This window comes from Balaenoptera acutorostrata, chromosome 12 (genome assembly GCF_949987535.1).
Source record: "Balaenoptera acutorostrata chromosome 12, mBalAcu1.1, whole genome shotgun sequence".
Classification (NCBI taxonomy): Eukaryota; Metazoa; Chordata; class Mammalia; order Artiodactyla; family Balaenopteridae; genus Balaenoptera; species Balaenoptera acutorostrata.
Genome location: NC_080075.1, coordinates 33083475 through 33346214, shown reverse-complemented (window position 1 = coordinate 33346214; position 262740 = coordinate 33083475). Strand labels below are relative to the sequence as shown.

Sequence of the window (262740 nt, the reverse complement as noted above, 5' to 3'; positions counted from 1 at the left end):
TGGCGTCTGTCACTTGCGCCAACGGCAGCTGCCGGGGGCTCTCCCGGGCAAGGCACTGGGACTCGACCCGGAACGGGACCTGCGAGCTTCACCTGACCCTGCCAAGACTTGACCCAAGGAAAGTGCTCCCCAGAATCGAGCGAAGAATTTGTTCAACCAGATTTCCCACCTGCGCCCCCATCCGAGAGAACACTGGATTTTCGGGACGCCTGCCGCGGGAGCACAGCCACCCCACGTTCTCAGGCGGCACGTTGTTAAGATCATCGGGCCTTCGTGCATCTGGTCGGATGCTGATAATGAAGATGGGTCTTTGCTGTGGGGCACCTGGTTATCCATCACCACCGGTACCCCCAGCCCACTCCACCCCATCTCGCCACAGGCAGTTGAGGCCGAGAACAAGGTAGCATGCAGCCATATGTCCCTGAGAGAGGATGTGTATGGGCGGGAGCTACCTGAGTGGTTCTTTCAAGGATTTGTGGCCTTGAGCTGGCCCCTGGTGCTGGAATTTGGGGAAGTAGAGGGGACAGAGGGAAGACATTCTGGGCAGAGAATGGAAGAATCATAGGTTCCCTGGGGACCATCCATAGGGGACAGTGTGCCCTTGAGAGGCTGTGACTGGTGTATTCTCCAGATGCCCCGAGCTCAAGGATTAAGTCTTCTGATCCCTGTAGCCTACCTGCTCAGGGTAGACCCACTCTCCTTGAAGGGGCAGGGAGCAAAATCTCTTGCTGTTTCCTTGGCGCAATGCTCAGACTCTCAGAGTTGATGTTTGTTAAGTTTATTTCCTAGGAGCTGAGTTTCAAAAAGGAAGCACCAGGCCATTGGCCTCAACATTTGAGCAGGAAACACCAGTGTAGAAAGGGATTTTGAAAACAGTGTAAATTTACTCTGAGAAACCATTCTTTGCAATACATTTGTCAGAGGATACTTTGCTGCTCTTTGAACCATTAATGATTGGTAGTGAGGGTTTCATGATAAGTCCTTGGGTACATCTTTTCCTAAGTCCACACCCATGCATGTACAGAGCACACACACACTCTCTTTAGTGAGTGGTCCCTTACTCCCTTCAGCATCTGTGTCTTCATCCTTCAGACTGGTCTTGACCTGTTCAGTGGCTCTTCTGTCTCCTTCCTAGACTAGCCTGCCTTGTCTATAGGAGGAAAGAAATCAGGAGTTCTCCACACCCTTCTCCTGTTCTCCAGGACCCCCAACTAGGACTGGAGAATTGACCTGTCACCTTGTTTCCTGCTGGGACACACACATCAAGTTCACTGTGGCTGAGGGCTGACTGTCCAAACTGGCAAGAGTCAGGTTCAGCAGTTTCCCCTCCTCTGCCCCCTGCCTGCGCACAAAGTCGTGGGTGGAGGGAAGTAGCAGCAGAATCAAGACAACGAGCTTGTCCCCTTCAGGGTTGTAAAATCTTTGTAATCAAGATATAATTTGATATCTTGCAGGCTAAAGAGTACTCACATCAGAGGACATTCTGATGCTTGGAAATCATTCATTCTTCCCTCAAATTGTCAATAGCCAGTCCATATCTGTAGTTTTATCAACCTTCCAAATCATTCAAGTCAAAGAGACAATCAGGTGTTGAAGTTTTTTTCTAAACATCTACAACATTTTTTTGTAAACTGAAAAATAATTTTTGGACATTTATAGAACTAGGAGGAAACCCAATCTCCTAAAATGTTAACACTCTGACTTTGGCATCTTGTATCTCTCATTGAATCCTCACAACAACCCTATGAGATAGATTCCATCCTCCTTTTATATGAAAACAATAGAGACCTAGAGAATTTAGTAACTTACCCAGAGAAACAAAGCCTGCAATTGGCAGAGCCCGATTTTGAAAGCAAAATGAGCTGGTTCGAAAGCCTCTGTATTGGCTTCTATACCCTGCTGCCTCAGTTCCCATGGTTTTAATAAGGATAATACTGAACTCACTGGGTTGACGTGAGGACTAAATGGAAGAATTTATTTGCATGCTTAGCACATTATTTAATATCAACAAATATAACTATTGCTTAAAGAAAAACTCTCTCAGTGGACATAAATTTCCCACTCTCTCAATTTCCTACCAATGTCTTTTTTTTTAACATTTCCATATCAGTTCTTGGCTTGTGCGTGTGTTCACCTTCCTACAGGGGATAGTTTCACAGGTAAGTCCGGAGCTATGAATTTGTGTCTTAGCCTGTGGTGTAAGAAGAATGAGGGAAAAAATTACAGAATGCGATTTAGAGGGAAGAAATCATTTTTCCTACAGGACGCTGTGAGGTTTTTGTATTTTAGCAGTATGGAATAAGGGCACCCCAAGCTGAGTGAAATTCCAGCTGTAGCCCCCGGGTGCTGCATAGAGAACGCCGCTGCGTTCCTTTACCTACAGGCACGGTAGCTGTCTCGCGTGGCCACTGAAAGTCCTGTTTCTGTGTGCGTGGAGACTGACCAACGTGTGGCCTTCCTCCTAAGAACATGCCTGGGTTACCTCTGCACACGCTTGATTCAGCTGCCCTTGAGCTCAAGGATAATACCTTCTGTAAAGAGCCGAGCACAGCCTTTTCTCCCCGTGCAAACAGGAGAACTACTCTATCTTCTGCTCAGAGGCCAGCAAAGTCCCACTGTCAGTTTTCCCTTTCCTTTCTTCTACATGCTTATTACAGAGTGTATGTTTAAAGAGTCTCCTTCTCCACTGTAATCAGCCTCCCCCTCCTTCCTGATTCATTTGAGGAAGTGATTGTGGGACCACTAGCATCAGAGTCTTCCCTGAATGATTCAGGCCAGCAGAACTCGCTGTTTAGATTGGCAATTAACCCAGATATTAGTGAGTAAACAGCCCAGACATTCTTAGGGAGGAAGAACTGCCATGGGCCACTGCACTGAAGGAATTACAATTCCTGCAGACAAGCCTTGGAGGGCAGTGAGCAGAGAAGGCTTCTGGTGGCTGCAGGACCTTCCTCGGTGGCAGCAGTAGACAGGGGGACTCAGAGGAAAAACAGGAAAGGGTGCCTGACTCAGTAAGATGTCAAAGGTCAGATGTCATCTGTGTATGAGAGAGGGAGAGAGGTTTTATAAAGGACTCTGGAGAACTGTGTTCAGGCAGAGTGAGGTTTTAATGTGTTAAGGGATTTAGGAAAAGAAATCTAATCCAAAGTAAGGTATTGTTCGAGTATCAGCCCCCTGCAAAGCCTCAGCTATTAGTGTATTCCTTATCTCTAGCCAAAAGAAAAAGTAGGAAACCTTATGCTGAGTCCACTTTCACAGTTTTCATCACCAGCATAATGGGTGAGGTAAGAAGCCATCAGAGGCGTTTGCTTTGTCCTCAGCTACCTAGGTGGTTTTCCTGCCAGAATTGTCCGAAGACTGGTCTGACCTTCCGCTTAACATCTTCCATCTCCCAGCTCTCAGGTCTACCTTGGGAATGCACATTCACATTGTGTATTCAGCTTGAATCCTTCCTTCGCAAGGGATATTACAGGATGGCTCTAAAGCCCAGTATTGAAGTCTGGAGGTTGATGGTTCCACAGGTGGTCCAAGCGGCTCCAAGATGTCAAGGTATTAGTCAGAGTCTCTAAGACTCAGAGTTACCAGATGGCTGCTACAACTAAAATCATTATCTTCTCATATAGCTTGTGAACTGCCTAGTTGACCAGCATGCAGGAGAGGTACCCAGAGGATTCAGCACAGCTGATGTCAAACCATTCCATTAAGCACACTTGGAGACGGAAGAGCTATGCATTCAATTCTGTCCTTGCTGCTGTCCCCCCACCTCCTGCAGCATCAGCCGTACAGCCAGAGCATTCTGAAGACTGGGAAGATTGCCCCCCAAATTCTCAGGAGTGCCGGGGTAAAGTCCTAAATCAAATGCCTAGCTATCCTTATGCAGGTGAAATTAATGGTATTGATGGGAAAGGGTAGTGATGATCAAGAGAAGCAAAAGAGAGACAGGAAAAAAAATATAAAGAATTGAGGAAGGAAAAATCAAAGAAAGGTAGCTGCAAAACGGACTTAAATATTTTTTAGTGATGGGTCAATCTGCCTGATTGATAAACTCAAAAAATTCTCCCCAAACTCAGAGGAAAAGGAAAAAAATTATGAGAGATAAGATATGAGACAGAGGGACTTCCCTGGTGGTCCAGTGGTTAAGAATCCACCTTCCAATGCAGGGGACATGGGTTCTATCCCTGGTCGAGCAACTAAGATCCCACATACCACGGGGCAACTAAGCCTGCACACCACAACTACTGAGCTGGTGCGCCCTAGAGCCGTGCCCCACCACTAGAGAGAAACCCACATGCTGCAACTAGAGAAGACCGCGCGCCGCAGCTAAGACCGGACGCAGCCAAATAAATTAATTAATTAAATATTTTAAAAAATATATGAGACAGAGAAGGACAAAGCCAGGATATCCAAAATATTTTTAACAGAGAGCCAAAAAGGGAGCATATTGCTGATAGAGGAGAAACTTCTTGTGTCCCAAGACAGGAGGGGTCAGCGATAAGAGGAGGGGGATATACATCCCACAGATCTATAAGGGGGAGGGGATTTTGAGATAATAAAAAGTGCAAGGACAGACTTCTATTCCGTGACATACATTTAAACCATCACATTGAACTTCTCCTCCTGCCTCTCTTTCAAACTCCCATTGCAACAGGCAAAGGAAAATAATGACGGGGGAAATCTGCCATTGTTCAAAACTGAAAAAGGATTCCACCCACATAACAGACATTTTAAGGAATTTCTCTAAGACAACGCAGATGAGACCAGTTTGAGAGAAGGCTTTGACAACCTTCAATTTACCTAACAGAAAAGAAAGATATCTCTAGGGAGCCGCCCCCATCAGAACCCAGCAATGTTCCTGAGGTTGGTTGTAACAAAGGCTGTAGGCAGAAATGAATCACAGAAAAGTCAGGAGGGGCAAATCTCCATCCTCTTGAAGAATCCAGGAAGTGTCCAGGTACCGGGGTGCACACAGGGCAGGGATCCCTTGGCGGGGGCGCTCACATTTGATGCCTGGCACAGAGAGAACATTGCCGAGGGGGCCGTGGTGAGGGCAGCTGCACTGGCTCCCAGCTAGCGTTCTGTGGTTATACGTGCAGGGGAAAGAAACTCTTCAACGTGCAGGTGAAATGCAGGGGCTCTTTCGGGAGTCTCCCACAGACAACTGGCTCTTTTTTCTTTCATCCATTCACTCCACACATGTCCGTGACAAGCCTGTTATGTTCCAGGCACTAGGGATTCAACAATGGACAAGTAAAGTGCTCTCTTTTTTGTGAAGCCACACAGGCAGAAGAATCAGGTAACCTCTGAAGGAAACACATCATCTTCATGTTTGCTGCATAAATGCCAAAACCAACAAAGCAATATGTATGGAAAATACATTTTGGGGGGAAATGATTGTAACACAAAATTCTGTTTCTTACCAAGCTATTTCAGACAAGCAGCTATAAAAAAAAGTAAATCATTCATGTACCACCCCAATGGAAAAATAAATAAATAAAAAGACTCCACAGAAAATATTCCAGCCAAGCAAATAAACTCAGTAATGTAGGGCTTCCCTGGTGGTGCAGTGGTTGAGAGTCTGCCTGCCGGTGCGGGGGACGCGGGTTCGAGCCCTGGTCTGGGAGGATCCCGCATGCTGCGGAGCGGCTGGGCCCGTGCGCCACAACTGCTGAGCCTGTGCGTCTGGAGGCTGTGCCCCGCAGCAGGAGAGGCCGTGACAGTGGGGGGCCCGCGCACTGCAATGAGGAGTGGCCCACGCTTGCCGCAACTGGAGAAAGCCCTCGCACAGAAATGAAGACCCAGCGCAGCCAAAAATAAATAAATAAATTAAAAAAAAAAAAAAAACTCAGTAATGTAAAAGAAATAGTGTAACAGAAATGGCAGTGAATGATAAAGCAGTAAAACTGTTGAGCCTTACTCCTGATTTTTAATATATTGTGGCACTCACTGTTGGATGCCAATAGAATGAACATTTTCCTCTTCTTCCTGCTAACAGAATCCCAGTTTTGTGTGATTGACAGCGTGTGCTGACCCAGGGGATGAAACAAGAGGATTCCTTGCCCATTGTTGATGATTGGCTTAGGGCTGGGCATGTGACTAAGTTCTGGCCAATAAAATGTCAGGAAAGTCTCCTGTTAGGCTTCTTGGGTAGAAATTTGCTTCTTCTTCTTTTTCCTTTTAATTGAAGTATAGTTGATTTATAATATTATATTAGTTTCAGGTGTACAGCATAATGATTCAGTATTTTTGCAGATTATACTCCATTATAGGTTATTATAAGATAAAGGCTATAATTCCCTGTGCTATACAGTATATCCTTGTTGCTTATCTATTTTATACATAGTAGTTTGTATTTGTTAATCTCATACCCCTAATTTGTCCCTCCCCCCCTTCCCTCTCCCCTTTGGTAACCACGTTTGTTTCTGTATCTGTGAATCTGTTTCTGTTTTGCGTATACATTCATTTGTATTTTTTCAAGATTCCACATATAAGTGATATCACACAGTATTTGTCTTTCTCTGTCTGACTTTTTTCACTAAGTATAATATTCTCTAGGTCCATCCACGTTGCTGCAAACAGAATTTCGTTCTTTTTATAGATGAATAATATTACATATTGTGTGTGTGTGTGTGTGTGTGTGTATACCACATCTTGTATACACACACACACACACACACACACACCACATCTTCTTAACCCAATTTGAACATTGAGGTGCAGATTATCTTTTCAAATTAGTGTTTTAGTTTTTTAGCAGGTATATACCCAGGAGTGAAATTGCTGGATTATTTTAGTTTTTTGAGAACCTCCATACTGTTTTTCATAATGGCTGCACAAATTTACATTTCAACCAACAGAGTACAAGGATAGCCTTATGAGAGTTCCCTTGTATGTTATTTGTTGTAGCTTTCAGACTTATTATAGTCTGAAGTCTGGGAGGTATAACCTCCTGGCTTTGTTCTTTTTCTCAAGATTGCTTGGGCAATTTGAGGCCTTTTTTGGTTCCATATGAATTTTAGGATTATTTGTCCTAGTTCTGTGAAAAATGTCATGGATATTTTGATAGGGATTGCATTAAATCTGTAGATTGCTTTGGGTAGTATGGCCATTTTAACAATATTAATTCTTCTAATCCGAGAGCATGGGATATCTTTCCATTTCTTTTATTATCTTCAATTTCCTTCATCAGTGTCGTATAGTTTTCAGCGTATAGGTCCTTCACCTCCTTGGTTAAGTTTATTAGGAATTTTCTTTTTGAAGCCAGGCAATGAGGTAGCCTGACCTTTCTTCCTGTCTTGAAGATGGTTGTCTTAGGATGAAGTATCTGGAGTGTGACATCCATCTTGTGACCATGAGGAGAAGGCCAAGAGAATCTGAGAGTACCCTGGCATTTTAGAGCTGCTGAACCAACCATAGACCTGCTTCCATTCACTCTCCTTTCTATGTGGTATAATTAAATGTCCTTAATGTCTGAGCCACTGTTAGGTGAAACTGAAGGTATGGTTGGAAATTTAATAAAACTATTGAAGATAATTCTTAAAAGAAAACATATATACATGGATTGGTAGTCAGGATTAAATCATAGTAATAATCTAAATCTAAAGGCCCAGATTATTGTTATAGAAACTGGGGGGACAGGGTGGCATAGAAGGGAAAATAAAAATGTGCTTATTTTATTATCACTCACTGAAGAGAATTAATAACTGCTATAAAATTATTTTCTTGGATAGATATATAAATTCATCCAAAGATCTAAAGGTAGCTAGTAATAGAATAAAAATACAACATTTAACATCTAAATTTCTAGAGGAAAAAAGGGAGCAGAGAGAGATATATTGAGTTAGCAGGAAAAGGGAATGAGGAAAAAGTCCAAGAAATGTAAAAAAATGATACATATGATCAGATGGTAGAAGTAAGCACAAATGTATCTGTATTCCAATTAAACATGAATAGTTTTAATTCCCCTTTTAAAATCCAAAATCCAACTAGAGGCTTTTAAAAAACTCACCTGTCATTGATAATAAAATCAAAAACTGTAAATACAAAGCCAAAAGAACTGTGGTAGGGTAACATAATTATGAGAAAACTAAAATTCGTAGCCAAAAAATGAATTCATATGTAAACAAGATTATTTTGGTCAAAACTATTAGAAATGTAAGGAGAACTACAAGAACAAATTGTCATCCTTTTGTGTGCTAGACTCTCACATCAATGGTCCCCAATGACGCATACTTCCCAATACCCATGCTCTTGGATTGTCCCGTCCCACACTGAGTCTGGGTTTGACCATGTGTCTTTCTTAGTTCAATGGGACTTCAGTTAATGGGAGGATACAAGCAGAGACTTGAAAAACTCCTGTGCATTAGGGCTTGCTGTCTTAGAATGGTTCCACCACCATGTGCAGAAGCTCAATCTGGTCTACTGGAGGATGATAGGCCATGTGGAGCAGAGACAAGCCACCAGTCCTGAACACAGCCCCTGTCTGATCCACCAGTTGAATTCAGCTGTAAGAGTGAACCCAGCCCACTCAGAATCCTGAGAAATAATAAAATGTCATTGTGTTAAACCACTACATTTTGGGGTGGTTTGTTATGCAACAATAGATAAGAGAGGGCTTCCCTGGTGGCGCAGTGGCTGAGAATCTGCCTGCCAATGCAGGGGACACGGGTTCGAGCCCTGGTCTGGGAAGATCCCACATGCCACGGAGCAACTGGGCCCGTGAGCCACAACTACTGAGCCTGCGCGTCTGGAGCCTGTGCCCCGCAACGGGAGGGGCCGCGATAGTGAAAAGGCCCGCGCACCGCGATGAAGAGCGGCCCCCGCACCGCGATGAAGAGTGGCCCCCACTTGCCGCAACTAGAGAAAGCCCTCACACGAAAACTAAGAGACCCAACACAGTCATAAATAAATAAATAAAATAAATAAATAAAGTATTAAAAGACTACCTTTATAAAAAAAAAAAAAAAAAATAGATAAGGGATACCCTTTGTGAAACTGGAGCATCTCTGTGGCACCTCAAAAGGAAAAAAAACTTAGTAAATTTACAATGAATTTGGATAATTTATCTAATGTAATTAATTTAATATGTACAAATTAAGATTTTTTTATTCTACAAATATAAATACATTCCTTTCAAAAATCCTTAGAAGATTTTTAAGAAATTAACATATGCTGACCTTCAAATGAAACATTAAATTCCAGGAAGAAAAACATTTCTTAGGCTACAGTCATTAACTATAATTCAATTAGATTAGAATTTAATAACAAAGGACAACTTAAACATACAATAAAAACATTTTTTCCTAAATTACTATTGGATCTAAGAGAAAATTAAAATTATACTTCAAAATAGTGATGAGAACAAAGTCAAAACATTTGGGATTTGGCTGAAGCTGAAATTTGTAGCCGCAGATTTTCTTTTATTATTAAAAAATAATTAAACTAAATGAAGTAACAACTTTACTGAAATAGAAATTAAAAAATTAAAATAAATCTAAGGAAAGCAGAAATGTGGGGTCACAATTAAAGCAAAAATTAGTGAATTAGAAAAGGCAAAAATCAAGGAGTTCCCTGGCAGTCCAGTGGTTAGGACTTAGTGCTTTCACTACTGTTGCCTGGGTTCAATCCCTGGTTGAGGAACTATGATCCACCTGGCGCAGCCAAAAAAAAAAAAAGGCAAAAATCAGAATAAATGAAAGAGCATCTTTGAAAAGAATAATAAAAGTATGGCAAGATTAATCATGAGTGAAGAGAAAATAAAAAATTTATAGTGTTGGGAATGAGATGTGAAATAGAACATATGTAGAAAAGATTTTTTAATTATAAGAAAATAGTAATGTATAACTCAATGTTAATGAATTTGAATAGTTTTGTTAAAATAAATACATTTTTTAGGAAAAATATAATTGCCCTATCAACTCAAGAAGAAGTAGAAACTAGAAACGACTAATAATCAGAAAAGAAATGGAAAGGTTGTTAAAAAAATTACTCCATAAAAGATGCCGTTTCCACAGAGTTATAAAGTATATTTCTTTTAGCCTTCAAGGAATTTAATGTCTTTGCTGTTTAAGTGTTCCAGAACATAAAAGAGGCTGGAAAGTGTCACAATTCAGTTTTTCAAACTAAAGCAACCCTGATATCCCAAACTAACAGAAGTAGCAAAAACAAACAAAAAAGAAAAAAAAAGCTGTAACGACCGATCTGACTTAAGAGGAAAGATGAAAAAAAGTAAATAAAATGCTAGCAAATCAAATCCAAAATGTCATTAAAAACAATATACTAGGACCAAGTAGAATTTGTTCTGGTAATTCAGGTAATATTTTATTAATAAGTAATTACATTTAAAAATTGACATATAATTGACATATATTAGTTGCTGGTGTACAACATAATGGTTAGATATTTGCATATATTTTGAATTATCACTGCAATAAATCTAGTTAACATCCATTCTACACATGGTTACAAATTCTTTTTTTTACATTTTAACATCAAAGATAAAATGTAATTATCTCTATAGTTACAGGAAAAATATCTTAGATATGGGCTACCTCATTAACATTAGGAATACCTACATCAAATCAGCATGTGTAAAATTCTTCATATGAAAACATTAGAGGCAGGAACCAAACAAGGATGCTAATCTAACCACTATTCTATAACATTCTCCATACAATTTGATTCGGTGAAGAATCTTAAGGTTTTTGATACCCATTAGCTTTATCCATTCTTTCCCTACTGATCTGAAATAATACCTTTATCATACCACAGATCTGTTATATTCTTGATCCTGCCCATCCCCCAAGCTTTGTATTCTGTATTAATAATTTGTCAATCTCTGCTCTCCAATTTACACTGCTTTGCACTATTTTAACTTCATAATATGTTCTTATGTATATTTTAAATCATACACACACACACACACACACACACACACACACACACACATACATACACACAGGATTACCCAAATTGTTTAACCAATTCACGTTCCTACCAGCTGTGTGGTAGATGGTCTCCTACATTGGGAATTTTCCCCCAAGCCAAGTTAATATAAGTCATTGGTTTTTGGAGTCACATATATCTTGGAGAATCTGGTGAAAACTATGAACCATCTTCCCTGCTGCCCCCGTATAGCTAAGTCTTTATCTATGTCCTTATCTATATCTATATTTGTGTACCAAATTGTGCATATGATTACATGCATTTATAGACTCTCTGAAGCTTATGCATGGACCCCAGGTTAACAACTGAAATAAATATTCATCTGTATTTATTCCACCACCTTTTACAATTAATTCTTTATTCCAATTGACATTTCTTTGGGTGATGATTTACAGTACATCCCTAAGCAATGTACAGTATGATCCAAATGTTGCTCCTCCCCCCCATAAATATGTTGCTATACATGCATCACGAAACAGATAAAGGCTATAAATACAACAAAATGGTTAGCACTTATGTCTGGGTATTTAAGTTGAGTGATTCTTTGTCTATTCTTCTCTCTTCGTCTTCTGATTTAAATATTCCACAATGAATTTGTTTCACTTTTGCAATAAGCAACAAACTGCTTTCTCTCAGCAAGAAAAGCAGTGAGCACAGTTGGACGGGTTTCAGAGTCCCCGAGAGTGAGCCATGAGAGGGTTTCTCTTTTTTCGTTGAGGTAGAGATGATCACGGGGGTCGGGGAGAGATGAAGCTTGAACACCAACTGTGTGCACTGCTGCACAGCGTGGGGGAATCAGGGCCCGTCCCACTGGCCCGGACACAGGGCCTCAGTGTGCACGGGGGCCTGTGATGGGCAGACACTGTGCTCCCGGAACAAGGGCCCTGTGTCTACCACCATCCAACACAAAGGACAGAGGTCTCCTGTTTACTTTGGATTCGAAACGTTCAAATGAGGGAGAGCAGAAACATTTGAGTTTTCCCTCTTTTCAGTTTCTTACAAAAAAACAAATTGTAGTGAGTCGGGGATTTTTTGGCATCTTCCCTGAATAAAAATCAAGCAGACTAGATTGCTGAGGGAGTCTTAAAGAGCTTCCCTTGTTTATTATTTGTTTTAGATTTATGGCTTAAAGGCTGAGAAGTAGCAGTGACTGACTAGGCCCCGAATTGTCCATTCATTTCCCAGGAAATGGGGCATACCCAGTGCCTCGGTCAGCTGGAACAAGTGACCTCTGACCTTTGGCAATAAGCTCATTCTAGGCTGGAAGCACCCATGTCTTCATGGCCGTGCCTCCTCCTCCCTCCCTTCCACCCAACCTCTCACACACTGGAATACTCTTTTCCTTTGAGGCACTCATTCAAACCCCCACCTGTTAGAAAATCAGACCTATAAGAGGATAGAAGTTTTATCATACAAAGGAGTCTTTAAATCATAAAAGTCAAGGTGGTTCTACAGGGAAAGACCGTGCCTGGGACTTTGTGGAACAGGCTCTCGAGTTTCTGAGTTCAAATCCTAGCTCTGGCACTAAGGACCCAAGGACAACTTTCTGAACCTTTCCAATAGGCAATTTTCTTACCTATAAAGTGGGGCTAGTCATAACACTCAGCACACAGAGTCAATGAGGAAGATTAAATGAGATGACGTGTGTTAAGGGTGTAATCAGAGCCGGATGCATGGAAGCCCTTCAGTGCACGGTGGATGTCACTGCTGTGACTCACAACTGTTGTCACCTCACAGGGCATAGGCAGGTGCAGTGTCTGCCCAATTTGGGAAGGTGAGGCTAAAACGGTACAACTGCAGGACTGACAAAGCACAGTTTGCAGCGACAGTGACTTTCTGTCTGATGCTGGCTTGTTCTCGAGCATAATATCAGTACTAGCAAAGGGGGTGGACATAGAAACCTTGGGGAGGGGCTTTTACATTTCACGTCTGACCTGCCCTCAGAGTCTGATGTGCTCTTCTAGCAGTGAGAGATTGAGAACGGCCACCTGTAATGAGAGATGTCCCCAGCAGGGGTGTGGTGTGCAGATGAATGGTATGGAAAGGGGAAAGGTGAGACCACTAATTTATATCCATGTTATCATCCGCTGGCCTGTTAAATCCAACCTGTTACTAGCATCATCAGGGGCAGATATCCGAACTGACATGTACTTGTCACATTTCAGATCCTAAGGATTCTTCAGTCAGATCTTCTAGGGATGCTATTCCAAGTTGAATCTCTGGGGATCTGGCACAAAGCAGTGGAATAGCTGTCCAGTAAGGCAGGGCATGCCCACTTCTTTCTCTCTGCTCAGTTTTTATTGGCCACCAGCAGGAACATAGGAAAAAAAAGTAAACCAACAGATTTGAAGCTACAACTAAGATCACACAAAGAAAATTCCTAAAACTTAAGCCATTCCTTCACAGCAAGCATTTCTTCCTAAAACAGGTAGATGAGCCATTTCTAGGCTCTGAGAAATAATCAGAAAACCAGTCAGTAATAACTTACTTTGGGATCTGTGCTTCAAGTGACAAGAGCAGTTTCTTTGGCTCTATTTCAGCTTGCCCTCCTTGCTGCCTCCTGGGACCACTTACCCTGCCTCGCTCTCCAGTCAGCTTTTCCTGTTCTTTTCCTTTCTCTGCCCATCTCTCACTTTTTCCTTCTCTTTACCAGCAGTATAAGAAACTGAGCATTCAAATGACTTTTAAAAATTATTTTATTGAAGTATAGTTGATGTACAATGTTGTGTTAATTTCTGCTATACACAAAGTGATTCAGTCACACACACACACACATATATATATACAGTCTTTTTCATATTCTTTTCCATTATGGTTTATCACAGGATATTGAATATAGTTCCCTGTGCTATACAGTAGGACCTTGTTGTTTATCCATCCTATGTATAATAGTTTGCATCTGCTAATCCCAAACTCCCAAACCATCCCTCCCCCACCTCCCCTCCCCCTTGGCAACCAGTCTGTTTCTCTATGTCTGTGAGTCTGTTTCTGTTTCATTAAGTTCATTTGTGTTATATTTTAGAAAAATATGTAAGTGATATCATATGGTATCAAATGATTTTTTATTTAATTTTAATGAGTGAGAGTTTATATTTTACCCTTAGTTTTAAGAGAGTGTGTTGACCTTTTATCTTTTTTTTTTTTAATTAATTAATTTGTTTATTTATTTTTGGCTGTGTTGGGTCTTCGTTTCTGGCGAGGGTTCTCTCTAGTTGGGGCAAGCGGGGGCCACTCTTCATTGCGGTGCGCGGGCCTCTCACTATCGCGGCCTCTCTTGTTGCGGAGCACAGGCTCCAGACACGCAGGCTCAGTAGTTGTGGCTCACGGGCCCAGTTGCTCCGCGGCATGTGGGATCTTCCCAGGCCAGGGCTCGAACCCGTGTCCCCTGCATTGGCAGGCAGATTCCCAACCACTGCGCCACCAGGGAAGCCCCAACCTTTTATCTTTTTTTAATTAAAAAAACCTGAGTTTAGTGGCCTTTATTCAGTGAGTCACATGATTCACTTAATTTTTTGCCCTTTTAGCGTGTATATAATTCTAAATCAACAACAGCAACAAAAATCCTTTGACTTCTATCCTGGTCTGAAAGATACTTGATGCTGTCATTTTATTTCTTACTCTCGTATGACTGGACCTCTGGTATTTTTTAATTTCTTTTTTCCTGTGAGCAATCGTATAAACCTTCAGGTGCACGTTTGCAAATATAGCAATAAACAGTTCAGCATCATCTGGTTGCTGCCCACAACCCAGCCTTTGCCTATGCCTGAAATGGCACCCCAGATCTAAGAGCAGATATGCCTGCCCACAGAGTCTCTTGCCTGGTCCTTTACTTACATATCACTAGAGATCTGGCCTGCCAGTTCTCATGGGTCTCCGGATGCCAGACAGGGATCTGCCAGGTGACCTGCTTCTCCAGTTGGGCAAGAGCTTGGAATTCCCCAGGACGAGACCTCCAGGTGGGGCAGGTTCTATGATATTGTGGTCGGATCACACTGAGTAAGATAACCAGCAATTCCTTCTCATGGCAACACTTACAAAGAACTTCTGAATAATTCTCTCATTTGATCCTTACATCAACCACGTGTGATGAAGCTACCAATGTATCCCCATTTTACAAATGTGTAAGCTGAGACTCAGAGAAATTAAATGATTCTTCTGGGGTCACACAGCCAGGAAACATCAGAGCAAGAATCTGAACTCTGGCCTGCGAACTTCAAATCCAGGGCCTGGCACAGAGTGGGCTCAGTAAACACTCATCCCCCTCATTATAGCTGCCACAAGCTAAACAAAGGTCATTGCTTCTCTCTTGCAGGGTCATCTCTCCGAGAAAGGACATTATCACCACCAGGACCCTTGGCAAAGAGGCAATGAAGACACAGTCCTGCCGTGATAGTAACTATTCAGATCTCAGAGCTCTCTTGGACTCTTTGGATTCTCCCTGACAGCTCAGCTGATGAGATCGCTGTTTTATGTACTAGCTGCATCAAAAAGAAAAGAATTCCCCCCACCATTTCTCTCAGAAAATAACAGTCAGTAGTCATTGTCACAATATAATAGAAATGTTAACAACCAGATTCATGGAAGAACTAAGTGACCCTGGTGAATCGCCTCTGACTCTGTCCTGCCCACCTTCCTCTCCATCCTCTTTTCCTGGGTGCTGGTGGGGGTAAGCTATACAGCAGTTTCTGACAATAACCAAGAAGGCTTTTTCCTTTTAAATGACAATAGGATTGGCATAATTGAAAATGAGGATAGAACTTGGAGCCAAGTCAGAGAAGACAGATTGTATGTAGAAGGGCTGTTGAAAATATAAAAGTTGGTTGCATTATTCTTGGGGGCTCAAACTTGGGAAGGTTAAATACCATCATTTTCTCATTTGTTCTGCATTTTGATTCTGAAAAGAGAGCTGGCTTCGCCCCTTTCTTTTTAAAACTTGTGAAAAAAAAAAAAAAAGAAAGAGAACGATTGAAAACATTACAGCCAAAAGAATACAGCCAAAAGAAGCTACAAAGGCTCTAGATAGTGAACCCAGTGACTAAGAGAATGAGGAATGATGAGTATGCCTCCTTTGGGAGGGGTTCTCCCTGTGCAGATCTTCACGTACAGGAATCTTAACACCAAACGTGTTCTCACATGTGTGGTGGTGGTGAACAATTTGAAAGAAATCAAAATCAGAACAAAGGAGAGTCTGGTACATGTTTAATGATTTACCTCTATAGATCATTCTACACAACCTAAAATTTGGGAGACATATCCAAATTCCCTGGCTCTTACAGAATTCAGCTGGGAAGTAAGAACCAATACCTGTTCCTCTGGGAATGTCTCCAAAAGTCCCAAGAAGGTAAGAAATATCTAAATGTGAGATTTAGTTGAAGTAGCCCTACTCACCAAGGTATACTCACAATCAAAATGTCATCCTTCTAATTCTAGTAATAAACTTCTCTTCCTTACTAACATTCTCAGGAAACACACAACACACGCACACACACAAAACCTTCCACACCACCAAGACTAAAACTTTCCTAGTTCACTCCTACTCTCCTTCATGGCTCAGCTTAAATATCACTTCTTCCAGGCAGCCTCCTCTGATTCCTCAGATGTGGTCAGGGCCACCCATGAAGTCTGATAGTATCCTGCAGGCTTCTCAAGGGCACTCATAGCATCTCCTTTGTTCCCATCTCAGGGTGTTTTGTCTGACCTCAAAATGCAGATATGGATGCCCTTCCACCCCACCCCACCCCTCGCTAGGTTCTCTTGGGCTTACAAGGATCCTGGGATGTTAAGTGGAAGGACCCCCAGAAGGATGTAAAGACCATGGGCCTCCTGGGTGGGAGTGGGTGGCAGGGTGAATGTTGGAACCATGAGGGATCATGGCTGGAGGAGAAGGTTGCTGATTCTGTGAGCCTGACCACACAGCACTATCTTCTCTGGAGTGGCAAGGCTTCTGGTAGATCACTGCTAAGGTGCCTATGGAATCCAGGCACTAAGTCTGTACACTTGAGCCCTTGGTGGGGGCTCTCATTGGTCAAGCTTGGATAGAGAGAATGGAGCCTCCAGAAGAATGGGCTACCGCTGCAGGGCAACATGGGCTAAGGTAAGAGTCAGCCAAACTGGGAGCCACTGAGCCTGAGGAATGGGCCCTATGCTATTTTCCTGCATGACATCAGCCCAACGGTAACAGGGGTCACCAGGGTGAACTTCATCAACCTGGGCAATCTCTCCAGAGAGATTTAATTTGACTTAGGAGAAGTAAAAGATCTCTTCCTTCATCTAAATTCATAACTATTATGCCCATACCACAATTAGACTACATAAGGACTTCCAAAATTGTTGGTTTTATGTCTATCTTTCCCCATTAGAAGTTTATGTACCTAGTGCAGTCTAGAACATAGTCGATTCTCAATAACTATTCATTCAATGAATGAGTGAATTAATCTTTGAAAATTCTTTAAATCTTTCAATAAGCCCCAACCCCTCTTTTGGAAACTTTTACCAAAATGAAATTGTAAAACTATCATCATCCAATATGTTTTTGAGAAATCTATGTTAACGCTGCAAGTTTGAAATCACAATTTTTGAAAAACAAGGTTTTTTTTAAAGGTAAGAATAAAGTTAAGAATAACTTTCACCAGGAGTGGGCCTCAAGCCCCTGTGAATGACATACCTTAATTACGTGCTGACCCTCTACCTCTGGTGGATCCTACTGGACCACACTGTTCTCTCGCATTTCTCCAGCCTTAACTGCCTGATCAAACGTTTTGAAAGAATAAACCCAGGAAGGAGACTTGAGAAATAAGCAGCTGAGACTGGAGTTTTCACTTTGCAGAGAACACATTGAGTGGAGGTTTCAACTGATGGGAAAGACAGTGGCCCAGTGGTTAGAAAATGTGACTTGTCGAGAGGGGTTCAGGGGAGGAGAGACAGGAAAGAGGGTCTCTTTGTGCTGAAGTCAGTGCAGTAACATCTGATGTGTATACAGAAAAACAGGTCCTGTGTAAATAGCTCACTACAAGTCACAAAATAATCGCATTCTCTGAGGTCTGGCCTCTGCAGTGTATTTCTTTACACCATTCATGCACAACCCAAACCGGGCAGTGCTATTTCACAGATTGCTGACACTTCGCCTCTCTTCCTAGTGACAGATCTAAACACATATATAAAAAAATGGTAGCCACAAGGAAATGACTTCTGGCTTTAACGCCATTTGACTAGAAGTGTATGAGGCAGCCTCTCCCAACTTGCCTTATGTTATTCATGAAAACAAAGAAAAAGACAAGAACTCAAAAGAACACTGGAAATGTCAACCCAATCAGTGGCTTGACCAGATTCTGGTAGGCATTTTCATTAATCATAAAGTGGGACACAGTGGACTGGTACAAATTTATCCAGGTTATGGCTCATGTAATTGAGCTCAGTGGGAAACCAGCTGCCCCTACTTTTTGTTACAGACACAGAGATCCAAGGTCTGTACCAACTAGAACACAAAGTGCTTACCCATATGCTATGGAAGTGCTGCTTTTTGAGGATGCTAGTAATACATCTATTTGGAGGTAGCACTTCCCAGGAAATAACTGGTCAGGAAGTGTGTGTATATGGGAGGGAGGGGGAGGAGGAAGAACAATTTTGTGCTGTATTCTGGGAGGTGCAATATTTACAAGTTAAACACTAAAGGCAAGGGCGGAGACAGGAAGATCCCTATTAGCAGTACACAATATCAGTTGCAGTTTTGCAGGTGACTCCGTGGGTCAGAGGAATAGGGAACCGTGTGGAAGAATGTGCTATCTCAGTAGAATGAAGCCATGGTAGGTGCATGCCTGCTAGAAACTGAAAATTGCTCTGGACACACTCTGCATGTCAAACTGTACTCCAGATCTGAAAAGGAGATGCTCATCACACAGTGGATTGGCAGTGTGGTCAAGGACAACACAATTATACTCACTAGATGCTGATGACCAGCATCTAGTCTGGAAAGACTTGATCTTAGTTGGAGGTGAGGGAAAAAAAGAAAACAAATCCTGCTGTTTATACCTCAAAACTGGGCATGTGTAAAAAATCCTACAGAACAAGGAAAAGGGAATATAATTCAGAAGACTGTTTGAAATGACCTATCGTAGAACTAGAAGAAAAACTCAGGAAGGTTGCAACTTAATAATAAAATGTAAATAATAAAATAAAATAATGTAAATAATAAAATGCAAGAAGATGTAGTATTTACCAGGGTGATCATTTAATTTAACCTATTTAAAGTGAAAGGAGGCACTATTAATAATTATGCCAGTTATGGGCCAATATCTCTCATAAAAATAAAAAATTCTAAATAAAATTTTAGCAAATAGAATGCAGTGTATTTTAAAAGATAATGCATCCTGGCCAAATGGGATTTAGTCCAAGAATGTAAATTTGTTTTAACATTGCAAACATCGATGTAATTCATGTATTAACAGAACAGGGAAAAAATAAATTTCAATAGATGAAGAAAAAGCATTTGATAAAATTGAACATAGATTCATGGTAAAGCTCTCAGCAAACTAGGAATAGAAGGGAACTTCGTTTATCTGATAAAAGTGTATTTCAGAAAACCTACAGTTTATAATTACTGGTGAAATAATGAATGCTTTCTCTCTGAGATTGAGAACAAGGCCATGATGGCCACTGTCACCGTTTCTATTCATCATAGCACTGAAAGTCTTGGGGGGAGGGGTGGAGTATAAAGCTTGGAGTAAAACTTTCATTATTTGTAGATGACATGATTGTGTATGTATAAAATTCAATAAAATGTATAATAAATTAGAATTAATAAGTGACTTTAGCACAGATGTAGAATACAAGGTCAATATAAAAATCAGTTAATTTCTATGTACTGGCAATAAACAATTTAAAATGAAGCAAAAGTGCTATGTATAAGAGCATCAAAATCATCAGATTAAAAAAAAAATCATCAGATACATAGATGGAAATAAATACATAGATGGAAATAAATATGACAGAAGATACATACAAGATCTATACATTGAAAACTACAAAATATTGAAGAGAAAAAAATACTAAGACCAAAACAAATGGAGAAATATACCATGTTCATGGATCAAAACACGTAACATTGTTTAGATATCAATTCTCTCCAAAATGGAGTGCGTTCCCAATCCAAATCCCACGTGTTCTTCTATAATGTGACTTTGCTGCTGCCCCATCAGTATATGGAGTCAAATTTTCCTTTCTTTGAATCTAGATTGGCTGCATGACCTCCTGGACAGGTGATAAATGGCAATGCAGCTTCAACCTGGTTTACTAGAATACTTACTCTTTGAGACTCCAGTTGCCATGGGGAGCCATGCTGTGAGGAAGCCCAAGCTAGCCTATGTGGAGAGATGACATAGAGAGGCCCCATAACTATATGAAGAGAAGACTTTATGAATGCCCAGCTACTTTAGTTCCCTGATGTTCCAGCTTTAGCCATCATCCAACTACAATTGCATGAGACCCCAGAAACATGGAGGTAAGCCCTTTCTGCATTTCTGACCCACAGGCACCAAGGGAGATAATGAAATGATTGTTGTTCTTCTAAGTCACTACATTGTTTTAAAATTTTTTACTGAGGTCTGATTCACTTGTAAAAAGCTATACATATTTAATGTACACAATTCGAGTTTGAGGATTAGTATACACCCATGAAACCATCCCAACATCAAGGCCATAAACATATTCATCACCTCCCAAAGTTTCCTCCCACACCCTTTATTATTATCTTGTGTGTGTGTGTGTGTGTGTGGTAAGAATACAACATAGATCTACTCTTTTAGCAAATTTTAAGTATACAATATTTAGCTATAGGCACAATGCTGTGCAGTAAATCTCCAGAACTTATTTATCTTGTGTTGACTGAAAAAATGCACAATCTAAAAGTTGAGAATAATTTTTGTTTGGGGCATTACTGAGGACTTAAGTCCAGGATACAGCCTCTCATATAGCTCTGAGGGACTGTTCTGAAGAGGTAAGGAAAGAGACAGGATATTTTGGAGTTTTTGCAAAAACATGTACCAGGTAGTCGAACATCAAAATATTACTGCTGATTAAGGAAAACCCAGACATCTCAGGTTAATAAATTTAGTGCTTTTCTATGTATGGTATGATGCAAGAGTCTGGGCTCATTGAAATTATTCCTTTGATATGCGCCTTAACTATCTAGGGCCAGTATCCTGTTTATTTTCATCCTGAGTTCCCTTAGAGTACACCATTGGGGGTGGCTGCAGTAGCTGAAGGTTTGATGGCCACAACATCCTTTATTTACTGAAATAGCAGGTGACATTCTTTGACCACACTTGCACAACTGAAGCTTCGTACCCTTGACCCTCAACTCCCCATTTCTCTACCCCACACCCCTGGAAACCACCATTCTATTTTCTGCTTCTGTGAGGTTGATTATTCCACATATAAGTGAGATCATTCAGTATTTGTCTTTCTGTGTCTGGCTTATTTCACTTAGCATAATGTCCTCCAGGTCCATCCATGTTGTCACAAATGGCAAGATTTCCTTTTTTTTTTTTGAAGACTGAATAATATTCCATTGTATGTATCTTAGTCTGTTTGGGCTGCTATAACAAAATACCAGAGACTGGTAGCTTATAAACAACAGAAATTTATTTCTCACACTGTGGAGCCTGGAAAGTCCACAATCAAGATGCTGACAGATCCAGTGTCTTGTTAGGATCCACTTCTTGTCAGAGATGGCATATTTTCACTGTGTCCTCACATGGTGGAGGGGGAAAGGGAGCTTTCTTGGGTCTCTTTTATAAGAACACTAATCCCACTTATGAGGGCTCTGCTCTGATAACCTAATCACCTCCCAAAGGCTATGTTTCCTAATACCATCACCTTGGGGGTTAGAATTTCAATAGATGAGTGGGCGGTGGGTGGGAGGGGCACAAACATTCAATCTGTAGCAGTATGTATATACCACATTTTCTTTACTATTCATCTGTCTTTGGACATTTAGGTCATTTCCATATCTTGGCTATTGTAAATAGTGCTGTAATGAACATGGGAGTATAGGTATTTCTGCAAGATCTGGATTTCAATTCCTTCAGATAAATACCCAGAACTGAGATTGTTGGATCATCTGATAGTTCTATTTTTAATTTTTTCAGGAAACTCCAAATGTTTTTCATAATGGCTCTACCAATTTGCAGTCCCACCCTCAGTGTATAAGCGTTCCCTTTCTCCATATCCTTGACAACACTTACCTTAAAAAAAAAATAAAGACATCATAGCAGAGTGAGGTGATATCTCATTATGGTCTTGATTTGCATTTCTCTGATGATTAGTGATGTTGAGCACCTTTTTATATACTCGTTGACCATTTGTATGTCTTCTTTGGAAATGTCTATTCAGGTCCTTTGCCCATTTTAAAATCTGGGGTTTTTTTGTTGTTGTTAAGGAGTTAAAGGAGTTTGTTATACATTTTGAATATCAGATATATGGTTTGCAAATATTTTGTTCCTTTGTGTAGGCTGTCTTTTCATTTTGTTGATGGCTTCCTTTGCTCTGCAGAAGCATTTTAGTTTCATGTATCCCACATGTTTATTTTTGTTTTTGTTTCCTGTGCTTCTGGTGTCATATCCAAAAAGATCATTGCAAATTGTCAACTGAAAAAAAAATCACAACCTAAAAGTTGAGAATTATGTTTTATTTGGGGCATTACTGAGGCCTAAAGTCTGGGATACCGCCTCTCATATAGCTCTGAGGGACTGTTCCAAAGAGGTATGGGAGGAGCCAGGATATATTGGAATTTTTGTAAAAAACAAAACAAAACAGGTAGTTGAACATCAGAAGATTCCTGCTAATTAAAGAAAAAACAGACGTCTCAAGTTAATGAATTTAGTGCTGTTCTATGTATGGGAAGATGAGAGGCTGGGCTCATTGAAATCATTCCTTTGATATGCACCTTAACTATCTGGGGCCAGTATTCTGTTTTTCTCCATCCTGAATCCCCTCGGTGTGCACCATTGGGGGTGGCTGCACTGGCTGATGGCTTGATGACCACAACATCCTTTGTTTATTGATATGGCAGGCAACACTTTTGTCCATGCAAGACATATGTCAAGGAGCTTCCTCCTGAAGGTTCCAGTCCAAGATGGTGACATAGAGGGCTCCTGAACTCACTTCCTCCCATGGACACACCAGATCTATATCTACACGTGGATCAATTCCCTTTGAAAGAAATCTAAAAACTAGTTGAGTGACTTCTACACATTGGGCAAATGAGAAAATGCTCACATCAAAACAGGTAGAAAAGGCTGAGATATACTCTTGCCATAAACCTTATATCCAGCTACAGCAACATACAGTTGGGAGGGAAACCCTGAGGAGCAAAAGGTTTTGACTCAGAATCTAGCACCACAACTTTTAAGACTTCCACCTGAGGAATGGGCCACCAAAACAATTATTTCTAAAGGCCCCTGGGGCTTGTGTCTACAAAACCCACTAGACGATAGCAAACAAGAAACAGTTCTTAATGGGCTCATGAGGACTCACTGTGGCTCTCCCCTCCAGGGATCAGCACAGAGGGAGCAAACAGAAATGCCCATCTCCCAGTCTTTCTCAAAAGAGATCTATTTGCAAAAGCTGCTGTCTGGGGGCCAGGATTCTAATTTAGCATACAATTTGTGATTCTACCCAGAGACAGGGAGGCTGGCAGGTGTTGTCTCCACATACTCCCTCTGGCCTGCTCTGGGTCATTGGTTTCTCCCTGGAAAGAGCTTGTGCATACATCTGATGCATTGGCTTTTGTATCTGATGCATTGGTTTTTGTTGCTGCTGTTGTTTTGACACCCCTCTTGACTACTTGGCTCTGGTGTCCAATTTAGCTTGCATTTGTGGGTCCTACAGGACTGTAGCAAACAAAACAAACAGTTTTTAACCAGCTAGCACCCCAGGGCTCAGCACAGAAAGACCAGATGGAAAAGCCCATCTCCCAGCCTTTCCCTGAAAGAGACCTATTTGAATACTTTAGAGGCTGCTCCCTGAGAGTCAGGCTTCTAGTTTAGTACACATCTAGAGGCTGACTGCAAACCTCTCCCAAGACCAGAGAAACCAGCAGACATCATATCTGCATTCTCCCTGAAGCCCATTCCAAATCACTAGTATCTCCCTGGAAGGAGTTTGTACGCACAACTGATGTCCCTGTTTTGTGGCTGCTGCCCAGGGTAAGCAACCCTTGATTGCTTGGCTCTGGTGCCACGTTACACTGTGTTAGACCACATGAACTTAGCAGATAGTTACAGAACATTCCATCCCAAAGAAGCCGAACACACATTCTTCTCAAGTGCACGTGGAACATTCTCCAGTATAGATCATATGTTAGGCCACAAAAGAAGTCTTAATAAATTTAAGAAGATTGGATTCAGATCAAGCAGCTTTTCCAACCACAATGGTATGAAATCAGAAATCAGTTACAAGAAGGAAACTGGAAAATTCACAAATGTGAGTAGATTAAACAGTATGGCACTGAAAAACCAATGGGTCAAAGAAGAAATCACAAACAAAATAAAAAAGTATCTTGAGACAAATGAAAATGGAAATACAACATACCAAAACTTACGGGATGCAGCAAAAGCAGTTCTACGAGGAAAGTTCATTGCAATAAATGCCTACATTAAGAAAAAAGAAAGATCTCCAATAAACAACCTAACTTTATAGCAACTAAAAACAGAACAAATAAATCCCAACATTAATAAAAGGAAGGTGATAACAGAGATCAGAGTAGAAATTAATGGAATAGAGACTAGAAAGACAATAGAAAAGAGCAATGAAACTAAGAGCCAGTTTTTAAAAAAGAAACAAAATACATGAAACCTTAGGTAGACTTAGAGAGAGAGAGAGGGAAGGAGGGAGAGAGAGAGAGAGAGAGAGAGAGGTATTGCACATAAATAAAATTAGAAACTAAAGAGAAGACATTATAGTTGATACCACCGAAATGCAAAGGATCAAAGGAGACTACTATGAACAATTATATGCCAACAAATTGGACAACCTAGAAGAAATGGATAAATTCCTAGCAACATACAACCTACCAGGACTGAATCATGACTCAATAGAAAATCTGAACAGACCAATTACCAGTAAGTGAAACTGAGTTCCCTTAATATTGTTCCTCTGCAGAGTTTATGATTAATCTCTCTATCCAAAACATTATTCCCTTTCTTATCTCACACCTCTTTCTCTCAATATTGAGGAGTATCAAAGAAAAGGAGTGATTGAAACTGAGCAGGACCCTGCATGGCCCCTCCATGTCCCCTGTTTCTTGTTGGTAGGAAAAAAAAAACAGGCTTTAGTCTCCTAGGCCTTCCCCTATTTCCAAAGAGAAGGCTCAAGCAGTTAAGAGGGCAATAGAGTTACAGGATTCCTAGTTCCTCCTGAAGGAATATAAGTAACAATATGATGCATATCTTTGAGTTGTTCTACAGAAACTAAGGCCCTCACCCAGGTGGAGGATGGTGACTATGTGCTGACCACAAGCACATAGACCCCAGATTGGTTGGAACCAGAAGGTTGAGATTCCAGAAACATCACCCTGTTACCTTACCACCAACCAATCAGAAGAAAGTCACACACTCTGTAGCCCTCACCCCAAGTTTCGTCTTTAAAAACTCTTCCCTGAAATCCATAGGGGAGTTCAGACCTTTTGAGCACAGCTACCTGTTCTCCTTTCTTGACCCTTGCAATAGGCTCTTCTCTACTCCAGACTGATGTTTCAGTTTGTTTGGCCTTACTGTACGTTGGGCACATGAACTTGGGTTTGACAACATGAGGAGATTAATTAGTAATTAAAAACCTCCCAACAAAGTCCAGGACCAGATGGCCTCACAGGTGAATTCTACCAAACATAGAAAGAATTAATACCAATCCTTCTCAAACTCTTTCTCAAAGAAATCAGAGGAGGGAGCACTTCCCAAATCATATTATGAGGCCAGCATTACCCCGATATGAAAGCCAAACAAAGACACTACAAAAAAAGAAATTACAGGCCAATATCCCCAGTGAACAAAGATGTAAAAATGTCCACAAACTATTAGCAAACTGACTCAACAATACATTAAAAGAATTGTACACCAAGATCAAACACAACTTATTCCAGGATGGTTCAATATTTGTAAATCAAACAATGTGATATAACATGTTAACAAAATGAAGGATAAAAATCACATAATTATCTCAATAGGTACAGAAAAAGCATATGACAAAATTCAATATCCATTCATGATTAAAAACTCTCAATGAACTGGTTATAGAGGGAACATACCTCAACATAATAAAAGCCATGTATTACACACCTACAGCCAACATCATACTCAATGATGAAAAGCTGAAAGCATTTCCTCTAAGATAAGGAGCAAAATAAGGATACCTATTCACACTGTTCAACACAGTATTGAAAGTCCTAGCCACAGTAATCAGGCAAGAAAAAGAAATAAAAGGAATTCAAATTGTAAAGGAAGACGTAAAACTGTCATTATCAACACAGATGACATGATACTATATATAGAAAATTCTAAAGACACCACCAAAAAGCTATTAGAACTCATCAATGAATTCAGTAACGTTGCAAGATACAAAGTTAATATACAGAAATCTCTTGTGTTTCTATATACCATAACAACAAACTATCAGATACAGAAATCAAGAAAACAATTTCATTTACAATAGCACAAAATGAATAAAATACTTAGGAATAAATTTAACCAAGGAGATGAAATATGTATACACTGAAAACTATAAGACATTGATGAAAGAAATTGAAAAAGACACAAATAAATGGAAAGATATTCTGTGTTCATGGACTGGAAGAATTAATATTGTTAAAATGTCCATATGACCAAAAGTGATCTACAGTCAATGCAATCCCTATCAAAATTCCAATGGCATTTTTGACAGAAATAGAAAAAACAATCTTAAAATTTGTATGGAACCACAAAAGACCCTGAATAGCCAAAGCAATCTTGAGAAAGAACAAACTGGAGACATCAAACATCCTGATTTCAAACTATATTACAAAGTTATAGTAAGTAGGGTATTAGAATAAAAACAGACACATGGAACAGAATAGAGCCTGTAAGTAAATCTATGTGTATACGGTCAACTGATTTTCAACAAAGGAGACAAGATTATACAAGGGGGAAAGGACAGCCTCTTCAATACATGGTGTAGAGAAAACTAGACAGCCACATGAAGAATGAAACTGGACCTGTATCTTACACCATATACAAAAATCACCTCAAAATTTATTAAAAACTTGAATGTAAGACCTGAAACCATAAAACTCCTAGAAGAAAACATAGCAGGTGAGCTCTTCATCATTGATTTTGGCAATGATTTTTTGGATTTGACATCAAAAGCAAAGGCAACAAAAGCAAAAATAAACAAGTGGGACTACATCAAACTCAAAAGCTTCTGCTCAGCAAAGGAAACCATCAACAAAATGAAAAAGCAACCTTTGGAATAGTAGAAAATAAAAGTAATAACAATATGTTAATATCCAAAATATGTGAGGAACTTGTACAACTCAATAGCAAAAATCAAATAACCCAATTAAAAATGGGTTATTTTTTCTGTATCTGAATAGACATTTTTCCAAAGAAGACATACAAATGGTCAACAGGTACACAAAAAAGGTGCTCAACATCACTAATCATTAGGGAAATGATAAACTATAATGAGATATCACTTCATACCTGTTAGGATGGCTATTATCAAAAACACAAGAAGTAACAAATGATGGTGTTGAGAAAAGAAAACCCTGTACCCTGTTGTGGGAATGTAAACTGGGAAAACAGTATGGCGGTTCCTCACAAAAAATAAAAATGTAACTACCATATGATCCAACAATCCCACTTCTGGGTATATATCTAAAGGAAATGAAACCATTATCTTGAAGAAATATCTGTACTCCCATGTTCATTCACTATAGTCAAGATATGGAAACAACCTAAGTATCCATCAACGAACAAATGAATGGATCAAGAAAATATAAAACACACACACACACACACACACACACACAAACACACAGAGAGAGAGAGAAGGAAAAGTTTATTGAGCATTAAGAAAGAAAGAAATCCTGTCATTTGCAACAACATAAATGACCCTGGAGGTCATTATGCTAAGTGAAACAAGTCAGACAGAGAAAGAAAAATACTGCATGGTATCACTTACATATGGAATAAAAAATAATGTTGACCTCATAGAAACAGAGAGTAGAAAAGTGGTTGCCAGGGGCTGGGTGGGGGGGTGGTGGGTGGTAAGGGAAATTAGAAGAGGTTGTTACAAAGGTAAACTTTCAGTTATAAGATAAATAAGGTCTGAGGGTCTGATGAAAACATGGTGACTATAGTTGATAACACTGAATTGTATAGTATTGAAATTTGCTAAGAGAGTAGAACTTAAATGTTCTCACCAAAAACAAACAAACAAAAAAAATGATGAAGAAGATAAATATGTGAGGTGATGGGTATGTTAATTAACTCAATTGAGAGGGAATCATTTTACATACACACACACACACACACACACACACGCACGCACACGCACACACACACACACACACACACAGAGAACAAGAAAAGACAAAATGTTTCCCAATGCATTTCTCAAAGCTGGCATAACCCTTTTACAAAACCTGACAAAGACTGCACAATACTAAATAAACAAAAAAAGTACCTCAAGTTTGTCCCATCTCTGAATATAGATTTTTTTAAAAATCATAAATAAAATACTAGCAAATTGAAATCTGCTGTAAATTGACCAAGTAGACCTTGTTGAAGTAATATAAGAATGATATAATTATGAAGGATAAAAGCTTAATTTATCATGTTCTTAGGTCAGAGAGAAAAAAAGAACAATGATATTAATAGAGGTCAAAAGTAATTTGATGGGATTTCCCTGGTGGTCCAGTGGTTAAGACTCTACTCCCCATGAAGAGGGCAAGGGTTCGATCCCTGGTCAGGAACTAAGATCCCACATACTGCACAGCACAGAAAAAAGAAATTTTGATAAAAGTCAATATCTATTTTTGATTAATCCTCTAGTTAATTGGGAATAAGAGATTCTTTTTTAATATGATGGAATATGTTTAAATAAAACCAACTGCCAATATTATTTTTAATGATGAACACTAGAGCTATTCCATTAAAAGCAGGAAAAAGACAGTGCTCACTCTATCACCCACTTTTACCATTTTTCTGGAAGTTCTAATGAATGAATTAGATTTTTCATAAAATAAGAAGCGTGAATTGGAAAGGAAGAGGGGAAATGATCATTTTTAATATAAGAGCAAGTTTTCTAACTGGAAAAGTATTAGACTGATGGGGTGAGAATTCCTCCCTGTGTGTAGGCAATAAGAGAGTATATTGCCTATTTATAATTTTAAAACGATAATAAATTGACTAAAAGACTATATCCTTTTTATTACCACTTTACACTGGAAACTCTAAACAATGTCAGTGATAAAATATTCTTCTGTACAATGAAGTGAATCAGCTATATGTATACATATGTCTCCTCCCCCTTGGACCTCTCTCCCCGCCCCCCATCCCACCCATCTAGGTCATCACAGAGCACTGAGCTGAGCTTCCTGTGCTTTATAGCATGTTCCCACTAGCTATTTTATGCATGGTAGTGTATATATGTCATTCCTAACCTCCCAATTCATCCCACCCTCTCCTTCCCCACCATGTCCTGCCCTGCAAATAGGTTCATCTGTACCATTTTTCTAGATTCCACATAAATGTGTATCATATAACAAATATACAATATTTGTTTTTCTCTTTCTGGCTTACTTCAATCTGTGTGACAGTCTCTAGGTCCATCCACATCTCAACAAATGACCCAATTTTGTTCCTTTTTATGGCTGAGTAATATTCCATGGTATATATGTGCCACATCCTCTTTATCCATTCATCTGTCACTGGACATTTAGGTTGTTTCCATGTCCTGGTTATTGTAAATAGTGCTGCAATGAACACTGGCGTACATGTGTTCTTTTGAATTATGGTTTTCTCAGGGTATATGCCCAGTAGTGGGATTGCTGGGTCGTATGGTAGTTCTATTTTTAGTTTTTTAAGGAACCTCCATATTGTTCTCCATAGTGGCTGTATCAATTTACATTCCCACCAACAGTGCAAGAGGGTTCCCTTTTCTCCATACCCTCTCCAGCATTCACTGTTTGTAGATTTTTTGATGATGGCCATTCTGACAAGTGTGAAGCGATACCTCATTGTAGTTTTGATTTGCATTTCTCTAATGATTAGTGATGTTGAGCATCCTTTCATGTGTCCCTTGGCCATCTGTATGTCCTCCTTGGAGAGATGTCTATTTAGGTCTTCTGACCATTTTTTGATTGGGTTGTTTGTTTTTTTGATATTGAGCTCCATGAACTATTTGTATATTTTGGAGATTAATCCTTTGTCTGTTGCTTTGTTGGCAAATATTCTCTCCCATTCTGAGGCTTGTCTTTTCATCTTGTTTATGGTTTCCTTTGCTGTACAAAAGCTTTTAAGTTTAATTAGGTCCCATTTGTTTATTTTTGTTTTTATCTTCATTACTCTAGGAGGTGGGTCAAAAAAGATCTTGCTGTGGTTTATGTCAAAGAGTGTTTTTCCTATGTTTTCCTCCAAGAGTTTTATAGTGTCTGGTCTTATGTTTAGGTCTTTAATCCATTTTGAGTTTATTTTTGTGTATGGTGTTAGGCAGTGTTCTAATTTCACTCTTTTAGATGTAACTGTCCAGTTTTCCCAGCACTACTTATTGAAGAGGGTCTCTTTTCTCCATTGTATGTTCTTGCCTTCTTTATCATAAATTAGGTGACCATATGTGCATGGGTTTATCTCTGGGCTTTCTATCCTGTACCATTTATCTATATTTCTGTTTTTGTGCCAGTACCATACTGCCTTGATTACTGTAGATTTGTAGTATAGTTTGAAATCTGGTCCTAGCTCAGCTCAGTGCTCTGTGATCATCTAGATGGGTGGGATGGGGGTGGGGTGGGAGGGGAGTCCAAGAGGGAGGGGATATATGTATACATATAGCTGATTCACTTCATTGTACAGCAGAAACTAACACAACATTGTAAAGCAATTTATCTCCTTTTTATTACCACTTTACATTGGAAACTCTAAACAATGTCAGTGATAAAATATTCTTCCCTGAAGAAAATACTCTCTTAAGTTCTAAACAATTGTTGCAGTTATCGTTGAGTATATATAAAATTATGCATATGTATTATATGTCATATATAGTAAGTATACATAGATACAAATATGCTTCAAACTAGCTGAAAATGAGCAGGAAAAGACAAATTATCACCTGTGTAACTAAAGCTTTTAGGATTAGATAGTTTGATTTCAATCACACAGCTGTAAATAACAGATTGCATCCATCTGGGGCTCCACCCATGCTTCAGACCACAATTGTGTTAACCTCAACAACCATAGGAATTGGTCTATTGCTCTGTAGTATATTGAAATGTGATCTAGAGACACATCAGTTTTTAACTAATGTGATATCAGTGAGTTGTTTAAGTCAAAGTGATGCAGCTGAAGCTAAAAAATATCCCAAGACCAATGTATTCCTAAAAGTCACCTGTAGATGCTAGAGGCCTTTGTTATAGGACCTGGGCTCAACAAATAAACAAACTGAAAAAATTTTAATATTATTCATCCATTCTAAAATTATTTCTGTGCCTTTCTCAGACTTTTTCCTTTTTAAGAAAAAAAGGTGAAGGTCAAGGTCAAGGTCAGAAGCTTTCCAGCAGTCTGCAGTGGTTATCATGTATATGCATGTGGGTGTCTCCAATCTCAGCCTGGCTGTCTCTGGCTTCTAAAGCCTGGTTTGGTTACCAAGGGCAATACTGGGGTTTCCTAAACACTATTGTAGCTTATAATTAACGCAATGACAATTTTGGCAGCCATGGAGGCTGTGCTGCCACCTGAAACCTATGAATAATCATTTTTCACATTCCTAGCAGCACTCTGCAGACAACTTTTTCACTATCTTTTTTCACCTTTGCTGACTTTCAATTTGCATTTCTTTGTATACTGGTGTAGTTGACCATTTTCTCAATATCTTCATTGTCTCTTCTTATTACCTCTTTATATCCTGTCACTTTCAACCAAGGCACCCTGAAGCCATAATTTAGGTAGTGCCATAAATGAATTAATGGATACATGTAACTTTCTTTATAAGCTCTCTGGGATGTTGTCTATAGCTTGCTGATGGCATGCAAGGGGGCAACAGAACAATAAAGAAATCCAGCTTTGGTCACCACAGTGGAAAGGATGGAGTATTAGAATCTCTAACTGAGAATAGTTCTGCATTAAACTGTCAGTCTGACTACCTGGTGCTAAGAGAGGAAAAAAAAGTGGTTGACAATTTAAATTTATGAAGCCAGTTTTCAGTTTGAGGGCTGATGCTTAGAGATGCCCTGATAGGACATCAAGGCATCCAGGGAAGCTCCCAGTGAGTCCCATGATGAAGTCTCTCCCAATATCCCCTCATTCTGTTGCTTAAAGCCACTTAATTCAACTGCATAAAGTTGATCTTTATCCTAATGTGCATATTGAAAACAAGTCTCCTGCTACTTCTCTATGCATTCCTGCCAACAAAAGTAAATATATATATATATACACATATATATTTGTAAATATATGTATATGCTTACAATATTATGCTTGTAATAATATATAAATATATATAAATTATATATAAATATATAATATGCATAAATATATCATTATAAATATATATGTTGATATATGTTATATATATTTATATACAAACATAAATTCCCCCTTAACCAGCTTACAGAATAATAAAAATATGTTTCCTGCTAAACTTTAAGCCAGTGTTTAAAATCTCAGGATAGTTTTATCTCCAAACATCACCCAAGCATTGCAGTCCAATGGGAAGCATAAAACTCATAATTTCCCCTTCCTGTGATCAAACCTGACCTAGGAATGCTGGATGTAGAGCTCTCACTGAAGAGAGGAGAATATGAAAACTTCAAGTCAGAAGATAGAGCTAGAGCTTCTTAAAAGCTTCCTGGGTTTGTGTGCATCTCTAGATATCTTTGGCCATAAGCCTAACATTTTAAACCCTGGGATATCATAAGTGGTTTGATTTTTTTTAAGTGGGCTATGGTGTCATGGAGACTTGTCATATGGCAAGTCTATGAATTATAATGAGGTGCTACATGGTGTCTAAGGGGCTTTTCTAACTGCTTTCCTCAAGCAGAAGGCCACTTTTCCTCTCTCTCTTCCTTCTTCCTCCTCATTGCTCACATCTTCCAAACATTGACTCTGTGGTTAATTGGTTTCCCATAAGTTGACCCCTCTCAGTGGCAGAACCACACTGAATGTGCTTTCTGCAAACCACAGAAGACCTACTTGTATTCCTCAAACCTTTCTTTGTGCTTCATTCTTCTTACCTTCACTTAATGCTTCTCTGATGCTCTTCCTTTCTTTATGTAGATCTGACTTTCTGACCTATATTATCTTCTTTCTCTCTAAAGAGCTTCTTTTAACATTTATTGCCAGGCAGGTCTACTGGCAACAAATTCTCTCCATTTTTGTTTGTCTGAGAAAGTCTTTATTTCTCCTTCACTTTTGAAGGATAATTTTGCAGGGTACAGAATTCTAGGTTGGTAGCATTTTTCTGTCAACACTTTAAATGTTCCATTCCACTCTTTTCTTGCTTGCTTGGTTTCTGAAGAGAAGTTTTTCTATAGCTAAGTTGTTTTTCCCCCTCTGGTTTCTTTCAGGACTTTTGCTTCATCTTTGATTTTCTGTAGTTTGCAAATGATATGCCTAGGTGTAGGGTTTTGTTGTTGTTGTTATTTATGTTTTTTTGCATTTATCCTGCTTGGTGTTCTCTGAGCTATCTGCATCTGTGGATTAATCTGACATTAATTTGGGGAAATTCTCAGTCATTATTATTTTAAATGTTTCCTCTGTTCCTTTCTCTCTCTCTTTTCCTTCTGGTATTCTCATTATGTGTATGTTATACCTTCTGTAATTGTCCCACAGCCCTTGGATATTGTGTTTTTTTTTTTCAGTCTTTATTCTCTTTGCTTTTCAGTTTTGGAAGTTTCTATTGAGATATCCTCAAGCTCAGTAATTCTTTCCTCTACTGTGTCCAGTCTGCTAATAAGCCTGTCAAAGGCATTCTTCGTTTCTGTTACAGTGGTTTTGATTTCTAGCATTTCTTTTTGATTCTTTTGTAGGATTTCCATTTCTCTTCTTACATTGCCCATCTGTTCTTGCATGCTGTCTACTTTATCCATTAGAATCCTTAGCATATTAAACATAGTTGTTTTAAATTCCTGCTAGGATAACAACATCCTTGCTATGTCGGATTCTGATGCTTGCTCTGTCTCTTCCAATTGTGTTTTTTGCCTTTTGGTATGCCTTATTGCATACCAATTTTTCCAGATAGCTGGACATAAGGTATCAGGTAAATGAAACAGCTGTAAATAATCTTTTAATGATGTGGTAATGTGGGGAAAGGAGAAGAGTTCTGTGCTAGGATTAGGTCTCGGTCTTTTAGTGAGCCTGTGCCTCTGGACTATGTTTTTAAAAGCTAGTGTTTTTAAAATTTTTACTCCTCCCTTAGGTGGGAAAGGATGGCTAGAGTGGGCTGGAGTTGGATAATTCCCTTCCCCCAGGTTAATTTTGCTCTAATGGTACCCTGGGCTCGGATTAACTAGTTTCCCCTGAGGGTAGGCCTTGTTAAGAAAAACAGAGGGCTCTGGCCATTTCAGAATAAGTCCTGTTGTCCTAAACACCCACCACCCCCACCTCCCACCAGAAACACAAGAGGATTTTTCTCCAATATTCACTCCAGGAGCCTGGACGAGCTCTTGGAGGTAAATCTCCAAGACTGTGGGGCTCCCCCTATGACTGGATGCTCCTGGAGTTTTTAAATCTCAGAGTTGTCTACACTGAGCCTCCAGCAATTCACCAACTATAGTTCAGGTTTCCCTACTGGGCACTGGTTCCCGTGGTGGTTCCCACTTGTGGGTCTCTGCTCCGGGCAGCCAAGACTCCCTGTATGGCTGGTCTGTCTCTCCAATCTGGGGGCAGCAATTTGCCTTGTGTCCTCCCCTTTCTTATGGGTCCAAGAAGAGCTGTTGATTTTTTCATTCTGTTCGGCTTCTTTTTCTTTTTTTTTTTTTTAATTTATTTTTGGCTCTGTTGGGTCTTTGTTTCTGTGCGAGGGCTTTCTCTAGTTGCGGCAAGTGGGGGCCACTCTTCATCGCGGTGCGCGGGCCTCTCACTATCGTGGCCTCTCTTGTTGCGGAGCACAGGCTCCAGACGCGCAGGCTCAGTAGTTGTGGCTCACGGGCCTAGTTGCTCCGTGGCATGTGGGGTCTTCCCAGACCAGGGCTCGAACCCATGTCCCCTGCATTGGCAGGCAGATTCTCAACCACCGCGCCACCAGGGAAGCCCTCTCTTCAGCTTTTTACTTGTTTGGAGGGAATGGCTACTTCCCAGCTTCCTACATGTGCAACTGAAAACTGCAAGTCCCCCTGCTTCATTCTTAAAAACCTGTACAATGAAGAAGCTACAGCAGGAGATACATATGGACATGTGGGGAGTGTGGGGTAGGTGCTGTTGCATGTACACCTCTGTGTGGGTGTGTGTGTGCACATGCACGTGTGTGCTGGGGCACCTGCCAGGGATGGCCCAACTGGGTAAGACCTTGCAGTAGGATCCTAATGGTTTAAAAATCCTTGAGGGGGACTAGTAAAATTGCCCTTATTTCTAATTTTCTGAGCAATTAAAAAAAAACGGAATCCGTGGTTTCACATTAGGAGTGTGAAGTGGTTTTCTCATCTCTTTGGGAAAAAGTGATGGCCCTAAGGGGCGTACATGGGAGGGGGTGGTGCAGAAAAGGAAGGGGTGCTGAGTCTGAGCGTTTACACTTCGTTTGGAAATCAGTCTCACGTTTGGTATCCCACGTTTTCTGAGAGTTGTGATCCACCATTTCCTATTTATCAAGTCTATTAGAAGTCTCTTTATTTTATTTTTGTTAAAAAAAAAAAAAAAGTCCTCGAACAGCTGAGAGAGAGACAGGAAGGGAAGGTGGTTTGAGGCTGGTGGAACTTTAGATTCAGATGTAAACCCTAGAGGAATTTCAAACCTTTTCCTGAGGTTTATTTTCACTTTCCGCAGGGTTTCCTCAACACTCACCTCCACTATACCCCCAGAAATAATCATTTTAGGCTGGGGGAGGGGTTGAAGCATTTTCTGAGAAATAGATTGGGTAATGGCAGTTTTTCGTAAAATCTTTCAACATGTTAGGAAGGTAAGACACCTTAGACATCTTGGTTTAATTTAAACGTTATGGCTGCAGGCTTATTTGTGGAAAAAGGATTAAAAAACATAACCAAAAGACATGTGTGGAGGTGGGGTGAAGTGGGTGGCTGATTACAGGATTAGTTTGATGGCATTAACATGGAAGTTGGTGGGTGGGGGGACGACAAAATTAATTTACAACGTATGGCCAGTGTAGCATTTTCACAGTTTAAGACTTCTGGTCCTGGTTAAAGACTCAACGTGAAAATAACTTCTCAGGATGTAGTCATTCCTTCGGAGGTTCTGTGTTTGTTGTGCAAACAGAATGCAAGCCTCATTCCCTGAAAGACTGTGGGGGGAAGTGAGTACTGGCCATGCTACGCACCTCCATTTCAGGACCCACCCAAACGGCTGCATCTTTACAAAACTCTCCTGCTTCCGCCGCTTCCCCAGATGCCCTGGATATGGATTTGGGAAAGCTTTCACTGGCCTGCAATCGCTGCACAAAGGGCTTCTGCCTAAGACACCCAGCATCCCTTACAATTCAGTGTGATCTGGGGCTGACATTATTCTTGAATCATCCTCGCTTATCACAGTGAGGTGAGCAAGAGGGAGGGGCTTCTTTTTAAAAAACAAAATCTAGGGCTTCCCTGGTGGCGCAGTGGTTGAGAGTCTGCCTGCCAATGCAGGGGACCGGGATCGAGCCCTGGTCTGGGAAGATCCCACATGCCGCGGAGCAACTAGACCCGTGAGCCACAGCTACTGAGCCTGCGCGTCTGGAGCCTGTGCTCCACAACAAGAGAGGCCGCGATAGTGAGAGGCCCGTGCACCGCGATGAAGAGTGGCCACAGCTTGCCGCAACTAGAGAAAGCCCTCGCATAGAAACAAAGACCCAACACAGCCAAAAATAAATAAATAAATAAATAAATTTAAACAAACAAACAAGCAAAAAAACCCCCAAAATCTATCTGCAGTGTTCGCAGGTGGATCATAGATTCCACCCCCTCCTAGGCATTGATGATCCCTGGTAAACTGAACTATATAAAGCACATCAAATGCTCATTCAGGAGCACATTGGATAGCTTATTCAAAAGATGCTTGGAAAGTGTGTGGTTGGAGATTGGCCTAGCACAGAAACATCCAGTGTAATGAGGGCATGTTAACCTCTTTGACCTTCGGCCCTCTGCAGTCTCTAAACCTAGGTTAGCCTGGATTCTTTAGAATTGGGCCCAAAGGAACAGGGAACGCTGCTTTAAACAGTTAAAAAAAAAAAAAGGTATGGGGGCAATGTTAGTCTCAAAAATGGTCAAGAGACTCACCTTAGCTGTAGGCCCCTGTATAAAACAGAAATTTAGGGAGCGGGTAGGAAGGGGAGAGAGGGGGTGAGTCACTGCAAAAGGATGCAGGATTTCTTTTTGCGGGTGATGGGAATGCTCTAAAATTAGATTGTGGTAATGGTTGCACAACTTTTTACACTTACTAACAATCATTGAGTTGTACCCTTACAGTAAGTGAACTTTACCACAGTGAAGCTTTTAAATAAAAAAAGAAAGAAAAAAGGCAGATTATGGAGAGCTATTATAGATGCAAAGAGTGATCACTCTCATTTCTCCTTCAGGATGAACAACTGCTGATGACCCAGCAGAACCCAGAGCCCATCAGAACATCTCAAGAAATTCCACTTTCTCTAAACAAGACCTGTGAGTGGAAATTCCAAAGATGCAGATTCTGTCTTGATATCAGGAAAGAACTTTTGACTGTTACAAAGGCCCCTAAAAGCAAAAAGAATGCTCTATAGGAGGGCACTCCCTGGCCCTGTGTTCAAGCACAGGGCTCTACCAGGGACTCTCTAAGATTATTTCCAGCTCAGAGGTTCAGGGATTCCACTATTGAGAACACCTTTACCCTCTGAGGCTGTCTTTGTCCATCCAGAAGCCAGATGGTCTTTGCCACATTTCAAATTCACCCGGAATGGGATGTTTGTGTGCTGCTCTGAGATTTGCTGATGAAAGACACCAGAGAGGCACAAAGACTCCCTGAAGACTTAGACTCAGGTAATAACAGGAACTCGGCAGCCCACAGACTGCAATTGTGCCTCCATAATAATAGTAATTAATGCAAGAATAATAATTTCATTTTCAATTTCCTATTGCCACTTCTGTCCTGGGCAGCTCAGAAGCCCAACAGAAAGAACTTTAGCCACTTCTGGGGTGTGGCCTTATAGCAGAATTTTTATGTTTGTTTGTTTTAGCATTTACTGATTTTCCTAAATTACAAAAGTACTATGTTGCCTGTAAGAAACTGAGAAAGGCAGAAAGCAATGAAAGATAATATAAATTAAATGGGAATCCCACAAGCTAGCGCTAACCACTATTGACATATATCTTTGTATATATTGTTTTGCAAAAATAAAAATGTGGTATGTGTTTAGTAAACTGATTTCTAATTTAACAATATATTTCAGTCTTTCCAAGCCACTAAATAAAATAAATACAATAAATAAAATAAAACATTATTTTTAATGATTGCATAGGATTGTATTATACAAAGGATATATACATATTAATATACTTAATCCATTCTCTATTTTTGTAGATTTAGATTGCTTCTAATTATTTTTGCTATTGGCAAGGAATTTTTTTAGGTCAAAGCCTTTTTTTGAGGCCAAAGTGCTTATTTTTAACAAATGCTCTGGACATGGCCCCTATGTGTAGAATTTCTGGTTCAAAAATACATAATTCAGGCTTTTTATATTTGTTTCCAAATTATCCTTCAAAGAATTTCTGTCTGGTTATGCTCAAACCAGCAGGGTATGAGTGAACTTATTTCCACATATCTTCTTTAATTCTAGGTATTATTGTCATTAGTAAATATTTGTCAAATGGGTAGGTTTACAAGGGTATCTCATTCTTTAAAATTTGCATTTTCCTAGTCATTGTTGACCTTGACCACCCTTTTGTTTGTATTTCTTCTTTTACGGATTGCCTGCTCATTACTTTTGTTCATTTTTCTGTCGGACTATTCATCTATTTTATAAATATCAAGTCTTTGCTTTCCTTACAACTTGCAAAAATCCCCCCCCCCCAATTTGTCATTTGCCTGTTAATCTTATTAAAGATTTGTTTTGATATACATATTTTTAAAATATTGTCAAAATTTAATAATCTAGTTCCTTTATGATTTGTGTCTTTGGTATTATTCTTAGAAAGTACTTCTTCCATCCAAAATATATATGTGTGTGTATATATATATATATATATATATATATATATATATATATATATATATTAGTTTTATATATATATATATATATATATATATATATATATATATATATATATATGTAACTATTTCTTTATTATCCTTGAGGGTTTTTATAGTTTCTCTTTTTACATTTGCATCTTTAATCTGTCTGGTGGTGATGTTAATTTATTGTGTGAAGTAGGAACTTCTTTTTTTTCCAAATTGTTAGTCATTGGACCAATTATTGAAAATTTTATCTTTTATTTAACTGCTTTGAAGAGTCAACTATATCATGTATTAAAATTTTATGTATATTTTTTTCTGCTCCTGGACTTTGTAATTTTTTTCATCAATCTGTCAGTCTTAGCTTTTGTTGCTCCCAGACTATCTCAACTAATATTTTTATTGTAATATATATTGTTTTGTTGTATATTGTATTATGTAGCTGGGAAAATTGTTGCATATTTCATATGAAGTTTATGCTTGGATATTTTACAATTTCTATAACTATGGTCATTGGGAACTTTTTCCATGAGATATTTTGAAGTAGATATTGCTGATATATGGTAAAACCCTTGACTTTTTAATATATGTTTTAGAACAGCACGCTAACTACTCTCTTATTAGTTCAAGTATTCTTTCACAGAAAGCAGAAAAATAATTTATTCCAAAAGATGAAAGGGACTTCTCTGGTGGCGCAGTGGTTAAGAATCTGCCTGTCAATGCAGGGGACACGGGTTCGAGCCCTGGTCCAGGAAGACCCCACATGCTGCGGAGCAACTAAGCCCATGTGCCACAACTACTGAGCCTGTGCTCTAGAACCTGTGAGCCACAACTTCTGAGCCCACATGCCACAACTACTGAAGCCCGTGTGCCTAGAGCCTGTGCTCTGCAACAAGAGAAGCCACCACAATGAGAAGCCTGCGCACCGCAACGAAGAGTAGCCCCTGCTCGCCGCAACTAGAGAAAGCCCACATGCAGCAATGAAGACCCAATGCAGCCAAAAAAAGAAGAACAAAAGATGACAGATCAATCCTGAAGACGGAGTTTGGTATGATTCCATCACATTGGGATGGATTTTCCCTCTGGACGTATTCTCTTTCTGATTGTCCCACTGGAGTCTGGAACAAACCCTTACCTGAACACTGTGTGGTATATTTAAAAATATATACTGTTCAAAAAGTTTACCACAATTTATTTAGAAAATTTCCCCTTGTGTTGATAAAAGAAGTCTGTAATTTTTTTGGTCATTTTTGCCTACAGGGCTATTTTAGCTTTATTTTATAAATTGAGCTTTATTTTATAAGTCAGAAAGACTTTTACTGTTCTGGAGCAATTTTTTTTAAACTTCAAAAAAAATTTTTTTTCTTAAAGGCTTGAAATAACTCTCCAGTAAGTTGTTTGAATCTGTCCTTTCAGAATGTTACATCCAAGTCACTGTGAATGTCCCTCACCAATGTATTCTCTCTCCCATCCTTATATTTTGCATCCCCAGCTCTAATATCTTCAGGGCTCACTCCCAGATGTGCTCCCTGGTTGCTGCCGATGCCTAGGAGTCAGGTCCTCCAATTCCTCTGGGAGCAAGAAGAAAATTCCTATTTTCAGGCTGGTCTGAGACAGTGATGAGGGTTGATACTACAAGGTACCCACCTCAGGTGAAGTCCTTGCAGGATCTTTAGGCAAGAGGAGACTGCTCTCCCTGCTAAGGGGGAGGCAACCCTTCTCCTGGTGCAGACAATTCAGTGGAAACTAGGGGTTCAAGATTATTAGAGTCATACGTACAAATGTCCTCATCCCGTGTCTCACAGATACACTCTTTTTGTACCAGGGCCCTGACTCTAACACATGACACCTACTGTGGGTACAACTTGTCTCTTTCTCTATTTTGCTACCTTTACAATTAGATCCTGGGCCTGATTTTTGACATGGTCTGCCCTATAGCTCCTGGAAATGAGGGATTTCACTAACTGCTACTATAGAAGCGATCTACCTTACACAGCATGCTTTGTGTGTTGAGAGTTGTCTCTCCTGATTCCATCATTTTCTTTTTTAAGACTTTCAATGTAGTTAACAAAAGCTAGACAAAGAATTGACAAAAAAAAAAAGAACAAAACCCCCCCACACAAACAACAACAACAACAAAAACCCCACCCCTCCTGGAACTAATAAGTGATTATAGCAAGGTTGCAGGATACAAAAGTCAAGCACTTTCCTATATGCCAGCAATAAATATGTGGAATTTGAAACAAAGAGCACAATACCATTTACATTAGGACCCCCCAAAATGAAATACTTAGGTATAAATCTAAGAAAATATGTACATGGTCTGTATGAGGAAAACTATAAAACTCTGATGAATAAAATCAAAGAATTAAATAAATGGAGAGATATTCCATATTCATGGATAGGAAGACTCAATATTGTCAAGATGTCAGTTCTTCCCAACTTTGTCTATACATTCAATGCAATCCCAATCAAAATTCCAGAAAGTTATTTTACACAAACTGATTCTAAACTGATTTTAAAGTTTAGAATATATGGAGAGGCAAAATACCCAGAATAGCCAGCACAATATTGAAGGAGAAGAACAAAGTTGGAAGACTAATACCATCTGACATTAAGAATTAGTATAAAGCTACAGTAATTAAGACATGGTATTGGCAAAAGAATAGGCAAAGAGATCAATAAAACAGAATGAGAGTGCAGAAATAGGCCCACAAAAATATAGTCGACTGATCTTCCACAAAGGAACAAAGGCAATACAAAGATAATCTTTCAGCAAATGGTGCTGGAACAACTGGACAGCCATATAAGAAAAAATAAATTTGGACACAGAAGTTACATCTTTCACAAATATTAACTCAAAATGGATCACAGACCTAAATGTAAAATGCAAAGCTATGAAACACCTAGAAAATAACATAGGAGAAAACCTGGGTGACCTTGGGAATGGTGATGACTTTTTGTATACAACACCAAAGGCATGATTCATGAAATAAATTCTTGATAAACTGAATTTCCTTAAAATTAAAAGCTTCTCCAAACAACAATGTCAAGAGACTAGAAGACAGCCACAGACTGAGAGAAAACATTTGCAAAGACACATCTGATTAGGGACTCTGCTATCCAAAATATACAAAGAACTCTTAGCACTCAACAATGAGGAAACAAACAACCCAATTAAAAAATGAGCCAGGGGCTTCCCTGGTGGCGCAGTGGTTGAGAATCTGCCTGCCAATGCAGGGGACACGGGTTCAAGCCCTGGTCTGGGAAGATCCCACATGCCACGGAGCAACTGGGCCCGTGAGCCACAATTACTGAGCCTGCGCGTCTGGAGCCTGTGCTCCGCAACAAGAGAGGCCGCGACAGTGAGAGGCCCGCACACCGCGATGAAGAGTGGTCCCCACTTGCCGCAACTAGAGAAAGCCCTCGCACAGAAACGAAGACTCAACACAGTCATAAATAAATAAATAAATAAATAAATAAAAGAACGTGAATTTCTTTAAAAAAAAAAAAAAATGAGCCAAAGATCTTAACAGACACCTCACCAAAGAAGATATACAGATGGCAAATAAGCATATGAAAAGATACTCCACATCATATGACATCAGGGAAATGCAAATTAAAACAACAGTAGATACCAGTACACACCTTTAGAATAGCTACAGTATGGAACACTGACACCACCAAATGCTGGCAAGGATGTGGAAGCAATAGGAACTCTCATTCATTGTTGGTAGGAATGCAAAAATGTACAGCCACTTTGGAAGATGGTTTGGCAGTTTCTTACAAAATATACATGTTCTTACCATATGATCCAGCAATTGCACTCCTTGGTATTTACCCAAAGGAGTTGAAAACTTATGTCCACACAAAAACCTGCACACAGATATGTATGTCAGCTACATTCATAATTGCCAAAATTGGAAGCAACCAAGATGACTTTCAGTAGGTGAATGGATAAACTATGGTACATCTAGGCATGGAATATTATTCAGCTCTAAAACTAAATGCGATAACAAGCCATGAAAAGACATGGAGGAAACTTAAATGCATATTACTAAGTGAAAGAAGCCAATTGGAAAAGGCTACACACTCTTTGATTCCAACTATATGACATTCTGGAAAAGGCAAAACTATGGATACAGTAAAAAGATCGGTGGTTGGCGGGGGTGGGAGTTGGGGGGAGGAAGAATAGGCAGAGCACAGAAAATTTTCAGAGTACTGAAATATCATACTCTGTAGAATATTGTTATGATGAATCCATGTCATTAAGCATTTGTTCAAACCCATAAAATGTACAATACCAAGAGTGAACCTTAAGATAAACTATGGGCTTTGAGTGATTATGATGTGTCAATATAGGTTAATCATTTGTAAAAACTGTACCATGCTGGTGATTGATGTTGATAATAGGGGAGGCTATGCATGTGTTGAGGCAGAGGCTATATGGGAAATACCTATACCTTCCTCTTGATTTTGCTGTGAACTTAAAACTACTGTATAAAAAATAAAATCAAATCTTTAAATAAACCCCCACCAAAACAGGTGGGACAAATATTAAGTTGATATAAACCCAAACATATTAGTAATTTCATTAAACATAAATGAATTAAATACTCCAATGTAAAAACTGAGATTTTCAGACTGAAAGTAAAATCCAAAGCCAACTGGGGGAAAAAAAAGCAGAGCCTGAGACTAAGGCTTAGGTATGATTGTTAAGGAATGTAGCTCTAGGGGTTGGGATAGGAATGAGGGAAGGATAGGGAAAAGAAACAGGGAAAGAGGGAGAGTCAAAACAAAGATGTGTTAACAAGTTGACTAACTGCTACAGAGTTCTCCATCCCAATGGATGATCTAAGAAGCTTTGCGACATGCAGCTCAGGTCCTTGCTCCTGGGGAGAGAAACAGGGAAGCATTTATCCACTGGGTCCCCCCACACTTCATTGAGATTGCTCCAAATGACATTAACTGCTTCTTACCCAGATTGAGCAGGCAGGGTCCCACTGGCATCCTACACTGAGGGAAGAGCTGAGGCCCAGAAGATTCCAAGTAACGTCCAATAGACCATCCAAACACCGTGACTGGAAGTTTTCTTCCAAAACTTTAAAATTTTCTTTAAGGATTAGTAATCAGATTTCTACCTCCCATTTCATTCATTTTGGTAATTTACATGTTTGAGGATCATCCCATTTCATCGAGATCCTCAAATAGGCTAGCATAGTCTTTTTCCCTCTTTTTTTTACTATACTTTTAGGAGGTTGTCTAATTTGTTATTTTTGTTTTTATTTTACAGAAAGGAGCTTAGATTGAATTATTATCGCTACTTTTCTGCTTTTCAAATAATTATTTCTGCTTTCATTATGTTAATACCTTTTAACAGCTTTACTTTACATTTCTTTTACATTAAAAATCTTTCCTTCTTAGTCTAAAATAGTCACCATAGAAACAAAGAATAGAATGGGGGTCGGGTGGGGGGAGAGGGAAATGGGGAGATGTTGGTCAAAGGGTACAAAGTTTTAGTTATGCAAGACGAATAAGTTCTGGAGATCTAACGTATGGCATTAGGTAATAATACCGCATTGTATACTTGAAATTTGCTAAGAGCGTAGATCTTGTGTCCTCCCCCTCCCCCCCACACACACACAAAAGAAAAAGAAAATGGGAACTATGTGAAGCGATGGATATGTTAACTAGTTTGATTGTGCTGACCATTTCACAACGTATACATATATCAAAATATCAAGTTGTACACCTTAAATGTGTACAATTATTACTTGTTAATTATACTTCAGTAAAGCTGGGAAAAAAAGAATATACAGACACTGAAGGCTGTTGGATAGAGGCAGATGAATAAAAGAGATGAAATCACCCTAATACACAGTAAACAAACCAAAACTTTCCTTCTTGAAATAAATGCTTAATTCATTTATTTTCATTATTCCTTTAAAAAATAATAATACAGTAATAGCATTTTAGAATATGATTTCTTTTCTGAGTACAGCTTTGTCACATGCCAGAAGTTTTGAAACCCGGTATTATTATCACTGTTATTTTCAAAACAGTATGTAATTACATGTTTTATTTCCTTTGTTGCCCAAGAGTTATTTACAAGAATATTGCTTAATTTCCTGGTATGTAATATTTTTCTTACTAATTCGTTGTTTTGCTGGATTATGGTCAAAGAGAGTCTAAATCTAAGAATTTACTGAAATTTCTTTTATGACCTAATATATGACCTTATAACCCATGGCTATTCTAAAGGAATATGAACTAGGTATTTGTGGACTATAAATGTTGAAAAGCTCATTGATTATATTATTTAATTCCTTTGTTTGTGTGTCCACCTGATTCATCAAAGTGCATAAAGAAATAATAAAGTTTACTATTACAATTATAGCCCTAATAGTTTCTTCTTGATTTCTCAGTTTTCATTTTTAATATTAGACACTATTTTATGCAGAACATAAACATTCATGAGTCTTATATCTTTGTGATTTACATCACATATTGGTAGAATATTCTACATAATGTTTTTCTTGAATTCTTTTTTTGATATTAATATTACCATCTGTATTTTACTTTTGGCTTTGTTTTCATTAATGCACTATGTCTTTGTCATCTTTTTAAAAAAGAGCTTTATGGGTCACTTTATTTTAGGCTTGCCCTTTGTCAATAACATATATTACTCAGATTTCTGTGGAGAAAATAGAAACCACCTTATGTGTTTCAAGTGGAAAAGGACTTAATACAGGGAATTCTGTGCTTATGGAGGCCTTCGGGGCATCTGGAGGAGTGGAGGCTGGGGGCCTCCACTGGATTATTGATTCCAAGTTACTGCAAGGGGATCAGGAAGCTATTGCTGCTGCTGTCAGCACAACTGCCTCTCATCCCTCCAAGTTAGTGACCAGCTGCTGGAACATGGTCCAGTCCGGCTGCTTAAATGTGTTTCTTGTTACCCAGCCGTAGGAAAATGGCCTCCACCTCACCTCCACCTATCAAAGCAGCACGTCTTTGTCGAGGGCATCTTAATGGCCCAACCGACTTAGACCCAGTACCCTCATTCTGAAGGCCTTAGAAAAAGGTAATTTTTAGTTTTACAACCTCTCCAAATGGAAAGAGGCTGGAATGGAAGTTAGGAGAGCCAATCCAAGAATCTGCCACACAATAACAGAGTGTTGGATTTATCTTTTGGAATTATGAGAGCCCTTTGTCTCAAATGGGGAGTAAGGTGGCCCAGTCACATTTATTATAACTGATAATATCGCTCTAATCTTATGCTAACTTGCATTTCTGCGCTTATTTGCCTACCTTTTGTTTGTTTTTCTTACTAAACAGTAATTTTAAAGTTTTATATTCTACTTCATTCTACTACTGATTATCTTCAGATTAAATATACATGAAGGAATATATATTTAGATTATATATATATTCAGGTTAAATATATATCTATATATCCATACACATATATGTATATAGATATCTTTTTTCAAGATCAAGCATAAATTAGCATCTATTGACAAGTGTACTAGTCGGGACCCTTACTGGTAAATAAGAGAAGCCCTCTGCTAAGTTTTAGGATTTTAGTGGAAGGCTCTTTGGTAGATTACAGAATTGGTGGGAGGCCTGGAGAGTGAGGCTGGGCAAGTAGGCAAGAGGCCAGAGACCTAGAACCGGGTCATACCCAGGACCAGCCTGTTTAGTGTGCTGCCTCTGCCACCACAGCCCCAGGGCACAAGCCTCCTGACTCCTCCTCTAGGTTAAATCCTGGGGGGGCTTCCTGTCTGCTGAATTTAGGCCGCCTACCTGGGCTCTAATCACCTGGGGTCTGGAAGAACTGTATTTGGCGTTTTTAACGTCAGTGGAGAAAGGCTGGTCTTTGGACCTAGGAAGGTGTGAGACACTGGCATCCCCCAGAATGACTGCACACACCTTCATTGTGAAAGATGAGAGATGTAGTCTGTTTCCCTTCTTTCTTCTCCATCTCATCAATAAGCACTTATTGACTGTCTTCTATGAATCAGAAGCTGTTGTAGGCACAACATATAGAATCAAGAAACCAATTTCTGGGAATTCGCTGGCGGTCCAGTGGTTAGGACTCCACACTTCCACTACAGGGGGCCCGGGTTCTATCCCTGGTCGGGGAAGTAAGATCCCACAAACCTCGTGGTGCGGCAAAACAAAAAAACAAACAAAACCTCCCCCCCGCCATTTCTGTCTTCAAGGAATGTATAGCGCAGCATGGGAGAGTTAGATACTTAAAGGTATGTTTTAATATCATGAGATACAAGCTAGAAACATATATTTTCAAAGAGTGGGAGTAGAGCAGGGGAAAGGGATGCTTAGTCCAGTCTGAGTGAGAGAAGACTAACTGATTTCTAAAGAGGAGCATTTCCAGGTGTCCAGGGAGCAGAAAGACACGGGACCCAGCAACATGGGACCCCACGGTGCACAGAAAATAGACATGCTTTTCTGTGCCCGGGATTGAAATGCAAGGGCAGCTGAGGCAGGAGAGGTAGGCGGAGCACCTCACGCCAGAGGAAGGAGACCCAAGGGAACATGGATCCGCCCCACCTCCACCAAGTTGGGGCCTGGTGACTCTCTGTCTCTGAGATTTGCTGAGTCTTTGGACCCACAGAGCTTCTAACCCTGCTGGAGCCTGGAGAAAAACGTGCCTGAGAGATGGCAGAGCTGCTAGAAGGGTACCCGCAGGACACCGCACCTCTGCCATTTGCCTCAGCAAAACTGTGAAGGTTTCCCACAGCTCAGCAGACCCCAGAGAGGGTGGCTAGGCTAGAGCATCTTTCAGGTGAGGGGACCCCAGTGGCATTTTCTCAGTGGGGGACCACCTGAGTCAGGGAACTTGCCTGGGGGGGAGGACTTGCCCAAGAGAGGACAGTATTTGGGTGTCTGACCCTCAGAAGCCACCAGGGGCCCATCGGTTGCTACTTTTCTAGTAGCAACATCCACAGAGGGACCACAGGAGGGACTCTCCCCTGCGTCTCCTAAGAGCTTGGGCTCAGAATGGGAGGGGATGGGAAGTACTTGATAGGTGACCCCCACTGGATGGACAGGCCACTCAAGATGGCTGTTCTCTTGCTCTCTGTACATCCCCAGTTAGACCAGTGCCTACTTCACCTACACCCTGCTTACATGACTGACCTTCCTACTTAGCTGTCCTGGTCCCAGCTAGTGATTGTTCTTATCGAAGGAGTGGTGAGGGGCGCACCCCTCTGTCAGCTTCCCTGGTAATCCGTGAGCCAACCTGACGTCTACTCCCCCTATAACTGGAAATCTCCCCCCTCCCCTGGGAACGAAGGCTGCCGCCATGTCGTGACTGCTGCACACGATGGGGTGTCACTCCAGGACCTTGCTTCAAACATGTAAGCTCCCCCGTCCATTAAACCACTGATGTCTCTGTTGCTGACTCCAGGGCTCTTTCTTCTGTCTTGAAGCTGGGCAAGCACAGGGCTTGCAGGTCTGTGGGGTGCAGCCCAACACCCAGCCCCACCTCAGCCCACCCTCATCTCCAAGCTGCTGCGGCCACAACTTTAGTTTGCCCTGGAGTTTTCAGTACTGGAGTGAGACTGTTTCAGTCATGAAAAGTGGTGGGAAAAAAAGGGTCTGGAGTCTTGACAAGCTGTTGATAGGGGAGCTGGCTTCCCTTCCCCAGTGGGGAAGGGAAGTGTGACAGTACACGGCTGGAGAGCAGTTATTGAGAAAAATAAAAACACTTCATGTCTGCACCCTGGTGAGCTGAGCCTTCTAAATAAACGAGCTTGGTGGGCATTTGCTGGTGGCTAATTGAGGATGATGATGAGAGAGCTGGTTACACAGCATGGACCCTGCAGGGCTTCCTAAAAGTCCTCCCAAGAATCTCTTCTCTCAGTAGCTGCTCAAACCCCCCCATCCTCTTCCACCACTCCCTAAACCTTTTTCCTCCCTGTGTTTTCTCATGTAAAGCAATCTCCCTCGGCCATCGGCTCATCTCCACCCACCAAACCTGTCTTGTGGGGACCTGACCTCAGCAGGGTGAGTCACACCTGCATCATTGCTGGCGCCCAGGTCTGCATCCCACTTCCGGCCGCAACCCCACGGTGAGCTCCATCAGATTCCCGGAGGGGGGCTGCTTTCTCTTCCGCCTTCTGAATTAGTTTCCCCAACAGCAAGAAATCAGGCTTCCTGGGGAAACTGAAGTTTGCTCATGAACTTGACCATTAATTGTTGCTCGGTTATCTGGGCCAGCTGCCTTTGCAAACAGCACTCGGCTGTGCCCTGGAATGAACTGCTGCAGAAGCCCTGAGGTCCTGACCACGGACCCTGTTCCCGTTCCCCTTCCCCTTGACACACAGCGGTGAACTCTGAATTCCAGCACGTCTCCACTCTACTGTAGAGCCTTTCTAGGGCTGGCAGGCATTCGGCCAGAACTGGTCTCTGTGGCTTTGTGCCCATAGGTAATTATTAGGGCCAGGCTCCACACATCCTCTTAACCTCCTTGACTTTCGGCCTCTGGGGTCCGCCACCCCTGCAGCGTTTGGAGGCATGTCTAACCACAGAATGGACGTGTGTGGTACAGCAGGGGGTCTGATGGATGGATGGTCCCTCCATGACCTTCTGCTCTCCAGCAGCCAGACCGGGGTTCTGAACATGTCCGGTCATGTCTGCTACTGACCTCTTTACCCATGAAAGAGTCTAATATCTGTAGAAATTGTGCATTTATATATGCAATACTGAGCAAAATACTAATTCTCAGCCTAAACTTTCTGAAGACTTAGACTCTCAGCCTTGCCTACATAAAGCCACAGAAATGTGGTTCTCCATTTCACAGACCTGCGTCCTTAAAGTTCATGCCTCCACAGTCCTAATTCTGAATGTAGAATAGTCCCCATTTCCTTCTTTTTGAAGGAGACTTTCCAAGGATGGCACAACTCCTATTGGGCCAACCTCTGCTCCCTGGTACCATGAGCAGAACAACTGGATAGTCATCGTGAAAGCTCATTCTCGTCACAGTTCTAGGGACGTAATTTAAACCCAGACAAACCATCACATACGACCTGAATGTTCCAGGCTTCCTTGCAGACCATTGCCATGGCGTCACATCCAAGTAAACACAGATCCCACCTTTAAAAAAATTGACAAGTAATGCAGGTCTTTAATGAAGTATTCTTCTAGACCTGGAAGAGAGGGTTACATAGGACAAAAATATCTCCTAAAATCCCTAAACAAGTCTTCTTATGCCCAAACTGATTTCTCATTGTTTCCTATGGCAAGTGCTCTAAGTCTAAATGTCTCCAGTTTTTCCTCCTTTCTCTGTCTCTCCATCCCTTTCTTTCTCTCTGCTTTTCTCTTTCTCTCTCTCCCTCTGTTCTGCATGATTACATCTCCTTAGCATTTCATCACAACAGGTTGTCTGGTCAACAAAACCGAACCATCTACCCTGAGGCTCCTTACAAAAAGCACAAGGGACAATTTTTCTTTTCTGCAGTTATTCTTCAGTGAAACTTTTTATTTTGAGATAAATGTAGATTCACATGCAGTTGTAAGAAATAACACAGACAGAGCCCCTGTACGTTTACCCAGTTTCTTCAACGTTAACTTCTTGCCAAACTACATAGCGTAATTTCACAACCATGATATTGTCATCGATATAGTCAAGATACAGAACATTTCCATCACCACAAGGAGGCGTCATGTTCCCCTTTTGTAACCACACCTGTTTCCTCCCTATCCTCTCCTTAGCTCCCGGCAACCACTAATCTCTTCTCCATTTCTGTAATTGTGTCATTTCAGGGCTGTTGTATAAATGGAATCATACAGTATGTAACTTCGGGGGATTGGTTTTTTTCACTTAGCAAAATTCTCTGGAGATTCATCCATGTTGGTGCATGTGTCTGTATTAATAATTCCTTTTTATCGTTGAGTACTTATCTTTGTTCATTTGGGCTGCAATAACAAAGTACCACAGACTGTGTAGCTTATAAACAACAGAAATTTACTTCTCACAGCTCTGGAAGCTGGAAGTCCAAGGTCAAGACAGCAGCATGGTCATGCTCTTGTGAGGGCCCACTTCCTGGTTCATAGCCAGTGCCTTCTTCTGTATCCTCACCTGATGGAAGGGGTTAGGGGTCCCTCTGGAGCCTCTTTTATAGGGTTCTACCCTCATGACTTAAGCATCTCCCAAAGGTCCCACCTACTAATACCATCATATTTGGGGGTTAAGATTTCAACATATGAAATGTGGGCAGAGGCACAAACATTTAGACCATAGCACTAGTGTTCCATGGAAAAGATGTACCACAGTTTGTTTAACCATTCACCCCTTAAAAGACATCTGGGTTATTTCCACTTTTTGCCTATTAAAATAAAACCGCTATAAATATTTGGGTACAAGGTTTTGTGTGAACTTAAGTCATCACTTCTCTGGGATAAATACCCAAGAGTGCCATTCCTGGAGCGTATGGTATTTGCAGGTTTAATTTTTAAAGAAACTGCCAAATATTTTTGCAGATTTTTACCATTTTCCATTCTTATCAGCAATGTATCCAGTTTCTCTGCATCCTCACCAAATTTTATAGTGACATTATTTTTTGTTTTAGCCATTCTGATAGGTGTAGAGTGATATCTCATTGTGGTTTTAATTTGCATTTCCTTGATGGCTAATGATGTTGAACAACTCTTCATGTGCTTATTTACCATGTGTACATCCCCTTGAATGAAATGTTTCTCTGTGTCTTTTGTTCATTTCATTTTTTTTTTAAGATTTTTTTGATGTGGACCATTTTTAAAGCCTTTATTGAATTTGTTACAATACTGTTTCTGTTTTATGTTTTTCTTTTTTTCTTTTGGCCCTGAGCCATGTAGGGTCTTCGCTCCCTGACCAGGGATCGAACCCACACTCCCTGCATTGGAAGGCACAGTCTTAACCACTGGGCCACCAAGGAAATCCCTCTTTTGTTCATTTCTAATTGGATTGTTTGCTTTTTTTCTCTTGGGTTTTGAGAGTTCTTTATCTATTCTAGATACCTGTCCTTTTTCATATATGTGGTTTGAAAATATTTACTCCTGTCCTATAGCTTATCTTTTCATCCATTTAACTTTGCTCTATGAAAATAAATTTGATATCAAACTTATCAATTTTTCCTTTAATGGATTGTGCTTTTGGGGTAAAGTCTAAGAACTCTTTGCCTAGGTCTAGATCGCAAAGATTTTCTCCTGTGTTTTTCTTTCCTAAAAGTTTTATAGTTTTGTATTTTATGTATAAGTCCATAATCCAGTTTTGAGTTAATTTTTGTACATGTGAGACTTAGGTACAGGATCTTTTTCTTTTTCTTTGATGTTTATGTCTAATTGTTCCAACATTTGTTTAAAAGGCTATCTTTCCTCTATTAAACTGCTTTTGCATCTTTGTAAAAAATGAGCTGGGCAAGGGGACCTCCCTGGTGATGCAGTGGTTAAGACTCCGTGCTCCCAAAGCAGAGAGCTGGGGTTCGATCCCTAGTCAGGGAACTAGATCCCACATGCATGCTGTAGCTAAGAGTTCACATGACACAACTAAGGAGCCTGCCTGCTGCAACTAAGACCCGGCACAACCAAATAAATAAATAAATAAATAAAAATAAATATTTTTTAAAAATAAGCTGGGCAAATTTGTAAGGGTCTATTTCTGTATTCTCTGTTCCATTGATCTATGTGTCTATCCCTTCATCAATTCTGATGCAGTCTTTTTTTTTCTTACATGTATAGGTATTTTTCAATGTGGTTACTTTTTAAATTTTTTTAATTTTAATATTTATTTTATATTGGAGTACAGTTGACTTACAATGTTGTGTTAGTTTCAGGTGTATGGCAAAGAGATTCAAGTATACATATATATATATCCATTCTTTTTCAGATCCAATCCTGTCTTGATTCCTGTAGCTATGTGAGTCTTGAAATTGGGTAGACATTCCTCCTACTTTGTTCTTTTTTCAAAATTGTTTGAGCTTTTTAAAGTTCCTTTGCCTGTTCATATAAATTTTAGAATAATCTATATCTTTAAAATTCCTGCTGATATTTTAATAGAAATCATGTTAAACTTACGTACCAATTTGGGGAGAATTGACATCTTTATTGTGTTGAGTCTTCCAATCTGTAAACGTATTATATCTTTCCTATTACTTAGGCTTTCCTCGATTTCTTTCATCAGCGTTATGTAGTATTCAGCATAGAAGTTCCGTACATGTTTTGTTCAATTTATATCTAAGTATTCTTTTCTTTTTAGTTTGTAAATGGTATTGTATTTTTAATTTCAATGTCCATGTGTTCATTGCTAGTATATAGAAATAATTTTTATATGTTTATAAAGAAACCTTGCTGAATTCACTTATTAGTTCTAGGAGGGTTTAAAAAAAAAATTCCTTGGGATTTTCTATGTAGACAATCATGTTATCTGCAAACAGAGACAGTTTTATTTTTTCCTTCCCAATCTGTATGATTATATTATTTTATGTTATGTTATATTATTTTTTTAATTTTATTTTTGCCCTATTCTACCTGCTAGAACTTTGAGAAGTTTTTAAACAAGAGTGAAGACATTCTTGCCCTGTTCCTAATCTAAGGGAGGAAGCGTTTGGTCTTTCCCCATGAAGAATAATGTTAGCTGTAGGTTTTTGTAGATGCTCTTTGTCAGGTTGAGGGTGTTCTCCTCTATTCTTATTTTTTTCTGAGAATTTTTATCAAGAATGGGTATTGAATTTTGTCAAAAATATTTCCTGCACCATTTGATATGATCATGTGATTTTTTTCTTCTTTAGCCTATTAATTTGAGGGATTATATTGATTGATTTCAAATATTGAACTAGTCTTGCTTGCATTGCATCTATAGTCATGAGGGATATCAGTCTGTATTTTTCTTTTTTTATACTGTCTTTGGTTTTGGTATCAGAGTAATATTAGCTTCATAAGAGGAATTGGGAAATGTTCCTTCTCTTTTGTTTTCTGGAAGACATTGTGTAGAATGGTGTTAAATCTTCTTAAATGTTTGGTAGAATTCTCTAGTGAAATCATCTGGTCTTGGAGATCTTTTTTGGGAGTTTAAAAATTATAGATCCGATTTTCCTAATAGTTACAGGACTATTCAAATCTATTTTTTATTTGTAAGTTGGTAGTTTGTGTTTTTTGAGGAATAGTCTGTTTTATCTAACTGGTCAGATTTGTGTGTGTAGAGTTATTTGTAGTATTCCCTTATTTTTTTATGTCTGCAGGGTCTGTAGTGATATCTATTTCACTCCTGATACCGATAATTTGTGTCTTCTCTCTTTTTTTTATTTGCCAGTCTTGCTAGAAGTTTGTCAATATTATTGATCTCTTCAAAGAACCAGCTCTTTGTTTCATTAATTTTATTTATTGTTTTCCAGTTTTCCAGTTTATTTCTTTCTTTCCCCTTGCTTGCTGTGGGGGAAGGGTTGTCTCTGAAACCAAGTACAGAACCTGGTCCTCTGAGTCTGGAGAGATGGAGGTAAAGATGGGGGCAGAGTGAATGCAGATGAGGAACAGGAAAGGAAGTATATAGTTTACAGGTGCCACCTTGATCATCTTGATAAAGTGGGTAGTAGGTCCTCTGCTCGTGTAATGGCTAAAGGGTTGATTGAATAGGGAGATTGGAGACAGTGCTGAGGACTTGGAAAGGGAGAAGGTGCTTGACCATGATGAGGTAAAGGGTCATCAGTTGAGTGTGAGGACTCAGCTCAGGTTGGATACATGGCAGCCCCACTGTTAAGAATCAACTGGCTTTCCGGCTGAACTAACAGGTCAGTCTCAGCCATATTGTAATTTGTGACATGTGGGCCAAGGCAGATATAAGCTCTTGGTGAAAGAAAGAAAGAAGAAGGAAGGAAGGAAGGAAGGAAGGAAGGAAGGAAGGAAGGGAGGGAGGAAGGAAACAAGAAAGAAAGACATTTTAGTGATGATCTTTCAATACAGAGAAAAAACATTAATGTGGAGTTTGGTCTGTAAGACACTGATATGCAAATACCACTGGCAGCAGGCTTGTATAGCTTGTGTTGTGTAATTATTGTGAAAGAAAGAAAAGAATTCCATGAATTGCCTATATTTCACTGGGCACAGAATCAGCTGAGGTCAGGTAATAATAAGCAGTCCTGCTCCCAGCCTTATTCATTTAATCATCTCTAATGCTGCTGAGACAATGCTCCTCTTTATGTCACGTGGAGGCCCAGATGCTGTGATTGTAGGAACTCCCGCCAACTCAGCGCTTGGCTTGGTGAACCGAGGGTTCTCAGGTCACATCATCAGAGACGGCTAGTGCCAGAGACACATCCACTGTCTTGCTCCCTCACGTGATGGCCATTGAAAACCCCAGGGTGGGGACTCGCTGCAGAAACCCTATTCAGTTCATGCATAGCTCCAAGGAGGGCAGGACTGACGTCAGCCTGGGAGGTGAAAGGCCCAGACCCAGAGAAGGCAGTCTGTGTTCCAGGACGTGACAGTTTCTGTGGAGACAAGATGTATGGCCTCCCTCAGTTGTAGCGTGGCTGAGCTGGAGGATCAGTGAAGATAAGCCTTCTGAGGAGTTCATGCATTATTCAGGAGGGTTGCCGTCCCTTTGTGACGGCAGAGGGAGAGGGAAACAAATCATATATTTTCAAACCAAAGGCTCCATTGTGCAACCAAATTCTATTTAGATGGAACCCTGAGCCTGGGCACCCAAATGAATCCAAGAGCAAGGGAAGTCGCAGTGATCCGTCTGTCCCCAGGCAGTGCGGAGTCCTCTATTGGTCCCAAATTAGCTTGGATCATCTCTTCCTTCCACTGTAGGAAGGAACAAGAACAGACATTTATTTAACACCTGCTGTGGACACACTTTTGAATAGACCTTCCCTAATCTTCCCAACAACATGTGAAGCAGATCTGAGCATCCCCTTTCACAGAAAGGAAAGTGGGGAGTCAAGTGGGTTAAGGAGCTTCCTTACGGACGCACTAGTCTCAGTGGTGGGGCTGGGATTAGAACCTAGGCTATGTGACACAGAAACCTATTCATACTCTTCCCATTATATCCAAATAAATCCATAAGTGATGTGCTTTGTGTTTCTTTCTGCTCTGAGTGCCTATTTAGACATCATAAAAATTTGCAGCTCAAGACCGAATGACCTCAGAGGGCAAGTGGGTATTTGCCCAGTGGCCTAGGGGGTGGGAGGAACGGTTTTCACCTTTATAGGTTTTGGACCAGGTGCAGCTGGTTGTCTTTGAACTTACAGTGCTCCCTGCCTATAGCACCCATTTTTACACTTGTTCCTGCCCTGACTCCGGTGAGACCTGGGAGACTGAACCTTGGTCACTACATTATTCATACAGCAGGGAGTTGAAGTATTGGTCTTTTCTGAGTCAAAAATCAGGACACATGATCCGACCAAGACCTTTTTCTGATTTATAAATACATATGAACAAAAGCAATAACAAGTAAACCCACTTATTTGCACATTTAATCAATGATTTTTATGGAAGGGCTCACAATTATGAAACAGTGATAGCATCATGCTGAGAATAAGGGAGAAGTCGAGGCATCTGTGCTGAGTAAAACTGATTTGAATTGAGCTGCACAACTGCTTGGCCCATGGGAATGCCCTTGCCAGCTTTTCCAGTGGATTTCTTGCTCCTGTTGCAGGTGAAAGATGGAGGTCTGAAACCAGTTTCTATGAAGAACCATGAGTAAGTGACATATTTGGAAGTTGTTCATCAGAAATGTTGCCCTTTCTCTCACAAAGTGAACCTCTTTGGAGCTACTGAACCTCTTTCCCCAAACCCCAGGGCCTGGTGCTGGTCCCATTGGCACCCGGTCTCCAGGTATAGCTCTTTGGGCACTACTCTGTCTATAACCCTGAGCAAAGACTTCAGGCTGCTGACCGGGCCCACAGCCCGTGTGCCTCATCAGGCCTCTACTACCTGGGCTCATCACAGCTGGGAGGCGCCTGCACCATTCTCCTCCCTGCCATGGTCCATCCAGTCCCCGCTGCCAATGAAACCTTTCATACCCTCCCCTCCCACACCATGCTGTGATTTCTTCTGATTCTTTCCTCCACAGATGCTGTTCTTCCCAAATGTTTCCAATAATGGGAATTATCCCTTAGAATATTGATGCATTATAAATCAGTGCTCCATATCACCGTGTCTTCAGCCTCCTCACAGAAATGTCTTTCCACATCCCAACTCAAAAAGCTCACTCTCTCTGGGAAAGCTGGGGCCTCGAACCCCCAGGGGTAGACTGGGAGGTTAAAAGATCTACCTCCGACATGGCACCTGGGTAGTGCTGTATACATGGCTGAGTGAGGCATCTTGGTGGATGGACCTGAGGACAGCTTCACAGAGGCATGTGCCCCCAGTGTGCTGCAGGGGGCTGGGCAAGAGGGTCAGCAGACCCAAAGAGGCCCTGTCCTTGGGACAAGGAGGAGAAAGATAGTGTGAACCTGACAACTGGCAGCCTCATCTCAGTAGCAGATGCTGCCAGGGAGCAAGAGGATGCCAAGGCCTCATGGAGGGACTTCCCTGGCGGTCCATTGGTTAAGACTTCGCCTCCCAATGCAGGGAGTGCAGGTTCGATCCCTGGTCAGGGAGGTAAGATCCCACATGCCTCAAGGCCAAAAAAACCAAAACATAAAAAAAAAGAAGCAATATTGTAACAAATTCTATAAAGACTTTAAAAATGGTTCACATCGAAAAAAAAAAGACCCAGTGAGGCTAGAAGATGGCCAGGGACCATTCCAGCACCTGCCTTTCAAGGCATCATGTCACCTGCAAATAGAGATAGTTTTAGTTCCTCCTTGCCATTCTGAATGCCTTTTATTTCTTTTTCTCATCTAATTGCCCTTTCTAGAGCTTCCAGTGCAATGTTAACTAGAAATGGTGAGAGCGGACATCCTTGTCTTATTCCCAATCTTAGCAGGACAGCTTTCAGTCTTTCCCCATTTAGGTATTGGGTTGGCCAAAAAGTTCGTTTGGGCTCTTCCATAAGATGTTACGGAAAAACCCGAACGAACTTTTGGGCCAACTCAATATGTTGTAAGCTGTGGAATTTTCATAGATGCCCTTTATCAGGTTGAGAAAGTTCCTTTCTATTTCTAGTTTATTGAACGTTGTCATGAAGGGTATTAGGTTTTGTCAAATGCTTTGTCTGTGTCTATTGAGATGATCTATGGATTTTTCCTCCTTTAGTCTATTAATCTGGTGTATTACATTGGCTCATTTCTCTATATTGAATCAAATTTTAATTCCTAGAATAAATCCTTTTTATTTGCTGCTGGATTTGGTTTGCTAGTACTCGGTTGAAGATTTTTGCTTCTATATTCGTAAGAGATATTGGTCTGTAGTTTTCTTTTCTTGGGATGTCTTTGTCTGATTTTGGTATCAGGGTAATACTGACCTCATAGAATGAGTTAGGAGGTATTCTCTCCTCTTCTATTTTTTTGGAAGAGATTGTGATGAATTGGTGTTAATTCATCTTTAAAAATTTGGTAGAATTCACTGGTGAAACCATCTGGTCTTGGGATTTCCTTTGTAGGAATTTTTTGATTGCTGGTTCAATCTTTTTCTTCTTATAGGCCTATGCAGATTTTCTACTTATTCTTGAATAATTTTTGGTAGTTTGTATCTTTGTAGGAATTTGTCCAATTCATCTAGGTTTTCTAGTTTGTTGGCATACAATTGTTTATAATATTCTCCTATAATCCTTTTTTATTTCTGTAAGGTTAGTAATAACATCCCCTCTTTCTTTCCTGATTTTAGTAATTTGAATCATCTCTCTTTTAACTTGGTTAGTCTAGCTAAAAGTTTGTCAATTTTGTTGATCTTTTCAAAGAACCAACTTTTGATTTCATTTATTTTCTATATTGTTTTTCTATTCTCTACTTTGTTTATTTCCATTCTAATTTTTATTATTTCCTTCACTTTTCTTGCTCTGGGTGTGGTTTGGTCTTTTTTCTGGTTTCTTAAGGTACAAGGTTAGGTTTTGTATTTGAGATCCTCCTTTTTTAGTGTAGGTATTTGCAGCTATAAATAGCTTTCTGAGCACAGCTTTCACAACATCTCATAATGTATACTGTATTTTCATTTTCATTCATCTCAAGGTGTTTTCTAATTCCTCTTGTGATTTCTTTGACCCACTGCTTATTACTTAATTTCCACACATTGTGAATTTCCCAAGTTTCCTTCTGTTATTAATTTCTAATTTAGTTCCACTGTGGACAGAGAACATACCTTGTTTGATTCGAATCCTTTTAAATTTACTGAGCCTTGTTTTATGGCCTGACATATGGTCCACCCTAGAGAGTGTTCCATGTGCATTGAGAAGAATGTGTATTCTGCTGTTGTTGGGTGGTGTGCTTTACAGATGTCTGTTAGGTCAATTTGGTTAGTAGTATTATTCAAGTCTTCTTTTTCCTTCATGATCTCTTGTCTAGTTGTTCTATCCATTTCTTGAATGCTTTCCAACACCACCAAGCAATTCTCCAATTCTCAGTGGACACTGACTGAGTGTCCCACAAATTTAACTCAGTTCTGACACTATCAACCTGGAGATAGTGTCTGGTTCCACAAGTTAAGGGCTCAGTCTCATAAGACTGCTCCCACTTCAGATGCCAATCACAAGGCCAGGTTGTTACCTGTGCCTCTGATTGACCAGCTATGAATCAGAGGTTCCCATAGACCTCTCCTTGAGTTCAATTAATTTGCTAGACTGGCTCACAGAATTCAGAGAAACATTTACTTACACCAACAAGTTTATTATAAAGGATATTGAGGAACAGCCAGATGAAGAAGTACCCAGGGCAAGGTCTGGAACTGTCCCAAGTGCAGGAGCTTCATTCTCCATGGATCTGAGATGTGCTGCTCTCCCACCATGTGGATGCACTCACCAACCCAGAAGCTCATCAGATCTTGTCAGTCAAGAGGTTTTATAGAACTTTAATCTCCAGCACCCACCCCCTTCCCTGGGGTCAGTGAGTGTGGCTGAAAGTTCCAACCCTATAATTACTTGGTCTTTCTGGCAACCAGCCCCAACCTGAGGCTGTGTGGGAACCGCACCCTAAGTGACCTCATTAGCATAAACTCAGGTGTTCTCAAATGAAGCTCCTTATGAGTAACAAAAGACACTCCTTTCAGGAAATTCCAAGGGTTTTTCTAGCTTTGTGCCAAGAACTGGGGAAAAAGATCAAATCTATTTCTTATTGTACCACACCATAATTGAAAATGGGGTATTGAAGTCTCCAGGTTCTTGAGAATTGTCTATTTCTCCCTTCCATTCTGTCAATTTTTACTTCATGTGTTTTGGGGTTCTGTTATTAGGATCATATATAAGTGTTATTTCTTCTTGATGGATTAGCCCTTTTATCACTATAAAATGTCCTTCTTTGTCTTTAATAACAATTTTTGTCTTAAAGTCTATTTTGTCTGTTTTAGTAGAGCCACTCTGGCTCTCTTTTTGTTGCTATTTGCATGATATGCCTTTTCCCATCCTTGTACTTTCACACTATATGTCTCTTTAAATCTAGCCAGCATCTAGTTACATCCCCATCTTTTTTCTAAATAAATTTATTTATTTATTTTTTGGCTGCGTTGGGTCTTCACTGCCGTGCACGGGCTTTTCTCTAGTTGCGGTGAGTGGGGGCTACTCTTCGTTGTGTTGCGTGGGCTCTTACTATGGTGGCTTCTCTTCGTTGCAGAGCATGGGCTCTAGGCATGCGAGCTTCAGTAGTTGTGGCTCACGGGCTCTAGAGCACAGACTCAGTAGCTGTGGTACATGGGCTTAGTTGCTCCAAAGCATGTGGGATCTTCCTGGAGCAGGGCTCAAACCAGTGTCCCCTGTATTGGCAGGCGGATTCTTAACCACTGTGCCACCAGGAAGTCCACATCCCCATCTTTTAACAGAAGAGTTTACTCCATCGACACTTAATGTAGTACTGATAAGGTACGATTTATGTCTGTCATTTTACTATTTCTTTTCTACATATCTTAAGTCATTTTTGTCCTTCTATTCCTCTATTACTGCCTTCTTTTGTGTTAGATACTTTCTAGTGTATGATTTTAATTCCTTTGTCATTTCTTTTACTATATATTTTTGCATTATTTTCTTAGTGGTTGCCTTGGGAATTACAATTAACATCTTAATTTATAACAATCTAGTTCAGATCAACACCAGTTTAATTTCAACAGCATCTAAAATAGTTGCTCTTATATAGCTCCAATCCTACATTTCCTTTGTATTATTATCATCACAAATTACATCTTTATACATATTGTGTCTATCAATATAGACTTATAAGTATTGCTTTATGCAGTTGTCTTTTAAATAAGATAAGGAAAAAAGAGTTACAAACTAAAAATACATATTTACTGTCTGTTATGCTTACATAGTTATGTTACCGAGTCCAAGCTCACTCTGCATGCCGCACGAAAGGCCAATAGATCGGAGACAAGGTGTTGAGTCAAGGAATATGACTTTATTCAGAAGGCCAGCCGACCGAGAAGATGACAGACTAAAGTCTCAAAATAACCATCTTATTAGGGTTTGGATGCCAGCTTCTTTTATAGCACAGAGAGGGGGAGGAGATGAGGAAATAAAGTAAAAAGGCCATAAGTTTTGCAATTATCACCTGGAATGGCCAGTCTGGGGGAGGGGATGTGTTCATTTCTTCTTTCTTGTAGCCATCCACAGGTGGAACAGGGTCCTGATGTTTCCCTGAACAAAGGCATTTTGGTTTAACATTCAGACAGAGGGGCAGGGTTCCCCGAGGCAGGCCACTATGCATAGATAGTATCCTTTCAGTGAACAAAAGCAGTGGAAAGCAAAGGTTAAAGTAAAAGGAGCAGATCCAACATGTAGTCCAATTTGGCTCTTCCCTGTTACAGTTACTTTTACTGATGATCTTTATTTCTTCTTGTTGATTTGAATTACTACCTAGTGTCCTTTATTGGCTGAAGAACTTCCTTTAGTATTTCCTCTAGGGCAGGTATGTTAGTGACAAACTCATAGTTCTTGTTTATCTTGGAATGTCTTAATTTCTCCTTCTTTAAAATTGTTTTTAAAAATTCTAATTTAAATTTTAAATATTTGAAATATTAAACTTTTTAAATATTAAAAATTTTTATTGTAGTAAGAACACAACATGAAATCTAATCTCAACAATTTTTTTTTTTTTTGGTCTTTGGCTTTGACAGTTCAATTTTATGCTTAGATGTGGATCTCTTTGAATTTCCTCTACTTTGCGGTCATTGAGCTTCTCAGATGTGTAATCAATGTTTTTCATTAAATTTGGGAAGCTTTCACCCATTATCTGTTCAAATAGTCTGTCGTAGTCAGTCAGTCAGCCCATCTGTCTATTTGCAGGAAAACACTGTTGACAGGGAACCCACTAATATATTCGTTGCAATTATCTTCAGCCTGAAGAGATACAAGCACTTTTTCTTTATTCTTTTTTTTTTTGAAACTGTGTCTTAATCTTTATTTCTTTTCAGATACTACATCAGAGTCAGACAACACATTAATATCAAGTTGCAATCATTGTTTCATAGTAAATGTTTACAAAAAGTGTTTGACATAGTTTCATAATTGAGATTGAGCATCTTTTCATATATTTGAGAGTACTTTGTGTTTCCTTTACTGTGAAATGTCTGGACAAATATATTTTAAAAATAAACAAATCTGAGTGCCATTATTGAAAGAGGAGTAAGGACCTTGGAAAATTCACCCCTTCATAAAAGCAACAATGAAAAGGGCAAAAAGTATTAGAATAAACATTTTTAGAACTCTGGAAATTAACTAAGGGCTTTTGGGAACTCTGGATGCATTTATGCAAGAAAAACTGGCTGAATCTCAGTAAGAACAGTAAGCTTTGTGGCATTTAAACTTACCCTGATTGTCTTTGTTTTTGAGATGTTAGCAGTCATTCATAACTAATACCCAGATCCATTAATTCACTGGGGACTATGAAATGATGATATTCTAATTCCATCATGCCGTCTTCACTTATTAGCCAGACTATTAAGAATTACTGTAGGGGCTTCCCTGGTGGCGCAGTGGTTGGGAGTCTGCCTGCTAATGCAGGGGACACGGGTTCGAGCCCTGGCCTGGGAGGATCCCACATGCCGCGGAGCGGCTGGGCCCGTGAGCCACAACTGCTGAGCCTGCGCATCTGGAGCCTGTGCTCCGCAACGAGAGAGGCCGCGACGGTGAGAGGCCCGCGCATCGCGATGAAGAGTGGCCCCCGCTTGCCGCAACTGGAGAAAGCCCTCGCACAGAAACGAAGACCCAACACAGCCAAAATCAATCAATCAATCAATCAATCAAACATACGCATCTGATTCAAGATCCTCATTAAAAAAAAAAAAAAAAAAAAAGAATTACTGTAAAGAGAAACTTCTCTTTATCAACTGTTTAGTTACTTGTACAGGAAAGGAAAGACAAATGATTGAATTTTTTCTTTTCATTTACTAGATTTTAGAGTAATGAGTTGATTCCCTAGTATCCTCCAAAAATGAACAATGAAGTTTTGTTTAAGTATCATCAAATGAACTCATGGATTTACAGTTTTACTCAGCTTTTCTCATTGTCCTCAGTGGGAGGTTTGGTCTGAATTACACCAATTTGCTCTTACCCAAATTGGAAGTCCTGTTTGTTTTTTTAACTGAAAACACATCTGGGTTTAATAACTCTTGTTTGCCAGAAACTTGCACCCTTTGACATGAAAGTAGGTTTAGAGGTGATGTGGGATTGGAAGAAAGATCTAGAGTGGCGAAACAATGGAGAGCTCTTATGATTTGAATAGTACTTTAAATTCCAGCCCTGACAATTTTACTCCCCCATGTAATCCCACCTGAGAATCAGCAGAGCTGCAGACACGGCTGGTCCCACACGGTGTTCCCAGGCTGTGTCTCAATACACCACACACCAGTGGGCAGAGTGGTGGGGAGTGCCAGACTCTGCAGGTGGGAAGACAGACCCAGATTAGAGACCCTGAGTGAGGCACCTAACCTCACCAGTCCTCGGTGACATCTGTAAAAACAATGGCACCTGCCTTGTGGTAGTGAGATTATAATTCCAGTGCCTGTCACATAATAACTTTTACATTATTTTTTGCAGTTATTACTTGTTACTTGTTACATTGTTATAACTCTCCATGGTTCTTTAGGTTTTACTTCAAGGCGGTCTGCTTGATCCTATGATATTTTAGCCACTTTTGCCTTGTTTCCACATGCCTAACCTTTTCCAGCTTGGTGAGAGAAAGGGCATGGGCTTTGGAGCCCAAATCCTTGTTTCTGATTAGCCAAGTGATCTTGGGAAGGTTTAGAACATTATTTTACACTTCTGTAAAAATCAAACACCTTGTACATTTGTTTTTCAGGTTAAATTAAATGAGGTAAGTTGGTCAAAGGTTTTATAATTTGTGATATGAGATATATTAGGTAGTCTCTAAATGCTAGTTTATTTTCTTGAACCAGATCCTTTGTTTTCAACTCCAAAATCACAAATTCTTTTCAAACCAGCAAGACTAATTGCAATGATGAATTCTATTGGCAAGTGTAAATAGAACTGTGCACGCAGAAAGGGAAGAGTCTGCTGGTGAGAAGTGGCTGCTCAAGGTAAGGGTATTGTGGCATGGAGGACTAGCAGATGTACTGACAGCTTAACTTTCGGGCAAGATCGACGGGAACCTCCTGATCAAAGTCTTGAGAGGACTGAGATTCCTGGAATCCTAGCAAACCTTAGACAATAGAACACAGAGGAAATAGATTATACCAGTTATACCAGGTTGGGCTTTGGAAGTTACACTAAGCCTCAAAGCATCATATGTGGTACACAGAACCCTATGCATGTTAAAAAGAAGACCGAGAGAAGAGAACAAAACTTATCCCAAAGAAATAAAACAGAATGGTGGATTATCAGGTCCCATGGCTCCATGGTAAGTGCCCACTTATTTTGCTCACACATAATGCTACTCTATAATATCTAATCTTGTCTTGAGGACTCCAGCATTCCCAGGGGTTTCTGTTGGGGTATCACGGAAGGAGGGAAGGTCCTCCTGGCAGTGGGCATTGTGTGATGCGTAGGAATGGAAGACAGGAAAGAGCAAACGGTGCAGTCATCATCATTTCCAAGAACACAACACAGGATGACGGCACACAAATGCATGCTGGGGAAAGAGGATATAATCTATCATAGAGAACAAAGGAATTCCAAAGTATTTTCTAATTAGGGAAGATTAGAAGGAAAAGGGAGAAGGGAACCTACAAATATTGAAAAATTCTCCCTTCTAGTCCTTCTGGGCAATTTGGGTTTGCTTTTTGCTATGAGCAGTTAAAATGGATCTGTGAACTCTATGTCATAATCTGCTGAAAGGAACAATTGCCATTAATTTTAATTTCCCTTCATGGTGAATTTCAATTACTTGTCTGAGCGATGATCTACTAACTAGACAGCTTCCAGATATGAACAGCATTATCTGATTTTCCTAGGTAACAGAAATTAATAGGTTTAAAATGTGCCTTTGTAAAATCAAGGCTAATTAAGATCTAAATCTAAGCCCACCCCCCAAAAAATTGTTGTTTTCTTTATTAGGATTTCCTGTCTCTGACAAATATACCAAAGACAATAGAAATATAACTATTTTCTCTTGGATCCTGTCATTTACATAGCAAGCAGGTGGTCTGTGAATTACAAAATGCCTACTCTTCTCCCACGAGACTCACTCCTCACTCGCAAAGCTCTGAGAGTAGGGGGAAAAAACCCTAAGGTTATGCTAGAGTAATTTCCTTTAATAGATTTGGAGAAAGAAAACTTTAACTAGAAATACTGTTAAAAAAATCAAAATACCGATGAAAATGCTTTAAAATGTAGATATAGAATACTTGTTTCATATGGTAAAGATAATAGCAACATAAAACCAACAGCTACTGTAATAATCAACAGAAAAACTTATAAGACATCCCTGCTAAGATCAGAACAAAACAAGGTGTTTCTCTGTTAAGATTCTTAGAGGCCTTAGCTGCTTTCCAAAGCAGATCAAATTTACCAAAAATTAATTTGCATGGTGATCAATTACCTAATTTTTGGAAGTTTCAAGTGTTGCCTTGGCTTCTTCCAAGCTGTTTGCTGTTGGGTAGGCAGAGGGTGGGCAGGCCATGATACTGGGCCACTATGATTCCCCAACACCTTTTTTCTATCAAAAACAAGTTTATAATGATCCGTGCTGTGTGAAACTGTCTAAATTGCTTGTGAGGATTTTCCTGTGAGTCTTCGTTTTTCCTCTAGCTTTGCACCCCGCCTCCTTTGAGGTCTGGTGGGGTGAGGGAGACACTCAGAATGGACATCCATAACCATCTCTAAAGGCTGGAAGATGCTCCCGGATCTCTGTCCAGGGCCCCCTGTGGCCACACCCCTAGGGACGGCCCAGGGAATCCAACAAGCAGGGATCCCGCCCAAGCCCCTGTCCCCAGCATGTGAGCAGAGGGGCATAGCCTTCCTCAGCTGCTGCAAACCATCGAATAGTTGGAGGGACTGGTTTGTTGATTCTTTGTGACTTTATCTGGGGCTGCCTCTTTCTCCCTCATGAAACTCAGGGAGGGAAAGCTGACCCATTCCTGCCAGAACAGGATAAAACGGAGGAGGTGGGGTGAGGTGAGAGTGCAGAGATCTGGCTTGCCTCCAGTGCCAGGTGCCACCGGAAGCTGCGAAGCCCACGCCTTGGCAACGGCTCATGACTGACTGTGAGAGAAGCACGGAGACGATGTGGGGAGAAGGAGGGGCTCCAGAAGTTCTGACCCCCTTGCCACGTGTGCCCGCGGAAGATGAGAGCTGAGGAGGGACCACTGCGCCCAGAAGAAGTTGCTGACTCTGATCCCGCCGAGTGGGAGGAAAGTGAAATCCTACAGGCCGAGCCTAAATGAGCAGAATAAGGGTGCGGTTCTGGTGGAAATTGATAGTGTTTGTCCAGAAGATCCAAGGGAAGCCTGAATCCCATCTCACCAATCCCTTCTCCTGCTGTGAGGCTCCTGAGAGAGCTCATCCAAACACGGAGAAGAGCAGAAGGGCACTCGTGCCGTGTGATAGCTGGACCAGAGCCTAATGACCTGTGTAGGCCTTTCTAATCAAAGCCCAGTTGGAGCAGGCAGCTTAGATGCTCCCTCAGCCTGAGTCTCGGTCTTGGGGTCTTGTCCCCTTCTGGTGAGTTCCATGGCACAGGAAGCAATGAACAGCTTGCTCAGGCCAGTCCTCAGTGTGGGGCAGGGCAGAGTGCAGCCGAAGATTCTGGGGCATCAAGTGAAAGAGACAGAGCATGGCTGCCTGTACCTTTAATAGACAGTGACCCCGCCCACTACCGGTTTCCTGGGGTTTGGCCAATCAAATTAGCACCTTCTCCTTTCTGGAAGAATTAGGAAGGGAGTGGGCAGACAGGTGGATGGAGAAGTAGGCGGGATTGCATATAACAATTGTAATTGTTTAACCTGGAGCTGGACGTTCAAAAACAATGCCATAAACATGAACTAGACGTGGGGCATGGATATTTGAATGGTGGAGAGAAAACCATTATTCCTATCTGTGGCTAGAATATCCAAGAGAATGGACTAAAAAGCTATGTCCACATTTCAGTTATTTTCTTAAGGTAAATTTCAGAGACTTGGAGTGTGTTAATCACAGAAACAGAACTGCTGACTCAAGGTGTGGGTGCAAGGTTTTCCAGAGGGCTTGGGCTCATGATTACCCGTGGCTGCCCCTTTCATAGTCACTTTTTTTTTTTAATTTACTAAATATGGTAGCTAAAAACAAAACAACAAGCACCTCCCCCCCCAAAAAAACCCTGCATTTTGTTGTTTTTGCTTTTTTTTTTTTTTTTTTTTGTCTGAACAAGTGAAGTGAACAGGACCTGGATTAAGAGCAAGGGATTCTCAGATGAATGGATAAAGAAGATGTGGTATATATATACATACATACAATGGACTATTACTCAGCCATAAAGAGGAATAATGCCATTTGCAGCAATATGGGTGGACCTAGAGATTATCATACTAAGTGAAGTAAATCAGAGAAAGATAAATATCATACGATATCACTTATATGTGGAATCTTAAAAATGATACAAAAGAACTTATTTACAAACCAGAAATAGACTCACAGACATAGGAAACAAATTTATGGTTACCAAAGGGGAAAGGGGGGAGGGAAAGGGATAAATTAGGAGTTTGGGATTAGCAGATACAAACTACTATATGCAAAATAAATAAACAACAAGGACCTACTGTATAGCACAGGGAACTATATGCAATATCTTGTAATAACCTATAATGGAAAAGACTGAAAAAGAATATATATATTCTTTTCACATATATGTAAAACTGAATCACTTTGCTGTACACCTGAAACATTGTAAATCAACTATACTTCAATAAAAAATTAAAAAACCCAACAACCATAAGGATAAATAAGGGACACATCTTAAAAAAAAAAAAAAAAAGCAAGGACTTCTGAGCTATAGCTGACCCAAGGCCTGGTTGCCAACCTTCTGCCCTTACTCAGCTTTTCCCCAGGAGTAACCCAGGGCCATCCTTACAGGACTGTGTACAATAAAGGGGATGACACCTGAAAAGCACCGAGCAGGGCTCTGGAGCCATCAGCCACTGCTGGGCACCGGGATGGTTGTGATGAACACTCCTTTCCCAGCCTCTGGAAAATGCAGCATCTCCTGGGCCATCCCAGGCTTTCAGCTTGACATCACCTCTGAAAGCTGCTGTTAGGTGTCTTGCCCCCATACTCCTGCCCCACTTGTGTAGGCACCGTGACCATGGGAAGTCTTACCCTGACCAGAGGGAGTTTGGCTGCTCTCTCTGAGGACTGGTTCTGTGGCCCTTCACTTCCGGCCATGGCTGAGCAGTAACCCTGTGCACTCTGGCCACCAGTGAGGCCGTGGACACTACTTGTGCCTTAGTCCATCAGTGTTAACACTCAGTGTCCTCCCCTTTCAGATGATCCAAGCACAGATGACATCACTACAATCCATGCTCCTGGACTCCCTCCACTGGAACAAGTTTCTCCCTGGGCTCTTACCCTCTTTCCTTTAGATGTACTGGTGCCCAGAGCCATTCCTCCTGAGGGCAAGGCAAACGAGACTGCACAAACTGCCCAGAAATGGATCTGGAATTGAGTCAGCCTTCAGTATCTCCGACAATATCCATCCTATCCATGCAGGATTATTTAAGACAGTGTAACCCAGCATACACTCACATTGGACCATTACGTTCTGACATGACTGTCTGGTTAGGGCCCACTGCACTAGGCCACATCCCTTTGGTTATCAGATAAGGTTTCCCCCTAAAGGGGGCAGTATTTCCCATGGTCAACCATTTTGAGAAAACTTTTACCTTCAGATAGGAAATGAGGAATAGGGAGGCAGAAGATTCAAAACCCCGTTCCTCGCTCTGGGTCTTGTGAGAGCTGGTTTGGAGTTGAAGGCTTAAGAGGAGGACTACGGTGGGGAGAAGCTGGCTCCTGCCTCCCAGAGGCACAATTCTGGGCCTGGGTCATACTGGGGGCAGTTGTCCATCACTCACTATGTTGTCCCCCTATGTGCCACCTCTGTAATCTTGAACCTTTAGTTCCTGGCTTAGCCACTACTCAAGGAATTCAAGGATGGCTATACTTTCACACTTGGGAAGAGGTAAATTACCAGCCAGGGAGCAGCATCCTCTTGAAGACTTGCTGTGAGTTAGCTGACTGCGGTGAGACCCAGGCTTGCAGCAAGCAGCACCCAGGAGAGATCTGTGGAACCTATAATCATCTCTGCTTGAGCCTCAGGAGTCCTTGGTGGGAGGGAGACAACCAGATAAACCCTGGATTCCTGCAGTAAAGCATCACGGGGATGGAGGGCCATTTTAATGTTGAGCAGCAATAGAAATATAATCTCCCAGGCTGAGAAGGTCTGGGACATACCAGTTACAATTATAAAAGGGATAATAAGTTAGAAAATGGATTTTTTAAAGTGGCATATTCAAACATAGGTAAAACATGTTTCCAGCCAACTCTTTGAAGCAAAGTTCAAAACCTCAAAAATTAATTTCTGGTCACATAAAACTAGATATCTTGAAAAATCCTCATGGTACATTCACATTTAATAATACTAAGTCCCTAGGAATAAATCCAACAAAAGATAAGTAAGATATCTATGGAGAAAATTTTTTATTACATTTTTCCCTTAAAAAAAATTTATTGAAGTATAGTTGGGTTACAATGTTGTGTTAATTTCTGCTGTACAGCAAAGTGATTCAGTTATACATATATATATATTCTTTTTCATATTCTTTTCCATTACGGTTTATCACAAGATAGTGAATATAGTTCCCTGTGCTATATGGTAGGACTTTGTTATTTATCCATTCTATATATAATAGTTTGCATCTGCTAATCCCAAATTCCCAATACTCCCTCCCCACCCTCCTCCCCCTTGGCAACCACAAGTCTGTTCTCTGTCTGTGAGTCTGTTTCTGTTTCGTAGATATGTTCATTTGTGTCGTATTTTACATTCCACATATAAGTGATATCATATGGTATTTATCTTTCTCTTTCTGACTTACTTCGCTTAGTATGATAATCTCCAGGTCCATTCATGTTGCTGCAAATGGCATTATTTTGTTCTTTTTATGGCTAATATTCCATTATATATATATACCACATCTTTATTCATTCATCTGTCGATAGACTTCTAGGTTGTTTCCATGTCTTGGCTATTGTAAATAGAGCTGCTATGAACATAAAGGTGCATGTATATTTTAGAATTATAGTTTTGTCTGGGTATATGCCCAGGAGTGGGATTTCTGGATCATATGGTAACTCTATTTTTAGTTTTTTAAGGAACCTCCATACTGTTTTCCATAGTGGCTACACCAATTTACATTCCCAACAACTGTATAAGAGGGTCTCCTTTTGTGGAGATTATTAAACTTTATAGAAAGACGTGAAGAAAGACCTAAAGAAATGGGGACTTCAGGCATATTTGTGAATGAGAAAACTCAAAATCGTAGAGATGTCACACATCCACCACCTAGATTCTACTCCTGACATTTTGTTATATCTGCTTCGTCACTTGTCTAGCCATCTATACGTCTCAGTATCCATCCATCAGTCCATCTTAATTTTTGGATGCACTGCAAAGTTTCAAGCATCAGTATACTTTCCTCTAAATACTTCTGCATATCATTAATTAGGGAGGCTTGAGGATCTTTGAACAACCTGGATAGTATGATTTCAGGTCCCAAACTGTATACAAGCTGGCTTTTATTTATAAATTCTTAAGGAAGAGAGACTTTTTTCTTTTTTTCCCCTTTCCTTCTACCTGGAGCTACAGCTGATAGACATGTATTCGAGCTGTCTTCTTTGTTGTGAAATCAAAATTTTCTCTGGTTCCTCCTATAACTGATGGTGTGGCCCTTGGGAGCTTTATTTGGGTCTCCAACATGACGTTCCAGCCTGGGGACATTCTGTCCTGTGTGTGATCACATGGAGTTCCAGTCATGGGGGGTTGTCATAAGCCTCTAGGGCCACCGCTGACTATTTCTCACCTCTCAGGAGTCCTGCTCCTGTTTGCATGGGGCCTTTAGAGACTTTCCTGACTCTCTTGACAGCACGTATTTGAAAATATTGTTTAATCCAGCATTTAGCGGTGATTTGTATTGTGCACTGTGTTGCACAGTAGGTTTGACTATAAATCAATACACACTACTCATACAGCTGGGTGTATCCTAGGGATTCCTCTAAATCTGTCCTTATCTCTGTCTGTTGCCTGAGTGAGACTGGCAACCTCAGGATCTCAACTTGCTGATTTAACCAAATTCTAGGAGCCTCTCTTCTTCTCTTTCTCTTCCCTCCCTCCTCCTTTTGGCTCAACACACATTAGCAGAATGAATGGGACACATTCCAACCCTCTGTATAACACTCACAGAACCCTTGGCTCCAGAAGTAATTATGGGGCCCAATTAAGTGGAACAATGTCACCAAAACTCGCTCCTAGCTTGCACAGAAGGAAGGTGTCTGGCCATTGAGCTGGGGTCCCATGACCTTCATGAATGGGTCCCCCTCAGTCATTCACACTGTCAACTCCAGTCCTGTCCATAGAGACATTCACAGCATGTGCCAGCTACCTCACGACTCTGGCAAGGTTCGGGTCTCCAGAGGCTGGAGAGACCCCAAGAATCTTTAACCTACTGCCATGTCCTGCTGCTGATTCAGGAAATTCATAGTGGGTATTGCCGAAGGCTCCAGAAACCCATAAAATACTTACAGACATGAGCTTTTTCAGCTAAACGCTCTAATCCTGTATTAGCCAAAGTCTGGTGACTCAGCTTGTGAAGGGTCAATTACTATGGGGTTCAGCTCTGCCTTAGGAAAGTAAGGAAAGCAATGAAACGGGTGAAAGGAAGCGAACAGCAAGCACAGGTGACATCTCTTATCCCAGTTAGGCAGCCCTTGCTGAGTATCCAGCCGGTGGGGAGGGGTGCTGGGGGGGGGGGTGTCAGGATTCCCCTGAGACTCCTACTTAGTTACCTAAAGGTGGAGGGATCCTCATGAGGCACTTTCCGGGGGGAGGAGCCAGGTGTGAGCTATACATGGCTAGCCATGTCCTGAGTTCATGCTACTCATCTGGTATGAAGCCCCTTTGAGAATATTTTAATAACTCAGGCGAACGGAGTCATTAACCTGCTCTCAGACGCCGGACCCAGCTGGACAGGTCAGCCTGACATCACACCCGGAAGCAGGCAGTAAAACCCAGGGTGTGTTACAGCCTCCGGGTTTGCAACTCCAGCACGTGTCTAGGAGTAGACAGACCGGAAGTGCTGAGCCCGATCCTCTGCAGGGCTCACTCCCAACAGCCAGGCTGGCGTCCGGGCCTGGGAGGTAATTCACCCCCTCATCTGTGAGACTGGCCCCGCCTGCCTGTGAGCCACAGACTCCCAGGCTGGGCACAGCATAAACAGTTTGCCTTGGGCACAGGGTCATGGAATGCCTTGGGGGGAAGGCCTATTTTTTTGAAAATAGAAGACTCAGGGAAGGAGCCCTTTACTCCTCACAGAACCTGAGCATTTCCCATGCTCGAGCCCACTAAGCCCCATGGGCCAGAACCTGGGTCCCACCATTATAGAAAGACAAAGCCTCCCTTTTCAGAGAGGACATTAAATGACAGTGGGGACTGTGCTTACAGCATCATAGTTACTCAGAAATGTCCAGGCTAAGTCTGTGCATCAATGAAGATCCTGAAGATCACATTTTCTGAAACAAATATTAGGAGATAGGGAGCTGACAGGTTAAAAGGTATCAACGGGGACCAGCAGGCATGACACAGCAGCGCCATCCTGGAACATTTTGATGCTGTAGCTGCTGGCGAAGGAAGAGGTGTCCGTGTCTGCTGAAAGGTGATGTCTTGCTGGGGAGGTCTGAGGATATGGGTACAGGGTCTTGGAAGTATTTGCAGAATTCTAAATCCAGCCCCAGCTTGATGCTAACCTTAGATACGTCAGAGACTGGCTTAGGGCATCTGTTTTCCACATCTTGGAGAAGGGCTTGATGATACCTACTACTTGGATGTGCATTGAAGTATTTAATTAATGTTTGCAAATCACCTTCAGGTACAGTTGTAGGGCCCACAGCCAAAAACAAAGCCAGCTTGTTTAGGTTGGCATTAAAAAAGTTAAGCGCTCTTTACTAATTAACACCCTATTAGTATAACAGCAAAGTCCATGTAGAGCTACTCAAGATCATGTTTATTTTCATCTCTCTGCTTAGGTTGGTTTCCAAGCTAAGGAAATCGGAACTTACCTGATGGTGCGAAGCAATGATTTACTGAAACCTCCCCTTCAAGCCAAACTCAACCGACAAAGGAATATGCTAAGATGTGTGCGTGTCAGGAAATGCCAGTCAAACAGGTGTCTGTTGGGGAAATATGATAACCAGAAACACCAGGCAAATGTTTCCTGCACCAAAGCTCCCCTGGACTCCAGAACGCACTTCCTGGGAAGAGTGCGGGCTCAATGAGGGCGCCCTCTGCTGGCAGTATAAAGAGTATTTTCAGTGATTTGTAGGCGGACATTCCTATAGGAGGAGCCTATAGGAATAGAATTTGAATTAGAAAAGTTTAAAGGAACTTTATTAGGCCCGCCTTCATTTTTATAAATGGCAATAAAGTCCAACATAACCATTATGAGAAAGTAAAATACACAAATATAGGCCTCTGTTATATAGCATACCTGGAGAAGTGTAGAAGGGAGCGGAGGTTGCTGTTTGAGGCAGAGAGGGAAAGTTGATGATGAAAGAGGGAGGGGGAAAGGCTGGAGTGATACCCTAGAGTAAATGAGAGAGGGTGGGATCTGATGGACAAAGAAGGGTATGGGTCTCTGCTAGGGTCATGGGCTTTCATCCTGTAACAGGAGGGAGGGCAGAATAGAGACGGGTGTGTGGGTATCCTAGTGGGAGTTGGTAGAAGAATTCTTTTGATTTTATCAGTGAAATGGGAAGCAAATTCATCAGTGGGGAGTGAGCTGCAGGAGGAGAGAGGGAAAAGGTTGAAATAGTCATCCAGGAGAATGAGAGAATGAATCCACCAGGGAGACGCAGAAGGATTGCCCACCAGCGGTAAAGAGTGTGCTGTTATGAGTTTAAAGGACAGTCAGTGGAGAGGCCACTTCTGCTTACAATGCAGAAAGCTACAAATGTCACCCACCCTAACCTGCTACACAATCACAATTTTTCTTGAAACCTTCAGAAATCTGAGGTCACAAGGCAGCAAACTACAGGAATTCCAAGGGGCAATATAAGGCCTTTTGAGGAGAGATGGCACTCACTAACTGTGTCACCCAAGGTAGGGCATGGGAGCAGAGGTCCAGCAGGTACCAGTGGGGAAGAAGAATTGAGCTTAAATTTTCACTAGCAGCTGATTGTGGGTTAGAGTGTCAGTCCAAAATGAGTGTCTGTGTTGCAGACACAAGGGGAGTCTGCACTCACTCACAAGCTTTCCCCACAGGCCTCCACTGGGTGAGAGAGATGGAAGGCAGATGGGAGATGGGACAGAGCCTCTCTCCGTGGTGCAGGCATGCAGAGGATCACCGGTGGCTGTGTGGGGACAGGTATCCACACCCCTCTTTTGGACAAGAAAATGAGTCAGAGAACAGAGCAGAAGAAAAATTTTAAGAGATAGTAAAGAATTGCGTAAAAATGAAACACATCAAACCATAGGTCTAAAAAACTCAGAGAACCGAGGAGGATAAACAACAAACAAACAAAAAAACCAGTATCACCAGGCCACCTCATAGTTTAATTGCTGAAAACCAGTGTTAAAGAGAGAAGCTTGAAGGTAGTCGGTGGGGCGGGGGAGGGGGAGAGGAAGGCACATGATATTCAAAGAACAAAGGGAAGAATTATAATAGAATTTCACCGGAAACTATGAAAGCAGAAAACAGTGGAGTGGCATCTTTAAAATACTGAAAGAAGGAGCCGTTGATCTAGAACTCTACACCTAGTGAAAATGTCTTTCAAAGGTGAAGGCAAAATAAACACTCCCCCAGAAAAACAACAGCTGAGAGAAATCAATGCCAACAGACCTGAAGAAATGTTAAGAGGAAGTTCTTCAGGCAGAAGGAAGATGGTATCACACAGAAACTTGGATCCACAAAGAGAAATAAAGAAGCTCCAGAGATGCTCCAAAGGAAGCTAATTTAATACTTCTTAATTGCTCTAAAAATAACTTCCTAAAGCAAGGGCCAGCCAACATTTAATTAAAGGGCTGGAGAGTAAATATTTTAGGGTCACAGGCCATGTGTCCCTGTTGCAACTACTCAACTCTGCAGCTGTAGCATGAAAGTAGCCATAGACAATATGTAAACAATGGGCATGGCTGTGTTCCAATAAAACTTTATTTGTAAAAATGTGGACTGACATGAGAGTCATAGTTTGTTAACCTCTGGTCTAAAGCACATATGATTAAAAAAAATGTATTGTGGGGTTTACAAAATATGTAAGAGTAAAATGTAAGACAAAAATAGCACAAAGGATCAGAGGAAGAAATTGGAAGTATACTGTTGTAAGGTCTTAGACCATTCGGAAGGGGTTGAATGTAATAAATTAAAGACATACATTGTAAACTCCAGGGCAACCATTAAATATTTTTAAAAGGGGCATAACTAATAATCCAATAGTGGAGTTAAAATTAAAGCATTAAAAAGTAATCCCAAAGCAGACAGAAAAAGAGTGAAAAAAAGAACAGCCGGAACAAAAAGCAACTGGCAAGATGGTAGAGTTAAACCCAATCATACCAATAATTAGATTAGATGTAGTCTAAGCTCCCCTTTTAAAAGGCAGACATTGTCAGATTGTATAAAAAAAGACTCAACCATATGCTGTCTACAAGAAACCTACTTTTAATATAAACATATAGATGGGATAAAAGTAAAAGGATGAAAAAAGATATACTATGCAAATACTAATCAAAGGAAGCTGAAGTACCTATGTTAATATACAAGACTTTAGAGCAAAGGCTATAGTAGGGATAACTGCATAATGATAAAGGATCAATTAAAGGGTCAATTCACCACGAAGACATAACCATCCTCAATACGAATGAACCTAACGACAGAATTTCAAAGTAAATGACAAGAAAACTGATAGAACTGGAAGGAGAAATGGACAAATCCATGATTATAGTTGGTTACTTCAAAACTATGCTCTCAGTAATCAATAGAAAAAGGAAGCAGAAAATCAGGACCAGTCTAGAAACCCAACCAACACAACCAACTTGACCTACTTGACACTGTTAGAACACTCTACCCATAAGAGCAGAATACACATTCTTTTTGAGTGACAGGGATCATTCATCAAGATACATCATATTCTGGGCTATAGAACAAACTCCAACAAGAATAAAAGATTCAAAACTGTAAAGTGAAACCTGTCAGCATGGTTTTATGTTCATAACCAGCCTAAATCATTTGTGTGGGTTTAGGTAAAGTAGGCAGAGAATTGGATTTAACTGCATTTGGGATTTTTCCAGGTGAGTAGAGTAGTCCCCCTTATCCACAGGAAATATGTTTCAAGACCCCCAGTGGATGCCTGAAACCGTGAATAGTACCAAACTCTACATATGACTATGTTTTTTCCTATACATAAATACCTCTGGTAGTTTAATTTATAAGGCATAGTAAGAGATTAACAACAATAACTAATAATAAAATAGAACAATTATAACAATATACTGTAATAAAAATTATGTGAATGTGGTCTCTCTCTCTGAAAATATCTCATTGTACTGTACTTACCTTTCTTCTTGTGATGGTATCGGATGATAAAATGCCTATTTGATGAGATGAAGTGAGGTGAATGACATAGGCATTGTGATGGAGCATTAGGCAACAAATGACCTTCTGATGATACGTTAGAAGGAGGATCATCTGCTTCCTGGATCATCGAGCCGTGAGGATGATGATGGTTAGATGTCAGGAGCAGATGATGTCGATGGTTGGGGAGAGTGGGCGGGGTGCAGAGGTACAGTGCAAGATTTCATGACGGTACTCAGAACAGCACACAATTTAAAATTTATGAATTGTTTATTTCTGGGATTTTCTACTTAATATCTTTAAACTGCAGCTGACTATGAATAACGAAACCATGGAAAGCGAAACCGCAGATAAGGGGGATGTGTGTGAAGAGAGAGAGGGTGAGGGAGTTTTAAGAAAGAGATTAAAGGACTGGGTCAATAAGAACACAAGGAGTAGTGAAAAGGTAATAGGATCAATGGACTGGAAGATCTGATAAGAATTATTGGAGTTTGAGTGCTAGAAGAAGTAAACTGAAAATTTAGATGGCGGTCAAAGAGTGGATGCTTGAAACTGACATTATTGGTAATGACGAAGTCAGGTGAGTAACTGAGGCACATTGGAGAACATGATCACTGAGAGAGACAAGGTCAGGGAACTGAGATGCTGGATATTGGAAATGACTAGCAGGTGGTCGATGACTGCCAAAAGAGGGTAGCGGGTGATATAATCTAATGACATGCTATTAATGGGGAGGAAAGGTCAGTCTAGTAGCTGCAACACCAGGCTCAGTGGCACAAGGAGGTGAGAGAAAACTGCCTTCACCTGAGAAAGCAGCAGAGGAGGCAGTGTCCTTAGTAGAGCACGTGCATTCATAAAGTGAATTAAGAGGCATTCCAATTCTTTCCTTACTGTGGACCAGGTGATGAGGCAGGGGAATTTTAAAGTTCAAATTGGCAGACTGAGAGCACAATTTGTTTCCTTTCTACCCGAGACCCCAGTGAAATGACAGTGAGTAAACTCTTCTATAATATATAGAAGAAAGTGGGAAAGGGACCATTGGTAGGTGAGAGGTTTCACAAATTGCTTGTAGATGAAAGGAGACTGTCAGATACTTGATGGATCAACAGGGTGAAACAAAGTATCCCAGAATATTCAGGAGGAAACAGCAGCAAAGGACAAAGCCAATGGCCCCAAGAAACCCCAAAGGGTTAGGAATAGGACACAGCTGGCATGATGGAGGTCAGGGGTGAGAAGGACGGTCCCAAAATGAAAGGGTTAATTCAAAGTGGGCCCCTCTCACTTCCCCTTTTCAGCTTGATTGCTAAGAGATAGATTGTAGGAAGCCCGGCATTTTCCTTCAGGTCCCAAACTACAGGCTCTTCTCTAAAGATATTGAACTTACTTCCTGGGGCCAAAGAGGACTCCCAGGGTGGGTCCCAGCAGCAGCTAGTCCAGCCCTCCACTTAAACATTTGGGGGACCCCAGCTTAGGTCTAGCCATCTCCATGCTAATCCAAAAGAGCAGCGTGCCTGCAGCAGAGCCCTGCCAACACTATGGAGCTGCCAGTTAACATACCCATTCCTGGGAGAGACCTAGGGAGAAAAACAGCCACACTCCTACATCAGCAAGGAAACCCATAGCAGCTCTGGAGAAAAATCAACACCATTCCCCATTATTAAGTAGGAATTGACAATCATCAGATAGAAGACAAACACCTGATCATGAAATGACAAAGCTATACAAACAACAAATCACTCCAAAAGCAACAGGAAATTCAGTGAACAGAAGAAAATGTAAAAAACAAAGAACCCTCTAATTAATATCCCCAGAGATTTTGAGATGTTGTATGGCTATGGATACAAGAGCAGGGGGTCTTCCCTGGTCGTCCAGTGGCTAAGAATCCGCACTCCCAATGCAGAGGGCCCGGGTTCGATCCCTGGTCAGATCCCTGGTCAGGGAACTAGATCCCACATGCCGCAACTGAAGATTCCACATGCTGCAATAAAGATCTCACACGCAGCAATGAAGATCCCACCTGCGTCAACTAAGACCTGGCACAGACAAATAAATAAATAAATAAATATTAAAAAAAAAAAGAGCTGGATGCTATTACAAAAGAATAATCAGAAAATTAATTCGAAAAAATTAATAGAATAATTGGAAGATAAAGTCAAAGAAATTTCCCAGAGCATAAGGCAAAGAGAAAAAAAAGAATTTAAAGTATCAATCCAGAAAATCAATTACCTGACTAACAGAAGTTCCATAGATAAAACAGAGACAGTGGATCAAACAAATAATATAAAAAATCTTGCCCAGGGCTCCAAAGAAACACAGTTTTCAGATTTTAAAAGTTCACGTAGTACTGACAGCCACACGTATTTGACACATTTCTACATACTGAGGACAGGGTATATCTTAAAGCAGAGAGAGGGAGAGGGGAAGGGAAGTTGGAGTGGGGGGGAGAGAGAGCAAGTGAGATGGAAGCAAAGAGACGTTCTTTAAAAATCAGTAGTCAGGAGGGGCAGAGTCAAGATGGCAGTGACACCGAGTTAGCATCTCCCCACAACTAGGGAGCCTGCCGACCGCTGGTGGGGGACCCTGATGCCCAAGGAGATGGGAGGAACCACCAAGTGAATGGGTAGGATGTGGGGGGACTGAGGGGGGAGGAGAAGTGGAGGCCAGACAGGATTAGCACCCCTGAGGCCTGGGAGATCAGGAGAGGTAGGTGGGAGGGGCCCTCTGGGAGAAGCAGGAGAGGAGCGGAGGACGATTGTTCCACCCACTCGGGCCTGGGCAGCCTGCTGAACTCCCAGGCCGGTCCCCTGCCCTCCAAGGTCCCACCCTCCCCCTGGCCGCATTGGTCCTGCGGGCATAGGAAGAAGGCCGAGGGGAGAACAGGAGAGGCAAGTAGGGGGGTCCTCCAGAACAGGAGCAGCAGGAGGAGCAGGAGAGGAGAGGAGGGCATTTGCCCTGCCCGCTTGAGCCCAGGAAGGCTGCTGGGCTCCCAGGTCCCCAGCCCTCTGAGGCCAGGAGTGGGGGGCACGCCTTGGCCCCTTCTGTTCCTTAAGTCTAAGCCCCACCCCCCCCAAAGCCCCCAGGGCCTTTTCCAGCCCTGTGGGTCCTAAGCATAGGCCCCGCCCACTGCCCAAAACATGCCCTTGCTTAGGCCCCACCCTCCACAGCCAAGGCCTTTTCCCCGTTTTCTGGATTTTTTTTTCTCCTTTCTGTCCTCCTATTTTTTACTCTTGTGGTACTGTTGTACCTTCTGGTTGTTAATTCATCTATATTTTTATTTTTATATTCTTTCTAACATATCTGTTAGATTCCTAGTCTAATTTTATTTTTTACTTTGTTATTGTTCTCTTTCTTTTTTTTTTTTTTTTTTTTTTGGCCACCCCACACAGCTTGTGGGATCATGGTTCACAAGCCAGTGGTCAGTCCAAAGCTCCTGCAGTGGGAGCTGTGTGCTGGAACCACTGGACTAACAGAGAACCTCAGACCCCAGGGAATATTCATTGGAGTGAGGTCTCATGGAGGTCCTCATCTCAGCACCAAGACCCACCTCTACCCAACAGCCTACAAACTCCAGTGTTGGAAGCCTCAGGCCAAACAACAAGTAAGACAGGAACACAATCCCACTTATAAAAAAAAAAAATGAGATGGCAAAAAAATATGTCACAGATGAAGGAGCAAGGTAAAAACCTACAAGAACAAATAAATGAAGAAATAGGCAATCTACCTGAAAAAGAATTCAGAGTAATGATAATAAAGATGATCCAGAATCTTGGAAATAGAATGGAGGCATGGATTGAGAAAATACAAGAAATGTTTAACAAAGATCTAGAAGAACTAAAGAACAAACAAACAGAGATGAATAACACAATAACTGAAATGAAAAATACACTAGAAGGAATGAATAACAGAATAACTGAGGCAGAAGAACGAATAAGTGAGCTAGAAGACAAAATGGTGGAAATAACTGCTGAGGAGCAGAATAAAGAAAAAAGAATGAAAATAATTGAAAACAATCTGAGATACCTCTGGGACAACACTAAATGCACCAACATTTGAATTATAGGGGTCCCAAAAGAAGAAGAGAAAAAGAAAGGGTCTGAGAAAATATTTGAAGAGATTATAGTCAAAAACTTCCCTAACATGGGAAAGGAAATAGTCACCCAAGTCCAGGAAGCACAGAGAGTCCCATACAGGATAAACCCTAGGAAAAACACACCAAGACACAAATTAATCAAACTAACAAAAATTAAATTCAAAGAAAAAATATTAAAAGCAACAAGGGAAAAACAAAAAATAATATACAAAGGAATCCCCATAAGGTTATCAGCTGATTTTTCAGCAGAAACTCTGCAGGTCAGAAGGGAGTGACAGGATATACTTAAAGTGAAGAAAGAGAAAAGCATACAACCAAGATGACTCTACCCAGCAAGGATCTCATGCAGATTCAATGGAGAAATCAAAAGCTTTTCAGACAAGCAAAAGCTAAGAGAATTCAGCACCACCAAGCCAGCTTTACAACAAATGCTAAAGAAACTTCTCTAGGCAGGAAACACAAGAGAAGAAAAAGACCCACAAAAACAAACCCAAAACAATTAAGAAAAGGTAATAGGCATATACATATTGATAATAACCTTGAATGTAAATGGATTAAATGCCCCAACCAAAAGACACAGACTGGCTGAATGGATACAAAAACAATACCCATAGATATGCTGTCTACAAGAGACTCACTTCAGACTGAAGAACACATACAGACTGAAGGTGAAGGGATGGAAAAAGATATTCCATGCAAATGGAAATCAGAAGAAAGCTGGAGTAGCAATACTCGTATCTGATGAAATAGACTTTAAAATAAAGGCTATTATAAGAGACAAAGAAGGACACTACATAATGATCAAAGGATCAATCCAAGAAGAAGATATAACAATTATAAACGTTTATGCACCCAACATAGGAGCACCTCAATATATAAGGCAAATGCTGGCAACCATGAAAGGAGAAATCGAGAGTAACACAATAATAGTAGGGGACGTTAACACGCCACTCACATCAATGGACAGATAGTCCAAACAGAAAATAAATAAGGAAACACAAGCTTTAAATGACACAATAGACCAGATAGATTTAATTGATATTTATAGAACATTCCACGCAAAAGTGGCAGAATACACTTTCTTCTCAAGTGCACACGGAACATTCTCCAAGACAGATCACATCTTGGGTCACAAATCAAGCCTCGGAAAATTTAACACAATTGAAATTGTATCAATCATCTTTTCTGACCACAATGCTATGAGATTGGAAATCAACTGCAGGAAAAAAAAACTGTAAAAAATGCAAATACACGGAGGCTAAACAGTATGCTACTAAATAACCAAGAGATCACTGAAAAAAATCAAAGAAGAAATTAAAAAGTACATAGAAACAAATGACAATGGAAACACGACAGCCCAAAACCTGTGGGACGTAACAATAGCAGTTCTAAGAGGGAAGTTTATAGCAATTCAAACTCACCTCAAGAAACAAGAAAAATCTCAAGTAAACAATCTAACCCTACACTTAAAACAACTAGATAAAGAAGAACAAAGAAAACTCAAAGTCAGTAGAAGGAAAGAAATCATAAAAGTCAGAGCAGAAATAAATGAAATAAAATGAAGAAAACAATAGCAAAGATCAATAAAACTAAAAGCTGGTTCTTTGAGAAGATAAACAAAATTGATAAACCCTTAGCCAGACTCATCAAGAAAAAAAGGGAGAGGAAACAAATCAATAAAATTAGAAATGAAAAAGGAGTAATCACAACTGACACCACAGAAACACAAAGGATTATTACTACTACAAACAACCATATGCCAATAAAATGGACAACCACAAAGAAATGGACAAATTCTTGGAAAGGTACAATTTTCCAAGACTGAACCAGGAAGAATTAGAAAATATAAACAGACCTATCACAAGTAATGAAATTGAAACCATAATTTAAAATATTCCAACAAACAAAAGCCCAGGACCAGATGGCTTCACAGGCGAATTCTATCAAACATTTAGAGAAGAGCTAACACTGATCCTTCTCAAACTCTTCCAAAAAATTGCAGAGGGAGAAACACTCCCAAATTCATTCTATGAAGCCACCATCACCCTGATACAAAAACCAGAAAAAGATATCACAAAAAAAGAAAACTATAGAACAATATCACTGATGAACACAGATGCAAAAATCCTGAACAAAATCCTAGCAAACAGAATCCAACAACACATTTAAAGGATCATACACCATGATTAAGTGGGATTTATCCCAGGTATGCAAGGATTCTTCAATATATGCAAATCAATCAATGTGATACACCACATTAACAAATTAAGGAATAAAAACCATATGATAATCTCAATAAATGCAGAAAAAGATTTGACGAAATTCAATACCCATTTATGAGAAAAACTCTCTAGAAAATGGGCATAGAGGGAACCTACCTGAACATAATAAAGGCCATATACGACAAACCCACAGCAAGCATCATACTCAAAGGTGAAAAACTGAAAACATTTCCACAAAGATCAGGAACAAGACAAGGATGTCCACTCTCGCCACTCTTATTCAACATAGTTTTGGAAGCCCTAGCCATGGCAATCAGATAAGAAAAAGAAATAAAAGGAATACAAATTGAAAAGATGTAAAACTGTCACTGTTTGCAGATGACATGATACTATACATAGAAAATCCTAAATATGCCACCAGAAAACTACTAGAACTAATCAATGAATTTGGAAAGGTTGAAGGATACAAAATTAATGCCCAGAAATCTCTGGCATTCCTGTACACCAACAATGAAAAATCAGAAAGAGAAATTAAAGAAACACTCCCATTTACCATTGCAACAAAAGGAATAAAATACCTAGGAATAAACCTGCCTAAGGAGGTGAAAGATTTGTACTCAGAAAACTATAAAACTCTGATGAAAGAAATCAAAGATGACATAAACAGATGGAGAAATATACCATGTTCTTGGATTGGAAGAATCAATATTGTGAAAATGACTATACTACCCAAAGCAATCTACAGATTCAATGCAATCCCTATCAAACTACCAATGGCATTCTTCACATAATTAGAACAAAAAATTTTACAATTTGTATGGAAACATAAAAGACCCCAAATAGCCAAAGCAATCTTGAGAAAGAAAAACAGAGTTGTAGGAATCAGGCTCTCTGACTTCAAACTATACCACAAAGCTACAGTAATCAAGACAGTATGGTACTGGCACAAAAACAGAAATATAGATCAATGGTACAGGATAGAAAGCCCAGAGATAAACCCATGCACATATGGTCACCTAACTTATGACAAGGGAGGCAAGAACATACAATGGAGAAAGAACAGTCTCTTCAGTAAGTGGTGCTGGGAAAACTGGACAGCTACATGTAAAAGAATGAAATTAAAACACCACCTAACACCATACACAAAAATAAACTCCAAATGGATCAAAGATCTAAATGAAAAACCAGACACTATAAAACTCTTAGAGGAAAACCTAGGAAAAACACTCTTTGACATAAACCACAGGAAGATCTTTTTTGACCCACCTCCTAGAGTAACGGAAATAAAATAAAAAATAAACAAATGGGACTTAATTAAACTTACAAGCTTTTGCACAGCAAAAGAAACCATAAACAAGACAAAAAGACAACCCTCAGAATGGGAGAAAATATTTGCAAATGAAACAACAGACAAAGGATTAATCTCCAAAATATACAAACAGCTCATGGAGCTCAATATCAAAAAAACAAACAATCCAATTAAAATATGGGTGGAAAACCTAAATAGACACTTCACCAACAAAGATGTGCAGATGGCCAAGAGGCACATGAAAAGATGTTCAACATCACTAATTATTAGAGAAATGCAAATCAAAACTACAATGAAGTAACACCTCACGCTGGTCAGAATGGCTATTATCAAAAAATCTAGAAGCAATAAATGCTGGAAAGGGTATGGTGAAAAGGGAACCCTCCTGCACTGTTTGTGGGAATGTAAATTGATACAACCACTATGGAAAACAGTATGGAGGTTCCTGAAAAAACTAAAAATAGAACTACCATTTGACTCAGCAATCCCACTACTGGGTATATACCCTGAGAAAACCATAATTCAAAAAGAAACATGTACCACAATGTTCATTGCAGCACTATTTACAATAGCCAGGACATGGAAGCAAGCTAAATATCCATCAACAGATGAATGGATAAAGAAGATGTGGCACATATATACAATGGAATATTACTCTGGCATAAAAAGAAACAAAATTGAGTTATTTGTAGTGAGGTGGATGGACCTAGAGTCTGTCATACAGAGTGAAGTAAGTCAGAAAGAGAAAAACAAATACTGTATTCTAACACATATATATGGAATCTGAAAAAAAAATGGTACTGATGAACCTAATTGCAGGACAGGAATAAAGATGTAGTCATAGAGAATGGACTTGAGGACATGGGGTGGGGGGGGCAAGCTGGGGCAAAGTGAGAGTAGCATCAACATATATACACTGCCGAATGTAAAATAGTTAGCTAGTGGGAAACCACAGCATAGCACAGGGAGATCAGCTTGGTGCTTTGCGATGACCTAGAGGGGTGGGATAGGCAGGATGGGAGGGAGGCTCAAGAGGGAGGGGATATGGGGACATATGTATGCATATGGCTAATTCACTTTGGTGTACAAGAGAAACTAACACAGTATTGTGCAGCAATTATACTCCAATAAAGATCTATTTTTAAAAAATCAGTAGTCAGATTGACATCAGACTTCTCATCAACACTGGATTCTAGAAGACAATGGATCTATTTCCTTCAAAGTTCTAAGGGAAAATCATTTGAATCTAGAATTCTATATACTGCTAGGATGTCCATCAAATGTCAGGCTGACATAAAATGTGACAGCACATGAAGTGTGGCTGCCATGAGAATACACCTTGTAGATCTCTAATTATGGGGAGTACAGCTGATGTGGTCTCCACTTTGGTGCCTCAAATCCATTGACACATTTGTCAGTCAGTTACTGAATGTAGCAGAGTTACTGAGGCTGTTTCTGGGAGACAGGTCCAACATCACTCAGGTCCAACCTGCATCATGGTCTCCAGAACTTACCCAATTGCTTCTGTAATTTTCCTCATGCAGGTACATTTAATCCCATCTTGGACTCTACTTCTCAATGGACCCGGAAAGTTTACCTTCTACACATACTTCTTGAGGAAAAGCCAGAAACAACAAGGGTAAAAAGGAAAATAGAAAAAATCAGAATGAGCAGGACATGAGATATAAATGGCAGACCTAACCACAGCTCAGTCAATATGAAGTTGTGCAACACACCTGAGAAAACAATTAGAGAGGAAGTCTGGTTTGAAGATGGTTGTTCAAAGTCACTTTTCCCCCCTCTCCCTGGAATGTATCAGAAAGCAATAGGAGAATGAGAAACAAAAATGCAAACGCCATTTTAAGAGAAACTTAGAGGCAGCTAAAACCCTGGTCCATACAATAGGTGAAAGGACTGGCATAAACAGAGTTTGGAGGCGGGGAGGTTGTACGGAGAAAGGATGCTTTATGGAGACAGTGCCATGGTCACAGTTCTCAGGAAAGCAGCAAAAGCACCCTTCTTAAAGATGAAAGGCACCCTTGACAGGCAAAACCAAAATCTCCTTTTTCTAAACATGTTTAAGAAGTACTCTAGCTGTCAGGAGAAGCTTCCCTGAATCTAGTTTCATTCCAAAATGCAAAGAAGATGGAATAAGAAATCACATTGGTAAACCATAATTACAGAAAGTGGTCTATCTCTTTGGCAGTAAGGGGGAAAAAAAAGAACCTTTACATTAAAACAAACAAAAAAATATATAGCTCAGTCACCCTTCTTAATTATCTGGGAAGAATAAAAGCTAAACAAGTATACACACACAAACTCCAGTTAGTCTGGGACATGACCTTGGCCCCACTAACACATGAATCTCATTCAATAGCTAGTCCAGGAATAACTCACCTCCTTCAATGATGAGTAATTTAAAACTAAGCAGCATAGACTCTCTACAAAAATGCTAGAAGAAAAGAGGAAGAAGGAAACAGGAAAAACAAATGACAGATGAAGAGCCTGTAAATGTCATCATAGGGCAGATGAAAATTTTGACACAAATATTTCACCATGAATTTCAAAAATATGCAATAAGGCAATAATCTCCAGAAAGTAAGAGGACAAAGAAGAGATGCAAGAGCTTGGGGAAAAAATGATGAAACAATAGAAGGAGATGAAAAGTGAACTGACAGAACTCAAGAAAGAAGTGAAAGAAATAGATGAAACCATGATTTAAACGAAAGAAAATAAGCACCGTGGAAAACAAATGAGAGACAAAAAAAGATTGAAATGAGAATATCAAACAACATTAAATAAAATATTAAAAAGTTAAAAAGGATTAGAGGGAAAATTGGAGATATGAGATGCAGACAAAAGAGATTCAACATGCACATAATTGGAGTCCGTGAAGAAAAAAACCAAAATAATGAATCATAAATATTTATTTTCTAACTATTTGTACATGTGGGAAGGGAGTTGCGGCATATGCTCTAGTTTCTCATTTTTGACAGACACCTTCCAAAATTCTGAGCACACCCCAGAGCCCTCCTTAGCTTTGAAGCCATATGGACTTGAATTTGAATCGGCTCTTCCAGTTACTACAAGAGACTTCAGCAAGTTACTTAGTATCTCTGTGTCCCAGTGTTCTCATCTGTATAATGTGCCCATTAATACCTACCACATAAGAATGCTGTGAGGATTAAATGAGAATTATGCACAGTGCCTGAGACATAACAGAGTGAACCAAGATGTCATTTAACCAGAAAAGAGCTGTTGAAGGGAATCCCAACCAGATCCCTCTTTGTCTTCTGGTAACCAGGGCTTAGAGTAAGAGAGAAAAATAGTAACATTCCTTAGGCAAGACAATGTTCAGATGTGGAGCCGAATTTCTGGACTTGAATCCCAGCTCTACCACTTACTGATTGGGAGGTTTTACATAACTTCTCTTTGCCTAAATTTCCCCATTTGATAATGATAGTACTTATCTCTTAGGGTTTGTTCAAGGATTAAGTAAGTTAGTATATGTAAAGTAATTAGATGACTGCTGGGATAACAATAAATAATCAATAAATGTTGCTATCATTGGGTTTGGAAAATTAGTTTTTAGAGCTTCTGGGTTAAGATGCCTGATTGAATATATGTCTAAGTTTTCTCCCCAGTGAGGAAATTTGAAAACAAAACAAAAACATAAAATTACAATGACAGGGAAAACAAGGAGACAACAACTACAAAATTTTTGAAGGTGGAAATCAGAAGGGTGAGTGGTAACAGAATTAGCAGAGTTGATACAGCTGAATCTTAAGTAATCTTTAGAGAAAGTGAAAAACCAACTTGATCTATTCCACAGAATCCTCAAAGGTCTCGGAAATGGACAGCATTGGGCACGTCCAGAACAGGTTGTAGAGAGGAGGCCCCAATAAGAAACAAGAGGTGAAAGCTGTCGACAAGTGATTAGATTCCCTCTTTACTCCACACTGCCCTTTTCCCATCCTGGCACAAGATGAGAGGTTTTTCTATAAAGAGGGAAAACACAGGCTTGAGTACCGCACAGAAAACAGGGATGTGAAGCGGGCACATACAACTGAATGCTGAGACCACCAGCCCACTCCCCCAACTCATCTCCCAAAATGTCAGCATCCAGTACTCTCCACTTCAGTAGGGGGAGAAGACTCTTCTTGGGAAATCTGACCAGCCTAAGAGAAAAGGGCCTGAGTTGGAGGTTCCCAATACATAACCTTTCAGATTACTCTGAGGGGGAAGCTCTAATTTATCAAGGCCTTCACACACTCAGAACTTTGAGGCAGCTTTTTGGACCCAAATATTAGTCAAGAGCAGATAGCCAATGCTTGTCAGACACTGAGAAAGTTCTCTAAAGAGGCCCAAATAAATAGTGGAAAGTAATCTAAAGGAAACAGAGTAAATGTAAGATGGAAGAAAACTACTTTTATAAAGCTATCAGTAATACTCCTAGAGAATAGAAGAGATTGCATCATTGAAACAAGAACAATATGTCATTTTTTAAATTCAAAAAATAAAAATAAAAAAACTCTTGAAAATTAAAATATAATGGCAGAAACTAGAAACTCAGTAGAAGAACTGAAGCTAAATGGGAATAAATCTCCTGGAAAATGGAGCAAAAAGACAAAGAAATGGAAATTAGGAGAGACAACATAAGAACATTAGAGGATAAGTACAGGAGACCCAAAAATCTGACCAAATGGAATTTCAAAAGTGGACAGAGAAGGCTGAGAGGAATAGATCATCAACAACAGTTTAAGAAAATTTCTTAGAACTGAAGAACATAACTTTCCAGATTCAAAGTGCCCAGTGAGAGCCCTGTGAACCCATGAAAAAAACCACATCACCGTGTGATTTCAGAACACTGAGGACAAAGAGAAGATCCTATAAGCTTCCAGAGAGAAAAACTATATCACATTAAAATGATGAAGAATCTGAATGGCTTTGGATTTCTCAACTGCAACACTGGAAACAAGAAGGCAGTGGAGCGATGCCCCCTAAATTATGAAAAATAATTTAAAAATTTTTCCAACCTAGAAAAATTAATTATTTCTAACCTAGAGTTCTATAGTCAGCTAACAATCAATGAAGTATGAGGACAGACATAACAAAGACATTTTTAGACATGGAATGTCTCAAAAACTCTACTTACCATGTACCCTTTCTTAGGTAGCCATTGGAAGCTATTGGGAATAAAGCAAGAAAGAGGCCATGGGATTGAAAAAATGAATTTCAACCCAGAAAAGAAATGAAAGGAATCACCAGGAATATGATGAAGGGAGATCCCAGAGTGATGTCTGTAGAATAGGTGTATATGGCAATTGTCCAGATTGGAGAAGTGTTACTCAAAGGACAGTCATGATGAAAATGGTCATCACTGTACCCTCCACTGCTGGACCACATTTTTAACCTGATGAGACTACTGGAGCATCTATTCCATTCAAACAAGGTATTAAACTAAAAAGAGGAAAACATGAAAGAAATAAAGGATCCAATTCAAAAGGAGAGGCAAAATAATTCCAAGGATGACAGCAAAGAGAATTCAGGCCCAGGAAGACAGCTATCCAGCCAGCCTAGAGAGCAAACAGCCCAGATAGGTGAAAGCAGGTCTTCATGAGGGATGGCTTCAACAGAAAAAAAGAAAGAAAGAAAGGAACAATTAGATTGCCTGACTTTGTTACTTGTTGGCCTTGTAGAAAAATGTTCTGAGAGACTTTTGGAAGTTATGGGGCGAGTTAGCAATTAAGTACTAAGTAAATAAAAAACCAAGGCAATTATTAACTACAGATAAAACAAAAACTAAGAAAGGAAACATAATCATAGTGCATTACAATGCTCAGCTGTGAATAATATTTGTCTAAGCATATTATGTAAATAGTGAATATTGATCTAAGAGCTGTAATCTAACTTCATGGGGAGGAGGGGGAACAGGAAACAGAGGCATGGAGATGGTGGTGTAAGAGAACTAGAATCTCATCCAGCATAATAGGAAGTCAGTAGACAGTATCTAAAATTGATAAAGAAAAAGATAACAGCATATACTTGTTCTTTAGAAACATGGAGATGAGGTAAACCCAGGAAAACAGCAGTTGACAGCGGTGGCCTCTGGGGAGGGAAACATGGGCAAAAGATAGAACAGGGAATCATATTTTCTTATAAATAGTTTAGTTCAAGTTGATGCCTGAAACTATGTGCACAGTTATAACAAAAATTAATTTAAAAGGCATTAATTTCTCCTAGCACTTTTGCTTGCAAGTCTTGTGGCTGCCTCTGTATGTTGTGGATCTTTTTCTGGCTTCCCTGACCCAATGGTAAGGCTTAGAAAAGAACAATGATACCCCCTCCCCTGCCCCAAAAACCACTTCTTGTTTTTCTATAGTTATATGTTTCTTAAAGTGAGCTGTTACTGGGTTGGCCAAAAAGTGCATTTGGGGTTTTCCATAAGATGGTACAGAAAAACCCAAATGAACTTTTTGGCCGACCCAATATTTCAGAGAACAAAATATCTAGGAGAATAAAAAAAGTGATCACAAGCAAGAAGTGTATAATTATAATTTTAGGTATTTGCAGATAACACTGAAATGCAAGTTAACACCTTCCTAAACATCAACCATGTTAATTTACCATGTAGCTAATTTCCTTTCTGACCTCTTGGGAAATGTCTAATTTCCCTCTCCCCTTGCATTGCTGGTTCAGAAGTCCACCTGTGGCCTTCCAGCTCCTTGGGACCTGCTCTGGGGACTTTGAGGGGCCCAGCCTCCTCCTGGCTTTAGCCCATGTCCAGTCCTTTCTAATAGTCTCATCCTCTCTTTGAGAGACAAGGACATACCTCCCTGAGAGCAGTGTCCTGTTCACCACCCCAAGCTTGGCACAGAACGTACTCAGAGATAATTAGCTGAATGAATGAACTGCCTTCCTAACCTTGGAATAACCCTTAAATGTTGTTGAGCTGGAGGGATCCTACCATCTCGTTTTTCAGAATCTCTGATAGGAGCCAACATTTGTTCAGGTCACTTGGTGAGTCAGATACTGGAGTAGGTGTGTGTGTTAGTTTCCTAGGGCTGCTGTAACAAAGTTCTATGAACCGGTGACATTAAACAACAGACATTTATTCTCTCATGGTCCTGGAGGCTAGAAGTACAAAAATCAAGGTGTGGGCATGGCCACACTCCCTCCAAAGGCTCTAGGGGGTATCCTTCCTTACCTCTTCCAGCTTCTGGTAGCCCCAGGAGTTCCTTGGCTTGTGACAGCCTGACTCCAATTTCTGCCTCCGCCTTCACATGGCTGTCTTCTCTTGGTGTCTTGGTGTCTTCATGTACTCACACGGCATTCTCCCCTCCTATCTTCACATCTTCTTTTTAAAAGGACACCAATCATATTGGAGTAAAGGCCCACCCTACTCCAATATGGAGTATAGCTTTAACTGCAATGAACCTATTTCCAAATATTCTGAGGTAGCCAGGGTTAAGATTTGAACATACATTGGCAGGGTATGTTCAATGCATAACAGCATGGAAAACATCTTCTATCCCTGGCCTAGCAGGTTTACCACTAGGTTGTATGGTTGCCCCTCTGTCAGGGCTGGACAGCCTGATTCCACCCAGCAAGCCACCCTCGTCCAGCTTGCTGATAGGAATACTTTAATATCACCACTTAAAGGTGAGTTTACATTTTAAAAGAGGCTCTTAAAAATCAGATTCCTTTAACAGCTAAGTAAATGGAATCAGTGAAAATTGAGAGACAGAACTTCAAATTCAGTGAAAGGCAGTGCAGGAGATATGTCCTTCCTGGAATCTCCCATCATACTTCCTGAGTTTCCACCCTCTACTCAAAGCTCAGACGTGAAGGTGCGTCTTGGGGGATAGAAACACTCATCCACAACCAAGAGGATGGACCTTCCCTTCTGCTTCCCACACCTCAACATCCCCCATATCTGGGGCTTGAGCTACGGCTGGGTGGCTACAGAGAGCAGGTGGCAGCAAACGCTCCCAGCACGCTCGCCTTTGTCCTGTGCTGTGAGGCTTGCCTGTTCCCCTCCAGTTGCCACAATGACCCAACCAGGCCCATGATGACACAGAAATAGGAGCCCAGGGTCACGGGTTTCTTTCTTGCCATGGAAGAGCAAGAACGATGATCTCACCCGTTCAGGATGACACAATCTTTGGGGCTGGGACGTGCTGTCTTTTCTTTTTTTTAATTGAGACCACAGGCCTCTGAGGACAAGAACAGGCTGTCAGGTCATGCTGGCCCTGTGGTGTTTATTTTGAAAGCAACGAGAATAAATCTGATTCATGTCTTTCATGATTCAGCCTTCCCCGTAATTGTGAGGGAAGAGGTTTGCCTTGAGGCCCCCACTTCCTCCTCCTCCCCCCACCCCTCCTCTTAGTTGTTAGGAGTTGCACCGTCCATCTAAAAGCAGTAGCCCACGCCTTTGTGTTGAGTGACGTCACTCCCCACCCCTCCCCCCAAGAGGCTTCACACTGTTAAGAGAGCAAAGCAGCGAGAGGGACACAGGAGGACAAAGCCTTTCGTATGAAGACAGCGAATTGCGGGGTGGGAGGGCTTCCAGTCAGCCCACCACTAACTCTGCTCAGAGCTGATGTGGACAGTGGGCTTTCGTGTCAGGAGCTGCAACTGCCAGCTGCAGGAGATCTGGAGGGGCTGGCCCAGGGGCTGGCAAGCGTGATGGTGAGCCCAGGGGACTAACGCATAAGGACCAGACCCAGGGAAAACATCAAGTTCTTCCTCCAAAACACACTTCAAAGACAGCAAGTGATAAGACAAAAACTCTGGGTAATGACATGCCTGTGCTTCCTTTCATCTGGGCATCTGGAATCTCTTGAAAACATTAATTACGCTTTCCTCCCTTTGGATGGAGGAGAAACCATGTGGTTGTCACCATGGCAGGACATAGCTCAGAGCACTGGACCGGAGCCAGGAGATGGGGTTCCAACTTCAGCTCTGTCAATGTAGCGGTTCTTAGGCAAATGCCTTAACTAGAGTCTTGGTTTCATTATGTTAAAAATGGGAGAAATAATGATAATAAAAATAGTAATAATAATGAAACTCTAGACTTTGTGAAGCACTTGCTGGTGTCAGATATTGTGGGAGGGCTGCACTTGCCTTATCTCAGGAAGCCCACATGGTACCTCAGGGGGCAGGCACTACCATGGAGCCCATTTTGCAGATGAGAAAACTAAGGGCTGGAGAGAATTATTGACTGCTGGTAAGTAGAGATGCTGGTAGGTGAATGCAAGTCTTCCAGCTGCAAAGCCAAGGCTGATAAGCTGATTAGAAAATCTAGTGAGACACAGTATGTGGAGTGCTTGGGGAAGTTCCACATTACATAGAAGTAAGAGAGAGTTTCAGGACAAGGGTTCCAGCCAAGCCACTGTCCTCCTTCCACCCCAGGCTGCAGGCTGTTGTCTCTATGGTCCAACTTCCCTGCTGCTGGTGCTTGTGCAAGATTTAGTCAGGTTTCCAGTGGCTTGATTATGTGGGAGGAACAGCATAGAACGTCCTAGATTAAAATGTTATTTTGTTCCTTTCAAAACCTCCAGAAGCTTCTGAATCCTTCAGTCTAGGAAAGCCAAACCATTCTACCCTTAATCAGTTCTGGGAAAGCAATCGTCAAAGATAATGGAAAAATAATATTCTGTGTGCTGCTTTCTACCATTGCCCAGGGCGTGAGAAACATCTGAAGGTGGGAAGAAAACTGAGGGTGGGCTGAGCCATGTCTTTTCTCCTTTTGCTACTGAAAAGATGATTGATTTTGTAATTAATGATGGTGCACTTTAAATGAGTGACATCAGGATTTCACAGCTTCAGTGCCTGTGAATAACCAGCCAGGAGAAAACTCTCCAGGGCTGTCACATCTCCTGCAGTGGGAAAGGGAGCCCCTCCAAGTGCCTGTTGTTTTTGATTCTTTCCCGCCTTCCACAGGTTCACTGGACACCATCCTGGACCCTGCAGTTATCAGAGGTGGAGGATGGGGAGACCCCTGCTGCATGGCGAGCCACTGGAGCCCACACTGGAAGGACAAGGTGAAGAGTGGGACGCAGACATAGGAACACAGGATGGCTGGGACCCAGGATGGTGCCCTGGAGTCCAGCAGGTGGGGCTGGCGGCACACTTGGGGGCCTGGGCAGCCCTTGACGGATCTGAAGCAAGGATGTGAACCGAGGGACTGGATTCGTGTGGGAGAGGGTGCCCCCTGGAGGCCGCGGGGCCGTGCAGCGAGGCCGGGAGAGCCGGCGCTTCCCCAAACCTGGGCGACAGGTCGCAACTAACACAGTGGGGCCGAGAGGCACGTGTTATTTTTAACTTTTTGTCCATTTTCCTGCAAAAGAAACTTCTGCCTATTGCATATTGTATGTAATGAGTGAGAATTTAAGATATGAAGCAAGGTTGCCTCAAAAATAATTCTCTGCGTGATAGTTATAAGGGTCAAATGCAAATTTGAATAGATGAAATCAAACATTTATCACGAGATTTAAAAATCTTTTTCTTAAAGAAATTTTTGCTGCCTTTGTTCTTCATTTAGGGGTTCACTTGGGGATAATAATAATAATAACAACTGCCACAGCGAACACTTATAGTGCACTATGACATGTCCAGTGTTCTAGAAGCTTTCAACAGATCGACTTGTTCAGTGTTCACAGCAGCCCAATGAGGTGGCACCATTATGATCCCGTTTACAGGTGAGGACGTTAAGTAATCACACAGCTGGTAAATGGCAGAGCTAGGACTTGAATCCAAGCACTCTGGCCCCAGAGCCCCGTCTCAGCCCCTTACCTGCGTCTCATCACTTGACACGCCCAACACAGGTCAGCATTTAGTAGCAACGTGACCTTGGGCAAGCTGCTTCACCTCTGTGCCTCCGTTTCCTCATCTGTAGAATGAGGGAGGGGCAGTAAATTATGTGATCTCAGTGATCAAGTCCTCCTGCTCTGATATTCTGCTGCTCTTCTACTGTTAGTTTAATAAATATCTGAGCCCCTGCATGGTTCACACATGGGCCAGGTGCTTTGCTAGGCCCTGATCTGCAGGGAAAATCTGACCAGCCTGTTCCTCCAAAAGCTTGCTTTCCTCCACGGGGAAACAGCCACAAGGTCCAGTCTCCCTTGCTGACAGCTGGGGGTTGGGAGAGGAAAGTCTGATGGGAGATGGTAGAGGCACAGCCACTCTTGAACAACGGTGGCCACAGAGCCCTCAAGAGCTAGAGACCTCTGCCCAGGCTGCTGAGAATGGAGACCTTTTGATGAGTCCAGCAGCTCCCCTACTTAAGCCCTCAGGACACAATGCAGCCATCCCTGCCGATATCACCATCGAGCCAGTCCAGCCTCATAACTGCACTGCGCCTCTGTGCCCCTTCGCCCTGGGCCTCTCTTCCCTTCTACACCCAGAAAGCTCCTCCTCTCCCCTCTCTTCTTTGAGTGTTCCATCACCTCCCCCAAGGTTCCTGCTTCCTGGGCAACCCTCTCTGGAGTTAATGCTTTGCTCCTTCCCGCCCCATGTTCGTCACAACCAGGAGCCTGGGTTGATCTCCTTGGGCCCGCTTTCCATCTTCAGTCCATTGCCCTTCCTCCCTTGTGAATGCCTGGAAAACCCAAGTCCTCTCCTAGTGGTTCCTGCCATCCTTCCCCCACCCCCTGCTGGTGTGAACGCTGGGCCTCCGTGTCCCCCTCGATCAGAGCACCTGGACCACTGGCTCTGCACAGCCTCACCTCCTCCTGTCAGCATGTCACTGTTCTTCCTCCAAATCCCAGTGCTGTCATTTTAGGGCCTCCTCATCCATCAGCATGAGCTAGCCACCCCCCAGGCTCATACCAGGCTTATCACCACCCCAAGTGCAACCTCTGTCCTTCACGTGCCCGCCACTAGGCATGCAGCTGCTTGTCTACCAGCCTCCGCCTGGCCCTCCTTCACCCTCACCGGGGCCATCAGTTGCTGACCCCTCTGCTTTCCTCCCTGTCCACGTTCCTCTTACCTTCACTTCCCTGTGTGCCAGTTCTGCGTCCACAGTCCCTCATGTCAGCATTGACTTCACAGCAAACCAAACGCCCTCGGCCCTCGATCTTTTCAGTGCCCCACCAGGCCAACTTCCAACGTGGTTCCCCCAGCTCTGTTTGTTCTGGACCTGCAGGCAGCAGCTGAGAGCTGGCAGCAACAGCACTCCCAGCACAGATTTCAGAGACGACAAATCGATGCCCATCACACTGCCACTGCCAGGCAGTCCTCTGGGGTTTCTCTAGTGAGCATGTTTTCCCACTTATCACTCGGTGTCAGCATTCTCAGCTCTCTGCACACCTCTAACCTTCCCTCTGTCTCTTCCCTAACTCCCAGCAGATGGCTTTGCCTCCTGCTTCAGAGGGAACAACAAGTTACCAGACAGGAACTTGCTCACCTTCTGCAGAAACACTGCCCACCCACCTCACCTTTCTTTTATCCCTGCCCGACTAGCTGTAGTTGTTCTTAACTTGATGAATTAATTTTACATATATATATATATATATATATATATAAAACTTATAAGCTTCTTTTTTTTTAAAATACACCAATTGTACTGGAACACTTGTTACTTTTTTTTAAAAAATTAATTAATTAATTAATTTTTGGCTGTGTTGGGTCTTCGTTTCTGTGTGAGGGCTTTCTCTGGTTGTGGTAAGTGGGGGTCACTCTTCATCGCAGTGTGCGAGCCTCTCACTATCGTGGCCTCTCTTGTTGTGGAGCACAGGCTCCAGACACGCAGGCTCAGTAGCTGTGGCTCATGGACCTTGTTGCTCCGTGGCATGTGGGATCTTCCCAGACCAGGGCTCGAACCTGTGTCCCCTGCATTAGCAGGCAGATTCTCAACCACTGCGCCACCAGGGAAGCCCCTATATATAAAACTTAAAAGGATAGCATACTATAGGCTACCTTCTGGGGCTTACATTTTTAATTTAATATACAGTGTATGATTCATTTATATTGTTGCGTGTATCTGCAATTCATTTGTTTTAAATGCCCTTAAATGTTCCCTGTGTGAAAATACCACAAGAGAATGATAAACTGGGATTCAGGATGCTGGTACCTCCAATGTGGGGAGACCAATGGCAGGATAGGGAAGGAGTATTGATACATAGTAAGTTATTGTCAATAGTCCTGTTCTTACATTGGGTGTTTCTTATAATATACATTTTAATAAATAAATAGATAAATAAATAAATATCTCCAACATGCATCTAAGATGAGAATGTGTCATAAACTAAGACATAATGATTAATAATATTGCATCGGAGGGAGACCTTCAAGATGGCAGAGGCAAATACATCAGAAATACATCTACATGCAGAAAAACTCCTACAGAACACCTACTGAATGCTGGCAGAAGACCTCAGACTTCCCCCAAAAAAGGCAAGGAACTCCCCACGTACCTGGGTAGGGCAAAAGAAAAAAGAAAAAACAGAGACAAAAGTATAGGGACGGGACCTGCACCTCTGGGAGGGAGCTGTGAAGGAGGAAAAGTTTCCACACACTAGGAAACCCCTTCACTGGTGGAGACTTGGGGGGGGGGGTGGTAAGCTTCGGAGCCACAGAGGAGAGTGCAGCAACAGGGGTGCAGATGGCAAAGCAGAGAGATTCCTCACAGAGGACCAGTGCTGACCAGCACTCACCAGACCGAGAGGATTGTCTGCTCACCCGCTGGGGCAGGTGGGGGCTGGGAGCTGAGGCTGGGCTTCAGAGGTCAGATCCCAGGGAGAGGACTGGGGTTGGCTGCATGAACACAGGCTGAAGGGGGCTAGTGAGCCACAGCTAGTTGGGAAGGAGTCCGGGAAAAAGTCTGGAACTGCCTAAGAGGCAGGAGACCATTGTTTCAGGGTGCACAAGGAGAGAGGATTCAGAGCACTGCCTAAACGAGCTCTAGAGACAGGCGCGAGCGGCGGCTATCAGTGTGGACCAGAGATGGGCATGAAACGCTAAGGCTGCTGCTGCAGCCAAGAAGCCTGTGTGCGAGCACAGGTCACTGTCCACACTGCCCCTCCCGGGAGCCTGTGCAGCCCACCACTGCCAGGGTCCTGTGATCCAGGGACAACTTCCCTGGGAGAACACACGGCGTGCCTCAGGCTCTTGCAATGTCACACCAGCCTCTGCCACCACAGGCTCACCCTGCATTCCGTACCCCTCCCTTCCCCGAGCCTGAGTGAGCCAGAGACCCCTAACCAGCTATTACTTTAACCCCGTCCTCTCTGAGCAAAGAACAGACCCCCTCAGGCGACCTACACACAGAGGCGGGGCCACATCCAAAACTGAACCCCAGGAGCTGTGCGAAAAAAGAAGAGAAAAGGAAATCTCTCCCAGCAGCCTCAGGAGCAGCGGGTTAAATCTCCACAATCAACTTGATGTACCCTGCGTCTCTGGAATACCTGAATAGACAACGAATCATCCCAAAGCTGAGGCGGTGGACTTTGGGAGCAACTGTAGCCTTGGGGTTTGCTTTCTGCATCTAATTTGTTTCTGGTTTTATGTTTATCTTAGTTTAGTATTTAGAGTTTATTATCACTGGTAAATTTATTGATTTGGGTGCTCTCTTCCTTTTTTATATATAAATAGATTTTGTTTGTTTGTTTTTCTCTTTTTGTGAGTGTGTATGTGTATGCTTCTTTGTATGATTTTGACTGTATAACGTTGCTTTTACCATTTGTCCTAGGGTTCTGTCTGTCCTTTTTTTTTTTTTTTCAGTATAGTTTTTAGTGCTTGTTATCATTGGTGGATTTGTTTTTTGGTTTGGTTGCTCTCTTCTTTCTTTCTTTCTTTCTTTTTTTAATTACTTTTTAATTTTTAATAATTTTTTATTTTTTATTTTAATAACTTTATTTTATTCTTTCTTTCTTTTTTTCTCCTTTTATTCTGAGCTGTGTGGATGACAGGGTCTTGGTGCTCTGGCCGGGTGTCAGGCCTGTGCCTCTGAGGTGGGAGAGCCAAGTTCAGGACATTGGTCCACCAGAGGCCTCCCAGCTCCATGTAATACCAAACGGCGAAGGCTTTCCCAGAGACCTCCATCTCAGCACTAAGAGCAAGCTCCACTCAATGACCAGCAAGCTACAGTGCTGGACACCCTATACCAAACAACAAGCAAGACAGGAACACAACCCCACCCATCAGCAGAGAGGCTGCCTAAAATCATAATAAGGCCACAGACACCCCAAAACACACCACCAGACGTGGACCTGCCCGCCAGAAAGACAAGATCCAGCCTCATCTACCAAAACACAGACACTAGTCCCCTCCACCAGGAAGCCTACACAACCCACTGAACCAACCTTAGCCACTGGGGACAGACACCAAAAACAACGGGAACTACGAATCTGCAGCCTATGAAAAGGAAACCCCAAACGCAGTAAGTTAAGCAAAATGAGAAGACAGAGAAACACATAGCAGATGAAGGAGCAAGGCAAAAACCCACCAGACCAAACAAATGAAGAGGAAATAGACAGTCTACCTGAAAAAGAATTCAGAGTAATGACAGTAAAGATGATCCAAAATCTGGGAAATAGAATGGAGAAAATATGAGGATCTTTAACAAGGACCTAGAAGAACTAAAGAGCAAACAAACAATGATGAACAACACAATAAATGAAATTAAAAATTCTCTAGAATGAATCAATAGCAGAATAACTGAGGCAGAAAAATGGATAAGTGACCTGGAAGATAAAATAGTGGAAATAACTACCACAGAGCAGAATAAAGAAAAAAGAATGAAAAGAATTGAGGACAGTCTCAGAGACCTCTGGGACAATATTAAACTCACCAACATTCGAATTATAGGGGTCCCAGAAGAAAAGAGAAAAAGAAAGAGACTGAGAAAATATTTGAAGAGATTACAGCAGAAAACTTCCCTAATATGGGAAAAGAAATACTCAATCAAGTCCAGGAAGTACAGAGAGTTCCATACAGGATAAATCCAAGGAGAAGCACGCCAAGACACATATTAATCAAACTATCAAAAATTAAATACAAAGAAAAAATATAAAAGCAGCAAGGGGAAAACAACAAATAACATACAAAGGAATCCCGATAAGGTTAACAGCTGATCTTTCCGCAGAATCTCTACAAGCCAGAGGGGAGTGGCATGATATACTAAAAGTGATGAAAGGGGAAAACCTACAACCAAGATTACTCTACCCAGCAAGGATCTCATTCAGATTCGATGGAGAATTAAAAACCTTTACAGACAAGCAAAAACGAAGAGAATTCAGTACCACCAAACCAGCTTTACAACAAATGCTAAAGGAAATTCTCTAGGCAGAAAACACAAGAGAAGGAAAAGATCTACAATAACAAACCCAAAACAATTAAGAAAATGGTAATAGGAACATACATATCAATAACTAACTTAAATGTAAATGGATTAAATGTTCCACCCAAAAGACATAGACTGGATGAATGGATACAAAAACAAGACCCATACATAGGCTGTCTACAAGAGACCCACTTCAGACCTAGGGACACATACAGACTGAAAATGAAGGGATGGAAAAAGATATTCCATGCAAATGGAAATCAAAAGAATGCTGGAGTAGCAATTCTCATATCAGACAAAATGGACTTTAAAATAAAGACTACTGCAAGAGACAAAGAAGGACACTACATAATGATCAAGGGATCAATACAAGAGAAGCTATAACAATTGTAAATATTTATGCACCCAACATAGGAGCACCTCAATACATAAGACAAATGCTAACAGCCATAAAAGGGGAAACTGACAGTAACACAATCATAGTAGGGGACTTCAACACCCCACTTTCACCAATGGACAGATCATCTAAAATGAAAATAAATAAGGAAACACAAGCTTTAAATGATACATTAAACAAGATGGACTTAATTGATATTTATAGGACATTCCATCCAAAAACAACAGAATACACTTTCTTCTCAAGTGCTCATGGAACACTCTCCAGGATAGATCATATCTCGGGTCACAAATCAAGCCTTGGTAAATTTAAGAAAATTGAAATCGTATCAAGTATCTTTTCTGACCACAACGCTATGAGACTAGATATCAATTACAGGAAAAAGACTGTAAAAATTACAAACACGTGGAGGCTAAACAATACACTACTAAATAACCAAGAGATCACTGAAGAAATCAAAGAGGAAATCAAAAAATACCTAGAAAAAAATGACAATGAAAACATGATAACCCAAAACCTATGGATGCAACAAACACAGTTCTAAGAGGGAAGTTTATAGCAATACACTTCTACCTCAAGAAACAAGAAACATCTCAAATAAACAACCTAACCTTACACCTAAAACAATTAGAGAAACAAGAACAAAAGAACCCCAAAGTTAGCAGTAGAAAAGAAATTATAAAGATCAGATCAGAAATAAATGAAAAAGAAATGAAGGAAAAAATAGCAAAGATCAATAAAACTAAACCTGGTTCTTTGAGAAGATAAACAAAATTGATAAACCATTAGCCAGACTCATCAAGAAAAAAAGGGAGAAGAATCAAATCAACAGAATTAGAAATGAAAAAGGAGAAGTAACAACTGACACTGCAGATACAAAGGATCATGAGAGATAACTACAAGCAACTCTATGCCAATAAATTGGACAACCTGGAAGAAATGGACAAATTCCTAGAAAAGCACAACCTTCTGAGACTGAACCAGGAAGAAATAGAAAATATAAACAGACCAATCATAAGCACTGAAATTGAGACTGTGATTAAAAATCTTCCAAGAAACAAAAGCCCAGGACCAGATGGCTTCAGAGGCGAATTCTATCAAACACTTAGAGAAGAGCTAACACCTATCCTTCTCAAACTCTTCCAAAATAGATCAGAGGGAGGAACACTCCCAAACTCATTCTAGGGGGCCACCATCACCCTCATACCAAAACCAGACAAAGATGTCACAAAGAAAGAAAACCACAGGCCAAGATCTCTGATGAACACAGATGCAAAAATCCTCAACAAAATACTAGCAAACAGAATCCAACAGCACATTAAAAGGATCATACACCATGATTAAGGGGGGTTTATCCCAGGAATACAAGGATTTTTCAATATACACAAATCAATCAATGTGATACACCATATTAACAAATTGAAGGAGAAAAACCATATGATCATCTCAATAGATGCAGAGAAAGCTTTTGACAAAATTCAACACCCACTTATGATAAAAACCCTCCAGAAAGTAGGCATAGAGCGAACTTACCTGAACATAATAAAGGAGATATATGACAAACCCACAGCCAACATCATTCCCACTGGTGAAAAACTGAAACCATTTCCTCTAAGATCAGGAACAAGACAAGGTTGTCCTCTCTCACCACTATTATTCAACATACTTTTGGAAGTTTTAGCCACAGCAATCAGAGAAGAAAAAGAAATAAAAGGAATCCAAATCAGAAAAGAAGAAGTAAAGCTGTCACTGTCTACAGATGGCATGATACTATACATAGAGAATCCTAAAGATGCTACCAGAAAACTACTAGAGCTAATCAATGAATTTGGTAAAGTAGCAGGATACAGAATTAATGCACAGAAATCTCTTGCCTTCCTATACACTAATGATGAAAAATCTGAAAGAGAAATTATGGAAACACTCCCATTTACCATTGCAACAAAAAGAATAAAATACCTAGGAATAAACCTACCTAAGGGGACAAAAGACCTGCAAAAAACTACAGGACACTGATGAAAGAAATTAAAGATGATACAAACAGATGGAGAGATATACCATGTTCTTCGATTAGAAGAATCAACATTGTGAAAATGACTATACTACCCAAAGCAATCTACAGATTCAATGCAATCCCTACCAAACTACCGATGGCATTTTTCACAGAACTAGAACAAAAAATTTCACAATTTGTATGGAAACACAAAAGACCCCGAATAGCCAAAGCAATCTTGAGAAAGAAAAACGGAGCTGGAGGAATCAGGTTCCCGGACTTCAGACTATACTGCAAAGCTACAGTATTCAAGACAGTATGGTACTGGCACAAAAACAGAAGTATAGATGAATGGAACAGGATAGAAAACTCACAGATAAACTCATGCCCATATGGTCACCTTATTTTTGACAAAGGAGGTAAGAATATACAATGGAGAAAAGACAGCCTCTTCAATAAGTGGTGCTGGGAAAACTGGACAGCTACATGTAAAAGAATGAAATTAGAACACTCCCTAACACCATACACAAAAATAAACTCAAAATGGCTTAAAGACCTAAGTGTAAGGCCAGACACTATCAAACTCTTAGAGGAAAACATAGGCAGAACCCTCTATGACATAAGTCACAGCAAGATCCTTTTTGACCCACCTCCTAGAGAAATGGAAATAAAAACAAGAATAAACAAATGGGACCTAATGAAACTTAAAAGCTTTTGCACAGCAAAGGAAACCATAAACAAGACGAAAAGACAACCCTCAGAATGGAAGAAAATATTTGTAAATGAAGCAACTGACAAAGGATTAATCTCCAAAATTTACAAGCAACTCATGCAGCTCAATATCAAAAAAACAAGCAACCCAATCCAAAAATGGGCAGAACACCTAAATAGACATTTCTCCAAAGAAGATATACAGATTGCCAACAAACACATGAAAGAATGCTCAACATCATTAATCATTAGAGAAATGCAAATCAAAATTACAATGAGGTATCACCTCATACCAGTCAGAATGGCCATCATCAAAAAGTCTACAAACAATAAATGCTGGAGAGGGTGTGGAGAAAAGGGAACCCTTTTGCGCTGTTGGTGGGAATGTAAATTGATCCAGCCACTATGGAGAACAGTATGGATGTTCCTTAAAAAACTAAAAATAGAACTACCATACAACCCAGCAATCCCATTACTGGGCATATACCCTGAGAAAAACATAATTCAAAAAGAGTCATGTACTACAATGTTCATTGCAGCTCTATTTACAATAGCCAGGACATGGAAGCAACCTAAGTGTCCATCGACAGATGAATGGATAAAGAAGATGTGACACATATATAAAATAGAATATTACTCAGCCATAAAAAGAAACGAAATTTTTTGTAGTGAGGTGGATGGACCTAGAGTCTGTCTTACAGAGTGAAGTAAGCCAGAAAGAAAAAAACAAATACCGTATGCTAACACATATATATGGAATCTAAAAAAAAATGTTCTTAAGAACCTAGGCACAAGATAGGAATAAATACGCAGACATAGAGAATGGACTTGAGGACACAGGGAGGGGGAATGTTAAGCTGGGATGACGTGAGAGAGTGGCATAGACATATATACACTACCAAATGTAAAATAGATAGCTAGTGGGAAGCAGCCACAAAGCACAGGGAGATCAGCTTGGTGCTTTGTGACCACCTAGAGGAGTGGGATAGGAAGGGTGGGAGGGAGACACAAGAGAGAGGAGATATGGGGATATACGTATATGTATAGCTGACTCACTTTGTTACAAAGCAGAAACTAACACACCATTGTAAAACAATTATACTCCAATAAAGATATTTTAAAAAATAAATAAATAAATAAAATTATTCATCAGGATAAAAAAAAATATTGCATCATTATTGTTACATAATCTTGTAAAATATATTAATTGTAATCCTTATATATGTTATGTGCTACATATTATATATTATGTAGATGTGTATTATATTTTATGTATATAAACACATACATATGTATTATATACTATCTACTAATAAATAAAATAAGACATGTTAGTATATATACTATTATTATGTATTATTTAATAAATAATAACATATTATGTTATTTTATATGATATGATAGGTAACCTTTAATATAAAATATATTATTATATATGATGATAATTAATAAGATTAAGTAAAAACACCGACACCCCTTAGCCCTCACACCACTCCAGCTGTCACTGTTTTTTCTTCCCTTTCTGTTGAAGTTCTTCCCAGTGTTGTCCATCCTCCCATCTTCATTTCCTTATCTTGAACCTTCCTCCTCCTCCCATCCCATCCTGACTTCTGCCCCATCGTCCCGCCAGAGGTCACCAGCAGCCTCTGGGTCACTGAGTTCAGTGGGCGGTCTCGGTCCTCAGCTCACCTGCCTGTCCGCGGCCTCTGCTGCTGCTGAGATGCCTTCTTTCTTGGCCCCTCCTCGCTTGGTCTCCATGGGCCACACCCTTTCTTTCCCCCAACTTCTCTGGCTGCTCCTTCTCAGCCTCCTTTAGCAGACTATCTCCTCTGCTGTGGCTTGGAGGTTCCTCAAAATCCCATCCAAGGCTCTTTTCTTGTTCTCTTCCTTCATCTATTTCCTTGGCCTCATCTGTACCCTAAGCTGGGTCATCGGTTATTGGTGGCCTCTCCAGCCAGACATCTCCCTGGAGCTCTAGATTCATCCCTCTGATTGCTCTGCTGGGATGTCAGCACCTCCAAACTCAACTCCTGACCTTCTCTAGGCCGACCCTTCTCCAGGGCTCCCTGTCTCAGGATGGGCTAAAGACCCTGCTGGGTTTGTCCCAGCTGTCCCCCAGCTCTGGTAAGTGGCCCCGGAATGAGCATGGGCCTCAGCCAGGACAACTGGAGCCTTCACCTAGGATTTTTCTAAGTGGATCTAATGGAGAAAACTCCCTGACCTCTTGCATGTGAAAGCCGCAGGCGTATGAGATCGGGGTCCTAGAGAAAACCTGTCTGCCACAAAGAAAATGGCGAGTCCAGGCAAAATCGAGGGTCCTGGGGCTGCAAGCTCATTCCTGTCCCCCAGGCCCCTGCCTGCCTTCCCGCATTGCTGCCCTTGGTTTGTTGAGCACCTCTATATCCACCCAGTAACCCCTCTTTTTTGCTTAAGCTAGTTTCAGTTAGGTTCTGGTCACTGGCCGCTAGAGGGTACTGACCACCCCGGCCCCTCCTCCAAACTATCACAGCCACTGCCCATCAGGCTCCTGCCCAGCCCTCGATCCACCCACTCCTCTCCACCCTGGTGCGCTGTCACCTCTCACCAAGACCCCTGCACCAGTCGCCTTTCTGTCATCCCAGTCGCTCTCTCCCGTTCCAATCTGGCCACCGCGCAGCAGCCCAGCCCAGATAGAGAGAAGCATGGCACCTTCTTCTATGTCTAGAAGTGCAGAAGGCAAGTCACAGCAAGACCGATTTTTGTTATTTGGAGGAAACTCACTTTCCAGTGGTCCCTCCAGCCATATAAATGGGGGGCAGAGTGCACCTCTTGCCCTGGGAAGAGAATACAATACAGACCCAGGGATTAGCAGTGCGGCCCATGATCTGCAGAACATGTCAGGGGTGCGGAGAGCCAGGGGCTGTTGGCATCAAGACCCAGGGCACCTGGAGAGTGAAGAAGCCAAGACACACCAGTTCTCCCTGCCTCTTGAAGTGAGGAAAGCACCCGTAGGGGGATTAAAGTGTGACCTAGGTCTGCTGGCTGGAAAGGACAAGCAGACCCCTAAAGAGAGTGTGGCTCGTGTTCCAGGCCCCATGAGAGCCCAGCGGGCTGGTGGGAGCCGAGGCTGGATGCTCCATGGATCCAGCTCCCCAGCCTGGGGTAGAGCCTTCAGGAACAAGCAGAAAGCCCTTGACCTCTGTGGGGACTGGGCCAGTGTGGGAGCATCACCGCAGCTGTAGTGAAGTGACATCAGAGCCAAGTCGAGCCTCAGCGAAAGTCACAATGGCGGAAGTAGATTCATGTCTCTCCAGTTGTCTTCCTCGTGTTTGAGTGCCAGGCTTCAAACCCAGTCTGCCCTGGGTCCTAGGACAATTCTAGATAGAGGCGGCTGGGGACGTCCTGAAGAGGGCAATGCTGGCCTTTCTGCCAACACGATTATGTGTAGACTAAATAATCAATGGAAAGAAAATAAGAGACGTGGTCACATCTGTACCCCAAGCTTAGTTATGGCTCATGGGTGACATTTATAGACAATCCAGTGAGGTTTTAGGCCCAGAGCTAGAGGCCAGGGCAGCAAATGCCGCTGCCAGTTGTGGCACTAACAAGCCTCATCATACGGAAGCTGGGATTAGAGGCCTCTAGTCTCCTCCCAGAAGGAGCCTCGGTGTTGGGGAGATGGCTGAAAGATAAGATGAAGGTGCCTCCCTACGCGTCACCAAGGAAGTAGCCACCCAAAAATGCCACCTGTGGAAACTAAGCTGTAATCCTGGGCCGGATCACCCCTGGCTGATCTGATGAAAGCAGTGTTCTGGCCCTACAAGGGGGAGCACCAGATGGGCAGTGAACCAACCACCAGGCCAGCGCGGTTTCCTGACTGTATTTATCATGCTTCAGTAACCAAGAATGAGAGGGAGAGAATTGAAATGCTCACCATTAAGATTTTAGCGCCATGAGAGGCTTCTAAGTCTCACTGCATTTCAGTATCACCAAAAGAAACTCAGGTGGTATTTAGACCCCAGGGAAAGCAAAGGTCCCTTGGTTCCTCAACAACCCGGCAAATCCACCATTCCTCTTAGACCAGACCTTGACAAGTGTCTGTCTTCTCTGTTATAACAAAACACTTCCCACCAAGCCCATCGTGAGCTTTTGTTTTGTTAATTAATGGAACTGAGGATAACTTACAGCCTTCTCAGGAACTTTGCAGAGGGCAGTGCTACTTGCCAGCCCCTCCTTAGGGCTTCTGCCCTTAGACCCCAACAAGGGGTCCGCTGCCCTGCGTCCCGCCCTATGGAGGGTCCTGCACTGACACTTTTTCTGACCATGCCCTCCATGGGGGTGGAGTCAGCAGGGCCAAAGGAATATGCCCTTTGGTGCTACCCCATGCTCTGGAAATCCAGGACCCCAGAATTCCATGCCCCAGCAGCCCCTGACCCACTTCTGGTGTCTGCACAGTTTCTTCCCAGAGCTCATGCTCATATTCCCAAGGACTTACAGTGTGGCCAAAGGGCAGCTGTTTGTACGGAGGGTATGGACAGAGCCTGGATGTGAGGTCTAGGTGTCCACACGTATGCACACAAGGCCACCTGTGGCATGGGATGGACCCCACATTGGGAAGAAAAGGCTCAGGCTAGTGGTTAGAGACTGGGGATCAGCTCTCCCCACACTGTCATTTATTTTTTTGTGGGACTCCAGTGAGTCTGAGAAGTCTAAATTTGACCCTGGCCTTCCATCCTATTATGAATGTATATTTACAAAGGCAGGAATTTAGAACCTATTTAACTTAAAATGTTTAGCTATATAGGGATGTGAGCTTCCGGTGTATTCTAGCCCTGCACTCCCGAAGGTCCGGAGCAGTTATGTTGGTCAGGTGCACCCCTTGTTGGCCCTGCCGAGATTGTTGGAGGCAAAGACCACCTCTAGAGAGGAGGGGGTCCTGTTGCACACTCTGCAGTCAGGATCTTCTGAACAGATTAAATGATGGAAACTGAGATCATCAAGCTTATATTTATTTATACACTACCAAATGTAAAATGGATAGCTAGTGGGAAGCAGCCGCATAGCACAGGGAGATCAGCTCGGTGCTTTGTCCACCTAGAGGGGTGGGATAGGGAGGGTAGGAGGGAGACGCAAGAGGGAGGGGATATGGGGACATATGTATACGTGTAGCTGATTCACTTTGTTATACAGCAGAAACTAACACACAATTGTAAAGCAATTATACTCCAATAAAGATGTTTAAAAAAGTTTAAATTTATTTAAAATGATGCTAACGATGTGTGTGTGTGTGTGTCTGTGGATGTGTGTGGTTGTGCTCATGTTTATGTGGGGGGGGGGTGCATGGGGGGGTTGTCTGCATGTGTGTTTGTATGTCCATACATTAGTTTTAAGAATAGTAGAAGCTGTCCTTTAGAAGTCTGAAGTAGTGAAAGTTTTATGGTGTCCCCCACTGTATAATTCAAAATTAATCTTCAATTACCCAAAATTAGTCCCCCCAAATTCTGTCCCCCCCCCCGATAATGATTATTTCTTCATTTTACAGATGAGGAAACTGTAGCTTAGGGATGTTGAGTGACTTGCCCAAGGGCACAGAGCTCATGAGCACAGGACCAGGAATCAGTCCAAGCAGGGTGGCTCCAGAGCTCTGGAACCCTGCTCACTATTGTGTGTGGCCTCTTGGCTGGGAGAACAGATTCCAGTGAGCTGGGCCATCGTACAGGCTGCTCAAAAGGTGGGGACTCTGGAAGCCAGGCAGTGAATACTGGATATTAGATAAGTGTTAAGGGCTACTCAGAAATCAGATAGGTTCTTAGGTCTTGGATGAGTAAGGAGGCTCTCTGCTCATCCTTGATCCCTTTGCTGGTGACTAAAAGGGACTAAGGGCCATGACAGCACTGCTGGGGGTTGCCTGCCAAAACATGGAACAGTACTGTACTGCTTAGGTCTGTTTCTGCATTGGAAGTGGAGAAAGGAAATGTCGCCTCCTGGTGGACATCTTTGGTAGTGTCAGTAGGAGGCCCACCAGCCTTAGCAGGTATGGGGCAAGGAAGCTTTCTTGTGTCCTAGTGGATGATCATTTTCAAGTGTCTTAAAAACCATTGTTTCGTATACTTTATCCATTTCTTTTTGTTTTTTTAGGCAGGATAAATGTCTCTGGTACTCCATCTTAGCTGGATTCCTAATGACTCACTTTCTATTGTTGTTTTTCTCTTCAATGATTTGGAAGCTATATTGCCTTTAATGAAGATTATCTCTAAATTTTTATAAATCATCTCTAAGTTCATAACTTTACATGTAATTGAACCAGTATTCCCATAATGGTCTTAAAAATGAAAAATCTGGGGAGGAACCAAGATGGCGGAGTAGAAGGACATGCTCTCACTCCCTCTTGTGAGAACACCAGAATCACAACTAGCTGCTGGACAATCATCGACAGGAAGACACTGGAACTCACCAAAAAAGATACCCCACATCCAAAGACAAAGGAGAAGCCACAACGAGATGGTAGGAGGGGTGCAATCACAGTAAAATCAAATCTCATAACTGGTGGGTGGGTGGGTGACTCACAGACTGGAGAACACTTATGCCACAGAAGTCCACCCACTGGAGTGAAGGTTCTGAGCCCCACGTCAGGCTTCCCAACCTGGGGGTCTGGCAACAGGAGGAGGAATTCCTAGAGAATCAGATTTTGAAGGCTAGTGGGAATTGATTGCAGGACTTTGACAGGACTGGGGGAAACAGAGACTCCACTCTTGGAGGGCACACACAAAGTAGTGTGTGCATCGGGACCCAGAGGAAGGAGCAGTGACCCCAGGGGAGACTGAACCACACCTACCTGCTAGTGTTGGAGGGTCTCCTGCAGAGGCGGGTGGTGGCTGTGGCTCACCGTGGGGACAAGGACACTGACAACAGAAGTTCTGGGAAGTGCTCCTTGGCATGAGCCCTCCCAGAGTCTGTCATTAGCCCCACCAAAGAGCCCAGGTAGGCTCCAGTGTTGGGTTGCCTCAGGCCAAACAATGAACAGGGAGGGTACCCAGCCCCACCCATCAGCAGTCAAACGGATTAAAGTTTTACTGAGCTCTGCCCACCAGAGCAACAGTCAGCTCTACCTACCAAACAGTCCCTCCCATCAAGCCTCTTAGATAGCCTCATCCACTAGAGGGCAGACAGCAGAAGCAAGAAGAACTACAATCCTGCAGCCTGTGGAACAAAAACCACACTCACAGAAAGACAGACAAGATGAAAAGGCAGAGGGCTATGTACCAGATGAAGGAATAAGATACAACCCCAGAAAAACAACCAAATGAAGTGGAGATAGGCAACCTTCCAGAAAAAGAATTCAGAATAATGATAGTGAAGATGATCCAGGACATCGGAAAAAGAATGGAGGCAAAGATCAAGAAGATGCAAGAAATGATTAACAAAGACCTAGAAGAGTTAAAGAACAAACAAACAGAGATGAACAATACAATAACTGAAATGAAAACTACACTAGAAGGAATCAATAGCAGAATAACTGAGTCAGAAGACGGATAAGTGACCTGGAAGACAGAATGGTGGAATTCACTGCTGCAGAACAGACTAAAGAAAAAAGAATGAAAAGAAATGAAGACAGCCTAAGAGACCCCTGGGACAACATTAAATGCAACAACATTCACATTATACGGGTCCCAGAAGGAGAAGAGAGAGAGAAAGGACCAGAGAAAATATTTGAAGAGATTATAGTTGAAAACTTCCCTAACATGGGAAAGGAAATAGCCACCCAAGTCCAGGAAGCGCAGCAAGTCCCATACAGTATAAACCCAAGGAGAAACACGCCAAGACACATAGTAATCAAATTGGCAAAAATTAAAGACAAAGAAAAATTACTGAAAGCAGCAAGGGAAAAATGAAAAATAGCATATAAGGGAACTCCCATAGGGTTAACAGCTGATTTCTCAGCAGAAACTCTACAAACCAGAAGGGAGTGGCATGATATACTAAAAGTGATGAAAGGGAAGAACCTACAACCAAGATTACTCTACCTGGCAAGGATCTCATTCAGATTCGATGGAGAAATCAAAAGCTTTACAAACAAGCAAAAGCTAAGAGAATTCAGCACCACCAAACCAGCTCTACAACAAATGCTAAAGGAACTTCTCTAAGTGGGAAACACAAGAGGAGAAAAGGACCTACAAAAACAAACCCAAAACAATTAAGAAAATGGTCATAGGAACATACATATCGATAATTACCTTAAACGTGAATGGATTAAATGCTCCAACCAAAAGACACAGGTTTGCTGAATGGATACAAAAACAAGACCCATATACATGCTATCTACAAGAGACCCACTTCAGACCTAGGGACACATACAGACTGAAAGTGAGGGGATGGAAAAAGATATTCCATGCAAATAGAAATCAAAAGAAAGCTGGAGTAGCTATACTCATATCAGATAAAATAGACTTTAAAATAAAGAATGTTACAAGAGACAAGGAAGGACACTACATAATGATCAAGGGATCAATCCAAGAAGAAGATATAACAGTTATAAATATATATGCACCCAACATAGGAGCACCTCAGTACATAAGGCAACTGCTAACAGCTATAAAAGAGGAACTTGACAGTAACACAATAATAGTGGGGGACTTTAACACCACACTTACACCAATGGACAGATCATCCAAAATGAAAATAAATAAGGAAACAGAAGCTTTAAATGACACAATAGACCAGATAGATTTAATTGATATTTATAGGACGTTCCATCCAAAAACAGCAGATTACACTTTCTTCTCAAGTGTGCATGGAATGTTCTCCAGGATAGATCACATCTTGAGTCACAAATCAAGCCTCAGTAAATTTAAGAAAATTGAAATCATATCAAGCATCTTTTCTGACAACAACGCTATGAGATTAGAAATGAATTACAGGGAAAAAAACGTCAAAAACACAAATACATGGAGGTTAAACAATACGTTACTAAATAACCAAGAGGTCACTGAAGAAATCAAAGAGGAAATCAAAAAATACCTAGAGACAAATGACAATGAAAACACGACGATCCAAAACCTATGGGAGGCAGCAAAAGCAGTTCTAAGAGGGAAGTTTATAGCTATACAAGCCTACCTCAAGAAACAAGAAAAATCTCAAGTAAACTATCTAACCTTACACCTAAAGGAACTAGAGAAAGAAGAACAAACAAAACCCAAAGTTAGCAGAAGGAAAGAAATCATAAAGATCAGAGCAGAAATAAATGAAATAGAAACAAAGAAAACAATAGCAAAGATCAATGAAACTAAAAGCTGATTCTTTGAGAAGATAAACAAAATTGATAAACCATTAGCCAGACTCATCAAGAAAAAGAGGGCGAGGACTCAAATCAATAAAATTAGAAATGAAAAAGGAGAAGTTACAACAGACACCACAGAAATACAAAGCATCCTAAGAGACTACTACAAGCAACTCTATGCCAATAAAATGGACAACCTGGAAGAAATGGACAAATTCTTAGAAAGGTAAAACCTTCCAAGACTGAACCAGGAAGAAATAGAAAATATGAACAGACCAATCACAAGTAATGAAATTGAAACTGTGATTAAAAATCTTCCAACAAACGAAAGCCCAGGACCAGATGGCTTCACAGGTGAATTCTATCAAACATTTAGAGAAGAGCTAACACCCATCCTTCTCAAACTCTTCCAAAAAATTGCAGAGGAAGGAACACTCCCAAACTCATTCTATGAGGCCACCATCACCCTGATACCCAAACCAGACAAAGATACTACAAAAAAAGAAAATTACAGGCCAATATCACTGATGAATATAGATGCAAAAATCCTCAACAAAATACTAGCAAACAGAATCCAACAACACATTAAAAGGACCATACACCACGATCAAGTGGGATTTATCCCAGGGATGCAAGGATTCTTCAATATACGCAAATCAATCAATGTGATACACCATATTAACAAATTGAAGAATAAAAAGCATATGATCGGGCTTCCCTGGTGGCGCAGTGGTTGAGAGTCTGCCTGCCAATGCAGGGGACACGGGTTCGAACCCTGGTCTGGGAAGATCCCACATGATGCGGAGCAACTAGGCCCGTGAGCCACAATTACTGAGCCTGCGCGTCTGGAGCCTGTGCTCCGCAACAAGAGAGGCCGCGATAATGAGAGGCCCCGCGCACCGCGATGAAGAGTGGCCCCCACTTGCCACAACTAGAGAAAGCCCTCGCACAGAAACGAAGACCCAACACAGCCATAAATAAATAAAATAAATAAAATAGTGTTTAAAAAAAAAAAAAGCATATGATCATCTCAATACATGCAGAAAAAGCTTTTGACAAAATTCAACACCCATTTATGATAAAAACTCTCCAGAAAGTGGGCATAGAGGGAACCTACCTCAACATAATAAAGGCCATATACGACAAACCCACAGCAAACATCATTCTCAATGGTGAAAAACTGAAAGCATTTCCTCTAAGATCAGGAACAAGACAAGGATGTCCACTCTCACCACTATTATTCAACATAGTTTTGGAAGTCCTAGTCATGGCAATCAGAGAAGAAAAAGAAATAAAAGGAATACAAATTGGAAAAGAAGTAAAACTGTCACTGTTTGCAGATGACATGATACTATACATAGAGAATCCTAAAAATGCCACCAGAAAACTACTAGAGCTAATCAATGAATTATTTGGTAAAGTTGCAGGATACAAAATTAATGCACAGAAATCTCTTGCATTCCTATACACTAATTATGAAGAATCTGAAAGAGAAATTATGGAAACACTCCCATTTACCATTGCAACAAAAAGAATAAAATACCTAGGAATAAACCTACCTAGGGAGACAAAAGACCTGTATGCAGAAAACTATAAGACATTGATGAAAGAAATTAAAGATGATACCAACAGATGGAGAGATATACCATGTTCTTGGATTGGAAGAATCAATATTGTGAAAATGACTATAGTACCCAAAGCAATCTACAGATTCAATGCAATCTCTATCAAATTACCAATGGCATATTTTACGGAACTAGAACAAATCATCTTAAAATTTGTATGGAAACACAAAAGACCCTGAATAGCCAAAGCAATCTTGAGAAAGAAAAACAGAGTTGGAGGAACCAGACTCCCTGACTTCAGACTATACTACAAAGCTACAGTAATCAAGACAATATGGTACTGGCACAAAAACAGAAACATAGATCAATGGAACCAGATAGAAAGCCCAGAGATAAACCCACGCACCTATGGTCAACTAATCTATGACAAAGGAGGCAAAGATATACAATGGAGAAAAGACAGTCTCTTCAATAAGTGGTGCTGGGAAAACTGGACATCTACGTGTAAAAGAATGAAATTAGAACACTCCCTAACACCATACACAAAAATAAACTCAAAATGGATTCGAGACCTAAATGTAAGCCCGGACACTATAAAACTCTTAGAGGAAAACATAGGAAGAACACTCTTTGACATAAATCACAGCAAGATCTTTTTTGATCTACCTCCTAGAGTAATGGAAATAAAAACAAAAATAAACAAATGGGACCTAATGAAACTTCAAAGCTTTTGCACAGCAAAGGAAACCATAAACAAGACGAAAAGACAACCCTCAGAATGGGGGAAAATATTTGCAAATGAATCAACAGACAAAGGATTAATCTCCAAAATATAGAAACAGCACATGTGGCTCAATATTAAAGAAACAAACAGCCCAATCCAAAAATGGGCAGAAGACCTAAATAGACATTTCTCCAAAGAAGACATACAGATGGCCAAGAAGCACATGAAAAGCTGCTCAACATCACTAATTATTAGAGAAATGCAAATCAAAACTACAATGAGATATCACCCCACACCAGTTAGAATGGGCATCATCAGAAAATCTACAGACAACAAATGCTGGAGAGGGTGTGGAGAAAAGGGGACCCTCTTGCACTGTTGGTGGGAATGTAAATTGATACAGCCACTATGGAGAACAGTATGGAGGTTCCTTAAAAAACTAAAAATAGGGGCTTCCCTGGTGGCGCAGTGGTTGAGAGTCTGCCTGCTAATGCAGGGGACACGGGTTTGGGCCCTGGTCTGGGAAGATCCCACATGCCGTGGAGCAGCTGGGCCCGTGAGCCGCAATTGCTGAGCCTGCGCGTCTGGAGCCTGTGCTCCACAACAAAAGAGGCCGCGATAGTGAGAGGCCCGCGCACCGCGATGAAGAGTGGCCCCCACTTGCCACAACTAGAGAAAGCCCTCGCACAGAAATGAAGACCTAACACAGCCATAAATAAATAAATTAATTAATTTAAAAAAAAAAAAAAAAAAAAAAAAAAAAAAAAACTAAAAATAGAATTACCATATGATCCAGCAATCCCACTATTGGGTATATACCCAGAGAAAACCATAATTCAAAAAGAGACATGCACCACCCCAATGTTCTTTGCAGCACTATTTACAATAGCCAGGTCATGGAAGCAACCTAAATGCCCATTGACAGACAAATGGATAAAGAAGTTGTGGTACATATATACAATGGAATATTACTCAGCCATAAAAAGGAACGAAATTGAGTCATTTGTTGAGACGTGGATGGATCTAGAGACTGTCATACAGAGTGAAGTAAGTCAGAAAGAGAAAAACAAATATCGTATATTAATGCATGTATGTGGAACCTAGAAAAATGGTACAGATGAACCGGTTTGCAGGGCAGAAGTTGAGACACAGATGTAGAGAACAAACGTATGGACACCAAGGGGGGAAAACCGCGGTGGGGTGGGGATGGTGGTGTGCTGAATTGGGCGATTGGGATTGACATGTATACACTGATGTGTATAAAATTGATGACTAATAAGAACCTGCAGTATAAAACAAACAAACAAACAAAACAACTAACACTAAACTTTCTTTGGGTTATTTGTATGGAAATATGTTAATATAAATGTTTCAGACATTACATGAAATTTCTAAAAATCTTATATGTTCTGGTATAATGTTATAAGTCAAAATTCTAGTTATTACTTTAAAATGTATATCTCAGAAAAAACTAAATTTCTTTGCCAATTGCATTATTATGAACTATCAAAACTTTAACCATGGTCATTTTCAAGTCTTTTGTCATTTACAGACAGTTCTGGGTGTACTCTGATGCTTTTGCAAAAATGTTCCTATAAAAGGGTTTCATCTTCAAGGAATTTATGGAAAAGACTCTGACAAGTACAGGTTTCTGGTAACTGACTATACTGCTGAACTGAATGAATAAGCATTTTCAGAACTCTAATGGAAAACTGATGAATTCATAAAAGTGCTAACAGAAGATCAAGATAAAAAAAATTAATTACATGGGACTGAGTGAACTGATGAGGATGATTATAATTTTTGTGACTTTCTGTTTGAATAAAAAAAAAATCCCACAAGGACTCAGACGCAAAAAATATACAAATCAATTCTCACTACAAAGTAAAGGAGCTGTTACAGTGGAGGATTACTGGACTGAATGTCAATATTATGACATAGTATGAATGTGTTTCGTGTTTGGTAATTGCAATCATTGTTGCTTTTGTTGTGGTCATCCATTTACAATGCTTGGTGTCAGTCTATTTATCTCTTGTAAAAATAAAATACAGTGTGTGTGTGTGAAAAAAAAAAAAGAAAACTCTAGTAGATCCCTCTCATCAATAATGATAAATTTAGCATACTTTACTTCTCTGCTGTTCCAAGTGTGTGTGTGTATTCCAATAACTATATTTTAAACAATTGCTTTAAGTTTGTTAAATTAACAATGAAAAACTAGACTTAGGTATAAATTTGTTTAATTTAATTGCTCACGACCATTTTTTAATCCCATGTCCTTCCCATTCTCATTTACTTAGATTGATTTCCCAATCAACTGGACACTTGATTGGCTAATTTTTTCCGGTGCTGGGCTTGGGATCCTTACCTGTCTAAACATATCTTTATGCTCTCCTCATTCATCAACAATATTCAACCTGCTGTTGACTGCCCATGCCTCGTTTTAATACGGCATTGTTTCTCATCATCAAAAAAAAATTTTTTTTCTTAGTTTAAAGTGCTCCCTTTTCATGACTGGCTAGTCTTTTCCGATAAGCGGATATTAATAAAGATTTTCTTAACCTTCTTCTTGTTTTTTGCAGTAACTCAGCTACATTGAGGAGCATCTCTCCCCATTTCTCAGACTGGCTCCTGCTTTTGAACTACTAAATCATTACCGCACTATTTTTCTCCATGTTTATTCCTGAAAGAGTTCGATTTCTATCAGATTAAAGATGGTTACCGTCAGAGATGTGTGGCTCTCCGTCCAAAGGTCCAAAGGAAGAGAGAAGGAAAGATTTCCGTTTCTAATGGTTACATTTTGTCAGATTAGAGATTATGTGTGTGGCAGCAGTGGAATCCGCAAAACTTGGCTGAAATTTTCCTTTTTCATATTTATGCGAGTAGCCGGCATTCGTGGAGGGTCCTGGCGCTCTGACCCTTGCCAGGTTCCTGGTGCTGAGGCATCCCCTCTCTCCCCTTGTTACCCAGACCTTGCAAACAGGGTTCCAGCTGTGTGAATCCTGCACCTGGCTCTCTGCCTTGAGGCCAGGCTTGCCCTCCCCCAGCATTTCCCCAGTGTCCCAGGTGTTCCTCACTGCTATCAGCTAGCTGGCTTCCACTGCGGGTCCTTTCACCCTCCTCTCCAGGCAGGCTCTCCTTTCTCACGCGATTGGTTGACCCTAAATCTTCCCTCCAGCACTATATACTCTGAAGAAATTCCTCAGCGTTTCTGGCCGGTAGAGGGCACTCTGCTCCCATGTTTGGATCCCTTTTGTCCTTTCAGTAGAAATTGAGGAGGAGGAGGAGGATGCGGGGGTGGGGAGTTGTTCAACCTGTGCATTTGCATCAGCACCTTCAGCTGCAGCCAGCCTTATAAAGCGCTGTCAGCACACTGACTATGGTCCCTGGCCTGATCAGTGCACACAGCTGTGAGAAGACAAGAGCTGAGACTTTGTGCTGCTTACAGGCAGTTTCCTTGGTGACTTCAGGAGAGGAGAAACTGATGGCTTTGGGGCAGGGGAGAACCTCGGCTCCTGCGGGGAGGCTGTGGGGGCTTTGGGGCACCTGGGTGCAGCAGGAGACTGCATTTTTTGGAACAGGTGGGCCTGGGCGTGATGATCGGATCTGCTTCTGTAGAGGTCTCTTTGCTCAGGACACTGGGCAATGGGCAGTAGTGGGAAGAACTTGGTTACCTAGAAGACCTCGGTTTGAATTTGGTCTTCACCACATGTTAACCTATGGTTTATGACAGTTTTCTTATCTCTGAGCCTGTTTCCTCATCTGTAAACTGGGTAATGATAATAGGATCGCCCTTCTGGTTTTATGGGGATTAAATGAGGTGCTACGTATAACACACTTAAACAGCTCCTGACTGATGTGTGTGGACCCTCCATAAACACTGGGCTCCTTATGTGAGTAAAGAAGAGTTGGGAGGGGGCAACATGGCTCTTTCCTCCTCTTCTTCCTCTCCTCTAGTATCTCTGTTCCCCTTTTGCCCTTTGGGGTGACATCTTAGCTCTCCCCAGCCCTCTGATCCTGGCCTGACACCTCTTTCCGTTCCAGCCTGTGAACCGGCTCCTGCTGCTTCCCTACGGGGCCCACACACATGTTTGTTTCTGCAACCCCTCCCCATCCCAACCCATCTAAGCTGACCTTCCTCCACAGAGCTGTTTGCAAATCCACATGGCCTTTCCCTTCTCAGAGGACCATAGCATTTTATTACCTCCCTCCCCAGTCAGAACTCAATGATTCATATGTCCAGGTTTCCACGCGTGAGGTTTCCAGGATAAAAGTTTCCATACATGGAACCCTTCTCTGGTTTCTGCTCCCCAGGGAGCTGGAAGAACTGGGTGGCCGACAGAGATGGGTCACACACCGGGAAGCCAAGCACAGTAGATTTACTAGGGTAATATCTGCAGGTGAGAAGACAGCACGTACATACAGAAATCCATGGCCAGAGATACCGCCCGGCACCACAAACACCAAAGCAGCGGGGGGCTCAGGAAGTGGCTTTGGAAAGTTCTCTTGACAATCCGAGGGCAGCTTTGGTGCTCAGAGATTCAAACAGAAAACTGTACAAAACCAACCCATAAATATATATATATATATATATATTATATATATAATGTGTGTATATATATAGAAAATTGCAAAATAAAAGCCCAAGAAACGAATCAATCTGCACATCAGTGGCTCAAAAAGTGTTAGCGTAAAGGCAAAACCACTCGTGGGGAAGATGCACAATCCGGGGGGCTGGCATTTCAGTAGCAGAAAGAGTATTTGCATGGAACCCCTATTTGAAACTTCACAATACTAGGAAAAGCTAAACACAGACCATGTATGTACAAGGGAAGACGATTGTCAGACACAGACATTTCACCGAAACCGTCCACAGCTCTAGAGAACACAGCACTCTACCTAGACCCCCGTGTGCTCCACCACCAGGTGAGCCGGGCTCAGGACCATTTCTGCTCCCCACCCCTCCTCTTCCTGAGAAAGGGCGTGGGACTCAGCGTTATAGCATAGATTACAGGAATTTAAAGGTGGGGCAGCCGGTGGAGATCAAACAATCACCCACAAAGCAGGACCGATAGGCATGGGGTGCAGTTGAAAGGTGGGGGTGAGGTTCCCCAAATATATTCCCATTTTAGGGAGCCTTTGATGTATTTAAATGTAGCCGCTCTGTCCTTGGTCCAACTGTCTTCCTCCTTCTGGTTCACTTTAACAGAGAAGATCTGGCCTTTGCGCTTCTCAAAATTATGCAAGATAATTTGTTGGAGGGGAGAAGAGTTTAGGGTTTTTCTTGCTATTCTCCTCCCACCCCCTAAGCCCGCAAACCATTTTCTTCACACTAAAGATAGGGGATTTGCCACGTCACAGTGGGCCTCACCCTGATGCTTGGAAACAGTGGGTGAGAAAAATCAAGGGCCGACTACACAGGGAAAGCTACTGGCTGGTACCTCCCCACAGTGAGACTCTGCTTCCAGCTCTACCTGAGTCCATCCCTGTGCCAGTAACGGTGACCACTTCTCCTCCATCTTCAGGCCCCAATGTCTCATAGTGACGGCCCAACTCTGGGGGCAAGCTTGAAGGCAAAGGGTACCAAACATCAATTTGGCAAAACTTCATACCACGTAAGTACAAACCAACGCAAACCATAGCTTCTGTATTTTTAAGAAAACCCCCAACCAGAGATGCTTCCTAATCGTTCCTAAAAAGAGAAGCCTCTCTATATAAAAATGATGAAAGGCGCTTTCTCCACTCAAGAGAGACACCCCGCCTGAAACCCCACACTGAGGCCTGGGTGAGGTGACTTCTCACCACGGGAGGCTAACAGGGTTGGGTGTGCATTGGCGACAGAGCTCTACATGAGCACTCTTAGTTCCGGCAAAAAGGAATCCACGTCCAACTGGACAGGCTGCTTAGATGGGGCGTCTGGAACTCATCACTCTACTGTGTACTGTGCACGCTTTTTCATATTGTGGCACCAGTGGAACTGCCCACAGATAAACATCCAGTGAGCATATTTCATGAGTCAGTTCAGGTCTCTGACTTTTTAAAGTATCCCTCTCAGAATAGATGTGGATCAGTGATGACATAATGTCCCATCACGTTTTGAATTGTGGGGAGCCCTGTCCTTTCTGCGGGGGTGGAGAGCATAGATTTGCATAGATTTGTCGCCTCCTTCATTTCTTCTCAGACTCTTTGAATGTTATTGTCTTAGAGAGTTTGCTTGGGCTCATATGGTAGAGAAGATTTTAACAGACCCGCTTCCTCTGTGCTCGGAGAGGCAAATGCAATGTGGCAACCACCTCGAGTACTGCTGCCGACCTGCACCAGTACCCAGGGGAAGGGCTGTAGTTTTTCTCATTTGTTCAACAGTCAAAAACTGAGTATTCCTGCCTGGAGCTAGAGCATAAAATTCACACCGGTACAAAAGATGGCATAGAGGCCAAGGGTAGGCTGTGTGTCTATCTGCCCCTCTGACTACCTCCGTGGAGAAATCCACACTTCCTTTTCATTTTTTTAGGCTTTCAGAAGTGAATTGTGATGTTGGGTGAACGGTTCTTTCAAATCCACGGCAACCAGAGAAGTGACCTCATAGCACTTCTTCCCGTGTTGACAAGGATAGTAGCCCTCTGTGATGGCAGTGCCAAATGACATCTGCATGACTGTCTTGCCACGTTCGGGAGTGAGTGGCGCTACTGGACAGAGAGCAGGATGCAAGGCTCAGAGCACACTATCAGTGGTATAAGGGTGATGCTTTCCAGTGGGGCTCTTACTGGACCAGACTTCACATCCAAATCCACTCAAGTTCTTTGAAAAGAATTTATCTGTCTGCAGAGGAAGAGCCCCATTTTCCTTACAGGGGGTTGAGGGAGGTTATTTTCATCTGTATAACCTGGCTGAAGTCGGACAGTGACTTGGGTCACCTTCAGGCTCTTATGGAACCCAGATCTGGGCTGGTCTCTTGGCAGTGCTTTTTGCAAAGTTTGAGGAAAGGTCACGTGGTGTGGATGGTCCTCACACGTCACTGCTGGGTACCGGCCACCAGTGCAGGGGGAGTGACTGGCGCCAAGCTTGCATCTCTGTAACAACCTCTGCCTCCGCACTCCCACCCCTGCCCCTCTTCCCAAGGAAACAGGCTCAGAAACCTCTCCACACCCCAGCTCAGCATCTATAACATAGCGTGTTTGTCCACATTTTCTCATCCTTTTCCACAGCATATCCAAGCTTTACTAGAAACCATCCTATCACCTAACAATGCTGAGCTCCTCACATGCACATTTTTCTCCAGACAGATAGTGGCCAAAGTATTCAGCCAACTTGTATTCAGAGCCAAAGAATAAGTCCCTTCCTCTCACCCTAAGAGCCTGTGGTCTTGTTTGGAGGGCACATCTACTTCGGCAGCACTCAGCGCCTGGCCTTGAGCCTGGAGCCAGGCCAGCCGCATCCTTTACGTGCAAGAGGAGGAGAATTGGGCAGGGTGACTCGACAGCTCTCCCAGCAACTCTACACCAAGACAGAACAGAACTGGAAGCTGCGCTGAGCATTAGCTCTCTGAATAGTTCCCTCTCCTTGTTGAAAAGCTCTCTTCAGATGCCTTATCTAAAGAATGTCATGGGAATGAATTCTGTGCTCCCAGCTCACTATTTGCTATAAAGGAAAAGGCAGTGTAAGGCAGGCCACCACATCCGTTCCAGTTTCCGAAAGGCCTCCTTGCGGAGACCTCCCATGCTTCCAGCGCTGCCCCCTGCAGTCAGTTCTCCGCTCAGTCACCAAAGGAATTTTTCTAAGATGCAACCTGCTCACGATCTACCCTGACCACAAGCCCTCAGCAGCTCCAAACCCCGTTCATGATAAAGTCCCACTCCCCCACACCTTCTACAAGTTTCTTTATGACCCACCCCTGCCCACCTGTGAAGTGAACCCCATCGCCTGACTCAAACTTTCTGTCCCAGCCGCACTGAATTACTCCACGGACGCGTCATGGCGTTTCATGCTTCCGTGCCTTTGCACGTGCTCTTCCCTCATCACCAGTGTCCTACTAATCCTCTTGTCCTCCTGGAAAATTCCTTTTTGTTTTGAAAACCTAACTTAACCCTCACTCCTTTCAGGAAGGTTTCTCTGGCCTGGAAGATAGCCAAGCAATGCTTCCTTACACCTCCTCTGCACCCTTGCCCATTCCGTAACTGGTTTACTTGCCTCCTAGACTTAGGAACCTCCTTCAGGCAGGGACCATGTCCTGCCTTCAAGCTTGGTCCATGACCTAAGCTCATGCGTGGTTTTTGAATGCATGGGGAAAGAACAGATGGATGGATATGAGGTGGCCCCATGGCATAAACTCTTGCAAGGCCCTGGCATGTTCACCTAAATGAGGCCTCCCTGTTTTAAAGGGAATAAAGAGAATGTGTTGAAAGCAAAGAGCCTGTTGACGTCATCTCTGAGCGACAACCACTCAAACATAAAAAGCTGCATCAGTGGTTGTGTCCCCTCTACCTTTCTCTTAACACTGCCTGCCGCTGATTTTTCTAGTCACAACGATTGTTTTCTTTTAATGTCAGCATAATGCCTGCTGCTTAGTGGATGCTTAACAAATATTGGGATGAATGAATGAATGTGAAATCTTTTTTTTTTTTAAAGAAGGCATCAAAGGAGTGGCTTCGAAAGGCATTTGCCATATCACAGACTTTTCTGCCTTGGGTTGTCCATCACAAGACTTGAGTCAATCAGAAGCAGAACAGAGAGATGGGTCTGGGTAGCAGTTAGGAATCTGCTCTAGGGACACACAGTATTTGTGTTTTCCTTAGTCATGTGTCAGTTTCCTTCCTTCTCAAGAAATAGCCCAACGATGATGGTGTTTCCTGCCCCAACCAGATGGCTCTGGCCTCTCCTTTGTCAGAGGTCCACACTGGCCCTGTCACAGCCCACATTCACCAGGAACTTACTGTGCACTGATCAGGGAGAACACAGGTGGTTTCCTACCTTCACTTCAAGTGCTAACATTATGCAGTGGAGACCAGTCACAGAAACGAAACGGTCCAGGACTAAAACAACCACCCTCGGAGATTAAAGTTTTCTGATCATCATAGCTGTTAAGTGCAAAGGCTCTGGATTCAGACGGACCTGGGTTCAAATCCAGGCTCTGAATCTTTCTAGCCAAGTCACTGGAACAAGTCAATTATCCTTTGGGGGGCTCAGTTCTCTTACCCATAAAATGGGAATAATCTGACCCACATCACAGGATTATCACGAGGGTTAAAGGATATAGTGTATGTGAAGCCTGCACAGTGTGTGTGTGTGTGTGTGTGTGTGTGTGTGTGTAGTAAGTGCTCAAAAATGGAAAACTATGATTAAGAACTTTCAAAAATACTTTGACAATATTCAGGACAGAAAGGGAAAATATTCTTTGAAGACACTGTGCTTTAAAGAGAATGGATTGTCTATTTTTTAGGAGTCAATGGTGCTCATAAATCAAAGCCCCAGGGAAGAGCATGAAAAGATAGTGACGGCATCTAAAAAAATAGCTGTGGCTCTTACAGGCCCCAGGATTGATGGGCAGACAGTGACAGGGCCAGGGACACCCAAGCCTTTCTCTGAGAGCTGGTCCGAGAGGATTAATCCTGAAGGGCTCACCTCATTCTCCTCTGCTGGGTCTAGAGTGACTGAGTCAGAACCCAGAGGAGCCAAGGTCAAGGGGCCAAGGGTAAGATGCCAGTTCCAGGCTGTGAGCCAGGGCTTCTAGGTCTAAGGGAAGGTCAGGGGATCCCAGATGCCGGACCGGAGGGGGACAGAGTGAGCTGTGCTGCCCTGAGAGTCAGGCAATGCTTGAAAGGCATTGCATATCCGTGCTGTCCTGGTCCTCCTTGTACAACCCAAAGCCAACAGAGGATCGAAATTTCCCCAAATTTCGGCCCTGCTCATGACAGAAGTTTTTCCTAAGCTAAATTTCGTTTTAGTTTTGAAGTGCCTGAGATGCACAATTCAAATGGGTCAAGTTCCTGGCTTCTTATATTGATCGAACCATCCTCCACGCTGTGGCTGATCTGGCTGCCCTCACGTCTGCCCTCTCTTACAACAATTCCGGCCGTCATTCCAGAGGTTCCATGAAGAAAGCTCGGGGTTAGTGGTTGGGGGAGCACAAGCTAAGCCATCAGCCCTTGGGAACAAGGATTAACTTCTGGTGGAGGGGACAGGTCCACTTGTGTGGTTACTGTGAGCAGCAGGGCAGTTACCCTATGGGAAAGAGAAGAGAGATTTCTAAACATAGTGACAGCTCCGTGAGCAGGAGGTTGGGTTCACGCAAGGACAAGGGCCTTGCTCAGGGAAGCCTCGACCTGTCTGATTTGGGTCTGATTTGTGAGAGCTTGCGGCTGACTTTGGCCCCTTGCCCCGGGCTCAGATCGGGGACAGCGTCCTCACAAGGGCGGCCCACAGCGAGGCAGTGTCGTGCAGTGGAAAGAGCACTGGGCTGGGAGCCAGAAGACCTGACTTCCAGGGCAGGCTCCGCCACGAACCAGCTGCATGACCTTGGGAAAGTCACCTGATTTCTGTGGGGCAACTGTAAAATGAGGGGTTGGTGGGGTAATCTCTAAGTGTCCCATCAGAGTGTGATCCAGGGCCTATTCGACCCCTCCTTGGCCCCGTGCTTCCAGGGACAGAGATGGGAGACGGCGAGGGAGGGGAGGGAGGACGCAGATGGGAGCCCCAGGGGGCTGCGCATCAGGACTCCACTTTCTCCTTCTTTTTGCTCTTCTTCAGGAAGGACGGGGTGCGGAATTTCTTCTTCTTCTTTGAGGGAGACTTGGAAGGCGAGCCCTCTGGGGACATGGGGCCGCTGGTGACTGACTCTGTTTTGTCCTTCGAGGTATCGACATCCGTGTCGGCGCTGGTGGTCATCTGGCTGAGGCTTTTGCTGAGGATGTCCTCTGCTGTCCGCTCGTCCTCCCTGCCGTTGACCACCACTCCTTCTGGCTGCGTCGCTTCCGGCTCTGTGGTGGCTTTGCTTGTTTCCGTCTTCTTAGCGTCTTCTAGAAAAAGATCCAAAGACGTGACCCATAAGATTTCATTCAGGCGAGAGCTTCAACCTGGGGCTAACAGAACCATTTCTAGGCAATTATATAAAGGAAGTCTAGAGCAAAGAGAGGGGCCGGCTGACACGGTAAGGGGAAAGGGGTAGGCAGGGCTCTCTCCCAAACAGGAGAGAACAGGCCCTTGGCAGGCCAGGGACTCTGGGCTCTTGCCTACAAATGTAAACAGGTAATGATCTCCAGACACGGCAGCAGCCCAGCAAGGGCCCGGTTGGGAGCTTTCCTAGGAGCGGACAGAACAAGGGAACAGATGCAGACTACAGAGAGGCTGTAGGAAGGGGAGGGCAGTGTCACGGACAACTCAGGGGACGCATCTAAGAATTGTTGTAACTGGTTCAGTTTCACTAGTAAAAATATGGAAATGACATGTTTTCATACCCATTTCATTTCCTACACCACTGAGGAACTTTTGAAAAATCGAGAGTATCTTCCCAGTAGGCAGAGAGGGGCAGGCAGAGGGAGGGTGGAATTCCCTGAGTGGCATGGATCCTACAGATTGCCACCCTATTCAAGGCCAGGAATGAAACCCTCCTGCCGCCCTTTCTCCTCCTTCCCACTCTCATCCCACCCTGCTTCCACTCAAGCTTTGAAATGCCTGGATGGGGAAGGAGGAGGGAAAATTCTAAAACTGTAGACTTTGAAAAGTAGAAAGGAAGGTAAAGATCATCTAGCTCCTCCCCATTTTACAGATAGGAAAACTGAGTAAAGCAGTAAAAGCGGGCGGACCTCAGTTTCCTGCCATCCCAGCTTAGCATTCTTTTCACTACGTGAAACTGAGAGGGGTGTGTGTGATTGTGCATGTGTGTGAGTGTGCATGTGTGTGAGTGTGAGGGATATCACACCACAAGAAAGTGGGAGTGTGGGAGCTGGGGAAGGTGGGACTGGTGTCACTTACAGACAGAGTGGAGCAAGATAGATGTCTTGGGAAAAGGCTAGGGTTCTTGACGGGGTAAAGACTGGAGAAATGTCTGGTTACATGGAAGATGGGACAGAGGGGGGTAAATTTGGGGACAGTTAGCATGGGCTAGTTTAACTATCTGGGTAAGCAAACGTCTTCTCCAATAATTCCTGAGGACTGTCCCCTCTTAGTACTGAAGACCTTGGCCATGGCTCCCATTCTTCCTACTGTCTGACCCGCATCCTGCCATCATCCAGCTACCAAGTCCTCTAATGCCCTTAACTCCTATGGCCCTTACTGCCCTCCCGCCCACCATGCATTCCCATGGTCATCACTGGCCATTCTCTTGAACGCAGAGAAGCAGTCCAGACACAGCCTTCCCCCTGACCGCTCCCCTCTCCTCTCTTCACCTGCTTTTGGCCTCATCAACCCTCTGGTCCCTGGACCCCTCCTTGCCATTGCAGTCTGTTTCCCTCTGTCTGGACCACCCTTCTCTCTCTTCTCTGTGTCCCCAACCTTCACCCACACAATCAATCAGCTTGAGTGTTACCCTCCCCTTAAAGTCTTTCCTGGTCCCATCCCTGCTTCCAGGTAGAATTTGTCACTCCTTCCTTTTGGTCCCTACTAGATAAATTTCCATCACAGTGATTGTAAAACAATCACTTCTTTTTTATGCCTATCCCTCCCCTCAAAACTGAAATAAATCAGACAAGACTGTGTTTAATTATCTACGTGACTAGCTTATAGGAGGTACTCAAAAAATGGTTGTGGAATCCATGAATGGTTGAATGCATAAGCAAACAAATGAACGTGTGAATGGTTTTAGTCTAACCAAGCCAACACCATACCTCATCTTCTTTCTTGTCTGTCCTAGCCTGAGCCTTCTACGCTGAACTGGACCCAACCTTGTAAACAAACAGCAGCCCTGCATGCTGGCCTTTGTCTCATGTACTTAGTCCCCTGTTCCCACTCTCGGCCTCCTGGGCTCTTGTACCTCCAATGGCCCCTCACTTGGATGACCCGTGAGGACGTGTTTCTCAAGTCACACCCTCTCAGATGATTTTGTTACCTGCCTTCTAGCTCCGTGAACACAACTGTGGATCAGAGGACGCCCCCATTCTGCCCAGGTGCCATTTCCTGCCCTGTGGTGATAGGCATCCTCGCCCCAGCAGTGGCCTTCACCCACGCCCGCCCCTTCAACTGCATCCGCAACTGCAGCCCCTGCTGGCTTGCTCTAGAAGAGCACACCAGGATTCTTCTCCCCAGCCAGAAAACAAGGCCACACCGGGCATGCCACCAGCATCTCACAGAGCTCCCGCACCATGAATCGTCTGGGGAGCATCAGCAAACAGAACGTGGGGCTGGGAGGCACCATGGGCCTTGGAGGAGTCGGGTTCCAGATCGAGGTCACCACTCCCTCAGCGGGAGGGGACAGAGACCCCTGGAGGGTGCAGTTGGCCAAGAGAAGGGGCAGCAGTCAAGGCTCTAGAAATAAATACTTATTGGGTCCCAGTAAGGAAAGTATCAAGAACCAGCTCTGAGAGCCCAGATCCCTCCTTTGTTAACAGCCCACGACAGTTAAGGTCAGAACTACCTGGGTCTTCAGCTATTTGAAGGGCCCCAGGAGCTGCGGCAGATGGAAACTCACCTTCTAGCATCTCCTAAGATGAACCAGTGGCTTCCTCTCCTAGATGGGGCACTTGGAGCTCTGGGAGTAGGAGACAGGTGTAGGGTGGGTGGAATGGGGTGGAGGCTGGAAAATTGGGGGATCTATCCAAGGATGGTGGCCAGGAAGCAGAGGGGAATAGGGAGAGTGGATTTGGAACAAGATTGGACTTGGCAGCCTGGGTCCATAGCCACACCCTTGTGGCTTGGGAAGAGCTGAAAGGCTTGAAGAGGCTGGAGGAGGAAGGGAGGTACTTTGGTAGGGAGATGCCGACCTTGTTTGGGTACCTACCTCTGAGACTGGATTTCTCACTATCCCTCAGCATCCAAACACTTGTCTCTCAGTCCTCCGATGTCCCCTTCCAGAAATGCCCACTCCTTGGACAGCCCACTCTACTCTCATCTGCCAGTCCAAGCATATATCTCCCCAAGGTCTGGTTCCAGCCTCCCTTGACATTTGACAATGATTTTGCCCTTCTCTAAACCTACCACCAATATATTAATTTTACACTTGAGTGTGGTCCCCTCCCCACACTGAATCTGGGCTGGCCCTGTGGCTTGGAGAAACCAACAGAATGCAGAGGAAGTGCCACTGAGCCAGCCTCAGGCCGAAGAATTAAGAAGGCCCAGCAGCTTCTGCTTCTATAGTTTGGAGAGCCTTCAGGCACCATGTGTAAAGTCCAACCGCCTTGATGGAAACACAGATGGAGAGGCCACATGGAAAGGACCTACAGTTATATGGAGAGACAGACAGACAGACAGACAGACAGAGAAAGAGGCCCAGCCATTCCACTGTCCCAGCTGAGCCCAGCCTTCCAGCTGCCCCTGACAAGAAACCTGACATGTGAGTGCACCAAGTTGGAAGTTCTAGCTTAGTCAGGCAACCAGATGACTGCAGCCCCAGCTGACATCAGTGGAGAAGAAGAACCACCCTGCTGAGCCTAGTCAACCCACAGAAGAACTAATTTCCATAAACCAGTTCTCATTAGGCACTATGATTTAATAATTATCTACTGCTGCATAGCAAACCACACCAAAACTCCGTGGCTTAAAACAGCAAGCAGTGTAGTATCTCTCACAATCCTGAGAACACAGCACATAATGAGAACTCATTTATGAAAGCACATTACAAGGTCCTTTTATATTTATGAGCTCAATTTATCCTGATAACAATGCTGTAAGTTAGGAAAGGCAAGGATTCATGTTAGTCTCCCATTCTGCAGTGTTTTTATGCAACTTATTTGAGATGGCTAAATTAGTAAGTGACAGAGTTGATCTTCTGATGTTGAATGCAGGGCTATTTCTTTGCAGGCATAGCCAGTGGTCCTGAGGGGCCCCTGGGGGGATTGAGTCAGCAGGGGCAGGGACAGTCAGGAGCCAGTCACAGAGAAGGTGATGACAGAGATGGCCAGATGTGAGGGAAGAGGACTGGAAGGGCTCCTTCAGAGAGGCTGAGGGGGTAGGAGTCAGGGAGACAGATGAGGAGTGACATTGAGGTGAATTAGCACAAGAGGATTTGAGAGCATGGTGACAAATGGTGAAAAAGTCATTCCTGATCCGATGGGTGAGCTACATGTCAAAGTGCAGATGCTACTCAGGGGGGTCAGCCCTGTTGCCCTGAGGAGCTGGGCAAGCCAATGGGCAGCCTGGCCAAGGCCACCCAGCCCCACTTCACACCGGTCACCCCAGACAGCTCCAACTGGTGCCTCTTCACGCGGGGAAGGCACCAAGGAGGTCCAAGCTCCCCAGCTCTGCCTGTGTTACAGGAAGACTCTTTTCTAACAACTCAACTAGAGTGTGCCTCTCCATGGAGCATAGATTTGGGCCAGAGAGAAGCAGGAATCCTGCTGCAGTGGGAACGACGTCAGGCAGTGGGAAAGCAGTGATCCCACCCCTCACACCCCTCTCCTCTCCCCTTCTGTCCCACTGAGTAGCAGAGGTCACTCCAAGGGGCTCCCAAGAGCCGAAATGGAATTGCCACCCCTTGTCCCACTCCTGCCACCAGCCTCCTCTCCAGTGGGCTCGCCTTCCTGCAGTTGGTGCAGGGATGCTGCAGACGGCAGTCAGGCCGGGTGCTCTCTGCATCCAGATAAGGCAGTTGGTCCCCAAGGCCATTCAGGCTCTGGCCCCCAGCCCTAGAAGAGGTCATGGGCTCCTTAGAGGGGCCCATGCACTAGGAAGGGGGGGTGCAGATGTGCTCCCGAGGGCCACAAGCCCTCTGCCAAAGGGGGCGTCCAGCAGCTGGCCCAAGGCCCATTCACTGTGGGTGGCATGTCCTATGCAAGTACAGGAGTGTGTTAGTGCACGGGTATGACCTATGTGTGTCTATCCTAGAGGGATGCCTAAACCATGCACAGCACATGTGGAATTGGTCATGACTTTTATGGTCAGGAAACCTCCCGAAGGCAGGGTTGTGAGCGGCAAAAGAAAAAACTGAGGAGCAAAATATTTCCTTTGTCAACTCCTCCCTCCCACATTGCATGTATTGGAGTGAGTTAGTAAACAGCCTCTCTATACTTACTACAGAGACAAGTATTCAGAATCGGAGGAAACTCCCTTGATGAAGGCACAAACGGGAAGAGAAAGGAAGACGTTGTGGAGGCAGGTTGACAACACCACAATGAGACACAATGAACACAGTCATGGGACATCCACTTGGGGCTCTGGCCTCAAGCAGATGGGTTTCCTCTGCCAATGCTGGGCCTGTGCTCAAGGCAGCAGTTCACTTACGGAGGGAGCTCAGGGTTGGGGATTCGAGCTGCATCCACACGTGAGGCCATTCTACCCAGGAGGGGGAAGGTTCTATCAGGACACCCAGCTGCTACTGTCTGCCTGGGGTTCAGCCCTCCCTGGTGAGGGCTCACAGTTGGGGTGGCGTGCCCCAGGGAAGGAGCGTTTATGCCCCGGAGCGATTCCAGGAGGTCATTAAAGACACTTGCATGATCTAGGAGGTTTGGACTATCATATTATTATCCATCATATGTATATTATTAATCATAGCCATAATTAGATCTTATATTTAAATCATGCTTTTACTCTTTCCAAGTATGTCTTCATCTACACCTTCCCTTATATATATAAGAACCTTAAAAGGGGAAAATATTAGTAGCCCCATCTGACAGACAAGGAAACTGAGGCAGGGAGATTATCTGATTTTCTAAAATCAACAGTTGAGTTGGGCCTAGAACTCAGTTCTCTAAACTAGTGTCTAATAAAGTGGTTTTCAACCTGGGCTACACATTAGATTCACCTGGAGAGATCTTACAACTCCAGGCTGCACTCCCCTATGCCCACTCCTAGACCACTGAACCCAGAAACCGCTGGGGTGGGACCCCGGCAGGCGTCAGGGATTGTAAAGCTCCCCAGGTGATCCCGATGTGCAGCCAAGGTTGAGAATGACACCATCAACCTCACCTGGGGGCTTGCCAGAAATGCAGGGTCTCAGGTCCCACCCCAGACCTACCGTGTCTTCATTTTAACATTTGATCCCTAGGTGATCCCTGTGAACATTAAAGTCTGAGCACTGGGCTGGTGCATCTAGAAAGGCCCATCAGCCAACCTGGCCTGAGTGAGAGATGAGAAGACTGTGGGTCAATCATTAACTTACTCAGCATTGCCTAGACTCGGCTTAACCTGTAAGGTGTATTGTCACAGCTTGTGAACGGAACAAGCTTAAAATTGGTAACCCCTGTTTCAGGTTCCCTAGAAACAGCAGAGGGGAGAGTCTCCCGTAGGAGGGCAACACCTGTTGAAAGGCAGGTGCCCTGCAGTGCAAACCTGCCCACCCTCTACGCAGACCCCCTTCTCGGCCTGTGGAGGTGCCTCCTCCCTCCCAGCTGCTCAGCTCCACTCACCGTCCACAGACTTGGAGGGAGAGCCCACGGGGCTCTTCGTCTCTGACTTGGCCGGACTCTGAGCTGGAGAAGCAGGTGCAGACTTTACAGGTGAGCCAGGCTCCTCAGGGGCGGGTTCTTTCTCTCCTGAAAATACAGAAAGCCAGCTCAGGATAGAGGTCAAGGAGAGGAGAGGTGGGCAGACCGAGAGTGCTTTAAAATAACTGCTTTCTTCAGCTTGGTCCTCATTTCTCCTGGCTGGAGTTAGCTGCTTCCTCTAACTTTTAAAAAAAATTTCTGCTACATCCTAGGGGAGGTAAATGGGAGGAGTCGGAGTCCTGTTCCATTTCCTCCATCAAAGGACATCTTTGGATGGACTATGTAACCCCTGATGTGGACGGCAAGACTGCAGGGGAACTCCCGCCCACGATTTGTTTGCATGTAGCTTATTTATTATTTATCCAATTTACATGTCCGGTCCAAACACTCTCTAGAAACAAAAAGCACCGTATTTTTCTATCTACTTTTTCGATTGGCACCAAGAACTCCAAGCAAGCTAACTCCAAGAAAGCCAGAGAGGATTCTGCTAGTGCCTTTGTTCCTAGGAAGATGGCTGACTCTGGGTGGGGACGGGGGCTGTGGAAGAGGGCCCTGCCCTGAGGGAATGAAAGCCTTGCCTGGTGGACAAAACCAAGAGCTGAATTCTGTGTCTCAGACCCCAAGTGCACTTGAAGCAAAGAGAAGGGACAGCTCCATGTGGGGGACAGAGAGGGCTTCCTGGCTGGAGGGGGTTTGCCACAGAGGCCGAAGTGCAGATAGTACTGAATCAGGCTAGCCAAGAAGAGAAACTCTGTCAGGAAGGGAAAAAGGCATGAGCAAGCTATCAAGAGTATGAATGCTTAGGAGTCAGCATGGAGAGATGGGCTTGACTGAGATTCTGACATAAAGGACTCAGTTCTGATTGCCAGGCTAAGTGGTTTACACCACATCTGATAGATCATCAATCATTATGATCACTATTATAATGAACATATTATTACAGCTAACATTTGTCTGGTGTCTACTGACCTAGGCCCTATTCATAGGCACTATCCTAAGCACTCCTCACGGATTAACTCCTTATTCCCGGGTGAGAGGGTCAGTGGGGTCACGGCGGCACCACCGTGTTTAACTGTCAGGCACGAGCCATGAGGGGCATTGTTGTAATTAACAAAATCATGCTGACAAGACTATTACTTGGTGATGAAGCAGGAAGGTCAAATCGAGGACATGACAGAGAAGAGACAGAGAGAAGCAAATGAAGATTGAAAAGGAAAGCGAGACAAGGCTGGATGGAGCCCTGGGGGCCCTGGCGGGCAGGAAGGAAGGGGGTCCAGGCTGCTGGCGGGGAGTGAGGGCCATGGTTTGCCCTGCTGCCTCTCTGGGTGCCCCGAGCTCTCCCCTCCGCCCTGGGAGGTCCTGAAGCACCAGCATCCCGGGGTTATTTACCATCGAGTTCTAGCTTCTTCCTCTCCACCTCTTTCTTGTACTCCTCCAGCTCCTGGTCCGTGAGTTGGCTGAAGGGGTTGGGCACTATCTCCTCGGCCTCGTCTTTGGTATCCGCCTGGCCCTGGGACATCAGCTGGCTCTCTGTGGACTGAAAGTTAACCACAGAGTGTGTCGCTCTCTGAACGCCGCAGTCGGGGCCCAGGCCCGAGCTTCCTTTCAGACTCATGGGGCTGCCAGTGGTCTTGCTAGGGACAGCGTGGCATGCAGCTCCATGGCAACAGCTCGGGGCCTTGGGGTAGGGGTTGTTCACTCCGTCCCACGGCTACCTCACCCCCAGACCCGGCTTCTTTGGAACCGCCTGGATGAACGCAGGGGGTCCTCCCTCTGCCCTGGAAATAAAATCAAAGAATGCTCCCCAGCAGAAGGAAGACACACCTTTATTGTGATCTCTCCTGTGGACGCTTGCAAGCCGTCACTGTGCAAATACAGCGGGCGGCCCGCAGTCAGTCAGCCAAAACCCAGCATGCAAAGCGTTGGCTCAACCAGTGTCCCGCCAGCCGCTCCCCACCATGCACCCCACCACCCCGCATCAGCAGCACAAGCAACAGCACCCAGCAGTAAGTCATATGCAGAACACACAGTGGCTTTGGCGTTCTCCGTCCAAACTGTTAGTCCTGTTTTGCACACAGTCATAAATAACAAGGGGACCAAGGTCCTGAACCTTGGATCTTCAACCCGCCTGTACTGCAGGTCCCTGAAGGGACACTGGCAAAATCACTGTGTTTCACCCTCTCTGGGGAGCCCCTGGCTCTGGGGAGCTCACCAGCTGGGCCTTGGGTAAGCTTCGGGAATCCTTTGATCCCTCTAGCTCGGGACAGTTCAGACTCCATAGTCCTTTATCCTAACTCAGCATCCTCATCTCGGCCTTTGGGAATTCAGTGCTCTGGAGCCAAGGAGCCAAAGAAAGTGGTGGGGTGGGGGGATGTGAGCCTGGGCAGCTGGCCCACACCACACACTCCAGGCCATCTGTCTCTGGCTCATCAAGTCTTCTGATGATGGGCCCATGGGCTCCTTCCAAAAGAAGGCAGCACTGGGCCTATCTTAAGGAATCATGGGGTTCAAAAGAGCCCAAGACCAGGATCCCAAGAAGAGGGACTCCAAGGAGAGCACTCGGTATAAATGGCAGAGTTTTTAACAATTTTGCTCATAGTACTGAACTCCCACCTCCCCCCCATTATCGTGGGGTATTTCTATCCTTGACCCTGTAGCACATTTGATGTTCCTCGTCTTGGCTGAGCTGAGGTGGGGTGGAGGTGATGACATAACCTTCACACTTCCCCCTGCCAAGGGGCACCCGCCTGGTGGGTTGCAGCCTGATCTGAAATCATGACATCACCTCAGTTTGCTCTGCAGAGAGGAATGGGCCCTGTATCCCCCGCCCCTGCCCTTACTGCTAAGAAAGATGCCATTGCTACTTTGCAACGAGCAGCAATGGTTTCCAACACAAGCCAGAAGTCTGACGTTCACCCCTTTTGCTAAGCGCTAAACAAAAACTGTTCTATCTCAAGCAGGGAAACAAGTTTATATTTTCTAACTCTACGTGTGTTTGTGTGGGTAACTCACTGCCCCTTCCCATCCTGTAGGAAGGAGTACCAGTCTTTATATACATGTCTGCCCTCTGAGAGCCTGTGAGCATCTTCCCAGAGCTACGGCCTGATGACGCTGTTTCCGCGCACAGAGGCCAGAACCGCTCAGGGCAGGCAGGCCTGGAGCCGCTGGGAGAGGCCAGCCGTGCTCCTCAGAGGCCACTCTGCGGGGCACTGACAGAGGGCAGAGGGGAGCTCCAAGGGGGAGGTATAGAAGCCGCATCACTCCCGTGGGCAGGCTGGGCTGCTCTTCCCCTGCCTGTCACCCACGGCGGGGGGGGGGGGCGATGAGACACTGTCCCCAGTCCTCACAGCGTCCGTTTTGCAGCAAGAGCACCAGTGCCCAAGATCACAGGGGAAGGTGGGCATATAAGGACTCAGGGGTCCTGCTGCCCAGCCCCAGGCACTGCAGACCCAGAAGGCAAACACGTTTCCCCTCCAGACAAGGGCAGCGTCTGCTGTACCGGGCTTCGGCTCTTCTCAGCGATGACACCCGCCAGCAGCTGGGACTGAGGCCCCGCCGACTTCACATCCTGTCGGTTTTGTTCTCGAAGCTGCGTGGAAAGGGATGGAGAGAGTGAGCTAGCTGTCCAGCGTCAGGGTGTGGAGTTGGGAGGGAGCATCCCCAGGGCACACTAGAAAGGCCGCCCAGGGGTGCAGATGTAACGCATCACGTCCACTCTGAGACAGTCTGTCTCCACGTCTGCTCCAGAGTGAATGAGAAGTTTATGTAGAGCACCAGATTCTCATTAACCATGAGCAGGTCATTGAGATGATAAAGAGTGAAATGAGGCATAGTAGATCCTTGAGGGAGATTCTCAATTTTTAATATTCCTGTGAAGTCCCTGAGGAATTGGTGTAAACTACAGATTCCTGGGGGGCCACCCCGTGCATATTGAATCTCAGTCCCATGGGAGGAGGGGTGGGAGTGACCCAGGAATCTGCCCTTCAGAGGACCACACGCTGAAACACTGTTCTGGGAACATACCCGACTTATGGAAGGTGGTCTGTTACAAGTTAAGTTTTTAAAGTAACGTTAGAAATATAAGTGAGTGAACTGTAAAGCAAAGGTAGAGAAATAAACACAAAGGATTTTGCAATCTTGAAAATGAGCCAAAGGGAAATAGCATAAAATTTGTAAAAGTTCGATTTGCGGGCTAGTCTCTTAGACGCATCTAATGTCTAGAGCTAGCACCTCTCTATTTGAGGGTTACACAGGACTACAAAAGCACAGCGCTTAGCACTGTGCCTGGAATATGGCCAATAAATGGTAGTTTCTTTTCCATAAGAGGCATCTGGGATGTTGGTAAGTCAGGCGCATCCTGGGGACCCCCCCCAACTCCTTTGAGGGAGAAAAGATGGGAGGTAATTAGCTATCACCTTACCTTGTTGCGCATGTCCAGCACTTCTTGGGGGTCAGTATACAGAGGCACAAATTGGTTTGGGTTTTCGATCCGTATGGGCATGCCACTGCTGGATTTCTCCACCTCGTCGGCCTTCATCCACTGAACACACACAAGGCCCGGTGGGTAAGGCAAAGGCATACGGCTCACCGTCCCCCCTAGTGGTCCACCCCATGAGATCTGGGCCGACCAGCCTACATGCAAGTCAGCAAGCCTAGACAAACACGTTCCCTCCTCTTGGGCCTCTTTGACGTCTGTCTCCCAGAGCAGAGATGGACAGCAAATGACCCAGCAACCAAAGAAAGGACCCAGATCAATGGCCATAAAGAGCACTTAAGAGGAGGGACAGAGCCTTGGTGTCAGCTTTGATAGACAGGCAGCCACTGGTGTTGTAGTATTAGATGATGGATGTTGATTTGCAGGGCTTTTTTTTTTTTTTTTTTAACGAAGAACTATTCTATTTGGCTGCCAGCTACTTTGTTGGTGAAAATCAAATTAAGAGCCAGGGTGTGTGATGAGGGAGAGAGAGAAAAAGAGCACACAATTTGTAAAAACTCAATCTGTGGGCAGGTCTCACACATCTAACGTCTAAAGCAAGCACCTCTCTACAGAAGAGGGTTATAAAGGGAGTGGACAATGTAATAAAGCAAGTAGCCCACGCACCTTCTGGTTTTGCATCAGATGGTCAGTTCAAATGTTGAGTACCTCTCCCTTGAATTTCCCAGAAGCCCCTTCCAGATATGGGAGCAAAAAGCTTTCACGCTGCTGGAAGTGACCTGGTCCAGCCACGCTCTGGACCAAAAACTCAGCATAGGGGTGCAAGAAACAGGTGATCTGCTCCGTAGGCATGAGAAGCTGCTCCCAGATGCCCAATAGGAAGCCTTAAGGGGAGACAGGACTAGTGCAGGCCCAGGGGAGGTTTGCTGTTCCCCTTTTCTTTTTTTTTTTATTTTAGATTTGCTGATTGTTCTATTGAAGAACATTGCGAAATGTGCATATTCAGAATCACATGGACACTTTAGGTTGGTTTGGTATAACAGACATGGACCTTGTATTGTGAGTAGATACTGGATAGTGTGAGGGAAAAAAAAAACCCTAAGAAATCTTTGTTGTTTTCACAATTTGCATGTATGACATTTCCAAGTACAGATTTTGGCAGCTTCAAGTTTCTCTGTCCAGGGAAATTAGATTAAAGAAGTCAAAGTTTATTACAGAATTTAATGGTTGGTTTAAACAACCTTAATAAAGCCTTGGGCAACAAAGCTTCATTCCTCAATGGAGAAAAGTACACTGCATACTAGATGAGTGATAATTTTATCTGACTCATTCAACTGTGTGTAGGAGAATTCCACAAAACAAACAGGGCATTATTTTTCCATTTTCTGCACTTGCTGTTTCCCTTTTAAAGCGGCTGAGCCCACACAGGTAGCCGGGCACTCTCCTTCCACCCCAATCTCCCCAGCGGAGCCCCCTCTGCCCTCCTTACTGTGGTCTTTGGCCGGGGGCTGCCCATGCTCCTCTGGACCTCGTCGGCCACGTTGACCCGCAGGTAGGTGTTGGGCGTGTTGAGCCAGCGGGTCTTCTCCTTCTGCTGCTTCTGGGCATGTTGCCTCAGGGCGGGCACCGGGGTGCCGTCCTCCTCAAACACGAAGGCTGTGACCGTGGCTGGAATCTCCACCTCACTTTTGTGTTTGGTTTTCTCTTGAACAAAGGGGTAGCGGTAGGTGTAGCCTGTTCTGTAACCCTAAAAAAGGACAAAAATAGAACCACATGTGGTGGGGAAAATGGTCAGTTACATGCCTGCTCGCCCACTCACACGCTTTACCCCCTTCCATCTAAAGGACTCAGTTTAACCCAAAGTCTCTGTAATACAAGCCAGGCCTTGCCACACCTCTGGTGTATTTCAGAACTGTTCCCTGTCTTGGTCCCCCAACCCCTCCCCTCCTCCACCCCAACAAGCCCTCTGATCAGGGATGAGAGAGTCCCCAGAATCTTGTGGACCAGACAGAGCTCCAGCTTTTGGTCTGGTCCAGTAGTTCTCAACACAACACAGTCATGCGGGAGCTTTAAAAATGTAGATGCCTGGGCTCACCTCAGAGTTTCCCATTTCATTGGACAGTGGTGCAATCTGGGCTACAGGATTTTTAAAAGTTTCCCAGCTGATTCTAACAGTAGCCCTCCCTTCCTCGACTGAGGCTTCTTGACTATTTTTCTCTTGGGAGCCCTAACTCTGACTCAAGAATATCCCTGTCTCCTAAGCAAGCATGTCCCCCAAAGGTGGACTGTTAACTCAGAAGGAACACTCGGGAATCTTAACAGCTGCTGGGGCAATTCTTGGCTCTGCCTGTCATCTTTTTAAAAATTAAAGTGGCATTAAAAAGAAAGTGGATTACGAAAAAAGTACAGAGCCATGTAGAAAAATTAAGCAATATAAAAAACATAAGGAAAAAGTGGGTTTTATGCAAAAATCTCATCCCCAGAGACAACCACTAAAAATCCTTTCAGTCATCTCTCTAAGCACACATATACAAATGCATGTATGTAAATATACAGGCTATATAATTAATGCATCCTATAATATATATAAAACAGTATATAAATGGACTGTACCACATAAGCAGCTTTTTAAAAAATTGAGATATAATTGACATGTAACTTTATGTTAGTTTCAGGTGTGCAACATAGTGATTCAATATCTGTATGTATTATATGTGTAACTGAATCACTTGGCTGTACACCTGAAATTAACACATTGTAAATCAACTATACCTCAATTAAAAAAAATTTGTATGTATTGTGAAATGATTACCACGAGTCTAATTAACATCCAGCACCTCTCATAGTTACAATTTTTTTCTTGTGATGAGAACTTCTAAGATCTACTCTTTTAGCAACTTTCAAATATATAATACAGTATTAATAACTGTAGTCACCATGCTGTGATTTATCACGTCCGTCTTCCCAAAACACTGGGCCAATTTACACTTCTGCCAATTGTGCTGGAGTTCCCAGTTCTCGTCTCCTTTCCCCACACTGAATATTGTTGAGGTTTAAAAAAAAATCCTTGGCAATCAGATGGGTTAAAAGTAAAATCCTCTACTTTTGTTTTGTTCTTTTTTGGATTACTAGTAAGACTGGATATTTTTGATTACATTTAATGGCCTCTTGAGTATCTTCCTTTGTAAACTGGGTTCTCAGTTCATTTTTCTATTGTGATGTTCATCTTTTTCATATTGATTTGTAATACCTCCTTTTACAGTAAAGATATGAATCTTTTGACTGTCACAGATGTTGCAAATATTTTCCCCATACTTTGTCTTTTAGCTTTGTTTATATGGTGGGTGGGGTGGTTTATAAAAATACAAATTCTGAATTTTAATGTAATCATATCTGTCAATATTTGGCATCATGATTTCAGACTTTCCTGCCATGCTTGACAAGGTCTTTCCCAACACAAGAGCATTAAAACTATTAATCTATGTTTTTAAATACCTATATGAATTTCCTTTCCATGTTTAAATTTTTGACAAATCAGGGATTTATCTTGTTGAAAGGACAAGGTAGTAATCCACCTTAGTTTTATTTCCCAGATGGCTAACAGTCTATCTTTTTCCCACAGATTTATAAGATGGCTGTTCATCCTGTGTTAAATTTTCATGCATTTGGGATCTATTTCTGGATTCTCTAAGCTGTAGCATTGATTGGCCTGTCCATTCTGGACTAGTGCATCTCCCTTTAGTGACTCAAGCCTTATCACACTTTACCATGTGGTGGTAATCACTCTTCTTTTTATAGGATTTTCCGAGCCATTCTGAATTTCACCTGAAAGAACATTTTGCTAAGTCCTTATACCTTCCCCCACTTTTGAGGAAATTACATTGAGTTTATCGATTAATTTGGAAAAGTTACCCTACTGAAGTTTTTAACCAAGAATAAATTATAGCTCTTCACTGATTTCAGGTTTTCTCTGATGTCTGTTGGTAAAATTTTACAGTTGCCTTTAAAGGGGTTCTGCTTAAAGTTTGATTCTGCTGCATTTGCAAATAGGATTATTTTCTCATTATATTTTCATTGTTTTGTTTCAAAATTTAATGGCAATTCTTCTAGTGTTTCACCATGATACTGGTGCTTGTTTTGAGAAAAAAATCATTTTAATCATGTTAAATAAATGGCTTCCTATCCTACTTAACAGCTATTATTTTTATAAATCAATATTAAATTTTTATCAAATAACTTTTGATCTCAAAGTGATCAGAAGGTTTATATTCTTTGACTCATTGATATCATGAAATATATTTAAAAGATTTATAATATTAAACCATCCTTCAATACTAGGAATGAGCCCTCACTTGGTTATTGTGTATTATTATTCTAATGTTATGCTGGATACTATTTGCTAGTTTTCATGCAGCATTTTTCATCAACTCAAAGTGAGATTGGTCTGAATGTGTTATAATTGTTATGATTTGGTTTCCTTCTTTCACTCTTAACTGCAACAGTTTAAATAGCATAAGAATAGTCTGTCTCTTAAATGTCTGAAAGAATTTCTGCATGAAACCACTTGGTCCTGGTGCTTTATTTAGGCATAGTGACTCACACAAATGTTAACAGGGGTTGTATTTCCATTGTGGAGTGTACCTTTCACCATTATAAAGTGACCCTCATGCTCAGCCTGGTACTAAAGTGGAAATGATTTGGAGGAACTGGGAGCAGAAGAAAAGGACTGATTATTGCAATGACCCAGACACAACAAAGAGAGGGTCCAAAGTAGTAGCAGTGAGGGGGAGGGGTAAATGATATAGAAATGTCACAGAGATAGGTTTCATCTTCCCTTTTCTGAGCAATCTAAGAAGTCAGAGTCTCTTCCTGCAATTAGCTCCTCACTGTATATGCTTTCCTCTTTTTCTTGAATTGTCTCCTATTTACATCATATATCATCAATTAAATTGTTAGCTCCAGAAGGAAGGATGTCTTATAATTCTTTGGATCCTTTAAAGCCCACTCCTGGACATATACCAGTTAACTCCCTACCTGATTGATTGATTCATTCATTACAATAGGGTATTGTTATAATGCTGCTCACCAGGAACAGGGAAATTAATGGCATTATGTGTTTTCCGTGTTAAAGTCATGAGATTAGAAAGAAAGGCAGAACTAACTGCAAAAGAAGAGTGAACCAAGCCACAGCATGAGAGAGGCTCTGTGGTCCTGATTTTTGCTGGATTACCACCTCTCATACCAACCAAGGGCTTCCTATCCCTTCTCTAAAGAGCACCCTGCAGGTATGATAACATCCAACAGCCCTTGGAAAAGGGGTGGCAAAGTCCACCATTTGAGAAAACTCAACTACTATTAGAATGACCACACATTCTAAGTCAAGTGGCCGATCAAGGGGCTTTAACAAATTAACTGTGATGTTGGCAGTTCTCACGCCCACCGAATGCTTCATACTGACTGGTTTTGGGGGAGCTAAGCCGCAAAGGACTGGCCTGGGAGGACAATGATAGGAAACTCACCAGATTGTCCAGCATCCTCATGAGGGCCTCGAACTCGTGCTCCCCCAGCCGGCTCTTCTGCATGGGCCCGAAGGTGCTCCCCGCCCACTGCACGGAGCCCACTTCGTGAGGCCGGTGTTTCTCCTGCTCCAGCAGGATGAGGTTCTCCACGCCCCCCGCGCTGGACAGAGCAGACACCTGCGCAAAGGGCAGAGAACGCTCAGCTCACACACACACGTGTGTGCGCGTGTACCTGTGCTCCTCGGTGTAACAGAGAATGGAGATCGGGGAAGATTAGAAACAGAAATGTCTGGAAAACTGAGCTGTAGTTGGTTTTTTCCTACCAGAGGAAAGCCACTCCAAACTTGTAGGGCATGTGCCCATTTCCAGGGAAAGAGGTATTAGTATTTCTTTCCTAATGTCAGTTCTTAGGGGGACATAGCAAGTGTTAAACCTTAAGAATAAAACAATGCAGAGTACTGAAAAATTACCTGGGACACAGACCAACCTCAAATTGTGATTATTTCTGGGGAAGGAGGGAAGATGAGAAAGGGGACTTCAATTCTTGTCTGTAATATTTTACTTCTTGCAGACGAAAATGCCATTGATATTTGTTAAATCTGGTTGGTAGCAGGTGTCTATTATATGACTCTGCACTTTTCTGTGTGTCTGAAATATCTCCCCTTAAAAAAAAAAAAAGTCACTTGAAAGAAATAAGCTGCCTTCTAGGCCAGTGAAATATGAGTGTAGCTGCATGTTGGGCTGAATTAACAGGTCTAAAGGCAGAAGACCTTCCATGACGGGGTTAGCCAGTCAAGGAAGCCCAGAAAGAGGAGACACATGAAATGCTGACAGTCACAGCCGGGCACTGTGTAGGGCTTAGGAAGCTTTTACCAGCAGACTTAGAGCGTTTGTCCCACTGTCACGGCTCCATGGGGAGGGGACAATACAGGTGGCTACAGGCAACGGACTCTGACTTTTAGGGCAAGTGGTGTGTGTATAAAGCAGGCAATTTTAGAATGATCCTAAAAACATTCATGAATCCAACTAATCTTATTTTCTAATTCCATGCTCATCTAAAAGCACATGCTATTTACTCCCTGTATCTGCCACTCAGATATAATTGGTCATGGTTTGGCTTCCTGGGTAAGTCCAGAGAGAGATGGTGGTTTCCAAGTATTGTAGGTAGTGAAGCTGGAGTTTTACACTGCACATCAAGACCCCAGCATTCTGATTAATATTTGATATCCCATGTAAACCTGCTTGTTATGGGGGAACGGCTCTGATTATATAAACTTTCAGTGTTCCAGTTTTTGTGCCAGTTATTGTTTTACTGAAAATGAAGAGAATGCAATGTAGCTTGCTGACAAACACAGGTCTATGAACCCATGAGGATCCTGGACACATTCCAGAGTGTGTTAAATTCACCAGTGCAACACATGGCCCCTGTGAGACTTCCTAGAGGTCAGCCAGGCAGCCTTTCCAAGGTGACCCCCATCACTCTGTGAAGAGGAAGAAGCAAGAACAAGCATTTCCATGCCCTCTTCATCCAAGGCATGTGTCCTACGGAAGCCTCCATTTTTATCTTAAAAAGACGACTCCACACCCTACAAATATAGAGACTTCGAGGCCTTTTATTCCATTCTCTCACCAAAAATGAGTCCTTGTCTAGTATCCCTAGAAGTGGTCGGCCCCATGCCTGGGAAGGCAGCCTATTATACTGTTGTCCAAGTGTTAGAAGGGTTACAGTGAGTTGATATAGATTACCCTGAGTTGAAATCTACCTTTTTATTATGTCCATTCACTGGTCCCAGTTCTGCCCTCTGCTGACCGTGTTTTCTAATTCTGAAGTCCCTCACACCTGGCACTGAGGCTGAGCGCCTGGAAACGCACTCTCAAAGGTAGTGAATCCCAGCTGGTTGATCAATTACCAAGTTCATCCTGGACCCCTACCTGGCCAAGGCAGGGCTCCAGCGCTGGGACCCTGAAACCCTGACTTGAAGTGCCAGCTCCCTGAGGAGGGGTCCCAACCTGTCAGCTGACCTTTCCCACCGGCGCTTGCTTTCCTGAGAGGCAGTGCAATGTAGTGTTTAGGACATAGGACCTGGGTACCAGGCTGTCTGGGTTTGGATCCTGGCTCTGCCACCTACTTGCTGTGTGACTTTGAGCAGCTATTTACCCTCCCTGTGCCTCAGCTTTCTCATCTGTAAAATGAAAATAGTATCTACCTCATGAGGATTATTTAAGGTAATATTTGTAAAGCACTTAGAATAGCACCTGGTGCATACGGAGTGCCATAGAAACATTTATGATAAATAAATTCTGAGGTTTTACCATGAAAGGCTGAGAAGCAATACCCCCTGGAGACTGGTCATTCATAGAGGAGGAGAAAACTGCCCACACCCTTGCAAGAGCTGCCTTCTCTCACCTCCCCCTTCCCCCATCCGTTTCCATGGCGATGGGTAGCAGATGGAGAATTGCCTGAGCTTCTCATCTGCCTGTGAACAGAGCAGGGAGCTGCCTCTCTCAGCAGAGGATGACCCAGTTTCCTGGAACCCCAAACGGATGGGGAGCAAAGAGAACGCTGTCCCCAGGAGAATGGAATATGCTCTTAGTCTTGAACCAGTGAAATGACCATGGACACATTTGCTTGTCTGCCAAGGCCACTGAGGGAGAACACTAGTCATGATGGAAACAGAATTTCGGTGCTGGTCCTTTGACCAGAAATGACCCTTCCAGGGACTGCAGTCCCAACAGCATCTGCGGGCTGCTGTACCTGGGCTCTTCCGAGCCTTAATCCACCTACACTCTTGGTCTAATCTCTCCTGTTTTTTTCCCACAACTTCCAGCTTCATTTCACCCTCTAGAAGCCTTCCTGATCCACTTGTTGAAAAAAATCCACTGGCGCTTTCCTGGGGTTATCTGTCCCCATCGCCTGATGCACTTTTAAAAGGTTACATCAAACCAGTCCTGACTGAAAAGAAAGTGACAGCAGACAGGGCCAAGAGAAGCAGCTGGGGCTGTCCAGGAAAGTGGCTGGCAGCTCTGCCCTTCATCTCCCCAGCTGCTAGATGGCCAGCCTCCCTTAGCTTAAATTGCGCAGTGGCCATTTCTGGGGATCTGGAGCCTGGGGAAGGCATCCTTCACCGTGTGGGGGGACACCCGGGAACCTCTCTCCATTCATTCTTAGGACTGTGCTATCTTTGCAAAGAGATAAGGCTTTTTCATGAGATATTTTCTCATGGAAGCCTCTTCTTCAGAAGAAAGATGGGGAACTCTTCAGATGTGGAGAAGGGAAAGTAGGCATATCAAAGGCTCTGCCAGGTTCTAACAACACTCAGGGGTCAGAGTTCAGGGCCAGCATTATTGAATGGGGGATGGGGAGTCAGGAGGGTCTCACACCGCCTCCTCTAACATTTCTTCATCACTGTCCTCTCAACATATCCTTCAAAAATCATTGAGAAAGGTCCCACTTGTAGAGCCTCCACTAGTGATGCTTCTGGGATTATCCCATTCTTCCCCCATAACGCCCAAGAGAGGGGCAGGCCGTCTTCCTCGGGGCACTGCTCTGCCCAGACCAGCCAGGAGAGGGCAGATGGGACACCAGAAGGGCCCTGCAAAGAGCCGACTCACCCTGGGGCAGCTAGCCTCTCCCTCTGTCGACCTAGTCCTAAAAATACCATCAGCAACACCTCTCCTTGTCTGAAAGGCCATCCTCACAAGGTCTCTCTAGACCCAGGTCTGAGGTTGAGGTAGTGGAGGCTTGCAGAGGGCAGGTCCCTGACCCAAGAGCACAGAGCACAGGCTGGGAAGGATAGAGCCCAGTCAGTCGTGCAAGACCCCCCTACTCACCCGACGGCTTGCCACACTGGAAGGAGAGTATGCTTGGCTTATCCAATACTACCTGCTTATTTGATAAAACTACGGGATGTGTGTTTTCCTACTGCTTCTCCATCAACTCTTCTAGGGGTCCCATGACTACTGACACTCCCCACCCACCCTCTATCTCATCCTTTACCAGTTAGGAGAACTTCACCATGGGCTCCCTGGACATCACCCTGGGGCTTCCCTGGGGTCAGGCCTGCCATGTCAACACTCTACTTTGGTCTGCTTTCCACTTCTCTTTCTGGACTTGACCACATTCATGGTCTTTGCAAACTACCCTTCTCCAAACAAAGAAAGGAAAGAAGACTTACCTGTGTGGTGTCTGTGGGGCACAGCTAGAGGTAACAGGTACACCCCAGGTTATACAGGAGCATGGGAAGTACAGTTCCTCCCACTGTCCTACTGATGAGCCCAGGCAGCTCCCCGTCCTGAGCACTGATCCCCAAGAGCTGGGTGCTGGTTGTTAGACAATGGCGGTAGAAAATTTTAAAGCTACAAAACTGATTCCAAATGTGAAACTTTAGAAGAATCAGGTGGTGCCAAGGCAGAGAAATAGGGTGAGGCTTTCAGAGGGCCCCACTCAAAGGTCTCCCTAAATCACGGCCCATGGGGCCGCCACCTTTGCCCCCAGGCCCCTGTCAGGGTCCCTCCTGGGCCCACACCCCAGAGGACCTTGCTCACCTGTATCTCACACGCAGCCTGCAGGTGGAAGATCTTATAAAACGCCTCCTCCACGGTGTCACCCAGAGCAACCACTCCATGGTTTCTTAGCACCAGGATCTGCACAGGAGCCGACAGCCAATTAAAACTTTAAACCTTCCAAACTTGAGTTAAGAGGGAGAGATTTTTCATTTTATTCAGATCAATTTCGTATCCAATCCTGGAGCACGCCCCCCTCCCCCAATTCCTTACTCATTCTCCCTATACAAACACTGAATGCTACCCACCGCCCCCCCATGAGTTTTAATATCCACCCAAACGAACGTTTAAAGCATGCACCCTAAAAAACTGAAGGTGCTTTTTAAAACTGAGACTGAATAGCTTGGTGGATTTCTTTGGGCAAGGCCTGGGTTTTTAGGCCCTGAAGAGCTTAGAAGTCTGAAAAACGAATGTTTGTGTTAAAGTGAATGAAATTACTTGCTGTTGAATACAAGGGTCCAACCTCAAAAGCAATCACTTGCCCCCCCTGTAACTCAGTCGACTTGTGAGTCAAACCCAAGGCGGTGGCCCTCTGAGAGGTGTCTCTGCAGACACAGGTGAGTTGGGTCCCCTGTTTTCTGGCCCTCAGCTTCCTCTCCATGAATTCCGTGAGGCCCTGGCAGCTCTAAGATCCTACAGTTCCATGAAAGAGGTCACAGAGAACTTCTAATCTAACTCACTAGTTTTACTAATGAGGAAAGAGAAGCCTAAAGAAATTGAAAGTATCCCAGCTAATTAGGGGCAGAGTCAGAACCAGAACCCAGGCTGTCCCTGATGGAGCGATGTTTGTAACTCAGACAGGGGCAGGCAGATCTAAAAGGGGCGAAAAAACAGAAATGAATTTATACCAAGGTCCAGGTGCACCCTCCCTGTTGGAAACTCCTCTTGGTTGGTTTTATCCTCGAGAACACTCTGAAAGATACCTAGGTGACACCCACCTGGGAGCCGGGCCACAGACCCACGTATCAGATCTGTCCTTGCAGCACCTGGGCTGAGGCCCAGTGGCCTAATCATCACATCCACTCTTGCTGAAAACAGCTGGAGTTTTTTCGTCTCAAGAGCCAGAGAGATGGAAAGAGACCGTGACTTTTGCTCACAGGATTTTGCAGATCTTTTGTGAACGCCCCATCTCTTAAATTTTTGTACCATTTCACAAATGTGAACATCACGCCTCTCCTGGCACTGCTAATGAGGCTTCAGAGAATGGCAGGAGAGGGTGGCAGGGATTTCTGCTCTATGTGAGAGATGGGAAGACAGGGACTCCCAGATGGAAAATGACTCCGGGAGTGAGTGCCTTTCAAGGAAGGGGGCAAGCGCCCATCCACCCAGGCTTGGCTATGAAACTTCCCATTCTAAGCTCAACAGCCCTAATTACATGCTGTTATAAAAGAGGCCTTCAGACTTAGATCAAGCAATAATAATGAGATTCTGTTTATCTCTATCAAGTTTGCAAAAAAAAGTGGTAACAGTCAAGTTTGGGAAGACTGTAGGGGAACAGCATTCTCAAGTACTAGTCATGGCCGGAGGAGAGGGCAATTTGGTACTACGAAGTAAGAGTTGTAAAATGTGCATCCTTAGGAGTTTATCCTAAGGAAATCATCCCAAGCAAATACAGAGATGTAGCTGAAAGCATTTTCATCACAGAGTTGTTTATATTAAGAGAAAATTTGGGGGAAAAACTTTTCAATGTCCAATCATAGAGGACTGTTTAGGTAAATAGTGGCACAGCCATTCATACAATGAGGTATAATTTAAAATAGTGATTAGAAAGTATTTAGTAACATACAAGGGTGTTTACTGTATATCGCTAAGGGGAAAAGGGAGAATATATTTTATAATCCTAGTTTTGTAAATCTATATGAATAGTTATGGGGGTGTGCACCCAAATCGCAGGGTAGGGTGAAAGATTTTTATGTCATTTGTTGATATTGTTGTTTATCTGCAACTTATAAACATTTTCCAATGAACATTTGTCGCTTTTGTGATGTCGGTTTTTGACAATCCCACCCAGAGCATCTTCCCAGAACAGCTGAGCCGAACCTTGCAGGTGGGTCCAAGGCACTTCTGCAGGTTGATCCGATCGGCTTCCTGCTCCATCTCGCCGTTGAAGTCATAATAGGCCATGTCCCCCACCACCAGGGCGTTGTGGGACACAGGTAGGAGGCCCCACTTCATGGCTGACACCTTTAGGGAGACGATGGAATGAATGTTTAGCGCTGCAGCTCCACCCCCCTCCTCACCCCTCTGTCACAGTCGCCCTCTCCTCAGAGCCGCACAGGCAAGTTCTGTCTGGGGACGTGGCAGGGGAGGGAGCGAGCGCAGGAGAAAGGCACCCCGTCCCCTTGGCGAGGCTCTTGCTTTCTCACTGCTTCCTCTAAAGCCTTTTCATCACACTTTTCTCAGCTGCCATGTCAATACATCACCTTCTAAAACTGCTGCAAAGAATACACTCGAGGGATGGCGTGCTGCTGTCCACTCCTGCTTGGCTCCTGTCCTAGGACCCGGGAAGAGGCAGGGCTGGTGGAGTTGGCACCCGGCAGGGCTGAAGCAGGGTCCAGGGTCCCTGGGGTGGGTTGCGCGAGACCCTCAGCCTTGGGTCAGTGCATCAATAGCCACGACTCTTCACTAACATGAGGCCCATTGAGAAGCCCCCATTTTACGGGCAACAGAGCAATGCAAGTGCCAGAGAACAGGGTTAAAACGCAGGCTGAAACGGCCATGCCCCAAACCCCGCCTTTTATTAAAAGCAGGGAGCGTGGAGAGGTTAGGAGAGCCGCTTGCCCCCCTTCACTCATCTTGCCCCTCGCGTAAGCCCCGGCTCTGCAGAAATGGATACTTGGCACGAATACAACATGCAGCCTTAGTCCGAATTCTGGAAGGTCTGAGTGCTAGTAACCGGTGTGATTTGCGGAGAAAACCACAGGCCAGTGACAGGTCTTTTTTGCCCCTGTAGGCATGTGGCCTGGGGGTGAGGGTTGAGGGAACACCCAGACTGGGTGTCTGCTGTCTTTCCAGGTGCACCGCAATGTCTCAGGTAGACGTGGAGAAATGCCCAGAGACCCTTGGGGGACAGCTTGCTCCTTGAGGGTCTTCCCTCTCTCTCCCAGTCCCCAGACACCCGGAAGGTGCCGTCACCCGGGCCTGCGGCGCCGGGGTGCGTATGTAGCAGGTGCGGGGTGCAGCAGGGAAGACTTTACACATCTTCACCTTGTCTCCCCTCACCTAGACTTCCATAGTTAGAAAATGCAGAGGAGGAGGTTCCCATGTTGGGTGTCCCCTCCTCACCTTGCTCTGAGTTCCAGGGAATCTTTCCAGAGCTGTTTTATATGGCGAGTTTGCTCCTAGCTTGGGGGCTTATGTCTTTCTTCAGGGAGACCCTCAGAGAGACAGGTGCCATGGGTCTGCTGCCAGCCTCGGGGACTGAAGTGCTGGCTGAAGAGCTGACACTCACCGCCGCCGTGGCCGGAGTATGCAGGTGGATGACACAGCGCACGTCGGGTCTGGCGGCGTAGATGGCCGAGTGCAGGCAGAAGCCCGTGGTGTCCACTGGGAAGCAGCTGCTGCCCTTCTCCACCACCTCTCCCAGGATGTTCACTTTGATCTGGGCCGGGGGGAAGAGAGACTTCCGGCCACCAGCAGGCAGAGGCCCCTCATTCCTCTCCCCGCAGGTGGGCCAGGCACACGCCCACCCACCTGTGTCCACTCTCCACCATACCGTGGGCAATGGATGTGCTTTATGTGGGGGGCAAGAGACCCCATTCCTGCCTGCAGGGTGAGCACACAGGCTACTGGGAAACAAAGGCGGTTATAATTCAGCATTGAAAAATGCTAGAGCAGAGTTTCTCAAACTTTAATCACCTGGATGCAACTAGAGATTATCATACTAAGTGAAGCAAGTCAGAAAGGGAAAGACAAATACCATATGATATCACTTATCTGTGGAATCTAAAATATGACACAAATGAACCTATCTATGAAACAGAAACAGAATCAGGGACATAGAGAAGAGACGGGTGGTTGTCAAGAGGGGAGGGGTTGGGGGAGGGACAGAGTGGGAGGCTGGAGTTAGCAGATGTAAGCTTTTATATATAGAATGGATAAACAACAAGGTCCTACTGTATAGCACAGGGAACTATATTCAATATCCTATGATAAACTATAATGGAAAAAATATATAAAAAAAGAATGTATATACATGTGTAACTGAATCACTTTGCTGTACAGCAGAAATTAATACAACATTGTAAATCGACTGTACTTCAATTTAAAAAAATTGATTAAAAAAAAAGAATCACCTGGAGATCCTGTCAAAATGCAGATTTGGATTCAGTAGGCCAAGAACTCGGCCTGAGAGTCTGCATTTCTAACAAGATCCCAGTGATACCCCTGCTGCTGGTCCACGGACCACACTTTGAGTAGCAAGGTGCAAGAGGAGAATCATTCACAGAATTCTCTAGAAGCAGATAGGAGGAGTCTTTAATTCCTCCTATTAAAGGGAGTAACATCTAAACTGAGCCTTTTTCCTTTTTTCCCCACTTTTTATTTTGAAAAATTTTTAATCATACACAAAGGTAAAGAGGATAGCATAATGAACACCCATTTACCAGTCACCTGAAAGCTAGGTCTTAACGGAGAGCAGTCACTGGTCTTACAATCTGCTTTTGACTCCAAGGGGTTGTGGGTGTCATGGTGAAAACACACACACACACACACACACACACACACACAATTGCTGGTGGCTGTGGCTGACCTGGCACACAGCTAAGCCATGGCGCTGCCTAACATTAACAATCTCTTAGAACATCATCACCAGAGACGGCCACTTTTGACTGTGACACAGAAGACAAAAGCCACTCCTTAATCACGTCTAAGCACAGACAAAAACAACTTTGTGTAAATGCAAAAATGCACCTGAACTCAACTTCTTCTGCTTCTAAGCCAGTCCCCCTACTACTCTCCTCTCCCTCCACCCCCGCGCCCAGAAATCTTTCCTGATCGAAACCGATTCTGGAAGTTTCTTCCTACCACGCCTAAAAGGAGCAGGAGGACAGAAAGGGGACCCAGAAGCTCTCTCTCATGGCACCGGCACTAGAAGAGTCTTGCACTGCTTTGGGACAAAGCACTGGCTGTTGTTCAAATGTATCCCCTCAGCTGGAAGGCTTCCCGACTCCCAGCCTTTGTCCAATCCCAGGCTCAGAGGCTTCCAGGCTCATCTCTTCTCCCCTCGCCCTCCCACTGCGCTTGCAGCCTGCACCTCCCATTTCGTCTCTTGATCACATCATGCTCTGCGCTCTCAGTTTGTTTTGGTGTCCATGTGACTTCTCTGTCCCACTAGATTGCAAACTGCAAGAAGGACAGGATGGCAGTGGCTACCTTGGAGATGACCTCTCACCGTAGGAGCAGAAAGAGTACTGTCATTTCAGCAAGAAATGGGTAGTGACAGGCCGGACTGTACTCACCAGGCTGGATGCTGTGACTTCGTTGCAAGAAACTCCCTTAGGGCTGATCAGGAAGTGGTCCTGCTCCTTGCTGACTCTCAACTGGAGGAAAGACACGTGTTCTCAGCGGCAAGGAGGGAGAGGGGTCCTTTCCAATGACACACTGCTTGAATCCCCTCTTTCCCTAAATCCACTGCACCCAAATCTTCCCCCCAAGAACCCTTACTTCTCCCTGACCCATAAGAGATGAAGAGGACTCAGCTTTATTTGGAGCTGGGGAGATGGAACTACAAGAGGAATCTCCCAATGGTCAAGGGTAGCCCTAGAAATAGGATCCAGAAATTCCTGGCTCCTCATCCAGAGAAGTGCCCACTGGGCAGGTTATCTATCTCAGGAAACCACAGTGGTTAGAAACCTTGGAAGGGCTCATTGAACTTTGGCCAAAGGCCACCAGCAGTGCCATGGCCATGCCAAGGATCAGGAGTTCTCCCTTTGGATTTGGTGGGGGCCACACACATTGCCCCACCTCACCCCCAGAGGCTCTCCTTACTGTGACGTAGGTGTCACTCAGCTGGGCCCAGCCGTACAGGTCCAGGAGGCGGTAGACACTGCTGATCTTGCACCGCATGAGCCGCTCCCCCTTGGCCAGGTTCAAGGAGTCGGCAGTGTGGAGGTCATTGATGGGCGTCATCATGGAGAAGTCTGCAGGGGCACAGGGCAGCTTTTGGGTCAGGGGCTCCCGTCTGCCCTCCCCTGCCCTGCCCCTGTCCTCTCAAATTCTCACTGGCACTACAACCACACATGAGACTTCAGAGAATTCAACATTCTTTGACCCTGACTCCAGAGGAGAAAATCCATAGACTGGATAGCTGTGCCCAATAAGGTCCTCTGCTCCTTCGGGGAAGAATGGCATTGCTTTGGGTCAAAAATCATGGCCAGACTCAAGGCCACAGAATGAAAGGTTCTCAGAAGGCCAAGCTGACCACAAACCCTAGAGGTGGACATTGAATAAAAGCATAAATAAATTTCTAAGTGGAAATATGAGTATATTTTATCAGTTTTAATGAAGAAGTTACTAATCATTATCATATTATTTTAACTATACCATGTAATATAACTTTTTCTCTAATTTGGAAACAGGGCAGACAGAAAGCCAAGTCAACCAGGAAGTAAATTCCTCAAGTTTTTCTGACAAGTCATGAATTTCCAGAAGTCAGTGTGGCTGTGGTTGGCTGAGGGGCTGGAGGCCTTGGGTGGGCCACATCTGGTCCCTTCTGGATATGCAGTCCCTTGGTTAGTTATGGCTCTCTTGGGGAATTTAGAGGGATGTGGAAGTAATATGGAAATGAGCCTAGAGCATTTGATAGTCAGGGCACCCAGAGGGTCTAGGAGTTGATGCTCAGTCTGTCCCATTAACCACGATGACCTCTGCCTGCATGCCTCAGGAAGGCAGAAGAGGGCATCTGAGCCCCAGAACTCCAATTAATCAGTGTCTAGGAAACAATAAAAGAATCAATAGGAAAGGTTTCTGGCTTAAAATGATGTCTGGCTGGGAGCATCCTGATGCTGTCTCTCCCAGCATCCCACTAAAACCGTTAATGGATTAAAATGCTCTTTGGAAGCTTCCACCATCTCCATAAACCTCACTGTCACACCATGTGATGTATGTCCTCTATCAGGTTTGCCATTAGTTGAAATGACAAGACGGTCTGCAAATATGAGGGTGGACTGGGGACATAAAGCAAGCAGAGCAAGCCTTGAACACCCCATGTCAGGAAGATGCCCCCAAAGGGCCTGTGCCCACCAACGGTGGTACGTCTCCAGTGCATGTGTCCAGTACACAAAGTTGACAGGGACAGAAGTGGTCCAAAGACCCAGCTAAACTGGCAAGAAGAGCAACAACGAAACCCAAGAGTCTAGGATTTCTAACTCAAACTGACCAATCTGGGATCCCTGCCTCCTCTCTAGTTCCCCAGATAAGTATTTACCTCTTTGCTTCACCCCTTGCAGCAAACTGGGAGGCATATCCAAAGCATAAGTCCCCCAGGCAAAGCTGGAGGGGAGGGAGGCTGTTGTTGGGAGAGCCTTCAGACCCAGAGTCCTTTGAATCCTTCTCTTAGAAATAACTATTGAGCCCCAGAGATAGAAGGAGGCCAGAATAGGACTGAAAACACTCACTCTGTCATGTCCTCTGTGTCCTGTATCAAAGAGTCCCCTCCCCAACCCTGTGGAGCTTCCCCATGAGGACTACCCACCCACAGGCCCAGAAGAGACCAGAGGGGTCCACAGGAGTCCCCAGTCCTCTGTGCTCAGGGTCTTCATAGAAAGAACGCTTATTCTGACCAGCCTCACTAAAGTGAAAATCTAACTGGGCCATTATTTCAAAGTGCCTAAGAAAACACAGAAAAAGATGAAAATCCACCAAATCCCCTGAAAGCTAAGACTGAAGGACACACTATTTAGAAAAAAACAACAACAACAAAAACAAAACAACCAAAAAAACCCAAAACCAACCAGGCAAAGAAAATTCTAAGGCAAATGGAGCTGGACAAAGAACAACCTCTCCGGGCTTGAACTCAGGACACTTGAAAGTTTCCCTCTCCACATTCCCTGACTCAGATACCCTGCCGTGCACCAACAAGATTTTCAGGCATCCAACTGTTTTCCTGGCAGTTGCTGATCAGTGAGGTGATAGGAATGCTGGTCAGCCCTATTTCTCTCTCAAAAGGAAGAGTATAAGGTCAGAGATAAGAAAGTGATGAGAAAGAATATGATAGATATGGGAGACAAAGACCAGAGGACCTGGCATATAAGTTATAAGTATTGATATAATAGAAGAAAAAAATTCAGAATTGAAAAAAAGACCTATATATATATAAACTGAAAGAACTTACTGCATTTCAGGGGAGAAAAGTCCATTAAAAGAAAAGCCTACAATTATATGCTTCCTGACACAGTCTTGAAATACAAGGGTAAGGGGGAAAATCCACAAGCACCTAGAAAAAAAAAATTGGTTACCTATAAAGGAACCAATAATAGACTGTTTCAGACTTCTCTGCTACAGCAACAGATACCAAAGACAATACTATAGGAGATTTACAAAAACTAAGAAATACTACAATAAAGTGACACAAAACAGGTAAAAATAAAGGTACCATCAAAAGTATGCCAAGGCAAATATAAACAAAAAGATAAATAGATCCATAACATGATCAAAGTAGAAGCCACGGAAAACAATATTCTTTTGGACAAAAAGGATCATTTTGTAGGTCATTTTACATGGATTAAGGGCATAATCCATAATGAAGATATAGCTATAAAAACATGTATACTTTGAAAAGCATTTCAAGATATTCAAAGCAAAAGCTATCAGAAACAGAGAGAAATGAACAGAAATCAAATACAGTGGGAGACATTAATTCTTTATAAAATCAAAAACAATAAATGAAGATGAAGATTAAATACTATGTCCCAGAGGTAGAGTCTACACCCATATATCATTTAAGTATGATATTATTAGGGCACAAAGAAAATCTCAATAAATCCCCAACACAGACATTAAGTAGCCTACATTGTCTAAACATAATGCAATAAAACTAGACATTATCAACAAATCTTTAAAAGAATACAAATTCCAACACTTAGAAATGAGGAAACACACTCTCGGAGTGTGTTTATTTTATTTTAGAATAAAAATAAAACCAAAACAGCAACTGCAAACTACCTAGAAATTAACAATAAAGGAAATACTACATGTCAAAATTTATGGGATAAGACCAAATTTATACTCAGAGAAAAAAATTCATAGCCTTAAATGTCTTTATTATTGAATTAAATATGAAAATAAATCAAATCCATTTTATTCTATTGTAGAAAAACATAAAGAACAAAATAAACCAAAGAAAAGTTATGGAAAAGAATTAACGAGTATAAAAACAAAATCAATAAATCAGAAAACAAGAAAGTTAGTAGAACCAATATATAAATCCAAGAATTGGCTTATGTGAGAAGATCTATGAGGAAACCAACATCTGGATTGGCCAATAAAGAGGAAGTGGGAATACACAGCACCAAGAATGAGAATGGGATGTCATATCCACAGTAGAAGGTTTAAGTAATAAAAATAATATTGTAAATCAGGCTAATAATTTTTTAAAGCCACATGAAATGGATTATTTTATATAAAATGTGACCAAAATTTACTCAAGAAGCAGCAAAATAAAATTTTAAAGAACTTTAAATGAAACAGAAAAAAAATGTTATCCAAATATTCCATATCTGGATAGCTTTACAAGTGAATAATAAATCTTAAAAGAGCAGAGACTTCCTATCTAATTTAAACTCCATTAGGGCAAAGAAATGGGTGGGAATCACCCTGATTCATCTTAGGAAATTATAGCCTTAATACCAATACTAAACAAAGGCTGCCCAAAAAGTGAACTGCTTTTTATCATGTGTGACTATGGATGCAAAAATTAATAAAATTCCAGCAACTCAACCCAGAAGAGTATTTTTAAAAGGATGTATCAGAACCATGAATGATTTATTTCAGGAATGAAAAAAAGAGTTCAATATTCAGAAATCTATTAATATAATTCACCACATCAAGGAAAGAAAAATCAATAAATGCCCAAAATGCATTTTATAAAATTCAATATCCATTTCTGAGAAAAACCCATATTGAACTAGAATACAAAGATATTTTCTCAACATGATAAAGAATAACTATCTCAAACCCTTGTGGTAAAAAAATTTCCATTAAAGTCAGAAACAAGACAAGGATGATTACTCTCTAATCTATTATTAAATATTGTTCTGAGAGCTCTAACGGATGCAATGAGAAAACTGGAAAGATAAACCAAAGGGTAAATGTTGGAATGAAGGATGCAAAATGACCATTATTTGCAGATTATGTGATTTTTCTATATACAAAGCCCAAAAGAATTGAGAACATACTAGAATTTAAGAGTCCAGTAAGTGGCTAGTTTAAATAGTATATAAATACATATATCTCCAACGATTTCCCTAGATGACAGCTATAACCAGAAAAAAAGTTGAATGGAGAATCACTTAAAATGACAAAGTTACATAAAATTTCTAGGATAAACTTAACAAGAAATTAGTAAGGACTATAAGAAAATAACTACTAGCTTTTCTGATGGACATTTAAAAAGATTTAAATAAATAGAAGACACACATCATTTCTGAAAAGATTTAAAATTCATTCACGCAAATATTTTTTAAGCACCTGTTATAAGCTGGGTGCTACTTTTCTAAGTCCAGGACACTACTCTAACAGTGAACGAAACATACATATATCCTCCCCGCCATGGAGTTTACATTCTAATATAAAGTTGTACATTTATAAATTCTCCACCAAATTAATCTATTCATTTAATGTAATCCCAATCAAAATCCCAAAAGGAATTTTTTGAGGTGGATGGAGAGACCTGACAAAATACTTCTAAAGTTATTTTAAAGGATCAACTTAAACAATGTTTGGGAAAAATTGGCAAATGAATAATTAAGGGTATTTTATTGGATAATAAAACATAGGGAAGGTGTTTCTAAGTATGCAATCAAAAGCAGAAAACACAAAGGAAAATAATAATGGATTCAACTACATGGAAATTAAAGAATTCTACAACACAAAAATATCATGAACAAAATTAAAAGGCAAAGGAGACACTGGAAAAAAATCTGCAATGTATCTGACAGATAGTAGGGAACTAATCTTACTTTATGATTTTTAAATCTGTAAGAAAAGAATATGCAAGTAGAAAAATTGGCAAAGGATGTGACAGGCAATTTACTACAAAAAGAAAATCATGCCCAATATGTATATGAAAATATATTCAATCTCTATAGTAATCAAATAAGTGCAGATTAAAACACAAAGTACTATTCATCACCCATCGTATCATGAGGATGAAACAAATGGTAAAACAGACTACAGATCAGGGTGGAGGAAATGGGTACTCTTGCATTTCTGGTAGGAATGTAAATTCATTCCATCTTTCTCCGGGGTAATTTGGCATTGTGCATTGGTGCCTTTAAAACATGCGTATAATTCAGTCTAGCAATTCTACTTCTAGTAATTTATCTTAAGAAAATAGTCATGGATATAATCACAGATTTATTTACAAGGATGTTTATTGCATTGTCATTCATAATAGCAAAAAGTTGGAAACCACCTAAAAGTCCAAAAATGGGAAACTGATTAAATAAACTGTGGCATATTCAGCCATGTACAGAAGAGTGTACATCCACCAAAAATTATGCGATAGAACCATATTTTATTATGTGAAAAATTAGTCAAGATATGCTAAGGCTATTAAATTTGTATGTATAATGCGATTCCACTTTTTTTGGCATAGTCTGTATACTTAAGAGAAAAAGGCTGGAAGGATATACACCAAGATATTGATAATAGTAATTTCTTGGTTGTAAGAACACAGCACAGAAATTTTTATTACCCTTTCTCAACTATTTTCCTAATTTTCAACTATAATCCCATATTCATCTTGCCGAGGGGAAGTATTTTTCGATGTCTGTTTCTTAAAGGTTGTGGGCAGAGCTTCAGAGCCGAGGAAGATGCGTTCGTGCCTAGCCCTGGCTGCTCTTGGCCTTGTCTCCGGAGTCAGGTTGGCCTGTCCAGTGGGGGAGGAGACAATGGCTCCAATGGCCTCCCATCTGCCCCCCCAACTGCATCTCCAAGGGAGTGACGCCAGGGGATTGAGGGAAGATCAGCCTGAGGGCTGGATGCTGTGAGGACACAAGGATTTTCTTCGGTTCTGTGCCCATAGCTCGAGTAACAGAGAGCAGAATCCTAACTCTCCACTATCCACTCCTGGGCCTCAAGCAGCGGCCGTGCAAGGGACCTTGAGTGGCAAAGCTCTTCCCTCCATGCTAAGCCGCTTACGAGGGGTGGGGGTGGAGGGATCATACATAGGCCGCCCTGCCTCTCCCTGCAGTGACACTGTGTCACCCTCCGCCCGCCCCCAGCAGACCCCGAACTAGGTTCTCCCTTAAGTCTCCACCACCCCCTGCCCTCCGATTTCTGGGCATCAGGGATAATCCTCCTGGGGTCTTTAAATCTCAGCAGCATCAGAAGCAGAGGCAGGTCTCTCTCTGGCTGCAGCGCAGCTCCCCCAGGTCTGCTACTGCTGCTGCAGCGCTCACTGCATAGGCAGGCAACCGAGCCGCTTCTGACTGCGCCTTCCCCTCCCCCCTTCCCCCTCCTCTGCTCCTGGCAGCTCCCCAGTTCCCCACGTACTCATGGAAGATGTTGGGAAGACTGCGTGGGAGGTGCTGGCCATGAAGTCCGCGATCTGCCGCAGGGCCCAGATGTTGGAGGAGTTGTTCCCCTTCTTCATCTGCTCCTGGATGAGGCCTTCCAGCTCCTCCCTGAAAGACTGAAGCAGGCCCCCGAGGCGCTGGTCCTCCCAGTGTGCCTCATGTGGGAGACGGAGGGCCCCTCTTCCAAGTGCCCACCCCTAGCCCTTGGGTCAGCTAGGCCAGGGCCACATGTGGGATATCTGGGTCCCAGGGGGCACCGGGCAATCCCACTGGGACCTCAGGAGCCTCCCAAGACTGCTGTGTGGGGAGCAATAAGGAGATGCTGGGAATGGATCCTGTTCCCTTTGCCTCATGGGCAATACTCCAGACTCCAGGTCCTTCCTGTGTCTCAGGGATAGCCTAGACCCCCTCCCGCCAACACCCCCCTCCCCACCCCATCAGACATGGCAGGACTTCACTTTAGTAATTAAAAGACTTTTTAAAAAGCAGAATTGAATGAAAAAGTATGCCATCTTTCCTGTCCGTTAGCCAGGCCGATGGCTCTTCTGGGCCTCAGTTTCTTCATATTCAGGATTTGATGACCTCAGAGGTCACTTCCACTTCTGATGTCTTGCTACTCTTAAATCTGGCTTTTCAGGCCACAAATAGGGCATGCCTGTCCACCAGGTGGCAGCAGGGAACACTCAGGAGGAAATAGGGAGCCACTTAGGTGTTGGGGAATCTACAAAAGGACAGGAGAAGCATGACCTCCTCCTGTCCCCATCTCCTGCCTGAGAATAGAGTCCCATCCTTCAGGCCCCCAAACTTGGGTTGGTACTAACTCTGCCACTTCTCCTACCACACCCGCCATCCCTTCTAGTCTTCCTCAGAGTTTCTGTCATCCCAACGTTTTTAGCACCTGCCATTTTCCTCCAGACTTCCCAACATGGTGTCACCTATCACCAAGACCTCGGGCCCATCCTCCTTAGCACTCCTCTGTGAGGCCCGAGCATTCACTGTGTGCTCTCAACCAGGGTCTCAGAAAAGCCGGGGAGTGGCTGAGGCAGATCTCATCCTGGCAAGTACCTGGAGATGCCAGCCCCACCCCTGAGCTTCCCAACACTTAAGATCATGCACTGTTGCCTGCGGACCCCCCAGCTTTACTGCCTTGGGACTCCCCCTTGCCTCTGTCCACACCGCTCTTCCTCCCCCTCCGAGGGCCTGCACCACCCTCCTGCTTCACTGTCCAGTAGGCCCACCCTCCATCCTTCTCAACGCACCACCTGCCTCAAGGAAGAGCTCTGTGTCCATGCCAGGCAGGCGCCAACTGACCGCCAGACTCCGGCCACGGCTGGGTGAGCCGGTCTTGCCCGCTGTGCCCTCCTCTTCCCCACCTCCTGGGGTTTTCAAAGTCTTATTTGCCAGGACAGAGTTCTTTGTGGCGTTCAGAAAAGGGAGCCCCAAAGCTCCCACGTGGCGCCCCCCGGTGGCCCCTGGTTTACTCGAATTGTTACAGCTTTCGGTGAAGAGGGAAAGGAAGACTGGAAAGCGAGGCTCAGAAGGGGCACAAGAAACTGAGGTGGGGTTCCTGTCTCTCAGACCCACCTCCTCCCGGCACCCAGTCAAACCACTGCAGATAAACCAGGTTTTGCCCTCCGCCAGTGACTAGGGAGAGACTCACACACCCACGTTGCCAGAGCATCTTGCTCAGAGACCTGAAAGTTGCTCAGACCCTGAGCCAGCGGAAGCGGAGTTATTTATCTTTCAGGCTCACCGGCTGAATCAGCGTCCCCCTCACCCCCCCTCGCCACACCCCCTGCGGCCTCCTTTCCCCTCCCCCGCCCCGCCGGGGGCGGACCCCACTCACCGGGCTCTGCAGGATCATGGTGACACGCTTCTTCTGCTCCATCAGGTTGAAGTCCTGCCGCAGGTCCGCTGCACGGTTGCGAAGGCGCAGGTACTCGGGGTCGTCCTCAGAGAAACGATCGAAGTACTGCTGCCCCTGCGCGGACGGCGGGGAGGCGGCCTCGGGGACAGTCTCTTCACTCATTGTCCTGGTGGGTCTACAGTCCACTCCTGGAACCCTGCAGAGAAAAAAAGGAGGGTACTCCCGGTCGGGGTACGCGCTTCCTAAGGCAGACGGCTTGGATTCGGGGAGATTCGCGGTGGGAGGCGGCTCTTCCCTGGAGGGTGTGAGCGGGGCCGCGGGGTGGAGGGCTGGGCGCCGCGGCTGCCAGCCTGTAGGGCGTCCAACGAAGTGAAAATATGTCACCGGCTCGGGGTCCCCCGTCCTCCCCTGCCTGACCCGCCCGGCTTCGGCGGCCACACTCGGGTTCAAGTAGACTGGTCCTCCAGGGCGAGCGCGACCTGCAAACCTCCGGGGGCATCTTGTGATGCTTATCTACACAGTGTAAAGCTATTCACTGGGAATTCGTACTTGATCTAAAATGTAAACCCTCTAACAAGCCTCCTAAAAACATTCGGTGGGAAATCCACAAAACTGAAAAGAGAACAGGTAACTTCTACAAGGTGGGAAACGCTGTGGGCAGTGCTTTTCTTCACAACTTTGACTTTGGTCTCTGGAAAAGAATTATTGGTGAATCGGTTTCTGTAAAACATGTCTCACTGGCGAATCAGATTCTTATTCCAAGTTTAAAAGAGGTGTGCAATTTTTATTAATGGAAAATAAGTTTCTCCTAAACCCCAGTAAATAAATATTGAGAAACAGTAAAAGAATAAACACCATTTGAAGGGCACCACATTGCCCGGCTGCCCAGAGGCCCGTATATCTTGACCTGGTCCCTGGAGGGCGGACTAGGGCAGTGTTTGGAAAGTTGGTCTGGGGAAAAGCCACATATTTTTTCTATTCAAGCAGGCTTTTTTAAATGCCTGAATGATGAATGAAGGAATGGCTTCTATGGCCATATTGGAGCCCTTCTTAAGAAGGAGGCTGCCATTCAGCCTCTGCTTCCCAGCTGTGGGACTTTGGCCATGACAGCCTCCCTTTGTATCAGCACTGCTAGGCCCTCAAATCTGGGTTATGCCCCTTCAACATCCAGAGTGGGTGGAGGCTTACAGAGCTTCAGCCTTCTCCCAGTTGGCTGAGCCCCTTCTCAGCAAAAGAAGGCAAGTGCCTTGACTGAACAATAATTAGTTTTTGAACACAAGTACGGAGATACCAACGAAAGAGCTTTACCTGGGGTCACGGCACCTGGCTTTCATCCTTAACCTGACCCTCCCTCACTTTGCCTCTCGGGTCTCCCATTCCAGGAGGAGGTGGAGCCTCTCTTGTTCTCTCAGAGCAGCTGCTGGCCTCCCCAGATCTGCTCTGCTCTGACCCCTCAGCTGATCCTGTTAGCCCAAGCCTTAGCCTTCATTCCAGCCAACAGCTCACTGTGAAAGAGGCCTTGCTGACAAGGAGGAAAGCACATTCTTGTTGTCTATGAGCTGTCTGTGACCTCTTCTTCCATCTTCTGTCAACACTTTACCCTCCACCTTATAGTTCCTCTGAGTGAGGTGGGCGGGGGCACTAGGCATGTGAAGTGGGAGTCCATCCCATCATCCCAGAACACTCAGATGATTGATTGATTTTATTATTATTATTTGCATTCTCCTTTGGGGAAGGCAAGTAACATGTTCAAGGGAAGACACATGGACAAGGTCCTTCAAGGGTCAGCTGAAGCTCTGAACCCTTGGCCTGGAGCAGGGATCTCAATCTTGGGTGCACGTTGGAATCACCTGGAGAACTTTGAAAAATACTGATATCAGAGATTTTAATATTAGTCCAGGGTGTGACCTGAGCATCAGGATTTTTAAAAGTTCTCTGGGTGATTCTAATGGGCAGCCGGGTTGAAATACCACTGGCTAGATGTTAGTGGTTGTATCATGCAACAGAAGGCATCCATTCCAGGTGCTGGTCATTTCTAGCAAGACTGCTAAGATGGCACAAAGCCTCTAACACTAGTATCGGGCACTGCCTCCCATGGCTGTCCAGGTCTCCTCCTCCCACTGTATTCACCACCTGCCACCCCACACTTGACCTGGGGCAGCAAGAGGACTCCAAGTGCCACCACCACCTGCTTTTACAAGTTTACAAAACCATGACCTCTGATCTTAATTCCATCACTAATTAGTCAGCTCCTTGTGAAAGCCCTCACCAGATCTCCCCCAGTTAGCACCACCCTTACCAGCCATGTCGATGGGATGGAGGATGGAGGAGGGAAGAAGGAGTCACCTTGGAGTGGCAGCCAAAAACAAACAAACCAACGGTCTCTAAAGAAATATTTTGAGACATATTTGGCAGCTTGCTAGAATGTTTGAGGTTGTACTTAGTGACATGTAAAGGCAGATTCTTCATCTAAGTGAAGAGTGACTGAGTCCATCAGGGACGTTTCTGGTTGAATTAGCTCTGGACTAAAAGTCAGCATCTGCAATGTTGCCCCAGTTCTGACATTCTTTAGTTCATGGACTTGGGCGAGTAATTTCCCTCTTTGGGTGTCACTTTTTCCATTCCTAAATTGGGGAGTGGACAGAATGGTCCTCTGGGGCCCCTTCCAGTTCTGACACTATATGGAGAGAGACAGACTCATGTAGAAAAGGCAGAAGGATGGAGGATCTAGGTTTCCTGGAGCAAGAGGCCTTCTTCCTGCATCTCCCCAGTTCCTCTTCCTCAAGCCAAATGCTGAAAGAGAAACATCTGCAAAGAGCACATATGACCTACTGACTGTTGCCTTGTGCTTTCAAGCCAATCCCATGCACATGGGATGAGTTAAGAATACTTCACCCCCATCATGCTCCCAAACAGCTTCATCTCTGGAACTTGGGAGGAAAGAAGAGACCGCAAGGTCAAACATAATGGGAATGCATCGGAGCCATGCAGACAGGGGGTCACCACCCAGTTTCTTCTGGGCAGACACCGCTGCAGACCAAAATTCTTCCAGAGGCATCGCCCCCCTGCATCCGTCCCCTTTAATTCTCTTTGGCACCTTCACAGCCCCAAATCTTTGATGTTATTTTTAAAATAGCAACAAGCAACCCCCCAATGGATACACTGGATGCGGGCGTGGAGATCTCTGTGCTCCTCACAACGCCAAATCCCACTAGCTCCAGAACCACCTGAGCTGTCAGCTTCTCTGGGACCAGCACAGCCTGGTACTGAACCCTTCTGGACTAAATCCTTTTCATCCAGGCAGGAAAAAGCTGGTCCTCTCTCCTCCCTTTGGAGTGGCTGCACTTCCCAGGAATCAGTCTGTGAAGTCTCTGAAGTAGCTCTGGCCCACGAAGCATGAGGAACGAAGACCTTCCAGGCCTGATGGACAGGAACCTCCAGGCCTGCCTTCACTCGTTAGAGCCCAGCCCCACAGCGCTGCTCCAGAGGTGCTCCGATGGGGGAGGGGGTAGAAAACGGAAGCCCTGACCCCCTCACCACGACAGCTGGGGCCTGGGCAAACTCTTCGGCTTTGTGAACCAAAGGCATTCTTCTGTGCTCCTTGCCTCCCTTCCCAAAATGTTGGGAGGTGGTCAAAGTTGTGTGCAGCACAACTTAGTGGTTAAAAGCAAGGACTCTGGAACCAGACCGTGAGTTCAAATCTTAGCTATGCCCCTTATTAGCTGTGTGATCTTGGGCAAGTTACCTAACCACACTGTGCCTCAGTTTCCCCATATATTAAACAGGGATTGCAACTATTTAACTCCTCTTTAGGTTGTCGTGAGGATTGGGTGAGTTAATGTATGTGAAGTAGTTTAAAAAGCGCCTGGTGCATAGCAAGTGCTATTAGCATTTGCTCTTATTATGTGTCGTTTAGGGGCTAGAATCATCGTAGCATGAGGAACTCGAGTAATGAGAGGCTTATGATTCAATTGTAAACAGGTGCACACCAAATAACTGTAATTGCATGTTTTAGTCCCCAAACTAATTCAATCTTGAACTATATTAACAAAAAGAAAATCCAGAAAGAGACTGACGAGAATGCCTCGTTCTCTGACCAGGTAGTGGGAACATGTCAACTGGGAGATCACACACACAAAAAAGGGGTAAGTAGGGTGCTGAAGATCACAGGATACCGGCGCTTGTGTGGCCAGGTGCAGCATCATAAAGAATATGAGGCCTCGGGCCCCAGTTCCTGGCACAGAGCTTCAAAAACACATGGGATTTCTAAAAGGTCCAAAAGACGTTAGGAGTGTCTTTTCTTAGTCATCATGTGCCCCTTTCACCAAGTCTGAGTTTTTATGCAGATGTGGTGACTTACGGTGGGCACTTAGATATTTCAAGGGAGGGACTGGCCACTGAGAAAGACCAAGCACATGATTAGAGGGTTGGAACTTCACCCCCGTCCCACCCACAGAGGGAGGAGGGGAGAGGGGCTGGGGATTGCATTCAATCAAGCGGCAAATGATTGAATCAGTTGTGCCTGGTAATAATTCACACCCCCTTAAAAGAACCCTGGACAGCGAGGCCTGGGGGAGCTTCCTGGTTGGTGAGCACATTGCTGGGCAGGATGGGGGCGTGGAAACTCTGCACCACGCCCTCAACCCCCAGACCCTACCCTGCTTTTGTCTGGCTATTCCTGAGTTGGATCTTTTTTTTTTTTTCTTTAAAGAATTTCTTTTTTTTTTTTTAAAGGAAAGCCCTTTAATTAATTTATTTTATTTTTGGCTGTGTTGGGTCTTCGTTTCTGTGAGAGGGCCTTCTCCAGTTGCGGCGAGCGGGGGCCACTCTTCATCGCGGTGCGCGGGCCTCTCACTATCGCGGCCTCTCTTGTTGCGGAGCACAGGCTCCAGACGCGCAGGCTCAGTAGTTGTGGCTCACGGGCCTAGTTGCTCCGCGGCATGTGGGATCTTCCCAGACCAGGGCTCGAACCCGTGTCCCCTACATTGGCAGGAGGATTCTTAACCACTGTGCCACCAGGGAAGCCCTGAGTTGGATCTTTTATAATAAAACTGCAATTGCAGTTACAGCGCTTTCAGTGAGTTCGGTGAGTTATTCTAGGGAATTATAGAAACTGAAAGGGAGGTTGTGGAAACCCCCAAATTTATAGTCAGGTCTGTCAGAAGTGCAGATGGCCTGGGGTTCACACCTGTAGCTGGCTTCTGAAGAGGGCGGAGGCTTGTCCATGACTTTGCCTTTTCTTATGTGCCCTTTTAACTCAGGGTAGTGTCAGAACTGAGTTGAATGGTAGGACATTCAATTGGTGTCAGAGAATTGGTGATGGAATAACACCAACCAATTTCTATTTGTGATTTATTTTCATTCCCAGGACCACTCTATGAGGCAGACATTATTGTCCCAGCTTTACAGATTTAAAAAAACCGAATCAGAGAGGTTAACTAACTTGCTGAAGATCACACAGATAACAGTGGAGTCAAGATTTCAACCAGGCCTGTCTCTGGCCCCAGATCCTGCATTCCTCCACTCCATTTGTCCCTAAATATCTGCTGGACTGCCATGTGGAAGAGGGATTAGGCTGATTCCTTAGAGCCTCAGGGGCCAGAACCAGGAAGCGAGTGGTTATTGCAGGCAGGCAGGCAGCAGATTCTAGCCAAGGGTGCGAGGGTGAGCCTTCCACCAGCAGGAGCTGCTCAGTAACGAGAAGATGGGACAGGCTGCCTCGTTAGGTGCTGAGCTCTCTCCTTGGAGTCAGGGTGACTACAGGATGCTATAGTGGGGCTTCTGCCCTGCTCGGGGTTGGACCAGTGACCTCTAAGGTCTTTCTGATTCCACGGTAGCTCTTTTTCTTATTGAAGTGTAGTTGATTTACAATGTTATGCCAATCTCTGCTGTACAGCAAAGTGACTCAGTTTTAGACATATATACATTCTTTTTTAATATTCTTTTCCATTACGATTTATCCCAGGAGGTTGGATATAGTTCCCTGTGCTATACATTAGGACCTTGTTGTTTATCCGTTCTAAATGTAATAGTTTGCATCTGCTCACCCCAAACTCCCAGCCTACCCCTCTCCCTCTCCCCCTCCCCCTTGGCAACCACAAGTCTGATCTCTATATGTCTGTGAGTCTGTTTCTGTTTTGTAGACGGGTTCATTTGTGTCATATTTTAGATTCCATATATAAGTGATAGCATATGGTATTTGTCTTTCTCTTTCTGACTTACTTCACTTAGCATGATAATCTCTAGCTGCACATGGTAGCTCTTGAGTCAGCAGGATCAGGGGAGTTCGTGGCGATGACCTGAGTGTCTGGAAGCTCATCCTGGTGAGATGGACCCAATCAAAAAGTGTGTCTCACCCCCCCCATCACCACTGAAAACTACCGACTAATTACCAGGAGGCCTGAGCAGCCTTGCCCCAGGCTGCCTCCTCTCAGCGCTCAGCCTGCACACTCCGTTCCACTCCCGGGCTCGCGGATTGCATCTACAGGATCTCAAACATCCGGGTAGAAACTGGAAGACACAAAACACGACAGATATCAGGGTGTTGTCTGCACCACCATGACTCTTCACCCTGTTTTTGCAGCACCATTAGGTGCTGATTTATTTTAAGGACTGCTGGGAAATTCTTGAAAATGAACTGACGCTGAATCTTTTATTTTAAAAGCAAATTGTGTCTACAAAAAGGTAAAGAAAGCTTCATTATCTTTACAATCAGGGTCAAAATTCCTTTCAAAGAGAGGAATTGGGAAATCCCTTTGCTGAGTGTGGGCCAAGGGAGCCCAGAGGAGGGCGGCTGCTCTGTCCGGTGCAGGGAACAGAATGCGGAACTCCGCGCAAGCCCAGAAAGCACATGCTGCTGGGCTAGAAGGGACTGGCGCCTTCCTGACACCCCCCAAAATACTTCACTAACAGCTACCAAACTCACAGATGCTGGTGTGACTGATTTTTGGATGCAGCCCAAAGAGGCAGAAAAAGCCCGAAGAACCTCAAACCCCAGGAAAGTGGGAGGGTTTTGAAGTTACACAGACCATGAATTGGTGGATTCAAGACAATGTCACCTACTGTTCAAGGGGAAGAAAGGCCCCAGCTAATACCTGGGTAACAGGTCATAAAGTACTACTGAAGGAGGAATGTAAAGTTGTTAATGTCTTATTAACAAGGGCGAGTTACTAGTCCAAAACTTCTGGGGACCAAGGTCATCAAAGAGTTAATCATCAAAATGCTTTAAAAAAAAAAAAAGACAAGTGATAGGTTTTTTTTTTCACTTGGGTGCCTGTTGTTTAGACCCAGGGATGCTTGTCTCACCCAGAGCCAGTGTCCCATCCCCACTCCCACACCCACCCCCTCCATGGCTCTGAGGGCCTGGCCCTGCCTGTCCTGCCCCATCAGCAGCTCAGCTCCACCCCAGACCCCATACTGCCCAGAGAGGAGCACTTGGGAAGACTAGTCTCACCCAGGAGGGGCAAGGAGAATTCATCTCAGCAGGTCCAGTGTGTGTGAGGGAATCCAAGATGTTGCGTGGCCCCTGAGGTACAGCTGCCTTCTCAGCCCTGCTGGGCACTCAGGGCTCAGCATTCCAGTGCTGAGAGGGCCCCTGAGCCCAGTCCCAATGGTCATGCCTCTAGTTAGGGACCTGGCAGTCGCTTCCAAAAGCTCTTCTCTATGCTCTACGTGTCCAGCTGCCAGCTGGGGCTCTCCTCCCGTGGGCCTCATTTTTAGCTAGAACAGGGTCACTGCCACCACTTAATGCTGCTTCTGTCTATTGCCTACCAATATGGGAACCCTCCCTGCCGGGGTTTGCTGACATACCTCTGCATGCTGTTCTTTCTATGGGTGGCCACTGACCCACCTTAAAGACTAATCCTGCAGCCAGATAAGTTGTCTTACATGAAGCTCCAGCTCCCTCCCCTTCACCAACAACCCCTGCCACAGAGATGTGAGGTTGTCCCGTCCCTGTTAAGGCTTGGATTTTCAGAGTCTGAGCTATTTCTTATGTCCACTGAGAGAATTAAACTTTTGTCCCCAGAAGGAACCTATGCCACTCAGGTTAGAAGAGAGACATCTGTCCCACAGATAAGTATACACTGAATGCTGAATAATTCCCTCCTGATCTCCATCAGTGTTGAAATTCCACCATTAGAGTTCCATTCCTTGGGTTATAGCATTAACCCCTGATTACAATGAAAATAGCCCTGAGAGGTATTGTAGGCAAAGGCATTACTTTAAACATTCTCCTGTGTTACCAAATCTGTCAAATCTCTGATTGCAGTCAGGCTGGGCAGGGCCAGGAAAGGTACCAGATCAGCAAAAGAGGTCTGATACCAGGGCCGCTCAGGAGGGTCCAGCACCTGGGGCAGAGCTGCAGTCCTGGGTGGGCCTCGGGGGATCCTGGCCTGACAGAACCCTCTGAGCTGTGCCTGCTGTGGTTTTGAGGCCAGGATCATCATACAGTGAGTCTTTGGCTTCCCCAGCATGTGCTTCAAGAGGCGAGCTCACCCAAGCTTCCAGCCACCTAGGCCCCGTGGGCAGAGCTGAGAAGCAAGGGGTGCCTCATGTAGTGAGAATGCCAGACCCCTCCTGGGAGGCGCCCCCCTCCACCCCGGGGCCACCTGCTCACTACTCTCAGTGTGCAACCAAGCCGGCTGGAAGGCAGGAGTTGGGACACGAGATCTCAGCCCTAGCCGGCTGCTCACTAGACTGTGGCCTTTGCCCACCTGTATGTCCCACAGCCACCTTGAAAATGACCCGTCGGAGCAGACCATCACCCTGGCCAACCCTGCACCAGAGCGTCCTTCCTCCAGCCAGCGTCTCCTTCCTGCCCCCCACCCAGCTGGCCACCCACCAAGGGCCCCGGAAGGCAGCGTTGACTCCTCCCTCTTCATGCCCTGTGTACTGACTCTGTCACCAAGTTCTCTGGTTTTGTGTCCTAAATATCTCCCCACCCAGAGTGCCACGCCCTGAATCAAGCCAGTGTCATCCCCATCCTTTTCATGGTCTCTGCCTAGCCTTTCCTCTCTCATACCCTCCAGCCAATCAGTAGCCAGAGTCACTATAATGCAAATCTGACTCATGTCTGTCATTGCCCTGTATCCCCCCCACCCAACTCATCCATGGCTCCCCGCCACCTGGGGCAGTGTTCCTGCACCTTTTTTTCTAATTTCTGCTCCTCTATCCAAAATTTAGTCAAATTTAGACGTATTACAAAAGTGACAGCTATCCTTTTTATACTTATCAAATAAAAATTTAACTCTGATATTGCTCTTTTAAACCAAATGCGTGGCCCATGTTGGAAATTCAAACCCACCCATTCCCGACCAGGGGACCGGGGATCATGTCTTTCTCTCTCTGGCCACTCCCTTCCTCTGGAGGACCGCACCCTGCAGAATGAAGTCCCTCTCAGCTGGTGCACAGCCCCATGGGCCTCCCAGCGCCTGCCCCCACCCTCCCTGCCTATCACTGGTGCTCTGGGGGCTATTCCCAGGACGCAGAAGGCACCAGGCTGGTCCCCGTCTTTGTCCTTGCTCGTCTCTTCCTGGAGCACTCTTCCTTCTTTGCCATCGTCTCCCTTCAGCTGAGGTTGTCCTCTCCTCCCAGAAGCCTTCCCTCCGCACCCCTGTCCCTCATGCTCTCCCATCACTGTTACCCTCCTCTTTCATTCCACTTATAATCCGACAGCAACAATCTATTACCATGAGCTCCTAGCAGGCAGGGCCTGTGTCTTTGCCATTTCTCTATTCCTCGTGCTGCTATAGGGCCTGGTGCCAGGTAGGTGCTGAATAAATGTTACTTGAACTAAAGCTCAACTAACGGTGAATTGGGAGGAGTTAGGATGGTTCAGCAAAGCAGCACTGCCCAGGCCCGGGGGTCCCAGAGGTGAGTAAGGCCCTAGGGGAGTCCAGGGAACAGCGCGGGGAGACAGACCCCTGAGCAGCCCATTTCAGAGTAAGGTGATAATGGGGCGTGCGTGGCAGGCACCCTAGAGCCTAAATCACCTCCCCTAAAATAACATGTTCTTTTCTTATGTAACCCAAATGGCTGGGCCTGTTCTGGCAGCCGTTCTTCTTGCCTATTTTGAGACAGAATTCCAGTAATTAATTGGAACTCTAACAAAGCCAACTCCACAATGTAGCACAGATTGTGGCCACACGGAGGAGAAGGTAATAGACACCCTTGGCTCAGCCCCGCCCCCTTATCCATCCCTCTCACCTCTTCCCTCCAGTAGCTCCTCCTCTGCCCCCCCCCCACCGCAGGACCCTCAGCTCCCCGCTCAGGGGAGCCCTGGAACTCCCTCTGGGCATCTCCAGTTTGCACTCTCACACTTGAGACTACTCAGCAAAGACTCTGCTGGGATTCACCCTCCTAGGAGAGCAGCCGGGGATCACAAATCATGAAAGACGGTCCCTGTCACAGGTCATTTTCTTCCCTGTCCCACTGAAGACCAGGTATATGTCACCAGTGGAGTATGAAGTCACTTTTCTGTGGGTCGTTCCTTGTAGCTATAAAAGGAACAGAAGGTCTCGAAGAGGATGCTCGAGTTGTCTGACTTTTTGTTAAAATCTGTTTCAGCCCCGTGAGCCCACCAGGGAGCCGAGTGCCTGTCTCCTGCCACTTCAGTGGGAGGTGTGCAGACAGGAGCCGACAGTCTGCATCACTCGCACCCCAAGCCCGAAGCAGAAAGACATGGCAAGTGGTCCTTCCGCAGCTGCCCCCACTGCTGCCATGGGCACGGCCACCCCCTGGGTGGTGTCAGCCTCTAAAGCCCCAGGCCCCCAGCCCCACAGGTCAGCTCCAGACAAGGACAACATGGCATTTGCTTCAAGCCTGAGACTTAAAGTCAGAGCCCAAACTCACCGATCCCTGAAAGAAACTTCCAGAAGTGAAGGAGGAGCTGGTCAAGGCCTTGCTGCTGTTACTTTTCAGAGTAAATGGAGACCGTTGAACAAGGGACCGGACCGCACCCTGCCTGGTCTGTTCGGATAAAGAGAAAGCTCACGCCCCTGGGTGGTGGGATTACGGCTGAAGCTTATCATCAGCTTCTTCACGTACTTCTGAATTTTCCACAGTTCTGCATAAGGTATTAACTGCTGTGACCACTTAGGATGAAAATAGTTTCAAAGAAGAAAGGGAAAAGGAGGAAGGAGAGAGTCTCCCTCTGTCCATCTCCGGAAACCCCCTTGGCTGGAAGAATCCTTTAACCCCCTGACTGCTGCAGGCCTAAGAAGGAAGACATTATTCAATCCAAAAACTTGGGGCTGTTAAACCCAAAGAGGTATTGGAGCCGTGCCCAGCCCTTCTCATCAGTGCTGCAGTGAAGGGCCCATCATCTTGGTTTTCAGGTGAGGCAACTGAGGCTCAGGAAATGGAGTGACTTGACCAGGATCACAGAGCTATTGGGGATCGTCGCATTACCGAGCGATACGTACATAGATCATTACAGCATTGGGGGTGGGGGACAGTGCTCCAGTACAGGCTCGTGAACCACGGGGTTCCAGGGAGGTCTCAACCTTGATGCACCAGCATGAGCTTTAACACACTTGCCAGGTATCCCTGCCACCAGTCACAAAACCATGCGGACCCCATGCGTTCGGTGAAATGAAAGAAAGGGGGATTCAGGAAACCCTGGTGATGCAGAGACAGTCCTGAACTAGCAGGATGGCTGGGCTCAGGCTTCAAGTACTCAGTCCTTTCAGTGAGGAGGTCAGCCAAACTTGCATACTATGTGGATGAAAGCTCATCAAAAAGCCCGTCTAACTGAACTGACACGTCCTCTGATTCACTGTTCCACACCTCAGGCTGTCCTAGAATCCAGTCACAGGTACTTTTAAGTGGTCATCTCATCTACCTTTTGCCTTCAGGAAAGACTGTACCCAAAAACCAATGGAGCCGTATTTTGAAAAGTTTCACCTTGGTCAAATTCAAACACAAAACAGTTGATTCTGCTTTGGGGCCTAATCTGAGAGCATTTGTCCTTCACGTGGCAGGACTACCCTTGCCCCCAACTCCACCTCCAGCCAAGAAGTCCAGGGAACAGCTATTGGATGCTGTGTCCTCTATGTCTAATAGAATGAACCATATACTTGGCAGATGAGGTTTGTTGGCTATCAATCCTGCTTCTGCCAGGTACACTGTCCCAAGATCTACAGAGCAAGGCAGACTGACATGCCCGGCTCCCAAACAGTATACATCCATGTTCTGCTGAGGAGGCATCTTCCTTCTCTGTGAAACAGGACCATAATGTCATCAGGCAGAACCAGACTAGGATGAGAAGGCCAAACTTAAAAGACATCAAGATGAGACAAAATGGAAATAGATCCACTACCTGGATTTCTGATTCACTGAGCCAATGAAAACATCCATGGCTGGAAGTGTTCTCCAGAAGGACTAGCACATAGTAAGTGCTCAACCAATCCCCTATATCCTCACTCCAAGAACCCTCCCAGATCTGCCTGTGGGATCTGCCCTGCATTTTCCCAATGTTGGGAGTAGAGAGATTTAAGGGAAGCAGAGAGAAAATTAAGAACTATTACAGGGAGTGGGGATGGGATGGGATGGTAAATTACTCAAAAGGAGTCCAAAGCTATCTCATTACATTAAGAGCCCAGGGAGTTGGCTCTACCATGCAACATTGTCGCTAAGATCCAGGCTCTGGAGAGCATTAAGGGCCCAGGATCAAATCCCAGCTCTGCACCTTTCCAACTGTTACTTAGTTTCCCTAAACCTCAGTTTCTTCATCTGTACAATGGAGACAGGAACAGTACCTCCTCAGAGGATCATATGAGGCAATTTATGTGAGGACAGGCTTTGCACAGGGTCTGATAGATAATAAGTGCTCAATAAATGTTACGTGCTACTATTCAATCAGTCCTCATGTGGTCTATGACAGTGTAACAGTTGAATCTTTAAATCACAGTCTGGATTCCATCTTGCCGTCAAGCGTACATCTGGGCTGACTGCCCCATCAAATGTTCTCAAGGGAATGTCAAAGATTCTGTGAAACTGAGCTTAATAAAATTAGGCAGGTTATGTCTGCTGCTGCATTTCTGTACTAAAGACACAGGTAGATTTGGGGCTGATTATGCATTTTTAAATGGTGGGCTCCACTTTTCCATCTGAGCAGGTAGTCTAGAGCTTGCACTGCTGGTTGTGATGCAGCTTGCGCCACTGCTGAGAATGCCTGGACTGGGTGTGGGCTTTTCCTGCTAATTCTCTGACCCTCTCAACCTGACATTTATTGTAGGTACAAAAGGCTGTATCCAGCCATCACCATGCTTGTGCCTTGGCAAGGGCTCCTGGCGATTCTTGGCAGTCAAGCTTGGAACTCAAGAGAAAGGGGTGAGTCTCTCAGTCTGGGAAAAATGAAGGTGGTAAAAGATTGCAAACCAAGGCAGAAAATCATGGAGGGTATAAAGAGGATGAATGCAAGGGGAGATCCCACTCTCAGCATTCAAAGCAAGGGTAGTTAAAGCAAATTAAATGAGATTTCACATGCTGGTTAGTAAACAAATGGCATGTGTGAGCCCAAGGCAGGAGGCAGATCAAAAGTGCCAAGTGATGAAACCATACTAAATACTCATCTAAGCACCTTCTTTTATAAACTTTTTTTTTTTAAGTTTATTTTATTTATTTTTGGCTGTGTTGGGTCTTCGTTTCTGTGCGAGGGCTTTCTCTAGTTGTGGCAAGCGGGGGCCACTCTTCATCGCAGTGCACGGGCCTCTCACTATTGTGGCCTCTCTTGTTGCGGAGCACAGGCTCCAGACGCGCAGGCTCAGTAGTTGTGGCTCATGGGCCCAGTTGCTCCGCGGCATGTGGGATCTTCCCAGACCAGGGCTCGAACCCGTGTCCCCTGCATTGGCAGGCAGATTCTCAACCACTGCACCACCAGGGAAGCCCTAAGCACCTTCTTTAATGGTAAACACCCACAAGGCACTTAGCCATGTAGGCTGTCTCATGGAAACGTGTACCTATACAGTGTTTTAAATGAAAAAGGTTTTGGGGTGGAATCTATATATATATATTTTTTTAAGTGCCCGCTATGCCCGGGCACTGTGCTCAACACTGCCCTGCTGTAAGCCTGACATTCCAGAGCCCATGCTGCGCTGTGGGGTGAGGGACTGAGCAGCTGTGTGACCTTGGGCACTCTGTGCTTCATTTCTAAATGGCGGCCATAGCAGTACCTCTCTCATGAGAATGTCTCACCTGCATTTCTGGGGGGGCCTTTTCATGAGGGATTCAGAGCTTGGCTCAGCTGCCAGCATCCTAATGAAACCATGCACCTGTCCAGGGCACATTTGCCTCTGTCCCCTCGTGGCCCCCACAAACACACAGCATGCACGTGGGCCTTCAGAGCTCAAGCCCGGTTGTATGCTCCCTGGGCTGCTCACCCAGGCACACCAGGAGGTGGCAACATCTCCCCTGTGGTTCTCGCCCCTCCTGGACTCTTGGATTTTGCTTCTGGCTCTCCTTGACTTGGAGCCCCATCTTGGGGTTGCAGGACTCAGCTCCGTGCCCTCTAGAGAGCTGAGCATCCATCCTGGGCAGGTCCACGGAGAGAGTCCCCAGCAATCCCTGCCCCGAGCAATGTCCCCAGCCATGGCTATGCATGTGGTCCTTTGACACAGATGGGAGGCGCTGTGTCAGTCACTCACTGCTGAGTAAGATGTGCTCCCCATCCTCTGGGCACCAACAACTGGGGGTCCCCCGACCTCCAGGCACTGTGTGGTGGGAGCAGGAGGGCCTACACCGGATCTTGGCCTTCTTTGTGCCCAGCCTTCCTGGGCAGTGGGACAAAGAGTCCTGGTGCCATCTCTCTCCTCCACCTCTTGAACCTTCCATAACTTCTGAAGCATTTAATAATGCTTCTGAATGGTGAAGCATATGGTAAAGAGCACAGATTCTGAGGCAGACTGCTTGGTTTGTAGGCCAAGTTCAACTCTACTAGCTGTGAGAGCTTAGGCGAGTTCCTGAACTACTCCGAGCTTCAGTTTCCTCATCTGTAAAGTGGGGGTGGTAATTACAGTAGCAGCCCTGAGGGGGTGTTGCAATCAAATGGATTCGTCCATGTGAAACATGTAGGGCAATGTCTGTCGTAGAAAAGGCATCAGTAACGCTGGAACTATTTGGCAGTGTTCAGCAGTACGGCTAAATCAGAACGCCAGGCTGGACTAGCTGCGGAGGGTGAGCTATGGCAAGGGGCTGGAAGCATCTGCCTGGGAATGTTCCAGAGGGGTCTGCAGGGGGTTGAACAGTGGCCCCTCCCCTCAAAAAATAGGTCCACGTCCCAACTCCCAGAACCTGCGAATGTGACCTGATTTGGAAAATGGATCTTTACTGATGTAATTAAATTAAGAATCTCAAGATGAAATCATCCTGAGTTATCCTGGTGGGCCCTGAGTCCCATCACAACTGTCCTTACAAGCCACATGAAGATGGATGCAGAGATCTGAATGATGCAGCCAGAAGGCAAGGAACACCAGGAGCCACCAGAAGCTGGAAGGGGAAAGAAAAGATTCTCCCTTAGAGCTCTGGCGGGAGTTCAGCCCTGCTGACACCTTGATTTCACACTTGCGGCCTCCCCAGCTGTTTCAGGCTTCTCCAATGCTGAAGTGCACACACATTGCCTGAGAATCTTGCTGACCTGCAGATGCTGACTCAATCAGCGGGTCCGGAGTGAGGCCTGAGATTGTGCATTTCTCAAAAGCTCCTGGGTGAGGCTGATACCGCTGGTCTACAGACCATGCTTTGAGCAGCGAGGGTATAAGAGCCTATTGTCATCAGCAGCACCACGATGGCAAAGGAGACCCCTAAACCCAAAAGCTCAGAATTTGTAGATGCAGCGAGCCACCATGCAGGGCCACCGTGGCAGCGAAGGAGCCCAGCTTTCAGCTGCAGGATGAAGAGTGGATGCAAGTCCTTGACCTCTGATGATACGTCTCCCTGGGCTTAGCTGATGCTTCTAAATTGAACAGCAGCTCACTGGGCCAGTGCTAATGGCTTCTGACTGCTCCAGTTCATCATTCTCTAACAGGGTCAACCAAGAAGTGGTTTCATCTTTTTGGATGGAAAAACAAACAAACAAAACACCAGATTATCTCTGGTTTACGAAGGGCCCAGAACAATTCCTGGGAGAATGGAAACTTTGATGACAGAATCCCAGTTCTCTAATTTCAATGAACTTGATGGAGACTTCTACATCAGTACTTTTTTTTTTAATATTTAATTATTTTCTTTATTTTTTTGGCTGTGTCGCATCTTAGTTGCGGCATGCGGGATCTTCGTTGAGGCATGCGGGCTTCTCTCTAGTTGTGGCATAAGGGTTTTCTCTCTCTAGTTGTGGCGTGCGGGCTCTTCGTTGTGGCACACGGGCTTCTCTCTAGTTGTGGCATAAGGGTTTTCTCTCTCTAGTTGTGGCGTGCAGGCTCCAGAGCTAATGGGCTCTGTAGTTTGCGGCACGCGGGCTCTCTCGTTGAGGCGCGCTAGCTCAGTAGTGGTGGTGCGCGGGCTTAGTTGCCCCGTGGCACGTGCGATATTAGTTCCCCAACCAGGGATCGAACCCGCGTCCCCTGCATTGGAAGGCGGATTCTTTGTCACTGGACCACCAGGGAAGTCCCTACATCAGTACTTTTGCCATAATGTTTTTATGGAGTGAAAAGCACCTGGTCCAAAAAGAAGGCAAGAATAACATAGCCTGAGCTCTTCCATGACTGAGTACCTAGAAGCTCAGTTTGATAGACAAGAGAGGAAAGGCGGCTGCGTGGATGCCCCAGATGAGGGTGGGGGTGGAGGAGCTTTACCCCATAAAAGGGCCTAGGTTTAAAAATGAAAACAAAAAAGGCTGGTCCACCAAGTCCAATGTAAGAATGGGCAGAAGAAGATACAGATGTCCCTTGGCCTGAAGTCTCCCTGCATTCATTTCCTCACTCATCTCTTTCTCCAGCACTTGCTCCTTCAATCCAATCCACACCCATGGTTATATGTCTAAAATACTTCACAAAAACCATCCATGTCTTCTTGTCCGTAGCCAGATGGTCCCCAGGCTTTATACCATGTACCAGCTCCCACAGATCAGCAGCACTGCCCTAGGAGAGCCTGAGTCCTCCTCTGCCTTCAGTCAGAAAGAATGTGGGGATTGGTTTCCAGCACCTGCTGTGGGCTGGGGGCAGGGGGGTGGCACCATGCCATTTCTTTCTGGACAGGCTTTCAGGCCCCTCAGGCTGGCACTGAGGCGCCATCTTCCCGCTCCTTCTACATGAAAGGCCCAGCCCAGCCCAACAGACATGCCCTCCCTCTCCACCCCAGCGCGGTACATGCATCCCTGCCTCTGCAGCCTGGCTCAGGCCAGACCTCTCCTCTTCCCCTGGTCAAGGCCTTTCTATTCTCTCCCTCTTCTCAGCTCCAGGACCTCTCATTTGTCACCAAACCGGCACCTTTTCCAGCTATTGCTCATCTCTGTATATGAGTCAGGACAAAAATGACTAACGCATGAGTGCCCCCAGCTCTCCCCCCCGCCTCCCACGAGCCTTCCCTCCCTGAATGTCAAGAGGCTGCCTCACCTCCTTGGTCCTTTGGGCTTCGTAATGCAGAATGGACACGAAGGGAAGTGGGGAGAGAACGAGAGGGAAGCCCTTCAAGGAAGCCGGAGAGGAGAGCGCGTGAGGCCTGAGGGCAGCGGGCAGAGAAGCGTGGATTCATGGGAAGCGTTGCCGAGCTCTGCACACTCCCCGTTTCACAGGAAGCAAAACATGGAGTTGTTACAAAGGGCTTCCGGTTACTTAGTCCACCCTTGAGCCACAGCCGTGCTCTCGGTTCAGACCTCCTGGGACACGGCTGTGTGAGGGTCCTATTCCCAGCCTGGTGGAAGGACCATTTCCTGCCCCTGTCTGCCAGGGACTGGGGTAGGTCCCAAGTGCAGGGCTGGGAGAACCCCTCACTTCACAGGTAAAGAGCCTGAAGCCCAGAGATGGGGGACTGTTAGCACCTCAAACTCCACCGCAGCTGACATCTGTGTGAGCGGTTTGTCCCGAGCTGAGGACAGAGCTAACACCACTTCCCTTCTTTGGGAAGAGAACACCGTAGGCAAGGGGATGTCCAGCCAATCCAGTCTGACAGCTACTGATTGAAGACACTCCATGAAAAAGGTGCCTTGTATGAAAATCTGTTAAACATTCTAGAAAAACCTGATGTGGACACTGCCCTGTTGTGAATTATTTTATGATGGGAAGCATCGTTTTGCACAGGCAGCGACCATCACTGGTCATGGGTGAGGCCCTTTGACCCCTTTGCCTTTGGGTTCAGCTCTCCACCCACAGGTATGAACCCTTTTCTGTCTCCTCTTTCTCTTCCATTCCCCCTCTTGTACCTACCCCTCCTCCCCACACCCACAAACACCTTCCCTGAAGTCTTGCCTCATTTTCCCCCCATAAAGCAAGCCCAGTGCAGAACAAGGCAGGTGTACCTTGAGGACATTTGTTTCTGATGCTGGGATGGGGAGTCTCATTAAAGACCAGTGTGGCCTTATTGGCCTGATTTTCCCATCGGCGCATCCTTGAGGACACACTGAACTTCTCTCTCTCATTGAACGTCAGAGTTACAGGGACTTCAGCAGCACCTTGGCCTGGGCTGCTCCCAGCCTAACCATTTCTCAGCCTTCCCTGCCGATGCCTTCAGGCTCCACGTCATCTGGCTTCCTGCTGGGTTGGGGGCAGTAGGAGGCACTGACCTAAGATTGGTGGGGGGAAGATGCCACAGCATTTCCTCCCTCATTCTCTGCCTCAAGTAGCATCCCCTCCATGGCCCCAACTCTTGCCCCAGAGGCCCCCATGTTCCAGCTTCCACAGAGTGGCCCTGGCCCCTGGGCTGGGATGACACCCCCTCCTCCCCTTCTCCCTCCAGCTTCAAGGAAGAAGAGACATCCCACTGGGGCTAATCTCGGGGCTACCTTCTCATACCCTATCTGTTTCAGCTCCTCCATTACTTGTGTAATTATCCTGCATTCAATTCCCTCTGTTGAGATACTTGAAGAAGTTCCTATTTTCCTTGTTAGACCCTGACTGATACACAGCCCAACCCTCCCCTCCCACATCTTTAAACCTATGAGAAAACTGAGCCCAAGAGGGTGGGATGTGTCCAAAGAAAGACACACTAATACTTAGTTGTCTGTGACTGGACTGGGTCTCCAGGCTCTGTCCTCCTCGCCTCTGCAGAATATGGCAGGGGGGTGTTTGCTTTTCACTTGCAAGCCCAAAGAGTCACGAGTCATTGGGATCAAGTGTGAAATATGTGACTTCTAAGGAACAACCACAGTTGTAATTCGTTCACATTCTAAACACACCCTCTGGACATGAGGAGTGCTTTCAACCTCCACTGTGGGAGATGGAAACACGTCAATTAGAATAGCCCAGGAGGTAACCACAGCCAGGTCACCTCCTGCTTCCTGTGCCTCAGTTTCCATATCTAAGGGATTAAAAGTGACACAAAATGACCATTTCCAGAAGCATTTAATTAAACACCTCTCTTAATATATGCAGCAAAATTCAACTCCTCAGATATTTTGGACCAGATGGTTTCTCAACTCTGCAAAGTAGGTTTAATTTAATAATTATTTAAATATGCCATATATTTTAAATACATAGAGCTTCTGCTAATTAACACTTCGTAATTTCTCCAGAGTCCCACAGGCAATTGTTACCACTTTTAACTGGTGAAAGATAGTGTCAAGAAAATGAACTCTATTTCCTTTCCAAATTGCAGCCCATGGATAGTCTATGTGCAGTATCTCGTCTCTTCTGCCCAGTGTGAACGGAGTGGTGGGAAAAGACGAGTGTGACCCCCTGGGGTTGGATGATGGGGACATGTGAGCAGAGCATCACCTCAGGTGCTTTGAACAATGATGTTCTTCAAAAGGGCCGATGGACCACGATTCGTTACACAGATGCACCTAAGGTAAACACTGACCTGACAAGCAGACACGGACATACGTGCACCTAGGTAGATGCAAACACAGCACTTGTATGAAAAACCCCGTCACAGGGCAAAATGAGCCCAGTCTGTGTAAGCCTGAGAGGCAGGGCAAACTAAGCCCAGGTGCAGAGTGGGAGCAAGGGGCGCTCTTCCCCCAAATCTCACCAGGCTGCCTAAACACCCTTACCCTACTCCTCTGTGCCTGAAGTTCCATCATTTAGAGGTTTATTTGCCTAATATGTCTCCTCCTTTTAAAGGCCATCCGTCTTGGGAGATTCAATTGGATATTTGTCCTTTCTACCGATACATCACTGTGACCTAATGAGCCGGCTTTCTTCCTGGAGCTTTGCAGACATCCAGGGCTCAAAGGCCCCCAAGAAGGACATGGCGCACTCAGGGATGCCCACTGGGAGGATGCAGGCTGCCTTACTTTATTGTAAAAGGGACCCTGGGCACCTGGCGGTGGAGAAAAAGGGGTACCTAGGAGTTGCTGGGGCACCGAAGAGGGAGGGAGGAGGGAACGTCTGCTTACCCAGGGCTCTGTCTAGGACAGGCTCCCACCCGCCATGCTCATTACAGCCTCAGGATGCTGCTTCTCTGGGGGGAAAGGGAAAGATGTGAGCAAAAGGTTGACCATGCAGCCGGGGATAAAAATGACAGGAAAGACTGCGTGTGATGGAAGAAAAGCTCATTGTGTGGAAACTTCTTTCTTGAAAATCTAAAAATAAAGACCTAGAACCAGCTTCCACCTGTCACGAGACTGGAAGTTCTCAGAGGGAAACCCTGCCTGATTTTGCTCCACTGTATTCCAGCACCTAGAACAGTGCCTGAGAGATGGGAGGTGCTCTATAGGAACTGGTTACGTGAACGAGGTGGGACAGACCAACACACAATGGGAGCTCTTCCAGGCCTTCCAATCCCATGTCTGAAGGCCCACCGACCATCCGTGGCTGCACCGTCTCTTGCTGGAGTTATGGATGGGCCTCTGGGGAAGAGGAAGCCCGCTCTGCAGACCCCTACAGAGATGTATGCTGAGCTCTGCTGGTTTTCTGATGTCTGCCTGGGTCGCTGAATTCATTAGGCAGCATCTGCTAAATGACCAGCCCACCTGTCACATCCAGCAGCCCAGGCATCTTCCTGCTGACGCCCACCACAGGAGGTAGATGCTGCACCAACCAAACTTACATTTCCCTGAACCAAACCTGTGGTTCAACGGGCGGCAGGCTCTGCACCAACAGAGACTGAAAGGAAATTCTTGGGAGTATTTTCCACCTTTCATTTTTGAGGCACCACAGGAAAAATAAAACTGCTGATATTCTGTTAGACCCAGTGCCCCAAGGTGATGTTCATGCCCATATTTTCAATCTCCCCCTCCCTTCATTGGGTTCAGAGGATTAAGTGGCACAGGTAGTAGGTGAGGATGTGGCCATGATTCTGGAGGAAGGTAGAACAAGGTTTATGTTTTGTAACCATGAAGCAATACAAAAATATATAGTATGAAGACTATGGATCTTTACAACCTGCAAACCTCTTTTGTCAATCAATCAAAAACAGCGCTGGATTTAGCCAGTGACACTCGTACCTAAAGCCCATCTACAAAAATCCAGGTACACACAGAAGCATCTTGCTCAATGCGAGGCTCACAGTAAGCTCTCAATTAATTTCTGTGCGATCGAGAAACAATTGAACGCAATGTGTATCTGGCCCCATCGAGATCATATGTGTATGAAACAGAAAGCCTTCCTGATCCCTGGGTACACAGGACGTGTACACCATACTGAGAAACCAGGGCACTAAGTGGACATTCCAGGGGCTTGTGTCCTGAGGAAAGAGCACTGGACAGACTCAAGAGACCACAGGTCTGGTCCTGGATCTCCAACTAATTCACTCTGTGATCGACAGCAAGCCACTTAACCTCTCTGGGTTTCTGTTTTCCCAACTGTGAAATAAAGAGCGGGACAAGGCAGCCTCTGAAGTTCCTCCCAGTTCAGAGGTGCTCTTTTTTTTTTTTTTTTTTTAATTTTTACTTATTTATTTATTTATTTATTTATTTATGGCTGTGTTGGGTCTTCATTTCTGTGCGAGGGCTTTCTCTAGTTGCGGCAAGTGGGGGCCACTCTTCATCGCGGTGCGTGGGCCTCTCACTATCGCGGCCTCTCTTGTTGCGGAGCACGGGCTCCAGATGCGCTGGCTCAGTAATTGTGGCTCACGGGCCTAGTTGCTCCGCGGCATGTGGGATCCTCCCAGACCAGGGCTCGAACCCGTGTCCCCTGCATTGGCAGGCAGATTCTCAACCACTGCGCCACCAGGGAAGCCCCAGAGGTGCTCTTCTGAGTCTGTGATTTGAACACAGGATTGTGATTTGCTTGGTCCATGTGGGGCAAGAGCTGAGACCGGAAACACAGCCCCCTGGGCTCACCCCCTCCGCAGCCATCCTCAGATGGCCCTCAGGGATGTGGGAGGGGAGGCCAGAGAGGAGACTCCTGTGTCATCTAGAGTCAGAGCAACACGGGCCCAGGGCCAGGCAGGTTGCCTCCAAACAAAGAACTCAGCCTAGGGAGAGCCCACTGTTTGCATGGGGGAGGTAATGTCTTTCCTTTGGGGAGATGAAGGAAACAAAGGAGCTTGGCAGAGGGCTTTGAAGGCCACAGTTCATCCCCTGGCTCCTGGGGGAGGGGGACCAGCAGGAGCTAAATTTGAGCCACAGAGCTGGGAACCTCACAAGAGGAAAGAGTCCCTGAAACGCCTCACGGAGAAGTATGGGCTTCAGACCTCCCTCTCTCTCAATCCGCCTTCCTCTGCTAATTAATTCCCATCTTGTCACAGTCACTCTTGGCCCATAAGTCCCGCTTACAATTTCCCATCTATATTACCTGGCATTCAAGAATTCCAGGCACTGACAGACACACAAAAAATAAGACACATTTGAACAAATGAGCAGCTTTGATAAGCTCAGGGTCCAAGGGCCACCTTTATTAGATCTGCCATCGGCTACAATTTTGCAAATTCTTCTCTCTGAGATTTTTTGGCAGCAGGCGTTGCTTCTTGCAGAAGATGTGAAATCGCTGCTGGCACGCTCCTCCCCTGCCATCCATAGACTGCTTTTTAAAGAGACTTTAATAATGCATAGGAAGGGCAGGGCGGTGCATGAATTAAACACCAAGCCTCCACCAAGATGAAACGTGCTGCTTGAAATCAGGCTGGTGGGCAAAGCAAATGGACCCGCTTTTAGTCTGAGTCCTCTGGTTTGCATCAAGAATGGGAGTTTGGATCCCAAAGCCTTTTCTGAGGATGCCATCTGACAAGTGTAGGTTTGAGCCAACATCAGCTTGTCAGGAGCCGATTCTCATTTCTTCCCAGCAGCCTGGCCACACAAATCATTGCTAGCTGGACAAACGAGAAATGCTTTTCATTTAGCCTTCAAAAGTTCTAGGGGTGAATACATATTTGACTGACGTGTCAAAAAGTTATCAAAAAGGTGTTGCAAGTCTGGTAAAATATGTCAAGGATCAGAAGCAATGCAGTGGAAAGGAAGGGAAGATTCTATATCTGGATTCCTAATGTGCAAATTACATAACTGATGTTACTGTGCCACCTGGGAAGTTGTTAATATTGTTAATAATACAGTAAGAGTTGGCAAGTTTTAAGAAATGCGCTGCTACATTGATAAAGAAAGGATCGCCTTTCTTGTCCCCAAGTCCCCGTACTTTCCACCCACCCACCCACACACACATGCACAAAACCCACCCCCAGGAGCAGATGAGCAGACTTCATCCCTGTTGTCAAGGAAACCAGTCTGTTCTGAGCTCTAGATTTAGAAAGCCTGGGCCTGGCCTCAGCAGTGCCTTCTGCCCACTTCTTCTGATGGGCCTGCCGTCTCTTCCCCACCAGGGACACCCTTTCACAAAATTGCTAGCATTGGCCTGTAGAGTGGGTGCTCCAACGACAGACGGTCCAAACCGGCCCGCTGGCAGCTGTACAGGCCACATGAACAAATCCATGCGAAAAAATGAGTTTATCCACATGGAAAGGGAGAGGACAATTGACAAGGGCCTGGGACAAGTGCCAAGTGATTGACCCACGTTACCAGGAATGGTAACAAGTGCCAAGTGATTAACCCATGTTACCAGGAATGGCTTCGGGAAGCAGGATCAACCACCCCAAGCCAGCCCAGCACTTCTCCCTCCAAAACATCCACCCCCATGTTTCTCCAAACAGGAGGGTCACCCCACTGGCGTCCACCAATGGTTCAAACCTGCTGCTCCACCTGAGGCAGGGAAGGGGGTCCAGGGAAGACTTTTGGGGTAGGGGGACTGGGTAAAATGGTCCCAGGTGGTTGGGGGCATTTGGAGAGTCAGAGATATGACAAGGGTCTAGGAGGAGGGGAAAGAACCGCAATATTGCTGCCACCATGGGAGGGGGTGTCTGAGATGCAAAGGAAACAGGGAAAGACAGGAGGGAACCGGCTACTGGCAGGAGGGGGAAGAGGACCACCAGCATCTTTAGGGATGTTCTCTGTGAGAAACAAGCGTGGGGATAAATTAAAGGGCCCTGAGGTGACATCTGCTAAGGACGGTCTTACCCAAAAAACAACCCATGTGCTTGATCCTCTGAACTCTCTGAGCCAACACTGTGTCAGTACCCCTTTCAGAAGTGAGCACCTCAGAAGACCTACATAGGGCTTCCCTGGTGGCGCAGTGGTTGAGAGTCTGCCTGCCAATGCAGGGGACACGGGTTCGAGCCCTGGTCTGGGAAGATCCCACATGCCGCGGAGCAACTGGGCCCGTGAGCCACAATTACTGAGCCTGCGCGTCTGGAGCCTGTGCTCCGCAACAAGAGAGGCCGCGATAGTGAGAGGCCCGTGCACCGCGATGAAGAGTGGCCCCCGCTTGCCGCAACTAGAGAAAGCCCTCGCACAGAAACAAAGACCCAACACAGCCAAAAATTAATTAATTAATTAATTAATTTAACAACAACAACAACAACAACAAAAAGACCTATATAGACATTTCTCCAAAGGAGACATATAGATGGCCAATAGGCACATGAAAAGATGCTCATCATTGCTTACTATTAGAGAAATGTAAGTCAAAACTACAATGAGGTACCACCTTACACTGGTCAGAATGGCCATCATTTAAAAGTCTACAAATAACCAATGCTGGAGAGGGTGTGGAGAAAGGAGACCCATCCTACACTGTTGGTGGGAATGTAAACTGGTGCAGCCACTATGGAGAACAGTATGAAGTTTCCTCAAAAAACTAAAAGTAGAGCTACCATATGATCCAGCAATTCCACTTCCGGGCGTATACCCAGACAAAACTATAATTTGAAAAGATACATGCAGCCCAATGTTCATTGCAGCACTATTTATAGTAGCCAAGACATGGAAGCAACTTAAATGTCCATCAACAGATGAATGGATAAAGAAGGTGTGGTGTGTATGTGTGTGTGTGTGTGTGTGTGTGTGTATATATATATATATATATATATATATATATATATATATAATGGAATATTACTCAGCCATAAAAAAGAATGAAATAATGCCACTTGCAGCTACATGGATGGACCTAGAGATTATCATACTAAGTGAAGTAAGTCAGAAAGAGAAAGACAAATAACATATGATATCACTTATATGTGGAATCTAAAATATGACACAAATGAACCTATCTACAAAACAGAAACTGACTCAAAGACAGAGAAAACAGACTTGTGGTTGTGGGGCAGGGAGGGATGGATTGGGAGTTTGGAATTAGCAGATGCAAACTATTATATATAGAACGGATAAACTACAAGGTTCTATTGTATGGCACAGGGAACTATCAATACGTTCAATATCCTGTGATAAACCATAACGGAAAAGAATATGAAAAAGAATATATATATATATATAGATATTATATATATTATCTAATATCTATATATATAATATATATAACTGAATCACTTTACTGTACACCAGAAACTAACACAACGTTACAAACCAACTATATTTCAATTTTAAAAAAAGGAAGTGAGCAGCCTCCACCTTGAACTATACCTTCTGGATACATGGTTTATCTGCCTTTTTAAACCAAGATCCTTGAGGGATCCATTTCTGACTCGTCTCTCCATCCTCCACAGCCCTGGGAGGACAGCTTGCACAAACTAGGACTGATGAGGGTCTGCTGAGTTTTCATGAACGAATGAATTCTTACTCTAGATCCTGTGAAATTACCTACCCAAAGTGTTCACAATTTTGAGGTAATTATAAGAAGAATTTTATGATTTCTATCTCTAGAGTTCAGAGTATTAGTTGGGTTTTCATTTCTAGCGGTGCTTTATCTGACTGCCCCAATTATTGCGTTGCTTTATTGTTATGAACAGTGATGGTGATGGTACTGATTCTTGTCAGCATAGGGAAGCTACAGTGAGACACCTGCCTCCATTCCCCACTCCTCATCACAGAAGCCAGAAGAACAGGCCTATGGCAGATCTAATAAAGATGACCCTTGCACCGTGGCTTACACAAGCAGCTAACTTATTCAAATGTGTCTGCCTGAGCAGTCATGCCTTCCCTCCTCAGGAGGGTACAAGATGGCAAGGGAAGAAGCTGTGTGCACGAAACCAGTGTCTTCTTCAGCTGCCAGGGGAGCAGAAAGGCTGAGAACAGTCAGATGGTGATGATTTCTGTCCCATCACCCAGGAAAGACTATGTCAGGAGGAAGGAACATCGGACAGGCACGAAGGTATCAAGGAGAGTGTCACAGGGGCAGTAGTTGGATTGAAGGTGGGCTAGCTGGGCACACACCTGGAGCACCCATCATCAAGCAGCATTACAGTATCACTATTGTCATGTATGTAGAGATACAGTGCCAGTGTTAACCAGGTGTTCATAGAAACAGCACCAGTTAACTAAGATTTCCGTACATGACTCCTCACATTATGGTGAAACGTACACTGATTCTGCTCCCCTGGAGCAGACAGAAGACTTAGGACAGCTCCTTGACTGTGCTCACCTACAATTTTTAAGTATTTTTGTAAAATGCCCCTCCAGCTCTCATGGTAGAAGCATGACAGTCCCCTGAAGTCTGTCACCACCTGCAGCTGAAATTTCTAAATTAAAGACAGGATAGAGTGCTCTGTACTGAGATAAGCTATTTAGCTTATTATATAACTTCTAGAACTTTTCATATGCCTTTTGAGAAGCTGCCCAGTTCAGAAAATCTTAGGAGTGTTTTCTTTATTTTGGACATGAGGAGAATTTATTTCTCCTCACTCCTCCCTTATATAAAAGTTAAATGAATACTTAAATAATATCAGCTTGGAGGGAGGCAGAATCATTAGTCCGTCGAGGATGCTCATAAAGTACAATTCAGGAGAGAGCATCCTTATTATAAAAAGGATACTTCAGGCTTCATACTGTTTTGAAACATTGAATTCATCCAAGTTCCCCTGCTCTGATTGCATCTCCCTAAGAATTCTTCCGATTGTGATTCAGCTCCTCAAATCCATGTGAGGCCGAAAGAGAGCACGTTCTGGCAAACACGCCACAGATTGCCTCTGATTTTCACTACCACTCTTTAGAGTGGAAATGATTATCCCCATTTTACAGAAAAGGAAACTGAGGCCCAGAGAGTTTAAGTGAGTTGCCCAGGAACACGCAGCTAATAAGTGGCAGAACTGAACACTGGGCCTGCATTCATCTGATTCCAGAGTCCAGGATACTACAAGGCCTCCAATTGTTTCTATAGCTCGTTTACTTATTTATTTTCTAAACTAACACCATTTGTGAGACTTATCTGTAAATGAAAACAAGAATCCAGTAAGAGAAGACCAGGATTTTTTAAATGATTACAAATATTTTAAGAAATTCCAATTTAGGATGGTATCTGGCTAGTGATCCATAACTCACCCTCCCCCAACTTTTCACTGAAAACCAATGTCAGCTCACATACAAAATCAGATGATAACTCATAAGAACTCCAAAAATGAAGACTGACAATTAGACTAGAGCTAAAACAATGGATGAATATTTACTTGTCACGAGATCTGTGAGCTTGAAGGAGAGGCACAAATAGTGACTGATATGGGCACTTGTCTTTGTCACCTGCAGGACAGAAATCTCATTAGCTGGAAGGTGAGGCCTTATTCCTCCCCAACTAAATGCCTCCCCTCAGGGTCTATACCCTCCAGAAAATTTAGCAAACTTCCCACTATGATGTGGAAGGTGCTCCTCCAGTGGCCAGAGCCATTCCACACACATATCACCCCTGTGAGCATCTCTCATGCTACATCTGTACCAGGTCTGCAGTGTCCGTCATGCAACACGGCCAGGACAGACATGGATTCCCATGCTATGCTGCAGCCAGAGATTCGAAGACACAAGTATAAAGTGGTTATGACAGGATAGGTGTGAGAATGTCAAACAAAATCCACCTCTAGACTACTCATAAAAAGTCATGTGGGGTCTCTTGAGGAGCCCAGGAAGGAGGCTCAGCTAGGGCCGCCGGGCCACGGGCTGCCGCGACCGGGCTGCCGCAGTCGTTAGCGGGTCATGAACCGCCGGCGGGGAGGAGGCGCCGCAGGCAGTGGCAGCGGAGATAGCGGGGCCGGTGGGGGCGTTGGGGGCAGCGGGGGTCGGGGGACCGGCCAGCTCAACCGCTTCGTGCAACCCTCCGGGCGGCCGCACCTGCCAGGCCACAGACCTCCACCAGCACGAGGCGGACATCGTTGTGTGGCAGCTAATACCCATCTATGTGTTTGGAGGTTACAACCCAGGTTATGATGAATCAGGAGGGCCAGATAATGAAGACTACCCTCTCTTCAGGGAGCTTTGAAGGTATCATTTTGCTACAGGAGTGTGGCACCAGATGGGCACAGATGGCTACATGCCCCGGGCATTGGCATCTATGTCACTTGTGCTGCATGGAAACAACCTGTTAGTGTTTGGAGGAACAGGCATCCTATTTGGTGAGAGCAACGGCAATGACGTCCATGTCTGTAACGTGAAGTATAAGAGATGGGCTTTACCCAGCTGTCCGGGGAAGAAACCCAGTGGTATATATGAACAGGCCATGGCTATCATCAATGGCTCCCCTTATGTCTTTGGAGGGACAACTGGCTATATTTACAGCACAGACCTGCACACATTAGATCTCAGTACCAGAGAGTGGACACAACTGAAACCAAACAACCTATCCTGTGATCTACCAGAAGAGAGATACAGACATGAAATTACACATGATGGGCAGAGGATTTACATCTTGGGAGGCAGTACTTCTTGGACAGCTTATTCCTTAAACAAGATTCATGCATACAGCCTTGAAACGAATGCATGGGAGGAAATTGCAACAAAACCCCATGAAACAATAGGTTTTCCTGCAGCCCAAAGATGTCACAGTTGTGTTCAGATAAAAAATGATGTGTTTATTGGCGGGGGCTATAATGGAGAAGTGATCCTGGGAGATATCTGGAAGCTGAACCTGCAGACTTTTCAATGGGTAAAGCTCCCAGCTACCACGCCAGAGCCAGTTCATTTTCACGGTGCAGCTGTTACACCAGCTGCTTGCATGTACATTCATGGAGGAGTGGTGAACATCCACGAAAATAAACGGACTGGGTCGTTGTTTAAGATCTGGCTGGTGGTGGTTCCTAGCCTGCTGGAACTGTCGTGGGAGAAGCTGCTTGCGGCCTCCCCCAACCTAGCAAACCTCCCCCGAACACAGCTTCTGCACCTTGGACTCACACAGGGACTCATCGAGGGCTTGAAATGAGGATTTCTGGACTGTTCATTGATACTGGAAATATTAAAGAGACTCCTTTATTTATGGGCAGTGTAGAATATGCTACAGAGAGGATTGGTTACCCTGATCAAGGCCTTATTCAGAAAATACATCAGATGCCTTTCTGTAAATTGTTTTAAGTTTATGGAATCTCACTTTCCCTTGTGCTTTTCTCTTTGCTTCTCTCCCTTCTGCCCCAATACACACACACATACTCACGTACTCACATACTCCCTCTTCCTTGATGGAGTTGAGGGAAAGTCTGAAAGCACCTTAATAATGTGATGAATCAAGATAAGATCAAGAAAATTTTAAAGGAACTCTATAAACATATGACCCTTTCAGGAAGCGCTCTATAAATTAAAGCAACATCGTCAATAAAAACAAAAATAAAATTAAAAAAAATGAAATCCAGCAACAACAACAAGAAGTTTTGGGGACAGAACAAGAAGGCTAACCTTGAGACTCTTGCAGATTATAGGGAAAGCTAGATGTTTAACTTCCTGTTTTCAAAGGTACATCTAATTGAGTAGCTGCGTCTAATGGCAGCGGTGGTTGATGTCTTGCTGCCTAGGTACCCACACCGATCCTTTGACTTTGGAGAAAAGGTAAGCAGCTCAGCAGCTCTTGATTAGTGATCTCTTTTCTCATCCTTATGGTGCCAGCAGCGGTTAGAGTTGACTCGTCTAAAGACTTTACTGTGTGTTGCAGTTGTGCTGTTTGTTGTTGCTCTTAGACATTATGGAACCAAGAACATTTCAAATCAAGAAATTTATGGTGGTCAAAGTTCTTCGTTCTGGGCAGTTTTGAAATTCTCCTATGCTTATTAATGGTTTCAAGTATCTTTTTGACTTCATTGTGGGGAATTGCAGACCCTAAGTGTGTGGCATAAATGCTGTGGGACATAAATGTAAGTTCGTGAGAGGCCAGAGTAGAGCAGGGCAGGGAGGGCTTCTGCTCTGGGCTGTGAGCTTTGACTGTCATATTGGCCATTTCCTTTCAGAACTGTTTCTTTTCTCACTCTGGGCCGTGCACCTGCCATATTCTCAGGCAATGGGTTTTATCTCTAGAAAGCCAGTTGGCCCTTGATTTTTCTCTTAGCTTTTTGTCTCGTTTTCTGTCTGCTTTAATGTGCATGGTGCTGTGAGTAATTGCCTAGTAACTGGAAAAAAGGTCTTGGGGAAAAGCCACAGGTCATTCTTCCTGATGAACTAAGTATCATTTTAAAAACTAGCATGAGGAAGGAATGAAACTGAGGATCATTCACTTTGGTGTGAAATTTTAGTTCTGGTTTGTTTTGTGTTGTATTTTAATTCTAAAAAGAAATGACCTAAATTTTCACTTGCTTTGCCATCAGGCTGCTAGAGTGGTCACTGAGACGTGAGCAGCTGGAAGTCCTTGGGTGTATGAAAGGTGCTAAAGGTGTGCAGGAGGGCACAGTGCTGACCATCCCGTTGGTTACATCATAACAGGAGACTCAGATGGGAGACTAGGGACATGTTTTTGCTTTAAGTGCCTCCTTTTCGCTTAGCTTTGAAAATTATTCTTCTTTTTCCTTTGTCCCAGAAGGGAATCTCTTAGGCTCATGTGTGGATTTAAAAATCACCTTTGAGTTATAGCTAAAAAGTTACCATCTAGTGTTCAGTTCTGGGGAAGAGAAAAATGTGGCCTCTAGACTTGGACTCCTAACTTCCAGGCCTTATTATAACCTCCCATCCATGTGGGGTTGATTTCATAGAGCCTGTGTTCTGCAAGGTCTTGTAACAACCTTTCATCTGTGAGTTTGGGTCCTTTTGGGGGAGTGAAGGGCTAGGCGAGAGGCAGGAAAAGGAGCAACTCCTCCAGAGGCCCCATCCCCCTCTTGCCATGACCAGTCAGGCCTTTAACTTCTTACCACCCACTGCTAGGCTTGTTCCAATGAGGAGCTCTCTCCAGAGCAAGTCAGTCTGAGCAGCTCCATTAGTTCAAAACAAAGCTTTGCTGCTTGACTCCAATCTAGTCTCTGGAAGTCTGGGGGGAAACTATCCATAATTAAACAAGTCACACTACCCAGGGTGGCAAAAGGATCTTTGTCCTGGATTTATAGGGACCAAAGACTGAATGCTCAGCCTCTGTGCTTATCCTTCCATAGTCCTTGGGATATAAGCAGGTCTCTAGTTCTACGACACCAGAGAGCTGAAAGAGAGACTGGTTCAATCCACACTTGCTAGCATCCTTTTTAAAACCTTCTGAAAGCGGTCTTTTTTTTTTTTTTTTTTATGGCTGTGTTGGGTCTTCGTTTCTGTGCGAGGGCTTTCTCTAGTTGCGGCAAGCGGGGGCCACTCTTCATCGCGGTGCGCGGGCCTCTCACTGCCGCGGCCTCTCTTGTTGCGGAGCACAGGCTCCAGACGCGCAGGCTCAGTAGTTGTGGCTCACGGGCCCAGTTGCTCCGCGGCAAGTGGGATCTTCCCAGACCAGGGCTCGAACCCGTGTCCCCTGCATTGGCAGGCAGATTCTCAACCACTGCGCCACCAGGGAAGCCCAGAAGGCGGTCTTCTTTGAGGTAGACTTTGGAGGCCTGACATCCAAGACCTTGTGTGTGACGTTTTCATAAAAGTACATACCCTTGGTCTAAAGTGTCTTCTTTTAATATAACACTAGTGAAAATTATGTAGTATGATCAGCTCTGAGGGCTATAGAACCACACATGTGCACATGTTCTGGATGCCAAATGAGACTGTGTACATGGCGACTTAAATGTAGATGACTAGAATTTTATATAGGGCGTCACCAGGCATTTTAGTATATCCAAAACCAGCACTCTGAATTCCTGACACTGTTACTTGATTTAGGAAAGTTTAAGTCTGCTGCTTCTCTGCCTCTTTGAGGTACTCCCAGCCATCTTACTGCAGTCCTGTAAGTTTAAGTGCAATATATAGAAACACATATGGATATATATAGATTATATATAAGGTGTGACTATAAAGCAGGTAGACTACTATTTTGTATCTGTCTTGGGGAAGCCAGCTCATTACTTTAGAGTCAAATTATACCAAAAATTTGAGATGTGATTGGCTGGCTTAGGCCAATTCTTGGTAAAGCTGGACTTTCAAGTCCAGTGTCTCCTTACTCCAACTCTTAGAGATTTATTGTTTCTTGGGTTTGTTAGAATTGAGACTTTTCCCCAGTCATCTTTGTACTATCTCATGTTTGCATACCTTACATTTCTTTGCCTAGGAACAAGGAAGTCTACCTGTAAGGAGTTTTCTAAATGGAGAATTAAAACCTAATATTTAATACTATCAGTTCTCCCATGTATATACTAATTTATCTGTGAATGTAATACTTTATTAAATGAAGAAAATGATGCTTTCTTCATTTAATAAAGTATTTTCCATATTCCGGAAAATCTATAAACCAGTATAGAATAGATTGAAATTTTAACTGTTCAGGGGCCAAACTGAAACCCTTTCTACTGGCAAATCTTCTTTTTTCAGGGCCCTGGTGACATGATGTAAAAATTTGCTCTAAGCTATTCATGTCCATTACATAGCTAGATTTAAAAATATAATAATAAACATTAACATTTCTAAGCAAAAGGTGTATTAACAGTGACCTTTCGTTACCCAGAGTAAAGCACAGATAATTGAAATCCATAGATAATCAGTGTTTCAACTTATCTATCGAACAATTGATTCATTTATAGTTCTTCCTTCTCCCTACGCTTTCCCACAAGCACCTCCTTTTCAATGGAGTGGGGCTAATGTGTAGTTAGAAATTGAAAAGCAGGAATCACGGCGGGGCTAGAAACCAGCAAACATATAAGCAGCCCAGTTAGCTGTAGGCAGTCAACCTGATGACAGTGGTTAATGGTGAGTTTAGATGTCACTCTTCACTCTTCTGCTTTGGCATAGTCTCCTGCCCTGAGTTCTAGGCTGTCTCTCCTATAATCACCAAAGAACTCTTAGCACATATTGGAAGAAAAAAGCTGTGTATGATGCAGAGGAAATCCCATCATTTGAATACATTTCTCTGGCTCTTTGCAAATACTTGCTTTTCCACTATTCTTGAAGGAGTCTCAACCTTTCCTATAACCCATATAGCTTGGCTTGTAGAAAAGGTTGAATTATCCTCTAAGACTACTTGGTCTTAATTCTGTAAAACCAGTTTGTCTTTATGTGGTCTTAAAGATGTTTAGAAGGTGGCATGGGTTACTGAATTGTCTACCTGCCAGCACTCTGATATAGCACAAAAAGTCAATTTTTTTTTTTTAAATTACACTATACTAGGTGTGCTTTATTTATTTATTTATGGCTGTGTTGGGTCTTCGTTTCTGTGCGAGGGCTCTCCCTAGTTGCGGCAAGCGGGGGCCACTCCTCATCACGGCGCGCGGGCCTCCCACCATCGCGGCCTCTCTCGTTGCGGAGCACAGGCTCCAGACGCGCAGGCTCAGTAATTGTGGCTCACGGGCCCATCTGCTCCGCGGCATGTGGGATCCTCCCAGACCAGGGCCCGAACCCGTGTCCCCTGCATTGGCAGACTCTCAACCACTGCACCACCAGGGAAGCCCTCAATTTTTTTATTCATTGTTCTAGCATTGAGCTGCAGGATGGATGAGGGATTATGGTCCTATGATCATAAGCTTCCAAAACTGGTCAGCATTTGCTTAAATTGCTTAGGTTCCCCAAATGCCTCGGGGGCTCTAGGAGCATTGGCAGGGCCTGAGGTAGGCTTGGTAGAGTTCTGTAACCTCTGTGTGTGTTGCCACCAGATCATGCCCAGCAGTGGCATTTCCCTTCTAAGGTCGTTAGATTTGGTGGAAAGCGACCTCTTCCCTCATCTGGTGTTACAAAAAGAAGTTTTGAGTTGTGCTTCAAAAGTGGTACCATCTTTTAATATAATTTTCATGTTTTTATCTTTTATTTGTTTCACTTTTTAGAAGTTTTTAAAAGGCCGTGCTTAGTCACTGTACAGGGTGAGTCAGTGACTCAGTGACTCACAGGGTGAGGCAGTTTCACCAAGTTGTAGTAATTGCTGTTTTACTAGTTGCACATTTAGAATACAAAGGAGGTATCAGAAACACACTGACTTTCTCTAAAGCCGCTTCCTTGTACACAGAGTCTGAGCAGGGACAGCGCCAGGCATCCCCCTGTAAAGGCACCTGCCAATGAGGATTTTACTGGAAGAACTAGGCAAGAAAGGGAAACCTCACTCACATGCAGTCTCTGAGGCAAGCCTGGGCTTAGCTCTTGGTACAGGGTATGCTTAGGCCACACACGATGCTTGCCTGACTTTAAAACTATTTGCCACAGTCCTGTTAAATAGTGTGGAAGTCCTTTTGCACTCTGGTGTGCATGCTGTATGATCAGGACAGCTTTTCCCACCTTACCTGGTTTCCTACAAGCAGGTAGGAAATATAGTGAATTTACCCTAAAATGTCCAACCTGTATTTATGTATCTTGTCAGTGTTTTGCTGTTGGTTTTCTAAAACAATCTGATCAATAAATCTTATCCAGATCTAAAAAAAAAAAGATATGTATTTGATGAAGTCATACAACATGACTAAAAGTAATTAGCTGGATAAATATGCACCAGGGAGAAATAAATGTAAACAATCTATGAGATGCAATATTTATATCAAAAACAATAAAATTCAAGGTAAAAAACTCTAGATGATACAAAGATTATTTTATATTTGAAAAGAGTAATTCCCACAATGAAAATATCATATTGAACTATTATGCATCACATAACATAGTATTGGACTGTAGATATAAAGCAAAATCTATTGAGAATTGGTGAGAAAATAACAGGATCCCAATAATAATGGATGACATTAATACGCTTCTCAGTCATGACAAGTTAAAGAGGCTAAAAAAATGGGCAAGGAGGTAAAGAACCTGAATAGGTTGATTAATTAAATTTAAGAGAATCCCTCACTATCCACGTCCTCACAATACAAATTCAGGAACCCAATAGATTTAGATAGCAAGGTGTATACTGAACGTAACATTATAAAAAAGAATTTCACTGCAAGCATCTAGAGCAGAATAAAATGCCAGTTAAAACAAACATTTCAGCAAAGCTTTTCTTTATTCTAAGAAAAGCATCATTTATTCAGGGAGATCGTGGAGGGGGTGGGTTGTTTTGTCTTGTTTTTTGGCCTAGGAAATTTTTTGATGGGACCCTTAAAAAATGAAAAGTGAGCTCCTGCCTCCCTTGCTGTGAAGTAATAAGAAATATATATACTAGTCAGTGCTTCCAATTCCAACCTGGAGCGCCTAAAACCCTTGTAAATTTCCATAATAGGGGTGCTAGGAGTGACTTTTGTTCCAATATTTGGTCTTTGACCCAGAGCTCCTAAAACTCCTGTAATTTCCTAAGCGAGGAGGTGATAGACGCATCTTACACAGAGTTCCTAAATCCCTTGGAAGTTCCTAGGTTATAGAAGCATCTTTTGTTCTGATGCGGTAACTGTTGGTAGGCTCCTGGTTGGGGGATGGTCACCAGAAAGACCAAGCTGAGTAGAACCTTGGAACTTTCAGCCCCACCCTTTATCCTCTGGGGTGGGGAGAAGAGCTGGAGGTTGAGATAATAATCAATCAATCATGCCTATGTGATGAAACCTCCATAAAAATCCCTAAAGTACAGGGTCTGGAGAGCATGAACGCACCCACGTGCTGGGAGGGGGATGCACCCCAACTCCACAGAGACAGACGCTTTCGCACTTGAGACCCTTCCAGACCTCACCAAGTGCCTCTTCATCTGGCTGTTCATCTTTATTCTTTATTATATCCTTTATTATATAATAAACTGGTGGATGTAAGTAAGTGATTCCCCAGGTTCTGTGAGATGTTCTAGCAAATTATTGAACCCAAGGAGGGGGCAGTAGGAACCCCTGGTTTATAGCCAGTCAGTCAGAAGTTGCAAAGGCCTGGACTTGCAATTGGTATCTGAAATGGGGGCAACCTCACGGGGCTGAGCCCTTAACTTGTAGGATCTTACTCCAGGTAAATAGCGTCAGGATTGAATTGAATTACGGGACACCCAGCTAGTGTTGGAGAATTGGTCAGTGTGGGGAAAAAGAGTCAGACGTTTGGTGTCAGAAGTGCAGTTGGTAAAGGAAACAAGTGTTTCCTTTTATTTGCCAACCCTCCCCAGCCTTGATGTGGAAAAAGATGGTGAGACAGGGGGATAAATTGCCCTACAGAGGAAGTAATTAGTGCACCAACAGCAAATGGGGAAAGATGAGAGATGCAGGGACAGAACACAGCGAAGAACAGAGGCCTGTAGACAGAAGCAGGCAGTGAAAAATTCCCGTTTCGAGAATCACTGATGTCTGACATTGAATGTAAAAGTTGTTTCCAGCCCTATACTATAAATGCCTTCTGTCTGTCTCCCCCTTTGATTAAAAAAGTCTGACATGCAGAAGAGCCTCGAGTCAGTGGTGCTTTGGGAGAATAAAGGAGAAAGGACAGGTTTGGTGAGAGCAAATGTATTAACAAAGAGGGCAGCTCCTCTGGAAGGCAAGCTCTCAAGTGCGATGCTCACCGGGCTCTGTTTCCTCTCTACTTTCAGGTATAGGAGAGGATGGTAATTCCCCACTCTCTTCCAGTTTGGTCTTGCCACGTGTCTTTTTGTGGTCAGTGAAATATGGACAGATGTTCATCTGGAAAGAAGTATTTTAGAACCCTTCCTCCTGCTGCAGCTACCGGCAATTTCCAGATGGTGACAACTCCACCAGCTTAAGTCTCTGAGTAAGGAAGACATGGGACAGGTCTCCCCACCAAAATTCAGCGGACATACAGCAGGAGCAAGAGAGAAATCTCTGTTGTGTTCAGCCACTGAGATCATGGCGTGACTTGATACTGCAGTGTAATGGGCCTGTCATGACCAACAGCCTGCTGGGTAAGGTCATGGTCAGAAGCACCAAAAGCATGGAGTAAGAGGTGGACCAAGAAATGCTCACCCCTCCACGCCAAAAGTGTTGGGGAATCTGGGAAAGGCGCAGGCCTTCCCACAGTTTGTAGAATAGGGGCTTGAACCATTTTGATTGCGTATTAAAAGAAAAGGTAAATTGCATATTAAAAACAGGCAGGAGGTCTTAGAGATATTTGTATTATACCTTAATGGAACATTTATAAAAATTCATTACAAATTAGGATACAAAGGAACTTCCATTAAACCTTAAATACTGAGAAAGACATATTCTCTGAACACAAAACATTAAAACCAGCTAATAAATTTTAACAACAAAAAACTGCCACCTAGAAATCTTAAAACTCTCCCCAAAATAACATTTGTTCAGAGAGGAAGTCTAACCTGCAATTTCATGTTATTTAGAAAATGACAAAGGACATGATACATTGACAATTAGGAGCTGCAGCCAGAGCCATATTTGGAAACAAACTTATAGCCTTAATACTTCCATTAACAAGAATGAAGATAAAACAGCTAAGCATTCAGCTTTAAAGGTTAGAAAAACAGAATAAACCTAAGGAAAGAGGAAAGGAATTAAATAAGATAATAAAAATTAATGAAACAAAACTGATTAATCCAAGAGCTGGTTATAAATAAATATATGCATTCTTAGCAACTCAGTAAAGGAGAGAAATAGCAAACATGTAAAACTGGGAAAGAGAATGTATCAGTATAGAGACAGAAAACAAAAATCTATGAGGGCTGGGCTTCCCTGGTGGCACAGTGGTTACGAATCCGCCTGCCAATGTAGGGGACACGGGTTCAAGCCTTGGTTTGGGAAGATCCCACATGCGGAGCAACTAAGCCCGTGTGCCACAACTACTGAGCCTGCGCTCTAGAGCCTGTGAGCCACAACTACTGAGCCCGTGTGCCCAACTACTGAAGCCCGCGTGCCTAGAGCCCGTGCTCCGCAACAAGAGAAGCCACCGCAATGAGAAGCCTGCGCAATGCAACGAAGACCCAATGCAGCCAAAAATAAATAAATAAAATAAATTTATTAAAAACTCTATGAGGGCTGGAGGAGGCAAGAAAAGGGCACAGGAGGAGGTTACCTGCAAGTGAAGCCAGCCCAACCAGTAGGGGTGGGGTGGGGGTGGGGGTGGGGGTGGGGGTGGGGGTGGGTGGGAGCAGTAACAGGAGGAAGGGAAGAATATGTGCTATTACTCGGCAACGGCCCCATTTTAGAAAATGGCTGCTTATTTGCATTAGATGTTAGTGTTTAATCAGGCAACTTCTAGGGAAAGTCATAGGTTCCACAAGCCCCAGGCATAATAAGCCTATAAGAAGCACAATTCTCAACACAGAAAACGATCCAGTTCTGGCTTTGCAGTTGTCCAGGAGGGAAGGAACAGATCCATTTTCGCGACTGGTTCATGGTGTTATCCCCCTGCCTTGGATCAGGACAGCCGCCTCACGCTAGGACTGACGTACAAAGTGCCACTGGTTATTGGAGAAGTGGGAGGGGGCCACGGCCCACAGGGGAACAGCCTGCCCCCAGCTTGTGGTACAATAGGAATGTGCCACACCTTTGTGGGTGGCGACAGTCTGGGCCCCACCTCTCCTTCCAGGGCCGGGGGAAGCCCCTCCTCCAACCTGAACCTGTACTTAAAACCTAACTAGTAAAACTGAGCCTCCATGTAAACTACGGGCTTTGGGTGCTAATGATGTGTCAGTGCAGGTTCATGGATTGTCACAAATGTACCATGCTGGTTGGGCACGTTGACAAGGGGGGAGGCTACGTATGTGGGGCAGGGAGTAAATAGGAAAATCTCTGTACCTCTGCTCAATTTTGCTGTGAACCTAAAAATGCTCTTTAAAAAATTAAGGCTATTTTTAAAAATCTAACTAGTAACCATCATTTGCAGCTCTAACTAGGTAATCACTATTTATTGTCCGCCTTTGACATTAACTGGTTCGTTCTCGTCTCCTCTCCTTCTCTCCTCTTTTCTCTCTCTTCTTTCTCTCTGCCTCTTCCTCTCTCACTTCAGACCAGTCCTAACCACCCTAGAGTCAGGAGGGCAGGATCATTATCTCAGCTCCTCCACCACACACCCCACCCAGCGATGGGCTTGCAGGCAAATCAATTGATCAAGTTTTGACATCCCTCTAATCAGCAATAAAATGAAGATGTTGATCTGGTTTAGAAGTTTTCAAACTGTGTTCTGAGAACCCTGAAGATTCTAAAGAAATGCAACAGGGGTTCTACAGGCATTGGATTCCACCTTCTCTAACTATTTGAAAAACTATAATAAGCCATGCATTTTAATATTCCTAATTTAAGTACGCCTGAGACTACCAATATCTTGGGTTAATTCTTCTTTTCCATGACTTCTTTTCCTTCTGCAGATTTGAGAATTGCCTAAAACATGTCCTTGAATAGGAAAATTCTATTTCTGAGTCGGTAGTTTTTTGGAAGGTAAAGCCCATTCATGTCTGCTCACATGCAAATGTGCCATCAGGTACATCACCAGTGGATGCGTGCACTGGGCTGAACGAAACACTGCAAGCAGCTCAGCTATACCTGCTTGAAGCCAGCTCTTGATAGGACAAAACTAAGTTTTGGGTGTTCTTCTCTAACTTCTAATATTTATATATATATTGTCTCTTTTATTATTATTATTTTTTTTTTTTTTTTTTTTTTGGCTGCTTTGGGTCTTCGTTGCTGCACGTGGGCTTTATCTAGTTGCGGTGAGCGGGGGCTACGCTTCATTGTGGTGCGTTAGCTTCCCATTGCGGTGGCTTCTCCTGCCGAGCACCGGCTCTAGGCACGCGGGCTCTAGAGCGCAGGCTGGGTAGTTGCGGCTCACGGGCTTAGTTGCTCCGCCGCATGTGGGATCTTCCCGGGCCAGGGCTTGAACCCATGTCCCCTGCACTGGCAGGCGGATTCTTAACCACTGCGCCACCAGGGAAGCCCCCTATTGTCTCTTTTAGATGAAGTGAAATATTTACCCATAGAAAGAGAGCAATGTTTTGTATGTATCGCCCAGCACAGTAATGTGTATGTGCAATTGTATAATATGTACATTGTATGTATGACTCATAAAAGGGTAAGTGCAAAGTATAATGTTTCTGTATTTTTACCCTGTCTCTCTGGGAGTTGGATTACCATGAGATACATGTGAACATGAGGCATCTCTGCTCTACAGAAAATGTTCAGTGTCATTGACGGTGGTAACTTGTGGTTATCTTTATGCTGCTGCTTTGTACATTACAATCACCCAGGTAATTTATGAGAGGATGCCCACTTCAAAACTTAACATTGATACAAGAAGAGAAGAAATGTTTTTTCTTCTCAATAAGTGTGTAAAATTGCAAATAAGTTTGTAAAATTCAGGAAGATTTGTCAGGTTTATTTTTTTAAGAACCTGGTTTTAAAAACCCAGAAGTAAGGCCTCCTGGAAGCTGTGGCTGTAGCTTATTTAAAGCCATCTCTGTGAGCAGCAAAGATAAGCACAAGCTATTAAGAGGTTGGCAATGCCTTTCAAACCAAGGTTTTAATTTGCCAAGAAAATGAAGACATTGTCTTTAAATATTCCCTTCTCAGAATTACTCATAATACCTTGGGGAGTGAATTCCAGAATATTGGTTTTTCATAACAAAGTTTAAGGCAAAGAGGTGGTTTAAACATTTCATATGCAGCAAGAGATTATTCTGAGTGTATTTTTCTGATAAGAAACTTAGCTAGATTCCTCTGAAACATAACAAGACTACCCCAGCTTGCAGATCATGTTGGTATTTTTAATAAATCAAATGAGCTTCATTTGGCAATTTAGGGTCACAATATTACATGCTTACAAATCACTCAGCATTGAAAATGAAAGCATTTGGACTGAACATTCCAAACAAAATGCATTTGACTATTTTAAAAGTCTGAGTAAGTATCTGACAGAAGTAAAGGCTAAGGAATAATTTAATAGCACTGTTGAACATTTCACAGTATTAAAAGAACACTGACAAGAATTTTCTACCAAACACTGAAGATTTAAATTGGCCGAGTTGCTCATTTAATCAACTCCATCCAAACGGAACACTCTTGCAGAAAAGGGACGAACACTGTTGTTAGATGTTGCGTGATTCAGCTGAGGAAATAAGCATTCAGCAAATGCCGTGTAGAAGGTAGAATGGTGAGCAAAACCAGGCAACATCCCAGCAAGCATGGAAGGTGGAGGTTGGTGCAGGAAACAGGCACTGACCTGTAACCACAGAAACAACTGTACCTGCACCCGTGACAGCTGCTGTGTAGGAGGGGCACGCTGTGCTGGGAATCCCTATCATTAGCGAATCTGGCCTCCTAGTAAGGCAGGTCAGGCAGGTCAGGGGCAGCATCTCTAAGAAAGCGACATTTGTGCTGACATTGTAGGGAAGAATAAGAGTCAACAATGAAGTAGGGAGGAGAAAGTATTCCAGGCTGGGGCATTAGCATGTACAAAGGCCCTGTGGTGGACCAGAGCACGGCCAGTATGAGGAATCAAAGGAAAGCTAATGTGAGAGCTGAGCCGAGGAGCCTGGAGAGGCCAGAGGGGGTGACACGTGGGAGCCAAATGCTGCTGGGTCATATTTCTCCATTCAGCCATTTACAATCAGTCATTCATGAATCAGTATTTACTGAGAGCCTTCTAGGTGTCAGACAGTGTTCCAGGTACATGGGGAGATGTACTAGTTTATAGGACAAGTAAGGATCCTGTTTTCATGGAGTTTACATCCTAGATAGATAATAAATAACACCCTATTTAAAACTCAGAGCAGGGCATTGGCGAGGGATGGATTGGGAGTTTGGGATTAGCAGATGCAAACCAGTATATACAGAATGGATAAACGACAGGTCCTACTGTATAGCACATGGAACTATATTCAATATCCTGTGATAAACCATAATGGAAAAGAATATGAAAAAGAATGTGTATATATGTATATTTATATATATAACTGAATCACTTTGCTGTACAGCAGAAATTAACACAACATTGTAAATCAACTCTACATCAATAAAATAAATTTTAAAAACTCAGAGTGTTAAGAGCAATGAAGAGAATTAAAAGAGGGCGATCACTGAACTGTACACCTAAAAATGATTAAGATGGTATGTTATTTGGATTTTATCACAATAAAAATTTTGAAAATAATAGGAAAATGGGCTCTAAACAAACAAACAAAAAAAGAGGTTGGTGTACTCACCATTTGGAAACCAGCATGATAATAATTGTTTCAAGCAAGAAGTATCACTGTATGCTAAATCTACTGGGCAAAACGACGATGGCAAACAGGATGTTTATACAGTCTCAGAGTGCATCCCCACAAGGTACTTCATAATTACAAGAGATGAATAGTAACGTTACAGTAGAGAGGACTGGCCGTGTGTACCACCTGAGACAATGCTCAGAGAGCACAGCACCAGCTCACTGCTAATCCTGCCAAGAATGCATGGTCTGAATCTCATCATGAGGACACATCTGACAGATCCAAACTGAAGGACATGCAACCAAAGAACTGGCCTGGATCCTTAAAAAATGTCAAGGTTACGAAAGATAAAGGAAGACTGTGGAACTATTCCAGGCTGAAGGATCCCAAAGAGAAATGATCCTGGATGGAATATTGGACCAGGAAAAAAATTGTTTTATTTTGCTCTAAGAAGATATTAGTGGAACAATGGCAAAAGTTTGAGTCTGTAGATTCAATAATAGGATTGTACCAATGTTCATTTTCTGGTTTTAATAATTGTATTTGGTTATATAAGAGAATGTCTTTGTTTTTAGGAAACACACACTGAAGTACTTAGAGGTAGATGGGAAGCATTATGTTTGCAGTTCACTCTCAAATAGTTTAAAAAAATTATGTGTGTGTACAGATGTAAATATATGTATGTATATTATGTACGTAAATGCATATATGCTGAGAGAGAGAATGCCCTCGGAAGAGGCAATACTTAGGATGAGTTATAAATGACAAGAAGGGACTAGCCAAGGAAGACCCTGTGAAAGGGCAGTTCAGGCAGAGGGAACAGCTAGTGCAAAGGCCCTGAGGCTGGAAAGCACTTGGTGAGCGTAAGGAGCAGAAAGAACTCCGGTGAGGCTGAAGCTGGACTGAGTGGGCGAGGGAGCAAGTGCTGTGAGATGGGAGCAGAGAGGAGTTTTGCCTTTTTTCTAAGAATAACAGGAAGCACTAATGCGTTTTAAACAGGATGGGGATGATGGGGACTGGACCAGAGCATGGGGGAGACGGAGAAAAGTACATGGATTTGGGATTGTTTAGGAGATTAAAAAATCAAACAGGATGTGGTGGTGACCTGGACGTGCCCTCTGGTTCTCTTCTTTCAAGCTTTGGATCTGAATGGAACTGAACCTAAGATTTCAAGTGAACTGTAAAGTGCCCCTACCCCATCCTGCTCTAGGTATTGTTTTGTTTTCATTATTCCCACGCCCCTTTTCCAGACAGTGCCACAAAATACAGACCAGGGACAGAGCAGATTGCCACCGTGGGAGGAGCCCTCGGGAATATGGAAATTATACTTAGATGTAAGGGCGACTGGTCTCCTCCAGAGGCACAGGCCCCATCTCCGAGGTTAGCATGGTGTTTCTAACATCCCAGCACAAAGCAGGGAAGTGCCATGTGCTGGAGACCAGATCCCCCTCTGCAGCCAGACCACTGCTTCAGAACACTCCCACCCAGGGAGAGCAGCTGTCTGTGCCGACCCGGAGATTGCCTACCCCTCCCTCTTGAGAAAGACAGCAGATGCTTTTCTATAATGTCAATTACTCCAAGGAATGTCATCATTTTTATGATTAATCAGTTGCTGAGTGTATACTCAGGGACATATGTCAGGTGGGTATCCAAGGACAACAAAAGACCCTGCGAAGAGGAGATAAAATGAATGCAGCCCTATAGCTGATAGTTAGAGAGACAGATTAACTGGGTATATTACACAAATATCTCTCCATGTAGACTATGGCCAAAACAAGGACTATTTTAACCTAAATTCACCGTGAAACAAATCTATTTTTAAAACCTATAGGTTTTGTAAATTGGGGGGGAAAGTTGTAAATAATAAATATCCCCTTGACACAACTCAACTAATAATGAGCTGGGGAGTCTGAAACTGTGATTGTCACTTATAAAATAGCACCCAATGAATAAAAAATAGCTTTTGTGCTTAAAAGGATTCTTCCAAGAAGGAATCAAATCAAACAGGAGTATTCTACTTGCATTCTGAGGCCCAGTTCAAATGTCAACCCCTTGGGAAGTTTTCTCTGATCTCTCGAGCAGAATGAACAGGACTCTCCTCCAAGCCCTTCCAGCATCATCAGTGGGGAGTGGAATTATTCACCATGGTAAGTCTCTCTGAGGAGTCTCTTCAATTTCAGTACCTAGCATACTACTCAGCTTCCTTCTCATTCTAGAGCCTTAAAGACGATGCAAATATGAAGAGGATTAGTAGTAATAGAGCTGCTAACACTTAGGGAACAGTACGTGGGGCCAGGCACTAACTCCACGCAATCATTCTTTTAATCCTCTCAATAACCTACATGAAGTAGGTGCCACCAAGATGAGGAAACTGAGCAAGAGAAGTGAAGAGATGTGTCTAAGGTCACACTGCTAGTAAGTGGGGACAATCAGGATTCTAATTCAGGCATTCTTACTCTGCCACCTCCCAGATGGGGTTGAGATGAGAAATCACTGGCCTGGGAGTCAAAATACCTGGGGTCAAGTCTTTATTTGGTAGTTTACCAGCCTGCGAATACCCACTGAGCCCCCCTGGCCTGCAATCCCAGAGTTCCAGGTCTCATCCACATCTACCTGCAAGACAGCAACTGCCCCCTGGCTGGGCTTCCCACCACTGAGCACAGCCTGGGGCTTCTGGATTAGCAACCGAGCCAAATATTTTTGATGAGACATATGTTTTTGGGTGGATGTACCTGGGCATCAGTGCTTTCCTGATGAATTTACTCATAGCTTTTAAAGACCAAATGAGGCGCTGGGCCAAGTGCTAAGATGCAGCAAAGGCATAGCAAATGGTCCAGGGATGAAGAATTCAGAAGTAGATTCAAACAAGGAAGCCAAACCTCAAGATTACAATCTAGAGCTCTATGGCATGTGCTCTCCCATCATGCCACGGGCTCTCCCATCATGCCATGTTCTCCCATCATGCCACGGGCTCTCCCATCATGCCACAGCACAGTCACTCAGGCAAGAGAAACTCATTCTGTCTTCTGCTACATTACCCTTTTCTTTATACCTTCTACACACGTTTTATGTTCCAGGGATAGTATCTCTTTATGGGTCAGTGGCTTGGAACCACTTAACAATTTCAGACTGACTGACCTTTCTGAAACATTACTCAAGGATAAACAAATTGTTTCCTTTGCACTCAGGGGCATTACAATTTGAAATTCAATTTTTTTGTACACTAGATCAACCACCAAAATGGTACAAGGGCATTTGCTCCTTTCAGCTTCTGCCTTCATATCACACTGGATATGAGGCCACTGTGACCTGTGCTTTCTTAGAAATTCATAATGGCATGAAATTTTTATGAGTTTAAAAAAATCGTGACATGTTTTTGCTGATAGGAAAAACAGGTGTTTTGACATCCCAGATTGGTTACCTCCACCCAGAATGAAGGAGACAGCTTGTATTCATAGCAGAAAATGGAAAATAGCATAATCTGTATGATTGTTTTCCTCTCAGGCCACTAGGCCCTCACTTGTGAAGAACATTCCTGTGCTCAGGTTTGATGACCTGATTGCCTTATCACGTGGGTCCTTTCCTCCTCCTCACTCATCCACAGAGGTAAGATTAGAAGTGTCACAAATTGACGCAGAGATCAAAAAAGAAGCCTCTTTTGGAATCTGTTGTTTGTCTCTGTATCTTTGACATTACTGTTTGCTGTATTCGTCAGGCTAAGCTAGGTTATGCTGCGGTAACACCTCTTTCCCCCTGCCTGTGCTCTCCCTGACCACACAAAGTAAAGGAGAAGCCTCCTTCTCCTACAGGAGACTCGTCATTGTAGACCCTACCTGGAAATGGAGGCATGCGCTTTAGCTCTCCTGGTGATTAGAATGTGTGGCCACAGTGGTGATCACTGAAGACCTTTGCCACTGACGAGGTTTCCTGGGCCACAGGCAGCATCTATTGCCTCTAAGAAGGTGGAAGCCTCTGTCTTTTTGCTGCTTTAAATGTTGGCCAGAAGAACTGGCGATACTTCTATAGTGCATCCCAAGTGTATTACTTTAAATATGGCAGCTATATAGTTAAGGGATTTCAGGTTGCTAGAGAGGGAAGGTCCAAAATCCATTAGAGCACATTGAAGAAAATGAAATTAGTTTAGGAGTGCAAATACACATCAAGCCATTAAATAATTTAAAAGGCACTTAGCGTAGCATGGAGCCATATAAGTACGGGCACTCTTAAACTGCTTGAGATGTTCTAAGTAAAAATGTTTGGCAGGACTAAACTTGAAGACTGATGCGAAAAACCTGAAATTCTATAGGAAGCATTCTCTTGTGAAGGACAGTGGGGACAAATGTTTAACAAGGGCGACCTCCTGGTCACTAATGCCATGGGAAATTGTGTGTGTGGCAGTCACTGCCAGCTGCCCATGCAATATTCACCCCTTCTTTCTTACTAACAGAACTTCAATTTTATCCAAGGTACAGTGTGCCCCCTCAAAACCTCCATTTCTCAGCCTTCCCTGGAGCTAGAAGCAACCATTTGATACAGTCCTAGTCAATAATATGTAAGCAGAAATCAGCAGGGAATTTCTGGGCAAGTGTAAGTTCCTGATAGAAATGCTATCCCTTCTCCCTCAGCACTTCCTCCTCCTTCTCTCTGTCTAGAAGCTATTCAGTTGACCAAAAAGTTCCTTCGGGTTTTTCTGTAACATCTGTTGGAACATCAGCTGTTGGGAGATTGGAAACGGAGTAGCTGGTCTGCAGACTTTCAAGAGGAAGAACACCACCTACGAAGCATGGCAGAGCAGGGAGACAGAAGGAGCCTGGCATGTTGATGACATCGTGAGCCACTGAGCCAACCCTGGGTTGCCAAACTCTGAACTTTCTAAGTGAGGGAAATAAACCCCTATTGGACTAAGCTACTGCAGTTGGTTTTCTATTTCATGAAGTTGGAGGCAATACTTAATCAATATAGCGCGTTAACACAGACAAAGAATTCCCTGTCCAATAAACTTTGGAATTGGTAGGGTAAACCCAGGTCCTTGTAACAGGACTTTTCCCAACCATTTATATCCCAGATGCCTGGTGATGCTTTGAGAGGAGGATAGAATACAGGGTCCCCCAAACGCTCTTGACCATGGAAAATTTTGTTTCATGTTACATTCCCTGAGAATAGTGCTCTACCAGACATACTTTGGGAAACAGTGTTCAAGGTGCCTTCTTCCTCCCACTTCTCTCCCCCCTCCCTCCCTCCTGGGCTAAGGAAACAACATGTCTTTGTAGGGCATACAAGTATAAATTCTTAGCGAAAGTTAAAACATAAAATCATCGTAACTTTGCTTGCTGGGTTGAATAGTGAGTGCCTCTCCCACATACTGTGACTGTGACCTTATTTAGAAATTGGGTATTTGCAGAAAGTTAAGACGAAGCCATAGGGATTAGGATGGGCCCTGAATCCAGTGGCAGGGTTGTTATAAGGAAAAGGAGATTTGGACAGAGAGGCACAAGGGACACACAGACACAGAGGAGAAGGCTATGTGACAGTGGAGGCGGAGATGGGAGTGATGCAGCTGCAAAAACCAAGGAACACCCGGCATTGCGGACCACCAGCAGTAAGCAGGAAGAAGCAAGGAAGGCTTCTTCCCTTAGAGATTTCAGAGGGAGCACAGCCCTGCTGACACCTTGATTTCAGATGTCACCCTCCAGAACTATGAAAGAATACATTGCTGTTGTCTTAAGGCATCCAGTTTGTAGTATTTTTGTTAAAGCAGTCCTAAGGAACTAATATACTTTGTAACATTATAACAAAGTTTAAATAGCTGTAATTTCCCCCCTGTATCCAGGGCTGAGAATTAAGGATAGATGGAGGCCTAGACTCTAGAGAGCCTGCCTCAGCCCCACCCATCTCCTCTACCATATTTTAGATTCTTGAAAGGAATTTATATTCTTCCTGTCTCTTTTCCTTGAAATCAAATAGTCTCTTGAAAACTCTGCCATTAACAAAGGGAGAAGGTGACATTTAGAAAGAAATGCCCTGAAGAGCAGCTTGTCAGGAACCCGGATTTGCAGTTATTATGGACGGCTACACCCTGGGTCAGTGCCTTGTCTTCTCTCAGCTCCATTTGCCTGAACCTATGACTAGGGGTGGGGTGGGGTCGGGGGTGGGGGGTGGTGGGGCGGGAAGGGTGGCGGCCTTTCCACCTCAACAGGCTGGAATTCCGGCGGCAACGTTTCACATATGTGACATCTGACACATGCCACTCAGAAACATAAAGACAGATGAGTTCATTTGTATATAAGAATCTTACTTCCTAGGATATTTCTTTGAGCTGAAGTAGAGAAAGGAATGCAATTTTATGTTTGGGGTAATGTTTGTCTTGACATATTGATTCTTTAGAGAAAGGTGTAATAGAAATTGCTGGGTAATGAATGTAGGTCTTCCTTTCCTACCCTTAAAAGAAACTCACACTTACAAAATGAATTATTCACATTACAAAATATGTTGTTATTTTATGAACAAGTTTACTAAAGATTTCCCTTAAAATAAACAACAGAGCAAAATAGTGACTTCACCTGCTCTTCCCCAGTCTAAACAACCCAAGATCCTTCAGACTTTCTTCATCTGAACTACTTTCCATATACTTGACCATGTACTTTGTTTTTTCCTGAAACCCAGCCACTTTTCATCATACATTGTAAGTGTGATAACCAACACAGAGCACAATACTCTCAAAACTGAACAATGCACAGAAAGCTTAGGAAAAGAATACATCTTGGAGCCTGAAGGTCATTTTCTCAATGTATCCCACAGGTTACAGAAAATGCAGTGATGTCATGAGAAATGAAAGAATTCCTGCTTTTCACAAGGACACACAAGATACAATGTCTTTGTAAGGTACATCATGATATTGTAATTATCAGACAAAAATGTTTTAAAATGTTTTAAATGCAAATAGGCCTTGTCAAAAATGGTTTGAGGATGGCAAAGAGACTATAAATTCCATAACACACACACTTTGGACATTTGCTTGTGGACATTTGCAATGTGATTTGTGCTTACCAAGGACACAGACACCTTAAAATAAGACACTGTCTCCCTAATTATCTAATATCAACAGCACTATTGACTCTTACATTGACAACAAAGGAGAAAAATAAGTCAAAATAATGAATTTTTTAAAGTCATAAACTGCTGGTCCATGTAGGGTTACCTAGTTATAAGTTTTTCTCATCCAAAAAATGAAATTAATAATCCCATCTACCTTATAGGGTTGTCATGATAACTAGATTTAAATACATATAAGTATAAATGTATAGCATTGTCTTAGTCTACTTGGGCTGCTATAACAAAATACCCTAGACTGGGTGGTTTGTAAACAACAGAAATTTATTCCTCACAGTTCTGGAAGCTGGGAAGTCCAGGATCACATCACCGGCAGATTCAGTGTCTGATGAGGGTTCATGTCCTGGTTCGTAGAGAGCTGTCTTCTTGCTGTGCCCTCATATGGAAGAAGAGGCAAGCGAGCTCTCGAGAGTCTCTCTGAGGTCTATTTTATAAGAGCACTAATCCCCATTCATGAGCGCTCTGCCCACTTGACCAAATCACCTCCTAAAGGTCCCACCTCCAAACACCATCACATTAGGGATTGGGTTTCAACATATGAGTACCGGGGAGATGTAAACATTCAGTCTATAGCCATCATTAATATAGTCTGACATGTAGAATGTACTCAATAAATGCCAGTTACTACTATTATTATGGAGCCAAGTGGAAAGATTTGGGATATGTTTTAGAGAATTGAACCAATGGAATATTCTGATGGATTAGACAAGAAAGTGAAGGAAAGAGAGAAACCAAGGACAATTCCAAGATTTTTGGCATGGGCAACTGGGAGGATGATGTAATACAGAGAAAAGTGGGTTTGAGGAAAGATCTCAAGAACTATAACAGGGTCATGTGAGGTTTGGTCTGAGATGCCTGTAAGACATCCATGTGGAAATGTCAAGGAGGTCATTGGGATTACAAGTCTGCAGCCTTACCACTCAAAGTAAGGTCCCAAGACCAGCAGCACCAGCATCACTTGGGAGCTTGTTGAAAATGCAGAATCTTAGACCCCAGACTAATGAAATCAGAATCTGCCTTTTAACAAGATCCCCAGGTGGTCAGTATGCCCATTAAAGTTTGAGAAGCACTAAGCTAGAGCTCTGGTGAGAGAGAGACTTCAGAGTCATCAGCATTTAAATAGTCTGAAGCTAAAGCCTGGATGAGCTCTCCTAGGAAGAGTCTGTAAGGAGACTAGGTGGCCCCGGGTAGAGCCGTGGGGCTCTCCCACATTTAGAGGTCTGGTAAGGATGAGGGGAACCACACAGAGGAAGAGGAGGAACAGCCAGTGAGGCTAAGGGAAATCCAGGAGAGTAAAAGGTTCCAGAAGGCCAGAAAATGGAATGTTTCAGGAAGTGTTCAACTGTATTGAATGCTGCTGATGGGTCAGGTAAGATAAGAACAGGGTAGAGGCCATTAGGTTTGGCAACGTGGAGGTCATCAATGACCTTGACAAGAGCAATCTCAGTGGTATAGAGAGGACAGAATCCCAAGTGCAGACAGTGAGGAAGAAGAAGGGGGACAGGGAGCAAAGGCAACTCTTGCAAGTTTTGCTGAGCACACAAAGAGAGAAATGGGGTAGTAGTTGAGATGCTTAGGTAGGAGATACTAGAGCATGCCTGACTACCAAGGGGAATGTTGTAATTGAGAGAGGCAGAGAGGGAAGGCGATGATTCAGAAAAGGGAAAGACCAGCTGCTGGAGTAGTGTTTTGAGGTGAGAGGGAAGGGGCCCAGAACCCAGAAGGAAGGACAGCCTCTGACAGAAGAAGAACTCAGCTCATTGCTTCTGTTTCTCAATGAACTCAGAGGCACCCAGCAAGGTGGGTGGGGTGGGGAGGGAAGGAGATTTAGAGAAAGGAGGAGTGAAGTAGTCATTTTGGAGAGTGGGAAAGTAAGTGCCTCAGGATTGCCAGGTAGTCAGGGAGTTTCTTTGAGATTTTTGGCTATGCGTTTAAGAAAACCCACGCTTTCCCATAACATGCTTCATTCCTCCAAAAACGTCCTACCCTAATGCATGAACCATAAATTATGAGAAAGTGCATCTTCTCCATCCATTCTCATTATTCTCGTAAGCATTTTATTAGTTAAAGGTCACCATCAGCAGAGCAAGGCTAGACAAGGAGTCATTGCAGAGCCACAGCAAGACGGTGAGACAAAAGGACAGATGCCTTCTGTCCCCTCCCTGAGATTTATGGCTGGGGGGTGACACAGGAATTAATGACATGAAAACACAAAAGGCCTCAAGAGAGGAAGTTTTTCCTCCTCATCTCACAATTCACAAGAAGAGCTAGGAGATCCCTCATGAGACTAGTACTTTGGTAAACAACACCAGCTACTGTGAATGGCCTTTAATTGAGTTTTGAACAAGCCCCAAGTCAATAATGCTTCCTTGGTTACCGCCCTTCCTGCCTGGAAACCAAACTCATTGAACAGTCACACAATTCTTTGCAGCACCCACTAATCCAGCTACATACACCCCCTTTCTGTGATCCCAAAATCAAAAATCTAAAGCCTGCCTTTCCCCGGAGCACATGGCACTCACAGCACACGCCTCACACACTCAGCACCTGCACGCAGTGTACTGGCCTCCTCGCGCCCTACAGCCACCTCTATTTTCACTGTTTCAAAAACCCATTGCCTTGGGAGTACACACCCTCCAGCTAGACTTCCCATCACCCCTCCTTTGGGCTAGCCTCTACCGCTCTCCTGGTCACTCCTCTCGATCACTGATGACTTCAGCTCCTTCCTGGCTGACCGTCTTCCCCTCCGTCACTATCCTTACTCATTCCTGATGATGCCGACTTCAGCCTCCACATCCATTCAGTGATCCACCCAACACCCAACCTCACATTTTCTTGGCCTCTAGAGCCAATGATCTCTCCTTTCAATCCAGCTTCAGCCACCCACTCCCATGGGCACATACCCTAGATTTTGCTGTCACCTGCAAGATCACCACCTCCCCCATCTGGAGTTCACATCCTATTCCTTGACCATGCCCTTCCAGCCCACCTACTCAGATATCCCTCCTCTAGAAATTCAGTGTCTCCAAGACCTCCTACTCACTTTCTCACCCCAAAATCCACCCTTCACATCCCTTCTTTTCTAGCTTAAATTAACTACTCCAGCTGGGTAACCACTTTGCAAAACACCTCTAACCCCTCTGTCCCTCTGTCCTCCACTATTCTCACCTCGCAGAGCCCCACCTTTGGTCAAACCCTACATGACCTTGCTTCCAGTGTGCATCTGAGCAGTTGACCCTTGCACACAACCGTGCAGACTGGACTCATTTCAAAATTCCCTCCACACCTTTCAAATGATTTCTTAACATTGCCAGGCAACCTGCCTTTCCCCCGTGTCGACTCTTCAAGAGGATCGTTTCCCACCTTCTCATCTCTCCTCAATTCTCTCCCATACCTTCCTCACCCCCACTCTCAGCCAATGGTGTCATCTCAAATAGCATAATGAAATGCTTGCAATCAGCCCACGCTACCTCATCCTCCGACCCAATCCCACTAACCCACGTGAGTCAGTTCAGTGTCACCTCCCCAAAGAGGCCTTCTCTGGCCACTCTGGCTAAACAGCCTCCTCTTGTCACTCTCTGCTTACCTGAGTTTATCTTCTGCATAACAAGTATCAGTGCCTGGCACCATTCGTTTATTTGCACGTTTAGCATCTTTCTCTTCTTCCTAGAGGGTGACCGCCTAGTTTGCCCTGGCGTTCCCAGCACCTGGAACAGTAGCTGCGCATAGAGGGAGTTCAGTAAATCCTTGTCAACTGACTGACTGATATTCGTAGTTAAACCACGCAAACCTACCTACAACTGTAAAAAATTACTCATTGCTGCTAGTATACCTCAATCATGGTAAAAATGTTATGGTAGAATACACATAACATAAAATTTACCATCTTAGCCATTTTTAAGAGTACAGTTCAGTGGTATTAAATATATTCTTAATGTTGTTCAACCATCACTACCATACATTCCATAACTTTTTTCATCTTGAAAAACTGAAACTCTATAACCATTAAGTAATAACCATCCATTCCCCCCACCCCAGCCCCCAGCCACCACCATTCTACTTTCCATCTCTATGATTTTGACTACTCTCAGTACTTCATATAAATGGAGTCATCCAGTATTTGTCTTTCTGTGATTGGCTTATTTTACTTAGTGTATGTCCTCAAGGTTCATCCATGTTGTAGTATATGTTAGAATTTCCTTCTTTTTAAGGCTGAATATTATTCCATTGTATGTATATACCACATTTTCCTTGTCCATAGATGGACACTTGGGTTGCTTCCTTGTTTTAGCTAATGTGAATAATGCTGCTATGAACATGGGTATACAAATATCTCTTCAAGTCCCTATGTCAATCAAATTTAAATATACATTTTCTTGAACATCTTTTATTTAACCTTTTTTCCCTTCCCTTCACCCCCACCCCCAAATTAACAGTAGGGCTGCTATCTGGGCCAAATATATCTATTTTAAAGAGGTATTGGGGAATTCCCTGGCAGTCCAGTGGTTAGGACTCTGGGCTCTCACTGCCAAGGGCCCAGGTTCGACCCCTGGTCAGGGAACTAAGATCCTGCATGCTGCACAGCACGGCCAAAACAAACAAATAAGTAAATAAATAAATAACATTACTATCCCTCTACTCTACCATCAAAACAACTCCTCTTTAAAAAATAAAATAAAATAAGGAGGTATTTACTGACTAAAAGTATAAAGACCAGAAATTGGAGTAAGCAAATTTTAAAAATGGAATCAATATTAAAGCTGTCTTGGGACTTCCCTGGTGGCACAGTGGTTAAGAATCCGCCTGCCAATGCAGGGGACCCGGGTTCGAGCCCTGGTCTGGGAAGATCCCACATGCCGCGGAGCAACTAAGCCCGTGTGCCACAACTACTGAGCCTGCGCTCTAGAGCCCGCAAACCACAACTACTGAGCCCACGTGCCACAACTACTGAAGCCCGCGTGCCTAGAGCCCGTGCTCCGCAACAAGAGAAGCCACCGCAGTGAGAAGCCCGTGCACCACAACGAAGAGTAGCCCCTACTCACTGCAACTAGAAAAAGCCCGCGCGCAGCAATGAAGACCCAATGCAGCCAAAAATAAATAAATAAATTTATTAAAAAAAAAAAAAAAAAGCTGCTTTCCTCCCTTCCTCTCTCCCTCCCTAAGGGAGCAGCCCCTCATAGTACAAACCACAGCATCCTCCAGAGAAGAGCTCCAGAAGCAGCCTGTACAGGAGGGAAGGATCAGGTACCCTGGTCCTGAAATCAGCCCCCTAACATCACTTTCCTCTCAGCAACTCCCCCCCAGTCTCCCATTCCACGCCCCCTGTTACGCTTCTGCTCCCCCTTTGAGACTAAGGAAAAATCCTTTCCCTGTTTACCTCAGAATGGCAGAGCCTTCCTGACATTTAAAAGACAAGAAACAACAAAAAAGAGATACTGTGGCATATAAGCAAATGAAAAGATGCTCAGTGGCATTGATCATTAGGTAAATGCCAATTAAAAACACAATGAGATACTACCCCACACTTATGATGGATAAAATTTTAAAAAAAACAACAACAACAACTAACAATACCAAGTGCAGAACAACGAGAACTCTCATACATTGCTGGTGGGAATGCAAAATGGTACTGTCATTTTGAAACCGTTTGGCAGTTTCTTATAAAGTTAAGCATGCACTTACCACACTGGAATCCCACTCCTAGGGATTTACCCAAGAGAATTGAAATCTTGTGCTTATACAAAAAACCTGTAGGCTAATATATATATAGTGGCTTTATTCACAGTCATCAAAAACTGAAAACAACCGAAATGTCCTTTAGTGAGTGAATGGCTAAACAAATTGTGGTACAGCCATCCAAAGGAATATACAAAAAGGAGGGACTATTAATATTGTAACAAGATGGTTGAATCTCAGAAACATTAGGCAAAGTGAAAGAAGTCAGACACAAAAAGCTACTGTATTGTCCCATTTATATGACATTCTGGAAAAGGCAAAACCAAAAACAGATGGGTGGTTGTCAGGGGCTGTGGGTGGAGGGAGAAGATTCACTACAAAGGGGCATGAGGGCCCTTTTTCTACTTTGATTGTGGTGGCGGTTACATGACTGTATATATTTGTCAAAATTCATAGAACTGGACTTCCCTGGTGGCACAGTGGTTAAGAATCCGCCTGCCAATGCACGGGACACGGGTTCGAGCCCTGGACTGGGAAGATCCCACATGCCACGGAGCAACTAAGCCCGTGCACCACAACTACTGAGCCCGCACTCTAGAGCCCGTGAGCCACAACTACTGAACCTGTGCTCTAGAGCCCGCGAGCCACAACTACTGAGCCCACGTGCCACAACTACTGAAGCCTGCGTGCCTAGAGCCCGTGCTCTGCAACAAAAGAAGCCACCGCAATGAGAAGCCCGTGCACCGCAACGAAGAGTAGCCCCCTCTCGCCACAAGTAGAGAAAGCCCGTGCACAGCAATGAAGACCCAATGCAGCCAAAAATAAATTAATTAATTAACTTAAAAAAAATTCATAGAACTATACATCTAAGGAAGGTGAATTTTACTATATATAGCATATAATATATATAACATATATGTATAATATATATAACATATATATAATATATATAACATATATATAATATATATAACATATATGATAACATATATCATATATAACATATTATCTTAATAAGCTTGACTTTTTTTAAAAAAAGCACAAGTAAACAAATTAAAATGTGACCCTCTGTATAATACTGGGGGACACAATAGTAAATAATACCAGCAATACAAACAGCACCAGAAAAAGTCATTTCTAAAGAACTGGTTTCTGATCCTACGGCAGTAGCGCTCTAGCCTTGAAAGAACCCACATGTGATGCAGTACTTTGCCTGGTACTCCTAGGCTCCTTTCAAGGTGCCATCTGGGAGCTGGGCAGGCATTCATTTTCGCCTCTCCTTTAATAGGGCACAAAAGACCTCCAAATCCAAAGCCACCTGATCGGCACACCCTCTGATTGGCAGAATCAAAACGACTGACATCCTGAAGGGCAGAGCCCACCCTTGCTGCCTTGTCCCAGTGCCTCCCCACACCACCTTACAAGTGCAGCAATACAAACAGCACCAGAAAAAATCATTTTTAAAGAACTGGTTTCTGATCCTACGGTAGTGGTGTGCAGTGTGTACAATGGAGGTTATAAAGCAAGAATGGAGACCTTCTTCTCAAAATCTCAGTAACTTTGAAAGACTGTTTTAGCAGGTAAAAGGTAATGGAGAATCTCAAATAGGAGAGACACCAAGATAGTTACAGATCAGCTTGTGGACTTGCTCTGCAAATCAAAGCCCCTCTTTCTTGTCCCTGCTCCTCATTTCCCAACGGACTTGACCTTTCTGGAGCTGCAGCCACCCGTCCGTAAAATCCTGGTGAACCCAATTCACAGCAATAAAAACAAAGCTCCCTTACATAACTAAAGCTATAGATCTGCTTTAGAACATTGTTAGCTTAATTAAGTATTGCCTTCTGGGTGTCCCAGTTGCAGAATTTATGGATTTTTGTCCCACTATTATAAGTCAGCTTAATAGATTTGCCATTGAACAGTATTCTCTAGCTATTTTCATTTTGTGTTTGAAGTTGACTAATGATTAACATCATGGTTAAGATGAAAGGCTCCAATTTTAATAAAGCAGCAAACAGTACAAAACAGTAGACATTCTTTAATTATGAAAGATGTTGAAAATATACAAAATTAGAGGGCACACCATAAGGAACTCCAAGCACCCATCACCTAGCTTCAGAGTAGACTGCAGTTTGCCCAGGAGAGTCCAGTATATGCCTCCGGTTCCCAGGTAATTATTAACGGCACCTCCTTTCACTCTAAAAGTGCCAGTTTAGGTGATAGATTACACTCAGCCTCAACAATTGTTAACTCACCGGCTATTTTAGTTCACCTCCAACCCCACTCATCCCCCAATAAGAAAAGGATTCTTTTGAGACAAATCCTAGACATTGTATCATTTCCTCCATCAGTATGATAGACTTTGAAAAGGAGATTTTAATTCTTTGACAGCCTTAACGTGATATAGCTTCAGTTCAGAAGTAGATATAACAAATAGTGGCTTCAAAGCTGCTAACAGTTTTATGACCTGTAACTTTAACAGAGTTAAGATATATAAAGCAGGATCCCCAAAAGTGTTTTCAGTCTTAATGATCATTGCTAAGACTGAAAAATGAAGCAATAATCTCCAAATTAGATGAAAACATAGAGACAACTGAAATTTCTTGTGCATCATAACTCCAGATTTACTTTCTGAACAAAGAACTGTTGGCACCCACAAATCCTTGCTTCTCATCCAGGTAAAAAAAAAACCAGCAGCCCCTCCCCTGTGAGAATACAATCCGTTAGTTCACTTACTTTCTCTGTGAGTTCCTTACTTTCTAGGTCTAAATCAAATGTACTGTCAACTCTGACAAATGATCTTCCATAGCACTCAGGCAAAAAGTGTGACCCAGGTTCCTAGGAGAACTTTTCATCTTCTCTTAATTTTCATTTTTATCCCAATCTCTTTTAGACTATTAGCCAAACTCTTCTAATTTGCCGTTTCCACTTTTCTGGAGTGTCTAAAGAGAAACAACTGAGCTCATTAGAATTGTACGTACACTAAAAGTTAATCACCATTGAGTAGGGGTAGAAAAATGCTTCAATGTTTCTGGACTATTCTAGATGGGAGAACATATTGGAATTGAGTTGATAGGTGCGGCACCTATTTGAAAGCATTTTCATAACAGAGAAAAGCAAACCTCACCAGTGTTTGAATTTAAATCATGGCCATGCCAACAGTTTGTTTTAACACTATTATGCATGGCTTGATTGAAAATTAATACCTTGGCTTCTAATTCAAGATGGCAGGCCTAATCCCACCTATCACTACGTTTTTCTCTCTTCTTAGACTCCATTAAATTGATAATAAGGGAATAAAAATACATAATCCCACAATGACAAAGTAAAAGCAGATCATCAACAGAGAAGAGATTTCAGCAAGTTTCTGGAGGACAAAAAGCAGATGGAGAACTGGTGACTAATGGTTGAAAGCAAAAGAAGCCTCAGCCCAGATTTCAGGTAGAGGATGTTGGAACCAAGGAGGCAGATGATCTGTCTGGCAGAGCCCTAAAAATGTCCTGGACTCTGAGATGGCGGGTGTTATGGAGGGAAGGAATTAAAAAGAGAATGAATACAAGGGCACAAATTGCAGTCTCTATACAGAGCAGTGGACCCTGCCCACCCTCAGCACACAGTGGTTCACAACCAGGCAGACAGCTATAGTTACCTCTGTATCTCAAACCAGTATATATATACTGCTGTTTCTGAATTTATCAACTTGACTTCTGGTTGAGTCTTCTTAGAGAAACTACGTGCACTGCAGGGGGTGAACTAGAGCAGCTCTGACGGTGCCGGTGCCCTCAGGGTAACAGAATCCATTTGAACTTCACCCTGGAAGCATTTTCCACTTAGTGGTCCAAAGGTTGAGATATTGGAGCCCCTGAGAAGGATATGAAATCCTAGCATATTACTTACCGTGAACAGTGAAAAACAGCAACCCAGTTGGATAACGAGCACATTAAGAGTTTTCATCATTTAGAATTCCCTTATAGACAAATCATAGAAACCAACTATGGCAATGGAACAGAATGAATAGTTTATCAATTTTGATAATGCAAAAGTAAATGTACAGCTAGAGGGAAGGAGGAAGCAGGCAAGGAGAGGTGATGGTATAGCCTTATCTTACAGAGTCAAGTGACCCAACCAACAGTCCATGGAATGAGAAATCTGGTTTTAATAAATGCATTGTCTGGTGTGGCAGGGATGACCAGAAGGCAGTGAAGGGATGTAGGTGTGGTGTAAATAAACTACATCCTTGACTTTCATGGCAGAAAGTCACTAGATGATGATCAAAGTCGATAAATTCAGAAACAGCAGTACACACATATTATTTTGAGATACAGAAGTAACTATAGCAGAATGGAAAACACAGCTAAAATCGGTTCGCCTGTGGAGAAAGCATTTGGGGCGGGGCAGGGATTGTTGCTTTCTGTTAGAAGCCCTTCAGTCCTATTTGATTTCTTAACTATACACGTGCGTTGCCTTAAAAACAATAAAAACTGGGGGACAGGTGACGAAGAAGGAAAAATAATGGTATGTTTTATGAAATACAATAAAGGAAGTCTTACGCAATATATGGTCGGAACAAGCATGTTATGGGTTAAGCTGGATGCTGCATAACTATGGTAACAGATGTAGCTAATTTAGGACCAAATGAGGGTGTTGGAAGGATCTAAGAGAAAGGTGGTGCGAAGAGGGAAGAAGAATAAATTCTAAATAAAGGAATGCTGAGATAACCAGGATAGATGCTCTGCCACCTGACGCAAGTAAAGGTGGAAAGAACTGAACCTGCCCTCACTTTTCCAGTGTCTTTTCACCATAGATTTTTACAAATAAAAGCCAAGAGATCCTTATATCGGCGCCATGCAGAGTAAAGAAAGCAAACACGATGAAATTCATACTCAATAAAATAATTTGGGTGGAAAATCATGTCCGTTAAATGAAATTCTGTCTCCATAAAGTCCCCATGCATTTCAAAGTTTAATAACTTCATTTGTTCTTCGAGAAAAACAATTTATAAATGACATTTAAATGCACATGTATTGGCTTTCCCTTCAATAAAATGATTCACAATTGAGCATATGTAGTTAACTACCCCTTTCAAGATTCCACAGAAAATTACTGCAGGAATATAAAAATAGGAACAAATCTGCATCACTTCTGGTTACCAGGAAGACTGCCATCCACGCGGTAGAATCTGTGAGGAATCGACATTTTTGTAACATCGATTCTTCCCATCCAGGAACATGACATTCGATTTCTGGAGTAAATATTGGTAGTTCCTATTTTCTGTGGAAGTTGTCCATTTCTTCAAGACTTTCACATGTTAGGATACAATAATGCATAGTGTTCTTATGATTTCAAATCTCTTCTTCTCCCCTTCACTCCATATATCATTTCTAGTGTTGTTATTTTTTTTTTTCTTTTTTCTTTTAATAAGGCTTGCTAAAAGTTTGTCTGTTGTGGAGAGGGGGAATGTCCAGAAAGATGGTCCAGCCTACATCTCCAAGGAAGGAGATGAAAAGCAGTAGAGGTAGGTACGGAATTTGGGCTTTATCCTGAGGGCAGAGGAGTGACAAGATTCAATTTTTGTTTTGGAAAGATCACTGTGGATGGATGGAGGGAGGTTGGGCTCCATGTAGGGAAGAGAAGGCGGAAGCTCTGGAGTAAGCCAGAGTTCTAGCCGGACATTACGGCTGTCTGAAACAGGAGCCCAAGCAGACTAGACTAGCAGGATGGAGGGCAACCTCATCAACATAGGGACCAAGGTCTAGCTGGACTTCATGGAAGCTACTAGAACTGGAATCGCTGTGGCCACCTCAAGGGAGCCAAGTGGCTTCTCTAAATTGGCGAGGGGAGTAGGGGGATGACCCATGATCTATCCTCATCCTAACGCCCTCCCCTATTTGGCCTAATATGGCTACCAGCCCTGAGGTTCCAAGTCCTCACAGGTTCATGCCTGGTTCAATCAGCTGTCTGTGTGTGGGGATGGGGTGGAGGGTGTCCAGTGGTCCTTAGTGCTGCCATTCACAGAAGCCAGAGGGATTTGCTACTTGGCTTGATAAGTTCTTTCCAGCCACTTCAAGGCTGGGCCCAGGGAAGACCATTCTAAATATTGTATAGAGCACTGAAATTTGTTTTCTGGCTACCACATCCTAAACTCCCTAACCTCCAGGTCCTGCTTGGGTTGCTTGAGGGTTGAGGTCCTGGGTCAGATCAAGTATGCTAGGGATATTTACTGGTGGGCCAAGTGGCATTTATTTATATACTTATGTATCTTTATTTTTAGCCACAACTGTTGGGTTGACTTGAACCAACCTGGTTTGAAGCTTTACTGGGGGCTCCTTGGGCACTTGTCAAGACTGGGTCCAGGCACTCAAGGGGGAAGGTGCTGAAAGAGTTCCTAGAGCCTTTTGATTTATACACCCACCCTCTCCCTGACCACATCACAGCCCTTCCAGGCCTTTCAGGCCTGGAGCTTAAGGATTATTCTAGGTCTCAACTGGGAGCACACACCTGCCTCTTCCCAGGAGAGTTCCTTATTGAATCATGGGCTGGCTGTTGTTGGTTGGCACCATTTGTACCATATCTTCTTCTTAAAGAATATGAGCCTATTGTCTGTTCTCTTGCTGTTCTCTAAAACTAAAATAGATCTGTCTTCCTTTGCCTGGCACTGTCCCAATTTTAGCACTGAAAGCCCCCCATCCCAGGAAACCCACCAGTCCTGGGCAACCAGGTCCTAAGTAACACACCATCAAATAACTCTGTGTGTGTGTGTGTGTGTGTGTGTGTGTGTGTCTATATACATGCATATATCTATGATAAGTGTATATCAAAAGGAAAGCAATCAAAAATATGATTATAGTGGGAGACTAACATACTTCTTGTAATCTCTGACAGATCACCTAGGTACAAAGAAAATTTTAAAACAGATTTGAACAATATAATCAGTAAACTTGTTTTAGTCCATACAATCAAACGTTGTACTCCACAGAGAATAGGCTTTCTTTTCACTTCATTCAATAACATTGGCAAACCTTTCATTTGTAGCTTATCCTGGAAGACAGACCAGGATGAATTTTTGCTGGAAGCTTGCCATTCTTTGAGTCCAGGGGATTTTGCTATTGTTGTTGAAGACAGAGGCAAGTTTTGGTGTTACTGCCTTAAAATTATTTCAGACTAAATCTATGGCAGTTAAGGTATATAGAGTCAAATTTGGGGCTGCAATCTCTCGTCTAGAGATTCAAAATTCTATTCCAAGAATCTTGGGTCTGTCAAAATGCTTGAATTATATAGCTCAAAATGCTTGAACTATATAGAAATCCCTTTTGAAGGAAAAAAAATATCCCATGGACCGAGGGTTGACCTAAGTCACCTTTATTAAAATATAACTTAAGTATGTACACTCATAAAGAGCAGTTCAAATACTTACACTTTATAACTTTTATAAAATTAGAATGCCAAAACAAATGTGCAAATAAATACAACTATCCAACTTTAAAAGGTCAAGTTAATAAAATTAATTTACTGCAACAGATAATATTGTTTTGCTGAAACTAAAATACCATTTGGGTTTAACAATAGAAAGATGTAGCTGCAGGTCTAGTTACTACATATTACCATTATCTGAATTTTTTACTTCAACATACTAATGCAAACAATACATAAACAATGCAAAACAATATTAGTAACCTCAAAAATGTGTTTGCTACTTGAAGATAATTCAGATATCATAATTTAAAATGCTGGTATGGGGGCTTCCCTGGTGGTGCAGTGGTTGAGAATCTGCCTGCCAATGCAAGGGACATGGGTTCGAGCCCTGGTCTGGGAAGATCCCACATGCCGCGGAGCAACTGGGCCCGTGCACCACAACTACTGAGCCTGCGCGTCTGGAGCCTGTGCTCCGCAACGAGAGAGGCCACGACAGTGAGAGGCCCGCGCACCGCGGTGAGGAGTGGCCCCCGCTTGCCGCAACTAGAGAAAGCCCTCGCACAGAAACGAAGACCCAACACAGCCAAAAATAAAAATAAATAAATAAAAATTAAAAAAAAAAAAAATGCTGGTATCAAACCATCCTGGGGTACCTACATAAATGAAGTGCCATTTCACACTAATAAAAATAGTATTAATTGCTAACATTTATTGAACATAGATATGCTCCAAATATTTCACATGTAATACCTCTAATCCTCACAATCTTACTATGAAATCAATAACGCATATTTATCCACATATTATCATAGCAACAGAGAGGTTGAGTAACTTGCCCAAAGTCTCACAGCTAGTAAGTGGAAAAATGGATTTGAAGTCAGGCAGTCTGACTCCACTTAACCATTACACTAAATTGCCTGTCTCATTGCTCTGGACATAAGGTACTTATTGGGAGGTTGCTAAATCTGCACTAAATGGAGATCTAATCCAATTATTCTAAAGCCAGCAAAAGCAACTTTTTCACTGTGTTTTTACGGCAACACCTGCTGCTAATAAATTGCTGCAACTTGGTCCATACAAAGGTGGAGCTGGCCCAAGAGCTTCATTCCTTGACTGTATAGCAGCGGTCACCAGATGCTGTTCTTTTTTGAGTCCGGCGAGCCTGTGCCCTGGGTGGACTCACCACTCTCCTCACGTGTCTCGATTTAAACTCCCCTCCCCCTCGTCTGTGCTGTGGCCGCAGCCACCAGGCCTGCTCCGGGCCCACGTGGGAAGATACAGAGGCAAACAGAGGCCCCAGCGTTGCTTTGGAGGTTGCCATCAAAATGATCCAGAACATGGTTTTAATATCTATTATTGAAGATTATCACTGAAATAAAACCACTGCATTTTAGGGAATACACAGACCTCTCAAAATACATATATTCTCAGAACCCCAGGGGTCCAAGAGACCTGTGGGGTAATAGCAGGATCCCTCACACTAAAGGACACTCTAAAAAAGGCTGAGTGAAACCCACGTGTCTGATGAGGGCATGATTTAGGACATCTTTCCAAACACTGCATCATATCTGAAAAAAGTTCCTTTCTGCTCTTAGAATCAAGATTGTTGTGCCTCTCTAAAGAAGTTTTTATTTTGTGTTTTTATGTCTGGACACGTGACATTTTGTGTTTCATGCTTTTCCTACACAGCTCTTTTTTTTTTTTTTAACATCTTTATTGGTGTATAATTGCTTTACAATGGTGTGTTAGTTTCTGCTTTATAACAAAGTGAATCAGCTATACATATACATACATCCCCATATCTCCTCCCTCTTGCATCTCCCTCCTACCCTCCCTACCCCACCCCTCTAGGTGGTCACAAAGCACTGAGCTGATCTCCCTGTGCTATGCGGCTGCTTCCCACTAGCTATCTATTTTACATTTGGTAGTGTATATATGTCCATGCCACTCTCTCACTTTGTCCCAGCTTATGCTTCCCCCTCCCCGTGTCCTCAAGTCCATTCTCTACGTCTGCAACTTTATTCCTGTCCTGCCCCTAGGTTCTTCATAACCATTTTCTTTTTTTTTTTAGATTCCATATATATGTGTTAGCATACGGCATATTTTTCTGTTTCTGACTTACTTCACTCTGTATGACAGACCCTAGGTCCATCCACCTCGCTACAAATAACTCAATTTCACTTCTTTTTATGGCTGAGTAATATTCCATTGTATATATGTGCCACATCTTCTTTATTCATTCATCTGTCGATGGACACTTAGGTTGCTTCCATGTCCTGGCTATTGTAAATAGTACTGCAGTGAACATTGTGGTACATGACTCTTTTTGAATTATGGTTTTCTCAGGGTATATGCCCAGCAGTGGGATTGCTGGGTCGTATGGTAGTTCTATTTTTAGTTTTTTAAGGAACCTCCATACTGTTCTCCATACTGGCTGTATCAGTTTACATTCCCACCAACAGTGCAAGAGGGTTCCCTTTTCTCCACACCCTCTCCAGCATTTACTGTTTGTAGATTTTTTGATGATGGCCATTCTGACTGGTGTGAGGTGATACCTCATTGTAGTTTTGATTTGCATTTCTCTAATGATTAGTGATGTTGAGCATTCTTTCATGTGTTTGTTGGCAATCTGTATATCTTCTTTGGAGAAATGTCTATTTAGGTCTTCTGCCCATTTTTGGATTGGGTTGTTTGTTTTTTGATAATGAGCTGCATGAGCTCCTGCACAGCTCTTATTACAACTTGTAATCAGATACTCATTTGCGAGATTGCTTCGTGATTTTCCGTTTCTTGCATTCGGCTGTAAGTGTTGTCAGGGCAGAGACCACGTCTGTCTGCTTCACCCCTTTGTTCCCAGCACCTCTCACAGAATCTGTGCGGAGTAGGTCCTCAGTGAATGTTTCTTGAGTGAACAAGTGAGTGAATGAGTCAGTGAATAAATAAAGCATATGAACAGTAGGCTGGTCAATTTCCCTTTTTGTATGAGCTGCTAGAAAGTTCAGAGCTGGATTTGTTTGCCTCTCATATGTTTGTATTTTTGCAATAGCCTCATTCTTAATACAATTTTATGTCTCTACCTTTCGTTTTCTTTTTCTTCCCATCTACTTCTTAGTCTGCCTGCTATATTTTATGAATCCCTATAAACTGTCTTAAATCCCTCGTAGAACACAGTAGATGATAAATATATTTATCAGAGTCTTTTTTATATGTATTTAAAATCTTAACCCTAAACCCTCTGCCAACAAACACACTTGATCACCTGTAAACTCTTAAGAATAGCTGAGATTTACTAATTCCAGCACCATATTGATATTTAAAGTAAATTCAACTCAAACCTAGAAACCACATGCAGTGCATCATTTCTGGCAGTGTTGTATACTTTGTATGTGACAAGCACATTTCTAATCAGGCGAGACAATTGGGTGAACAAGAAAGAGCATAGGGCTTGCTACAAAAATGATATGGATTTTGGATCAAAGAGTGATTCTCCCAAATGTATTGACATCATACTAATAATGAAAAGTTTGCTCTTACTGTGTCCTTCTAGGGGTGGGGGGTGGGGGGAGTGAAGGTAAGTGGGGGGGTCTGAGCAAGATCTTGGTCCACAGGCAGAATGAAGGTAGAACATTATAAAGTAGAAATATTAAATGGCCTAGCCCCTTTTAAAATCTGTAACATATACTCTTCATATGTCAGTGAGAGGGGTGACTTGCAAGTCTGAAGCTTCACAGCTCTCTTCCCTGGTCATACTCATTTAAAATTTAAAGCACTTTCACTTCAAATGTTACCAACTATTTTTCCCTTAAAATAAAACATCATTTTCACATCCCATTAACGAGGACATACCTCACTGCACAAGTTCAACATCTCCTGTATCTCCGCCAGATCCACACCCTAGATGTGAGAGGAGGGTGTCCACCTTCCCCATCATTTGCTCCTGCCAGGACGCTGGAAACCCCTCATTTGGGGTTAGTCAGAAAGCACAAAACGTCCCTTTAGGAAACTGAGATTTGATTTCTAGTATTAATAAGGCTCTTAATGAGTCAGTTGAATCTTAGCTGACAAACTGCAAGAGGAGGGAGGAGTAGGTGTGAAGAAACAGATGGATAATAATCATGTGTCAAAGATAAAGGATAATTTTCAAAAGAATTTGATAGGGTGTGGGCTTGGGGGCTTTTTTCCCCCTTCTTTTCTTATCTCTCTCTGTCTCTGTCTCTCTTTCTCTATCTCTCCCCACCCACCCCCTTTTTCCTTTCTTTCTTTTTTTTTTTTTTTTTTTCTTTCTTTTTTGTCAGGGGGTGGAGATTAGAGAAGAAAAGAAAGGGGGAGAAAAGGCAAGACAATAGGCTAGACCCGAGCGCCCGATCAGCATCCTAAAGCAGTCTGCCCCTCCCTTCCCCCCAACACTAGGTAGGCTGGCTGTGGTCGCGATTTCAAAACAAGCAGACGATGGCCCCCGCCTCGCGGGTGGAGTGTGGCCTCCTCCCGGGTACAGGAGGGGAGGAGAGACAGGGGAAGAGAGGGGAAGGAAGACGAAATCTAAGAGATGAACAGACTGGCCCGATCTCCTCGGGGACAGTGGCCTTTTTTCCCTCCAAAGTGGTGGAGTCGCATAAAAATTCAAACCCCCCGGGGTCCGCTCACGTGCCAGCGGCCCTCCTCCCAAGGCAAGCTGCTGCCGACGCCGCACCTGCTAGCCCCGCAGCTGCGGCGGCGCCACGGCGATGGCGAGGCCCGGGGAGTGCGCCCAGCCCTGCCGAGCGGGTCCCGCGGCTCCCCGGGAGGGCGGCGGCGGAGCGCGGAGGGAAGGGAGGGGCGGCCCCGCGAGGCGAGGCTTGCCGCCCGCCAGCCAGCCGGGACCGAGAAGAAAGCCCCACCTGTGAGGCGCTGCGCTCGGGGCGGGTGGGTTCGATCTTCCCCAGGCAGAGGCCAGCTCTTGGCAGCCCGCTTTCCAAAGAACCTCCAATGTTACATCAGCAACAGAAACCTTTAGGCATAAAGCACAGACGAGGGGAAGGGCTGCATCGCAGACGCACTCACCAACAGACGCTCACCGATCTGGACCAACCAGGTCCCGTTCGGTAGAAGGATGCTGTAGGGGGGTCTCAAATTCGCTTAAAATAAACAAAACCAAGGCCAGCCCATGGCGCCCATTCCCAAGACGGGCTTACCTCTTGCAAGGCATCTTATCCGTCTCTGGTCTTCCGCTGCGGGTTGTTGGGGGTTTGTTTTGTTGGTTGGTTTTTCTTTTGGGAGCTGCTTGATAAACGCACCCAGCTAATCGGCAGAGCAATGTTTTCTACTCATCCTGCAGCCCCGCACTTGCCAGAGCTGCCTGGAAATCCACCAGCAACGCAGCTTCTCCGCGTCAGTGGTAGTTACAGACAACAGAGACTGCTACTCCTTGACAAAAGGCTTTCGTTCCCGCTCGTCCCTTACAGCCCTGATGTCAGAATTAAATCCATTTCCAGCACGAGGCTAGGAGGAAATGAGAGCTCTCTCGGCCCTGTGCGCTGACAAAAGGACGCTTGGCGGTGCCCACAGCGCCCCCTCTAGCGGGCCGCTGCCCGGACGCCCGAGGGCCGCCGTGCTGCAGTGCCCCCGCCCGCTCGCTGTCTCGCCGCCCGCGCTGCCGCAGTCCCGCCGCCCAGGCCCTCTGCCCACCGCCACTTCCGCACCGCGAGCTGACCGGAACGGCCAAGAGCCAGTGTGAGGATGTGGTTACTAGGAAGAAAATCTGAAACTTGAGCTCCGATAGAGGTTGTATCCTCTTGGGATTAAATAGAAGCAAAGTCTTGTATTTGTAATATTTTTTTTGTCTAGGAAGGACATCTTGCTTTAGAAGATTAATTCTATTCGTAATTTTAATAGCAATTGTTTGGCCATTTGAATTCCAAGCCAAAATCATACCTATTCTAATGCTGACTCCATTTTCCACAAGGGCAAAATGTTTGTTGTTGCCCTACCCTCTGGGGTTATGGGCCCAGCTCCCTCCAATTCTCACTACATCCTCCTCTCACCCCCGCCCCTCCCGCAGTCTCCCACCCCAGCGGGAACAGGTGTTTGGTGAACGTGCAACTGGATGGAGAACCAGAATACTTGGTTACGTCCCAGACGTGCCATTAACTAGCTGTGTGACCCTGATGAAGTCACTTAACCTCTCTGGGCCTTATTGTCTTACTCTGTAAAATGACAGTGTACCTAAGGCACCTCCCACTTCTACTTTCTGATAGTGTTTCTCAATGTGGGGCCCTCAGAAAGTAGGGATGTCAAGTGCTAGCTTGAGACTTTAGGCCCCATAATCTTTAGTCTTTAGCCTTTAGACCCCATAATCTCCATCAACTCCCCAAAGCTCACCTAAATCAACATTCACACTATGTTTTTTTGTTTAACATCTTTATTGGAGTATAATTGCTTTACAATGGTGTGTTAGTTTCTGCTTTATAACAAAGTGAATCAGTTATACATATACATATGTCCCCATATCTCTTCCCTCTGTGTCCCCCTCCCTCCCACCCTCCCTATCCCCTATCCCACCCCTCTAGGTGGTCACAAAGCACTGAGCTGATCTCCCTGTGCTATGTGGCTGCTTCCCAATAGCTATCTATTTTACGTTTGGTAATGTATATATGTCCATGCCTCAAGTCCATTCTCTAGTAGGTCTGTGTCTTTATTCCCCTCTTGCCCCTAGGTTCTTCATGACCTTTTTTTTTTTTTTTTTTTTTTTTTTTTTAGATTCCATATATATGTGTTAGCATACGGTATTTGTTTTTCTCTTTCTGACTTACTTCACTCTGTATGACAGACTCAAGGTCCATCCACCTCACTACAAATAACTCAATTTTGTTTCCTTTTATGGCTGAGTAATATTCCATTGTATATATGTGTCACATCTTCTTTATCCATTCATCTGTTGATGGACACTTAGGTTGCTTCCATGTCCTGGCTATTGTAAATAGAGCTGCAATGAACATTTTGCTACATGACTCTTTTTGAATTATGGTTTTCTCAGGGTATATGCCCAGGAGTGGGATTGCTGGGTCGTATGGTAGTTCTGTTTTTAGTTTTTTAAGGAACCTCCATACTGTTCTCTATAGTGGCTGTATCAGTTTACATTCCCACCAACAGTGCAAGAGGGTTCCCTTTTCTCCACACCCTCTCCAGCATTTACTGTTTGTAGATTTTTTGATGATGGCCATTCTGACTGGTGTGAGGTGATACCTCATTGTAGTTTTGATTTGCATTTCTCTAATGATTAGTGATGTTGAGCATTCTTTCATGTGTTTGTTGGCAATCTGTATATCTTCTTTGGAGAAATGTCTATTTAGATCTTCTGCCCATTTTTGGATTGGGTTGTTTGCTTTTTTGATATTGATCTGCTTGTAAATTTTGGAGATTTATCCTTTGCCAGTTGCTTCATTTCAAAATATTTTCTCCCATTCTGAGGGTTGTCTTTTCATCTTGTTTATGGTTTCCTTTGCAGTGCAAAAGCTTTTAAGTTTCATTAGGTCCCATTTGTTTATTTTTGTTTTTATTTCCATTTCTCTAGGAGGTGGGTCAAAAAGGATCTTGCTGTGATTTATGTCATAGAGTGTTCTGCCTATGTTTTCCTCTAAGAGTTTGATGGTGTCTGTCCTTACATTTAAGTCTTTAATCCATTTTGAGTTTACTTTTGTATATGGTGTTAGGGAGTGTTCTACTTTCATTCTTTTCCATGTAGCTGTCCAGTTTTCCCAGCACCACTTATTGAAGAGGCTGTCTTTTCTCCACTGTATATTCTTGCCTCCTTTATCAAAGATAAGGTGACCATATGTGCATGGGTTTATCTCTGGGCTTTCTATCCTGTTCCATTGATCTATACTTTTGTTTTTGTGCCAGTACCAAACTGTCTTGATTACTGTAGCTTTGTAGTATAGTCTGAAGTCAGGGAGCCTGATTCCTCCAGCTCCATTTTTCTTTCACAAGATTGCTTTGGCTGTTCGGGGTCTTTTGTGTTTCCATACAAATTGTGAAATTTTTTGTTCTAGTTCTGTGAAAAATGCCAGTGGTAGTTTGATAAGGATTGCATTGAATCTGTAGATTGCTTTGGGTAGTAGAGTCATTTTCACAATGTTGATTCTTCCAATCCAAGAACATGGTATATCTCTCCATCTATTTGTATCATCTTTAATTTCTTTCATCGGGGTCTTATAGTTTTCTGCATACAGATCTTTTGTCTCCTTAGGTAGGTTTATTCCTAGATATTTTATTCTTTTTGTTGCAATGGTAAATGGGAGTGTTTTCGTAATTTCACTTTCAGATTTTTCATCATTAGTGTATAGGAAGGCAAGAGATTTCTGTGCATTAATTTTGTATCCTGCTACTTTACCAAATTCATTGATTAGCTCTAGTAGTTTTCTGGTAGCATCTTTAGGATTCTCTATGTATAGTATCATGTCATCTGCAAACAGTGACAGCTTTACTTCTTCTTTTCCAATTTGGATTCCTTTTATTTCTTTTTCTTCTCTGATTGCTGTGGCTAAAACTTCCAAAACTATATTGAATAATAGTGGTGAGAGTGGGCAACCTTTTCTTGTTCCTGATCTTAGTGGAAATGGTTTCACTTTTTCACCATTGAGGATGTTGGCTGTGGGTTTGTCATATATGGCCTTTATTATGTTGAGGAAAGTTCCCTCTATGCCTACTTTCTGGAGGGTTTTTATCACAAATGGGTGCTGAATTTTGTCAAAAGCTTTCTCTGCATCTATTGAGATGATCATATGGTTTTTCTCCTCCAATTTGTTAATATGGTGTATCACATTGATTGATTTGCATATATTGAAGAATCCTTGCATTCCTGGGATAAACCCCCCTTGATCATGGTGTATGATCCTTTTAATGTGCTGTTGGATTCTGTTTGCTAGTATTTTGTTGAGGATTTTTGCATCTATATTCATCAGTGATATTGGCCTGTAGTTTTCTTTCTTTGTGACATCTTTGGTTTTGGTATCAGGGTGATGGTGGCCTCGTAAAATGAGTTTGGGAGTGTTCCTCCCTCTGCTATATTTTGGAAGAGTTTGAGAAGGATAGGTGTTTGTTAGCACTTCTCTAAATGTTTGATAGAATTTGCCTGTGAAGCCATCTGGTCCTGGGCTTTTGTTTGTTGGAAGATTTTTAATCACAGTTTCAATTTCAGTGCTTGTGATCGGTCTGTTTGTATTTTCTATTTCTTCCTGGTTCAGTCTTGGAAGGTTGTGCTTTTCTAAGAATTTGTCCATTTCTTCCAGGTTGTCCATTTTATTGGCATATGGTTGCTTGTAGTAATCTCTCAAGATCCTTTGTATTTCTGCAGTGTCAGTTGTTACTTCTCCTTTTTCATTTCTAATTCTGTTGATTTGAGACTTCTCCCTTTTTTTCTTGATGAGTCTGGCTAATGGTTTATCAATTTAGTTTATCTTCTCAAAGAACCAGCTTTTAGTTTTATTGATCTTTGCTATCGTTTCCTTCCTTCCTTTTTCATTTATTTCTGCTCTGATTTTTATGATTTCTTTCCTTCTGCTAACTTTGGGGGTTTTTTATTCTTCTTTCTCTAATTGCTAGGTGTAAGGTTAGGTTGTTTATTTGAGATGTTTCTTGTTTCTTAAAGTAGGATTGTATTGCTATAAACTTCCCTCTTGGAACTGCTTTTGCTGCATCCCATAGGTTTTGGGTCGTCATGTTTTCATTGTCATTTGTTTCTAGGTATTTTTGGATTTCCTCTTTGATTTCTTCAGTGATCTCTTGGTTATTAAGTAGTGTATTGTTTAGCCTCCATGTGTTTGTATTTTTTACAGTTTTTTCCTGTAATTGATATCTAGTCTCATAGCATTGTGGTCAGAAAAGATACCTGATATGATTTCAATTTTCTTAAATTTACCGAGGCTTGATTTGTGGCACAAGATATGATCTATCCTAGAGAATGTTCCATGAGCTCTTGAGAAGAATGTGTATTCTGTTGTTTTTGGCTAGAATGTCCTATAAATATCAATTAAGTCCATCTTGTTTAATGTATCATTTAAAGCTTGTGTTTCCTTATTTATTTTCACTTTGGATGATCTGTCCGTTGGTGAAAGTGGGGTGTTAAAGTCCCCTACTATGATTGTGTTACTGTCTATTTCCCCTTTTATGGCTGTTAGTATTTGCCTTATGTACTGAGGTGCTCCTATGTTGGGTGCATAAATATTTACAATTGTTATATCTTCTTCTTGGATTGATCCCTTGATCATTATGTAGTGTCCTTGTCTCTTGTAATAGTCTTTGTTTTAAAGTCTATTTTGTCTGATATGAGAATTGCTACTCCAGCTTTCTTTTGATTTCCACTTGTATGGAATATCTTTTTCCATCCCCTCACTTTCAGTCTGTATGTGTTACACTATGTATTTTTTTAAATGTGATGACAGGGCAAGTACAGCTTCCAGAAAATCCTCTGGTCACCACCCCCAACCAGATCATAGCCCCTCTGCTCCCTCAAGATTCTGGGGTACCACAGTCCCATAAAAATCACCAGACCCCACCACAGTGCTGCTGCAGAATCAGAATCCCTGGAGGTGGGCCCAGGAACCCATATTTTTAACAAGCATTCCTAGGGATTCCTTTGCACACTAACATATAAGAAATGCCACTGTATGCAAGCTACTACTGACATAGAAAAGGAGAAAATGCCCACCACAACAACCCTAGGACACCTGGCAGGCATTTCATTTCAGATGCCAGAGTAAATTTTGTCTTTCTGATCTAGCTCCGCCAGCCCTCCATCCCCTGGTCTCTACCCATCCTTCCCACTCAGAGCTCCTCATCCATTCCCACTTCATCTTCAGAATCAGAGTCCATAAGTCCTCTCCCCATTCTCCCGTCAAAACCCACTAGAATTACAAGTAGCTCAGCCACCAGGACCCGAGATCTGTCTGGCCAGGACCAGGAAATGATATGTTTATGGAGACACTTCAGGCAACTGTGCACTACTGGTGCCGAGTGATAATATGTGGGAAGTTGGAAATTCCTTCTCTGTAGCCCTGAAATCACAGGTATGGTAGGCCCTTTTCTGAAATAGAACCCAGAAAGGGAATAGAGAATTTTTGTTTAGTCCAGAAATAGCAGGTTTCATAAATCCCCTTGGTCATCACCATCTCTCAAAAATTTCTCTTCCTGGGCTTCCCTGGTGGTGCAGTCATTGAGAGTCTGCCTGCCAATGCAGGGGACACGGGTTCGAGCCCTGGTCTGGGAAGATCCCACATGCCGCGGAGCAACAAAGCCCGTGAGCCACAGCTGCTGAGCCTGCGCGTCTGGAGCCTGTGCTCCGCAACAAAAGAGGCCGCGACAGTGAGAGGCCCGCGCACCGCGATGAAGGGTGGCCCCCGCTCGCCGCAACTACAGAAAGCCCTCGCACAGAAACGAAGACCCAACACAGCCAAAAAAATAAAATTAATTAATTAAAAAAAAATTTTTCTCTTTCTGGTGTGTAAGCATTCTCAGACTAATAATAGCCAACTCATTTTGGCTCCTGCCATTGTTCTGAGAGCTTTTTACTCATTTAATCCTCTACTCTATGGAGTAGAAATATTATTACCCTAATAGATGAAGAGACTGAGGCACAGAGAGGTTAGGTAACTCTCCCAAGGTTGCACAGCTAGTGGGTGGCAAAGCCAGGATGCAAACTTAAGCACCATGGCTCCAGAGCTGAGCTCTAACTACTACCTTGCCCATGTCCTCTCAGAGAGGAAAAAAAATTGACTTTAAAAAGAAGAACTAGTACAAGACACTGATAAAGTCCATAAGGCTGATACACTCTCCTTTCCCCCCCCACCAAAAAAAAGAAAAAAACTGATTCTGCTTTGATTTTGCTCTTCCAGCCGTCACAGAATCTTAAAAAAAACAAATCCCTCCAGCTTCTCCAGGATGCCATCTGAATATGATGAGTGCTGGGAAGAGTTGTGCCATTCTGTGGCTTTAGGAATTATTCAAATGTCAGATGGGAAACAAGACTTCATTGTATTAATTTCCATATTAATAGCCTATATGGAATTTTAGTTGAAGTTCCAGAAGTTCTCACTCAATTCCAAATTCACTTTGAAATCCAACAGAAGGAACCAGAACTAGCTGCCTCCATCAAATATCATCAGAATTCAAAGTTCTCACTTGCAGAAAGCTCGAGTTGCCTGGCCCTTGACAAGGGACAGAAGAGCATAGGAGACTCCATGTCAGACCCAGAAAATCACATTTGGCTAGCCTCCAATAGCCAGATAAAATTAGACTTTCTGTTAGGCAGTAAAATTATTTCTAATCTCCAAGTCTCTTGACAAAAATGTTTCTAGCCAGCAATAACTTGTAAGGAGAGCAGGTGTAACAGACACCTGCAGTGTCTAACAGATCTATGTGGCAAGGAACTGAGGGTGATATCTGGCCAAAAACCAGCTAGAAACTGAGGCCATCAGTCCAGAAGTCCTAGAGGAAATGAATTCTGCAGACAACCACATAAGCTTGGAAGCAGATCCTTCCCCAGCCAAGACTTCAGCTGAGACCCCAGCCCAGACTGACACCTTGATTTCTGCCTTGAGAGAGACTTTGAAGCAGAGGACCCAGCTAAGCCATGCTCAAGCATGACTTCTGACCCACAGAAATTGTGATATAATAAATGTGTTGTTTAAAGTTGCAAAGTTTGGGGTAATTTGTTGCTCAACAATAGATAACTAACACAGGGCCTTAGCACTCTCCAGGGCCAGACATTCTTATCAACGGCCTTCCCCAGGGCATGCTGGAGGTGCTGGAGGAACTGACACCCCAGGGGATCGGCTCTCAACCTATGACCATCAGGAGTTAGTGGATAAAGAGCCCGGCTCCCTCCTCTGTAAGTGTGGGGAGGACCCCCTGAGGCGCGTTGTGCGTAGTTTCCCAGCAGGCCCCAGCAGGACTGAGCCCCAGCTGCCCACAGCCTCACCTGCTCAGCATGCATCTTTCACTGTCTGGCTCTTCTTCCCTATATCACTTTCCCACTCCCCTATTGGTACTTCCTGGAATTGCCTCCCAGATAAACTATAAATTATGTCCTCCTTTATGGAAATCAAATTTAAGACAGGAGAGAGCAGGGAAGACAGGGCTTTCAAAGCAAGACCAATGGTAAATTCTAAGTCTAGATCTCCTGAAGACACCCCTCTCCCAACAAGTAAAAGGTCAGCCAACCCCATGGCTGAGGCCTGCTGTGGAAAGAGAATGAAACTTGGGTCCAGGGCCTGGGACTCCAGTCTTGGTCCCATGGACTGTGTGGCCTCAGTAAAGACTCTGACCCCCGGGCCCAGCTGTAAAGTGAGGGTAACAGCGCTTGCCCTCTGTTATGGGCTGACTTGAGCCCCCCAACCCAAATTTCTATGTTGAAATCCTAACCCCTAGTACCTCAGAATATGACTGACTGTATTTGGAGTTAGGGTCTTCAGAGAGACAATGAGGTAAATTAATAAGACAATTAAGAGATTAAAAAACTAGGTCATGTGAGTAAGTCCTAATCCAATAGGATGCTGCCTTTTTAAGAAGAGGAAATGTGGATACAGACTGACACAGGGAGAAGACAGCCATCTATAGCCAAGGAGAGAGGCATCAAGAAAACCATCCTGCTGACCTCCATCTCTTGATCTCAGATAGATTTCTGTGGTTCAAGCCCCCCAGTCTGTGGTATTTTGTCATGGCAGCCCTAGAAAATGAATAGTCTTCTACCACCCAGGGTTGTCATGGAGACCGAATGGGACAACAAGTGAAAGTACTTACAGTCTTATTATTGATGCCAAAAGCTCAGCCTCTGTGCACTGGTGCCGAATCAAATCTCAGAGGCAGAGTTTTGCATGAAGTAGAAAATAATAGCTTTATTGCTTTGCCAGGCAAAGGGGGACACAGTGGACTCGTGCCCCTCCAAAACTATGTGTCCCAACCCAGGAGGATTTAGTGAGGAGTTTTATAGCAATAGTTCAAGGGTGGGGTTGCTGACAAGATTAGGGTGTGTGCAAGGCCTGCACCCCTCTAATCTGGTCTCAGGTAATCTTCTTGATGAGCTTCTCCGGTTCCTTTGATCTGGCCTCAGGTGGTCTTCTCTGGTATGAAGAATGCTGACATCTTCCATTTGTTGGGTTTTAATTCTATGAAGAGTTTAAAGATATTGTTATGTGTATCCCTTGAGGTGGAACCAGGACCCTGCCCCAAGGCTGCACTATTGTTTCTTAGCTGCTCCTCCCGTCTCTGCATCCCCTCCCTTCCTGGATGACCAACTGTTCGAATCTGCCCTTTGGAACTCAGGGAAGGTCCTGGAGGCTGGAGTCTGTTCCCTACAAGAAACGGGGAACACGGAAAGGCTTCCGTGCCCAGGAGCCCCACAGGGTCCTGCTCAGTTTCATTATCACTGATTAAAATGAGGCCACCAGCAACGGTAACCCCACCCACATGAGGGAAGAACCACACAGGGCAGGGAGGCACCACACACGATTGGTGTGGAGAGGCCCCAGACTACAGAGGCAAGGCGATCCTTGTTATGAAGTGGCAAAGAACTTGGCTAAACTGTGTATTAGTGTTTTGTCAAAGGTAGAACCTGAAAGTAATGACCTTGGATATTTAGCAGAGGAGACTTTTAGGCAAAATATTGAAGGTGCACCCTGGGTCCTCCTTACTGCTTACAGCAAAATGCAAGAGGTGAGAGATAAATTCAAGGAAGAATTGTTAAACAAAAAGGAACCAGAACTTAGAAATTTAGAAAATTCTCAGCCTATCTATATTGCAAAAGGTGAGAAAGCCTGCTCTGAAGAGAGCACTAAGGGTGTGGCTGAACAACCGTTTGATAAAGAGATCATGGGTGCAACTCATAGACTTAATCAACTATCTCAGCAGAGGCCAGGAAGAGAGATGGGATTAAGAGCAGCAAAGACACTGCCAATTTGAACTAAAGGGGAAAGATAAAGCAGGACAGAATGAAGGAAGGTTGTCAGGACAAGACCACAGAGCTACTCAGTGGCAAACACGCACTGTTCTTCAAGGAAAGGGAAGAATGATCCACAGGCAATTCAGAGAGCATCTGGGCTGCCACTCTGACCGCAGGCCCAGGGGGCAAGTCTGTTTCCTGTTAGTTTCAGAGGGCAGGGCCACTGCAGAGAGCTGTGTGGGGTTATGCTGCCATCCCAGTCCACCTGGAAGGTGGGACACTGAGCCAAAGAGGATTATTCTGAAACCTTAAAATATAATGGAATTTGCCTTGCTAAGTTCAGGGCTTGCTTGGGACCCATCACCACTTTCTTCCAATTTCTCCCTTTTGGAATGGGAATGTCTATCCTATGCCTGTTCACCACTATAGTTTGGAAGCACATAACTTGTCTGGTTTCACAGGTTCACAGCTGGAGAGGAATCTTGCCTCAGGATGAATCATACCTCGAGTATTACCCAAAAGTGATTTAGATGATATTTAGATGGGACTTTGGACTTCAGAGTTGATGCTGGAATGAGGTAAGACTTTTGGGGCTGTTTGAATGGAATGAATGTATTTTGCATGTGATAAGGGCATGAATTTGGGAGAGTAAGGGGTGGAATGCTATGGACTGAACTGTGTTCCCCCAAAATTCATGCACTGAAGCCCTCACTGTGACTGCATTCAACGATGGGGCTTTTAGGAGGTCATTAAGGTTAAATGAAGTCATAAGGGTGGGGCCTTAATCCAATAGGATTGGTGTTCTTATAAGAAGAGGAAGAGAGACCAGAGTTTGCTCCCTCTCTCCATCATGTGAGGACACAGAGAGAAGGCAGCCGTCAGCAAGCCAGGAAAAGCAAACTAAACTCTTCAGGCCTTGATCTTGGACTTCCCAGCTTCCAGAACTGTGAGAAGTTTCTGTTAAGCCACTGAGTCTGTGGTCTATGTTATGGCAGCCTAAGTCGGCTACACACTCTCTATGCCTCAGTTTCTCCATCTGTAAAGCAAGGATCGTTGTGCCTATCTTGCAGGACTGTTATGAGAACAAATTAACATATGTAAAGTATGGAGAAGAGTCCCACTTATGAAGTGCTAAGTCTTTGTGAGCAGTCGTTACAACAATGACTGTCTCTGGGCTCAAGCTGCTTGAGCTTGCACGAAGGTGCCATATGGCCCTAGCTGGGTGCATGAAATTGAGAAAGTGGAGTCAAGTAAATTCGTGACAGGCAAGGCCATTTAAAGGGTAATTGTTAAACTTCGAATTATGACAATTTTTTTTTTTTTTTAAAGAGACTCTAAAACTTTCAAGACTGCATTTATTTGTCTGTAGAAGATAGCCCTGGGCCAGCCTTTTCACTTTTCATACTTGCGGGAACCTGAAACAGAAGAGAGCCCATTGTAAATGGCTAACAGACAGTTTAAAAACAAACAAAAAATTAATTAGTAATCAAAGATGTTTAAATTTAAAGATACCATTTTTTGCCCATTACAGTTCTATCATTTTAATAGATCTCATTGTTGGCAAGGATATGAAGGGCTTGGCACTCTTACATAGCTGTTAGTATTACAAATTGGCACCAAGTGGGACTTCCCTGGTGGCGCAGTGATTAAGAATCCGCCTGCCAATGCAGGGGACAATGGGTTCGAGCCCTGGTCCGGGAAGATCTCACATGCCGTGGAGCAACTAAGCCCATGCGCCAAAACTACTGAGCCTGCGCTCTAGAGCCCGCAAGCCACAGCTACTGAGCCTGCATGCCACAACTACTGAGGCTGCGCTCTAGAGCCCGTGAGCCACGACTACTGAAGCCCGCGTGCCTACAGCCCGTGCTCCGCAACAAGAGAAGCCACCACAATGAGAATCCTGTGCACCGCAACGAAGAGTAGCCCCTGCTTGCTGCAACTAGAGAAAGCCTGCATGCAGCAACAAAGACCCAGTGCAGCCAAAAATAAATAAATAAGTAAATAAATTTATTTTTTTTAAAAAATTGGCACCAAGTCACAGATTGTACCTACCTGTGACTCAGTTCTACTTCTGGGAATCTATCCTAAAAACAAAATGAAATACAAAAAAGAGCTAAACGCATCAGGTTGAGAACAAAAAACTGAAAACAAATGTCCAACAATTAGAAAATTGCCCCATTTAATGAACCATTAAAACTTGTTATAAAGACTATATAATAACCTCTAAACATGCCAATGATAGAATAAGAAAACAACATACAATGTTATACACCTTATGATAATTTCTTAATTCAGTTGTATAGGAAAAAATTTTGCCAGCATATTAGTAGATTTCCATCTGTGGCTTTTTTAAGATGGTAAGATCACCTTGGGCTTCTCAATTTTCTGAAATCTCAACTTAAATCCATGAGTTAAAAAAATAAAGTCATTCAAATCATGGTCAGGCACTTCAGAAATTGAAACCCGGATGTATATTAATATGAAATACTGCAATCAAATGCTTTAATTTAGCTATAAAAAACATTTATTTACTTCCTAGTCCACTCATTTACATTTCAAGGGTGAGCTTTGTTAGAATGAAAGACCATTAAAAGGTTTAACACTATTTCCCCACATTTCCCACGCCCAACCCTTCATCCACGCACTGGATGTTGGGCCAGTTACTTAACTTCATTCCTTAGTTTCCTGACATGTAAAATGGGCATAATTGTTTGTACGTCACAGGACAGTTATGAAAATTAAATAGGTTATTACGTATAAACTGCCAGGAATAGTGCCTGGCACAAAATAAGTATCAATATCTATTTTTTCTGATCTTGAACAAGTCTTTCCACAATACATGTCATCAAGCTTTCTTTTTTTGAGTTCAAATTTAGCTTTAGAAGTTTTATTTTAAAATTTTTAAACTTTTTACACAACCAGAATGTTCTAAACCTAAAAGACAATTCACGTATTGCTGTGTTTACCTAGAAGGTTAAAGGATAATTTCATCTTATCAGCCTATAGTCCAGTGTATTATAGATTGTTGTCTTAGTTCCTTTTTTTTTTTTAAGTTAGCTGGGAAATTCCAGGATTGTAATATTTAAGTATCGGAATACAAAAACTTGAAGTTTATTGATGTTGTCTTATTCTCACAGTTCACTTAAAAATGTTGGCCTCATCTAAGTCAAGGAGTTGAAGGTCCAAGAAGAAGGGCATCAGAGGAATAGAAACCCAGCCTGCAGTTCAGCAACTTTAATAAGGTGGGTGTACTCCTGCTGTTGGTTTTATAGCTGGATAATCTGACATACTATCCAGCGTACTCTTCCCTCCACCCACTGAGTCAAGGCTGGAGGGTAGAATGACGGGGAGGGAAGGGATGGATAGATACCGACCAGAAGTCCTCAGAGTTCATTTCCAAGCTTAACAACAGTCTGAAAAGCAAGACTCTCATTTGAAAGCGGGCAACTTTGTTGAAAGGGAGAGCTCTGGTGGGCAGAGCTCAGATGGCTGCTCATGGGGTGCTCGTGGTGCAGGGAGGAGGCAAGATATGACAGCAGAAGGCCTACCACAACCGAGACAGAGATGAGATCGAAACAGCGGGAAGTGGTTACGCAGGGAGGGTGGACCAGTGTGTAGAAGCTGCCTGACCCCTGGGAAGGGTTCTGTACCGTGCCATCCTGGCCTTGACCAGGGGATGGGGGAGAGTTCCAAAGGTAACAGAACCCAAGAAAGGCAAAGTAGAATCTGAGGAAAGCAAGGATCGGCACCCACTTCTCGGGATATAGTCTCTCAGAGGAGCTGGTGAGCACTGGCTGAGAGACATCTTTAGGAACGTGCGCCTGAGGGCAGCCGTACAGCCCATCTGGGGCGGGAAGGCTAGGGATACGAGAAGAGGCCTGGGTTCTGAATGGCGTGGCTTAGACAAGAGAAGCCACAGGGGGGCCATGGACACCCACAGCGGATGTCAGCTCAACCACACCCAAGATCAGGGGCTAGAGAACTAGCTGGGCCAGAGGTGGGGCAGCACACGAGGCCCCCACCGCAGCCTCCGGAGTGTACGCTCCTCACGGTACCGGAGGAGGGGCAGAGGGAGGAGGGAGATCACGTAGGAGGCAAAGGAGCCCCACAGGGAATATTCTGAACGCTGAACTGACTCGGCTTTACTCGAAGATAGGCCTTAATGGGGCAAGATAAAGAGTTCTCCCACCATCTGCGTCATAATGGGTTCTCAAGAACGAGTGGAGAACAGTGTAAAAAATAAAGTGGCATTTCTTCCCATCTAAACTGTGCTCTCATTGTTAATACTGCTTCAGTGTGTGAAAGTCCAGCCAGGACCCAGAGATCAGAATCCAGCCTTGTGGCCACAGCCTCGCTGCCTCCTGTCCGGAGGGAAAGCCATACAGATGATCTTACAGCAAAGGAAGCTCATTCTGAGCAGGGCTTTGGCCACGAAGCCCCATGTGGTCTGTCTCCTCTCCTGGGGACCTGGCCCAAATAGCATGATGCAGGGGGACTTTGCCCCTCGGTGCCTCTCACCTCAGAGCAACCCCAATGAGGCAGGTGCCCCAGGCCTGTCTTCTACACCAGAGGTACTGGAAGGACAACTCCTGGAGGGAAAAATCTTCCAAAAAGGAAGAGAGCGATCCAAAGAGGACCGGAAGAGTTCTGAAAAATAATTGAGTTGTATTTCTAATCCCTTTACCCTCCCACTAAAAGATCTACCTTTAATACTGTGTCTTTGGCGTACATTTTATCCCTGATCTGCTCTGGATAGCCCCGGAATTAGAACAGGGGAGAAGGTGGCGGGTGGGAGGATACACTGACCTCCCTCAGGGGCGGGCTTATGTGGTCCGAGCATTTGGTGGTTTTCTGCTGACCCAAAGGAGCTGTCTGTCTCCAGGGAGGTCCCACAGCACATCAGAGAAGTCCTGCCTCTAAGGACCCTCTCAGAGAAGGGTCTTTGAGAGATCCTTCCATCCAATTCTTGCCATTTTCTTCCTTGTTCATATGGGGCCCATGAGATGGATCTTTCATAAAACTCGTATAAATAATCCCTCAAAAAGTCCACAAGAATAGAAGAGAACTAACCTCAATTTATTTGATCACCAGACCCATTATATGTCAGACAAATGGCAATTACTGGCTTTCTCCAATGACGCTCAGCTCACTGACAGACTCAGGAGCACATACCACATAGAGAGCTCCTCAGACACACCAAGCTTCACGTCACACACGCTCACACGCGTACACACAGACAAACCCCACTTCCATGATTGATTCAATCTTCTGTCCCCATAGAAAAATCTGAGTTACGACAAAAGAAATCTCCCTCTCTTATTATCACAAAGAAATAAGGATTCCCTGTAACATTTTCTTCTTACTTGATCAGATTGGGCCTTAAGAGTCTTCCTTGGGTGCTGGTTGGATCTCTTCCTAAGTAGCTGTAGCCTGGGGAACACTCCACCAGAGGTGGCATTACTCCAAAGTTAGATGGATCCTGTCCTGCATGCCCCACATCTCACCTTACCAGAGTTCCAGACAGAACGACCAGCATTCATACCATCAGAGCACCAACCCCTAAACCCCCAAAGTTTAGAAAACAATAACATCCCAGAGCCAAAGCAGCCAGTCGTGCAGCCTTCCCTCTGTGCCCAGTGCCCTTGGTCCAGTACTGCAAAATTAAATGCCTACACTGGAGATGCAGTAAGAGGGGGCGGGGACTGACAAACCAAAGAGCACCTACCCCATCAAAAGGGAAGTTCAATTTTTTAAAACTCATCAGAATATGCCCACTAGGCCACAAGTAAATACTGGGGCAGATAAAAGTGCTTCCCAAGGAAAAGCCTAGACCTACCCCTGGCCCCGCCACACACACACACACACACACACACACACACACACACACACACACAATACTATAGTGGAATTTTTGCTATCACACATAGCCACTACCTGGGAGAAACGTGAGATGGAAGACGGAACATAGATGCTTTAGGGCTTTCTCAGGATGCTAACAAATTCATCCCAACTAGCCAGACCACCTCATTTCAGAGCTTAAATTGCTATTAGAAGAAATGTCCCCAGTGGTTAATTTCACACACAGATGACCACAACCTGAAGAGGAGGGGTCGAGGAAATCTACCACCCACCAGGCTTCCTTCTCTCAGAAACTCTTTCCAAGGAACGCTCCTATGACACGCCAAAATTTAGAAGTGTATAATGGCGGCACATCCAGGTCCCATAATAGGCACTTACGTTCATGCATGTAACCCTTTCCAGAGCTTCTCTGACCCCAGCACAATTGGCATCTCACTTCAACACTGAGGGTGGTCTTTGTCCAGGGACACAGTCTCTACAGGATTACAGGCAACTCTGAGCAAAATTCAGAGCCTTGCATGATGTGAAATGCCCAAGCCATAGCCACAGGTGACAAATAGAAGGAATAAACAATGGTGGGTTAGTGAACATCTTGCCACCCAGTAATGTCTAATCCCAAAGGAACAAAATCCTACACCTTGCAAGTCCAATTTTAAACAAGCCTCCCTGGACCTTGACATTAATCCCTATCCCTACCGAGGCCGGATGCATGGCTGGCCCATGTCCTCTCCATCCACGCACACACTTATTTGCTGATTCAGTCCCCAAGTGAACCTGCTCTGGCCCGAGCAGTTCATCTCCCCTCCTGCCATCAGCAGATTCTTATGTGCTTCACTGGGGATTTTGCCTCTCAGGAATGTTGTTGATCTTGCACAGCCTTTTCTGACCACACCCCCAAGTCCCTCCAAATGCCCATCTCTACCAGCACCAGATTCCACTCCTCAGAGATCCTCTCCAAGAGCAGGAAGAAGGGTGCCATTCCTGCAAACTGAAGCTGGAGGGGACCTGCCTCCCAAATCCTGAGCCCCTCTGTATATGAGCATTTCAGTCCAATGAGCCACATCGGCTGTCCCCAGGTCTCCAGTTAGGGTATCTGGCCAGATCCTGAAACCCTATGTAGTTGCCCTTCAAATAAATGGGAATGACCCCTTATGACGATTGTTTGGCAAATAGAGACCAGTCTGAGCTTTGTTTCCTTGGCCCCTTTACCTTGATCCATCCTAGAGGGGGTCATCATGAAGGGGCAGCCTGTCATGAGTGCTGTTATGGGCTGAACTGTGGTCCCCAAAATGCATATGGAAGTCCTAACCCCCAGTACCTGTGACTGTATTTGGAGTTAGGACCCTTCAAGAGGTGATTAAGTTAAAACGAGGCCATTAGGGTGGGCCCTAATCCAATCTGACTGGTGTCCTTATAAGAGGAGGAAATTTGGACTCATAAAGGAGAGACACCAGGGCAAGCACACACCCAGGAAAGGCCATCTGCAAGCCAAGGAGAGAGGCCTCAGAAGAAACCAAACTTGCCAACACCTTGATGTTAGACTTCCAGCCTCCAGAACTGTGAGAAATAAATTTCTGCTGTTTAAGCCACTCAGTCTGTGTACTTTTTTACGGCAGCTCTAACAAACCAACTACAGGTACTAAAGCCCAGGAAGGGTAAGGAGAACCGCCATGCAAGGAGGAGATGGTACGGAGATGGGGGGTGAGTTACCCACTGGAGGTCCTTGATGAAAGTGATTCCAAGGCTGGAAAAGTATTAGATGTGTGAGCTTGGACCATCTTCTGCCAGAAAGGAAGTGATCAAAGAATGATGGTGACATTCAAGTGGAAAGGCAGCCCACTTACAAGGGCTGTCACTGGCCACAATGAGGACAGTTTGAGTAACAAAATAAGTCATGATATTATATGATGATGTAATAATCCACTGAATGGAAAACCACACGTCTGTAATATTAAAAAATGAATACAGAAACAACCAAAATGTTCTACAATAATAATTAAACTGTGGCACATCCATCCCATGAACTAATACCAATAAAAAGGCAGAACAGACTACTGATACAATAACTTGGATGATTTAAAACACATTGTGAAAAATAAATAAATAAATAAAGCACATTGTGCTGAGTTTAAAATAGGCCAGTCTCTAGAGGTTATGCACTGTATGATTCCACTTATACAGAATTCTCAAAATGATAAATTAGAGAGATGGAGACCAGATTAGTGGTTGCAGGGGTTAGGGAGAGTGGAGGAGTAGGGGCAGTGGGTGGGTGTGACTATAAAGGGTAGCATGTGGGACAGCTTTACGGTGATGGTTCCACAAAACTACACATGCGATAAAATGACATGGAACTATACACACATAGTACCAATATCGACTTTCTGGTTGATACTGTACTATAGTTACATAAGACGCAGCCATGGGGGGAGACTGAGTTAAAGGCATATGGGACTTCTCTGTCACAAAATAAAAAGTTTAATAGAATGTTTGATGAGGCTTCCCTGGTGGTCCAGTGGCTAAGACTCTGCACTCCCAATGCAGGGGACCTGGGTCCAATCCCTGTTCAGGGAACTAAATTCCACATGGTGCAACTAAAAGATCCCGCATGCCGCAACTAAGACCAGGTGCAGCCAAATAAATAAATATTAAAAAAATAAGACAACAGATATCACTTTAAGAAAAAAAATAGAATGTTTGATGAATAATGAGATATCTAGATAATTTCAAAGCACCTTCGCACAAAATACAGATTAATTACAAAAGAAAAGGGCTAACTTTAAAGTGGAAAGGCCTGGAAGTCACTAAATTAAGCACATGATCAAAGTGAATATCCTTAGTAATGGGACAAATCAAAATCTGCCCCCCTTTGATAGGATGCAATGAGTAGAAAACCGCATCACTTCCATATTGCTGCCAAAGATGCATATCTGAATCTAATCAGGAGGAAATAGACAAGACTGAATCAAGAAACATTCTACAAAACAACTGGCCTGTAATCTTCAGATGTGTCCAGGTCATAAAAATTACCTAAAGACCAAAGAATTTTTCCAGGTAAAAGGAGGGAAAAGGGAAGGGACAACTAAATGCAATGCATGATTCTTAGCTGGGTCCTTTTGCTAGAAAGGGCATTTCAAGACTGTTGGTGATACTTGAATGGGACCTGAGGATTACATGACTGTAAAGCCACATAATCTCCTGATTTAATGGCTGCACTGTGGTCATACAGGTGAACGTCCCCATTTCCCATTTGAAGGAAATGCACGCTGAAGTCATTAGGGGTGATGGCCATCAGGTTGGCAAATTACTCTCAAATGGGTCAGGGAAAAAGTTCTTTGTACTATACTTGCAACTTTTCTTAAGTTGATTTTTTTCAGAATAAATGTTTTTAATTTTGTAAATGAATGATCTGAATGTCAAAGAATGAGAAACCCCCGACAAAACTGATGAAATCCTAAAATCCTTCTGCAAAAACTGGCACTATTTACATTCAGGCCTTGGAAGTCACATTTGACAGAAGTTATACACATACATTAAAAATCTCAAATATGTGATTCTTTGTTCATTCTAAGAATTAGCACACTCTTCCAATTAACAACTTAGACGTGGTTAGCTAAAAGACTAAAAATTGAGTGTTGTGTTCCCTTTTTAAAAACTTTCCAGCCAGAACTTTCCTGTTTCTTACTAGAAAATGATAGTCCCCACTTTAAATCAATTTACCATAAATTGGTAAATTCTATGATCAATTATCCTTGGAAAAGCAGGACTTCCGTTGTACATCCTTGATGCTGGCATAGGCCTGCTCTGTACCAGGCCCAAGGGGACTGGCTGGAGGGACTAGCCAGGCACCTGACTGTGAGAATGACATGGTGATGCCTACCTGATAGGGACCAGTGAGGATTAAATGCAAGCAAGATTCTTGCCTTAATATCTAACACACTAAAACCACATTTGGGGAAGCATTACCATTACTAACTTAGACAGTCAGGTTCAAGGTTCAGTTCACTCTTTTCCTTTTCACTTTCACTCTTTGATCTCAGTCATTCCCTGTCAGCTCATGTAATAGAATAGGAATTCTGTATCCTAAGAGTTGACTGGAGAGCGAAGTTTTAAATCTCAGGTGGCCAGAACTGGAAAATCTAGACTGAGCATGTGCACAAGTGGGATCCTTAGAAAACAGTAATCAAATCAGAAACGAGGCCAGCCAGTCAGCAGAGAGCCTGTAAGACCTCAAACCACAGTGGAGCATTGGTAAGAGCCAAGTGAGAAAACCCAGACCACTTGTTGCAAACAGAATGACAATGCCTGGGGCCCGTTGTTGATTGCTCACCAATCAATACTGATTGCTTCAGAAAGAGAAAAACAAGTACCGTATGCTAACACATATATATGGGATCTAAAAAAAAAAAAAAAGGTCATGAAGAACCTAGGGGCAGGACGGGAATAAAGACGCAGACCTACTAGAGAATGGACTTGAGGACATGGGACGGGGGAAGGGTAAGGCAGGACAAAGTGAGAGAGTGGCATGGACATATATACACTACCAAGTGTAAAACCGATAGCTAGTGGGAAGCAGCCACATAGCACAGGGAGATCAGCTCCGTGCTTTGTGACCACCTAGAGGGGTGGGATAGGGAGGGTGGGAGGGAGGGAGACACGAGAGGGAAGAGATATGGGGATATATGTAGAGCTGGTTCACTTTGCTATAAAGCAGAAACTAAGACACCATTGTAAAGCAATTATACTCCAATAAAGATGTTTAAAAAAAAAATACTGATTGCTCATGGTGTGGCAAGCAGACTTAATAAAGTCCAAGTGAACACTGACATGCCAGGTACTATGCTAGACACTCTGCTGACATGATGTCATTTGAACCTCACAGTTACCTTATGTAGGTACAATGATCATCCCCATTCTACAGATGGGGAAACTGACGGTTGGAAAATTCTAGTAGCTCACTCAAGGTCACACAGCAAACAAGTGGTAAAACCAGGGTTTGAACGTCAGCATTCTGTCTCCAGAGCCTGCACTCAACTGCTCTTTTAAACCACCTCCCACCACCACCCATCATTTGTTACTCCACGGCCCCCACTGTTCCTTATACCACGCTAAGCAACTTGCTTAGTGCCAGACTCCTGCAAGCCTTTCTTGTTTCAGTAGCAATCGTGTTGTAGGATGGAACAAGGGGTGTTGTTTGTGTAACACTGAGACACAGCAAGAGCAAAACGTCCACTTTCTAGACTTGGAGAAGCAGGCTGCTCCTTCCAATGGCTTCCTTAGTTTGGCAAGGTAATAAGTGATAACGTTGCAATAAACTCCTTTGTTATTACTTAGAAAACTCTGTCTTCCAACAAGGCCAACTGAAAAACAAATGCGCGTGTGTGAGTGCACATGTGTGTGAGTGAGCGTGTGTGTACATGGGATCACCATGCAGCTTTATGGAGGGCAAGCTAGTTATTTCTTTTTCTGGAGACCTCAGAATCCGGAAAACCTTTTGATGTATTAATTAGGGTCGTAAAAAATTAAGCTTTGGTCTGTATTGGGTGATTCTGGAGGAGTTACCTTCCCCTTGAGCAGCTTTCCAATTAACTTGGGAACATAGTAACAGACCTTTCAAACTAGCAAACTCACCCCCCCACCTAGGTGCTTTCACACAATAATCTTGTTTCAATCATGTTTTAACATGGAAAATACCTCATGCCCAAGGGGTGCATTGTGAGTTTTTGGACATCAACATGACTATCTAAGAAGAAACACTTCACCAGACTCCTGGCTGGAGAGATAACTCCCGTTGTAGACATCGCCCCCTGGCGACAAGTGTGTGCCGACTCACCATTGCCGCCATCTGCCCAGGACCCTTCCTCCTCATTCTTCAAGCCCACGGCACAACCGGCGTGTGGTATATTTCTCGATAGCTCTCTAGCCAAGGACATATGTGGTTCAGAAGTATTGTTACTATAGTTCTGATGATCTGGGTCTTGTTTCTAGAAAGCATATTTAGTTGTCAAACAGTATGACAGATTTTAAAGATTTAAATCAATATATTTCAAAGTTCTAATGTACGAAATTTTATTTAAGTAATGAGGGCAGTGCTTAAGTTATTATGGAAAGAAAATCATTGCTCAACAGACTGTATTTTGTTCTCCTATAACCTTAAAATGTTGTGTGATTGGCAACTGCATTAAAAAGATTATAGCATGGGACAGATTCTATATTTTATAGTGAATGCAGCACAAAACAAAGCACTTCTGTTAGACAATTCACACGCGAGGAAAAACTAAGGCAGCCACCTGCACCTGTCCAGGTATTACGACCATGCCACAACCCAGCATCCAGTTTGGCCAATAGGACAATCCATTCCCACCACTGCAAAATGTATCCTCCCAGTAGTCACCTAAGTAGGACTAGCAGACAAGAGGAAGAAACTAAAAAGTCCCATTATACACTGGGCTATTTCTGCCCTAAGTTCCTAGAATGAGTACCTTTCTCTTCTCTCTACTGTCTGTCCTCTTTTGTCACTAAACAGGATCACATAGCTAATTAGAAAAGGCCTTCATTGATCTAACAACTGTCGTTCTTCCATCCTTTTGATTCTTCTTTCCAGGCTCAGACTTCCAAGTTGAATGAACTTGAAGTCTGCCACGTCCCTCTGCTTGGATTTCAGATGTTTACCAACAACATACCCTCAACCCACAGCAAGGTGACTTCCAGCCCCCTCCTGGCCCACACCTCACGTGCTGCTTCTGGTTGCCTTCGCGGCCCCCCTGCAGCTTCTCAGACGACTTCCCATGCTCGGATTCCCAAGATGCCCCCTCCCTGATTGTAGGACCACATTTTGCTTCTCCACCTGCCCCTCTCTGATGGCTCCTCCTTTAGCGCTCATTTCTAAGGCCTTTTCTGTCTTCATAGTTCACCTCCTCTGATGACTAACCCATTTTCAAGCCTTCTAAATTTGCCTCTCCATAGAATGACCCATGAAACCAGCCCACACCTTCCACTGCCTGATGGACACCCCTGAGCTACGTGCCCCAATAATGGTGGTGACATTATGGTGCTTCACAGTTTACAAAGCAGGTTCACTTGTGTCGTCCCACTGGATGGTCACAAAACCCCATGAGACCAGCATCACCAGGAAAGCAATGAGCTCTGCGGCAGGGTTGCCCCTCAGGGAGGGCCTCTCCCAAGGGACATCCCTCTTCCTTTCTGTGTTCTGTCTGATGTGCATCCTGCTGAAGGAAAGCACTGCCATAGAGAGGGTTTAAGGAAACTCCTCTCATGCCCCTGTTGTCAAAGTCCCATTAAAGGCTAAGCAGTTCGGAGCTAGATGCCCTGGACGGCACCAGGAGGTAAGGATACTGATGGTCAGGAACTTGGCTCCAAAGCTTGCACAGACCTGGATTCAGACTCCAGTTCTGACATTTCTTAGCTGTGTGGACTTTACCTGTATGTTGGCTTCTTCTTCAGTAAAACCAGGATCATAAATAGGTCAAAGGACTGTATAAACTAACTAGAACGGATACATAAATTGCCTGGCACCTAGAAAGTGCTCAATAAACAGTGGGTATCGTTGTTCTAACTTCTTCAACCTTTACCTCAGAGTCTTTGGCTCCTTCCAAAACATCACTGAGAACTTGTATGTATTCAGTTGCACCTTTGAGGATATCAACTTTGCTAGGCTTCCTGCTTTGGGGAAGAAACGGCACCAGCGTCTTCAGTTTGGCAAAACCACGGTTGAGATTTTTTATCTGGAAAGCAAAAAGGCACAGTGACACACAGGAAGCTAACTTGTAAGGCATCTCCCCAAACCACGGAAGGCGGTTGTGAGGGCTCGTTTCCACAGCTCTCTTGTCTGGGCGGGGCACTGGCAGTACAGTTCCTGGCAAGGGGAGAAGGAGTGGCATGAACCTGGCAGCAGGGATGGATGGACTGGGAGGGGTGTCTAGGTCCACACTGACCTCCTTCTCTTCCTCTGAGAGCATTCCCACTGCAAGGTAGAGGCAGGCTGGGTAGTGGTTAAAAGCTCTGAGTCAGTACATCAGGATTTAAAACCCAACTCTACCATTTAGCTTTACAAAACTGTGTAGGATACTTCATATCGCCAAGCCTTGGTCTGTTTACCTGCAAAGTGGAAAATACTCCCCTTGTCGTGGTGTAGCTTTTTTTGTGGTGATTAAGTGACATAATTACACACCAAACACTTCCTCCTGGCACACAGAAAGTCCTCAATAAGTTGTACTAACGATAATGAATAAACTGTACAAATACTCATCTATTCAAGTACTGTGCCAGCAAGTCTTCAACCTCTTTCCCAGCGGAGTTGATGATATAGAGTCCAGAGAGTCTGCACATTGGCAAGACTTGAAAGGTAGAATGAAGAGCCTTTTTTCCTTCATCTCCAGGGTCTAATGCCTTGGCTCTGAAGGTCTAGAATTCTGATGATCAACCCCCCCACCCCCGGAGGACACAGGCCCTCGAAGAACCGGTTCCCACTACACCATGAAGCCAATATACTCACTCACTTATATTGAGAGCTCCCTCCTACCCCACATCAAAGTGGGCAAAGGACATAGTCAGCCCATTCACAGCAGAATACAGTGAATATATTTCATAAGTTTATTGGTCATAATGTATTTCATAAGTTTATTGGTCATAAGTTTCAATAAACTTATGAAAATATTAAACTTTAATAATCAAAGAACTATAAATTAAAACAGAAATTAGATACCATTTTTCATGTACCAAGCTGGTAATATTTTTGTTTTGATTATCATACCCAGCATTGGGGATGGAAAAAGGGAACAGTCCTATATCCTGCAAAAGGGGATAAAAATTAATAAACTTTTCTAGAAAGCAATTGGGTAACTTGTATCAAAAGTCACACGATTGTTTATATCCCAGTAATTCCACTTCTACTGTTTTGCTCTAAAGCAATTATCAGACATGGGCATAGATCTATGTACCAGTAAAAAGCTGCAAAAAAGCATATATGCCCAACACTAGGAGACTGAATAAGTAACGGTCCATTTATATGTTGGACTAAGCAGTCGAAAGCTGTTCTGCTTAGAATATGAGGAAATGCTTTTGATAACGTTAAGTGAAAAAATACAAAGATATGTACTACATCATCGCAATTTTGTAAGATTATGAATATGCACAAATATAAGTAGAAAAAAGACTAGGAGGATACACACAAGAATGATAGTTCATGGTAGTTATATTTGCATTGTGGGTGTTTCCGTTCCCTACTTAGTCATTTCTCTGTCTTCCAGGTGTACTAATTTCATCATTATAAAGAAGACTAAGGTCATTAGTTTTAAAATAGTGGGTAACACCAGGACCCATTCTCTGCAGAAAGCAATTCCTTCCTGGTGGGGAAAGCCCAACTTAAAATGCAAAATATTGGATCAGAATCTCGTTTGAGAGCCACATCAACACATCAGATCACAGGGTTATCATAAAGGGCTCCCAACTTTCCCTTAAGTCTTCTACACCTGCTTGGTCCTTTCTCCTCTCACCCGTACCCAAACAAAGCTCCGAGTTGATTGACTGGGGCTACGTTTCTAAAGGGCCCAGGAGTGTGCAGGAACAGCCCCCAGCAGAACTTCCTCCTCAAGTCCCAGGCCGGAATGTGCGCGCACCCTCCTCCAGCGCTCGCCCTTCCCTCTCTCGGTAGCCTCCGCAGCAGCTCAACCCAAAGACTGCAACGGGCAGAAAGGAGACGGAATCTCACAAGTTTGAGGCCCGAGTTCAGTTAGAAATACTAAAAGCTACCAGTAGATGGCGCTCCGACTCCGCCCGAGGAACCATCCCCGCGGGTGATTAACCGCGTACCCGCCAGAGTGGGAAAGACCCACTTTTTGTCCCCCGCCAGGGGGTTGAGTGGGAGTCTGGGTGCACACCCAGGCTTTGTTTAAATTCTTTGTTTAAAGTAAGGAAAAGAGTAACTTCCATCAGGCTCCCTGTGCCTCGCCCTATTTGTGCTTGGAGGCAGGGCGCTGGGAAAAGGGGACCCCAAGCACCCACCCGGCGCAGGAGGTAGTGAGACGTAAGCGCACTGCCTCCTCTGAGGGTTTAAAGCGCCTGCCAAGGGGAGACGTTTCTGAAGTGGTCAGGGGCCCCCCTCGGCCTTCCCCAGACCCGCTTCCTGCACCGGTCCAGGTGGGTCGCAGGTGAGGCGCCATCCCAGCGCGGGTGGAGGCGAACACGAGCGGCCCTCGGGGGGGTCGAAGTCGCCCCGGGCCCCCGGGCGGGGAGTGGGCGCCCCGGGCCCCCGAAGGTGTCCGAAATGGGTGGCGGGTCTGGGGGGAGCCGGGAGGAAGGCGGCCGGGTCCCGGGGCAGGGACCTCGCGGGGCCGGCGCTCACCCGCTCGCGCTCCTTGGCGTTGGCCACGCGCCGCCGCTCCAGCACCAACTGCAGGTCCTCCGTGGACGAGTAGCCGCCCGTCGGCAGCCGCTTGAGCCGGCAGATGGCGGCCAACTGGGGCAACGGCCCGAACTGCTCCCGCAGCACGTCGTCCAGCACCTCGGCCGGTGGGGCCCTCAGGAGCGCGGGCGCGGCGTCCATGGCGGCGCGCGGGGGTGGGAGGCCGGGCCTTGCCTCGCGGGCACCTGGGGCCACGCGGGGCCGTGGGCGGTGGCGGCGGCGGCCCGACCACCTGCCCCCATCCCCCTGCGCGCCTGCGTACCTGCCCCGCCCGCTCTGGGGAAACCGCTCCGGGACGATCGGTTTAACAAGCCCCACAGGTGATTTCCGTGAAGCCTGGATGACAGCGCTGGCTCGCAAATCGGCTGCACACTGGAGTCACCTGGGGAGTTTTAAAAATCCGCCTGCTAGGGTACCAGTCCCCCACATTCTGCCTCAGCCAATCTGAGTTGGGACCTGAGCGTCTGGACATGTGTACACACGTGTAGGCAAATATACATACGAACATATATACGCTTACCAGAGAAAAATTGATGGATACACACAAAACGTTTTTCAGTTTTATTTTGAAATAAATAAAAGTTGCAAGAGCAGAAACAAAAAGGTCCTATATCCCCTTCACCTAGATTTCCCACTTAACTTTTTTCACATGTGCTCCACCACTACCTTTCTCTCCATGTGTATCCCCGTTTTCATTTTTCTTTTTCTAAAGCGTTTCCTTAGTCTTGTCCTGTCTTCATGGCTTTGACAGTTTCAGAGAGTAGAAGCCTTTCAGTGTGGAGGAGGTCCCTCAGCCTGGGTCTGTCCAGTGTCTCCTCATGTCCAGACCCAGGTCCTGCCCTCTTGGCAGGGACTCCATAGAAAAGATGCTGAGCTTTTCTCAGTGCCTCGCATCAGGAGACGTGATGTTGACCTGTCCCACTGCTGGCAATGTTAACTTTGATCACCCAGTCAAGGTGGTGTCTGCCAGGTTCCTTCACCATAAATTGACATTTTTTCCCTCTTAATTGATAAATATTTTATGAGGAGATATCCTTAGCGTCCATTACTGACTCCTGCCTGAATCAACCACCACTCTGATAACAGACAAATGGTCAGCATTCTCCTTTGAGGAAGAGCTCTCCCTTCTCCCCAGTAACTGATTCATCTTGTGTTATGTCAGCGTGAGCTCATGAATTTCTATTTTATTCAGTAAGATGTAATTCATTCATATCATTTATTTTAATGCTCATATTGTCCCAGATTTGGCCTGTGGGAGCCCCTTCAAGCTGGCTCCTCTGTCCTTTTGACATGACCCCTTCACTCTTTGAGCACTTACTTACTTGTGCCAAAAAGACAACATGTTCCAGGCTCATCTCGAATTCTCCTAGCCCCTGCCCTGAAGTGGGTCAATTCTCCTTTTACTGGAAGATGGGATTTAGGAACCAAGTTTGGCTGTTCATTCCTTTTGGGATGTCATTACTTCTAGGCTCTTTTCGCAGACAGGAAATAGATGTATGCATACACACACATACAGCTGTATCTATCTCTGTATATAGATGGACAGATATATTTAAAAAGCATGAGTTCACACTAGTACCTCCAATTCCAATCCAATACCTCAGGTTTCTCTCTAGTTTCCCCCTTTCCTTATTTGTAATTCCCTTCTTCAACAGTGAGAAACTTAACTCTGGTTACTTATTTGCTCAGTTCCCACATAGAACTAATTTCCTAGCCACATCAGCCACCTCCTCAGCCCCATCTCCATGGCAACTGCCTTCAAGGGCAGGGCAAGGGGAAAAGAAGAGGCCACACCAAATGCTTAACTGGGGTTCCCCTGAGCAGTGGGCCTGGGAATGGGGAGGTTTGATCTGTGCCTCCCATCTTCTGTATTGCTTGCATTTTCATAGCATGAAATTGTTTTTGTAATTTTTAAAATATATTTTTTAAAGAAGGAAAATAACTTTATGTGCTCTGAGTTCATTTGGTGCTGTCTGCTGACAGGCAGAGAGAAGGCAGCAAGAGCCAAGTGTGTGGGGATGAAGCTTAAAATGGAGATGGTTCACCCCTTTACTTAACTTTCCTTGGGCCTCAAAAAGAACATCATTGACATTATTTTATTGCCGAAAGCTTGAGTGGGCAAGCTGGTGTGCATCAGGAATCCAGTGTGAGAAACCCAGACTTTATTCTTTCAGACCTGCTCCCCTCCATCAACTCCAATTATAATTTTCTGGCCCCTTGGCTGTTTGATTCCTCAACTGAGCCATCTGTTCTGAGGGAGAGCAATTACATAAACCAGTGTGAGCTGAGGGGCCGACACCTTTCCGTCACGCAATAATGGAATGGCCTGATGAACAAAACGTTTATTTCTCTCGCCTCTTAACAGTGTGAAACGTGGAGGTCAGTAGTGCACCTCTGCTCCTACGGTCACTCAAGGATTTAGATTCCTTCCCAATCATTACTCCTTCATCATCGCTCCTGGGTGTCATTTCCCAAAATGGAGCTGTCCCGTTTGAGGCTTCTGCCATGGCTGGTGTCCGGCAGGGATCACCTTCACAGCAGCAAAGTCCTCTGGCCGCTTGCACCAGTCGAGGTCCAGAAAACTCTTCTAGGGTCAGAAACTCTTCTGGGTATTCCAAGCAGATGCCAAGGGGTTTAATTCAGGGATTTATAAAGGCACTTACACAATCAGCAGGAGGAGCTCTGAGTCCAAGGACACACCACCAAAGCAGCAACTAGGCAGCAGGGAGCCCCTGCCCCTGCAACTGCCACTCAAGCCTCCGAAGCTTGGGGAGGGGCCCGGGAGACTGCTGCAGAGAAACCCCAATTTCCCATGCCCTGGCATGTCCGCAGGAAACAGGTGGTAGGACAGGGAGGGGCGCTCTGCCTCACTTCCACGCTGGTAATCTCACACACCTGTTTCTAACTAAATCATTTTTTAAAAAAATAAATTTATTTATTTATTTTTGGCTGCGTTGGGTCTTCGTTGCTGCACACGGGCTTTTCTCGAGTTGCGGCGAGCGGGGGCTACTCTTCGTTGTGGTGCGCGGGCTTCTCGTTGCGGTGGCTTCTCTTGTTGCGGAGCACGGGCTCTAGGCGCGTGGGCTTCAGTAGTTACGGCACGTGGGCTCAGTAGTTGTGGCTCGCGGACTCTAGAGCGCAGGCTCAGTAGTTGTGGCGCACGGGCTTCGTTGCTCCGCGGCATGTGGGATCTCCCCGGACCAGGGCTCAAACCTGTGTCCCCTGCGGGCAGGCAGATTCTTAACCACTGCGCCACCAGGGAAGCCCTAACTAAATCATCTTAACTGGCATCCAGAGCCATGGGTACAAGGGGTTCTGGGAAATGGAGCTTCGGCCTTCCTGCCTCTGCAATGCAGAAAGGCACCCTGGAGAAGGGAGTGAGGACAGGGAGACGGTCCGCATTATCTTCCACCCCGAGACAAAAAAATTGCCCCAGCAGGTTCACCTCATCAGTCTTTGCCTCTTCATTACCCTGGGACCCAGCTGAGAAGAACACCCCCTCCTGCTGATGGGAACACCCATCCTGGGTGCTTGGAAGCCTCTATCACACCAGCCAGATCGTAGCTCAGACACAGTTCCCTTAATCTCCTTAGCTCAGTCAAGACATGAGAGAGTGGTGAAAACCAGCTTTAGTAAGGGAAGGCAAAAATGACATTTTAAAAGGATCAAAAACTATAAAGGGACATGTTTGCATTGCCCAGAATGCCTATCCAAATCAATCTGGCAATTTCATATTGGTATTCATTTTCACATAAATGTGTATTATTATTATTACATATTATTTATTACATACTATATATTATTTTATCTCACCATATTCTTGGGACTTAGACTTTACTCCGATGTACAAGTGGGAAAATTAACACCAGAGAAGTTGAGTACCTAGCCGAGGTCATGCTGCTGGTCAGTGGCAGAGCTGAGCCTAGAACTCAGGCTAGCCGTCTCCGTGGCAGTCCTTTTTCCTCGAGGTCTGAGCGGCCTCCATCCCAAGGGCTCTGGGCCCAGCCCTGTGCCTCCGGTTAACCTGGTCCCCCAGCACCCAGGCCCTACTTCTCTCCCTGTGCTCTACACGTCACCTCCCTTGAGCTCCTCCTCCACTCCCTGGGCATGAGCTGGGGTTAACTTCTTGGCCACATCTTCAGCAGAGGTAACAGTGGGTCAGAAGTATTTTTCCACCAACAGCGGAGAAGAGGAACAGACCCACAGGCTGTGTCCCCAGGAAGCTGCTTTAAGGTCATTTCCCCACAGGGACCCTCAACTCGTGCCCTTCTCATTTGTGCTGCTGGGCTAAGGCCACAGCCATAGCCTGGAGCTCTGACAAGATGCCAAAGGTGCCTGGCAGCTTCGCAAAGGGGTGGATGGAAGCTTAGGACCTGTGGGGTCACACGGAAGAGCTGAGACTTAAGCAGGACCCAGGGGCTCATCGTGGGTCAGAGGGGAAGAGCTTCCGCAGCACAGGGGTTCCTAGGACTTTTGAGCGAGTCATCCAAACTCTAGGCCTCACCTTGCCATCTATAAAGCAGAGATTATAATAGGAGCTTCCTCGGAGTTGTAGTGAGGAGTCCATCAGGCTATTGGTGTCACAATAACAGCTAAGGCTTATACAGTGGGATCTGGGTGCCATGCACTATTCTACGCTCATCATATGCGCTAATTTTCTAAATTCACACAACAGCCTCAAGAGGGAGAGACTCTCATTTACTCACAGAAGAAGAAATTGAGACACAAAGGTCAGGTAACCGGCTTTCGCAGCTAGAAAGGGGCAAAGCTGGGACTGGACCCAGAGAGTCTGGCCACAGAGCCTGGGTCTACAACCACGACCCTCTCTTGCCTCGTGTAACTCCCACCCCATTGGAAGTGATGGTGAGAATAGCAGTGATGATTTATGAACCAGATGGAATGTCCAGAAACTCGGCTATTACACAGACAAATCCTAAGTGACCCAGGCAGAGGGATGTTCTGAGCAACGGTGCAGGAACTGCAGTCAGAGCTGGTTGAGGGGCACTGAGGCCCAGGGCTCGGTTCCAGTGACCCTGCAGCGAGGATGTCATGACAGGCTCAGTGGAGCCACCTTGAAGAGGGCCTAGATTCCTGGTCCTGGGATCTGTACAGCTGAGACTGGGAAGTTCTTGTCAGATCGAAGAAGGGTAAGATTGCAACAAAAGCAGGGCTCTGGGAGGTTCAAGAGGAAATGGGGTCCAGGCTGCTTTGGGGGAGGGTAAGGGGATCTGAGGGGCACAGCTGTGCTGTGGATACCCTGCTGCGTGGGCCCTTGTCCTGCAGGAAGAAGCCTTCTTGAGGCCCAGCTGGCAGCCCCTTGTTCTATCCTAAATCACCACCACCACCACCCCCCCATAAAGCAGCCCAGAACTCCTCACTCT

The 262740-nt window shown here is 43.9% G+C and overlaps 2 protein-coding genes and 1 pseudogene across 2 annotated transcripts; 1 reads left to right on the top strand and 2 right to left on the bottom strand.

Annotated features, from left to right (window-relative positions):
• Positions 1-125825: 125825 nt before the first annotated feature.
• Positions 125826-231776, bottom strand: ADD2 (adducin 2). Its single transcript, XM_007175543.2, has 16 exons — positions 231341-231776; positions 169503-169620; positions 163090-163306; positions 161221-161359; positions 154495-154646; positions 153966-154046; positions 151958-152107; positions 150547-150690; positions 148489-148587; positions 143944-144120; positions 139914-140171; positions 138410-138529; positions 137489-137578; positions 135379-135526; positions 133912-134037; positions 125826-127434 (listed from the first exon to the last, which is right to left on the bottom strand). The coding sequence occupies exons 3-16, from the start codon at positions 163270-163272 to the stop codon at positions 127127-127129; spliced, it is 2175 nt and encodes a 724-aa protein (XP_007175605.1). The 5' UTR covers positions 163273-163306; positions 169503-169620; positions 231341-231776; the 3' UTR covers positions 125826-127126.
• On the top strand, positions 191609-192827 carry LOC103009979 (kelch domain-containing protein 10-like; annotated as a pseudogene).
• An 11352-nt stretch (positions 231777-243128) lies between the features above and the next one.
• Positions 243129-257512, bottom strand: FIGLA (folliculogenesis specific bHLH transcription factor). The gene is made up of 4 exons (XM_057558695.1): positions 257300-257512; positions 254529-254681; positions 252699-252920; positions 243129-243164 (listed from the first exon to the last, which is right to left on the bottom strand). The coding sequence occupies exons 1-4, from the start codon at positions 257498-257500 to the stop codon at positions 243129-243131; spliced, it is 612 nt and encodes a 203-aa protein (XP_057414678.1). The 5' UTR covers positions 257501-257512.
• Between the last annotated feature and the right edge of the window lie 5228 nt (positions 257513-262740).

Excerpts from the sequence above, each read along its gene's own strand:
- ADD2 (XM_007175543.2), bottom strand. The coding sequence starts at position 163,272 with ATGAGTGAAGAGACTGTCCCCGAGGCCGCCTCCCCGCCGTCCGCGCAG. Across the intron at positions 148,588-150,546 it reads GCCTTGGACCCACCTGCAAG|ATCCTGGTGCTAAGAAACCA; the intron begins GTTCGGCTCAGC and ends GCTCCTGTGCAG. Across the intron at positions 137,579-138,409 it reads TGCTGGACATGCGCAACAAG|CTTCGAGAACAAAACCGACA; the intron begins GTAAGGTGATAG and ends CTTTCCACGCAG.
- FIGLA (XM_057558695.1), bottom strand. The coding sequence starts at position 257,500 with ATGGACGCCGCGCCCGCGCTCCTGAGGGCCCCACCGGCCGAGGTGCTG. Across the intron at positions 254,682-257,299 it reads ACGCCAAGGAGCGCGAGCGG|ATAAAAAATCTCAACCGTGG; the intron begins GTGAGCGCCGGC and ends TTTGCTTTCCAG. Across the intron at positions 252,921-254,528 it reads AAGGAGCCAAAGACTCTGAG|AAACAAGACCCAGATCATCA; the intron begins GTAAAGGTTGAA and ends TATGCTTTCTAG.